The sequence below is a fragment of the Harpia harpyja genome, chromosome 9, assembly GCF_026419915.1.
Source record: "Harpia harpyja isolate bHarHar1 chromosome 9, bHarHar1 primary haplotype, whole genome shotgun sequence".
NCBI classification, from domain to species: Eukaryota; Metazoa; Chordata; class Aves; order Accipitriformes; family Accipitridae; genus Harpia; species Harpia harpyja.
In genome coordinates, this window is record NC_068948.1 from 43,890,011 (window position 1) to 44,174,883 (window position 284,873).

The following is a 284,873-nucleotide window of genomic DNA, read 5'->3' on the forward strand; positions in this document are numbered from 1 at the left end:
TTCTCCGCGCAGCGTGGCGGGATGAAAAGTTCCCCCTGGCAGCCGGCTGCGCGGAGGTATGCGACCCCCCCCCCGGCCCCTCATCCCCCCCCCCCCCGGCCCCCCGCCACCCCCCGGCCTTTGTCCCACGGGGCTGCCGCCTTCCCGCCCCTTCCCCGCTCCGCGCCCCGCGTAACTCGCTGGCAGCCCCCCCCCGGGGGGGGGTAAGGGGGCAGCCGCCTCGGACACTGTTTTTTCTCTTTAATTCCAGGTGCGGCGGAGCTGTAAATCGTCTGCTGGCCCTGCGGGAGGGGACGGAGTGCAGGATTGGACCCGGCGCTGGGGGGGGGGTTATGGGGGGGGCTGGGGGTGTTATTCTGCCTGGGGACGGGGGGGTCGTTGCCCCAGCCAGGCGCTCCCAGCCGGAGCGGTGGGGTCGGTGTGGGGGGCGGCCCCGCCGCCTCTTCCCTCCGTTTTCCCGGGATTTGGGGAGGGGAAGGGGCGGCCCTGGGGTCCGGCCTTGCGGGGAGGAGGAGGAAGGCGGCAGGGCAGATGAAGGCCGACCGTCCCCCGTCCGTTTCTCCAGCCAAAATCTCTAAATTTATAATTTTTAATTTTTTTTTTTTTCCGCCCCCCCCCCCCGGAGAAGGGCTCGGCCAAAGCCCGCTCCGGGCCGGCAGCCGCGGAGCATCCCGCCGCCGGGTCCGCACCGGGGCGGGGAAACGCTCCCGGTAGCGGACAAAAAGAAAAAACAAAACAAACAAACAAAAAAAACCCCAAACCAAACCTGCCGCGGCACAAGGGGTATCGGCGGGGAAGTGGAAGAGGTTTTGTGTGAGCCCTTGGGTAGGGGTGTTCGTGGAAAGAACGAGAATCGAAATAAGAAAATACGGAGAGAAGAGACTAGGGGAAAAAAGAGAGAAAGAAAAGGGAAATAAAGAGAGAAAAAACACAGAAGGAAAGAGAGAAAACGTGTCCGGAAAAAAAGAGACAGAGGAGGAGAAACGAAAAGAGAGAGACAGAAAGGGGCTCAGTGAAGAAAAATAAATTAACGGAAACGAAAAAAAGGAAGGAAAGAAGGAGAGACGGAAGGAAAGGAGGAGAGACGGAAGGAAAAACTCAAGAAAACGAAGAAAAAAGAAGGAACGAAAGAAGTAATAAATGAACGAAAGAAAATATAAATAAAAATAAAGGAGGCAAGAAAGGAGACGGAAAAAATGAAGGAAAAAGGAACGGAGAAAAGAAATAGAAAGAAAGAAAGAGTGGCGAGAATGGAAAAGAAAGGAAACGAAACAGCAAGCGTGAAAGAAAAGCGCCAGAGCGAGCAAGAAAGAGGAGGGAAAAGAAAGAAAACAAAGACGGAAGGAAAAAAAGAAAGGGAAGAGAGAAGGAAAGAAATAAAAAAGGCAGTAAATTAAAAAAGGGAAGAAATGGGCAAGAGAGGCGAAGGCAAGGGAAGAAAGAGGAAGAGGGACCGGACCGTCGGCGACGGCGGCCGCGCTCACGCCGTGGCTCTGCCCAAGTTTTCTGGGGGCTCCCTTGGCTTTTTTGGGGAATCTCGGAGCCGCGGAGCGGGGCCCTGCCCGCCGGCCGAGTCGCTCCCGCTCCAGCCTCCGCGCCCGAGGCCCCGCTGCTCGGGGAGGGGGGGTGGATTTCGGGGAACGATCCGGGGGGGGCCGGGAATCTCCTCTCACCGTGGAGAAATAAATACCTATCCATCTATTTCGGGAGGCAGGTGTGTATACACCCACGGCTGGACGCCTGTGTGGAGATAGAAATGTGTACGCACACGCGTATACACGAACAGCTATAGGGGCACACGCGTGTCCGTGTGCCTGCCCGCCCCCCCCCGGCGGCAGAGCCCCGCTTGCAGACACCGCCGGTTTGTCACTCCCACGGAGAAACGATGGCGCGGGTGGCGGCCCGGGCAGCCCCTCGCCGAAACGGGCTCCTATGGATAATCGTATGGATAATCTGGTTCTTATGGATAACGTGTAACGCGCCAGCACAGGGTGCGGGAGCGGCACTCGGGCGTTTGCCTGTGCCCACGCCCACGCCCGGCCGTGGCCCGCTCCCACGGCCCCCGCGCACCGCCGTGGCTCTCGCTACCGGCCGGTGCCGATACCGGTAGCCCCGCCACGATGCCGCTCTGCAGCCGGTACCCGCAGCCGGGGACCCCCCCCCGCCCCGTTCCTCCCCGCTCTCCCCTGCGGGCCCGGCCGCGGCGGGGCAGGGGCGGGGAGGCGATGCCGGGGGGGGGTCCCGCTCCCCGCTGCCGGGCTCGGCTCCCTTTTTCGTTTGAAAGTAAAGGAATAAATACAGCCAAGGGGAAGGGGAGGGGAAAACAAAAACCTCAAGCAAACAGCCCCCCCCGCCCGCCAGCCCACCCCATCAGCCGCATTCCCCTATGGTAACAGATGGTAATTCAGGCCCTATAATATCCACCTATATGTAACTAATAAACCTATTGTGTTTTAACAGGGTAATGCATGGAGAAGCAGCGTCGCTTATACAAGATGTTGATGGAATTTACTATATAAAAAAAAAAAATCCCCTTTCAAGAATAAAGTGTATCAACTTACAACACAACAGACGGCAGAGGGATAAGTGAAACAGACAAAAGACAAACAAGATAATAATCTGTTTCCAATCAGTTAAGCCCTGTAGAATTTGTAATACGCGGTTTGCATATTCCCCCTGTGTTTTGTAATTAATTATCTATCTGTTAGGATGCTCCGCCGACGACTTTGTTGATATTTCCAACTATTTTTGGTTGTCGGCGGCGGTCGCGCCGGGAAGCGCGGAGGAGCGCGGAGCGGGGCCGGGCTCCGCGGCTCTGCCCGGCCCGGGGAAGCCGAGCCTGGGCTCGGTGGGAGGCGGCGGTTCCGCACCGCTCCGCGCTCCTCCGCGGGGCTGCAAGCCGGCGGGAGCGTGTTTGGGGGCGGGCGAGGCTTCTCCTCCCCGCGTTCCCCTCCTTTCCCCTGGTAAGAGGGGGGACGGTGCAGGTTTTAACATTAAACAAACCCAGCAAGCATCTCCTCGCCGGGCCATAGGCGTTTCTGAGTGACTGCGTTACAAATTGTAAATTTAAATAGCTCACAGGATTCATTACCTCCCGCGTCTGATTTCACCCAGCCGTGAAAAATTGTCCTGGTGTACCACTGAGAAAGGGTTTGCTGCAAAGAGCCACAGCCTAATCACCAGCTTTCTCTCTCCAACAAAAGTGTAATTATTTTGTTTTGGGTGTAAATATAACCCACGGTACAAAAAAAAAAAAAAAAAAAAGGGAAAAAAAAGATAAACCTCCAGCAGCGTCTGAATGCATTACAGGGCCGTTTAAAAAGATTCGTCCTAAATTAATACCAAGGTTAAAAGGGGAAGGCAGCTGGGACATGGAAATTTCCGTATTATGGGGCTGGGGGGGGCGAGGTGCGTGTGAGTGTGCGTGTTCACACCGCCGGCAAACAATGCGGCACCCCCACCCCCGCGCACAAAGGGCCGCGGAGCCCCACGCAGCCCCCACGGTGCCACCCGGACCCCCCCTCCGACCCACCGCTCCTTCTCTGTCCCCCTCCCCAACCCCTGCAAAGGGGGGGCCGAGGAAGGGCCGGGGTCCTTGTGTGTGTGTTTCCCCCCCCAGTGCTGGGAAGAGGGGATGCCCCAGCCCGGCCTGGGGTGGCTTTTTGCTCCCCGTGGGTGTTTCTGTAAACGGCGGGGGGGGGGGGGAATGTTGAAAAAGAAAACAAACAAACAAAAACCCCCAACCCCACCGCGGCCCAAATGCAAACGAAGAACGCGGGGATTTTTATTTTTGTTTCTCCTCCTTTTCTTATTTTTAACGAATTTATTGTTTCCTTCCTTCCGAGCTCCAGCCCGGGGTTTCGGAGGAAGAAACGGCACAAACCGAAAGGCGATGCCGGCGCCGGCGGCAGGGTGAAGCCCCGGGAAAGGCGGAACGGCTGCGGGCTCGGTGGAGGCGGTTTAAAGCGAAAAAACCAAACCAAACCACACACACACACACACAAAAAAAGGGTGGGTGGGTGGGGAAATCACAAACCAAACCAAAACGAAACCACAAAAAAAAAAAAATTCAGGCGAGGGGCCGCAGGGCTCAGCCGCCCGTCGGTGCGAGCCCGGGCGCGGAGAACGGCCCCGCGGAGAGCCCCGAATCCCCCGCGGTACCCCGGCCCCGGCCCGGGCTGCCAGAGCCCTGGAGCCCACCGGTCCCGGTTTTGGGGGGCGGCCAGCACCGACCGGGGGGCCGCTTTTCCCACCTCCGCTCTCCGCTCGCCCTTTTTTCCGCGGCCGTGATTTCCCGGCACTTCCCCAGCCGCTCCCCCCGCCCTCCCCACAGCCGTTTTAATCAGTTTTTTTCTTTTTGCTTTTTTTCTTTTTGTTTTTTCTTTTCTCTCCGTGGGCGGCGGTAATTGGCGAAGCTTTAATTGCCCCCCCCTCCCTCCCTGAGCCCCTCCTAGCTCCGGCATCATCCCGGGGCCCCGTTTCCATCGCCCCGACGGTTCCCCGGTGTTACCCCCCCCCCCGCCCCCGGCTCTCCCTCCCCGGGCTGGGGGTCCCACTCTGCGCGGAGCCGCCCCGGAGCCCCGTGGCTACCAAATCACGGGTGGGCGAAGCCTGATTGTGAGCAGCGTGTGTTGCAATAAACGAACCTGGAAACAGCCAAACCCAGAGCTTGGGAAACTTATTGACTTGAGGGGGATGCGGCGAAGAACTCGCTCCAAATTTCCTCGGGTGATCCCCGGCCCGCTACAACCTCCCGTCGATGCGACCGCCCCCCCCCCCCCCCCGCGGAGGGGCTGCTCGAGCCGTTCCCACCCGCTCCCCCCCCCATCTTTCCCGCTAATGAGCGTGTGTGTTGACACGGCGAGGCGATGCCCCCGTTTGCCTTTGTTTGGGAGGTGTGAAAGAGGGAATCTGCATGAGAAAAAGCCGGCGGCAACCGTGGAGCTCCGCATAGCAGCGGCGGGACGGAGCGAGCCGGTGCGTGGGGAGTCCGCCCTGGCGGGGCAGAAGCCCCCGGAGCGGGGAAAGGGGGGGTGGGTGAGTGAGTGGGTGGGGGGACGGACACGGACGGGGATGCGGGGGGGGGGGGGGGCAGGGCTGAAGCTGAGGGTTGTGGTGGTGTTTGCAAGACAGGGAGGGGAAAAGGAGCTCGCCCCGGTGCTCCCGTCGGGGGTCGGGGCTGAACAGGGAGCTGGCAGGGGTTTTACCCACCCCCCCGGGAGTCCCAAAGCTGGCGGGGCGCTGGGTGTCCCCGCCGGGATGTGCCCCCCCCCCCCCCCCCCGGCTCCTTCCCCTTCCTTTGGATTTTCCTGGGAAATAGCGAGGGGGAGTACACGGCCCGCACCTGCGGGCGGGATGAGGGGGCCGGGTTACAGCGCTCCCACATTCCTGCTAATGGGCACCGTGGGGCGACTCGGGGGGGGGGGGGACGACACGGGTGGGCTGAGAGCACCCCAAAGCCACGCATGCCAAAGAGCCAAAGGGGCCAGTAAGGGCGGCGGGGGCCAGCTCCGGCGGGGAGGGCGGTTTGCCGGGGCTGGTGGCGACGAAAAGCGGAGCAGGGCCGCTGCTCTCTCCCTCCCACGCCCCGGGTGGGCGCGAAGCCCCCGCTCCGGGACGGGTCCCGACACCCATGACTTCGGCAGGACCGAGCCCCGGGACGGAGGGACCCTGTCGGCATCCCGGCCCCGAGCCACGGCGGGTCCCTTCCGAGCCCTGCCTGGCCCTGGCACCGCGATGTCGTGTCCGTGTCCGCCCCCCCCCGTGTCCCCGTCCCCCCGTGTCGCGCCCAGCCGGCGGCGCGGAGCTCTCCAGGGTGCTGAACCGCTCGGCCCCCGCCGGGCCCGCCCGACCCCCGGTCCCGGCCCGCCGCCCGCGCCTCGCCCGGCGGGCACCGGGGCACCGGGCACGGCTGCCCCCCTCCGCCCTTCCCCTCCTTCTTTATCTCGTTCGTTCTCTCTCGATCGCTCTTCCCCTCTCTGTTTTTTCTCTTGTCTTTTTTTTTCCCTCCGTTTTTCTCCTTTTTTTAAAATTCTGGGTTTCTCCCCTTTTTTTTTTCCTTTTTATTTTTCTGTTTTTCTGGTTTTTACTGTTTTTCTCCTTTTCTTTTTTCTGTTTTTCTCCTTTTCTTTTTTCTGTTTTTCTCCTTTCCTTTTTTTCTGTTTTTCTCCTTTCCTTTTTTCTGTTCTTCTCCTTTCTTCCCCCCCCCCACTCTCTTTCTCTCACTCTCCTTTGCTGCTCTATTTCTCGTTTTCCCCTATCATTTCACACACATTCAATACCGACTTCTCTGTCTCTCTCTGTTTTTCTCTCCTTTCCCGTTTCTTTCCCTCCTCCCACAGAAAGCTGCGTTTGCCAGAAAGGCTGGAAATTTTGCAAACACGACGATATAATTAGCAGACACTCATCGGAGACACCCCCCCCCCCCCCCCACCAGTGCTGTGCTAACATTAACTACTTAATCCCGACGGGAGCCGGGCTGCGCTGCCCGGGGACACCGCCAGCTCCAGGCACCGTCCCCGCCGCGGGGGTGGGGACCCGCGGGATCTCAGCGCCAATTTTTTTTTTATTTATTTATTTTTTACTTTTACAGCGGCAGCGATAAAAACTGAAACCCAAACTGCCGGTGCCTGCCCGCCCCGAGCGGTGGCAGCGCGGGGGAAGCCCCGCGGTTCAGCCCCACGCCCGCGGGGGGACCCAGGCGGCCAAGAAAAAAGAAGTGGCGGACCCTGAGTGTCACGGAGAGGCGACGCTCGGCCACGTCCCATCCCTTCTCTTGCACAAACGCTCCTGCCCTTGCACGCACACACATCGCATCTCCCCCTTCCCAACCCTCCCCGGCACAGTGAACCGGCCAGACCGCCGAGTCCTTCCCGGGACCGCCTGCGTGTAGTCCCGGACTGGGCTCGCCTGGCTTCCTCCAGCCCTGACGCCCCGGTGAGGGGCCTGGAGTCTGCCCCTGTCTGCCCGCACAGCTCTTTGTCTGCCTCGTCCTCTCCTGCACACACGCATACACCCTTTCCCCGCGCCCACCACCCAACCTGCACGTTCCCTCCCGTTTCTTCATGCGTGTCCATGTATGTGCACATACCCGACTCACACGCACACGCTTCCCTGCACACACCCCAACCCTCTTCCCCTACACCTCCACGGCTCAGAAACACACCCCTTCGACGTGTTACATGCACACACCAGCCAGCCTTAACAACACACGCAAGCACGCGCACAAAACCAGCCCGTGCACACAAAACCAGCCCGCGTACACACACATTCCCCCTGCAACACCCATCTCGGTGGCCCTGCCTTCTCTGACGTACCCAGGCTCTGTGGGAGCTGACACTACTCCTCAGCCCCATCTTTTTATACCAGGAGATGAGGTTTTTCTCTCTGTGTAGGCCAGAGAAAAGAGGCCTTCCTGGGGTTGCCTGGGGGCCGGGAGGGGGGCTGAGTGTTTGGCCTAGACCACTCCAACGTCCGTTTCACAACCTGGGTGAGAAGCCGGACGCAGAAGCACCTCAGGCTGGGCAGCGATGTGAAAACACCTCCATCGTCCCAGGGAAGGGGGGGACTCTGCATGGGACCTCTCTAACCTCATCAGCTGCCTAATGTGCAGTTCTGGTGAGCATGCTTGGACTGTCACTGTCACCTGGGTGCATGGCCACGTTGCTTTCTTCCTCCTGCCTTCCCCTCTCCTCCATCCCCACTTCCTTCTGTTGACAAGTCCTCCCTAAAAATACACAACCTGCCTCTCTTAACCACGGTCAGGACCGCAAAAGCAGCACCACCTGCTCTAGTCAAAGGGGTCTTCCATCAATACCTGGGTATCTTGGGCTTCCCAAGGTGCCGAGGAGCCAGGAGCGAAGATCTGGCAGCAGGGTACCGTGAGGCGGAGGACTGAAAGGGGAGCGGAGTCCCTGCAGGCTTGGGCTCCATTTTTCTTTAAGTGCTTCTGATTTTTTTTTTTTTTTTTTTTTTTTTTTGGAGCAGGGCAAAAACCAGCATGGGGGAACAGAGGTTTAGCATGTCCATTGGATGCGACTTCTCACAGCTGGAGGTGGGGATGGACAAGGGCCAGCCTTGGAAGGGCTCCTCACCTCAACCAGTGTGGGGGATGGAGCCCTGAAGATGCACTGCAGGGCAGAGGTACTCCCAAGGAGACCTCCATCCACCCAGGCCTCGCTGCAGGTGAGTCCCGAAGCAGGGGCAGACACCCTGTGTGCGGGGACGGCCTTAACCCTTGCAGCGCCTGGCTGGTGACAAAGTCCCCTTGTCCCCAGCACTGGGGCCGATTGGGCAATTGGCTAATAATGACCATTCAAACAAGCGAGGACTTGCTGGGCAGTGTGCTGCTGTATTGTGCTACCGTAAAGAAATGATGTTTTGGGAAGCTTCCCATGTGGGCTCATGTGTGTTCGACAAGTGAATTCGGGCAGGGAATTTAGGCGAGGCTGATGCGGGCTTGCTTAATATGAAAAGAAGGTACCTGTAGGCGTATACATAAATGCAAAGGTGTTGCACGTGTATGCATACATATCCGCACCCTCACAAACTATACAGGTCAAGCCTGGGGTGCAAATCTTCCCCTGACACCCCACACCCTGCTCGCACAGCCCAGGGTGCTTTCACCCACGCACGCTCACAGGCATGGCTCGTGGGTGCAGAGGGAAAGGGGGCTGGAGGGGTGAGCCTGTTCGTTCCTCCTGTGCCCCCACAATCCCAACCCAGGGCAGCAATTAAAGAGGCCATTTTCTCTTTGCAGCATCTGAACCTGATTCTGCACTTGAAAGCCAGGGGGGATTAAATCCGGCAGAGGCAGGCTCAGGTCTTTGGCTCGCAAATGCTTTGTGCAACTTCTCTGGACTTCAGCAGGGACAGCATGTACGGAGCTGAGAGCAGCCCCTGGCCCCGGCTCTTAATTTCTTTGCACTGGTGCATGAGAGGAGATTAACGGAGAGAGCAGAAGGCTGCACCTCTGAACTCTTTGGTCACTCCTTGTACAGCATCTTTCTTTGTTTTCCCTCACATCCACATCTCTAACCCTGTGGAAACCAGGCTTTGGCTGGCTGCAAACTGCGGACACCAGTCCTGCGGTGGGCCTGGTACAATTTCTTCTTTTTTTTTTTTTTCCCTGCAGAAACATAAGGGATAAACACAATAATTTCAAAGAAGAGAAAGCTTCCCGCTGGAGAAGCCAACAGGGACCTGCCGTGAAGTCCTGGTACGGTGTGTCACTGACACTGATTCAATCTGACACCTGGGTGTCTCCAAAGCCATCACATTGTGTGCTGCAAATGTATATTAACATTAGTATGCATTGGCACAATATGGATCCATTATTCCAAATGCTTATGAGAACTAGGTGCTGCATAGGAGCAGCTGCTGCTTTTTAAGCCTCAGAGCATCAATAGATTCATAGATTTTAGGGCCAGAAGGGACCCCGACGATCATGTAGTCTGACCTCCCATGGAGCGCAAGCCACAGAGGCTCGCCCGGTAATTTCTGCATCTTGCCCCGCGACTTGTGGTTAAGCAGCAGCCTCCCCTGCGAACGGCAGCCGGCTTAGGGATTGCTAGTGATGGAGAAGTTGCTGTCTCCCTCCATAAATTTGTTCCCTTTTTTTATCACTCTCCTCGTTAATCGTAAAAAGGCAATTTTTAATTTCAAGGCTCAGCTTGTGTAGATCCAGCTTCCCACCGCTTGGTCCTTTTGGGTGTTCCCCCTTCTCCCAGGTCTCCTGTACCAGAAAAATGCTTTTCCCTTTTTTTGTTGAAGTAGTGGCTACGTAGAGGAAAAGAAAAAAATCCAGTGACCTGGAATGTCATCTGAAAAAGGATTGGTACTTCTTGTGGGTGGAAATGGTATCTGGCAAATGTTCAAGTTTTGGGTTATTCCCTGACTGTAACCTTTAGTCTTTGTTTAAAAAGAAAATCTGTATAAATGCATTTTGCAGCAAAGGACTGATGCTGTAGAAGGGCTTTGGTTTATATTACTTCTCTTGCTCCTAGAAAATGAAAGAAAAAAAGAGAATGAATATCCAGTAAATCAATGAAATAAAAAGAGCTGAAAGTCCTGTATTATGGTCACAAAAATTCTTCAAATAAACACCTCCTGGGTGACAGCTGAAGGTGGGTAATATCATTCAAACGACTTCTGATCCCCAAATCACTGAGAAAAACTCACTGATAAATGACCCGGGATCAGATGCAGAGTTTGCCTTCCTACAGGGATTCGTCCCTTCGGTCCCCCCCCATTTCTCCTTCATTTTGGGGACAGCAGCTCCGTCCCCCATTGCCTTCCCATCCTGATGCTATCAGATTAGCGGCTGCAAGTGCAGTGCCAGGCTGCCTGCACGAGCTCCCCCCCGAAACACGTCGGCTCCCCAGCCTTTCTGGAAATTATCTGATCTGAGCGTGCGTCCAACCTCACACTCAACTTTTAAAGCAGAAACTAGTTGAAAGGGGCTGTTTTCCAGCAACGTCACCCTGCATTTGCTGCTGAGCATGTGGGAGAGGAAGGATTAGCAAATGGGATGGTTTGCAAGGCATTATCCAACAGGAAAAAAGGCACAATTTGATGATCTTCAGTTTGTCCCTCATAAGCAGTCTTGAGTTGATGCAACACTATGAGCCAAAGTCACCCGATAGCCATGGGAGAAGAGACAACCTCACGACTGAGGTTTTATAAATCCAGAGAGCGGAGGGGTGCAATGGTGGGGCAACTTTCACGTGGTTGTACGGGACTGGGGGAGCGGCGCAGGGACTGGGGCAGGGAGCAGGGGTGGGGAGCTGAGGAGTGGACTGGTGGCTACAAACCAAGGGACCTCTCCTGTGTCCTCGTTCGGGGTAACTCCCAGTGCCTCCCCACGCAGGGCTGCTTCTAGATGGAAAGATGCACTTCTGCATTCCCGGGGGAATGTCTTGGCTGACCTCAGGAGTTTTTTTGTCTCCTTTCTGAGATTATGTGATGCCTTTGACAGCATTTCCTACATGAAACAGCTAGTAGGAGACCAACATGAAACTAAACCCCCTTCGTATCCTCAGGTGAAGGTGGTAGAAGCAAGATTTAAGACAAACTGTACTTCTTGCAATGATTTATCTGTGGAACTCCTCACTGCAGAAGCTTAATGGATTAAGAGGAAACTGGACAAGCTCATAGGAGAGAAATTCCTTGAAGGATGTTAAGAACATTGAACCCACAGCTGGCCCTGGTGATCCCCAAGAGCATCCCAGGGAACTGTTACATATGCTTGCCCTGCTCTGCTGCTCTTCCCCAGATAACAGCTCTTTGGTCCCCCTGGGGACAGCAGTCTGAGAGAGGTCCTTTCCTCGGTCAGGATGTGGCCACTCCTCTGTTCTTATAAGATGTTTGTTTTTCTCCAGCTCAGTATTTTCTCAAGATCTGAGAAAGTAAGGGACAATTGCATTCCTGGAAAGGATGCCTCCAGCACATCTCCTCCTACCCCACCTTGCATGAATAGCTTCTTTCTTGGCTGCTAAGCTGAATCCTGGTTTGCCTTTTCTGTTCCATTGCTCGGCTAATGTCACAGCAGACATATCCCTCACCTCTCATAATCTCTGACAATGATGAGAGGAAATGAAAAAAGATTATTTAGTATCATTTTTTTCCTTCTACTAGACGTTTCATGTAGGAAACACTTTCAAAGAAGAGGGATGAATCACACAACCACAGAAATTAGAGATGGAAAAGACCTTTTAGGTCAGCCAGTCCATTTCCCTGTGAATGCAGAAAAGCTTCTGAGTACAGTTAGATTTTTCAAGGACTTTGTCCAGTCTAGACCAACTTTAGCCAGAAAGCTTCAACTTAAGTCCGTTCCAGGATGGCTGTAGCTGCAAGAGGGGTGGTTTTCAGCTGAGTGTGGTTTGAATGCTCCTGAACTTTCTCCCAAGGGAGGCGTGGACCTCTGCCGAGGTTTCCTGAGGAGATGTTGGAGAGCTGAGCGCGTGGAGCAGCCGGGTGGTCTTTGATAACTCACCTGGCTGGGGAGCCGGCCCCTTCCCCACGCCAACAGCAAAGCCATGGGTGATTGCATGGTGCAGATCCCGGGGGTGTGAGAGCGTGGGGTTGTGTGTAGTGTTGCTGTGGGGCGATGGACGGCAGATCTGCTGTGGCTTGCATGGGTTGGAAGCCAAGGGCCCAAGCTGGATGGGGCCCTCTTCAGGCACTTCTCGGCAGCTCTGTTCCTCAGTTTCCCTTTGCCTTTTTGGCTGGCTCCTCGGGGCTCTGTGTGTCGGGCCAGCACAGTTCATGCTATGAATGCCAAATAAACTATTCCCACCTTACGCTCTGAATTCAGTATCCTAGGCCACCTTCCGAGCCGTGGAAAGCCTTCCCGGAGGTCAAGCTACAATTAACTAACAATACAGCTAGAAGAAAAAAGAAAAAGATATGCTCAGACATTTCATCTCCAAGTGGAGCCACTTTACACACAGCCTCGGGGCTGAGGCGCTCTCAGCCCAGCTCTATGTGCTCCCAAACCCCCACAGATGTTTGAGCAATGGGGGGACATCTGTACCCAAATACCGACAAAGAGCTATCCAGGTTCTACAGAAAACTGCTTCCCTCTTCCCAGGGAAGGAAGGAGGGAACAGAACAAGTAGGGAAGGGAAAGGGAGATAAACTCGTAATGTCGTTAATGTTCAAAGAAAGCTCTGATGCAGGGATTTGCTGTTGAATACAGACTTTTGGCCGCGTGAACTTTCCCCCAGTGACTCTGCAAATCCTTATACTTACTTTTTTGGGGGTCATTTTCAAAAGACATAATGTCGCAGAGCATGGGATGTAGACAAGAAAGGCCTTTCTAATTAACCCAGGAGGGAGAGCATCCCTCTCGCCTGCTCTGACCCTGCGCCGTTAGGGATGGAGCAGGATTGCCAGAGCTCACCTAGAAACGGTGCCTTAATCACCCTCCCCAAAATCCCCCACCCCTGATCCGCACAGAGACAACCATTTTAAAGAGACAGTGTCACAACGTGCCACCTCCTTCTCATAAGTGGTCACCTGCCAGCTTCAACCGAAGGCGTAATTACCATCCTCGAGGCCTGATCCATCTTATTCCCCTTGAAGTCGATGAGGAAACCTCCCAGACTCTGCTGGAAGCAGTATTAAGATCCCTCCCCACCCCCCCTCCCCATCTCTTTTCCCAGGATTTATCTCCTTGTGAGGACGGAGGATCTACCCAGCGTTGAGGCTGGAGTGGCCGGGGGTGGAAGGGTCTGGATGGAGGCATTGCCTTGGGGAGCCGGTGAGAGGGAGAGAGAAAGAAGAGCAAACACAGGTCCATTAATCCGCAGTTAGTCTGCCTTTTTTGTTAGGAAGATGAACTTGATGAGTTAATTAAGCCACAGCCTGTAAAACCAGTTTATTTGCATAGCAAACTCCTGGGCCAGTGTGCTGTGAGCGGGCATAGACGTGCAGACAATTCCGGGGAAATTACAGCCTCATTAATATGCTAATCTGGTTGCAGGCCTGGAACGAGTTTTGGGTTTGCGGTGCTTGGGGGGGGGGGGTCGGGGGGGGGTTGCTTAGCAACCCTTTCCTCCAGGTAACCCTTCTCTTGCTTGCCCTTGATATCCCCCAAGGATTGCCAGGGAAGGAGGGGGGCTTTGCTGTCACGCAAGAGTGAGCCAAGTGAAAGGCAAACACGGGGGGCAGGAGCGACTCGCTCCCCTCGTCCAGCATCCAGGCACGTACCCCCAAAGAGCGGCTGGCAGCTCCCCCCCTCGCCCCAAATCAAGGTGCGGAGGCGACGGCTGCAGATGCGCGGTGGTGGGCGAGCGTCGCGTGCAACGTGCGTGGGCGCATAGAGGTGGGCACGGTCGCTGGGTGAGGAGCGCCCGCAACCCCTGGGCACCCAATTTCTTCTCCATCGGTGCTCTCCAGCCGAGCGTTGGCACGGGCTGCTCCCTGCTGAGGGTCCCAGAGACCCACAGCGGTCGCCCCTTGGCCCGCCGTACCCAGCCCTGGGCACGCAGCTCCCTGCTGAGCACCCCTCTCCATTGAGCTGTGCTTCTCCAGCCTGTCCTTCCCACGTCCCCTGCCAGGCCCACAGTTGCCCCCTTACTGCCCCATCTCCCTGACTGTCCTCCTGGAGCGGCACGAGCCCAGTGCTCCCTGACTATCCCAGCTTCCTGCAGCACTGGTTGGGATGGGAGCATCAGGCATCTGGGGGGGCGGATGCAGCATCTCTGCCCCCACCAGCCCCTGCAGCTCCTGGACCACCCGGTCAGGAGCAGGAAGGGCACTGTGTCCCAGCCCCAAGTTGGTTGCACGGTCAAGACCTTCCTCCTGCACCTTAACCTCCAGTGACACACCGTGACAGCAGAGCATGCCTCCTTCACCCACCCCATCACTGGCTACCAGGGGAAGGAACGTGCCCTGGGTGTCCCACAGCGCTGGTGGCCACCAGCCTTGGGCCACAGAGAAGAGTGGCAGTACAGCTTCTGCTGTGATACTGGGGATTTCCCAGCAAGAGGTCATGCTTGTTAGAAGTGGCAGTCACGGGGGGGGGGGGGGGGATCTGTACTACTCCAGTCAAGAAGACAAAGTGCCCACCATGAAGGTCTGATAGCAGATCAAATCTGGGCAAGCCCTACATCCTCCATCCCAGAGGATTATACTCACGTTCACCCCGAGCCCTTTTCTCCCAGCAAGTGCTATTACCTCCCAGGTCTCCGCGATAGGTAAGCAATGGGCATTCACATGCTGCGGCGTCTGCTCTCCCAGCACAAGGTTCAAATCCTTTCCTGGGTTTGACCAGACCTACCCTTTCTTTCCTGACATGGTCCTTGTTCAGGGTCTGAGTTCCTGTCGTGCTGTGGAGGGGGAGGCTGGATTAGAAGATTTTCTGCCTCCCTTCTAGACTGCTTTCCTGCAAGCCCACGTGGCTCTGGGGTGAGCTGGGGCTCTCTTGTGGAGCCTGACTGAATGCCAAAGCTGTGTGACTTTCTCCCCAAGCCCTGTTCTCCGCGTTGTGGTGCTTTCATAATCCAGAGGTGATGTGCAGGGTTATGCCAGCTCCAGCAAGGTTTTTCGCCCAGCTCTCCCAATAGCCAGGCCTCTGCCACGCTCAGCAGCTGCAGATGCTCTCCTTGAGGTGTCGTGTGGGTGCAGCCTGACAGACAGACATCACAAGTCCTTTAAGTTAGACCCAGCACCTGCAGAACAAGGCCAGGCCAGGAGCCTCAGGGCTGATGAAGACATCTGGGTCAGCTCCATCCAGTGCCTCTGCCCCTAGACCATTCCCTCAGTGAGAGGAGAGTCAGCTGGAGTTTAAAAATCTGGAGGTGTGTGCTCAGGTCCCTTGCTCCACCACTGAGCTTCTGTTCAGATTAATCTAGACCTAGTTGCAGTAGGAATTAGACGTCTTGGAGGCTGGGGCCCTTTGCTAACCAAACCCGGCTTTTGTTCAACGGAGACTGAGAGCTCGTGCTGGGATGGAGGAGGCTCTCCTCTCTCCATAGCTTTGCCCTGTGATGCTTGGAAACTCCTACCTCTACTGATTCATCAGCCCAATTGCTCTTATTCGAAGTGTAAACAAGTATGCCAGGCAACAAGTTTTTGCGTCAGACGTTTCCCTGCCAAGAAGCACCTCTGACTTCTCTGGAGGAGGCCGATTCCCTGGATTGCTGCTGGAGACACCGATATGCTGCCTTCCTACCCAGGGAGTCCCAGTCTCCAGGGCTATCCATCCGTTAACCTTCATGAGCTCAAATATTTATTATTCATATTACCCTGAAATGTGCTAAAAAGATGAAAAAAGGAATTAATGTGCCAGATCTTGCATCCACCTTTTAGCTTATTACAGTGCTAAAGCAGTATTAACATTTACAGTATATGAGCTCTGCTTTGCTTGTGCCTGAGGCCAGGGGGTTTAAGCCAGTGCCGAAGTTAATAGCAAGCGCTGGTTAGAAAAAGCACATTATGTCATAAAGTTGGAATTTCACTTGGGCAGTGGCCACTGGCTCTTTCCAATCGGGATGCAATGCCATCCTCTCAATCCCTTTCTGCTCCGTCGCCTGCTCCAGCTCGCTCTCCGTCTCACATTCAAACAAAAACAGAATGGGGGAAAACTGTGTTTTTCTTCTCAGTGCTGGTGAATCAAAGAGCATCACATTTGCCAGAAGATAATTGGTTCCGACTCCGGCCAAGAAGCCTCGTCCCCTCCTGGAGCGATGCTAAGAGGTGCCATGCGGTCGGAGGTGTTCCTGGGCCTCGTTCCATCTGTCGTGCTGGAGATGCCGGGCTCCTCGACATCTCCTCCTTTACAGCTTGAACATATTGATTCGTCCAACATACATGTGTTCTGCTTAAGGTTGACTTTATGAGCATCTCCTGTCTCCCACTAGGAAGGATCTGCCTGTAAAAGTGTGTGAGGAGTCCCGCGGTGTGGCGGCTGTGGTGTGCTGCCATGCCAGCCTCCGCTCCGGGGACGGCAGAATGAAACTCTGCAAGCCACGTACGTGCCCGTGGCCGCTCCTCGCAGCTCTGCTTTGAGGAGGCACTGTGCTCTCCTTGAAACCTGACAGCTTCATCGCTAGGCAGGGTCTGTTGGGGAGCTTCGTGTTACGTGGTGGTGGTGTCCCTACCTGATAGATGTTTCTCTACCCTCTCCCAGTACACCTTGTAACCCTGCAGAGCCCTGGGTCTTGCAACCGGTTCACACCCTTCAAAGAGAGAGGGTACCTTGGCCAGTCCTGTGGCTACCAAAACTCACTTGGCTCTGCCACTGCCAGGAGCTGCCACGGACAAATTGTCCGGGTTTCAATCTAACCAAAAAGTTCAAAGCCCACTTGAGATGCAGTATCTTTATTCACACCAAATCACACCTCTTAATTTCACTAGGATGCCAGGCAAACACCTAGCCCAAGGTGTAAGAACGTTTCTGCTTTGGTGCACTCATACCATTGAGATAAGGCTCCCATCCCTGATGGCAACGGGTGTCAGGGCCCCATGGGCACTAACAGGCCTTAATGGCCCTGACCAACCTCACCTGGGGCCTCCACCCACACCCTCTGCCCACGGGTGGAAGGTCTATTTAAGCTCAGGCCTGGGTCTTTGTTCTTTTCTTGAGCTTTGCTGTAGGTGTGCTTGCTCCAGCCTTGTCTTTGCCTGGCTATGGACCCTCTGGATGTGGACCCCAACCCATGGGCTGACTTCCCAACTTGGACCTGTCTGATGACCGCTGGCCTGTGCCACTGGACCTGACCCTGACTTGTGTTTCCAGCCTGATGTCAAGCCTGCCTCGTTACCATGGACTTGCTGCTGAGATGGACTCATGGCAGACCCCAGCTGCCATCCCTGGGCTGACCTTGCTTGGAGAGGATGGGATGGGGCTTGCTGTGCCCTGGTCATGGGACATCCTCAGCTCAGACACCACAGAGAGCCCTTTGCTGACGTGAATGTGAGTTTGGCACAACTGAGTTTGTCTTCGCCGTATTTGAGGCTCAGCTTGTTTTCTTCTAAGCACAAAATGTGTTAAGATTATTGCTGTTTTTATATTTCAGCGCTTCTCTTATGTTCCTGTGCATGGGGTAGCTGTTTAAGCAATCCCATTGAGGAAGAGTTTATCTAGAGGAGAGGGTTTCACCCTTTAGGAAATCAAATATTATTTCTAGCTCTCCTTGTCCTTGATGCATGTGACTCAGCAGTCACAAGCTGGGGGTACGGAGTGTCCAGCAGGATGACTGACAAATTCACACTATTATGTACAGAAGAACTAGATTTCTGGAGGGTTTGCTATCAGCTTTTTTTAGCAGGTGGCTGGTTTTGAACACTAGCAGGTGTGGAGATGTGGGAAGGCAGCGGGGTGGTGCTTGGAGAGCCTGGAGGTGCTGGGAGAGTGAGTCATGTCAGCACAGCAGAGCTCACACTGACCTGAGCACCCCCTCCATCTCCTAGCCTGATGCCTGTCAATCTTCTGCAGTTCCACCTCGGGTGATGACAAGTCCTTTGGAGAAGTCCCTAGTGCTGGTATCTAGCAGAGGACCTTGGTGATCGCTGGAGACCTGAGGTACATTGCTTAAGCCCCTGCGTAAGGTGCCAGCTCCACAATGAGCCCGCTCAGTGGGATCCGGGAATTGCACAGAGCCTTGGGATCTGTTCCCTTTCCAAATGAAGAAATCGGGTCTCAGCTTTTGGGGCTCTTTCCTCTCTGTTCGTTTTCTAGCAGAACTACCCAGACTATCAAAATAGAGCCAAGTCCTATTTGAAATTCAGAGGGCACCATCAGTCCATGTCATTGGCAGGGAATAAATAAATACCTCCTTTGAACGAGTCAGGAGTGATGTGTTGCTGGGCTCATTCAAGGTCACATCTGTAAACATGTGGTGGAGGCAGGAAGCAAATCCGGACTGGATCCGATCTCAGCCCTCGCTTTCCTGCGGGACAAAAATCCCCCCCTGCTGCAGGAGTACCTGGCAAACACGGGCCAGTGCCCGGGGAGATGCCAGTGCTGGGTGCGTGTCTCTGCTCGTGTCCTTGATGGGTGGCTGAATGGGACTGTCTGGGGGTGTGTGGGAAGGGCCACCATCTCACTGGGCAGAGAGGATGGGTTTCTGGGGGGTCTGATGGTGTGACATCCAGCAAATGAGATTTTCTGTAAGAGTGCTGGATCCTGGTCTGGAAGCCGCCTCAGCGCCCTTAGGACCCAGCGGGTTTCCATGTGACTGGATGATTTTGGTTTATCTGCGTCTGGGACAAAACTTCCCTGGGGAAGGAACTCCGTTTCTGGCACGGCAGGTAAAACCCAAGCAGTTCTGTGGATGGGTCCAGCCGCTCGGCCACGCACATCTCACCCATTCTAGGCACTTTGCAGACCTCCTTATGCACCATTCCTCCCAGGGCAGTCCCCTCACCCTCTTGGGTGTGAAGCTATTCCAGGGCTGCGCTAGTCCCCATGCTCCCTTTGTCCATCCTGTGTGCTTAACCTATGGGAGAAGCAACCAGAGAAGGAGAAGCCAACAAAAAACCCACCCTCGCTCTGACAAGAACCTTTTCCTCCCTTGCCAAGGCTCAGACCCCAAGTCCAAGGCTGCTCAGCTCTGTGTCTCAGTGGCGCTCCTCACCCTTTGACGAATCCTGGCATTTGCAAAGTTATTATACCTCATTATGAATTGGATTTTAATCTACTGTAAATAGTCCTACCATTATAGTGTCATAAGAAGCAATTAGCCCCCCTGCTTGCTTCTATGCATGAGGGGAAAGCTTTAATATCACGGAACTGTGAGGGCTTGATGGGGCTTCAGCCTACATACATACATGCAGGCGGAGGCTTTGCTCTCGTGGCATTAACCTGTTCGGTGCGTGCCAAAGATTTCCCCTCTGTGTCCTTAGGAGGTCTCCAAAGTGGACATCTCCTGAGCTCCAGGGTTGATTTCAGCCTGGGATCTCTGCCTCTTGTTGGGTGTGCTCTGTGGTACAGCTGGAAATCTTCTTCCAGAGGATGGATGCAGTTCAAGCAGATGATAAATCGTGGTTTCCTTGCCTTGCCCTTAACCCACTCACAAAGGGGATTATCATCCACAGGGGTGAGAGGCATCTGGAGTCCTGTCCCCGCATTGCCTCTGGGTGATTATTTCCAATCTTGGTGAAGCTTCCCTCCTTTGCCTCGTGGAGGAAATTCATTATCTGGAGCTGGTGTGCTTGCACGGTTATAAACGAATCCCACCTTCTCCATGCCTGTGTCACCTGGAGCCGGACCGGGGGAGCTGGCAAGAGCCTGGGCACTCAGATGTCAGGGCTGTCCCCACTGGGTAATGTTGCATGATTAATAACACCCCCAGGTTAATGGGGTTTTAATGTTCCTCCAGCAGCGGAGAGAGGGGGGTAGTATCCTCAGCTCCAAGCTGGCGTGGTGCAGAGCAGAGGCTTTGGTCTTTGTTTTAGGGAGGAATCAAGGCGTCTTTGTGCTTGGTGCTGTACGTACGTCTGTGGACACTGTGGCATGCGTGGGTTGAACAACACAGGCAGAGCTAGACGTGCTCTGGGGTTGGGAACTGTACTTGAGTGATCGTGGCATGGTGCGTGACGAACACAAGCATTGAATACTGTCCCCAGTGATATTATGGGGTTCCCAGCACAGGGTGGTGGATTGCCCAGAGCAGGGGGTGTGAGCATGGCACAGGTCCTGCATCACGCTGCTCAGCCTAAGGAGCACCAAGATCCATCCTTATGCCATTTCCAGCAAAGAGGGGCTCCCTGCACTGTGGGTTTAGCAGGGAAAAGGCTTTTCTTTCCTCTCCCTGAGGGTGGGAAGGGACCCAGCTTGCACACGGAGGGGCAGCAGGGCTGGGCAAAGGGGCTTGTGGTCCATCCCTCCTTGCCCCTGGGGTCCTGTTCACAGACTGTATTGCAGTCCCTGCTCCTGTGAGCAGTCCTGCAGAAACCTGCTTGCAGGGGATGGGCCCAGAAACATACCCCCCCACCCCCCCGACACGCACTCCCCATCCTTTCTTTGCCACATGAAAGAAAAGCTGGCTGGCTGTTAATTACATGAACCTTCTTATGGGCAATTGAGCTGGCTGCGTGTGTGCGTATTCATGCTGTCTGCAAGTTCTTGTCTGATTCATGCTCACAGGTGACTGAAATGAAGCCAAATTTTGCAACAAAGCAGGACACTGCTGGCTGTGTCCAGCTGCATCCAGGCCCTGTCCACCCAGTAAGGCAGCATCTCTTTCTCCAGGGGCAGAAACAGTGGCTACCTCCATCCCAAACTCAGTTTTTGAGTCCTTGTCCCCATGGCTGAGATGTTACAGAGCCCCAAAGGGATGGGCATCCCTCTGCCTGTTACCTCTTCTCCCTCTGCTTTCCCAGGGAAGGTCCTTCAGGCTAAGCTTGGGCAGAGGAACACAGTCCTTCCCTGGTGTGTGGGCCGGGTGAGGATGCGGCCCCTTCCCTTTGCTGGAGGTGGAGGAGACTGGTGCTTTGGGGAGGGGATGGGTTATAATGTCAAGGGGGGCTGGGGGAGAGAGGGTGCTCTGCGTGGGGATCAGTGCTGCTGTTCCCCGTGTCCTGGGTGTACAAGTGGAGCCCAGCAGTGAGCCACCGTGCTGGCTGGGGACTGTCCTCTGGTGGCAAGGTCAGCCTGGGACTCGAGTCCCTGTCACTGCCTCTGTCCTGTGTACGCTGAGGAGGTGCTGGTAGCCCAGGGAGGTGCTGGTCCCTGGCTTTGCTTGCTGCGAATCTGGGATGTTCCCCAAGGACCCTTCTCTCCCAGTGGAGTTGGTCGGGGGTGTTGGCCGACAGGGCTCACAAAGCCCTCCTGTATGCTTCCATAAGGTGTAGATAAGAGTGCTGGCCACCTCTGTGCACAAATCCCAGCACAGTTTGGCCCATGCCCACCAGTACCCTCCCAGTCAGGGTCTGGGCACAGGACACACGAAGGGACATGCCATAGACCTCCACGGCTCTGCAGCTCCTCTCCTTCCTGCCAGATTGACACCAACCTCTTCAACACTGAGTTTCCAGGCCTTAATTTCCAGTTCTCATTGCTATTCATCGGTGCATCTGAATATTTTAATCCCTGGGGGGGGGGAGGGCTGGAGAACAGCATGGCCCCCCTTTCCCAGCCACCTTCCCTTGCTTATCTGCTGAAACCAGGGCCAAACTGTTCCCAGTCTCAGTGGGTGAGACAAATTGTAGAAGAAGCTTAAAGCAAGACCAGCATCTCCCACCTTGTGCTTGGAGGGGGCTGGGGAAGAAGAGAAGGAGGGGGTGAGGGAAGTGGCTTGTAATTACAGAGTAAGAGGCAGAGATAAAATGATAATGGAAGAGTTCTGACCCGGCCGAGCCAGTTCTGCAAAGCTGTGAAATAAATTTAGCAAAAGAGCGAGGGCACGGGGGCTTCCAGGCTGGGTTACAGCTGAAATGCTGGTTTCGCAAACAAGACAAATTGGATTGCAAACATCTGATTAACCTCTTTGCTTATATTTTGTTGGGAAAGGCAACAGATTCCAGCCAAGGCCGGCACTGTGGCTTGGTATCCCCTTGCAGGAGACAATCTGGAGGAGAGGAAAGCGATTCTGTGCTTTCACCTGCTGGCTTGCTCCTTGCTGTCCAGACATTCAGGAGAGGAGAATTTCAAGCTCTTCTGGCCCCTCTGCCTTGCGGTGGAAGCTGTGTGTTACGTCCGTGATGCCCTCGCCATGGGAGGAGTAGGTGCTGGTGGGGCTTCTCCCCGTGTTTCTTTGTTCTTCAGCTCAGTTGAAGTTCCCCAGTTCCATGGGGACAGGGGTGGGGATCTCTTGTGGCCTCCCCAGCTGGGCTGGCTGTGCAGGGGCTACTGACTCTTCTGGGTTTGACCCAACCTCTTTGGAGAGGAGAGTAAGAGCAGGAAAACAACCTTCTGCTCCCTTCTCTGGGCTCCAAGGGTTGCTGTTTATCTTGCTGGAGGGCAACCGTTCCACATGGATTTCAGAAGCGATGTAGCTCTGTGACCCCCCCCCCCCCTCCCTCCCCATCCCCTCTCCGCCTCCTGCCTTCCCCTCACCCCAACCTCTTCTCTTTTTCACCCCACCTTCCCCCAGGGGCATCCAGCCAGTGCAAATGGTCCCTTGGCAGCAATGATGAAGATGGATGTCTGATTGATTCTCTCTCCTCTGTGCAACCCCCTCTCCAGCCCCCCCTTTTCCCTCTTCCCCCCCCCCCCCCCCCCCTTCCATGCCCTTCTGGCAGAAAATTAAAAGGCTATTTGTTAAAGGGTGAAAGCCCTCAGGTGCAGCCCCCGGCTGGACAATTTGTCTCCATGAAAAGGATGCTATTATGAGAGCGGCTGGATCCAGGAGGAGGGGGAGAATTTGCCAGGAAGAGAAGGGAGAGGTGGGGAGGGGGAAGGAGGCATCTCCCAGGGACAATGAGGTTGGGCTGGGGGGGACGGGAGATTGTCGGGGCTTGCCGGCTGGGCTGCCGTTCAACGGGGAGCGCGGAGGGGAGGGAGAGCCATGTGCTGGAGGGAGGGAAGCCAATCCTCTTGTTATGAGGCCTGCCGCAGAGCAGAAGTGCCGACCTGCCAAATCCTCTCCGGCAGCGGCTCCGCAACTCACCCGCTTCAAAGGGAACAGACGCTCGGGCCGGCTGGGCATCCCGCTGAGTAGCGGTACCCCAACAGCCCACCTGTCCTCGGGCAGCAGGGGCAGAGCCCTGCTGCTGCCTGATGCCCCTGGTTGCTGCCAGGCCGCCGTGCTGGGACAGTCCTGCGTGTCCCCAGGGCTGGCCATCCTCTCCTCTGCTCCAGGGAGGAGGAAGAGGAGGAAGTAATGTACTGATGTGCCTCTTGTCTCTTGAATCCATCAGCCAAGTGTCTGCCTGCACGGCCATCCCACGGTACCCTTCCCTGCCTGCCATCCCTCCCTCCATCCATCCATCCCTACCTGTATCTGTTTGCCATTCCCCCACCCAGCTCTTCATCCTTCTGTTTATCTTCTCTCTGCCATCTAACACCCATTTGTCCATCCGGTCATCCATTTGTCTCTCTGATTTTAGGGTTTAATACAAACACCCAGTTGTGTGGTCCCTGAGGATCTGCAGTACTAAACTGGAGGAAGGCACCCAAAGGAGCTTGTGGAGCCTCCAGCCCTTTCCTGCTCCAAAATACCATGAAAACTCTTGAAGAATTAGGCATGGTCAACAAAAAGCCACTGCTGTGAGGAAACTACTGCAGGAGTGAGATCTCCTTATCCAGGTTTGAGTTTGGCTTTGAACTGGAAGAGGCTGAGCATCACTGAGCTCCCCTGGGAGGCACCAGGGCAGGTCTGAGACCTTTCGTTCACTATTGATCCCTCGTAGCAGCTAACAGCTCCGTGCAGCTCCTCGAGGCGACAGCAGTGGAAATGTGCCTGGGCAGAGGGTCCTGCAGAAGCTGGGGAGATGCACTGGTTGTGCTGCTGTGCTCGGCAGGATCCGGCCACCCAAAGGGTGAGGCTGGTCGCACATGCTTTGTTGTGTCCGGGGAGGTTCTGCCCTTTGCTCTTCTACTTTGCTGCCCACAAGGAAAAGGAAAAATGAGGGAAACAAATGGTCACTTCACTTGGGAGCAAGTAGAAAAGCATTCGTGAAGGGCAAGAAGCAGCCTGGTCTGGGATAAAAGTGGCTCTGCTGGAGCAGCGTTTCCATGTGGGATGCTGCTTTCCAACGGCTGGGTGGGAAGTTGATGTTTCAGCGGGTGAGATGACGACCCTCCATCACGTCGCGAGGCTGGTCTGGAAACAAGCAGCGGGTTTTGGTGGGTTTAGTCTCACTGCACGTGATGTGGCACCCTGAAGGGAAAATGTGGGGAGGGTTAAGTGGGTGGGAGAGGTCAGAGCCCTGAGATGAACCAGTCAGCTCCACGCTGGGCGGTTTGCTCTGGGGAGAAGGCATCTCTGCAGGGACTCTTCCTGAAGGTCAGTCTATGGGACAAGAGCCTCTGGCCATGGCCACGCGGCAGGATAGACCTCCGGGTGTTCAGGTACTGAGAGCATCATCATCTCCTTGCAGATCGCTGAGGGATGCCTCCACTTTTGTCTTGCCCTATCCCTAAGCTGCTTGCTGGGGCACAGATGTGTTTGCGAATGCCACGCTGGGCATAAGGGATTGGCAAGATGCTAAAATAAGACTGCAAATAGCTATTAATAATGCCTGGATCCAGCAGATTCCCCAGGCTGTGATTGTTCTGGGATCTTTTGCCCAACACCTTCTCGAAACTCATTTCTCCCTTCATCTAGTAAGGAGGGAGAAAAAAGGCAGCCTGTGAATTGTGAAAGAGCAGATGCTGTGTCCCAGTGCTGAGTTTTCCTTCTCATTCCCCCACCTCCCTGAATAAGATGCCAACATTGGTGTACATTTATGGGATGTGGGGTGGGGAGGATGAGTGCTTGTAGGAAGGCACTGTGCTCAGTCCAAGCATCCCACCTACATCTCTCTGTGTTGGCAAAGTAGGATTACACTAAGTGGTGGCTCACACTCGGACCTGCTTGACCCAAAGGTGCAGCCAAGGCTCAGAAAGCAGCTCTGAATTTGCATTATTCCCATCAGAGCTGGCCCTGACTTAGAAATCCTAATTTAAAAAAAAAAAAATCAGAATTCTTTTTTTAGTCTTAACTCAGGACAAAGTCAAAATACACAGTTCTTCACAGGGGAAAGGATTTTTCCCTTCAGGCAGGGACTGAAATGGGCTGGAGCCACCTTGGCCACAATCAGGAAAACCAGGGATCGCTCTGCTTTGTCTTGGGTGTTTTGGTTTTGTTTTGCCTTTAAAGCCCATTGACTGAATTCATGATCCTGGATATACATGGACGGACACGCTAAGGTATGTGTGCTCCCGTGGGACGTGCTAGCCTTGCAAGGCTAGAAGCTGGTTTCACCTCTTTGCAAGCAGCGGGGGCTTTGGTGGGGAGGGTCACCTTGTCCAGCCTGAGCTCCAGCTGCTGGGAAGATGATTTGGAGGTGGGTTTCTGTCTTGGGCAGGAGGGGAAGGACTAAGGTGGTGGTGTAGCTGAGACGATGAAGGGTGGGCAGCCCTTTCACTGCTCCGGGGTCTCAGACCACCTCTCTGACTCAGGCAGGCCTGGAGCATAAGCACAAATATCTCCCCAAAACGAGACCCAAGCCACAAACCCAGACGTGGAGTCAAGCAGGCAGCTGCTCCGAGGTGTACAACCCCATAGCGCTACCAATTTTGTTTAGATTCAATGTGGATCTAGCCAAAGCCTGCAAAAATGGGTGGAGGGAGGAGAGAAAAGGGTGCTCATGCTCTCCAGACAGAGATGCTGCTTTCCTCCTGTGGGCATTCCTGTTTCAATACCAAAGGCAGTGCGTGTGTGTGTGTATGTGTGCTCTCCCAGCAGCTCGCTCCTAAACCCAGCTAAAATAGATTACTGCATAAGATTTAATGATTCAGCACTTCTGTTGCCACTGATTTACTGACTGATGCTCAACTTTTTTATCAGCTGAAGAGCTGCTTGGCCATCAGGAGCTGCAGGCAGCTGCAAAGGGAATTAAATAATAATATCTTTTGGAGGTAAAAATGGATGGATCGAATGCAGCAGTACCACCATCCAGACAGCAAAGTAAAGGTCAGGATAGGAGCTCAAACGTGAAGGAGGGGTCTCCATGTGCTTCTGTCGCCTGACAACACTAACACAGACTTAACTCACGTACATGCCAAGGTCTTTTGTGTATTTATTTTATATTTCTCTCTTTCCCAGAATCGCTGATTATTTGATTTGGGGATACAAAGTGATGCTTTGATTCTGTATGAGGTTTGTGTGGTGGGTAATCAAATCCCTACGGGGCAGCCGAAAGCCCCAGTGGCAGTGAACCAAGGAGGGCAGAGCCCTCAAATGAGTCTCCTGAGCCCCAGCCCTGCCCTGGGGTGCCCCTCACCAGTTTTGCTGGCTGAGGCTGTGTGGAAGACCCCCACATTTTGTCCCCAAGCCCACCCAGGGGCATTTCCCAGCACAGGCTGCCTGGGGCAGGGGGGTCCCTGGCACCCTTGGGTGGGATGGAGGGGTCCCAGCCGTGCACCCGAAGTCCCACCAGCACGGACATCAGCATCTGTTTTTTTCCCCATCTAGCCCCAGGTTTTTGCCCCCTAAACTCAGACAGGATCGAGCGGGATGTGAAAGCCAGACCTCTAATCCAGTCCCCAACCCACTCCACCTGCATTATGCAGTTAGGCACAATTTTTTTTTTTTTTTTGCAAAAGTCAGAGAAACAGCCACCTCTCTAAGCCCAGAGGCAAAATTTTTTCTCCTCAAGCTCACGATGCTGAAGCAGTGTTAGAAATAGCTGAACATTATCTATTCTCCTTACCATGAACCCTCTAACCTTTCTTGGCTCCGGGTGTCTTCTGTCTCATTCCTACCAGCGTTGTCCCCTCAGCTCCACTGCCCTGGATTTGAAGAGAGACGTTCCCACAGCCCAGAGCATCAAGTTTCTTCTGGCCAAAAGCCTTCAGCGAGCCGGAGCTGGGAGGGACCCCAGGGCAGCCTGACCACCCTGAGGGTCCATGCGGCTGTGACACCAGCCCTGTGCGTGGGCAAGGAGGAGGCAAGGACGTGCTCCGTGTGCTCTGCAGTGGAAATCTCTCTCCACAGGTGATAGGATCGATGGAGACAAGCAGGCTGAGGGCGAGATGATTCAGATCAGTAGGAAATGTCGCTGGGGAGACGTGGCTTTGCCAGCCGGGACGATGCGGGTGCCGGGGAGAGCTGCTGCTCCGGTGAGATGGTAGGCAGGGGAAGTTCTGCAAAGAGGTTTTGAACTGTCTGAGAACAAGCCAGTGGATGAAACAACAGGGTGGGTGCTGGTGGCCATCCTGGTCATCCTGCAGCACCTGATGCGTGCCCAGGCATGGCCAGCCAGGGTCTACTCTTTGAGCTGGCCCAGGGGAGTGCTGTTTGAATGAGCCTGGGGGAAAAAGACGGGGGGAGAAAAAAAAGAAAAGGGGGAAAAAAAATGGCCTGAGTCCAAAGGCAAGAGCTCTCTGGAGACGGCGCAGAGCTGTTCTGCGATGGTGTCTGAAAACCATGAGGAACGTGAAGCGGAAACCAATGAACCACAGTGAGCACGCTGGAAATGAGGCCTAATTGATGGACAAAAACAGGAGCAGATGGGCAACCCTGCCCACCACCCCTTTTCAGGGGTCTAATTTGCCACCGAAGCCAGGAGAACGGCCGTCCCTGAATAACCAAGTGTCGCTGCTGCAGACGGGGGGTCGCTTGTCCTGGCATGCTGCTGAAGGGGACCCGGGGGGTGTCCGTGCGGAGGGGGAGCCGGCAGCATCCCACATCCACCGCTCCAGTGGGGTGGTCAGGTATGTCCCCCCTCCCTCCGCTTGCCACAGCCATCCCCCGTGCTGGATGCAGCAAGACACGAACACACAGCAAAGCCCGTTGGGGTGGCGATGCTCTAGTGCTTTATCCTCAGGGCCAAATTCAGAGGTGAGGCTCAGGGACAGGCAGGGGGGTGTTACCAGGGCTCAGCAAGTTACTGCATCTCCGTAAGTGAGACTTGTCCTTTGCTGAGACCTTTGAGATGTGGACTTGTTCTCTGCCATAAAAGACATGAGTCAGGAAGGTTGTTTAAACAAGTCTGTCTTGCTCCACAGTCAGAGCTGGCTAAGACCCTATGTATTATACTTTAAGACCCTATGTATTACATTAGGACGGGTGGCAAGCAGGTGAAACACAGCAATCCCATCCCAAAGACCAGGTGATGCAGGCCTAGCACCTCTTTGGGGATGCTGAGAGTCTGTGCAAGGTGCTTTTCCTTCGACCCCTGAAAGATGGTGCAGGTCCACCTACCAGAGAAACCTTATGTCCATCCAGCTGAGCCTTGCTCCATGCGGGAAAACTGATGAGTTCCCTACTGCAATGTTTGTGGAGCCGGGGACCGAGTGATGCTCGTGGCTCTGACCCCAGCTGCAGCCCCAACTGCCCTCGTGCATGAAGCTGCTCTCGAAGCAGGCACCGACCCCTGCCTCCTCCCGCTGTGGCCATGGGGAAGCTTAATGAGTTAATGCTGATTAAGTGCTTTAGGATAATCAGATAAAGGTGTCATAAAAGTGCTTTACAGTGATGATGATGTGTTTTATGGTGAGGAGAAACTGATGAACCCAAATAAAAATCCACATTAAACCGGGGGGGAAGTACAGAGGTGTATTCAGATCTGGGGTGAACTTCACATTAAGGGCAAAAAAACATTTAAGCATTTGCGAAGTTCCCATCTCTCCTCAAACAGTGCCTCATTTTGACCTCCCCCCTCCTCTCTAAGAGCCTTTCTGCTCAAGACCAAGATTAATTACCTCCCTCACAGCCCTTTGGGCTTCCCCCATCTGATAACGTGTGAATAAGGCTGACAGGACCTGCTAAGGGTCTCACAGCTTTCTCTGCTCCCTGTCTTGCCTCTCAGAGCAACTGAGCTCCCGCGGCACATCCGCAGTGTCATCGCATCCTCGTGCCTCCTCGCTGGTCCCCAGCCTCCTACCTTGGTCAACACTTGACTTGTCACACAACTTTTGGCATTTAGGAAGGGGGAAACCATAGGGATGGTGCTCCTGCCTGCTCTCTGTGTTGTGATAAGAGAGAAATCAGCCTCAAAGCCTGAATCTACTCACACCAACTGCATGGGCGTCAGGTCCAGAGCACACCAGCAAGGCCCTAAATAAACTGGGTAACAGCATTTTCCCCACTTTGAAAGCTGGCTTTGTCCAGGCTGTCAGAGAGATCAAAGTTGAGGGACACATATCAAGATCTACAGCAATTAAAAGGGGCACCAACCTTAATGTGCTCAGCTGAAAGCCCAGGTCCCCAGGTTGTATGCGGGAAATTGGCTGGTAATTTAGCGGCTGGTGCCAACTGGCTGCATCTGTCCAGCCTTGCGATAGCCTTTATTTTCTTGCTCTTTTCCAACCGCTTCTCCTGGCAAGCGTACAGCCCAGGGAGGAGGCAGAGATGTCTCAGACAACCTGCTCGCTCGACACGCTGGCTTGGGTTTATGGCCATGGCTGGGCAGTCCCCCCTCGGGGTGGCACAGACGGGGCTGTCACCCCTGTACCTTTCCCTGCACTCCCTTGGGAGCAATGGGACCTGGTATGAGGGATTCCCAGATCCCGGCTCGTTTTGGGTGGCTTAGTGGGGAGATGATTCTTATTTCACTTTTACTCGAGCGACTAAACCGATTTTGCTCACACACCAACAAGGGTTTTTTCTTTTTCTCTTGAGCCAACTGAAATCTTTCATTAAAAATAAAATACCTCATACTGTTTTTTTTAACATACGTTTTCCTTCTTCGTCAAAGTAAATGAAAGATCCAAATCTGTTTCACTTCAGTTAAAAACATCGAGATGAAATGATACAACGTTTCCGGTGTGATATTTCTGTTAGAAACACATTTATTTAGGCAAGCTGGTTTGCCAAATTTGACAGGAATTTGCAGCTTTGAGCTGAATTTCCCAGTCATTCTAAGACAGCGTTTTGAAGAATGATGGATTTGTCTAACAATTTTTTCCAGGCTGGAGTCCACTGGATCTTCAACCCAAAGGCTGGGACAATGTCCCAGAGGGATTAGCTTTCATCCTACAAACACGGTGCTACAGAGTAAGCCAAAGGAGAAGCTGAAGACTTCAGTCAGGTTTGCCTCAGGGAAGTTGAAGGTAGGTGATCCACAGAGGTCTCTCCCAAGCTCCCCTCCCTGTGAGCTGATGATAAAATCATTTCCCCATCAGATCAGTTGACTCCATGTGGCCAAGCCCAGCAGGTCCGGGTTCCCAGTTGGGTAGGGGTCATCAAACTGGCTCCAGCCAAGGGGTTTAGCAGCTCAGGTAGGGCTTGCCGTGCTACCAAGCTGCCCCTGAGACACCTCAGCTTGGTGGAGGTTGCAGAGAGGGACTTCAGGCCTGAGCTGGAGAGAAGGGATGCAGATGATGGAGGAGTTCTTCACCACTGTCAGCCCCGGGTTCTGCCTGGTGCTTGCAAAGCTCTGCTGCGTAAGTCCCATCTCTGCTTCGGCGCTAATACAAATGGAATGAGGCACGAGGCGGGATTTGGATTCCCGGTGTTAGCAGCACCTTGTCAAGTGTCTGGCATTCCCTCGGGACTGTCAGCGCGGGAGGCAGGAGATTTGGGTTGACTCTTTGCTGCTTTCATTAGCAGAAAGCGAGAAACTTAGCACGGAGAAACAGCGCTGGGAAGTCACCTGCTTTAAAATGCTGTTGAGGTGCTCCAGGGTGCCGGCAGGAGCATGGACAAAAGAGAAAAGACTATTTTCCTCCCCCCCCCAAGCCGCTATGCCCTTCAAATGTCCTTGACCCCTTGGCAGAAGAGGTCAGTCCCTCATCTGTACCACTCACAACGAGCATCAAGTGACGGCTCCCCATGCATCACCCCAGCAGTCACGCTGGAGCTTGCGTGTCATTTCAATTCGTCTTTCTCCGAGCGCTTCCTGTCACCAGCAGTGCTGCGGGAGATGCGGGGGGAGTAAGGGGAGGCAGAGTCAGATGGAGCCAGGGAGAGGCAGGCAGGAGCAGGCAGAGAAAGAGAGACTGCTGAAGGGAAGGGGGAGAGAGACAGGGTGAGGGAGGTAGAGCCATCCAGGTTCTATTTGTTGAGGGCTTCTTCTTCCTTGCCTGGAAAGTCCCACCAGCCATGCCCTGATGGCAGCTGCTGGCTTGGGAGGGATGGAAGCACCCATCCTTCATCCCAAAGCGGGCACAGCGGGGCAGTGAGCAGGCAGAGCGCCTCGGGAATGTGTTTTGAGGTCCCTCAAAACACCATAAAGCTCAGGATTTCTTTTACTTTGAGGCAGTGGGGGCAGAAAGTCTCATGGCCCCCTTAGGAGTGCAGCCCACCAGCACTGGCTCTGCTGGGTAGGTCGGGAAGCTGCGGCACAGAGCGGGAACCCAACTTTGCACCTTTTTATGTTGATTCGAGTCGAGAGTCACAGTTTGAGATCTGTCTCCCGGCATCCGACCGCAGCAAATGAGGTGAGAGTGGGGCAGACCCTGGTGAGCCCATGATGGCATCAGACCTACCACGATGTCTGGGCTGCCTGTTTGATGTCCGGGGAGGACCAGCCGGCTCTTGCTTCTCAGCTGCAATTTGGGAACAGGTGGGATGGGAGGATGCGGGGCTGAGATCCCTCAGATAGGGACCACTTGTGCAACAAATAGACTCACTTGGTGCCAGCTTCCTCTTCTCCAAGGGAATTTGGCCGGTCTGCCGCCAAGACCGAGCTGCCTTTGTGCCGCGCTGGCCCCGTGTTTCATCTCCCGCCTGGCTGGACTGCCTATGTGGGCTGGGGGAGCGCTCCTCGGGGTCATGTTTGTTATGTTTCCAGGAAGCCCCTCCAGAAAAACATCCTTGAAACACAGAGGTTTCCCTTCTGCCGGCATACAAATGAACCCCAAACAGAGCCTACTTCAAAGCGTCCAGCTAATGAGCCGGTCTCTCCCCCCTCCCCGCCCCGGTTTCAGGAGGGCCCTAACGATGCTGCGGTATGACAAAGGCACCAGCTTTGCTTTTTTGAGTCTGCTCAGTGGAAAAAAAAAAAAAATAGAAGGAGAGGGGGCAGGGAGCAGCGGGAAGCAGGCACGCACATGCCAGCACAGGCGGCCGCGGGATGCTCCCCAGCACCCCGGTACCCCCGTACCCACGCCGGGCAGTGGGGCAGCACGGCACGGAGGGGCTGAGCACAAAACGGGGCTGATGCTTCCCTTTGGTGCTGCTTCACAGCTTCAGTGGTGCAGACCCCCACCCCTGCACGGGGACCAAGGTGGTGGTGGTGGGGTGTGCAGGGGTGGGGGTCTTGGTATTTTTGGTTTTTTCTAGGGATGAGGTGGGGATGGTGGGGGTAGGGAAGCAGATTAAACAGAGGGAGCACTGCTTGGACCGTCCCCTTGCATTGCAGCGGGCTTTTATTCTCCTGAGCCAGTCTTTTCAACTTTGCTTGGAGGTGCTGCCTCCTTATCCTCTAGCCTGGAATTCCCCATCCCTCCCTGTTCCTCCTCTCTCCCCCCGGATTCAAATCTCCGTTCAAACTAAAACCCCCATAGAGTGCCGGGGGGGTTGGCTGTGCTGGGACCAGCATCGCTTCCCAGGGTGGCTACATCTCCCTCCCGGCAGCACCCGGCCGTTGTGGTAGGTACCCCGGGGGACTCGGGAAGCTCGCACATCCCCAGGAGCTGGGGCTGCCAACGCCGCCCTAAATCCCCGGCACGAATCATCCAGCAAAAGCCGGTAGCAGGTGTGGGGATCAGCTAAGAGAAAACAAGAACCGCAGGGACTGTTAGCTGCAAAGCCAAAATGGAGCGCCGAGTCGGGAAACGGGGTTTCCAATTTTTCCTCCCAAAGTATTTTGAGGAGGAAACAAGCGCAGAAATTTTCTTTTGCTTTGTTCAAAAGTTTTCTTCTGTTTCTGACTAGTGAAAGGTAGTGTTTTCTGATTTTGCTCACAAAAAAAAAGATGTTTTCCTACTTTCATTTTATCCACAATATTATTTTTGTCTGAGAAAGCATTTTCTGCCACTGAAATGTAAAACAAACCTAAAAATAACTCATTCCCACTCGTGAGCCATAACTATTCACTGTGCTCTGCAGTTTCCTGTTTCAGGTGGAAGTTTTGCCCATCCAGCAAGCAGAGAGGCTGTTTTTCTCAGGACCAGCTTTGTGCATGCACCCAGGATTGCCACCACCGGAGAAAGGTTTTTGGTTCAATCTCTTGACCTCAGAGGGTTCCTACACCCAATCAAGTCATTTTTCAGGGGAACACTCAGCACCCTGCTGCAGAGCTGACCCATTATTTTAGGGCTGCCCTACCCCTAGCAACTCTTATAAGCCAAAGCAAAAAAAAAAAAAAAATCCTATTTATGAGAACCTTCATGGTTTCACATCCTCCACGCTGGAGCCTTTCAGATACTTCCATAAAAGAGAATTGCATGGATAATTTTGAATCAAGAGGATCAGAGGTTTCTCTGGACCCTCCCTCCAAGGGTCTTGCATCTCAAGAGCCTTCCTTGCAAACCTGCCCGTGCATACAGCCGCACTCCTGCAACACAAACGGTGGCACAAACTGATGGAGTTGAGAGCTTCACCTGCCAAATTTCAGTAGGTCTCAAGGTTTCTTTCTGCCCCTTACCCAAAGGATGCTCCAAAACCCAGGGTCTCGATCTGCTGTAACTCAGTACATCACGCTCAGGCAGCCCCCAGAGCCCTTGGACGGGTCGGTGTCGAGCAGCAGCGCACGCAGAGAGGAGGAAACTCCTTCCTCTGCTCCGCCAGCATCCCCCATCTCCCCAGTATAAATAAATAATCTCCAATCTCAACATATTTCCACCCCTGAGGGCTGGAGCGGTGATGAATATGCCCAGCCAGGCTATTGTTCCACCGCTGGATAATAACAAATCTTCGATTTCTGGCTGGCCGTTAATGCCTTCGTTGACGCTCGGCTGTGTTTAGCCGGGCTGCGGGCGTCCCTCCGGCAGCCCCCCGCAGCGGGGGCAGCCCCTGCAGGCACGGGGCGATGAATGGGAGCCGTCAGCCCCTTAGCGAAGTTGTCAATACCACTGATCAGCTCCGGCATTGATTTCCACCCCTTCCCTCCTTCTCCCTGCCCTCCCACCCGCCGCTGCTCACTCCCCTCTGTATTTTTCTCTCTTGATCAGGGAATAAATAAATACGAGCAGCCGGTCTTATGTGCCCAGAGGCGTCTGGGCTTCTGCTCTGTGTTGGCTTGGACGATTGCTGTGACTCTCGCAGCGAGCCATCAGCTCCAACGCCGGCCAGAGCTCGGGCAAAATCATCACCTCTCCCACCGACCGTGGCCGAGAGCTGAGCATCGCCCAGCCCTATGCATCTCCCCTGGGCAGACACGACGATGCGAGGAGGGGTCCTGGCATGGGACCAGCGGTGCTGGGCTGGAGCGGGGCAGCGAAGGCTTTCCTCTGGCTGATGCATGCCGGGGCTCAGCCTCCAGTTCCTGGGATGGGGCTTAACTTGAAGCGGAGCCCTGGAGTGCATCCAGGCATGGAGGGCTGCTGGAAAGCAAATTTGGTGGCCGTGTAGCTGCTGACTGCATTGGATGACAAAAAACGAGGAGCCGGGGTTGGAGGCAAGCCCATGTCTCCCATCGTACCCCATCCCTGGGTGGAAAGCAGAGGGAAGGGGGGAGCCATCCCCCCTCCTCATGGCAGCATCCCCTCTCGCCCGCACCGGATCCGGGACAGATATTCAGCAGCTACGAAGAGGAAAAACCAAACAAACACCCAGACCCCCCTCCTCATCCCTACTGCCAACGGAGGAACAAAACCCTGCAGCAAAGGGCCCTCAAGTGAGTAATCTCTCCTTCATATGTGTCCCAGCATCCCTCCGCCATGCGCTGTCCTGGTAGCCACCACTTGAATTAGCACCAAAGGATTATGGGAGCCAGAGTCATTAATCTAGGTGACAAACAGGACTCTGAAGGAATATTTGCACCCCGAAATTGAAAAGATTAGGCCATATTTGTCAAGGATTGGTAGGCTTTATCGCCTCCAGAGCAGATGCTGTTAAATATTCATGAGCTGCATAAGTGGGAGAAGACCTCGCTAGGCCTGATGACTTTCAGAGAGAGGAGGGAAGAAGGGGGGGGGATGAGGGCGGGGGGGACACGGTGGCATCGACACGCGGTGGCGGTGCGAGTGGGAAAGGGGGACGCAGGGCTGCTCTGCGGAGCGGCGATGTCGCTGGTACCCAGGGGGAGGTGGCCGGGAAGGGATGAGGGGTGGTGGCACCCCATCCGTCCCTCCGGACACGGGGCGTTGGGTGCAGCTCATCCACGCCGGGAGCCCCCGGCCCCTGTGCAGGCAGGTTTTGCCTTTCCTGCTCTGCAACGGGGAGCGGAGCTGGGCAGGTGGATGAAAAGCAGCTGCAAGTTCAGCGGGGGATGTTACTGTTGGCCCCCCAGCCTTGCAGCCAGCCCGGAGGTGGGTAACGAAGGGTCCTCCAAAGGACCGGGCTATGAATTGAGCTGGGCTAGGTGCTGCAGGACTTGTGGGCCACCAGGCTGGGACACTGCACGTCCCCATAAACGGCCCCCGAGACAGAAACAGGTTGTGAGATGGAGAGATGCGCAGAGGGTGGGGAGGAAGGACCTCAACAGCAGCGGGAAGATGGAGAGGTGGGGAGAGGAGCTGGACGGGGGAATGGGTGGAAGAACAGGGAGGGGGTAGAGGAAAGCATCGTGGGCAAGGGGAACGTGAGAAAGAACAAGATGATGAGAGAGGATGGAGGGATGGTCAGAACAAGACAAAAAAATAAAGGAGGAGGAGGAGGAAAGAGGGTAAGTAGAAAAAAAAAATAGAATAAGTAGAAAAAAATGTGCACAGACATGGTCTTCTTCACTTCCTAATCCCTATTTTCCCTCAAGTTTAAAAATGACCTTCCCAAGAGCTGGTGACTCCTGTTGCAGACCCCAGACTTGCTTACGCTGCCTGGGGGACGGAGGGCTGGGGTCGGCAGACGTCCTCCTGGAAGGACCTCGGCCGCAGAACGGGTCAGAGGTTCCCACGGCACATCCCTGAACTCCGGCTCGCTGGGCTCTACCCCTCCCGCGTTAGCTGGAGTTTTCCAAAATGCAAAATAGCCTCCGGGGAAAAATGTGGAGTTTCAGGCTTTCCTGAAGAGGCTGGAGACACGGGAGCTGCCGTCCAGGTCTTTCCCCCTGGCTTTTGGCAAGGAGGTAGGCAGGAACACCAGAGCCATGCGGGAGGGCTGGGGGCCGAGATCTCCTCGTCCTCCCCAAGTTTCTCTCTGTATCTTTCACGCACACATGGTTGGATTGGATCCAATTTGAACCAAAACTCCAAATCTCCAAAAAACAGGGAGAATTTCAGCAAACCAGAAAGCTTGATTTTCAGCCAGCTGTTTCCCCTCGTGTCAGTCAACTGATAAAGGGAAAAGCCAGGGCTGGCATTAGGAAAAGCATCGAGTAAGCTGCAAAACCAGCAGAAAAAGACTCCATTGCCAGGCTGGTGGGGCAACAGACACTTAATTTACTGCAGTACAGGGATTTTTTTTTAATGTTAGTAGAAAATCCTGATTCATCAAAACCCTGATTCTTTGAAAGAACAGGTCAGTCCCACCAACATCTTTGCTTAATTTAAAGAAAACCCAAACCAATAAAAGTGAATCAGATGAAATTTTGCACCCGACCTCTTCTGAAAGGGAAAATTGTTTGCTGACGGGTGACCATGGATTTAAATTGCTTGTTGCTCAGGAGCTGATGGGTGACCGTGGCTTGGGTGCATCCGAGCCCTCCTGCACATAGGTGCTGAGCACCCACCCCAATCCCTTTGCTGTGCAAAGCACCATTTCCCAGGATGCTGAGAACAGGCAGGGAAAAAAATGAGAGTGCTTGAAGATGCTGCATAATCCACTCCCCCAAATCCTCGTTTCCATCTCAACCTTCAAGAGATCTTCGTCAAGTTCTGGCTTCAATCTGTGAGCAGGAGACGGGCTGCCCGGCTCTCCTCCCTCCCGCTCTTCCCCACGCTCCCCAGGCCCCCGCCAGCCTTCGCACAATTTAATGTCTTACAGCTCTGTCCCTATTTGACAAACAGGTGATTTTGCTAATGAGGAATAAATGAGATTCACAGGATGAGAGAAAGGGAACAGCAGCTGTCGTGAGCGCAGGATGTGCTGGCTTTATTAAAATAATATATGGCCACATGCTTAGTATTAGGACTCGCAGTTTGAGAACTCCCATCTCATCCCTCCTGGCTCCCCCCAGCTTTGGCTCCCCCCGTGCCCCCCACCCCCTCCAAGCCTCTCGGTCCTCAGCCCCTTCCCTGGAACATTTTCCAATCAGTGAATTACTGGCTGGAGAGCCTGGACCATCCCAGGCCATGCATATGAAATACATCCTCCCGCACAGCAGCCCTGGTGCGGCTGGGGCTGGGCTGGGAGGGAGGGAGGGGGGGTGCGAACGCGCGTGTGCATCTGTGTTTGCACGTGTGTGTGTGTGCATGTATGTAGGGAAGGGAAGGGGAAGGAAAGAGGAAGGGAAAAGGGAAGGGAAAAGGGAAAGGGAAGGGGTTTGGTGCGCTGAAGGGGACTGTGACGAATGCTGGCAGCTACTCCTGGAAAAGCGGGTGGTGCACAGACCGTGACGGGCAGAAGAAGGTGTAACAGCTCATTTTGGCATGGGGATGTGGCTGGTGGCCCCATCCAGGAGGGAGGTGGGGGCATGGCTGGAGGATGACTCTGGAAATGGGTGGAGACCTGTTGGACAGGAGGGAGATGCTCTGGGCTAACTCTAGTGTAGGACACGGGGAAGGACCACGGCATTCCCGGGGTGGGTGACCCTGGACAGGGCAGGATCAGCCCCGTGTCGTGGAGCGGCAAGTGGGATGGTCAGTGGGTTGAATTGTTTTGGAGGAAAGCTGCAAGGTGGGATTGGATTAATGCAGAGAGAAAGCAAGTGGCAATCCCTAGAAAGTGATGGAGGAGTGGGAGAAGATTAGAGGAGGAAAATAATCAAAGTAAATAGAAGGCGAAGGCAAAGAAATCTTGCAGCAAGAGAGGAAAAGTGGGAGAGAGGGAGGGAGGGAGGCAGGAAGGTAGAGGAGAGGGATGGGGAGAGGGGACCAGGGGTGCCGGGTAGACGGGGGACACTGGGACACAGAGCCCACTGCACTCCTGCGGTACCTCCCTGGTAATTGGGGAAGTAGCAGGTTTATGATAGCCCAGATGTCATTCCAAATGTGGCAGAGTGGATATTATTTTTCTGCAGGTTTTTCATGGCTGGGGTTGCGTTAATGTCTCTTCGCCTAACCTTTTAACAGCTGGGTGGAAGGTGCTTCCTCGCCTAAGCAGGAATACCTGGGCAGTTTTAGCTAGAAACCAAAATGCGGGCTACAAGAGACACTGCTGCTGCTGGAGTATCAGGGAAAACTGCAGTTTTAAAACAGTATTTCTGTGCTCCCAGAAGCCCAAGAAAAAAACAGAGATGAACTGGCAAAAAATCTAACCCAGCAAAAAATCCTACAACCCACCACCCCCTGTAGTTGTAAGTGGTTAAAATGAAAACAGAAATTATTTTTTTTTTTTAAAGAATGGTTTTACAATTGTTCGTGAAAAAAAATCAATTACTTTCAATGATTCCCCCACTTCTTGGGCAATATTTCAAGGTGATGTGTATGCTCTGTCCATGACCTTTATCTGTGCAGTTGGTTGTCATCCCCCAAAAGAAAGCAGCTCGCTGCAGCCCTGGGCTGGAGCTCTCCTGGGGTCCGTCGGTCTGAGCCCCCACTCTGATTTAATCGGTGCCGGAGCCGTTTGCCCAACACGGAGGGGTTTAGGAAACACTTCTCTACTGCTGCAGGGTTCCACTCCGGAGACATCATCCCTTCCCTCCCGGGCAGGCGAGCAGGGACACGTCTCAGTAGAGGGGTACGGCGATGAGGAGAGGAGGAAAACAAAGTGGATGGTAATATTTAGTTTTATGAATGTGATGATCTACTGAGCCTCTGCAGCCCAGAGGATTTTTGTCCTATAATCACCCCACTGATCTTCTCTTTCCAGGCTTGAAGGAAGCAAAGGGATCGCTCTGGCAATGTCTCCTTTGCCAGCAAAGCTCAGACCTGTGGACTTCTCTGTCCCAGGCAGCCCATCTCCCCTCCCAGCCCATCTCCCACCCATCCACTCTGCACACACGGGGATGCATTCCTCTATCTGCCACGCCAGAAGTTCATCCCCCGAGCCACTGAAAACTGGTGGCAAGAGAAGCAGACCCGGGACACGGGTGGGTGTAACGTGCAAGCGTGGGCACCCCACGGGCACTGCTGCCAGCTTGCTGGAAGCTCCAGCAGCATCCCCTCACATTGGTGTCTGGCCCACGAGCCCTCCCCTACCACGACATGCACCAAACCCCAGATCCAGACGCACTTCCCCGCAGCTCTTCCCCATCCCCAGCCCTAACGAAGCACGGACCCCAGCGGGGTTTCAGGGACTCGGGCCGATGCCCACCCCCTTGCCTGTTTGCTCAGGTGCCCTCCTGCTCCTGCCTGCCCCCACGGCAGCACAGCACGGAGTAAACAAGTGCTCAGTGAATAATTTACTCAATGAGTGACAGAAGAATTGCCGTTTAACAATTTGCTGGGCAAATATTATTTGACCATTTCTAGAGCTGCTTGAAGAGTACAAATATAACCTCTCTATACATTGGGAATAATTCATTTGACAAAAGCAGGCTGCAACTCATCAGATAAATTATTGACAGGGGATAATGCAGCCCCATTGAGGGGTGTCACAGCAGTCACCAAAGTCCTCTTGCCATGCAGGCGCAAGTCTGCGCTGTGGCCCTTGCTGTCCTGCTTGGTCCAGATGGACACAAGGTCTCCAGAAGGGTCTGGGTGGGAGGGTGGCTGCATCGCTGCCTCGGCAGCCCAATTATTTGGAGGGGAGATGGGCCCCATCTCTCCAGGTCGGCCGGTAATCCGCGTGGCCCTGCATCTCTGGAGGATTAAGCTCCCATATGAATGCTTCTGGGACCCCAGGGAATGAGAGGAAGCATCTCAGCTTCTGCATGGGGGGGACACAGAGGGTAGAGGAGGGGACAGGCTCCTAGCAGGGAGGTGGGAAGCATTCCTCCCCCCACACGGCTCAGGTTTTGGAACAAAAAGCTGGAGTTACATGAAGAGCAACCCCTGCTGAGGCCCTGGGGCTGGAGCTCCTGCCTCTATTGAGGCGGGCTCTGGCATGCATGGCTCCAGGTGTTCCCACAGTGCAGAGTGGGAGCCCAAATCCTCTCCCCTGCATCCTTGCCCGGGGCACCTGAAGCTCAGCAAGGTACCGGGGAGCTCGGCGTGGTGTGGGGAGGGAAATCGCCCTCTCCCGCATGCCCTCCCTGCTCTGGAGCAGCAAACCCCTAGGTCTGGTGTTGTGCATAACTTTCAAGAGAAGAAGCCAAGGGCTCTGGGATACAAAGTGCTGCTCGGGATGTCCCGGGAGCCCCTGCAAGCTGGGTGTGTGCAATTCCCGGGGGGGCTTCCCACTCCCTCCCCTTCAATGCCCTGGGGCCTGCCTGAGAGATAGCACCTCTGCCTGGAAAGCCCAAACCTGCTGAGTTCACCCCGTTCCCCCACGAGCAAGGACACGGCAGCGTGTCATCCCAGGCAGGCCAGCTGGCACGGGAAGGGGAGCGCCAAGGAGGTCCTTGGCACAAATCTGCGCTCTCTTGCTCATCCAGGTTGGACAAGGTGTATTGCAGGGCACGGGGGATGCTCAGCCTCATCCCACCACTGTTCCCAGCTGCTGCGTGAGACGGGAGTCCCGGGGCTGAGCACCCCTAAGGAGGGGCTGGGCAGCCTTGATGTCCAGCGGTTGTGGTGGCAGTGGGGACCATGCAGCAGCAAATCTCTGCAGCCCTGGGAGTTTAGCTGCTCTCCTTGGCCCAAACCATCCCATGGCATAGCTGTGCTCTCCAGCTGGTGACCCATGAGTTGCCTCTCCCTTGGGGCTGGCTATGTTCAGGGCTGTGGGCTGAAGCCACTGAGAAGCTCTGCTTTCGACCAGTCTGTGCCTCAGTTTCCCCAGGGTTATCCCAGTGCAGTGCTACTTCTGGTTAAGTGCTCTGTACATCCCAGCTGCTGGGAATGGGAAGAGAATGGGAAATGATTCAATGACCCGGAAGAAACCTCTCACTCTTCTGTGGGGATCAAGCAGTCAAAATTGTCAGGTACCATAAAAACAATTAATTACAGAAAATAGAACAATTTTAAGAGGAATTTTTTAAAGCTAACTTTAAAAAAAATTATTTTAAAAACCAGAACGTGAGGAAACTTGGTGGCAGTGGCTAAAAGTTTGAACTCTTGTGGAAGTGAAATTAAAAGCAAGCCTTGCTTTCAATCAGCAGCACCGCAGGGGTCACCGCACCTCTCCCTGCCAGCTCTGCGCAGACCCCACTCTGTTCCATTACCATTCCACTGAGCGATTAAACGTAGTATTATCTTATTTATTTTGGCTTGCCTCCTTGCCAGTCCCTGGCTGTAAATTAAATGATTGCCGAGTTAGATTAGCAGAAAGCATATGTGGAAATTACCTTTTAATTTCTTAATTACATTGCACTCACCTGCAGCTCAACCTGCCAGTGTAAGGAAAGTGTGAAGTTAATTTCCATTGATATATTATCTGCATTCTTATAAATTAGGATCCTATTAAAGAGGAAGCGTATCAGGAATTCATTGTTCCTAATCAGACCGTGGGACATGGATGGGATCTCCTTGCAGGCTCTAGAGATGTCTTACAGAAACTGGGCTGGTTGCAGGTCTGTGGGAAATGATGCCTAAACCTGGGCTGCTCTAAAAGATGTCACCGCAGCGTGAGTGAGCTTTTCTGCATTTTGTAATGTCAGCAAGGATGCAGGAATAAGAGCCAAAAGCCCAATATTTTCTCAACCCCGGCTTGCTGTTTCTTAGGGATGGTTTAGAAGCAAGCTCTTATCAAGTTGCTTTAGTCACAGGACTTTGGTCGAGGCTAGAAAAGGCTCTGGGGTGGTTAGGTGACACCTTTCAAACCCTGTAGCAAATGAATCAGAAATTCTGACTTCATTTCCCTTCCTATCAGGCTGCTGATTGAGGCAAGAATGAAGAAGCCTAAACCTGACCTTCTAAATGGCATCCAAGTCTCTTGGTCCCTCACACCAACCGATGAAGCTCAGAAGCACCGACAAGTCCCTGTAGTGCCCAGGGACACAGGGAGCACCTCTCCGTGGGAGCATGCTGCAAGGTGTTAAGGGTAGAGCTAGCAAAGCTCTTCAAGACATGCCTCACCTTCATGCACACACCATCGGGGGTCTGCTTGGATGCTCAGCTTGTACCACCGGTCCTGAGGAGCTCTGAGAGTCACTTTTTTGGTGATCCGTGGTTCTGCACTTCCAGTATCTGCTTTCTGCTTCCTGATACAACAGGCTTGCTTTGTTCTCTCTTCTGAGACTTGATTTCTGTAGTCTGTAATGTTTTTCATATTCCCTATGCAGCTTGTATCAGAGGAAGGGGAGACAGCAAACCGATTTCCTGTGATAAACCCATTCCTACTGTGAAATATCTTGGCGAGGGGACCCGGTCGTACACTACGCTACTTGTAGAAAGGCAGGTGTTGAACCTATTTGGGGCTGACTTTGTGTCCCAACCTAAGCAAAGCCAGGGTGGCAGAGTGATCTGGCAAGGTAACTGATCCAGCTGACAGATTTCAACCTGGTGCTGGAGGATAACATAACAAATCCCACAGTTTTATTTACAAGATAAGTTCCTCTGAATAGGATCAAATGCAGGAGCAAACTGAGCAATTCATTCAAAGGAATGATTGCTGGGGTCAATCCTTTTATTTCATCTTTATCTTACGTTACAAGCAGAGTTATTCTGGGAGCTGTCCCGAGACCTCTCCTGTTTCATATGTTCATCCTGTGCAATATGTGACCTGGAGGAGGAGGTGGGATGCTCCTCATCAAGTTTCTGGATGATGGTAAACAGTGGGGTTCATCCTGCTGTAGGGCAGGGCAAATTGGCTGGCAGGAAACACATGGAATTTAACAAGGACAAATGCAAACCCCTGCCCCTAGGGTGGACTAAGATGTTGATAAATAAATAAGTGAAAGAAAGATGTAGAGAAATAGGTGTGAGTTCAGCAAAGGGATGCCAAGATGTTCGGGGGCTGGAGGGAGGAGAGGCTGAGGAAACTGGGGCTGTTCAGGCTCTTTGTTGAGGTGCATTACAGGAGTAGAGGTGGATATAAATTGAGGCAGGGGAGAATCTGATGGGATATAAGGAAATAAAATTCACTGTGAGAATAAGCAAAAAGTGGAACAGGGACCAAAACAAATCATGGGATCCCCATCCTTGGAAGTTCAAGAACTGGCTGGTCAAATCCCTGAAAAACCTGGTCTGAGTTCAGGATTGGGCTTGCTTTGAACAGGAGGTTGGATTAGAGACCTCCTGAGGTCCCACCTCACCTGAAATATCCTACAATTTGGTGGTGGTGGTGTGCTGCAAAGGGCTGAAGTTGCCTCCTGTGCTCTGCCCAGCATGTCAAACGTAGACCTGCATTTCTGCTTTAAACCCTGCCAACCGCACCTGAAAACCATCAGGAGGTGGCACAGTTCAGTTGCAAAACCAATAAATTTACTTCAGATTGAAAATGTCCGGTAAAATTCAAAGCTAAGACAGAAGATGCCTGATTTTTTTTCTCTGCACAGTGCCTTACCTCACTTGACCACGCTGTGTTCATTTAAAACTCCTCATTCCCCACCCAGAGGTCACATCACCTATTAATCATTCTGAAGAGCCCCTCAATTATCTGAAACCACGATTACCCCAACCCATTCCACGTCTCCCGTGACATTTGGATAACTGAGGTTGTTCTGTATTATTATTATTTTTCAATTGTGGTAATTATTGTACATTAAACTATTAGCATTCATTACTCCTACAGTGTGTAATTAGAACAATGGTGGATGGATTGCTACCGACTCTAATGAAGTTTTTATAATTGTAATTTATGGTCATCAAATTACCTTTCTTAAAAATGAAGCCTAATATTAGCCTCTTAAGTTATGGGGAGGGGGTGGTAATTACTTCTAATTGATGCTTCTTGTTTGCTCTCCGTACAGAGCAATGCCGATCCAGCCCCGCTCCAGGTCTCCACCTAACCAAGAACGGGAGGGAGAAGCGTCCTTGCGAAGCAACCGTTCGTCGCGCCCTTTCCGATGACTCCGATACGGCGCGAAGCATCCCGAGGAAAACACCGCAGGATCCGGGCTTGGACCGCTACTGCCTTGGAGTAAAGAAGGAGGCAGCAGAAGCCCAGGCCGGTAGCTTTTGGACCAGCAGGCAGGAGAACGGGCAGCTGCCCGTTGGCTTTGGGGGGAGCGTTATATGCGGGGAGCGCCCACCCGGGGTGAGCGGAGCGCGGCCCGGGCGCTGGCCATGGTGCTGAACGGCCCCTCCGCGCCCCTCCGCGCCCCTCCGCCCAGAAGCCTGCGGTTGAGGGTGGGCACTCGAGGGCGGTTCGACCGGTTCGCTTAGTCTGCCATTCCGGCTGAAGGGGAGGGGGTGTAATCCCGCCCTTTAATTATTATTTTTTGTTGGGGTTATGAGTTAAAAATAAGCTGCGCCTTTGCTTCCCAGCAGGGATCTGAGTTTTGCTTTAATTGCCTCTGTTTGAATCAATTTAGGCTCAATTATGCTCCTTCTTAGGTGTAATTGAGATGTTTGTGCCTATCTGTCTGAGGTAGATGCAATCATCCCCCGAAGCGCCGCGGAACGGAGAGGCAGAGGGTGGCGACTTGATCACCTTCCTAATGGTTGGCCCTAGCTGAGCTCAGGAGGAGGATTTCCCTCAGTCAACTCCTTCCCTCCTGGCTGGGGCACGCAAGGGCTAAACCTGAGCAGGGAGGCCCCTAGGCAAGTTAGGAAGCTGGAGGTGTTGGCACCTTTTTGGATTACAAAGCTCTGCAATTGGGTCCTGAGATGTGCCAGGCCCTGGAGAAGACCAATAGAAGAGCCCTCACCACCAGAAGGCTTGAAACTTTAAGCTCCACACCATACAGACAGTATCAGGAATCGGTTTTTAAGCAGGTGATTGTGGACAATGCTTCCCGTATCGATGGGATGGGTAACGATGTCAAACCTCCAAGCTGGAAATCCCATGTCCCATCTGGATGTCCTCAAGGTGTAGGTACAGGTCTCCTGCTCGGCTGCAGTAGGAAAGTTTTGTTCTAACACATGAGGAACAGTTGAATTTTCACTGCCTGAGAAAACTCCAGTGACAGTTTTAAGATGATTTTTTTCTTAGAACTAGCAAGAGAAGAAAAAAAGAGAGCTGAGGGGTTTTTTTGGGGGGTGGGGGAGGTGTTTATTTGGGTGGTTGTTTGGGTTTTGGTTTTTTTGCCTGCAAGAGGACATTTCACTGTCGTTTTCCTGCATTACTGGGATCTATGATCAGGCTCATGAGAAAGCTAAAGGCTAATTCTGACACCTCTGCTTTGGTTACTTGGATCTCTCGTCACAATTAGAGAACTGGTCAACAGATGGATTTTTCAGAGGTTTTAAAAAAAATAATTAAAGCATTTCTCAATTTTTGACTGACCTCCAGGAGGTTCACATTTTCTCCCTTGAATGTAGCACAAACCCAACACTTAGATCTTGGTCTTTTAATGATGCACGAGCTGTTTCTCATCCCCAGCTCTAGCAAAAATGTAAAAATATGAAGTGGAGGATTACTGAAAAGTGTCACCAGTGAGTAGTGTTTCTTTTGTAAAGGATGGTTGAGGCTTTTCTAACAACCCTATTTTCCACTTTAAAAAAAAAAAAAAGCTTACAAGCTTACGTAGAAGTTTTAAAACTGAGGACTATATATGCAGGTCTCATTGTGTAGTTCTTGGCTATGAAACACCACAAGTGCCTTCCTCGTCCAGAGAAGAGTGCTGGTGATGGGAGGTTGGGCTGGCCTTTCCCTCCCTCCTCCCGCAAGAATCGTTCTCCCGTCATCCAGTTCTGAAGTACATGAAGAAGCAGCGAGGACTGATTAACCTCCTGTGAGCAGCAGAGCTGAGAAGAGTCCAAACACTCAGGTTTCTTTCAGCTGCGAGCCTAAGGACCATTTGGACCGTTCAGCTCCACACAGTGCCCAACGCAGGGTGGGCCTGGCTCTGTCTGGGGGCTCCACCACATCACCCCCAGACACCTCTTGCAATATCTTTGTAGCATCATGCTGCTGCTGCCCTCTGGCTTCAGTTGGCACGTGCTACTGGACCACCAACAATTAGGACTAGCTGGTCCGGGTCTGCACTTGGCCAGAATTTCATAGAATCATAGAATGGTTTGGGTTGGAAGGGACCTTTAAAGGTCACCTAGTCCACCCCCCCTGCAATGAGCAGGGACATCTTCAGCAAGATCAGGTTGCTCAGAGTCCTGTCCAACCTGACCTTGAATGTTTCCAGGGATGGGGTATCTACAGCATCTCTGGGCAACCTCTTCCAGTGTTTCACCACCATCATCGTAAAAATTTTCTTCCTTGTATCTAGTCTGAATCTACCCTTTTTTAGTGTAAAAACATTACTCCTTGTCCTATCGCTCTAGGCCCTGCTAAAAAGCCTGTCACCATCTTTCTTGAAAGCCCCTGAAGTATTGAAAGGCCGCAGTAAGGTCTCCTAGGAGCCTTCTCTTCTCCAGGCTGAACAACCCCAACTCTCTCAGCCTGTCCCCATAGGAGAGGTGCTCCAGCCCCCTGGAGGTCTTCATGGCCCTCCCCTGGACCTGCTCCAACAGGTCCATGTCTTACTTCTTATGGGGGGGTGGTGGCCCCGATTCATTCATTCAAGGTCTCTCACCATGCTGGCTGAAGAGCCTTTGTCGCCAACTTAAGCTGGTCAGCCTGAAATAATCCAAGTTGGTCGTCCATGGAGCACCCACCCCATCCCCGATATAGGGCACGGTCGAAGGCCCCCCCCTCCCCACGCTACCCAACCCCTGCACAAAGGCTGTTGCCTTTGAGCTGCTGGCACAGGCCTGGGCGCAGCGCTGATTAGATCGCTGTCACCAGGGAACAGGAAGGTTAATTGCCATTCTCTTTGTGTGCCGCTCGGAGAGGAGACCAATTTCAGCTCAGTAGCAACAAAGTGTTGCCTGCTTGCTTTGGATGGGGGCAGGGGGAAAGCAAACCAAAGTGGAAGGCAGGGAGGGGGGGTGGTGTTGGACAAGCGGGCAGGATTGTGCATGGACTTTGAGCATAGCTGTGTCTTGTCTGGTCTAGCAAAAGAGAAGTGCTTAACAAGTATTAAGAGACACAAATAATTCTCCTTTTCTCCTCTCACCCATTCTTTTCTCTCTTTCTCTTTGCTTGTAAATCCTGCTTATCGCATCTGAATAGCAGAATGGTTTCACACTGGACCTTTAATCTGGCCCAGAGCAGCCCCCAGAGGGGCAAAGTGGCTGAGGATTACCTTTTATTTTATTTGATTTTTTTTTAGCTTTCTTCCACTCCTCCCCTCCCTCGTGTTTTTTTTTTTTTTTTTTTCCCCCTGTGCTGCATTTGTTCTTGGAAGGAGTGAGGAGCAAAGGCTTAAGGGGGGGAAGGGGAAAAAAGAAGTGTGTAGGGGGTGTTACAAACTTAAGGGGATCTGGATCTATTCAGAGCGACTTGTCCATAGCCTTGCTGCTTTTGTTCGCCTGCCATTCTTTAGCTGATTTCTTCACTCTAGTAAAAGCGCTTTAATTCCCTTGTAGATACCGAGAATCCCTCCTTCTCCTGCTCTCCCCTCCTTCTCCTCCTGCAGCCCCGCGCACCCTCTTTCACTTTCTCAGACTCTTTATCCAGTGTCCTTCTAACCACCAACAAAGCCCAGAAATCGTCAAGTTTTCTTTCAGAAGAATGAAAGAGCGAGAAGGAGCAGGAGGAGCCGGAGGAGATGGGGACCGGTGTGTGTGTGTGTGCATGCACACACGTGCATCCTTACGTGTGTCATACCTGCCCCATGCTGGAGGTTTTTTTCAGCTCTCCCTGACTTTGCTGATATGTTTTTTGATTCCAGGAAGCTTTATTCATGGTCTATTCAGCTCCAGCTGTAAGACATATGGCAAAGCCCTTCAGGAGAGAAGGGCTGAGGAGTCAGCCAGCATTGGAGGATGCAGAAAGATCTCACCCCCACGCCTTGGCCGAGGGCTGCTGGAGCTGATGCTAGCAAGTGTCACCAGAGGACAAGCCAGGAGATCAGCGTGGGCTGGAGACCCCACCGCAGACCTGGGGTGGGTCTCACTGGACCGGTACAAAGGCCGGCAGAGCAGCATCCCTACCAGCCGCTAGACATTGAGGGAGAGGTTAGTCTTCTCCCACATTTAGGGAGGGGAGATTTGCCCACAGGGGGGACGTCTCAGAGCACCAGGCTATGAATCACCCTCTGCAGACAAGGGAGGTGCTGACAGCTTGGTGGTGAGAATACCTGCCCATGCTCTCAGTCGCCAGCTCTCTGGGATAAAAATAGCTCCTTTGCCCATGATTTTGACTCTGAAGCTCAGGCAGCTGTTCAGCTGCGTGGCCTTGTGCAGGACCAAGGGGTGCCTGACGAGGAGATGTTCAGCTCCAGGCGACGATGCCAACTCCTGACGCATTGTGAGGACAGTCTCACTGCGTTTTAGGAAGGAAAACTTCATGAACGAATATCCAGAATTTCAAAAGGCAATGGGGATTTTGGAGGCTGCCCTTGCTGTAGCCAAAGATTCAACCGTAGGGAATCAAGAACAGCGGACAGGTTGAATCTGCTGGTGTTCAGTGGTTCAACCCATAGGCAGGAAATGAGTTTTATTCATGTGAAGTCTTTAGGTGTGATCTCCAAGAATTCACAACTGATGGAAGTGTAACTGGTTATCAGCTCTCGTTAAGTGATAAGCGAAGTTACCGTGCTGAGCTCTCCACAGAAAGAGCAATCCCCCATCCTGGCCAAGGCAAGCTGGCGTACAGCTCTGGTAAGGGCTTGTGGATGCTCCTGCTGCCAGCAGGAGTCCAGGCCCAGCTGGCACTCATGAAGATAGGAAGCCCAGTAAAAGGGTAAGGGATTGGCACCGTCCACCAGTGGGGGTGAGTCGCTGCCTGTCTCACGGGGAGAAAGAGGTTCTGCACTGCTTTCCAGGGACAGTGAATATATGGTATGTGCAACACCACTGCCAGGCTCCCAGTTGGTTTCTCTCTGAGTAGTACGTGCGTCTGATGAAAACCAACGTTGTGAGCCGGCACTCGATCTGCAAACAGCAAGGCAGTCAAGAAGAAAACCACTTGGACCAAACCTGGTGTTTGTGAAGCGGTTCTCTGAGCTCCAGCACAGCCTGTGCTGGGATGTCCCTCTTCACCTTTCAGTCACTGCTCCCTGCTTCCAGCTCTGCCTGGGGAGCTGGGACAGCGTGATGGAGCCAACATACGGCATCAGGAAAGCCTGGAGAAGGCACAGGGAGGGGAAGAACAGCAGATTGACCTGTAAAGATATTAGATAGGCTACCACAACGTGCATCTGCTCTGCCATAGTCCTAGAGCTTATTACTCCGGTACCAGAAAGGGAGACGTGCCTTTATGTCCGATTGCGAACTGCAGCTGATGAAGCACAGGCAGATATTGCCCAGTGCTGCTTCTGCTGCAGAAGGTGGTAAATTCCTTCCTCTCCTCCTGTCCCACCTTTTGACTTCAGTGTAAATCAGAGCCTTGGTCTTGCCTGTAATGCTAAATACATTGCACTGAATCAAAGCCATCTTCATGGTGAGAAGATCCTCGGTGCTGTTTTAGCACTTACCACCATCACGATATTTTGAGCTAAACAGACTGTACCTAGCAAGTGCGTGAGCTAAAAGCACGCATGTGCCTGTTGTCACAGCTCAGCTGAAGAGCTCCTCAGACTGGAGGGATGGCTCCAATACTGAAAGGAGTCAGGTCATCCCAGCTAATTAACTCAGCCAGTAAGCTCAAATTTCTGTGAGACCCAGGAGCTTGCATAGATAGACCTAGAAGAGATCACTGCAGACTGTGAGGTTGGGATCCTGCTAACACTGATATTATCTACACAAGAGACCAGAGGCATCTGCAGAACATGAGTTCTACATGTTCATCTCACCATGGGCTACAAAGCAGTCATTAAACTCCATCTGCAAACCAACACCTCTGCATTCAAAGACCAAAAATGTTTAATGTGGTGCACTATAAGAAAAGAGCAGGGGACAAACCCAGGTGCCTAAAATTAGAGTATCTCATGGGCAGGTCACATCTTTATTGCAGTTGATACCTGATGGAAGAAAACTAAAGCCAACTCACAGGGAGGGAATAAGGATGCAGAGACGAGCCTTGTCAAGGCCCTGAGGGCACTGATTGCCTTTAATTGCCCTGAGCAGCCTCCCCTGGGGCTCCACCCACCTCCACCCACCTTCACCCACCTCCACCCATGGCCCAGGAACTCTATATAAGGGCAGCCCTGTGCTTTTGCCCTCTCCCTGGGCTGTGTTATAGGTGTGCATGTCTCTGCCTCCTGGATGGACCTTGGACCTACACTGTAAGTAGCTTGTCTCCTGCCCCTGGGTGGACCCTGGACCTGGTTTCATCCCCCTGTCTTGTCTGGGACTGTTGCAGGATGGTGTTACAAGCAGCCTGCACGGGGGTCACCCTCAGCTCCCCTTTGCTCGGGGAGCAGCTGGCTCTTGCTGCTCCCTGACAAGCCTCTTCCCATACCATGAGCAATCATGAGATGCAGGGAAGATTTCCCCCCTCCCTGCACACTTTTTTTGCTGATTCTGAGTGTGGGTGGCTGTTACTGATGCTGCCTGGGACAGTTGGTGCATTGCTGAGCATTTCATAGGCTGACTTTGATGGTTTTTGGTGGAAGAGCCCCAGGTGTATTTTTCAAGTCTTCCCGGAGCTGGGAAGGTTCGGTGTGCCTGGGCACGTGCTTCTTTGCAGGGCAAATTATGGGATCAGGACTTGCTTTTACAACAGGGTTTGTTCCTACATTGGCTGGGATTAACTCCCCCCCTTCCCCTCGCAAGCGGTGGGGAACAGGAGAAGCTGAGGCATTTCCTGCAATGACTAATTAGATCCAGCTCCTAACAACAACATGCAGCAGAGAAAAGCAAAGCATTAGCAGGACAAGGTAATGAGACTGTTCCCCTCCCCAACAATTTCTCCCACTAATCCCAGACAAAGCTCCCAATGCTGGACGAAGCTGCCAGGCGGTGTAAATCAGTACTGCTCCACTTCCTTCAGTGAAGCTTTGCTGATTTATAGGAGCTGGAGATTTCTCACCACCAATAATTTACATCTTGAGAAAGAACTAATTTTGTGCATGTTCATTTCTAATCCTTCTCCCCTCGGGTGCCATGGTAGATAGCAGGGCACGGCTCTTTCTTGGAGGCACATTAAAGCTGCCACCACCACCATGAATGGCAGTGCCACTGCTGACAGAGGTAGGCATGAAGGGTGTTGCTGCTTTTACAGATGGCTGGATTCCTTCTGCAGCCACTGTGGTGGCATTGGATTAAGCCACAGGCCAAGCGCCCAAGCAGTTTAATAATGAATGATGCATGCATTGCCAGCGATGAGTAATTCACGCAGCAGTGTGTATAGCACAGCTGCTGTCTAAGCACCTGGCCTTCAAAGGGTGAATGAACATTAAGATTGTTCCATAAAAGCCAGTCCAGCAGTTGCAGGAGGGAATGTTTTATGAATGGAGGTGGCAACCTGGACCTAGCGTTTTTGCAGCAGTTGGCCAGTAGTGGAAGATGATTTGCGGTACGGTTCAATGAGGTGTTGGCCAAAGGCTGGAGCAGGCGGGAGCATGGTGGGGAGGCCTGAGGAATATGGGAGGAGGTTTAGGAACACCCAGGAGCAGAGGGACATGGAGCATCAATAGGTATTTGGAGGAGTTTCAGGGTGGGAAGACAGCCCAGTATTTCAGCCAGAGTTTCCAGAGGAGACGTATCTGGACTTGCTTAGAAGTCAGAAAGGAATGGGCATCACAGTTCCCACCTCCTGTCCTGTCCTTTGAGGCAAAGCCATCAGATGTCACAGGTAGCAGGTCAAATGGCTGTCAGAAGTGTGCTGCAGGTCACCCTGGAGCAGCCAGTGCTGCCCCTCACAGACCATCAGGGTTTAGGTTTGATTCCATAGACAGAAGCAAGGAGATGATGACTGCTAAACAGGGATGGTCAAAGGTCATACTTGGTATGCAGGCACTCAAGACCGGATGCAATGATGGGCATCTCGAGAGAAAGTGGTTTTAACAGCTCCCTATAGATCGAATGCTGATCAATCCCTGGCCAACAGCTGGAATGCAACCGGCTGGACTGACCTCTCTGGTGCCTTTACCTCTTCCTCCAGAGCCTTGCAGCTCCACCCTTATCTGCCAGTCCCAGTGACAGAGAGATTACATTTGTCTCATCTGGACATGCACTCAACACAACAGGGGGCCTGGCACCTCAGCCTTGGCATGGATGCGTCCAGACAAGGGCTGCATCTTCTAGTGTGACCCTACAGCATCTCCAGATCAGGCTTGTTAACTTCTTCCAGATCAATTCCCCACCATGGGACTGCAGCCAGGAGTTTGACTCAAGCCAGGGTTTGAGATCAGCATCAGAACCCAAAGAGTCAAGTGAGGCCAAAAAAACCCAACCCCTATCTTGACTTGCAAGAAGCAATTCTGCTCTGCAGCAGCTGAGCCCCAAGCCTTTCAAAGCACAAGCTTCTCCTTAGTGATACCTAAGTCCCTGCAGTGTGTCTTGTGTTTTGCAATGCCCTCAGTGTCTTCATCTACAGTGCAGCCCTTGTTTGAGATGGAAAATACAGCCCAAAGAAGTAATGCTGAAGATGGGGGGGGGGGGGTGTTGATTTTTTGTCGTTCTTGTATTTTTTTTTTTTTTTCCCCCCAAATCCACCCCCTTCTGCAAACCACCACTATCCTCTTGGCTGCTCTGGTGCAGGCACGTTGGTGAAAGAAAATGCTTCTCCCACGTTTCATCCCTCCCATGGGAATTTCACCCCTCTTCCTCTTGGGAGACATCATCCAGCCTCTTTGGAGCACAAGCTGGGGAAGGCGCAGGGAGGAACAGGGGAGGGAGAGGAGGAGCTGGAGATGTTTGCTAGCAAATAAAGGACTGTGTGCTTAAACACTCTTCCTCTGCCTATCCCCACCCGGCAGCGTTTGCTCAGCAAACACTGCTAATTCACCAGCTTTCCAACGTTTGATTCAGTCTGCAAAAGCAAACCGCGTATCCCACGTCCCCAGCGGCCTCCTCTCCCCCCCGCCGCTTCCCCCCAAGACGTGCTGCTCAGCACCAGCCCTCTGCTCTTCCCCACATTGCCTGTTCTTCCCTTCCACCCCCCAAAATCTGGGAGATGGTTAAAATCAGGCTGCAGTGCACATGGTGAGGAGGTGATGCGGCAGCCTCCTGTGCAGCAAAGCTCTCCTGCTGTGCTGCTGCTAGCCCTCATAAACATGTGGGAAAACACAAGCCTGGACAGTGTTTTCCTGGGATGCTGTCTATGCCCAGGCAACGGGCTGAAGCCAGCTGATAAAGGGTGAGCACAACCCTCACGGGCTTCACGCAGATTTGGTCATGAGAAGGGTCGCAAGCCGGGTTATGTGGAGGTGGAAGAGGGAAAGCTGGTGCGGGACAGAGGCAGTGATGGTGGTTGTTCCCTTTGGAGAAAGGCAAGAGGTTTTGCAGAGGGGCTGGGGAACTGCAGCCCTGATTGCAGAAGGGGGTCAGCACATCTTTTGAATGATTGTTTATAACCAGTAGCCCTCCTAAGGACAGGGCTCAGACCCTGCGTCTTCTCTGGCCGCAGCAGTGGGAAACCGTTTTTTGATTTGATTTGAAGGTGCCCAGTAAAGGAGTTACTGTTTTAAGTTATCAAACTACCACACACAAGAAAACAACACGAAACCACCATGTTCACCCAGACGTTGTCTTATATAGGAGAGTTACCAGCTACTATGGTATAGTATAGTGTGGAGGTACTACAGGATACCATAGTATGGCTGTGGAGGGATCAATACAGGGAACACTCAGATGCCAAAGTGCTTCGATAACTCCAAAATGTTGAGTTTGAGTCAGAATATAACATCCTTTTCATTTTGGGATAGCAGTGAGAATATTCTGCTGAAATTGTCATCAATTTCTGCTTGCGGCTTGGCCAGGAGTTTGGAAAGACTTTCCTTTTGGAAACTTGTTTTATTGGTGATGCTGACCAGCAGCACTGAGGTAAGGAGATACCAGGACTGCCTGGCTCCAGGTGTGCTCGGACAAGAGACTCGAAGAACCGTGGTGGTCTTGCCAGATGGCTCACACCCAGGTGCCGTGTCTTCGCTGTGTTTCTCCTGATCACACTTGAAGCCAGTGTTGTAAAACAGTGTACAGACCTTTTCTTTCTCCTGTTCAGCCTCTGATCTAGCTTAGTATGGGGAAACACTGATTCAGAGCCGGGACCAAACCCAGGGGAGGCTTGGCTTGCTTGGTTTGGGTTTGCTTTGCACTGTGGCTTTTGTCGTAGCTGTTTAGGAGAGCTGCAGTTCTTGGCCACGCTCTGCTGGCCTTCGTCCTGGCAGGACCTCATGCTATGGGCATCCAGACGTCCATCACCCATGCTCGAGTCGCGAGCGGGCGGGTGCTAAAGGCTGCAGCAGGTCCCTGCTGCGCTCCTGGAAAAGGAGACTGGCTCGGGAAAGCAATCTTCTCCGCTTGCCTATCTGCATGGGAAGCATCCCCCTGTTACTTAAAACCAGCCCCGGAGCTCAGGCTGTGACATATGCTCCCTTCTTGCCTCCTCTCCCGCCCGCCTTTCATCACAGGTCCTCGCAGGAGGCCCATTAAACACTTAGCTGACCTTGGACCTCTGCCCGCGACAGCTGCCCGTGAGCATGGGCAGGAGCGTGCTTCCACCGCGCCGTGCCCGCCGGAGCTGTCACCGGTGATTTACCACGCTGCGGCCGCGATGCCGAGCGCTGGGAGCCGGCACCGCTTGGATGGGGAGGGAGGGAGGGAGAGCCGAGGTGGCACGGCGATGCCACGGGGCAGCGGCAGGCTGCTCTGCGTATCTGCCGGCCAAGCCGCCCCTCTTAATGCCCCTCCGGGTTCAACCCTGGGTCTTAATTTTCCAGCTGACTACATTCGTTTCTAGTGGGAGTGAGAGGGGAGATGCAGATTAAAACAGTCACAGCCTCTGGCACTATGTCTGTGGTTGAAGGATGGATAACAACTGGGGTGGGCTGTTTTTCCCCCTCCTCATGCTGTCCTGATGGGACCAAGCCTACCATGGAGGCACTTCTTCTGGTGAAGGGGTGGCATGTCCCAGCTGCAGGCTTTTGAGTGAAGTGTGTGGACGCAGCTGGGCTGGTTTTGCATCAGGAATCGGAGCAGTGCCCCTCAGACCATCCCATACATGCTGCTGTCCAGGACAGCATCCTTTGGGTATGGCATTAAGCCCTTGCCATTTTAGTTTTTGATTTTACACCCTGAATCTGGACCATCAGCCCACCATATCCTGCTCAGCCTTTCAGATTACGTGGCCATATCTCTAAAAAACCTAATTTTCCATGGCAACTTATAAAAGATCTTCTGTGGCCTTAGCAGAACCCGATGACCCCCTCCCAAGCCCCTCCGGCCCCATCTCTGGGGTCCTCTCTGCTACTGGACCAGAAAGCCCCAGACCAGGTCCTGTCCCCAAGCTACCTCTGGTGTTTCTCGGGGCTGTCCTGGGATGTTCTTTTTATCTTGAGTTTGCAATGGGAAATGCTGAGGTTTAGGCTATTCCTTGGGAGGAGAAGCAAACAAGAGCTGCCTCTGTCAGACTGTCTGCAGGCAGCTGTAAGAGAAGAAGCCATGTGAAAGAAGGTAAGAGTGGAAAGTCCTGTAAGGTACTTCAGCTGCACCACCAGCAGAACAAGGCAATGGCAAGCTGCAGAGCTGCTTCCCTGTTTTTTTCTAAGCTGTATTTGGGGAGAGCCTTAGGGAAAAAGGGTATTAAAGCATTCCTAGCTGTACCACCCTGTTCATCACATCCCCAGGGTCAGAAAAAGAAGTTCTGCCTTCACCACACATGCTTCTCTCGGGTCATATTTGGTAGTAATGAGGTTTTGCTGGGAGCCTGGTACGATATAGCGAGCTACCAAAAGGAGGAGACATTGCTGCTCTGTGTCCCAGGGGAAATTAATATGTATGTGGGAAAGGATGGAAAATGTGAATCTCTCTGCCAGGTGCAGGGTGGCTGCTCAGGGAACCTCTTCAAGAGATGGGAACATTTTCCCTACAGACAAGCTGTAGGCACCTGTTAAATTACAGCAGCCTCCCCACAGTGAACCTATTTTCCTACCCTGTAACAGCGAGCAAATGCTCATCTGAAGCTTGGGTATCCCCTGTAACGATCTTGCACCTTTTTACTCAACCCAGCATGTAGAAATGCCCCAGGGAGATTTTTATGATGCTGTCCCCACCCTGAGGGGAGAAGTCCCCAAGACCCATCAGACCTCACCATCCCCTTGTGCCTGGAGGTCAGGATTGGGTGCAGGGGAGGGTGTAATTGCAGTCGTGGTGGCTGCAGTCTGGGATTTCTTTGCACCCCGAAGATAGGCAAGCTGCGATTTTTCAGAAATAACCTTTGATTTTGAATGCATTTGAGCGACACGAGGCAGTTCAAAGGCAGCTCGGCTGCAGCAGGCAGGCTTGCACCACTCCTACGGTATCTCTGTTGGACACAGCAGAACTTGGGGACATGAAACTGAGGATCTAAAACTCGGTGTGCCTTTGAAAAATCTTCACTTGGAGACTTTGCTTGACATAGTGAGGAACAAAAAAGGATTTGGAGCCGTGTAGGGGCATGGAAGGAGCAAGATGTGAAGGAGAAATGCTGCTCCTGATACTGCCAGTGCTATCTTAGTGTCTTGACTCTGAAATAAATGCTCCAATAGGTGCTGGGCTGAGGCCCGCTGGCTTATTTCTCTGCTCAGCCATGAAACCCCATCACCTTTTGCTTTGCTTGGCTTGGAAAAGAAACCCCCTTCAAGGCTTTGGAGTTTTGTCTTCATTCCTACCAACCAATTTCTTGTTGTGGAAAGCTCTTCAGAACCAGACCTGCTTAAGCTGTAGCTGGGAGGTGCTGGTGGGACAGGCAGGTACAACCCAGTGTGGGAAACCTGCCGCAACTTCACCACCGTCATTGCGGGGATGGAGCGCTCTGCTCTTGCTGGCTGGTGCTGGAGATCCATTGCTGAAGCTGCCCGGAGCCTGGGCATCTCCTGGGGGAGGCATGGGGAGGATGGAGCCTGTGTGTGAGCAGAGAGGAGCTGGGCTGGTGCTATGGTACCCGCTGTCAGGAGCATCCCGGAGCAGGCTGAGATGGCTTTTTTGCACTGGCTCCCACCTGTGGGTGCTGAGCATGTCCCGCGTTGGTCACCTCCTTGGCCAGGAGAGAGGTCTGTGCCTCTGAAGTGTGCTGCCCTGCAGAAGGAGTCCTCCTTCATTCCCCCTCTTTGTATTATTATTTCCCCCCCTCTTTAAATTCATCTCCCTCTGCCATCCGGGGCTGTCCCTGCTGGAAAATTACTCTCACAAAAGCTCCCTCAGCAGTAATTACCTAAATGGGGGGAAGGGAGGGGAGATCCATTTAGAATCCACTTCATTGCGGGATTAGCTAATTAATTAACGGTTTCACTGACAACTCGAAGGGGAAGAGTGTGTTAAATAGGAAGGCTTCAGAGCTTGATTTATGTGATCTGACACCCACGGTCTCTCTGCCGACTTGCCATCCTGCCTTCCTTTGGCCGTGGGGTCCCGCTCTCTGCCTCTCCGGGGATGCTGCGGGGACGGTGCCCGCCCGGGGCTGCCAGAAGGCTGGGGCACGTGTGTCTGTGTGTGGGGAGACAATGCGGAGGTGGATGGAGCACGGGGTTATTAGCTGGCAGATGAAGCTGGGCTCGGAGGGGGCTGTGGCCACTGAGCTGGCAGGGCCACCCATCTGCCTGGCTGTGGCACAAAGAGCCGGGGAGGAGGAGGATGGTCCTGCCCTGCACCCCCCCTCCGTCCCACCCTCTGTTGCTGGGGGAAGTCAGTCGTGTAAAGTTGGACCTGAGCCGCCTCCGTCTTGTCACCCTCCACCTCCAAACTCTGCCTGTGGCGATCGCAGTGGTCCTTGGGTGGGTGGTTGGGTGGGGATGGGATGGGGTGCAGGGTATGTGTCTCCCTTCCCTGCCTGTCACTCGGTGCGGTCCCTTGGCTCAGTGTCTGCAGACCTGGAAGGACCTTGGGAAGGGTCCTGGGTACCAAACCTGATTGCACATCCCCAAACCTGCTCCTCACAGAGCTGGCACCGGTGCTGGCCCCAACCCAGTCTCCCTTTGGGGACCGATCCTCATTGCCCGGTGGCTGTGGAAGGCCCCAAACTGCACCAGGGATGGGGTTGGCCAGGGTGGTCGTGCAGAAGAGAGGACCGGCATGGCCCCAAATTCAGCCCCTGATGCCTCTCACCCACACTGGCGTCTCGGGGGACAACCAGCTGTGTGTTTGGATGGGAAAAAATAAAACTTGAGAGTTTCCAGCTGGATTTGTTAATTTGAGCCAAAGGTTAAAACGTGTATTGAAAAAACATGCTTTTTCAGGTTAATTTGCATTTGTTTGTTTGTTTGCGTTCTGCAAAGACTGTAATTCCCCTCGGAGGGAACAAAACTGCTGAGTTTCACACCTTTGCTGGAGGTGAAAATTTCTCATGTTGGTAGCGAGCCCGCGGATTGGTTTGGGGAGAGATAGGAGGGGGAGAGCAGCGGGACTGGGTTTCCACCCACTTTCATCTGCTTCTGCAAGGATGAAGGGGAAATACTGAACAACAGTTGCACCGGAGCTGCCCAACCTTCCTGCAAAACTGGAGGGGACCAGAGGGATGTGGTGGGGGACAAGGTGGGACATCCAGAGCGATGGCCATGGGATGAGGATGGAGAGCCAATGTGGACAGGTAGCCGGGCTCATCCTGACCTCTTTGCCCTGCTGCGGTGCAGGGCTGGAGGGATGCTTCTGCCCACCCCCTGCCAGCACCCGGTCCCGACCCCCCCGGCGCTGCCCAAAACCTCTCGCTGTTGACTTTGATGATTGTTTCAGCCACTTGAATGCCGGAGGCAGGGAGTGGGTTAAATCTAAGTAAATGTTAAATGCCAAATAAATAAATAAAGGCAGTTGTGGGGTGGGGTGTGCCCGTGTCTGGCAGGCCTGAGCTTCCCCCCATGTGTCCCCCCCAGCACTTTGATTGCTTTTTTTGATGGCTTCTAAATAGAGGCGCCCGATCGCATCTGGGAGGAAAATGAAACAGATTTCATTTTTCACACGCGGCACAATGGCCACGCTGACAAAAGAGGAAGGCGGCCCATTGTCCCGCTCTGCATCTTCACATCCTACCTCTGTCCCCCGAATTAACCCCTTTCACCTCCGCCTTTGTGGCGACACCACTTCGGAGCCGCTGAACAAAGGCGGCAGAAAGCCCTCGCCGTGTACCGGGGGGGGCCGGGCGGGCGGTGATGGGGGGCAGTGGGCTGAGGCACTTCGTGTCCCTCGTCTCGCTCTCCGGGGCCGGTGGTGGCCGTCCCTGTCCCCTTCCCATCAGTTGTTCTCCAGGCAGGACCTTCTCCATCAGGTCCTACCTGCATCCCTGGCCGGAGGGGGGGAGCATTTCTTGCCCCCATACCTCCTCTTCCACTAGGACGTGAGGTTTGCAGCAGCAGGATCAGTCCCAGGGAGCAGCTTCGCCCAAGGAGCCCGATGCCTTCAGCGGCACCGTGGCCCCGGCCGTGCCGTGCGGTTGTACGGCACCCGGCTCCCTGCGTGGGTCCCCCAGAATCCTGTGCTCCCCCTCTGCTCCCCGGGGCTGAGACCTGCTAGATCAAGACCCAGAGCTTTGATGACCCCATTAACCACGTCCTCCTTTTGCACCTTAAGGGTTCATTGGGCTTTTTTTGTTTCTTCCATAGCTTTTTATTACCAACTTGGTGATGATTTGGCTTATCACGCTTAGATCCCGGCTGTGCAAAAATACAAAGCCAAGGAGGGAAAAAAGAGCAAAGCTCAGAAGCATTTTGGGTTTGCTCAGGCCAGTTTTGATCTGAGCCTCGTGTCTTCACGGAGAGCACGGGAGGGCTGGCACGGCTGGTGAAGTCAGGACCGAGTTACATGGCAGCATGGGGCCACAGCATGGCTTGGACAGCAGAGTTTTAAGCCCATGGGAAAGTGATTTCAGAGATTTCAGTATTTCTTGGAGCCGGGGGAAATCTCAGGATTTCTCTCCCCAGTGTGTTGGTTTATCTCCTCGAGGTCTCATTTCGGGGAGGATGCTATATTTTGTTTTGCCTGATCATTTTGACTCCTGCGCTCACATCCATCTGACAAGCCATTCTGTTCAAAGATGACACTGCTGCGATGAAGCCTGTGATAATTTCCTCTGTCCCTGCAATCAATGCCCTCTCCCGCAAAGGCTGCCTTCAGCTGTAGCGGTATTTTTAGATGAAAAAAAAAAAAAAAATCACACCCGGAGATTTGTTTTTCTCTTTCTGAGCTCAGTCTTTGCAACAGGCGCCCAGCGTGTTGCGGTCAGCGGCTCATCGTGGGGTCCTGCATCTATTTGCTGCCTCCTTGGGCTTCCCCGGCTGGGATGTCCACTTGCATTTGAGTAGAACAGAGGGGAAGGATCAGACCAGGAAGATATTTTTTGGGGGGGATTTTGCTAGCAGTGGGATTTCCCTTCCCCAACCAGAAGGTCACCATGTGCATTGTAGAGGGGACAAGGACCTGGCCAGCCCTGTCCCTGGTGGCACCCGGGGCCACACGGTCGCTCTCCCTCTCTGCGGCTGCCTCGTGCCGTTCCCAACTGCAGCATCCCTTTAAATAGCAAGGGACTGCACTCCCACCCGGGGCCTGCAGAAGGTTAGATAAGAGAACACAAACCACAATGCTTGCCCTTTTTTTTTTTTTTTTTTATCTTTCCTTTTTTATTATCTTCTTATGGCTTTAGAATTATCTTCACAGACACTACATGAATTTAGTCAGGGCAGGTAAGGTCACACACAGACACAGTTGCTCATATTTATGTATATTCACTAGGCAAAGGAGATAAATGGGAAAACAGGCGCAGAGGGGGACGGGGAGGGGAGGCAGGCGGGGGGGGGGGAGGACGAGATGCATCGACCCCAGGGTAGGATGAGGAGGGGCAGCGAGTGGGCATGGGCATCGGGGCCCGTGACTAAGGTGGGCTCGAGCAGGGTACCGTGGCATGTGGTGGAAGGGCAGCTGGACAACAGCCAGGAGGAGGGAGAACAGCACCCGGGCAACGGCAAGGCCAGTTCTCGTGCCGTGGTGTTACAGCCTGCGAGGGGAGGGTGGGCAGGATTTCCTGCAAGGCTGGTGGAAAATCACCCTGGAAAGTCTTGGGGTTTTGGTCAACCCCCATCTTCTGCATGTTTGTCACCATAGGAGTCAAGCCAGCAACCTCATGGGTGGGCTTATAAAGCGGGTCTCAGCTAGTTCGGGCTTTGATAGCTCACTTAAGACACCAAAAAGTGAGGTGAGATGATTCTTGCTCCTGGTCCTTGGCACAGAAGGCAGCGCCGTGATGGGTGATGTGTCTGGGCTCTGGCTTCCAGGCCAGATGACATCATGGAGAGGTGGAGGTGACCACATCATGGAGAGATGGAGATGACCACATCATGGAGAGATGGAGATGACCTTGCCATGGCAAGGCGGGTGCCTTGGCTGGCATGGAGCGAGCACAAAACCAGCTGGAAGCTCCTTCCTCCTGAACTGTGCCTTGCCTTTCCCAGGGACGTGGAGCAGCCTACGCAGGGCAGGCTGGGGGGAGCTGCGCGTGGGGGGCCTCGGGGGTGACAGAGCTCCTGCAGCGATGGGTCCCCTTCCTTGGGAAACCCCATCGCTGCCGGGTGTGTGGGAGAGGGAGCAACCTCCAGCCCAAGCAATTGCAACCTCGTGTGTGGCAGAAGCGACCTCGCACGCATGGGCAGGGTGATGGAGAAGAGCTGGGAGGCTGATTTAACCTTAGCCCCAGCCATGGACAACATGTGTAGAGCTTCTGAGATGACCAAAACACCGACCTGAGCACAGAGTGACCTGGTACCCACTTGCTGGCACCTTTTCAGGAGAAGAAAAGCAGACTGAGAGACCTAAAGCGCTGCTGAAATCAGGGTCAGCTTGTCCGACCCTTACTCATGCTGGGTGGCACCTACCCACGCAACACTTTGAATTGCGAGCTGTGGGCTCACCCACCCATGAGCATCCCAAGGGTTGAGCATCATCTGTCTCCCGCAGGCAAAACTTCCCATGGGCTCCAAGCTGCAAGCCCGCAAACCAGGAGGCGTTGGGCCAGCGTGAAAGAAATGCAGCGATAAAGGGATTTTGCAAAGGTCTCTTTCCCTCGTAGAGATCTGGGTGGGAAGCGAGCTGTAGGGCAGGGAAGTGGGGCTGGGCATCAAATCGTTAATGGCAGGAGCCTTTCTGGGAAGCTGGGTACCAGAGCAGAGCGTGATGCTATTTCAAGGAAAATACATAATGCACCTAAAGAAATTGTACAGAAATTGCAAACAAAGCATGCACAGGAGGATATAAAATACTGAGTACAAGGGCACCCACTGATTATAACTTGATTTAAAACCACTTAATTCACTAAATAATAAATGCAAATTTACCAGAGGTGTCAGGACTAAAAGCATGCCTAACAATGCGTTTATTTAATAACTGTTTGCTCTCAATGTCAGGGCACTGTGTCTAGAAAATACAGGCAGCAAACGAAAGGCTGTGATTTTTTTTCTTTTTCCCAAGGTCTAGTATATCTAGGGGAAAAAAAAAAAAAATCAAGAAAGAGAAGTCAGAAATTGTAATGATCCAGCCGAGATGAAACCTGGCTTCCCTTCACCCAGGGAAATAGGAAACCCCGATGGGAAGTGGGAGGCAGAACAAATCTACCAAGCGCGTTAATTCTCTGCTGGTGTGTGAAGACGCAAAGGAAGGAGAAAGAGGTGCTGGTTTAAACGAAGCCTTCCTAAGTGAGCATCAGCCAAGGGAAACAGTCGCAGAAACGGCTCCTTGCTTCACAGATGGGAAGATGATTTGTAATATCGGATCAGATGCGTTTTTGCCCAGGAAAACTGAAGGAGCTGGTTGCTCTGCTGATGACTTGTAAGCTGCTGTTAGGATAGTGTGAAGTTAAACGAGTGCTGGTTTGGACTGGTTCATCCCCCACGGTCTTTTGAGGAGTAATTTTTACCTGTCTGGGGGACCGCAGACTTTCATTGGCTCTGCACTGGCAAGATTTGGACTGCCACCCACCAGGATTTGGGGAATACAGGAGAACTGGGGCATTGGTGTTGACCTAGTAGAGCATTTCACCAACATACCCGACCTGAAGGAAGGTTTCGGGGTCTTTGGGGGGTTCAGCTCCACCCAGGGAAGCCCCACACTACCAGCGACGTCCCGGGCTCTGGGTTTTTAGCCATTAAACAAGGATGCGGATCATTCCGCATATTACATGGTTTTTCAGCTCAGTGTGATGGGGTGCTGAGCTCAGGTCCTTGGAAAAATGTACGGCCAAGATTCCACCACCTGCCAACCTGTAGTTTAGCCCGTAGAAAATAATACAAGGCTAAGAAGACCTGTCTTCTGCAAAGCTTGCTGAGAGGCATTTGCTGGAGCTTCACATCAATGTGTCTTAGTAAAACCAAAGTAAACTACTTGCCCACCATGACCACCACTGAGAGAAGCTCATTTGAACCATTATTTTCCCTCTAGTTGAAACTGAGCATCCATGAATATTTTGAAATCTTTGAACCTGACCAGGAGGTGAACCAAAATGTTCAGCCCTGTGGATGGCCCCACGTGGGGACGTGCTCAGGAAAGGGGTGGTTTCCCCCCAAACCCCATCTCCTGGCCTCTCCCCCCTTGCCTTCTGCTCCATGCCCAGCCCTGCTCAGCATGGTGTGGGGAATTCAGGCTCATCACCTTCTACATCCTCCTTTTTCAGTCTTTATATATAAACGCGGTCACTATTGCCACTGCCGCCGTGTCGGTGAACATGAGCTGCTCCTTGCCCGGGTCCTCCTCCCCTAGGTCTAGCCTTGAGGCTCTCTGAGTTTCACACAGGGCAAATTTCAACAGCTCCCCAGGTTCCCCAAGGACTTACTGTGCAAGCTGATGTTGACAAGAGTGTCAGGCTTTGCACATATAGCCCCGTGGTGATATTAGTAGTTGGTGCCCACTTCTGCGGGCAAAATGTGAAGGACCCAGCAGGGCTATGATGGGACTGACAAGCCTGAGTCAGCAGATGACCCTGCTTTGCTCATCTGAATGGGGCTCAGCATCGAAGTAGGCTGTGCCAGGGCAGAAGAAGGTATATTAATGAATTTTCCTGTAGCCTCTGAAAAGTCTAAGGCTGGTTTGCTGTTCACCCCATGCGATATTTTGAGTGCAAGACGTGCATCTCCAAGGCTATCTTTGACCCTTGCTTTGGGAAAAACAGCACACGCGAAAGCTTTGTTCCCCGTAGCACCTTTCTGCTGAGTGTGGTGTTGGCATAAAACCTCAGGGCTGGATGCAACTGTGCTGTGCAAATGTTGAAGTGGGGGGACCGGTCCCTCGAGGAGCTGTAAATGAGCAGACCCGGTGGGATGCTTTGCTGGGTGACCCTCCGGCTGTGCCCGGCTCTGTCTCCGGTGATGCTGGACGGATGCAGCATGACACGATACGCAGAGACACCTTGCTTTTAAGTGGTTAAACCAGGGAAAATGAATCTCTAAAGTCAAAGCTTAACACGGCAGTGCTCCCTGGCTGCACGTGGGTTTCTCCAAGCGCACCCTTTTCCTTCCCGCAGAAACATTGCTCCCACGGGGCTAGCGGCATTCACACCGTTCCCAGCATGCCCGAACGCTGCAGGTTTGACCGAGGGGCACGTCCCTCGCCGATGCCCCCCGGGGTGCCCATCACCCTGGCGAGCTGCCCCTTCTCTGACGAGGACAACCCCTACCCTCCGTGATGGTACCACCTCTCTCCAGCCGTAGCAGTGGGGTTCGGGGAGGGGAAAGCGAAGCCCACGTTTCTTTCCGCTCTTTCTTAGTGACGCACGTCCCTGAAAAGCCGGTTATCTTCCCCAAATCCTGCGCCTGTCAGGGCGGCGACGCACAAAGAGCCCCCAACCCCTGCCAGCGCCGCGTTGAACCCACGGCGGAGGTCTCTGCTGGGCTCCTCTTCCTTATTCCCCCCGCCTCGCCTCCCCCCCCTCCCACTGTCTCCCAGCCTTATCTTCTGTTGTCTTCTTGTGGAAGAAGAGATAAAAGTAATTCTTATGGATGCTTCTCCAGCGAAGGCTTGCCTCCTTCCCCCCTCGCCTCCCCCAGCATCTCCCTGCTCCGTCCAGATAAAGGGTGAGGACCAAGCACATGTCATTTTCTTTGTGCAAAATCAATATTCAGCAAAGTTTATCTGTCCGACATAGCAGGAAGCGCTAATTTCATCCGCGTCAATTACTTTGATGAACGCTCATACTGTTCAGGGTGCGAGAACAAGATAAAAGAATTACTGAAATAAAAAGCATACACCCGCAAACGCGTGCCCCCCCCCCCCCCCCCGGCTCTCCCCCACCCCAAATCACCCCTCCCGGGGTCGTGCGGTGCAGAGTGAGGCTGGGGGTGGCTGCCGAAGCCAAGGAGCGAGGGTCTGGGATGCCAATGGAAACACCCAGGCAGCACGTACAGCCTGCCTCTACAGGAATTTCACCCGATTTGGGTGAAAAAAGCCATGGGTTGGGTTGGGTGAGAAGTCAGAGCCCCCCAGCTCCGGGTACGTGGGCATCGCTCGGTGGCAGGCACATCCCGCAGGGCCTCACATGTTTGTACGTGGCTTTTTTTGATGAGCAGAGAGGAGGTCATGGGCAGGTCGAAGGTTTTTCCGATGAGCTGCTTTCCCCTGGTGACGGTCTCAAAGCAGAGAGCAGGAAGGTGCCCGCGTGCCTCGTCACAGCTGGCTGGACCCGAGCGCGGTGACAGAAATGCCAGGGCAGAGCACAGGCGGGATGGATGGATGGATGGATGGATGGATGGATGGATGGCAGCCCAAATCAAGGCTTGGAGATCCACCTGGAGAGGGTGAAAGCTGTTGCTGAGATCAGCCAGGACAAAAACTGACTCTGATGCTGCTGCACATGAGAAATGACCCCAGGGGAATAAGACGAGCCCCTTCTTCTGCCCAAAGCCACCGGCTCCTCTAGCCCCTGCCTCAGCCTCTGCGCGTGAAATGGTGCGTAACAATTTTATAGCATTGCTACCGCAGAACTGAATAAGCAGATCTCAGGGCCCAAGTCTTTAATTAACCAGCCAGGCTTGATTTTTCTGGCAGAGCTGAACGCACACCCATGCTGTCACGCTGAGAGTGTGGCCCAGACCTCGGAGACATCAGCTCTCCCCCTCCCCTGCAAAACCTGCCTGCTTGTGCCGGTGGGTGCCAGCCTGGCCCCGCCACTCGTGTCCCCAAACTCGGGGCGACAGGAGGCGTTCAGCCCCGGTACCCCCCAGGCTTGGAGCTCAGTTCTTGGAGGATGAGGTGGTGGTTTTTTCTTAGTTTCTAGAAACTCATCCCATTAGCGCTGGGCTTCATTGGAGCTCTGCGGCAAGCCCCCTTCTCCTTCCATCCCAAGCTCAGCGGGAATGGCTCCTGGCTGAGCCGAGCGTGATTCCCCCCCATCTCCACGTGCTTAGCAGCCCTGGCAGGAACATGTACAAATGACTCTTTCAAATATCTCTGATGCCATCCGTCCCAGGCAATTTGTCAGCTTGGCTCTCCCCTCCCAGCCCTTGGGTGCACGGGGGCATGGAGCAGCACGAACTCTCCTGCTTGGGTCCCGGGAGGGATGGGGGTTTTCCATGGTGATGCCTCAGGTTCTTGTCTTGGGAGACAAAAGCTGGCACAGCTCTGGGTGAAGTCTCATCCTCGGTTAGAGCTGCCTCATTTTTGCCCCGTTTTCTTTTGGGAGGCATCACCTTCCTTGCCAGGAGCAGCCATCCCAGGCGGGCAGATCTTGTCCCACCGGGCAATCTGGCAGCAATGCCTCCCCCTCCGTGAAGTACCCCACAAGGCTAAAGCAAATAAAAGTCAGGAGGGGGGCGGTTCTGCTCCAAAATCACTGTTCTCTACAAAGCATTGATATATATTGTCACGTGAGGCATAAAGAGATCCTAGAAAATCCCAAATGCCGGGGGTCGGATGAGGATGGCCCCACGAGGGACAGGCTGGACCCAGCTCCCTGTGTGCTGCAAGGGGCCGGGGAGATGCTGGTGGTGGGGGGGCCCGTAGGATGCAGCCAAAGCTCACCCCGAGGCTGGGGGGGTACCCAGAGGTGCAGGGCCACGCTCCCACTGCCAGACCCCAGTACCGAGGGAGGTGGTGCTGACTGGGGGACTGCTGGTCGCCAGCCCCTGCAGCCAGGTGACCCTTCGGGCGCATTGCAAGCGGTAGAGGAAAATGTGGCTTAAGCAAAAACGCTGCCTGCACATGTGCAGGGGGGCTGGGAACGTGCACTGGAGCGATTTCCACAGCTCAGCTCGGCAGCGGGAATTTGTTAAGTCACGGCAATTTGCCAGCTCGTGGTGGTGTGATCAAGAGGCTGTCCCCATTTCCTAGCCAGCTGCGTGCGTCCCTGCCATGCCAAGGCTCCCTCAGCGTCGGGCTGGCACCTGCGGCAGCAGGATCGCCCCTCGCCCACGCCACGGGGCCATTTCTAGCCCAGCTCAGTGGGCTTTAAAGCAGATCTGTTCCGTCCTATATGAGGAACACAAGTATCCCCCCAGCCCATGTGTCGGTGCGGCTGTGGTCCCCCCAACTCGCGCCCCATGCCCAGGTGGGCACAGCTCTGCTGGGTACCCACCCCAGGGAGGATGCTCGGTGCTGGGGCAGGTCAGGGATGCCCCCAAATGAGGCTTTTGGGGAGCAAGCTGAGCTGGGTGGCATCTCAGAAGCAGGGGGACAGTACCTGGGCTGGCAAGGGACAGGGAAGCCCTGGTTCACCTGGCTGGCAGCCGGGCCCCCCTTTTCTGGGGGGGGGGGTGTCTGGGGGTGCCTCTCTCTCCACTGGCTACAGGGGGAGCCAAGACATCGAGCTAAGCCGAGATGCGCATTTTATCCAGGGATGAAGGTAGGCAAGGCATATGGTGATGATGTGCTCCCACGGGAACCTGCTGACGGGTTTGGGGACAGCTGGGGCAAAGCTGCCAAATCCACAAGATATTTTTTTTTTTTGGGTGAAGCTGCAAGTGCAGCATCCCAGCGCCCCGGGGGGATGTCTCCGTCATGGCAGATGTCTCCATCTCTCTATCCTCGCTGGAGCGGGCAACCCAGCCAGGTGCTCACCCGTCCTTGCCCCAGCCCACCTTTCGCCCCCGTGTTCTGCAGCGAGGACTTCCCCACCGTGACAGGAGGACGGCCCCGTCCCTGACTCTCGCCGCGTGGGGGTATTGAGGACAGGAGCTGGATTGCTGATGGCAGTGAGGGGTCCCAAAGTCACTGTGGGGTGGCCCGAGGAAATATAGCCCAGAGGCAGGGCAGGGTCTTGACCTCCCATCCCGCAGACCCCTTCCTCCTCCTCCAGCCCGACCCAGTGGGTCTCCTTGATGTCAGTACCGAGCATCTGCATGTTTTGTGCAGCAAAAAGAGACCCAAAAGAGGTGAACTGAACTAAGAATGAGCTGCGCAAATGACAAAAAGTCCTTACAACCACAAAATTACTGCAGGATGCTGTCCTCCCCAAAAAGCAAACCGACCAACAACCAGAGGCAACCATGCAAGCCACAGCCTTAAAAAGTGCCTAGTGAAGAATGACTTAATTTTGGAGATAATTTCAAATCATGTAGTTATTTGCTTGTTGCGGGTTTTTTTGTCTTTCTTAAATTAGATGTTGTTAACAGCACTTCAAGGGTTTTACCGCGAGTGCCAAATAAAAAAGTCTCTCTAATTAGTAATACTTTGTTTGGGAAGAATAATCCTTTTTTGTTATTATTTGGAACAAGCAGACTCAGGCGGTGTGTGTAAGGGTGTGCGAGAGGGAGAGACCAACCCACCAGCTGAATTATGCAACTAAATATTTCAAGGTGGATGTCAGGGCATGAGGCAGCGATTTAAGCGTGTGCATGAAGTCAGGCTTAGCTTTAATCGGGGCCGTCCAGGCACTGGGAGCTGCCCGAGCTCGGTGCCGATGCGTCCCCAAAAAGTCTTCATCACCCAAAAGGGGCGAGGAAGGATGGGGCTGTGCCAGCGCGGGATGAAGCCTGGCCGAGGAGGGAGGTGTCGGGGCAGGATACGTCCCCCGGCTCCGAGCCTGCCCCATCCCCCCGGCCCCCCGCTCCCTCCCCACTCTCTCCTGGAGAACACAAAGCTGAGACTTGGATTATCTTCATTTCCATATGGAGAGCGATGTAAGCCCGTTCAATGCATGGCCGGTCATTTTGTTCACAACTTTACAGCAAGCGGGAGCAAAACCCACCGGGGAAATCAACTATTCAGCTCCTCTCACCTTGTGTGCACACGCATGGATCAGGCGATGCAGGAGCCTGGTTAAAATAAAGCTGCCTCCCCGGGCAGGCTCTGACCACCCTGCATCTCTTGGTGCTTTTTTGGGTTGAACTCTACCCTGGGAAAGCCACCTGGGCCCCGGTGGGGGACAGATGTCAGTGCCAGCGTTGCCCGGCGAGGGCTGGCATCACCGCCACCGCATCCCGGGATGCTGCTGCCCTTCGTGCCCTTTGGCTGCATCCCAGCCCAGGGCAGACCCAGGCCCCCTTCCATCCCTCCTGGGGACTGCTGAGCTGCTCCAGGCCTGTCCCCACTGTGTCCCCTGCCATGTCCCTGCGATGTCCCCGCTCCTCCTGACCTGCAGCCCCCTCTGCCGTTCGCCGCTCCCTCCTCGCCCCAGCTGCATCCCGCAGGATGCATCCCGCAGGGAGCACAGGCCCCAACCCGCAGCCCTGGGTGCTCCTGGGTGCTGTGTCCCCTCCATCCCTGCTGTGTCCCCTCTGCCCCTGTTTTTTTTCGGGGGACGGAGAGGCGTGCCGTGGAGCCCCAGTGCTCCATGCAGCCAGCATCTCTTGCAGAGCCGGCGGCGTTGGCACAGGGTCTCTCCTTCCTTGGGCCCACAGAGCGAGGAGGGGAATGGAAAGAGCCAAACTCTCAAGAATTCAACCCAAAATGCCGCTTCCCTCTCCCTCTTGTCCTCTTTGAGGAAAGGAGGCGAGCTCAGGCAGCGGGCACCAGCCGGGGCGTCGGGCAGTCCCTGCCCGGCAGTGGAGATGCTGGGGGGACAAATGGGGCCTTGTGGGGAGGCCGTGTCCCCTCCAGCCCCCCGTCTCCAGGGAATACCCCAGTTTGGCTGGGGACATTGTCCCTGGTCCCCAGCATGAAGCCTCTGAGCCGCTTGGCCACAGAAGGGGTTGGAGTTCCAGCCCCGAGGCCAGCCCCTAAGGACACCAGGAAGGGCGTTTGCTGGCTGGATGAAGATCCTTGCCATTTGTCTGCCACAAATTTTTATATCAGGCACTAAGGCCTCGTTAACAGCTGCAGGATAACTGTGTATGCTCCGGGGGCCAGGTGCAGACCCCCGCCACAGCGTGCCCAGCCGTACTGGGCAGCGCAGGGCCATCCCCAGCACCGCTCTGCTTCCCTCTTGCTGGCCTCGAAACCACGCTCCCCTCCCCGGATTTTCGGTTGTTGTCTTTTGACACCGAGTTTGGTCCTGAACACCTTCCAGGCTGATTGCCGAGCCCGGTTTCGGAAGGGGTGAAGCTAGCGGCGGGTGCATCCCCGTCTTGTAGCTCCGTTTGCCAAGGAGGCGATGGACTCAAAGGCAAGATGCTCCTGCAGGGCTGGTGGACGCTGGGAGCCAGGCAGAGACCCGGCAGAAGTGTGGCATAACACCATACTATCCACCAGAGAAGCCAAACATACGAGCGGCAACCCGGTCCCCCCTGAAGCCGGGACCCCCCCTGCCAGCAGCCGCATACCGCAGCCACCTTTGCAGGGAAAAGAAGCCCAGGCAAACCCCCCCGCTCCCTCCCCCGGCCTCAGAGCCGCAGCCGGTCGCATTCGTGGGTGAGAAGAGCCGTTCCAGCGGCCGGCCGCCGTTCCCAGCCCTCCCGCGGCCGCCGGCCTGCCCCGCTCCGCGGCAGAGGGAGGGAGGCGGCGGGAGGCGGCAGCCGCCGGCAGCGCGGCCCGCAGCTGCTCCCGGCGCGGCCCGGGCTTCTTCTCCTTCTTTTAGCTTTTTCCCCCTTCTTTTTTTTTTTCTCTCCCTTTTTTCCCCATTTCTTCTTTTCTTTCCTTCTCCTTCTTAAATTTTTTTTTCTTTTCCCTCCCCCCTTTTTTCTTCTTCCTCTTTTTTCTTTTTCTTCTTCTGTTCCCCTTTCTTTTCTTTTTCTTTTTTCCCTTCCCCTGTTTCCCTTCTTTTTTCTTCCTCTTTTTTATTCTTTTTTCTTCTTTTTCCTTCTTCTGTTTTTCCTTCTTTCTTTCCTCTTTCTTTCTTCTTTTTTCTTCTTTTTCCTTCTTTCTTCTTTTTTCTTCTTTTCTCTTTTTTCTTCTTCCTTTCTCCTTCTTTTCTCCTTCTTTTTCCTTCTTCTTTTCTCCTTCTTTTCTCCTTCTTTTTCCTTCTTCTTTTCTCCTTCTTTTCCTTCTTCTTTTCTCCTTCTTTTTCCTTCTTTTCCCTTCTTTCTCCTTCTTCCTTTTTCTTCTTCTTTTCCTCCTTTTTTCCTTCTTTTTCCTTCTTATTTTCTCCTCCTTTTTTTCCTCCTTTTTCCTTCTTCTTTCTCCTTCTTTTTTATTTCTTTTCCCTCCTTCTTTTCTCCTTTTCCCCTTCTTTTTCCTTCTTCTTTTTTGCCTTCTTCTTTCCCCCTTCTTTATTTTCCCTTCTTCCCCCCCCCCCTTCTTTTCTTCTAGAGCTTTCTTTTTTCCTCCTCCTCCTCCTTTTTCTTTTTCCCTTTCCCATTCCTTTCCCCATTCCCCCTTCCACGCTGCTCTGCCCTGGTGTCAATGCGGCACGGGTGATAGGACACGGTGATAGATCTGCCTCGGCCACACTCTACAATAGCTCTCAGACAGTCTATTAGTCAGCAATTGTCTGCCAGGCAGCCTGGCCTGGCCCGTGTGCCGCAGCTGATAATGGCAAAGAACAAAGATGGCAGCTGCTTTGTAGAGGAACAGATTTGTGGCAAATCGAGATAAAATAAAGAGGAAGGAGAAAGGAGTGTAAGGGGAAAAAAAAAAAAGATATAAAAAAGGGGGAAAGGAGGGAAGAGGAGAAAGCAGCGGGGGCCGAGGAGGGAGGATGTCAGCTGTCAGGCTGCAGGAGCATCGCTGTGCTCTGATCTGGTGCGGTTATGGGGGGGGGAGGAAAAACACCACGGGAGAAACAGGCTGGCATACCTGGGGAAAAAAAAAAAAATCATTTTCAGACTTCTGGTGTCAGAAGTGCAGATAAGCACAGGCTATCAGGCAGCAGGGCTGGGGGATAATGTCTCCAGCTGTGTATCTCTCTCTGTATCTTGGTGTGTGTGTGTCCCCACGAGGAGCAGGGTGATGCCCAGGCAGCAAGGACCATGGCATGGGTCAGCCAGCGCTGTCTTTGCTTCCCAATGTCCGTGCACTCAGCAGGGCAGTGGGGCAGCCCCAGCAGCATGTGACCCCTTTTGGGTACGGGGACCAGGGGGTTAGCCCAGCTGGGGGGTCATCGTCCCCACCAAGCATCCCTCCCGCGGGATGGGGTGCAGGAGGTAACCCAGCGCTGACGTGGGGGCAAAGGGAGCGGGGGATTCCTAGGGACTGCTTTACACCACTCCAGCCCAGGTGAAAATAGAGATGGGGCTGGGAGAGATTCATGTGGCTCCTTTCCCGGCTCCTAAGGATTTGCACACAGGGATTCGCATGCAGGAATTGCACGCAAAGGCTTGTGTGCAGGAGTTTGCATGCATGCAAGGCTTTGCATGAGTGAATTTGCATGCAGGAATTTGCACGCACCGATCTGCGCGTAAAGATTTACGTGCAGGAGTTTGCATGCGTGGCATCCGCCAACCCAACTTTGCTGAGACACCTGAGCTCCTTACAGCCATTGCGATGGCTCTGAGCTCCTCCAGGAGCTGGCAACTGCTGCTCTCCCTCTCAAATTTGGCCCGTGGGTGTGGGACTAAGGGAAACGCAGTGACCGGTGGAGGTGATGGACGGTGGCTCGAGGCTGGCCTGGCTCTGCCACCAGCGAGGGGTGGCTGACCCCAGTGACCACAGTCACACTCGTGATGCTCAAGGACTGTTGCTTATCATTCTGAGCAAAGAGTGGATCAAAATCAATTACAAAAAAGAAATTAAAAGGTGGATGTTATAATTAAAATCCGATTTTTCACTGACGCTGGATTTTTTAATTTAAATGAATTACATTTTGCCTTAAAAACTTAATCGAATTAAAATTAAAGTTAACATTATGGTAAACCTATGTTAAAGCCTGAATTTTGTATAATCTATTCACATTTAAATTAAATATATATATACAATTTTATATACATATATAAAAAGATAGCTGTACATATTTGCTGTTGAAGTTTTAAAGAAAGTTACATTACTGAGCCACCAAAAGTCAGCCACTAAATACTTAAACCCCGAATTGCTGGAGTCGTTTTTGCTAATAGCATCCTATGTGCAAAGGTACTTTTTATTTCCTCTTGGTTTTCTCAAGCAGTGCGGCTCAAAGACTGGTTTGTCCAAGTTGGGAGAGTAATTAGAAGGTTGAAGGCAGGAAAACGTGGTTTTGTCTTCCCGCTTCTGCAGGATAAACCCACGTGAGAGGCGAAGTTTGCTGGGGGGCAATCGGTTCAGGTCTCTCATTGCAGACAGCACCTCCAGTCTTCCAAGGGTCTATGTAAAAGGGAAAACTAATATTTAGGAAATGCAAGACCTTTTTTCTTACGTATTCATCTCCTTTAAGGTCTTGTTAACATGTTAAAAAAATTTGTGAAGTCCTATTTTCATACGTGTTTAACTGAATTCTGGTTCCCATCTAACTAGTGCTTGATATGATGGAAAAATTAATAATCACCCATGTGATGCCTTCCGCTCTCTGTGTTTGGGGAGGAAATCCCGGGGGTCCCCGGTCACCCGGCACCGAGCACGTGGGGGTGGCCAGAGCCCGGTGGGACCCCAGGGGAGCGAAGCCCTGTGTGGGGTGAACCCGGCAGGGCGATGCTGGGGGTGAGCACGGCCAGAAAACCGCGTTGACTCATCGCAATGCCGACGGATGCTGAATTTCCCCATCCCACTGGCTTTCCCAGCATCCCAGCTTGGTGATGAAGGCTCCCTCTGCACCTTGGACATCATTCCCGGAGCATCCTGAGCTGCCATTTCGGATGGAGCCCGGTCGTTCCCACGTTAGCTGGAGGGAATAGCCGGGTTGCCGCTGCTGGGGATGCGGATGCCAGGCATGGAGCGGGTGATGGGAAAGTCCCCGGCTAATGGCAGCATCATCGCGCTGGTCCATCACCTCCAAGTCCCCGGCTAACGGCAGCATCGCTCTCGCCCATCTCCCTCCCGCCCGCCTCGTCCCCGCTTTGTCCCGGGAGCCTCCCCCAGGGCCCAGCTCCGGGTTAGTTCAAGTCTAGCCTATTTAGATAACCTTCTGGTGGGTCTATAGAGAGCCGAATATCCCTGCTGGAGGATCTCACTACAAATGAGCCAATCCGCCTAATCTCCTTATCGTTGTAGGCCTCAGCCTCGGGGCCTGGTTATCTATATGGATAAAAGAAAAGGGACACTGCACAGCACCTATCCCAGCAGAGACCCCTCCCCTTTAATCCTGCCAGGGTTGTTTCTCCCTTTATCCCCCTATTGCAAATCCCCAGCGAGAACCCCCCCCTACGCCCCGCTCCCCTCCCTTCACGCCTGAGCAGGGAGGCAGAAAGGATGCGAGAGGGCTGAGCAACGCCGGGATGCTCTTATCACCAACACCTGGAGTGGGAAAGCGGGGCTGGGGGGCACAAATCCCCCCCGGCCCCGGCCGGGAGGGAGGCTTAGAGGGGCTGGGGGGCTGCTCCCGTGCCCCTCCGGAGCTCCCCGCCTGATAAGTACCTTAATCATTCAGGGCCAGGAGTCCCCCGGGGTGCAGGCTAAGCCCTGCGCATTCCTGCCGCACACAATTAGGGCTCTTTCTCCCTCCCTCTTTACATTTTTCCCTCGCTTTCATTCCTGCCCTCCACCCTTTCACCTTTGCATCAGCCCCCTCTCCCCTGCTTGGCCCCCAGCGCACACCCCCATCCCCATCCCCATTTCTTTCCAAGCCCCCTTTCCCCCCCTTCTCAGATTTCCATCTTTATCCATTTTTTTGTCCCCCTCCACCCTTTCCCCGTCCCATCTTCTCCCCTACCCTATTCGCATCCCTCCTCCCTCCAGCCCTTGCTCCGCTTTCCCCCCTTTTCCCTCTCCGTTTGCTCTTTGTCAGTCTGTTCTCCATCCCTCAGTCTGCCTCTAATTTCTGATTAATATGTTCTTAGCCAAGGAAAAGAGAGAGCGAGCGAGAGAAAGAGAGCGGGAGAGAAAAGAAGGAATCTTCTAAATAAATCATTTAGTCATGTGAGGAGCTAATCTCCAAGTGACGGCCTGTGTTTATCTAGTTTTTAGCAGTGCATGTTAAATAGTGATATGGGACTAATTTTTTTTTCCGCTGGAGCTGCTGTGAAGGGATTTTTAACTTCATTTCCCAGAAAGAAAAATGGTGAAAGCAGAGATAAGGCCCCCGAGCAGCTCTTCCCCTGAACCGTTAGCCAGTGCAATTAAACAAGACGCTGCAGAAAGGGCAGCCGAGCCCAGGTTGCCAATTACCGATGCCTTTCCCCCGCGCCAGGCACCGGCGTGCTGGGCTCAGCATCCCTGGGACCCCCGTGGACCACCTCCCTCCTCCAGCATCCCCCTCCGCCACCTGCCTGCTGCCTGGCCTTGGTCTTGTCACCTAACACAGCTCTCCTGGGGCTTCTGCAGGACCCGCTGGCATCTCCGATGGGGTTTGGGGCCGCACGAGGAGCAGGGTAGCCCTGCATGAAAAGTGCTGGGTTTGGCTTGGCTTTGGGTTGGGGGGGGGTAAGAAGCCGGTTCCGTAAAGGAAACCTTTTGGTTTGCAATGAAACGGGCAAATATTTCCCTTGGAAAATGGCCAAACCCAAACATTTTCACTTTTCTGGGGAGAAATATTTTTTTTTCCTTCTGCGCTGGGCCCTTTCACAAAGCTGACCTGAATTTTGAGCTCTTTCTGGATCCTCCCCCTCAAGAGATGAGCATACATAGTATTTTTTATCATACGTATTACTCCCTGAATATTTTTTTGCCTTTTCTCATTACTTTACCTCCTGGCTCACTGAACGTTACACCTTCCCAGGGTCTCAACACCTTGCTGCAATCACTTGCAAACCCCTTATCCTCGGGCTCATTTTCTGGAGAGGCAAAATTGTTCCGTTTTGGTCCCATCTCCCTCCTTCCAGCAAGTGGTCCCACTCCCGCTCTGACCCTGGTGCTTCACAAACCTTTCCCCATTTTCCTACCTCTTTTTAAGAGAAAAAGATGGGCATGCCTGGGTGACTATTCCTCTCCCCTGTAGATACCGGAGGGAGATGGCAGTGAACCCCCCCCAGGGCAGAGAGTGGGAGGGTTGGATAGGAAGATAAATGGTGGGGAAAGGAGGGTGGAAGCCATCGCCGTAGCTCGACTTCTTGAAGAAGACCTCTCCTCCTTGCAACAGCTTCTCCAGATGTTCTCCAGCCCCTGACACCTGGCTGCTCCCCGGCAGCTGGAGGAAAATATAAAAAAAAAAAAAAAAAAAAATCATAATTTTTAATGCTCCAGGCATCTCCCATCATAAGGGGCTTTTTCCTGGAGCCCAGGAAAACCCCCAGGAGCCACCCAGACCTTCTCCCCGGACCACATCGGAACCTCCTGGGTTGGGTGGATAATGAGTGGGCAGGAGAGGCAGCTAATTTCCACCGAGAGCTTGGAGGGGGAGCCCGCAAGCGATTGCAATTAAGCCCTGAGCATTAAAAACACGGTAATAAGGGGCTACGTTGAGGGGAGGCAGAGCGGTAATTTAAATGATAGCCAGCTCAAATATGGAACGTCTAAATGTTCTCTCAGAGAGATTTATATGTGCGCGGGCCTACCTCACTCATTTATTTCATTAACTAGCTCCTTATTGGTATATCTGCCCGCTCTGCCTGCGGGAAGACGGGCGTAAGGAGGGATGCTCGTGCGGAGTGCGTGGTGGGCTGGAGGCTTCTTTTTCGGTGAGACCTACCCCAGCGTGTGCATCCTGCTGAGCCCTGAAAACTCAGTGCACCCCACTAAGGGCTGGGCAATGCTTTCCATCCACTTCCCATCTGGGGAAACTGAGGAAGGGGGATGCTGAGCGATTTGCCCCTGGGTGGATCTGCAGCTCACTGATGCAACTGGAATCCGAAATATTCGAGCGGTGATGGAGGGGTTTGGGTCTGGGAGGGTCCCGGCACAAAGAGGGTCTGTGGGCAGCTGCCCTTAGATGTGGCCTCGCTGGTGAGATGGGCTGCCCTGCCTTTGTCTGCAGCCAATATCTTCCCACCTCGGGAGGGGAAATTAAAAAAAAAAAAAAAGCTGGATTTGTCCAAGAGGTAGGAAAATGGGACGGGTTTGCGATGCACCAGGGTAAGGGTGGGAGTGGGACCGCTTGCTGGAAGGAGGGAGATGGGACTAAACTGGGATGATTTTGCTTCTCCAGAAAATAAGCCAGAGGATGAGGGGTTTGCAAGGGATTGCAGTAAGGTGTTGTGACCCTGTTCAGTGAGCCAGGAGGTAAAGTAATGAGAAAAGGCGAAAATCCTCGGGACAGCAAACCCTCCTCATCCTCCTGTGGCAGGGATGGAGGGCTAGCGGGAAGGATGGACCCCCCCCAAACCCCTGGAATGGGAATATTTTGCAAGGAAAAAAAAAGTGCCAGTGCCAAAATCCTCCCTCCCCTCGCTGGCTCATCCACCCTTCAGGAGGGTGGCGGCGTGGGGACCCCTTCCCTCCCGGCCCCCCGCCACCCCCCGGCTGCTCCCCCTCCAGAGCATCCCTCGGGCGGGCGGCTGGGAACAGCTGTCGGAGAGCTGAGATCTAATGGCTGCCTGGAGAGCAGTTAGTGGATAATTAATATTTGCAGCACAGAGCTGTGATTGCTCTACATCTTCCTCCTGACAGTGGCGCAGGGAGGGACCCCGCGCCGGCCGGGCTGGGAGAGATCCCAAGCTCCGGGGTTGGTGCCCAGCAAGGAAGCTGGGAGCCCGACCGGTCCTGTTTTACCCAAAATACTTGGAGATCCTTAGCCGTGCATGGCAGAGGGATCATAAAAACCCCCTGGATGCAGAAAAAGGGCGTCAAGACATGGGTGTGTTGGCGAAGCCACCGAGGCTTGGTCCCTCCATCCCATGGCAGCACCAGCGCCCGAGCAACCCTGGGTCCTGCCCTGGAAAACCCCCTCGGTGAGCGTTGTGGGTGTGAAAACGCTCCTCCTCGTCACTCACTTATTTTTTGTCTTTGCAGAAAGGGCAAAAAAATATAAGTAGAAAAGTGCCTCTGAGCTCCCTCGCCCCCAAAAATGGGCTAGTTCTCTTCCCTGCCCTGTGGGTAGGCAGGACGGGGATGCTCTGTGCACCCAAAAGCTTTGGGGCAGGGGGTGAATAGGAGAAACGGGGACACCCCCCCCCAGGCTCAGTCCTCTGCACAACACCCCTGTTGCAACGCCACGCCAGAGATTGGCTGAGCAGCTGCTCGAGAAAATGAAAAAAAAAAAACCCTCAGAGCAGCTCCTGGGTTTTATAAAGTGAGAGGCAGGCTGGCGCTGGGCAAGCCCGATCCCTGGGGAGCAGCAGGGTGGCTTGCGTCTTGGGGAGAGCACCCCACAAACAGCAAAGCCCCAAAATCCAGCTAAGCCACGGTGGGAAGCAGAGGTTGTTAATGCCGGCGGCTCTGCTGGTTTCTCCTGCCAGACGTTGCATGAAACCATCCGGGAGATGCTCCGAAGTCAACGGGGCACGTTTGGGAAGGAATACTGCCCCGAGCGCTCGGCCATGGTGAGCTGAGCTCTTGCCTGCCTTTGGGCAGACCCAGGCGGGCTTTGACCTTGGGCTGAGCTGATGGCTGAGCCCAGAGCTCCCCTGCTTGCCAGCCGGCTGACAAATCCCCTCCCAGGCTCTGAGGAGCAGGGAGGCACAAGCCCACGGTCCGGCCAAGCCGCGGCTCCGGGCATCCCCATCCCAGGCACCAAACCCCGCCAAGGGAGCGGCATCCTGACCACAGAACCCTCAAACCTGAAAAAATAAGGAAGAAAGGCAAAAGAAGAAATAAAAGCCCGATGCAGCGCGCAGGGACTCTGTTATCCTTCTTTATTAGTGTTGTTTTCCTAGTTTTTTTTGGCGAGGAGCAAATCCAGCCGTCTCTGGCTGCGAGCGGGTTTGCTGCAGCTCGCGGCATGCAGTTAATTCCCTGAACTGTTTAATTTAACAGCCTCTGAGCGTGCAGACATAACACTGTCACTTGGCTCTTTGGAGAGCGGCCTCGGGACCCAGCCAATAAAGGAAAAGCGCAAATACTGTACTTGGGAGAGGCTCAAATCCTGTTCCATTCCCGCTCCCTCTGCCGGCAGCGGCTCCTGGGGCTGCAAAACCCCGCCGGGGGTGGCGAAGCGGGCCAGGAGCGAGCTGGAGTGAGCCCATCACCCTTGGTGGGTGCTTGGTGAGGAGCATCCCACTCAGCCGGGCCTTTTGCCGGCTATTTTCGGGGGCTGGGAGGGTAAAGGCAGCCGGTGCAGCACGCTCCATCCCCATCCCCATCCCTATCTCATGCCTGCATCCCTACTGAAATCATAGAATCATAGAATAACTCAAGCTGGAAGGGATCCATAAAGATCATAGAATGCCAGTGGAGGGTTTGTTCTGAGCATCGCCATCAGCGGCTTTGCATGGGTGTCTCCGTGCCTCAGTTTCCCCATTGGCATGGCGCGATAGCATTGCTTCTCAGCCACACTGTGAGATGGATAAAACTGTTAATATTCAGGCGCTGCAGGGATGAACACCAAGGAAAAGCCCGGCACTGCAGTCTCCCCCCAAGGATACGGGTTGCCTTTTCTATAGGGGCAGTGTTGCTGCCAAGGGACCGCCCAAGGAGTGGGCACAGTGGTAATTAGCAATGGCTAATTGCAGACTCTGGGCTCTCTGCAGCATCAGTGGAGGGAAGCAAATGCACCAAGGCAGAAGCCGTGATGTGCTGAGGAAAGGGAGCTGAAGAGTCCAGAAAGAGGAGCCTTATTCTTTGCTCTGCCACTGCCTCCCCAGCCTTGGTCATGTCCCTTCATCCAGCCCCTCCTGGTTTCCATTCCGTACTGGGATGGGCCAGGCTGGAGGTTACAGGGACCACTCCGCCCATCACTGCCGCTTTGGGGGTTAATATGAAAAATTACCACCCTGAAAAAAACGACTTGGTAACTGCCTCTTGGCTTCCTCGTGTCAAGATAACAAAATAAAACCATTGGCATCTAACACCTCCCCCCATAACACCACTTGGGGAAAAAGGGACCGTTTTCAAAATGGTTATTTCCCAGAAAAATCCCCAAAGTCTAGAAAATTCCGACCAACGTTTCCCATTGATTTAAAAAAAAAAAAAAAGAGCGGGTGTTTGGCCGCCGTGAAAAATACCTGCGTTTAACGTAAGCACCGAAATGCGCCCTCCGGAGCCGGCACAGCCATGCCGGGGCTGTCCCCAAGGAGACGTGGGGCTGTCCCCAAGGACACATGGCAGCGACCTCAGAGGATGCTCCACGTCTGATTTCTTGGCTGGGGGTGGGGGGCATTGCCGGGGGTGGCCAAGCAGAGGCATGCTGCTCTCCCTGTGCCCCCCCCTCTGTTCGCCGACTTTTGGGGCTAGGGACTGCAGACCTGTCACGAGTTGGGTGGGTCTCAGCATCTCCCAGCAGCTGCTGCACCATTAGGTAGGAGAATGAATTAAAACAAGCAGAGGAGGATGAACGTGAGGGGCTGGGCAGGGGAGCACAGCAGCCCCTCAACTGAGCAACCCCCCCCCCCTTGCACGAGGATTTGGGGATCTTGTCTCCTCGTTGGCAGCAGGCGACGCAGGGCACAAAGAGCAGCATCGGGCTCCAACGTCTGGAAAGATGCAGGAGGATGCGGGAAGCCTTTCGAAACCCGGTCCCAGCCCTGGGAGAGGGGAAAGGGAGAGAAAACCCTCGTACTGGAGCTCTGGGGTGGGGGTAGCACCCCGCGTTACGCTAACACCCCACTGACGTGTTGGCCACCGGGATGCAGCAGGACAATCTAATGCTTCAGGACGACGTGATGCTTCAGGACAACATCCGACGTGGTCTCGCCTCCGGACCCATCCCCAGCCTTTCCTTTCAGCTTGCCCAGGAGGCAGGATGGGAGCAGGGGGGCTCTGGGTACCCCCCACCCCAGCACCCAGGGACCCCCGACCCCGTGCCTTCCCACGGCCCGCGCTGGGGGCCGAACAAGTGGAGAATCAGGCTGCTTGTGCCATCGCTCCCTGGATTAAAAAATCCTATAAATAGCGGGGCGGCCGTGAGCGGCACCACCCCACCCCACCGCCTGCGAGGGGGCCGTTTCGGCTCCAGCTTGATCCCCCCGCCTCTGGTATTATCCTTCCAATTTCTGCTGCAAACCCCGGAGTGCCTGGGCTTGCACACGCGGGAGTTCACACCTAGAGAACAGAGCCTTATCTCGGCGCTGTGTGCAGGACAAGGCTGTTTTACTCCTCCCTCCATAACCCTCTTAGACTTAATCCCGTCTTTAATGCCGCTTGGAAGGGGGCTTTGAACGGCTGTGCAGCCTAACTGGCTCTGACCTCTCCGGCTGCTCTCTCATGCCCATTTGGAGAACTCCGACTTTCAAAGAGATAACAGAAGCCCGGTAAATCCTCGCTGGGAAGCTAAAGCGATTGTCACACTTAGGGGAAGTTTACTCGGAAAGCAAACTTAGAGCAGCTTCCCAGCCCCGGCGGAGCGGTGGCGGCGGGGGGGGGTCCTTGCGGTGGGAGGGCACGGGTGGATGCGCCGAGCGGCTTTTGGCGATGACGGTGCCTGTTTCAGTTTTGTTAATAAGGACTCGGGATGAAGCACTTCAGGGATGCTAGCTGGTGGCCTTCGTCCACCTTGGTGGGGAGCGGTCGGGGGGGATGCTGGGTGGGATGCAGGATGGATGCTCTCGGCTCTCTGAACCCATCTGCGATGCTCTCCCCCCAACAACGCAGCACCTCGGAGCTTCCCCCCCGCCCCATCCCCAAAATAATGCATCTGCGGGCTCTGAAACACCCTGCTGTCGCCCACCCCGCTAATTGCACCCCATCCTCGGCTGCTCTCCTCCATACCGCCGTGCGGGAGCAGCCGTCCCGGTGCCCATCCCGGGGCGAACCCCCTCCCTGCAGCCCCGTGAGGTCCCCAGCAGCCCCGGGAATCGACACCTTTCTGTTCCGCTTTAAATTAATCAAACCCAGAGTCCCTATATTAATACTGTGGTGGGAATTAAAATCATGCAACGCATTAAAGATGTAATTTAAAATTAATAACTCATAATTATTTATCATGGCGTATCAGCGGGGCTATGAATTTTCTCTTCTCACCCAGCGTTCATTTCCTTCCCTTCCCTCCTTCTTGCGCCTCTAATAGCTGCCGGACCATTATGAATATCTGCAAGTGATTTTTTTGGAGATGCTGAGCTTAAGATATAACACGCTTAATTTTTTTTTTTTTTGCCCCCCCCCTAGTATTTCTCGGGGTGGATGGGAGGAGAAGGGCTTTGCCACGCTGAAGAGAAGGTAGATGCTGAGCCTGGGGGTGCTGCTCAATGCCTAAATGAGGGTGCAGGTTTTGCCACGTGCTGATGGCTTCGGAGGAGCCGGCCGGTCCCTCCCTTTGCACCCAGCTGTGCTCGGCCACAGCGGCTGCGGAAAGCCCGGGAAAGGCCTTGGGAATGGCGAGGGTTTTCCATCTCCACCCCGCTTTGGATGAGCGTGGGATCACCGGGAGCTTCCCACTGCCCTTCCCCACCAGTGCTTCAGGGGGAAACATCACCACGAAGTGCGAGATGGATGCATCCCTGATGGCCATCCTCCACCACCCTCTTGTTCCCCCAGCAGCCAAGGGGGACAACTCGGCCATTTTATAGGGAAAAACGTGGAGAAAGCAGCGGTGAAATCGAGGTGGGAGGAAAGAGAGCGAAGCCCAGCGTCCCTCCCAACACCACGCAGGTCCTGCACTCCTCTGCCTCCGTCAGCGAGCCGTGCCGACAAGGGAATCGAATCCCAAATAGCGGCTGGCGAAAGCTTGCAGGAGGGGAAAAAAAAAAAAAGAGGCAAGAGCAGCTCTGTCTCTTTAAAAATAAATAAATAGATAAAGACTAAAAAAATGCAATAAGTATATGCAAATGTGTTGAGCCGAACATCGCTGTCTGTGAAACAGATGAGGGAGAAAGTGCTTGAAGCTAGAGAGGAATGAGGCAGCCAGTGCTGACCTCGGGGTTAATAATTTTTACTTCTCCATCTCATTCCCTCCATAAAAAAAAATACGAGGGGGGAGGGAGGGAAGAGGCGGTGCGGGAGGGAAGGGCTGGGGCTCGGGAGCCGCGCCGGCAAGGGGAGCTGGTGGTGCCCGGAGCCGGTCCCACCCGTGGCAGCACCCATGGGTGGGAGCCAGAGGGGCTGGTGGGGGGGGGAGGGAGCTGATGCGGCGTGAGCCTGAGCCCCGGTGCTGAGCGAGTGGTTTGCAGGAGGCATCTCACGAGATGGTGCCAAAAAAAAAGCATCGGAGAGCCAGGCTCCAGCTCTCCTCTGGGTGAGGGTGACCATCGGGAATGAAACATCCCATTAAATACTCCAAATATTGTGACTTTAGCAAAGCCGCTGCGCCCACGTGGGTTAGTTCAGCCTTGCGAAGACAACGGCAGACGGTGGGTGAGGACGGAAGGGAAACGCCGCGGCATCGCCCAACGCAACGCTTTAACGAGCTGGCGAAACCTCTGCTGGGAAACGTTTCTTTTCCCTCAAATCAATGGTTCTGGATGGAAAACCCATTCGGCGCCAAATTTCCACCAGCTTCGGCATCCTGCATCGCATGGCACTTGCCGGACTCTCACGTGCTGCACCCAAAGGTGGCCCCAAAAGTGGATGCACCACCAAAGGGGATAAAGCCTCGACATATTTACATGTATAAATATTCCTTAGCCCCCCCCCCCCCAGTATTCCCAAAACAATCAAGCAGCCAGTTTGGGTGTTTTCTAATCAAAGCCTTAAATTTTGCTGCAATACCCGGAAAGATGAGGCCGTAGCGCAGCGCCCAAGATGGTGCTGCCACATTTGCTGACCTGCAACTGGCTGAGTGCCTTAACCAAACCAACATTGCTGGTTTCTTTCTAACCCAGGCTGGTTTTTAGCTACAAAAACCCCTAAAATTCCTCCATGGGTAGGGAAGGATTGCCCATATTACTATTTCTAAGCTTGGCGGGTGTGCAGGGGTGTCCAGGAATCATCACATCTCCAGTGAGATTTTTTTTTTTTATTATTTTTCTTGCTTTCCCCCCATTACATATGACCCTGCTCCCCATATAATGAATTAAAGGAAAGGCCTTTTCAGACCCAAATAACCCCCAAACCTCACCTGCCACTGCAGATGGGAGTGGGAGACGTGGCACTGGAGCAAACCCCACTGTCCTCCACCCGCAGCCCCCCCCCAAAAGTCTTCCCCCACTTTGCACCGCAGGGCAGACCCAGCGGGAAGGCTGAGCCCCATGGGGCTGCGGGGTGCCCGGGGTCTCGCTGGCTTTTGCGGGTCCTCCCAAACCCTCCTGCAACCTGGCAGCCTGTGCAAGCCTGCATCCCTCCCTGCATCCCTCCCCTTGGAAACCTGCATCCCTCCCTGCATCCCTCCCTTTGCAAACCTGTATCTCTCCCTGCAGTCTTCCCCCCCATCCCTCCTCATGCGAGCCTGCTTCTCCCCCTGCATCCCTCCTCATGCAAGCCTGCATCCCACCCCACACAAGCCTGAGCATCCCCTCCCCAGGCACCCACACCCTCCCCACCATTTTGCATCCTCCTAAATCGCAACCTGGTCCAGACGGACACCCTCTCCCCGCTCCCCGCCGTCCCACCCCACCATCGCCGTCCCGCTCGGCCGAGCCCGCGACCCTGCGACCGTCACCGAGGCGTCGCGCCAGCGATGCTCGGGGCCGCGCCGAGGAAGCGCCTCCTCCACCCCCGCGCTCGGGCGCTAAATGGAAGCGGCAGATCGATCCCGAGTGTGCCAAACTGACACGGAGGCTCATTAGGGGTTAGTTTTCATCCTCCTGCTCCCTGGCAGCCTTCACATTATCCCATAAAATTTATTTACTATTTCATGAATACATAAGCAGCAGGCAAACGCCGGCTTTTTATATATTTACACTGTATATATTTCACGGGAGAGTTATGTATGTCTCTGAGGCAGAGTGGAGGGAGCGAGAGGGGAGCAGGAGCAGAAGGAGAAAGCAGCTGCGAGGGAAGGAGGGAAGGAAGCCGTGGGGGAGGACGGGGATGGAGCACGCTCAGCCACCGCCGGCACGGAGCGGGAGAGGTGGCACGAGGCGGGGAGAAGCTCGGAGCATCCTTCGCCCCATCCCATCTACCCGTCTGGAAGCCCCCCCCCCTGCAGCAGGGGTGCCCCAGTATTTGGGGATGGCTGCAGGAATTGGGGTGCGGGGTCCGGACTGGAAGCGGGACAGGGACCGCGAGCTGAGACCGTGGCAAGGACGGCGTGCTGTGGTTGTGTGGCTCCAGGGCGCTTTTGGGGACACCCCCTTGGCAGCAGCCAGGTGGGACCAGACCCCCCCGACAGCTCCCCAAACCCCATTTACCCCGGCAATGGAGCGCGACTCGCGTTTGTGCCTGCTGCGCAACAGGGCTGGAGCATCGCCCTACGGCCATTCCCAAACCAACCCTGAGGCCACGGTGAGGGGCTCACGCCTGCGATGGGATCCATCGCGCAAAAGCCCCCGCAGCTGCCACCCCGGGCACGGTCCCCTCGCCCACCGGGGACGGGCACAGCTGCGGCGAGGCAGCGCTCGATTGATGGGCTGGAGTTTACTTCAATACCTGGCGCCTGTCTAACGCTCTCTCCTTCGTGAAACACGACCTAAACACGCTCCATATTCAGGAATCAGTTAATTTTGAGTGTATTAAAGTCTCATGGCTGTGAAGTCGATCATGATTTTCATTTTGGGGCAAGGGGGAGAAGAGAGAAACGGCAGACAGGGGACTTAATTCATAAAGCTTTGGCTTGACAACACTATATATTTCTTTAAAATCCAGCTGTGATGTTTCTATTAACCCCACAAATTACAAGAGGATTGATTGCAATCTCATTTGTTTTTCCCTCGTTTGCTCTGCATTCAGCCTGGCCAGAGGAGGAAGATCTGTCACCCTCCCCACGTGGTTCGGGGCGGGTTGGCCCCACGGTGCTCAGCTGTTGGGATGCTCAGGCTGCCAGCACCACAGAAAAATAGCTCAGAGAAGGGGAAACGACCTTTTTTTTTGCCTGAAGTTGGTCAATTTAGCTCCTGAGGAATAAACTTGGAGGACCCTGGCTGCGTTAATTGCTATTTCTAAGCCAGCTGTAATGCAGGGGTATGGATTTATAGGGTGCAGGGAAAGCTCGGGGCCACAGCAGGGTGTGTGTCAGCACCCACCACACCCCAGGGATGGTTTCAAGCTGCAAACCCCATCCCATCTCCCCTGAAGCACACACGATCACCCCTACAGCCCAGCCGGGGGCTGCGTTTCAGGGTCACTCTGTGCTCCCAGGACCAGTACAGATCTTATCCCGGTTCCCATCCCACACAGGAGCAGGAGACCACAGCCTCCTGCAGAAGGCAGGAGCACAACCCAGCCACCTCCATCCCAGCAGGACGGGATGCAGGGGATTTAGAGCCGAAGCGAGGAAAGGACCAGGAACATAACGCAATAGGTGGGATCCACCCAACCTGGTGGCTCAAAATTCAGTTCGATTCCCCCTTCTGTGTGAGCAGAAGAGCCAGGTCCTCCATCCGCGGGAGTGGTGGCCACCCGTCCCCAGCACTGCTCGCCCGGCAGAAGTGATGGCTTAGCTTACCCTACAGTTTCATTTGGTGAAGATATCAAAGGATCTTCTCCCTCCAGGCACCTCCTTGCCACCCCCAAAGGTAGGGGAGCACCATGTTTTAAGGCCTCTCCACATTCACCGAATTTGGTTGAAGTTCGGTCAACAGGCTTCGAAGGGGACAGAGGGAAGGGCACATAACCTGTCCCTTGGGAACCCAGCTAGAGAAGAGCAAAGATCCCCATTTCCAGAGTGAATGCAAGGGATAAAAAAAGGAAAAAAAAGCCTGATGGTGTTCATTTTAACTGTTCAACCACTTGTAGCCTGATGCCATTAGAGAAAATAAATAGACAAGAGCCACTCGAATGGTATGTGCAGAGAGGAGACGGGAACAGAGACAAAACAAGTGCTGGAAGACAGAAGGAGGCACTACGGCTTTGAAGAAAAGCGAAGAGCTGGAGCGATGCCGCTGCCGCCTCAGCTGCCCGCCAGCCCCGAGCCCCCCGCTCCCGCGGGGCTCCGCAAAGTTGGCCGCAGCCGCCGTAAAACTCCCTTGAAAAGGCTGCGTGCGACGAAGCCCCTCGCTACGCTGCCTCTGCCCAACCTCCATCCACCCGCGCCCCGCGTGGACGTGTCACCCTTGTCACCTTCGGGCTGCTAGAGCTCGCGGCCGGATCCTGCTGCTGCCAAAGCAGCCCTGAGCTCTTCCCAACTTGCCGCCGGTGCCCTCCCCGGCTGCGTGATGGACGAAGGGAAGCCGACACAGCCGGCGCCGTCTCTGCAAACGCCGCTCGATACCTCCTAGAAGCGCGGCCGTTTATACGCCGTGATGGATGCGGCTATCGAGGGGAAGCGGCCACGGCTCCGGCAAGGCTCCCGTCACCCCCCTCCCTTCGCTGGGAAGGGGTGTAAATTTGGCAAAACAGCTTCACTAACCTTTGGTTGTTTATTATACCTTCCCAGAGCCTCTGCAATCACGCCGGCAGCTGCAGCCCTGCGCCGGGCACGCTGGCCGCAGCACGACCTCAAGCCCCCTCTGCATGGGGAAAGCTGGGTGGGAGATGCTAAGGGGTCTTCCCTACCTGCAGGAGAGCTGGGAAGCAGAAAGCAGTAGCAAAGCGTGGCTATCCAAACACACCTTACCACGGCTGGGGTTTTTTTGGAGGTCTCCTGCTCCCCTGGCACAACCGAGCAGCCAGAACCCCCTGTGCCTCCCCTCCAGGTCCCCATCACCTGTGACAGAGGGGCAGCAGGATCAGTGCCCGGCAGATAGCTGGGCTCCAAGTTATCTTCCCGCAGACCCTGCTTAAAAAATCATTGTTTGGTCTCACCTCCTTAAGCCACTACCAGGCGTGGGCCCTCATATGCCCCCAAGTCCCCAGCAAAGCACCCCGATCTTAGACCTCCTCGTGCATCCAGCTCTCTCAGCAGGACCCAAGAGCTCTGCTGCAGAAGCAGCAGCAACACGGAGCCATCTCCTGGTTTCCCACGGAGAAATGAAGGTATTTCTTCTCTCGAGCTGCAAGACAACTGCGTAAATGGGTTTTCTTTGCCAGACACCCACTTTCTTCCTCCTCTCTGCCCTGTATCACCTTCCGCCCCAGCCCGCCGCATCCCTAGGTCAATCACCATTACGCTCTGATACTGTGCGATGCTCTTCGAGCACCAACTAGCCCAAACCTGGGCTCCCACATTAAATTTTCATGAGCAAGGGGGAGACAGAGCAAAAGGACAGAGCTGGGCCAGCAAACAGCCCAGCCAGGGCTGCAGCTGTGCAAAAAGGGGAGATGTTACGGGAGAAAAGGGGAAAAACAGAGTGAAAAACGGAGAATTGCAGGGAGGACGCAGTGCTGGAGGGTCAGAGCAAGCAGCACAAGGCGAGGGTGGGGAAAGCCCCATCTGAATTGAGAGGCACCACCCGGCCGAGGCTGCTGCAGGCATGGGGTGATGGAAGAGGACTGGCCCCATCTGCTCCCCGTGTCACACCGTCCCTCCTCCGGGTGCTCTCTGGCAGGCATGTGCTCCTGACAGGCTGCAGAGCTATTGATGCCATTTGCCACTGCCCTGGAGGCTTTTTGGTGATGGAAGGTGCCTCCATTAATACAAGGGAAAGCAGGAAATGTCTGGAGATTAAAAAAAAAAAAAAAATAAAAAAAGAATCAGAAGTGTTCAGGAGATTGATTCGACAGCTGCTGTCACTTTGCTGCTGGGGGTGCAGAAAGGGTTAACCACAGGTTCGCTTTGGGAAATGGGCATAGACACTGGGAACAGAAGAGCTTCAGTCCAGCAGCCGGTGAGAGGAGCGATGCTGCAAAGTCCCTCCGCACGGTCCCCGACCGTCCCGGGCATCCCAGTGTCCGGCATCGCTTCCCTCCCCGCCATCAGTCATTTCTGTGCCGCCGCTCGCCGGAGCCGCAGCTGCGAGGAAGGAAAACAAAGGGGGAAGATGGCTGTTCCTCCTGGAGACGTCACGGGCAAGAAGGAGCAAACCCTTGGTGGGAGGTCACGGGCTTTGGCGCTTTGCGAGCCCGAGCGGAGATGATCAGGGGAGATGCAGATGCCGCCAGGCACCGGCTCCAGCGGCAGCGTCGGCTCCCGGCTCTCCGCGCTTTGATCAAAGCCTTCCTGGAAGCGGAGCTGGGACCTCTCATCTCTGCAAGGGTGGTTTGCAGATTTGGGGAGCGCAGAGCCGCTTCCCCTGGCTGCGGTAGGAGCATGTATTATAACCAAGCAAACCCTCTCCCGCAACATCCCCGTCGGGCTCCGACGGTGCTTCTTCCACCAACGGCAGCTGCCCCCTGCAAGCCAAGCCGGGGGCTGCCCCTTCGCCCATCCTCCAGGTCCTCTCCCTGGCACTCGTGCTGGATTCGGCCCTGCTGGTTCCCCAAGATCCAAACTTCAAAAAAAGCCTTGGTGGCAGGAAAGCCATGGTGTGACACGGTTACACCAGTGTAACAGCATCATCTCTCACCCATCTGTGACAGTTTCCAAAGGTCAGATTTTCCCAAGGCCAGACCATCACACCCAGCAGCTCCCCTTCACAAAGTCAGGAGGTTTATGTTAAACCAAGTCACTGACCTCTCCGGTTCCCCGCATGGCTATTTTCCCCTTGGGAAAGCCCGCTCTGCAGCCAGCCCAGCCCTTAGCAGACGCTTCAAACATTAGCTGAGCTGCAAACACAGCTTTTCCCCCACCGTGCCCATGTTACAGGCAAGGAAAGAGGGGAACGGCCGGTGCCACAGGGCAGAGGGAGGTGACAAGGGCTGCCTCTCCTCCATCCTTGTCCCCAGGCCTGTAGAGTGATGCACCAGACCTGGGTGGGTGTTTTAAATATCAAACTGAAGACCTAAAAGGAAATTAAAAAAATATTCCCAGGAGTGCTGAAGCGGCTCCTGTGACACTCCTGCTAGAACAGTAATATTTGCCAAAAATCATTTGTCTTTAGTCAGACAGAACAATATATTTAGTTTTATGTCCATTCTGTAGCTATCTTTATTACCTTGGGCCACTTCACTCGGGAAGCTGCTCCTCGATGCTCTGCCAGGGACCAGCACCCCAGGAGGATGCAGGGGCCGGAGCCCTGAAAGCGAGGTGCTGCAAGAGAACAACAACTACAACAAAAAGAACTTTTGCATTTTATCAAGCAACTCAAAGCTTGGTGGTGGATCCATTGGAAGAGATGTTTAATTCACTTCTGATCTGAACCGAACCCAGTTACTTTTTCCTCCCGGCCCCATCTAAAAGTAACCATTTCTGCAAGGGGAGTTCCCAGGGAGAGCTGGTGGCTTGCAAGGGACCAAGAGAGCACACCTTCCCTGGAGGATTTCTTCATGACTTCCCATAGGTAGATTGCTGCATTTTGGGCAATAGCTCACTTGGGGAAAACACAACTGAGAGCTTTATTTAGCTACCAAAGCCGCTTCTGACCCATTTGCCATGCCATCCCTCAGGGACACAGGTTGAAGTCCTCTCCATCAGCACATGGACCTGCTCCACTCCAGGATGCCCCACAGCAGGGAGGGCGGCTGCAAACTTTGGAGAGATTATGTGGAAGAGCTGGTGAAGAGAGACCCACCGAGGGGTCTCATGTCCTGTGGGGAGAATGAGAAGGGTCTCTCCAGGGAGCCCCAGGCCCACAGACCTGCACGAGCTCCCACCCATCGCATCCCCACCATCAGGCAGGCTGAGGGACGGGAGGGGACACAGGGCATGCTGTTTGTGATGTGCCACCACAGCCCGAGATGAGGCCTCCGAGGGAAATGGGGCAGGAGCTAGGCTAGAAACCTTGCGTTTCAAATATTTTCATGAAGGAGACTGAATGCTGCAGGAGGAGCAGCCTGGAGATGCTCTACCAGGGCAGAGCATAACATGTGCGTGGCGGTGAGTCCCGTCTCTCCCACACTCCCACCCAGCAGGTTTCACAGCCCTCTGCATAGGTTGGAGAGCGGGAGATGTGCATGAAAACAGGGAGACACCACAGCTTGTGTCCCTAGGCTGGAGGCACAGCCTTGCTCCAGCAAACCACCCCAGGGTTTGGTCACACAAGGCAGGAGGACTTTCAGGAGCTGGAGGGTGCAGAAGAGCATCCCTGACCCATGCTGGCCACCACATAAGGGGCAGGAGAAATTACCATAATGAAGAGTTCCTGTGACTGAAATACCACCATTAACTGAGTGCCATTCAGCTGCAGGGCAAGCTGCCTGTGATTAACCCTTACTCACTGCCCAGCCAAGTGGTTTGATTTGGAGGGAGGGGAGAGGGGGCCTCGTTTCCAAACACTGTTGGGGGGAATCTCAAGATTTAAGCATCAGGCTGTTTCCCCAGGGAAGGATTGATGGGTGTTCTCTCGCCCCAGCGCAGAGGAGGGGGCAAGCGCATCGGCAGCCAGCTCGGCACGAGCGGGGCAGACCTGCCTGGGACATGGTGGCAGAGGACTCCAGGGTACAGTGCATTTAGAACTGCCGTGCCACCTGAGCACTAACAGCTCGGCACACAGGTGAGAGGCAGCAGGGTAAGCAGGAGCAGTGACAAAAGTGACTCCTTCCAAAAGTGGGGAGGTGGCCTGGGGACCGCAGCCGTAGGAGAGCATCGAGATGGGCCTTGCAATGGGAACCCGTAGTTGTTCGAGTTGTCTCTGCACCCTTCACCGAGCTGCAAGTGCTCAGAAGGGTCATCTCTGCTCCTGGGTCCCTCATGCCTGGTTCCCCTCCTGGTGAGGGAGCACCCAGGTTGCCTAACCAGCACTGGGCAGCACACAGCTGACCATGGCAGGGAAACAGGGATGCACGAGGCATTTCTGAGCCTGCAAGAGCACCAGGATAGTCCCCAACAGGAGAGGAAGGACCTGAACATCCTTTCCCCACCTTGCCATCACGGACCCAAACCCTTGGACTGAGCACTTGGACCAGAGGCAGGTTACCCTGCCTGTCCCGACGCTCCTGCTCTGGACGGAGGCACTGACTGCAAAGCAAGCCTCGGGATCCCCATTTTGCAGCCAGTCCTTATTAAAACACTCCCCTGCACATCCCCAGGCCCCACAAAGCCTCCCAGGGCTGGACATCAGCACAGCCGCTTCCAGAGCCCCGCACATCTCCACCTGGGCGATGCAAGAGGACAGCAGCCTGCCGGGGACCCACTGCCACTCAGACCGACCCTATTGCAAACCCAACCAAACCGAAGCTAATTTAAAAAGCAACACGTTTATCCAACCTCCATCCTCAGCACGCTCGGATCAGCCAGCCAAAGCCAGCAAAACCCCAGCAAGCGAAGGCGCTGGGCTCCTGCACGCCACCACGTCGACTTTTCTGCTGACCGCCTCCACCGTTGGGTTTGGAGACCCGCAACAACTCTAACTCAGCGTGCACAGGGTGACACAGGCATGCAGAGCTGCAGGACGCCTTCTCACGCAGCACGGCCGGCGCAGACAAGCCCGTTCCTGTAACGGGTTTGTGCTTTCAACGCGTGCCAATTAAAGGGCTCTCGCTGCCAGCACCGCAGCTGGGGCCCAGAGCTGGCCCCACGCGGCATCTTCTGCCCACATGCTTCCCAGCACCACACGTCGCCCGCTTGCAAAGCCAAACCAGCCCCTCTCCCCGAGCAGGGGGTGCACAAATCCCGGCCGATGGGCCAGAGGAAGAAAATCCAGCCCTAACAGCCCCTCGCCGCCAGCTCTCTGGACCAGAACCTCGGCAGGCACCCTTGCGGCTCCGCTACGACCCCCCAGGCTTCCTCCCAGAAGATACGCTCCGAAGCTGAGCAAAGCACCTATTAATTAAAATAATGCTCCAACCCAGGGAGGAACGGCACCGCTCTGGCCCTTGGGTACTCAGGGAAGCAAGCAGGGATCTTGCCCAGTTTGTCTCTAGCTTCCAAACCCCATTTGATTTGCGGAGGCAGAGCTATGAAAGGGGAAGGACCTGGTTTCTTGTGGTCCTGGTCCAACCCACCTGAACCCACCCAGCTCTGGAGCCGTAGGCAAGCACAGGACCAGCGATTTTGCTGCTGGCAAAGCTCCCAGCTTGCTCGTGTAGTTTGGGGAACAGCCCAAACACCGCACTGCCCAGACGAGAGCTGTGCTGCTCATTTAAGGAATACCTCAACACCACTCTGGCTATAGTATTTGCCAAATAAGCCAGCGAACCCAACAACTCGGTGCAACGCCACAGACTTTGCTGGAGACACCACAGATGTTAATCAGTGATTTTTATAATGACGGTGAAGCCCACCAAAACCACCCAGAGGCATCAAGAAGCATCTTCCAGCCGCCAAACCGAGCCCTGCGCATCCCTCACCCCGGCTACCACCACCAAGAAACCTGCAGATCCGAAACCTGATTCACTCCGCACCATTTCTCTTCCTACCCGGTTCATCCTGCAGACATTCAGAGCGCCCATCTGAGATGAAAGACCATCAGAAAAGGAAAGCCTACACCAAGGCTCAGAGCTTGCATGCAAGACCCACGCTCCCCTGGGTTGAATTCTTCGCCCAAGCCAATGGGCAGCTGTAGTTCAATTTACAGGGTGATCACAACCAAGAAACAAAACTTGGAGTTAGAATATTCATGACCAAGCCGCACGCTTAAAGTGGTCAGGAAAGGTTTGTTGAATACATTCAAATAATTAATACATATGAGAACATTGCAATTCCCTCTTTGCTGGTCCACAAACAGAAAGAAGCTAAATTCATTAGATTAATATTTGTTGAGACTTATTAGTTTAGCTCTAATTTCATGATCAGATGGCATTTTCAGGAAGTTGAAAAGCAAGCTCTAAAGATTCATTGAACCTAAACCATGCCATTAAAGAGCAAGCAATTTAAAAATTTTCCAAGAAGAAAGCCTGTGCCCAGTTGCTGCTTTGCTTTTAACACCTTTCTCCCACCGACTGGGAAATCAGCCGCTTTTCTTCCTCACCCAATCTCAGGCCAGGGCTCGGGCTTGTTAATATTAAAGCAAACAAATGGCTTCTCCAGCCGACTCGACTGCAGGATGCTCGGTGGAGGGACTCAACGCTGGATCGCTCCCTGAGGAGAGCTGGCAAAGCACCTCGGCCAGGCTCAGGGTGATGGAGCTCCCATGCTCAGCTGATGGAGCGTTTCCCAGGCTCTGTCACTCTACAACACTTGAACTAGGAACTGTCATTCAAGAAGTCCCCACCCAATACAACCGAGCCATCTCCTGCGGGTAGATAACGAGAGCAAGGCAGCGCAGTAGCCTTCTCCAAGGAGTCAGCTTTCCTGAAACGGGATTGCCTCCTGGCTTTGATGGTGGCCATCTCTGCGCACCACTCGTGAGACCTCAGAAGAAGGTCCAGATGCTTTTAAGTCATCTTCTAACTGAACTGGATGAGCAAGACCGGGCTAATCTGAGTGGTGTCCTGGGCAGCCAAGAACCAGAGTGAACCACAACCCCTTTGCACCAGGAGGCTGCAGCAAAGCAAAGACCTTGCACCCAAGTTGAGACTTTCCTGCATTTCATTGCCACCACCTGGAGACCTCATTCAATAAACCCAGTAACTGCAGTTTTGGCATGACAGGAACATAAACCACGGCTGCCGACCCCATCTCAATCTCCGTTGCTCCATGCGTGAAGTCCTCCAAACCCCTGGAGCCAGAAAAAGTATTTCACCACAAGGAAGACTTTGTACAGCAAAGAGGACTTCACCGCACGCATAGAGGAGCTGCAAAGAGCAAGAAATGCCCAGTGTACAGTTGTCCAGCGAGATTCCTGCCCCAAACAATTCCTCTAAACAGGGCTGGATGCTGGAGACCTTACCTGGGCCATGGTCTGCAGGTGGTGGGGAGAACCTGGACCCATCCCTGAAGGCAACCTGGGCCCATCTCTCCTGGGAAGGGCACTCCACTTGGAGGTAATAACATGCTTCATTCCGTGCTCCTTAAGGAAACTTTTAGTGAGGCGGAATTGATTCTGAAGTGTTATTATCTTAATTAGAGCACTGAAAAAGCCAAGGGCCAGGTTCTCAGCTGGTGGAAGCCATGGGAGGATCTCGGTGGCTTCGCACCAGCTAGGAAAAAAAAAAAACAACCAAACCCCAAAACTCAGATGATGCTGTCGAGATGCCAGCTACCTTCCCAGGGCTCGGATGCAGCATCTTCCTCCCCCACCGTGTTTGCTTTGGCCTCAAGCTCCCTCTTCTCCGGGCTGGAAAGGTCAGCACCCCCCCGGCGGAGGGAAGGGCAGGAATAATCACCCCCCCCGGGCGACCCCTCGCCCCGGTCCCCACGCCGCCCGGGGCTGACGCGCGCCCAGCCAGCTGCTGGGTGGCTGACCCCCGCGGGTCCCCGCGCTGACAAAAGGCCTATCTTCTCTCCGCCTAAATGATTTAAATTCTAATCAAACATCATTTATAGCACATCTCGGAGCCGTCTCCCGGGAGCTGGTCCCACGTGAGCCGTTGCCAGGGCAACCAGGGGGTCTCATTTCAGAAATGTCAGATTGCATTATTGTCTTCACACTTCTCTGATAACCCGGTGTCTCTCCCTCTCCTGCCACCCCCCCTCCCCACACCAGCCGTACCCCCCCGGCTTCTTCACCGCCCCGCTCCCCAGAGGAAATCGCCGGCTCCGTTTCATTCCTCGCCCTGCCAGCACCACCCTCCCAACGCAGGGTCCCCTTCGGGCTTCGCTGCCTGGTCGGTGTCATCGTGTTATTTTTGACGGAGAGGAAAAGAAGGGCTCGGTTTGCGTTGACCGTGCTGGGGTGGAGGGGGAGATGTTCCCATCGTCCCACCCACACTGCGTCCCTTACCTTGGCACGGTGGTACCCGGTGTGCCAGAGTGCCATGGGGCTGTACAGGCAAAAAATTCCAATACAATAAGGGCACAAGGGCGGACAGAGTTCAGAGCAAGCTTTTGTGCCTGCCTAGGTGAGTCCCGCTCTCCTGTCGCCTTCACAGGGGACCTTCCCTCCCGAGGGCATCTCCCAGCACATCTAAAGCAGGTTCTCCTGCGGGATCCTGCACCGCCGGAGGACACCGCACCTTCTCCTGCCAGGGCTTCGGAGCCTGCCCCGCGGCAGGGCTGAGCACTGGGGCCCATGGACACCTCCTGGAGCACGGCTGCTCCCCGGTGTTCCCTTTGGAAAGGCTGACCTTGATGGTGGCAGCTCAAAGCCTGTGCTGCAAGAGCTGCCTGTGGGTCTTTTGGAGGAAAACGAGGAGCACATGGAGGAAGAGCACCTTTGCACAGAAAAACTTTGGCCCCAAGACACCTTCTAGCTTCACCTCCAGTTAGGTTGGCCCATGAGTGGAGCTCCTGAGCCAGCTCCAGATCCACAGTTATGTGATGAGCCTGGCCAAGTTCTCCCAACCAGCAAAGCTACAGAGCAGAGGTCAACTCCCTTGCTTCGCTACTGCCTTGTAAAATGACATACAAGAGCCACTCGACAACGATCTACAAACTACCCAACTAAGGGAGAGCCCCCCGGCCCCTTGCACAGTAACAAGTGGGAGCAGGTTAAAGCAGCTAGACATCATCAGATGATTTTCACCAAGGTCACAACCATGTTGAGCCAAGTGCCTGTCTGACCCAGCCAGGTAAAACAACCAGCAGCAGGCTTAACGCACCAGAAAAGGGGCACCAACATCTCACACAGCATGAGCTAGATCATAGCCACCACCTACACACAAAGCCTTCAGCCCCATCTCTCCCCAACTCAACACCTTCTCCTCAACACAGCGGTCACTCCGCTCGCTCTTGTTGCTGCCGTCGCGGCCAGGACACGCTGCTTCTCCTTGGAGCACCAACAACCCAACTCAACCTCAGGAACCACATCTCCTCTCCTCCCCTTGAGAGGAGCCTATATAAGCTTCAGGTTCCCCTCGTTCCCACATCTTCTGAAGGCATCACTGACTCATTGCAGCCTGCTGTGCTGCTTTGGTCCTTCTCCAAGCTGTGTCTACCAGTAAGGTCCACCTCCACCCCCGCAGAGGTCCTCGCCTCCAGTTCCCAAAGGCCAGGCTGCTGCATTGACACCATGGATGGCTGATGAACCTTCAGTCAGGTCTTGCACAGCTCTGAGCTCTCAAAACCCGGCTAAGCCGGGTCTGGCACAGCCGTGGTCATCACACGCCAGCAAGGATTGCCCGCTGAGCTGCTGGGAATAATATCCTGGTGGAAAACCGTCCTGGTTCCACAGCCCTGGGAAGGGTTTGGCCAGGAGCCAGTGATGGTCCCATGACCCTGGGGCAAAACTGAGGTGTTTTTATGATTATCCTGCTGCAGCTTAGGGGTGCTGGGAGGTAAGCTGTGCCTGGCAATTGGATGGCAGGCTGTTTCCTACAGCAGCCGATGGGACAGCCTGCCTGTCTCTCACACTGTCCTGACAGTCCCAGTTCCCCTATTTTTAACCCCATTTCCCTGCATCCTGCCAGAAGGTGACGGGGGGCAGTCCCAAAGAGCTGGGCTGGTGGTGGTGCCATCCCTGCGGTCCCCAGGTGCCGGCACGAGTCCACGTGCTCCGTCCTGCATCCCTCCATCCCTCCCTCCATCCATCTGCCCGGCACCTCGGCTGCCTGATAAACCCCTAATGAACCTCCCAACACTGCCTCTTCCCAAAGAATAAACCAGCCCTGGCCCAGGCGGTTAATATTTAACTGAATAAGGGCCATAAATATGGAAAATGGGACTTTTAATTAAATAAGCAGCTTTTAAAAGGGCCCTTGGGCCGAAGAGGCTTTTGTTTAAATATGATTGATTTGACATGTCCTTTCCCTCCTGCTTTCATTCGCTCTCTCCCTCTCCTCCTCGGTGCAGGGACGGGAAGCAGGCTCAGTGCGGGGACGGTGCATCGCGGTCCTGCCGCGGGACCGCTGCCCTGCCTGCACCCAGCCATGCTGCCTGCTCCCTAAAAACCTGGCCGTGGCATCAAGACGCAGGTTTGGGAGCGTGGGAGCACTCGGGTGGGTACCCGGACAGGGACAGCCCTTCGGCTCATTACAGCTCATTTGATTTTTAAGATCTAAACCGGAGCAGAAGGTTTCCCCCACGCTGAGCTGTCCTTACCCACCCCGGCTGGTGATACCCTGCCTTGCACCCCATGGGGCAGGATCTGGCCTCTCCAATCCACAAAAATACGTGGTTTTTTCCCATGTAGGGTACGGCAGGTCCCTTACCGAGGCCATGGAGGGGAAACTGAGGCAGGAAGCAGGGAATGACCTGCTGGGTCAGCCGCACAGCCAGAGGAAGGGATTTTGCCCAGTATTTAGGGGCTGGATTCAACCCCCTAAATTTCAGCGCACACACACACACACTTCGGCTGCAAACGTGCAGTAAAAACAGGTGTTAATAGCTTTGCTGTTCTTTGACATTTGGGTTTTACTCGCTGTAGCAAGCGGCACTAATTGCTTCTTACTTACCCAGGCGTTGCAGTGCAACCAGAGCAGGGGGTTTATGGAGTGCCACGGGCTGCTGGTGGGCACCGGGACATTTCCAGGCCTGGGAAGACCGTGGGGAAGTGTCGGAGCATGGACCGGCAGCGTCACCCCACACAGCCGGCAGCTGCCCTGGGCTGAACCGCCGGCGGTGACCCACCGTGTCCCGTCCCCCCCAGGTCGCATCTCCAGGCCACCAGACTCGGGTCTGTAAGAAACAGGAGTAGGGTGAAGTAATGGGAGGCTGAAGGTGAGAAGTTATTTGGAAAAGATGGGAAGACTGGGAAAAGGACCAAGCAGGATCATCGCTACGTCATGGTATAAACCAGAGCTGCACCCACATCTGCAGGCGAGGATGCAGCGTCTGTCCCTGGCTCGACCGGGGCACAGAGAAGTTGGAAAAGGCACCGAGAGCAAAAAGGGTGTCCCCAAAACTGAATGGCCTTGGGGTGAGGGACAATTACACACTGGGAGAAGAGGCAGCCCAGGCTGGTGGCTGGCTCCAACCTGGGCTAATGCGGCAGCGAGGGTCGCTCCCAGCTTGTTCCTTCTGTGGATTTTCCACCTGTGATTCTCCTATCCATCCCCTGTCGATGCCGTGGGCCTCGGGCTCCCTTTGCTCAGCTCAGCCACAGCGGGTTTCAGCCAAAAGAGCACAGAGTTAATTATCTCCACAAACAACTCAGGGGAAGCAAAGTATTCCCTGGGCCTGGACCTGTTGCTCTGATGGGATTTCACAAGTGAAGATGTGGAGATGGGGGAAAAAAAAGAGCACTAACTTGGAGAAGAGCAGGTTAGGCTTCACATCACTTCTGGGCATCCTCGGGCATGAAAATGCCCCCCCACAAGGTGCTCAGAAGGACGGTGTCCTCAGTCTGGAGTCAGACTGTGCTGCCGGTGGGACCTTCTCCCCCCAAAACGGCAGTGAAAATCCCACAGGTTAGTCGGTGAGATCACCAACGCTCAAGGCAACCACAGCTTCTCCCCGGGTCTAAGCATCCCCAGTGGTGACACAGCTCATGGATGGTGCCCAGGTCCAAAGCCTGCTCAATGCTGGGGTCACCAGAGATCTTTGGGAACGGGCAGGACGGGCATCCATCGGCGGTGGCACAGGGAATGCTGCTCGCCCCACGGGTCCCTTCCAGGCACCCTGGTGTGACTCCGGGTCCTCTGTGACACCAGAAACCCAGTGCAAAAGGGTGGGCTTCTGGTTTCAGTTTGCTTGGGGACAGATTGAACTCTGCATCTTAACCTCACGCTTTTAGCAGGTCACGCTTCCCCACGGCATCTAGTCTGGGTTCCCCATCTTGGATGTCATTCCCCAGCCAATATCCCTCCCGGAGGACAGCTTTCTCCTGAGCTGCCTGCCATCTACAGTGACGTACCCTAATTCTTCATGCACATAGTTAAACATCTTGTATTTTCCCCTTAAAGCAGGCAAGGCACTGCCTAGATTAGTTAGTGATGAGCACACACGCTGCACCCCTCCTGTGGCAGCAGTGCAGAACAGCTCCTCTCCTCCAAAGCATCCTCAGGCACCTCCAGCTTTGGGTGCCCTCTCTAAGACACTGCAGAGTCCTAATTTTTCTCCCTCTGAAATCTGGGCACGTCTCAGCCCTGGTGCGCAGCTTTTGAACAGTGAAACATCAATGAATCCTGGTGTTCCCTTGATCCTCGGTGCCTAAAATCACCTTCTCCGAGCCCCTCCCCTCCGGGTGCCGGTGCTGCCTTCCTGCTGGGAGGACAAGGGACTTTACTGGAAGGGGCAGCTCGGGAGACGGAGCTGGGGGACAGATCCCCTCCCTGTGCAGGGGTTTCCTGGCTCTGCCCCTCTGCTGCTAGAGCCAGCTGAGGATTTTAAGGTTTTCCTTTTAACGCCTGAACAACCTGTTTGAAAAGCAGAGCCCACATCTTTCCCAGCTGGCTCCCAGTTAGAGGAGATGGGAGAAATCTATGGCCCACGTTTGGATCGGAAAGGGGTGTTCTGGATGTCCCCAAGCCACAAAGTCCATCACGCGTGCTCCCCTGTTGCAGCTGCCTGCTGAGCTGTGAAACTCAGTGCTTGGTCCTCAGCAGCACGAGGGCATCGCTTCTCCGAGTCCTGCTGACCTCCGTGGATGCTGCGGATGCTGACGCCAAGGGGTCCCAAGAAATCCCACCCCAAACCACGGCCGAAACCCCGGGCCAGACAAACTGAAGTGCTCAGCCCCGACAGAATCAGCAGCGTTTTTGTGGATTCAGGCTCAGATTAAGCTCATGTGAGAAAAACAATCCGGACACGCAACCCGGAGAGATGCATCACCCCGGGAGGTCTGATGCCACAAGCAGATCTGAACACAGGGCTGCTAGTGGGGACATGAGGCAAAATGCAGAGCTCGCCATGGCAGTGCAGAGATAGAGATTTTTTTTTTTTTAAAGGTATGCGGTTCTCAAAAAGAAAAAAAAAAAGGGAAAAAAAAGGCCCTGTGTTTGCAGCCAACACGTGTAATCTGTTGCAGCCCTTGTCAGACAAAACAGTTTTGCCGTAAGACAGCGATTCCCAGAGGGGAAAGGGGCGAAGTGAAAATACTTTATCAGCTGCGTACATATGTAAAGCGGTACCCTGGTTGAAAAGCAAAGCCTCTTTCCCTTTGAAAGCCGGGAAGGGAGAGACGGGAGGCGATTGCCTGAGAGCGGGGACAGAAATGACACAGGCACAAAGCCGAACGCAGCAAACCCCAGGCCTCCCTCCTAAAATATGCTTATCTCCCTATCGCACCAAAATAACTACCTAGCTGTGGCAAATATGTATTAAACAAACAATTCCAAACAAACCTGAGATGTGACTCAGTTTGGAAAACTCTTAAAATATACATGTGGTTTTTAATGTACAGAAATTATCGTTTAACTCGGACATTTAGAACAGGTTCTACCAGAGTCCCTGGGGTCAGCAGGGGAAGTGTCCATCTCACCAGGTTTCTGTGCCACCAGGTTGGGTGGTTTTTGAGATGGGTGGAAGCACATCCCTGCCCGGATTTAAGAAGTGATCCTCGGGCAGGAGCCGCCGGCAGACAAGGGCTCTTCCTCCCGCTCCGAATTCAAGGTCTGTTTAAAAGGCTGGGAATACCGAGACCTGGACACATGGCATAAATCAGCCCTTGGGTTCACAGGACAAGTGGACTCCGCTGGCAACAAGTGTGTTGGCTGTCGTGGTCCCCAGCGGAGGCTTCTCCCTCTCCATCCATCAGCGAGAGACCTGAGAAGATGGAAAAAAAAAATTAATGCCACGCAGCAGCTCCCTGCCACCGCCGGAGAGACGGTGAGGGGGACTCGAGCGTGGCACTGCCGGGCTCGGGGGGGACACGAAGTGCCCGGCTCCATCCCGGGCACGGCCGGCTAGTCCAGAGGGATGGAGAGCCTGGAGAGGGAACGAGATGCCGGGGCGCTTCCTGTGAATACGGATGCACACAGGCAGGAGGGAGGTAAGAAACGGGATGGGGGGAGGAACCGGAGAAAAGAAAGGAGAGAAGGAGGAGAAGAAAGAGAAGGAGAAGAGGCGGCGGGGGGAGAGGGAAGGAGCACGCGCGCGTGCCCATCTGGGCGATGCATCACATTGAAATTGTCCCGCATTAAAAATTCACCAGCCAGTGAATTTTCAAGGGATTTGTAGTAATTAGATGACAAAATGCTGGCAAATCTCAGGCTTGCCAAAGATGTTACTCAGGGGTCAAAGACTCGACACTTTTGGCTGGGTAATTTGTAAGTGTCAATCACACTCAGCCATCAGAGAGAAAGGAGAGATCTAACGGCTGAATCCTAACGAAGTCCAAGGCTCCTGCCTGCCGTCCATCGCCCCCACCGCCCCCCTCCCGCCTCACGCAGCCGCACTCGCTGCCAGGCGCACGGGGCTCCAGGCACACCAGCTGAAACCACAGAGTGGGGTGGGTTTTTTGGTTTTTTTTTTAATCTAAAAAAAACCCAAACAACTTCCCAGTTTTCATTTTTCAGCCCCAATTTCAGGTGGGAGGAGCGTCTGCTCTAGTTTGCAGCTGCCCGGGGGATGATGTGCCTGTCCCGTTTATTGTGCCGGGGAGGGTAGGATGGTGAGCTGCGACTCGCCGGGGCAGTGATCGCCCTGCATCACTCCTTCTGACACGTGCTTAAAATTGCTCCTGGGACAGTCTGTATTCCTGTTTCCCGGGGCTTGCTTAGCCCAGGCTGACACACTGGGCTGGGTTCGGCTGAAAAATGAAATTAAAACAGCTCCTGCCTGCAATCTGCCTGTTTCTGCCTCCCCACCAGGTGTTACGGAGCCTTTGGAGCCACCGGCACCACCGCACGGGTTGTCTCTGCCTGCCTCAGCTCTGTCGAAATAACCTGGGTTAATTTAGACACTGGTGGGATGCTCCCAGAGCGGCTGGAGTGGGGGGTCCCGCTTCGGGCCGAGCCGGCGGCGGCAGCTCGTGCCGCACACCCACCTGGAGCCTGGGGGAGAAAAGAAATTAAAAGGTTTTCTACTTCATCGGCTTAGAAATCAGACCACAAAATGCAAAATTAAAGGTTTACCCAAAGCGTCACGAGAGATCTCTGCCCCGGCCATACACGAAGTCTCGCGTGGGGCTCGGGCAGGGCTCAGAGGCTCGGCAGGAGGGATAAGGCTGAGGTTAAGCCTGGGCTTTGCTGCCCGGTTTCTCCAGGCAGGGTGGACCCCACAAAGGCAGGGTACGGCCCCACGGGGACGGCTGCCCAGAGACTTAGTGTATGGCCAGGACAGAGATCTCTCGTGGTGCTCTGGATGAAGCTTTATTTTGCATTTTGTGGTCTGATTTCTAAGCTGATGAAGTAGAAAACCTTTGGACTGATCTGGGCAGCACCCAAGCACTTTTCCAGCCCCATCGGCATCAGCGGGACGGCTGCTAACACAGGCTACACTTAACTCCAGAAAGATTTTAGGTCACCAAACACGGGAGAGGCAGGAGCACGATTTCCTCTCTCTCTTGTGGCTTATAAAGCTGTCCTCATTACACCTGCTAAATCCCACCTCCAGTTTTGGGCTGTGAGGGATGGTTTAAGCTGTAGGGAAGGGACGGAGGGACACGGAGGGGGGGCTCCGGCCACCAGCTCTGCAGTGCTGCAGCTGCTGGGGCATCGAGAGCATCCATCGTATCCCAAGGAAAAACACTCTGCACACCCCAAAACTACCTTCCAACACAAATAAGCCGAGTCACAGGGCAAAAAAAAAAAAAAAAAGATTTGTTTGCTCCATGCCACCCAGCGTGCTAAATTTTGTGAGTGTCCTCAATCCAGCTGCGCAGGGAGGGGAGAGGTGGCGAGGGGGAGCGGAAGGGCAGGAGGAAAATCGCCTTTGGCCAGAGTTGCTGTGGTTTATTTCGAATCCACTGCAATTCCTTGCTGTAGGACAGCGGGACTGTAATATCTGGTAACTCAGCCAAGCGGCAGCGTGGTGCTCTCCAGCCATTGCGCTGCCCTATATAAGGGAGCTAAGGGGACTGTAAAAGTGGCTATAGGTTTCTCCTCAATTTAAAAAGTCATTTAGCAGCTGCAAAACACCGCCTGGCAACAGCCGGCCCTCGGAGGGGCAGCCTTCCTTCAGCTACTCATCAGCTGCATTTTGAGCTTCCATTCTGCGTATTTAAATAGCCCGAATCACGCACCGAGATCTGCAGAGGTGCTTTTCCATTTTTTTCTTTCTCTTAACTTTATCTAACATCATCTTAAGATGCTGCTACAGGAGTGTTTGTTGGGAAGCAGCAGCTGATCTGCTGTAGGGAAGGACTCTGTGACCTCCCGAGCGCCTGTCACTGCTGCTCCGTCCGGCATCGAGCACTTGGGAGCCATCTCCCTCGAGCAGCGGGTGCCCGTGGGGCAGCACCTCCTCCTCCTCCTCGCCTGCTGCCGGCAGATGAAGACCAACAGCCCACCTCACCGCGCCTGAACGCAGCTCCTACCACTGCCTCACTCGCTCTCGCAGGGGAAAACTAACCAGCAGACAAAGCAAAATCTGAATTTTAGTGGAGTGAACACAAAGAAAACCTTTTTTTCTCCCAAGATCACCTCTCCTGACACACGCTACAGACCTCCCTCTTATTTTCCTACACTTATTCCCCTTGCTAGGTAGCACCGTCTGCAATCGCTGTCCCAGCAGCTTTGCTAAGCCCTGAGCTGGGGACGTCACGCGTGGGGACGTGATGACACCGGCTCCGTACCCTCCGGTCCACGTGGGCTGCAGGGCAGCAGCACTGGCAGGACGCACGGGCCAGGCACGCTGATGCCCCTCAGCCCAGCAGGGTCTCGGGGCTGGAAGAAAGAGCTGAGCCTAATTACGTGGCACTAATTATGGACTGTGGAATGTAGGGATCTGTGCTGCTGCAGGTCCAAGCCTGGCTGCCGCTGCCCCACGGCAGGGGAGGTCGGACGCCGTCCCTTCTCCCGGGTCCTTCCCCATCGCTGCTCTCCCCGCTCTGGCGCTGGCATCGCTTTCCGTATTTCACCAATTCAGGTCACACCGTGCAGACACCCGCCTCAGCCAACGTCTGTTCATATTCTCTCTGCCTCTCTTCCTAGCTCCAGTTTGGGGTGAAAGCCTCCCTTATTAGCCAATTTGGATACCTATTTACTGTGAATTACTGAGCCTGATTATTATTCATGAATGGCTAAGTCTGAAATCTCAAGCCCTGCCATGCAATTTCTCTCCCTCTCCAATGCATATATTTAGGGAAAACAAGAGGCAGCGTGTCTCAGTCACATGCAGCCACGCTCCGGGGTTGGAAAGCTGCACGCTGCCTCCTCGCTCTCCTGTTTTATTTCCCGGCGAGGAAGGCGGTGGGGGAAGCTGGAAGGCGGTGGTGCCGCCGAACGCCGGTCATGGTGCGACCCGGGGTAAGGTCCAGACATGCTGTAATATTACAGAGAAGCTCATGCTCCCCAAATCTCCAGCCAGCACCCCAGCCAACCGTCCCCGCAGGTGGCTGCAGCCCAGGGCAATGCCAGTTTGTTGCCATCCCCTTCCATGATGGGGTCCAGCTACTGGGAGTCACCTTGGCTGTGGCTGAACGTGGCTGATCCGTGACAATCAGCTACCCAGTGGCGACTCGTCCAATCCCTCAGACACAGTCAGAATATTTTAATGCTGGCTGCAGGGAAGGTAAAGGAGTTTTCCAGGCGAGGCGGAGAAATGATGGGGCAGCAGCAGCAGCAGCAGCAGCAGCAGCATCCCTTGGCTAATCCTCCGGCAAGGGAGAAGCGAACAAGGTTTGCAACCGCAAAGGGCTGGTGAAAGGAGGAAGGGAGACAATTAGGAGCTGAAGAAAAGCAAACCCCGACTGCCAGTTAAAACAGGAGTTTGCAGCACACCTGCACAGCCGGCAGGGAGCCGGGCTGCTCCCGGCGGGGATGCGGGAATGGGCACGGCGCGCAGCTGCTTCCACCTGTAGATCTGCACCATGCTTTGAAAACGGGGAAACCGAGGCAGCGAGGGAAGGTCTCCGCGGGAAAGCATCGCTCCACCAGCCTGCCTTCGCACTGCTGCTTCCATCTCAAGGGAGCAGCAACCGAACACTGGTTTTTTTAAAAGCCCGAACCCCTCCTGCGTGTTTCCTGCCACATCTTGCTCAGGAAGACAACTTCAAGCACGCACAGACACCGCACTTACTGCCTCTGTGAGCAGACAAGCAAAGCTGGTAGAGTTACCGGGGAGAAGGGGATGGCTGCCAACGCCAACAGCCAGACAGAAAGGCTTGAGATCCCAGAGCTCCTGCCTGGATCTGGCAGCTGGGCTGGAAAGCAGCAAGCACAACGCTGGGGGACGCGAGCGTTTTCTGCAGCCCTGGCAAAGGGCTGGTGAACGGCATCGACGGTGCTTGCTGCGAAGAGACAGGCTTGCTTGGCCCTTCAGCGCTTCCCAGAGCCCGGCTCCGTGGGGCACACTCGGGAGGAAGACTTCGCAAAGGCATGACGGGACTAAAGGGATGAGAAGAGCTGAAATTCGTGATCCAACACTGTAGGCAGGACCAGCGCGATGGTGATGAAAAGAAACCCCCCGCGGCTGGGCAGAGGGATGGGGGCACGTTGCAAGCAGCAGCAATTCAAGCTCGCGGCTCAGGAAAACAACAGCTCGCAGAGCGGAATGCTACCTGCCTGTCCGCGCCTGCACCGAGTCCCCTGCCTCCTTCCGTGGGACAGCGAGAAAAACAACAGGGATTGTGGTCAAGAGTTTTCCAAAGGCGACGAGTCACTTTGAGCAATCAGAGAGGGCACCGGCACACAGCCTGGCTCTGAGAGCAGCGGGAAGCATCGCTCGGCAGAGACACCCAGCCCTGGAAGCAGAGGGACTCGCAGCGCCCAGCAAAACCACGGCCCGTTGGATATCCTCTCTGCATTGACTTGCTTGCTGTCCCCTTAAGTAGATAACAGCCCACACAGGCCTCTGGCAACAGGCAGCAATAAAGTAAAGCTAGTTTTACATTAAAAGCCGTTAACCCTCTAATTCAGTAAAAAGGCTGCATTTGAATAATATCCTAATCCAATTCCAGAGCCGGCCCCGGGGAGCGGGGATACGGCGGCTGCCTGGGGAACAGCCGCAGCCGTCACAGCTCCCGCTGCCGTCCAGCTTGCCGGGGTCTCGCCCCGGACAAAGCCGTCGCAACCTGGCAAAAGCCCAGAGAGAAACCCCCAGAGCTCATCTGCCGGAGCCCGAAAGAACCCGTGCAGCCCCCGGGATGGCTGAATCTCCAGCTCTCGCCCCCAGAGCGCTGCGTGATGACCTGGGCAGGGGCAGAGGCTTGGAGCGGGCTGCTCGTTCCCCTCTGCCATCGGCACAGCCCGGATACGACGCACCCACCCCAAAAACGACACCCAGAGCAGATGAGCATCGCGCCCTAAAAGCGCCCAGATCCTCCCCAGGGAGCACAGGGCAGCTGAGGGGTGACCAGCACCCACGGTGACACCAGCCCTGCGGTGTCAAGAGCCATCAAAATGAGGGGACCAGGGCTACAGCTCATCATAGCCCAATTACAACAATTAGGGTGCAATCATTTGTTATAGATACAACCTTTCTGAATAATAGTTACCGCTGAAAGAAACTATTATCGCTCCCGAACAAAATAAGCGTATTGCGATGGTGTTCAGCTGGAGAGGTACCGCCAAGGTTAAGGACCGGTGGGAGGCTATTTCCCAGGTTTAACTACATGGACAGTTAAGAGAGTTTGCATTATTTTATCATTAGGATTGTTTCGGACCGGGGAAAAAAAAAAAAGGCAGCGGGGAGTGATGAATTTCCTGCAGACCTACTTAGGCATTCATTTTCATTCAGGGTAATTAGCAGGTATATGCTCGTTTTCAGAAAATTCCCGTTAAACCCTCTGTAATTTTAGGGGTGCAACGTGTGGGATTCTCAATACGTAACAAAGAAGTCGAGTCTTTGCTTGTGGAGTAGGAATTAACTCAAACTGTTCTCCAGAGCTGCGATCAGCACTTTCATAATTAATGTACGGGCATATATATCTGTATACACATACACAGCCCCCCCCCGCACACATCAAACAGATTTCCTTGATACCAAATTGCCTGAAAAATTAACCAATGTCAAACTGCTCAACAAGATAAGTATCATTAAGGGAAAAAGAAAATCTTCATTATGTTTGAAGGTACGGAAAAAAAAAACCCCTCATGAATGTTTTCTAGCCTGTTTCCAGACCGGGAAATAACATGTTTTAAAACATATCAAAGGGTTAAATTAATTTTCATTAAAATTTAAATTTAAGAAGGCTCCCTCTCTTCTTTCCTCCCTCCTCCCCCTTTGAACATTTGACTGGCAACCATTTCATATTTCAATCTCGGCAGAACAAATTGAATTAGATGTTGAAACCAAACTCTGCTCTGTTCTCTAAAGCCTACATGCTCTGCTTGCGCTAATCCTTTTCGTCGCCGCTGCAGACCTCAGAGACGCTCAGCAAGAAACCTGCCCCGCCACAAAAGACAATGAAGGGAGAGGGGGAAAAAAAAACAACCCAGGGAAAAAAAAAAACAAACAAAAAAAAACCTACCAGGAAATTCCATCCCCAACCTGCAACGCCGCCGCAAAGCTTCACTTAAATCGTGTGCTGGGTGACACATGTGCCTGGAAGGGATCCTGCCCGGCTCCTCCATCCTCTGTGCCGGCTGTCAGCTGTGGTGAGCGCTGCCAGTTGGTCCTTCACCCCCAGGATGCTAAAGCCCCATTTCCCTGCGGTGATCACCGTTTCAGCTGATGCCCTTTGACAGCGCTGCTCCAACACCCGTGCCTCAGTTTACCTGCTCGTCCACCGACCGCAAGCACCTGCCTGCTGTGGGGCAGGGCAGATGCGCCGGAGCTGCGGGAAGGGATGAGCATCTTACACCGCAGCCCTGCAGAGGTCCCAAGGGGACACTCCTGAATTCTGGGGGGTCTGTCCCCCGAGCCCCACAGCAGGGAAGCCCGGTGTTGGGGGCTGGGAAGCCGCTCAAAGGCAGCAGAAGGGCTCTCGAGCTGCGGCACGGTTTGGGGGGGACTGGCACGGGGTGTCACGGCTCTGGGCACTGAGCTGCAGCGCTCAGCCTCCTCCTGGGGGTCTGCACAAAGAGCTGGCGAGCCTCGAGCCCACCGGTGCTGAGCCCAGGGCCCCACGGGAGGACCCATTTCGGGGAGGAGGTTTGCAGAGGAGCTAGGACAGGATGGATCCAAAAGCGCCAGGCTTGCCTGGGCTCCGAGCAATGCTGTCTGTCCTGCCCCTCCTGCGCTGCTCCATCCATCCCTCCCCAGCTCCATCCCTCCCCAGCTCCATCCCTCCCCAGCTCCATCCTCGGGCTAGCTGTCGGAGAAGGTGTTAACAGCACGTACACCTGGAGGCATCCTTAAATCAGAGCTGCTCCAAGGGAACAAATGTTATCTCGAGGCCCCGGCACTTACTGCAGACGCACTGCATGAAGCAGGCAGTTATTTAACCCAACTCGGATTATTCCTGCCGTCACGTAAGCACCTTCCCTTTCATCAGGAGGGCCCCGGCGCTGTGCTTGTGCCCGGCGCTTGCAGCAGCCCGGGAAGGCAGATGTATTAGCAGGGTTATTGGTCGGCTCTAGGCCCAGATGCGCTCGCTATTCAGGCGGCCAGCGGTGTTGTGGGTTGAACAAAAGTCCGGTAATAAGTAAGGTTATGAGCATCCCACTGCTAGGTGTATTGGGTACCGCCTAGCAGCAATAGGCAGATATTGCCGAGAGGGAAACAGCCTCTCCAGCACTAATGTGCATCGCACACACAAACACACGCCAGCGAGCGCCGAGGCGGCTTCCCGGCGCTGATACGCAGAGGACAGCCCCAGCTTTCCCCTCGGAACGGTGGGCTCAGCGCCGCTTCGGATGTGTGCAGCACCCAGCCCTAGCAGCACCCGGAAAACCAGGGGTCCCCCGGGCCACTTGGATGAGATTTAGGAACCGGTGTCACTTCTGCGGCTGTAAAAATGGGAGCCAGAACGCGTCAAAAATCATCCCCTTGGCGGTGCTGAGCAAACACAGTGTTGCTAGAGAAAGTGCCGCAGGGACTTTCTCCCCAGCGTGAAGGATTTGTCAACCCAGCACCCCGAGCCACGTCCCCGTGGGCGGCACGCCAGCGCGACGCACTTGTTTCTCTTGGCCCTGCGTGAGTTTCTCGGCACAGGACGGGGTTTCATCACCATGGAGGTGGGTGGCCAGTCCCTCGGTGGATGGAAAAAGAGGGGCAGAGTGGAGTTCGAAGGGACCCAGGAGCCTCCCTGGTGTTTTTATTGCACTTTTCTGGATGCCGTGGCTGGTGAACAGGTTTCTTACCAGCAATCCAGGGTTTTCACCGTGGCCAAAAACACACGCAAAGGAGATCCATGAGCCTGTCTCACCTCTCTTGAGCCCACACAGGGTTTGCTAGGTGGTCTCAAAAGGAGGTGGGGGGCTGGCTGAACTGCACGGTGTTTGACCACAGGGAGCTATTTAGTCCTGGCTCCCTCCTGCCAACCTCCGCCATCCCACGCTCTAGAGATGCTACTCCAAGAAGACGCACGCCAAGAAGAAGCCATGCCAGCCAGGATTCAAGACGGCACGAACTAGACCTTGGGGTGCTTGCTGCCCTCGGAGGGAGCGAAGCCATGGAGACTGCGGGTGCCGGCAGGGCAAAGGCCTTTGCCAAACTACCCATTTTGTGGTGGCAGCTGCAGGCTGGTCTCCAAACAGGCGCTTTATTTTTTTTGGCAGCCCATCTGTTCTCCCCCAACCACAGCGAGGGCCAGTTCACAACTCGGCAGCGATTTCTGCTGCAACAGCAATTCTGCTGGCTTCCCTTGTAGGAAAGCAAACACGCACACTGGGGAACACACAGGAACACAAGCAGTGCAGGCGCTCACTTCAATGCGGAGCCTAATCCGAGCCCAAATCTGGGCTGTACGCCCTGAGATTATGGCTACGAGCCTGCGGGGTGACAGGGAGGAGAGGCAGCGGGTGGGACCCCGGCTCGGAGGCTGCCGAGCCTTTGCAATGCCACTTTCTTCTCCTTCTGGCACTGCCGACCCTGTGGCAGCCCAAGGCATTTTAACCTTTATGGCCAGCTGTGCCCTGCCACAGCCCCACTACCCACCTCATCACACGGCAGGCGGCTGCTAGATGGCCTCGTCTTTGTTGCTCTCCTCCTCTTCCAGATGCTCCAGGATTTCATTCAAAACCTCCGATCGTTTTCTCTTCTTCGGGGAGTCTGTCCGGGCCCGGGTGGTAGCGAAGGGGATGCGGGAGAAGAAGAAAAGCAAAGATTACAACTCGGGTCCACGCATAACCGCTTCCAGCTCATCTCCTGCTACCTCCAGCCCCACTCATCCCCCTCCCAGGTAAAGCCCCTCAACCATCATCTAGTTCTCCTCACCAGCCAGACCCTGGCAGGGCACCATGGCTGGAGGAGTGACTCCATACCTACCACCCGTGCTTTGGTTCACAGGCTTTGCTGGAAGCAAACGGCCCCAGCGTCCAAACAGGGCTCACTGGTGATGATGACCCTTCCCACTGACCCCAGTTCACCCATCCCCTGTCCAAAAGTGGTCGCACGACCAATCTAGACACCAGCCTTGGTTCAAGAAGGCTCTTGGCGGGACGCAGACCCACCAGCATCCTTGCTGAGACATGAGCCCAGCCCGCATCTCCCACCTGGGCTGGCACCGGCTGAAGGCAAGAGGCTGGCTCTCCCCCCGCTCCTGGGGCAACGACGTTCCTGCTTTGCTTCTCCTGCCCCACACCGACAGCACTGTCCTGTGACCCCCCCCGGCATCATCACACTCCCGAAACTGCTGTGGGGCGCAGCACCGCGCACGCATCCCTCTCCATGGATGCTACAGCCTGCGGGAGGGCGAGAAACCCCCCCGGGGCTGCCAGCACCCGAGCGAGCATCCCAACCCCGCATCACTGCCCGGTACCGGGGGTGACAAAGCCATTTGGTCCCTGTGCTGAGGCCGATGTCGGCGTCGCTTCCTCTTCGCCGGGCAAGAAGTGCCCGCTCGGCAGGAGCTGCGGCACAGCCCCCTCTCCCCCCACTCGCTCCCCAGCCAGCGGCTCTCGCTTGCGAGCAGCACATGGAGAACAGCTGTTTAAATCCTGCTTTCAGACATCAAAAGCCTCGCTGGGTTTCTCAAACAAACAAACATACCATAGGACTAAAGAAAAGGTGTAAAATAAATAAATGGAACAAGCTGTGCATTTTCTTTTAGTATTACAGCTGCTGCGGGAGATAAACAACAAGTAAATGTCACAAAACATCAATACAGAAGAAATTAACCTGACAAAAGCTCACATCCCCCCCCCTCCGCCTCCCCCCCAACTCCCAACAATTTTGCATTTCTGGAGTTCCCATCTAATGATTTTATTTTTCAATTAATTCCTTGACAGTGCGCCAGAATCCGCCTCCCTCCCCACCGGGGGCTGCAGGGACGGGCAGGGGGACTGGGGTGCCAGCGGCCCCCACTCTCCTCCCAGCACCCACCCCGCCGAGCTTGGGGGAGCCGAGGGGGGCTGCAAGGTGCCAACCCGGGACCCTCCAGCAGCTCTTCCCGGTTCGATCATCCAAAGGCACGAGGGACAACCCACCCCGGAGGAAGGTGCCAGCTCAGCGGTTCTCCCTCCCCTTTACTCTGCCCTCCCGGCTCCTGCTCGCCCGGCCAGCCTTGCGCTCAGGGCTCAAAAATGGCAGCAAACATCATCTCGGCTCCCAAATCCATAGCAGGGATGAGTTTGTCCCCCAACTGCCACCCCTTCCCCACCAGACTCCGATGTGCCCCACACAGAGGCGATGGCGGGGGTTACGCGGCGGAGGGGATGCTGGATGTGGGATGCTGGACGTGGGGTGCTGGACGTGGGGTGCTGGGTGTTAAGGGAGCATCCCTGAGCAGTGTGGTGCGCCCAGAGGACCTGCCAGGGCATGGGCAGGGGGCTGGCAGGGCAAATGGCCCCCACCGCGTGCTCCAGATTCACCGGCTCAGCCACGGCACCGTTGGGGAGCACTGGGAGCATCCCCCAACCCGCCTAACAAGGAGGGAAAGGGGAAAAAAAAAAAACAAAACCAGGAGGGTGGGGAAGCGAATTGGTTCGACTTCCGTTCTGCTGCTCCAAGCTGGTTAAGGTTTGCCCGCTAACGATCCCATTTGCTTCCTTTAAACAATAGCCAAAGCCGGCAGGGGTGGGCTGAGAGGGGGATTACCACGGGATTAGAACGTGGCAGGGTTGCGGATGCCACGCTAATCCTGCAGGGTTTTACTCTCCGGCTACAGCATGTGTTTGCATTAGTTACAGATGCTCTCTAAAAAAAAAAAAATAAATCTAAAAAAATAAAAAAGAAGAAAGGAGAAAAAAGGAAGCCCAAAAGGCTGGGAGGTAAGGGTGAGCATGGCAGGTCTGTAATGCAGCCGAGAGGTAAAAGGAGCAGCTTGGGGTTCTGCGGCCAAAGGAGAAGCAACCTGGGAAAGGTGACGGGCACAGGGAAGACTCTTCCCACCCTGGCGGCGAGGGCACAAGGATCGGGTCCAGAGTGGAGCAAAACCTCCTGCAAACCCTCGGCTTCCAGCAAACACCGGTAAATAACCAGGGGCGAGCCACAGCGGGGCTCTGCGGCTTTACACCCACCCACAGCCCTCTGCTGAGACCAGGGGCCTCGCTGGAAACGCTCTCACAACTGAAATACAAGCCAGACCCCCCTCCTCATGCATCTCTCTCATTCGCCCGCCCCGCAGCCTCCGCATCCCCTCTTTCCACCCCATCCTTCCTATAAACCGCCCCCCTGCCCCCAAGTCATTCCTTCCCCTTCCCGCGTCTCGCGCAAAATTCCCCATCTGTCAATTTAATTCTTTGATCGATGGGAAAGAGCAGGAAAAAACGGCCCAGCACAGCTGGCTTCCCAAGTTAGCCCTGGCGGGATACCGCCAGCCCCGCTGGTGACGGCTGAGTGCAATGTTTGTGAAGCGCAGAGAACACAAGTCAATAGTAATTTAGCTGGATTGGGAGCAAGTACCTTCCCTGCACGGACTGCGAGCTCCCAGGAGAGAGGGAGCGCGCGCACGCTGAGGGTATCGCCGCCTTCCTCGCAAATCTTCCCCCCAGCGAGGTTTGCCGGGATGGAGTCGCAGCGGCAACCGTCGCCCCGTGCCAGGCAAGCGAGGGAAGAAAAGGGGGATGGAGCTGCAGACCTTTCGTGGGCTGCAGTTACGGGATCGTGGGGATGCAGGAGATGCGCGGGTCTGCACTGGGGCTCTGGATGCGACCCCGGACCGCTCCCTCCTACGCAGGGCACAGATCCAGATCTGCCCCTCGGCTGGCAATTTAGCCGCAGGGCATTGGGAGCCCTTTGTCGCTGTTTTGGAGGAGTCAAAATATTCTCCCTGCCGGTTTCAAAGATGTCGGTGATCCTTGTTTTCCAAAGGGAGGATTCCCGCTCCCCAAATGAGGGCCAAGCTGTTGCTGGTGGCAGGGTTCATGCATCCCTCGCTGCCCTGATGTAGCGTTTGCCACGACCCTGCTCCACATTATGGTCTGGATTAGAGGCCCCAAGGCCAACCGTTGGCCAAGCTTTCCGCGGCTTCTCCTTACCACGTTACAGTAGGTAAGTCTCTTTATCCAGAGCAGCATCAAATCCTCCCCTGGCTGGAAAGCTCTCGGGCTTTCCAGCCATCTTGCAGCAGCAGGTCCCACGAATTAACGACACATAGTGGGGTGCAATTAAAACTCAAAGAAACGAGCAAAAAGACTTAAACCTCTCACAGACTGTGCTCGGAGGCAGGAGAGCAAGCGCGAGGTGTAGTGCTGCAGTCCCAGCCATCAGGGCTGGGCTGTGGCTTCACTCCTGAAGTGAAGCATTACTGAAACCATCTCTGGCTGCCAGTGACCACTTCTGGGGTCCTCACTTTCCCCTGGAACATTACAAAGACTCAGAACAAGCCATAAAGAATGACCTGAAAACTACACGAAATGGGAAGGAAGCCTATTCCATTTTATTGCATCTATTAGACCTATTGAAAAGATGGCTCAGAAGTGGCTTGATTGCCATGACAAACGCCTACACGGAGAAAAGATTTAGGAGACCAGACCTCTCTTTAACCTAACAAGTAACAGCAGAGTGAGACCTGGGAACTAGAAGCCAAATCTCTATAAATGGTGTCTAGAAATAAGGTGCATAATTGTAGCAGAGAGAATTCAGTGGTAGGATGTGTCTCTCGCAGCCCAGGTCTAGACTTTACAAAGCATTTCCTTGCTAAGACAAAAATGATGGGCTGAGACTGGAGCCGCTGGGTGAGGAGTTTTGGCTGCTGCTACTCCAGACGCCAGCCTGAAAGACCAAGGTGGCTCTTTCAAAGCTGGAGATGCAGAAATCTGCTGTGATGGAAGCAAGATGGAGCAGGATGAGCTCATTGTTCAAGTCAAACTCGCCAACATACCCAGGGGAGCCCAGGTCACCGTGTTGTCCCACTGGACCCGGGTGATAATAACCCCCCAGGCCTTACGGCAATCTTCTCACCCTCTGTTAGCACTCTGCAGCCTCTCCTACACACAGATCCACCACGTGCTAACTGTGGAAACATTTGTGCATCACTGTCGTGTCCACAGCAACCCAAAAACTGCATAAAAAAGAGGAAATGGAAGAAGAAAAGGAAGGAGCTTTTTAAAATACTTGAATTCCAGTTGCATAAAACTTGGGAGAAATGCGTGCGAAAGCCCCGTGGCGTGGGCAGTCTCAGTCCTTTGTCCTGCTTTAACACTTTCACCTCTCCTGGTATGTGCAAAGTCCTTGGCACGCTCCCTGGCTGCTTTTATTTCTGTTCAATAACCAGGAAAAGGGCCAGGAGCAGCAGAGGCCACATGTTACCCTGTACTGATGGCACAGCACTGCCAACACGGCTTGATACAAACACACAACGCCGCTACAGCAAGACCAGCCTCTCCAAACAGCATGAGTGGCTTGTGGTGTTGGAGGTCTCCAGGTCCAAAAGGATCACAGGAGACGTTCAGAGAAATAAAAAAAAAGAAAAAGACTCTCCCATGGGATGGCAATGCTCAACCCTGCCAAGAAATTTAGGGCAGGAAACAAGGAATAAGCTGAGTTGGATGGTGGGATAAAACCCACCCCATCCACCACGCTGTGCCTTTTGAAGGCATCTGCCTCCACGTCCTGCTTCTCAGACACTGCTGGCTGGGCTTGGCTTGGGGAGCAACACGAGGACAGCAGCAGCAGCGGCTTTTGGTGGGAAAGAGCAGCTGAAGACACCAGGGACCTCGGTCTTGACTCTGTTTCCTGAGCCTTGATGACTCAAAATTATCTTTTCTCTCCCATTCCCAGCTCGGTCCCTTCTTACCTGGAGATAAGGAACCACGTGGGCCTGACCGCTACAGCCTGCAAAGCCGTGGGAAGACCCTCACAAGTCACCCGCACCGAGGTGGGAGAGGAAAACTCACGGGGACATCCACGAACAGCACACGGATGTCCGAGATGCTCCTACGCCTTGTGGGGAGAGGAGGAAAGTGGGGGGAAATGCGTATCGGCAGGAAAAAGCCAGCTTGGTTTCTGGTCGACAGAATCCAGTCTGCATCACCAGTGAAACGAGATGCGCGGTCTCAGCCTGGCTGTTTGGTAGGCTGAAGGCGTGGGGAGGATTCGAGGCAGGGCAGCGATGCTGTGCATGCTCTGTATCCTCTCCACCCTGGCTCCATGTGGGAAAATCAGCTTGCAGCTGCGCTGGGGAGGAAACATGAAGGAGCATCCCCACGGCAGCTGAAGGCAGAGCGGTAGCTGCAGCTTCTCCCTCTTTATCGCTATCACTATCGCCTTCTGCACACCCACAGCAAAAGGGACAGGGCGCAGCTCCCTCCCTTCCTCGGGGCCGCCGGGCATCACTGCCAGAAACCGCGCAGCAAGCCCGCCTTGAAATCAGGAGAGGACAATTCCCGAAGAAATAAAATCCCACCCGTGAAACTCCAGCCTGGCAGTGCAGCGCGGAGAGGCTGAGACCCGGTCCCAGGCACCAGGCAGCCCCAGGTGCCCACTAGCGTGCCCCAGATGGGCTTTGTTACGGAGATCCGCTTCTGGCAGATCCCGCTCTGCCGCAGGATTAGCTACCAGCAGTTTTGCAGCGGAGGACGTGCGTGTGCACCACACGGGGCTGAAGTCACCGAATGTTATTTCTCTCTCCTCGAGATGGGCTGGAGCGCAGTGATGACTGCTGCCTTCAATCGCATTTTCAGTCCCTAAAGATGGGGAGCGATAACCTTGCTCCTGTTTTTCAGCCAAGCCCCCTGGAGCCACCAGAGCTCCAAGGCAGCATCCCTCCTGGGACGTGAAAACGCTCTCCTGCCGCTCTCCCAGAGTCCCCACCTCGGTGAGGAAGACCCCGGACAAGCGGGCTGGAGCAAATGCAGACAGAAATTGGGAAGCAAGCTGAGCCTGGGGGAAACAGGGAAGCGACAGAGCTCGCAGGCAGCAGCCAGCATCTGCTGCAAGTCTGCAGCTACTGTAAAGCCAAGACTATTTTTTCCCCCTAGACTGAGCGGAGTAGAAAGGGAGAAAGGAGATCCTCTGTAGAAAATGGGGTGCATGAGACATCTCGCCTGCTGCCTTCTCCACCCGGGTGGAGACTCACATTACTGTGATCGAGCATGATGTGTCACCCCTCCAGCGCTGGGTTCTGGGTGGGCACATCCATCCCCAGCAGTGCCTGCCCTTCACGGCTGCCTCACGCATGCCCCCAGCAGCACAGCTCTACGCCCAGGCCATTCCATGCACCTCGACACTGCTGTGCTCCTTTTGGTCTCCTTTTTGGCACCGTGCTGGAGATGTGCCCATGGCTCCCAGCACATCCCCCTTCGCTCCACACCTCTCTGGTCACATCCACCCTCAGCCCTTCCACCACCAAACTGCAGCTTCCCCAGCCTGTATTAATCAGCGCTATGCACACTATTTCATGAACGTGAGGCCAGGTCCCACTGGAGTCAGGCTCGCTAAATAAGCGAGGCTCGCTGCTCTTCCACCGCCGGGGATTGCGACGTGCAGCCCCAGAACTGCTTATGCCAAGCCCCTGGGCGACGGGCACGTGCGTGATGGAGAGGGGAAGCTGGGAGGGGATGCAGGAGGAAGAGCATTGATCTCCAGCTTAGCCCACCAGCCCAGGGGAGCCCTTCCTACATAAATATTTGCCAAGCAATGCATTTGTGCCTGTCGATGGCTGTCAATAGGAGCCTGCAGTGCTGTTATCTGCGGAGCTGTCATTCTCGGGAACCTGATCCAAACAGCCCTCTCCGCATCTCAACCGACGGCCAAATTATTTGTCCTTTTTAATCTGCGTGCTGCCTGCACAGAGCCCGTCCCCACCTACGGAGCGCCCTGGGGTGCAGGTGGATGGAGCAAAAGCATCGCAGCTGGCAGGTGGCATCGAGGTGCCTCGGCAGGGCCAGCACACGGAGAGTTAACCGGCTCACACGCACGCAGAGAGCTGTCAGACAAAGCCGTGGCCTGGATGCCTCCTGCTTCCCCCTGCGCTTGCATTGTCAGGCTCCAGCATCTACCTGCCAGCTCCGGCAAAGCCGGCGGCAGCGGCGGGGAAAGGGCTGGCACGGACTGGCAGCGTGTGCCAGATGGGACAGCGCCAGCCGGGGCTGTATCGACAGGCCAGAAGGATGCTGCTACGTTACCGTGGAAATGGTCTGCCGTTTTCCGTCTCAGGGCCTCCACCGTCTCCTCCGTGTCTGCCCACTCCAAGACCAGCCTCCGGCCGTACAAATGCGTGCTGTGGCACAGGGCATTGAACGCTTTCTGCAGAATTAAGAGAGAAAAAAATAATAAGGGATAAAATAAAAACCGGCTCACACGAGGAAAAGATGTCTCTCCCCCTGCCCTGAATCTAAAAGGCCACCAGAGAACACCCTACTTTGAGCGCTTTGCTCTGATGGGGCAGGATCCATCTCCATCAGTGGCTTTGACTTGATCATTTATCTTCTACATACTTGCAGCAGAGCAAATACCCATCGCCATTCCTGGAGGCTGCCGCTGCTCGCTAGGGAGCAGGCTGAAATCCAGCACAGCAAGCAGCTCAAGGTTGGCTGCAGCCTTGCATCACCCTGGGACCACACCTGAGCCGGGAAAGGCTCTCAAAACTCGGGGCAGCACTAGCTGGGTCAACTCTAAACCAGGGCCCTCACGGGCAGCACAGCAGCGCTGGGTTAGGACGAGCAGAGCATCCTCGCGACTCTCCAGCCACCCCGCTCTCTCTGCTGGCGCGCAGTAAAGCACAGCTCAAATGCGAGTGGAGAGATTGCTTTCTGCTCGGGGACAAGGAGTCTGAAGAAGCACGAGCTCAGCGGGGAAAGCTGCCTTCCTCTCGCCAACCGTTCGGTGATGTTGGCCGTGGTGACGGCAAAAGTGGCAGAGCCAGAAGCCAATGCAGAAGTCCTCTTCTCTTTTTGCCTATCATGGTTTGCTATGTTATAGAAATCCAGAGGTTTCCTCATTGTTAGATCCTGCTTAATAACATCCGTACAGCTATAGTCTCTTGCTGATGTCGAATACATGCGTGCCAGCCACCACAGTAGCTCAGCCGGCTTTCTATGACTGCAGGCAACCAGCAGAGGCATTCAGGAAAACAGCGAAAAGGAGAGAAAGTAGAGAAAAGGAGCCCCAAATGCTCTTTTAAAAACCCCAGCTAAGGCTGGCAATAAGTCAGGTTGTAAGCTCTGCAAACTCACACCCTTGGAACAAATACGGCAGCTATAGGACCACAGAAACACATCCCACTGTCCAACAGGGACGTGTCTGCCCATCCGGAGGCCCCTAAAACAGCACCGAAGTTGTCCCGGAGAAGCCCAGACTTCTCCTCTGAGCCGTGTGCTAAACAGCAATTTTGAACCCCTGCGGTTGTCCCCAAATGTCACAGGGCTCTCCCTGCAAGAGGCTTTGGCTGCCCACAACCACTCCTGACTAAGCCGCCAGGTTACAAAACGCAAAAAACCTCCCCGTTTCCAGTGACCAGCACTCAGTAACCTGGGTTTTCCCCTCCTTCCGACTCCCTTTCGCTCATGTAATTCTCATACATTACAAAAAAGAGAAACGAGGAGCACCAGCTCCACCTGCTCCGCAGCATCGCTGAGATTCCCCACCTTCGCCAGCTCCGCGGGGACCGACCCCAGCAGGGCGGCATGCCTCCTTTTTGAGGGGTGCCTTCCCCTCCGAAGGGCTGCAAGCCTGGCTGGTGTTTTTGCAGCTACAGCTGTTTTTATTTGCCACTGCTGTTGTTTTAAGGGCCTATTTTCACTTGGAATGGTATCCAATTAGCAGAGCAATGTGTTGGCTTAAATAAACACTCGGGGGGAGGTGGCAGTAGGGAGTTGTGATGGCTGTTTACGTTGGCACAAAGAGCCATTTCCAAAGCCTGGCAAACAACTGCAGCTCTAATCGCCAGGTCTCATTTGTTAATTTATACTTTTTAATTTCTCACTTCCCGCGGCACGAGGAAGAGGAAGGTTGGAAGACAGTATACGGCCCCAGCAACCTCGCTGCGCTCTGCAGCAGGTCACGGAGGAGGGCAGACCACGCCGAACGTGCCCACCATCGTGGTGCAACGTGTGGTGGTGCTTGGTGGGCTCTCACCGTCCGAGCCACTTGCTCTGCCACGTCCTCCTCGTTGCAGGCTTGCTTCTGTCCCCCGCCAAGCACACGCAGCCGTTCAGCCCAGTCCAGGATGAGGCATCCTCCAGTTTTGCGGGCAGCACTGGGAAAGGTCGTGGGAGCAAGAGGGAAGGCAGATGCTGCCATCAAGTTGCATTACATGAAAGAAACCCACTGGGAGAGACGCATCTGCCAGCAGCCTGGTGACGTTGGCCCTTCCCAGCCAGGCGCACTCCCAAAATGAGCTGGTTTGCACCCAGGATAAAGCAAAGCTGGGGATGCCAGAGCGAGATGGCGGGGACCCCTTCGGCTCACCGCTGCTCCAGTCCGCGCGGGAAAGGGCGTGCTGGGACCCGTCCTCCACACAGCCCCGTCTTCCAGATGGGCTCCCGGAGCTGGGGCTGCAGAAGGGAAGCCACGCATCTCAGGTGAAAAACACGTGAATGTCAATTCCTTTGGAAACGAGCTAAAAAATAAACCTTAGCTCTTCATTGCTCTGAGAGGAATTGAGACTTTTTCAGGGGAAAAAAAGAGAAACCACCGATGATTTAAAAGACAAAGGGATGAAGGGGAGAAATGCCATCCCCATACATCCGCATTGCTGGAAATCTTCCAGCGGGAGGAGGAAATTTGCCACTGCTGCTATTCCAAATGAAAAGATAGATAGGGAAAAAAATATATTTTAATTACATGAGAAATATGAAATGAGGACAAGCAGGCTGGCTTTCAAAGAAAGTGGGGCTGGAGGCAGGAGCTATTCTTGGGGTACGGCTCCTCCACCCGAGTGCCTACCTTCCCAGGACACCTCCTCTGAAGACCAAAGCATCAAATGGCCAGAGGTTTGTTTAGTTGTATCCAAACTAGGGATAAAGACAGGTGTGGTGTCCGCTCATCCGAGAGAAAAGACCTCTAATTACCACGGCTTCGCATCATCCTACACCTACACCATCCTACAGAAAAGGGGAACCTCCACCACACGAGGCTCGGAATCCTTAAATGCCAAAAAAGGATTTCATTAAAGCTGCTGCATTTGGTAATACACCCACCGCCAGGTAGCACCGAAAGCTGAAGAGCCCTGGCAAACCTCCTCACAGGTCTCTTTTGCTCTCCAAATGCTTTAGGGGTTGCATGAAAACCCCACGGTCCTCTCGCCCTAGAAAACAGGATGCAAGCATGCTTAAAAATGTCATTTCTGAACCCTCCCGAGTATGATTTTGCAGAGTTTGGTTCAAGTTTAACGTCACGGCTCAGTGCGGCAGGATTTCGTCGCTAGCTCTGAGTACAGCTTGGGCAGGGCTAGAGCCCAGGTGGTGGATGGAGAGGTGAACAGGGCAGGGAAAAGCAGAGAAAGGAAGGGAGAGGCTGGAAGAGCAGCTTAAAAATGTCTGTGGGATTCAGTAAGGGAATTTCAAAATTAAGAGGTGGCCGATAAACTCACGTGAAGCCTGGGCTGCCGGGACAAGACAGACACTGCTTTGGAGCAAAGCCTGCTGCGCCGGAGCGTTGGAAAGGCAGAGATCAAGAGACCGGACCATCGCGCCTGTCACCCCCGAGTGCTACGGCTCCATCCCTAAATACCGAATTAATTTGGAGGACAGTGCTGCTCTGCCTATAGATTCCCCCTTGCCCTATTAAATACTCAAGCCGAAGAGCCTCCAGGCTGGAGTCATTAGAGGGACAAAGGGTCAACAACATTAGGAGATTGATAAATTTCCCTTCCTCGCAAGAACCGGTCCCAACTGAGGATGCTCTCTGCGATGCCAGCTGCACACAAGGATTTTTCCTTCCCTGTGTGTGCATTTTTAAAGGGTTGACTGTCTTTCCCGAATGGGCAATTTCTATTTGGAGACCAGATGTATTTTTATATCAACAGGGGAGAAAAGTGGAAACTCGGCTTCCAGTTAATAGTTCAAAAATAAAAACAATTCCACAACAGTTCTGCACAGGGAACATCACGAAACGTGTCAAACGGTTAATGCTTCCTTAACCGGAGTTAATTTGTTATTGCCAGCGGATCAAAGTTCCCCTTCTCATCCCTAACTTCCATGCGCTCCCAGCGAGTGGTCAGCTGGCACTGGAGATTTAAAACTAAGGGCTTGATCAGCAGGCATACAAACCCTCTTTGTGAATATTACTTTGTCCCTCCTGTTGCTGTCTTTGACATGGGTTCCTCCCAATTTCCTGGCTTCACGCACGTGCGTGCTGTGATCTGCTAAATGCTCGCGACATAGAAGAGAGAGGGCTGCTAATTTCATCTGACGGTGGTGTAACGCTCCCAGTCGAGGGCCATCCATCACCCTGGGAGCCGTCAAACTACGCAAGAGACAGCCCCGGCTGCAGACATCACCGTGGGAAAGCCAGGCGTGAGGCTGGGGCTCTGAAGGACGAGCAGATGATGGGGAGAAGATGCTACCACCAGCAGCATCCCGTGCCCTGCCTGGACATCACCTCCCCTGCAGGCAAAGAGACCCGCTGCCTGATGAGCGCGGCTCAGGCGCTCACCCCTCCCGTGACAGCACCTTTCGGCAGGACTGGCTCCCCTTGAGCGGGTGGCAGAGCATCGGGGGAGGCCAAGGGGACGAAACGCAGCCCGACGGGACAGGTCTGCAGGCACGGCATCGGGGAGTTCAGAGGGGGAGCCCCACAACTCTGTCCTGCCTTTGGAAAATCTCCATACGCACTCCCACAGCAGCCGTGACTGCTCAGAGAAAAAGACAAACACAGGAGGTCACAGGCTTTAAATGCCCAACAAAGCCGCCCTAACTATTCTATTACAAAACCATCCTGTTTTATAAGATGCTTATAAGCGATTTCCAGATTACCACTCTGAGCAAAAATGTCATTGACAGTCACAGCTATTCAGCTCAGAGGTCTTCAGGCCCACTCCCCTCCTCTCTCATTTCACTTAGCAATAAACTCTAAGCAATTATGTCTGTGTTTACAATATTCAGGATCCTATTCATCAATACACAGCGCATCCTCTTCCAGACAGCCAATGGAGTGTACTTGATGTGCCACTTGTGAGACAATTAAATCCCTCAAAGAGATGAGGGCGGAAAAAAAAAAAAAATGAAGAAGAAGGAAGAAGAGCCGCTTTGCTGGAGAAGAAGAAAACCCCCCAAGCGCTCTTCCACAGGGCAGCTTTCTCCCTGCACGCTTGCCTCCCATGGCCTTTGCGAGCTTTGGCAGCAGTGCCCCAAGTAAATGCCCTGCCCAGCTCTCTCCCCTCCAGCTGGCTGCCAGCATCCACCAGTGATAGTCGGGTTTCCTACCGCTGAGATCTCTATTTGTCCAGTGCAGCTGGAATTAGCCACCAGGTCCCCGAGGGGCTGAGGAGGGATGGAAGGCAGACCCTGAGCCTGTGCCCTATTTCCTCCAGAAACCAAGCAGAAAAGCGGGTGCTGTCTCATTCACCCCCAAACCAGCGGCTGAGCAACAGTCAAGAACCAGCCAGGTCCCTGTATGCACCTTTCCATCAAATGCTTGAAGTTTCCTTAGGAAAAGATTAATTCAAAAACCAGGAATGAAGCCTGAACAACTCTGGTGTGAAGCAGAGGTTAAAGCAAAGCTGCCCAGAGCTGGGGTTTGAGCAGAGCCGCAGGGAAAGGAACCACGCTCCTGGGGGGCTCACTGCACCCCACGCTGCCCAGCGAGCTGACTCCCAAAGGGAGGACGAACGCTGAGCGGAAGGAAGTTTGAATTAGGATCAATACAGGACTAACAAAGAAACTCTATGTACTGTGTTATAGGAGAGGTCAGACTGGAACGGATGATCTAATAGTCCCTTGTGATCCCGGATCAATGAATCCTGTCTAAAAACATAAACATGGGCTATGCTGGCTCCCCGCTCCTCTCTCCTTCATCCCTGCTCACAGTCTTGAAAATCTGGAGTCCCGGGGAGCCAGTGGAGCCGTGTGATCCCTTCACTTCAGCAATAACATCCCACGACCATTCCTCTTCCAGATACTGTGCAAATTGCCAGCAGCGGGGACAAAACCCGCGCTGCTCCGGCGCTGGGAGTGCCCACGCAGCAGCTTACAGCAGCGCCGAGGACCCTCTTCTGCCCAGCACATGGGCGATCACGCCTGGTCCAGCCTGCTCCTGAACCTCCGACAAAGGGTGAGAGCAGAATACTATCACACAGGCTACGATCTCCTTGTTATTTCTGCAAATATGGAACTTAAACGTATAGGAAAGCTTTAAAAAAAAAAAATAGACTAGAGCATTTTGAACAGCAATCTACCCCGGCTTAAAATGCTATGGAATATTTTGCAGCATAAAGTGCATACAGATTGCAAAAATGTCAAGATATTGGAACGACGGGTTCTGCATTTTTTGGTTAAAGCAAAATGTGCTTTCAACTTGTAGGCTTCAGGAGCTCAGTTCTTGGTGCTGAGAAAGGCATTTCCCAGGCACCGCTGCCTGCCGCTGACATTTTCCATACTGCTGTCAAACAGCCAGCGCAGACCACTCTGAGAAAGCATCCTTGGCCAGCCCAGCACAGCTAGGTCCCCTCTTTGCACCAAGACAATGACTGTTATTACAGAACTTGATCTTTGGTCTTGTGTTCAGCAAGGCAAAGCAGACACAGCCCTTTGTCTCTGCTTGCCCGTCCTTTTGACCAATTCGCAACTACTGCTCTTCTGTTATGCTTACTGTCTGAAAAACACCAGGGTAAGGCTGCTCACAGGGGGGTCTCAAAACACACGGGGGAATCGATGAACATGGGCCTTGTGGAGTTTACACATCAGTGAACAGCCACAATATCCAAAACTCCCCTAAAACCAAGGCAGTGGTGGAGACAGGACATGTACTCAGGTTTCCTGGTGTGTTAATGTCGGGTCAGAACCATCCCTTCTCACCTTGCTCGTGACAAACCTGAAAAATAAGCCCCTGTCCTTCTACATTACATGGATTTTTAGCCATTTTATCAGTTGCACCAAACTTACGCCCATTACAGCTTAGGTTGCAGTTTCTGTCGTGTAACCTCCAGTGGTCGCCCACATGGGGGTTGTAGCCTCAGCGCAGCTTTGCTGGTGAATGGTAACAGCCTGCCCCAAACCTAGGCTAAGCCTCAGTGGGACAGAGCCTCCAGGCTCCTCTCCTCACCTTCTGCTCCGAGACCAGGCTGGGAGGGTGCCAGAGGGGGAGGACTACATCTCACCTTGGCATCCTGCTTGGTGAGGAAATCCACAAACCCAAAGCCCCGGTGGGATCCCGTTCCTGCCATTTTCTTGGGCAGCCGGACAGTCTTCAGCTCTCCAAAGGTGCTGTGAATTAGAGAGGGAAAAGCAAAGACACTATGAGATCAAGGGAAGAACGATCATTTCATCACAAACCACAGCACTACCAGTTGCAGACCCACATTGCAGGCTTCCCAGCGCTGAGGACTAAGGTGAGCAGTCGTTCCACGGCCGCTCTGCTTCCCTGTAAGCCCCATGTCCAAAGCACCTAGTAACAGCTGAAAACTCAGCTTGGATTTCAAGCGTCATCCTTTCTGGTCACAAACCTTAACAAAGCAAAAAAATTCTTTAATATAAGAGCTATGCTCCTCCTCCCTTTAGGAGATCTGCAGAAATCAAAGACACAGCCTGCATGTCATGCCCTGTTCATGGCGGGCAAAAAGCATCTCCAGGTTACCAGGAGGCAGGGCTGCTCCAAACTGCCATCGAAACAGATTTATTTGCACCTCTGAAGAGGGGCTAGAGTGCACAGGATACAGGCATGAGCCAGAGCACGGCCCCATGGAGACCTGTTCTCTTTCCAGAATAGCTCCTCCATCCCCAGAGCCCGTTGCAGGCACCACTTTTGCAAAGGTGTCATCCTCCTGCTCCGCGGATGCTGGGCATAATTTTTAAGACTGGATTTCCTCGCTCTAACACTTCAGTTGGTTACCTGCGTTTCCCGTTCTGCAGCCAGCCACCCAGCCTCTTTCATGGAATAAACTGGTTTTATTTAAGCTTGCTGAATGTTTAAAGGGAAACAGGTGAATTCAGCAGACCCAAGTCCTGAACAACAACCCCCGGATCCAGCAGCGTTTCAGACAAGTTTCTGAGTGCCAACGGGATGGGAAGTCAGGAATGGGGAGATAAGGGGGTCCTGCTTAGCTGGAGGGTGTTGGGCAGGGCTGGCAGCAGAAACCTTGTCACGGCATGCCTGTCCCTGGAGAAGGAACTTGTCCCTTAAGCACCAAAGCACGCAGCCATCCCACCAGCCTGGACCTTGTCCCAAAAGCCTGAAAACAGACCCAAAGGCAGCGCTCGCCAGATACCCCTCTCCAGCGCCGTCCCCTGGAGAAATTCCAAGACAAAGCCGGTGCTTTCTCTGCATCCGAGTTCCCGCTTCCCCTTCTCCTCCCCTCCCCTTACACCCATTTATCAAACACATATGCACAAACTGCAGGCAATAAATATTTAATGTGGACCGGGTCTGAATAGATGTGTTATTTTATTTGAAAATCTACACACACGCGTGCATACACAAAAGGAGCCTGGGATGCAGCAGTGCCAAAGAGCACCTGGGAATAAACACAGTAAAGGCCATAAACGCTCTCGTGAAATGATATAAGCTAAATCCTGGGAGTTAACCTGGTGCACTGGCAGCATGACCAGGCATTCATCTACCCAATTTCCTTAGGCAACATGGTGTGTAAATGTACCATTATGAGGCCTCAAAATGAATCCGCACGTCTCCTCCTTGGTGCTTTCCCTCCCTCTCTCCCTCCTGCCCGCCTCGAGCTGGCGCTACGCAAACAAACAAACAAACCCGAGCGGAGGCGAGGGAGCAGCCTCGGCCAGCGGGGATGCTCGGCTCCGGGAGCGGCAAGAACGTCGCGGGGTTTCCAGCGGCAGGAGGGTCCTCCTGCAAGGGGGTGCGGGTGACGGGGGCTCCTCTCGCTTGCAGCATCCCTGTGGGACCTCGAGTGCCCCAGTTGGGTTAAGGGAGAGGTAAGGAGAGAGCTCCTGGCTCAAGGAGATGACCATCTAGCTAGGAAAGACAGCTGGTGGGTGGCACGGGCAAGGGAGCGCTTGCTCCAATCTCTGCGGAAAACATCACGGGCGTTCCCTGGGGGGAGCAGAATATTTGCTAAAGGAATACGAGCAGAATATTTGCCAAAAGGGAGGAGGTCTCGGCCAACACTCGCTCTGTGCGTTAAAACACCACGTGTCTCCCCTTGACACAGAGACCCAACGCGCAGGATGGGCAAGGAGGTGCCCGGCAGGAGCAGGACGGCTACGGACCCTGGGGCTCAGGGTCCCTGGGGAAGCCGCGGTGACCCACATCAGCCTGGGCAGAGACAGAAGAAGCTGGCTTTTCCTTCCTCCCCAGCCGAGAGCTGCCCGAGCCACCCATGCTGGGAGACGCACAGAGGTGGTGGGGGCCCAATCCAGAGCAGGGCTGGCCACCGGCATCTCCCTGGGGAGAGGAAGGACAGCGGTATCCACCAGTGGGTCCCAGAGAGATGGGTCTGTTGGAGAAAGCTGCAGCGCAGCTCCCACGGGGGAGTAGGCAAAGCTGGGGGGTGAGGAAAGCCAAGGGGCGCGACAGAGACAGGGCTGACCCCACCGGGGCTGCCGAGTAAAACACCCTCCCCCCCACTGCGGCGCTAATTAGAAACCACAACACAGCAATTACCATCCCAGGAGCTGCGAATGAAGTGGAGAGCTCGGGCCTTTAATGTTCTCCTCTCCAGCGCCAGGCAGAGACTCACACCTCTCTTTTCCAATTATTTCCTCCGGATCTGGGGGGAGAGAGGCAGAGGGAACCCAACTACCCCCCGCAGTGCCAGGCTCCCAGTACCTGGGGAAGCCAGGTGCCACCACATTTGCTCCCACACCGGCTGCATCGATGCTGCAGCCTTCCAGCTCCGGGACAGCCGTGCACGGATTGTGCCACGGCTGCCACGGGCAAAGCCACAGGAGTGGGGATGGCAGAAGGAAAAGGGATGCAGCTCATCTCCCGGGTGAAACCCAAGCAAAATGACAGGGGAGGGAAGAAAGCAGCTTTTATACAGGCTGCTAAACTGCAGCTCGCCCCTAAGATCTCCCCGAGCTGCTTTAAAACACGTGCTTCCCCAGGGGTGGGGATGGCTGCAGAGGCGGGGGGGTTCACAGCAGCTCAGACCCGGTGTCGCTGCCACCTCCTTCCCTTTCCAGCACGCAGCTCCGATGGGCGCAAACGGCGTGAAAACGCAGCGTGCACCCCAGGGGTGCGGGTCCCTCTTGGAGCTGACGTCTCTCTCTCTCTCTCCTCTCTCCGTGGCAAACTGGACGGAGATCAGAAAGCGTTGGCACCAAACCCTGCTGCTGGCGCGGAGCACAGCACCGTGCCAGGCTCCTCGCCCCGAGCACGACGGTTTACAGAGAAGTCCCCAGAGTTAACGTGAGCGTGAAACCTGAGTGGTTTCTGGATTTGTACCCACCGGCATCCATGTCTTCTCCAAGTGTTCCCAAGCCCCTGCACCAGAGCCAGGGCTCAGCCACAGCACAAGCACTGAAGGACCTGGCGGTTGCAGGAGCAAAGCCCTTTCCTTCTTAAGACATTCACTTGTTTGCAGTCAGCCTGGCTTAACTTCGCAGAAGACTGTAACCTCCTTTCTGGCGAGTCCTGTCCCCACCAGACCCATGTGCCCAGCCTGGGGCTGGATTTCTGACAGGGCACCCCCACAGTCCTTGGTGACACCGCACCGGGCTGGGATTTCATCCGTAATGAGTGCAGCCAAGGTGTGTGGCAAAACCAAATGTCTTGTATGAACGACCTCCCCGTGGAGCTGCTCATAATTAACATAGGCAGTTTGGTGGGAGGGGGAAAAGCGAAGGGCAAGAACTTTGTCACGAAGGCGGCAGGTTTGCAAAGCCCCCAGCGACCTGCCGTGCACGCAGCTGCTCCCTCGCCTCCCGGCTCCCTTCCCCACATATTTACGAAAAACAGCGTCCAAACGGGTGTCCTCTGAAATCCCGAGTGGGGGTCAGGGCCCGGAGGGGAGGGTAGAGCTCGTGCAGAGGTGTGCGGTGCGTCTGGAGGACGTGGCTCTTCCCTCTGCCTGTGCTCCCCGTGTGCCGCAGGCAGCTGCCAGCCAGGCTGGCAAAATCTGTCCTCACGCCTGTGCTTGCTCTCCCAGGCTTGGCACGTTTTCACGCTGTTGGCTGGAAGGGATGACAGCCCCGAACAAATGCTGCAACTAAGATATTTCCTAAACGAGAACCTTTGTTTTGTGCCGATCCAGATTTACTGGGAAACCAGTAAAAGCCTCTACTGGCCCTGGCTGAGCGACGATCCACATGGCTGCGGAATAAAGACAACCACAACCTTTCCCTCAACATGTCACCCGTCCCAAGCTCAGCAGAAACATGCGATGTTCCCAGAGATGCCAGAAGGGACATCCCCTCCCTCCCACTCACAAGGGATCCAGTACTTCTACACGGCATTGTCGGGTACCAGCAGCTCTCCCGATGCTTTGGCAGCTCTTCCAGTAGTGCTGCAGCCATCCCCTTGCTTCCCTGGCTGAACACAGGGAAGAGAAGTAGATTTCTCCTCCACGGCGTAAGACGTACGCTGCAAGCTGGCGGCAGGTCAGAGGAACATCACTCCTTGGGATTGTAATTATATCCTTCTGGCACAGGCCAGCTGGGAGGCAAGTCCTTTGCCTGCTAATTATAGGACATTATATTGCTATTAAACAGAGCACACCCTAGCTCGGTAGACAACATACTGCTCACTTGGCTTTGTCTGTTTACTAGAAGGTGCTTGCGTATCCTTCATCAACACGGCCGAGCAGCCGGAGGACAGAGGAGGATGGGGATACAGGTGGTCTCCAGAAACCCTCTTCCCTCCTCCGCCAGCATGGCACGCAAGTTCCCACCCTGCAGCTCCCTCGCCTTCAATCACCGCTCTCCTGCTGTGAGCACAGCCCCAAATCCTCTGCGCTTCCACCCTAGTATCACCAGGTACGCCAGTGCCAGCGCCATCTTCTGCAGCTGACTCCACCACCTCTTTCCACAGCTCCTCTTTTCCCGTCGGGTTTTGTCTGAATTTCTGCTCCCTGCTTCCAAGTCTCTCCCCACCCTCGCTCAGCCCCCAGTGTCTAAGTCTGGCCCCACCACCACCCCAGGCAGCCACGTCGGCCGTTCACACACGCTCGTTCGTGGGACAGGTACCTTCAGATCAGGGTAAACATTACTCCAGCTGGGAAGCATCCCCTCCGTCTCATCCCATTCCCTGTCTCAAATAGGAGCATTTAAACCACCAGCTCCCTGGGACAGGCCAAGACCTGTCCAGCCCTGATCGCTATTTTCAAGTCCCAAACGCAAAGATGCGTTCATCACGTGTGATCTTGGTGTGCCCTCAGCTATGAGCTGATCAAGGACTCTCGGGTTGCCAAGTTCTGCAGGGGAAAGCACAACTGACACTGCAAATCCATGCGATGATTGGAAAGACCAACTGCTGTTCACCGCCAGAAGAGCAGACCTTCTTGGAAAACAAATAAAAAAATCACCCTTAGGTTCCTCCAGCCATGTACAGATGTCCCACTGCATGGGGCAGTCCTAAACCCCTCTCTCTGGTTTATATTCCTTCATGAAAAACGAACTAGTGATAACCACGTTGGGAAGCTGACCAAGAAAACCTCCAGCGAGGTTGCCAACCTTCTCGTGGGTTGCCATCTACTGCCACCACCTCCTCCTCTCTCCCCACTGCCTTCTCATCCCCAAGCCCTGCCACTGCCTAAATCCCGCCTCGTGACTGCTGGCAGCCCGAGGACAGAGCTCAATCGAATGAGCCGGGCAGCGTAACCGCTCATCAGAAATGGCTCTGGGCAGGGACAACGAGTCCAAAAGAGACAGAAGTCCTTCCCTTCCTTTGCTGCACCACCTCTTCCCCAGCAGCAGGCTGCAGCCACACGTCAGCCCAGCAGAATTCACTCAATCGCTTTGCAATGGTCTTCATTTTATTATTTTTTTTCCCCCCTTGCCCCCAAACAGGACCTTCCCTCCCCCAACAAATTACCTCCCTGCCAGTCTCTGCTTCTGTGCCGATCTGCTGATTATAGTGGGGGGGAAAGAAAAATAATAATGGTCCTTTTTCTTTCTTCCTCCTTTAGGAACGCAGGACCCTGGCAAATGGTTTTGCCCCTGGGCTGAGCCGTGGCCAGTTCCACCCCCTGCATGAGAGAGTTAATGAAATACGCAGCGGAAGGTCCCTCCCGCCTCCCGCTCCAGGACTTCAGCTGACTCCAGTACGGCTAATCCCATTACAAGAAAATAACGTGGATAATTCAAGCTAATGAAATCGTTACAAGAATGTGGACAGCCAGGGGTGGACATTCAGAGCCAATTTAACACTCCTTGGTGTTGTTATCCCCAGCACAGGAAATATCTGAAAGGAGGAAGGGAAAGGAGAGAGGGAGGAAAAAAGCCCTCCTCTCTTGTTAGCTTAAATCCTGTTAGAGAGTTCAGGAATTAATCTGCCACCTATCTCCCCTATTACCATTATCATCATCATCATCATCAATAACGTCTCCTCGGTAACCTCTGAAAATTAGCAAATGAATGCGCAGGAGGGCAAGGCAGGAGCGAAGCCTCCTGACGCGCTGAACCAAGCGCAAACTGCTGCCGCCTCCGTCTCCGGGGGCAGGAGACGATGGGTGGAGGGACTTTGCAGCAGACCAGGGGTCCCGCTGGACCCCCCGCCCGCGGCCGCGCAGACGAAGCGATGCGGAAAAGCAGGTCCTTGCCTGCCCTGGCCCCACCGCAAAGCTGATCCTTCATTCCCGCAGCGGCTTCTCACCTGCACCGGCCAGTCCCGCTGGATAATCAAATCGCCTTCAAAACCCCTATGAAAAGCCAGCGGTACACAGGAGGAGGACAGCCACGTCCGCGTCTTGTTCTTTACTACATGGATCATCAGTTTTTCCAGCTTCCTCTCCTCTTTGCCCAGGAGCATCATCTTTGTTTGGAGGCCTCTCGATCTGCTGCCGCAGCAAAACTGGGTTTCGCTTTATGCGATTCCCGTTCTTCGGCGCCAGCCTCGCGCTGCCGGGAGAAATGCTGCCGTCTTCTCCGAACTCAGCCGCTTCCAAGGAACGGACCCCTTCTTGAGGCCAGTTTTCTGGCCATGCTGCGGAGAGCCTCCCGCGGCAGGTCTAAAGCCAGGCTCCCCTCTTGGCCACCCGTACCGAGGGAAGCCGAACACCGCACGTGTCCGAGCTCCGCCACAGCATTTCCCCGCGAATCGCTCTTTTGGGCATTGAGCATTTCCAGGCAGGAGCTGCCGGTCGTGCTGCACTTGTGGATGTGGTGGGGTACGTCCTGCACACCACCTGAACGAAGCACAGCCCTGTCTGCTTGGGGTTGGAGTTGTGGCAAGCCTCACCGCGACAAGATTTCGGAGCTATTCAAGCCGGTATCCTCAGCTCACGTGGGATCACGAGTGTTCAAACAGCTCCTGCGTTTTCAGCTGGATACAGGTGGTTCCCACTCGTCCCTCTCCTGCACTGCTGGGTGACGGCAGGACAGGGTCATGCATCCCCCGCAGAGAAAGCTGCCTTCCCAGGGTGCTGCGATCTCATCCCAGACGGTACACAGCTTCGTATCCCCGCAAACCACCTGCAACTCCTTCCCTGGAAGCTTTGATGAACTGCTAGATGGGGCAGTGAAACAACACAGTGAAGCGAAGGGGAGAGACTCCCAGGTCTCAGAGAAACCCCACGTTTCCCCAGGAGACAGGGGTCTCCTCGAAACAAGGCCTCCTATCAGGAACGTCCTACATCCACAAAAATCTAGAATGACATCTTCAACTCGGGAGGCTCTCCGGGATCAGTGATGACCATCAGATCTTGATGAGGCAGGAGCGAGCACCGAGAGATGCTGCGGCCTTTGAGCTACTCCTAAGGAGCTCAGCAGCCGGCAGCGATGCTGGGCAGCGATGCTGGGGAGCAAAGCGGGGACCCCAGGCTCCTTTTCAGCCTCAGTTTCCCCATACGGGTGACTCTGCAAAGCCGCATCTCTCCCGTTTTTCCAGCTCACCACCCGCAAAGCCACGGTTGCTTTCTACCAACCTCACGTGGACATACAAGGCTTCGATCAATCCATGAAGGTAGCGGAGGGCCTTGTCATTTTAAAAAAAGGCAGCGCAACGCGAACATCTTCGGTACAAGAAAGCAAGCAAAAGCCCCATGGCAAAAGCAGCAGAAAAGCTAGAAGTCCTGCAAAAGGGTGACCTGGCCTTGCAAGAAAGAGAAGTCACCCAGGGACTTCTCTTTGATGGGAGAACTGGGGCCAGAGAAAGGCACACGAGAAGCACGTTGCTCTGTGGGCCGTGGCGATGGGACACGTGGTGTCCAGCCTGGGTGGCCGTCCCCTCCCTGTCCCACGTGAAGACTCTCTGATGTATCGTAGAGAGGAATTTTCCACCTTTCCACCACTACAGCACAAATAACACCTTTCCCTTTTTCTCAGGCTTGATTTCCACTAGACTCGTAAGAAATCAACACCAGTCAGATTTCCACTTTGCGTCCCCCCGAATTTGGCTGGAAGCGACCGACGCTTTCCAAAAGCAGCCCTGCCCGTGGCAGGGGAATGGAGAGCGGGATGAGTCCCCAGGCATGAGTCCCCCAGGATGCGCCCAGCATGAACGGCACCATTCGACATCTCTGGGATGCTCTCTCGCGAACACGTCTAATTACATCCAGACGGCGCTTTCGGCACACCTGCCGCAGCAACTGTTTATCTTGCTGACGACTTAAAGAGCATCATTTGCGAAGTTTGCTAGGAAGGAAAGCCAATTAGCATGTCGCCGGCTAGGCACAAAGATCCTCTTGCTTTATCTCCGCCACGGCTGCTCGGCAGAGGACCCTTTGGTGCTAATTTCCTCCCGCTGCCCCCGCCACGTCTCTTCTGGAAATACACAGCCATGCTTTCTCCCAGAAAAGACCCAAAAGCAAAGCGGGGGGGTTGTGAAGGGAGGGGGCAGTGGTGGCGAGCCGGCCCAAGCTGCCAAACCTGCCTGTACCGGGAGATGTTGAGAGGCAGCGGGGCAGAGCCGTGCTCGAAGGAGGAGAGCCCAAGGTCCAGGGGCGAGGGGGACTGTTGCAATAAGCGTGGCAGAGGGTCTTGCAAACAAAGTGCGTGTTTTTTCTCTTTTTTTTAAAACCGTGAATCTGGGGAAGAGGCGGGCACCGTGCCCGTGGCAGAATAAAGCGATGCTTTGCCACAAATACGTGCCAAAAAAATCATCCTGGTAGACACAGTGGCCAAGGTGATGCGGTCTGGGAGCAGAAGGGAGACTGCAAAGCTCCCGCGTCCCCGTCCCTATGCCACCCTCCCACATTCCCCTCTCCAGCCACCACACTGGCCTGGCACATCTGCCCCAGCCCACCGTCGCGGCTCAGTCCCCCCCACCGCACCCCCTGCCCAGGCTTTGCAGTCCTCATCGATCTCTCCTCCTTCATCCCCATCATCCAGCCGGTTCAGGATTCCTCTGTCCCAGCTAAAGGCTGCGCCGCGACTCTCCTCTCTTCCACCTGCAAGTCTTTGCCTCTCCTACCCCTCCTTGTCGGCTCAGCGCCCGTCTCTCACCGGAGACCACCAGTTGATTCATTTACCCATGCTGTTGATTTAAGTTTCGCTGCGGTGTCTCCCTGACATGCCCCCCACGCTCCCCGGAATAACGGCGGCACTGGTCCCAGCTCCAGCACGCAAAGGAAGCCCACGAGATCCACCTAAAAACCAGCCCTAGAGAAGCTAGTCTGGCTTTTGGATTGCCCTCGCTCCCCGTCTCTTCCGCATGCAGAAAACTAAGCAAAGTTTAGCCTTTTTTGGATTTATCGAATTTTGGACCAGATCTCCAAAAGATATTCAGATGCTCGGTATCACAAATACTGCCAGTGCCAGAGACTATATGGATGTAGATGTGCCTCTTCCAAGGAGCTGTGAATCTACCCACAAGACTCCTGCTAACATCAAGTCCCATTTTTGTGGAGGGCTCAGTCAGCAGCAGCCTTCCTTGGAGCTTGCGGTGAAGCAGGATCAGAAACGCGACAGCTTGGTCCCAGACCAACAGGCAGCCAAGGGACCTTCCCTCTCCTCAAGATGCAAGACCAGAAGGCAGTGGCTGTTTCCCGTTGCTTAAATGGCTTGTTTAAAAACGTAGCAAAACATTTTACCCCTCCTTGATTTATTTTCCTTAACAGTTGCTTATGAGGGACCTTATCAAAAGCTTTCTGAAATTCCAAGTAAATTAGTCATTAGGCAGGTTTTCAGAACAGTAATTAGGCCACTCCATGCCCCTGATGTATTATTTACCTGAGAAGATATACATAATTAGGGCTCTTCTTTATAACTGGTATTACACGCACTAAATTCTACTCCAGTCTATCGTGTAATTACGCAATTAGGCTGCATGCTAAACAGAAAGAAACCAATTCTGAAAACCAAGCAAAAAGAAAAAAAAAGAACAACAGTAATTATTATTTTTTAAATCCTCCATCACCAGCACAGCAGCAGGTCTTAAAATTTTAATATCCCTCCACTTAAGTCATTTTTAAACAGGTGCCACAACCAGGTTTGGTTTCTTAATTTTGCCGCATTTAATCCTACTTTGCGAGGTTTTAACGTCGTGCGAGAGATTCAGTTCCTTAAAGAGATTTGCTTTAAAGGCTAATGTTGAAAGGGGCCTTTCCCTTCCCCAGTCGGCACAGATTTGCCGTGCCGGTGGAAGCGGCAACGCATTGTCTTGCGGCCTCCCTTCGCCGCTCCTCAGCTCCCCGCTCCTCCCAAACGATGATTATTTTTCAACAGCTTCCCGGCTTGCAGCTGGCAGAGGCAGACAGGTACAGTTGCTATGGTACGACCGTCACAGTAATTTAGCCCTACGGTGCTGGCTCCCGCGCCTGAATTTAACGGGGCAGCGTGGCAAAAAGAAAGGTGGGGAGCGCCGGGGGGGATGAGCACCAGCCATCGAGCGTCTACGGCAGGAGATGCTAATGTGCAGAAAACCACCGAGCGGTCTCCGTCTGCCTTTCGGACAGAGTCACGGACCCGGTCATATCCCGATTTGTTCCTGCCTTCGTCGTGGCCCGACTGCAAAGCGAGATCTCGGCTCTTCCGCGGGTCCCTTCCTACTTGTGCCTGCTCGTGGGGCATTGCGCAAGCAGAGTCACGTCTGTCCTGCCTTTGTTTCCTGGTCCTTGCTGATGGAGGAGTGGGTGCCATCGGGTCTAACGTAGGGCGGGGAGTTTTTTTAATCTACCGATTGTTATATATCTCTTTTAGAGTTGGCGAGATCCAAGAAAAACACCCGGGGCTCGCTGAGCATGCTGACACCCCCCAGAGAAGATACCTGCATATTATCCGCATTTATTTTCATGCTTTAAAGACTCAGATGATTCATTACTTAATTAAAGCATGAACAGATTTCCTTCCAAAACTTTACATCTCAACACTCAGAATTTCCAAGCCGGTTCCCGAGGCACAGGAGAAGGTGCAGAGCTGGCATGGGGAACACCATAAGTGTTAGGAAGCCCCGGGCTTAAACAGCTCTGTTGGACTTGCATTGAACTCTGAAAGACAGCTGGGGCTTCAAAGTTGTCTGCTGGTCCCAAAGAGTGTGAGCTGGTGACTCAGAGGACTTAAAGATAACTGCTGTTGGACATGTGTGACTGAAGAGGTCATGTGAAACCAGTAGAGACGTCAAAAATCCCACTCCAGTATTATTTAGGTTTTGCTGCTGCTTCCCTCCTCTTTTGCCGTCTTACAGAGAGGTGAGCTCTGTTCCCAGCCCTGGTCACCGCAGGACTCTTCTCCCCTCTGCTGCCACGTGCCAGCCCTGCCGAGGCTCCGCCTGGGCTCTGGCCACTCTCAAGTTCTGTGATTTCACCTAACCAAGAGCCTTCTTCTTGATGCTACTGTAATTTTTTTGTTTGTTTGTTTCCTGGGGGAAACAAAAGACATTCAAGTATAGTGCAGAAAGCACCAGCTCTATCAGGACAACTGAAAGAGGACTTCTCTTGAGCCTTGCCCAGCCTCCCATCACATCCACCTCCAAGGACAATGCCAGGACCAAACCACAGTTTCCGACACCCCCCCTCCCACGGTGGCTCTCACCGAGATGTACAAACGACCGCAGTCACGACCCTTATATCCCAAACCTCATGAAATCTCACTCCTTGCACGGACTTCAATGAGAGCCTCCGACGCTCGCAAAGCCTTTCGCAGAGCTTGCGCTCATAAGCCACAATTCTCCCCGCACGCAGCACCTTGCAGGACCAGGGCTTAGGAGCCACCAAGTCACAGCAGTAATCACCAGCGGGTCAGGATTTCAAAGGAACCCGCAGCTTCAACAGTGCTGAGATTTGGGGATTTATCTCTCCTGGGCTCTTTTGAAAATCCTGATCAGAGTGCAGCTCCGGTCAAAAATAAGTTATGCTAAAAATAGCGCTCACGGGAGGGCCTGGTACAAATCTCTGCTCCTCTAGGATTCTTATGAGTCAGCTCGTTTCAAAGACAAGAGGAAATTTGTACAACTAGCAAAGCAGTAAACACAGAAGGGAGATTTAGCCATGGCTCGTGGGCCCCCAAGGTGTACCTAGGGCATCCTTGGGAGAAACCAGCCTTGCTGTAAGATACTGGCTGCATCAACAGTCGAAGAAAAAAAAAAAATAATCTCAGATTCAATTGTAGAACCTCCTGCACTGAGCTGGAAGAGAATAAATATAGAAGCAACGAGATATTTATAGGCAGACAGCTATTTTAACACAGCTCTGCTTTAAAGAGAATCCTTATTTAAGTCTTGTCCCTGTAAAGCTGCAGGATGACTTAGAAAAATAACCAGATTAATTATTTTCATCAGGAGAACAGAGAAACGCGTAGGGAAGATCAAATGCATGCAAATGCATTAAGAATGCAGGAGCTTGAGTGAAGTGCTTCTGTTCTGGTGACTCAAATACAATAAGGATGGTGAGATCTCCTGAGTGCAGGCTAGTCTCCGAAGAGCCCAGCCCAACCACATCTGAAGTCTGCCAGGGATCAGAACAAGATAAAGCATTAAAAACAGGCACACGTCAGCTCGTTGGCGAGGCAGGCTGGGAGGCACCATGCCATCGTGCTCCCCTGACCGGCACCGTCCTCTCCGGAGGCTCGACCAACAGCAAAACATTAGATTTTCCCGTTGTACTGTAAAAGCAACGTGAGCAGAGGAATATTTCTAGACATACTGTATTTACTCTGATAACTGTCCAATTCACCCACCCCGTCGCCAAAATTGGAGGTGCGGCTGTTACCCAAGCTATACTGGTTGCTTTCTTCTTGCTCCTGGCATGCCCTGTCCTTTGGTCGCCCTTTCCCAACCTGCAACAACTACAACACCTGCTAAAGCTCAGAGGCTCCTTTATGCAGTGGGACGCATCTTTACGGGTCACTTGGAAAACTCTCGGAAGACAGGAGGACAGGGAGCGATCGCATGGTGCAAGCATTATCTGAGCCATCATGGGATTCAACGATCACGTCTCTATTTCTGCAGAAAGCTCGTTGCTCTCCACCCACTGGTCTCAGAAAGCGCTTGCAATGACTGGATGAAGAGGAGAGAGATTTGTACCACTGCAAACAGCAAAGAGCGGCAGAGCCCGGGATGGAAGTTGACAACTCCAGCTGATCTACCCGTGGGACTTTCTGGGCAAAGAAAACCGCAGTGGAAGTAACTGCTTGTTGGGTTTGGGTTTTTTTTCTTTGCTTATTTATGTCTTAGCATGGAAGAGCATTACAGAAGCAGCAGGGCTGCACTGCAGTAACAGCGCGATTGAGTTGAAAAGCAGGAGCGTGTGTGTGTCCACGCGTAGGGAAGCTGAATTCCACACGCTGCCCCGGGCCAGGCACACGCATCCCACCACCGCAGCAGAGGCAGATGCTCCCCGTGGGGATGGACCTTTGCAAGGCACGGAGCGAGCCACCGCCGGGCATTCACCACCTCCTCGACGGAGGGAGATGTCCCAGAGGTGGGGACATGCCTCCCCATACTGTCCTTGCCTAGCATCTCACTGTATCAGTATGCAAACACCAGCAGTCGTGAACCCTGCCGATGCAACCTTGCTAATTTAATAAATGGACTTCGACGAGGCTAAGTGTCTGCTTCAGCGCTCCCCATCCCCCTGCCCCAGCCCTGCCCACCCCCTCCCAGCTTAAAGCCTCTTCAATAAAATAAATTAAACCACCCAACAAAAACACACAGCCTGAGTGTTTTACAGCTCTGCTCTCTGGTGGGAGTCAGAAAAATACAGAAGAGGGCACGGAGCCGGGCAGGACAGTTCAAAGGCAGCGCTGAGCGGTGCATCTGCGCCGTGGGGTGCGAGCTCTCCCCTTTATCCTCCTTCTGCTGTTCCCCCCAAACCTTCTGGAAAGCTCATCACAACACCCTGGGTGTTCACAATCGATTGCGGGCAAGAATAGATGCTTGCACCTTGCCGGCAGATGCCGTTAGGACAGCGTGGCAGCCGCAGGCCTGCTGAGAAGGCGAACGCGAGGTAGAAACGAGGGGCTACAGAGGAGGAAGAGAAACCACGTTCTTCTGCATCCGCTGGCGACGCCTGCGCCAGCTGACCTGAACGAGCTGTAATGCACGTATGGATGCCGGGAGGAAAAAAGAGAGGCAATGACACATCTGAAAATAACCTGCCAGGGCCGACTGGGGTCCAAAAGGGCTGGAGTTTGCCCTCAGAGGAGGCATTTCCAACAGCTTTTGACCACTGGCTGCCTGGGCAGACGCCCAGCTTGCAGGGAGCTGGAGGAAGAGCAGGGACCTCATTTCTCCATGCTGTAAGGCTTCCAGGCCAGGGGCTTTCAACAGAAGGTCCTAATTTTTAGAGGCAAAACAGATAGGTACAGCTCTGCGAGCAAGCTGCCATGCCCATATTGGAGTTGAAGGATTAAATGAGATGGGAGCAGGTAACCACTCCCCCAAAAGAGATGCTCTGCTTGAATAAGAGGCACTTGCCAAATTACAAGCGTTCCTCTGATTCTTGCACCGATATCAAGCAACAGGGCTCAGGAAACCACCTCCCACCATCACCTGCCTGCCTCTGAAGGGCCACAACATCCCACGTACCTCCCAGAAGCAACATCTCTGCTTCAAGTGGAAGATCCCTGACACAGGAAAGAGTAAAAGCTGATGCTAAGAAGCATCACTGCGGGCTGGTCACATCCAACGTGCGGGATGACAGCCAGCTGCTAGAAGCAGTGCTTTAGTCCTGCAAAAGGCAGTTCAAAGAGTTTTCCTGCCAGCACTCACTGCTTGTAAGGTCAACACAAAGGTGGGGGAACACACTGCACCACAGAGATGTCCATGTCCCCAAGGGATGTGCCTATGTAGGATGAGCCTGCTTGCGGTTCACACATCAGAGGATGGCCTTTTCGAGAAAGAGGGGACCTCAGAAAGGAATTAGAGCCAGAAAAGCATGAGCAGAGTTGATTAAAGAAATGGAGTAATGCCTAGATTCATAGATTCTCTAATGTTTCATAAGCATTAGAAAGCGTTGATAATGCCCAGCACTCAGCTGGAGGTACCAGAGGCTGCTGCTGGCACAGGATTTGCTGCTCCCGTCCTCCACTTCCACGGGTCCAGGGCTCTGTGGGCATGAGAGCCACAGGTCCCTTGGGGCTCATGGGACTCCTCTTCCCACACAAGCAGGTAACCCCCCTCCCAAGGTTTATTGCAAAGCTTTTTAGTCTCAGATAGCATGGGCCATCAGCTTTCTGCTGTAGGGAGAGAGCTGAGCTTTTTAACGTCCTGTTTCCTTCTCAACTCCGCAAACACAGGGAGACCCGAGCTGCTGCTGCTGCACTTTGCCAAGTGCTGCAAGAAGCGTGGCTATAGGGTGCACGATGAGAGAAAAGGGAGGGAGATGATCCCTTCAGCCCCAACCCACAGAAAAATACAGGAGCACACGTGGAAAAAAGCTGTGACACCTTCTAGAGATAAGAGTAACAAAAATTGCCCGGGACAGAGCAGAATCCCTGCTGCTGGAAAGCCTTACAGAGGGAGCAAGCTCCCAGCCAGGATGGGCTTGGGAGCACCGAGCCTGCATGGAAGCTGTCAGAGTCCCAGTCCTACCTCGTGTGATGGCAAGAAGTCCCTGCAGAGGTGACAGCAGCGAGCAAACAGCCGAAAAGGGGGAGAAATGAGAGAGGTGGCAACAGCAGCTGGGGAAACAATCTTTGCAGGCAGAGCCAGGCTGCGCTCGCTTGCGTTAAAAAAAAAGAAAAAAGGGAGGCAACTGGTTAAAGACCAACTTTTAAGCAGCATCCCTGCTGTCCACAGGTAGGGCAGGGCAGGTTGGCAGCTCCCCTCCCTCCCTCCTCGAGACTTCCCTGCTGCAGCAGACCTAATTTCATGGGGTTTTTGCACAAGCAGCGGGGTGGAAAATGATCGTCGGGAGGCAGCGCATGGCGAAGCACCCCCCCCCATTCCCCAGATCCCCCTGCAAGGTGAGCAGCCCCAGCCTGGTCCCGCTGGGTCGGTACTGCAGCAAGGAAAGAGGCTACCAATGAGCTTTCCAAATCACAGCCGTGGTGCGGAGCGGGGGGGGACCCGCGCTCCCCCCATCCCCGTCACCCTCCTGGATGCTGACGAGAGAGACAGCGCAGTCCTGCGTGACAGCGTGAAATTAATATGATTTTGGGGGAAGTTGGCAGTGAGTAATGAGCATCTGAAATACCTCGTCTCCACCCCCCCACCACCCCGAACTCTTTTAACCCTTCGGCTGCTAGCACGCTAGCAGGATCAAAGGGTGGGAAGAGCAAGACCCAGGTTAAAGAGAACCAAAGAGGGGGTCACGCAGCCCACCTGACAACTGCATTTGCAGGGCAAGTTTTGGCACAAATCCCAACGGTGCTGCTTGCAATCAGGGCCAGCCCGCCGAGGTGCCGAGATGCCGAGATCAGCGCTCCTGGGCTTAGAAACGTCATCGCTGCTGCCTTTCCAAGTCAGGCTCCACAGGAGATGTCAACCCCCCCCCCCCCAAAAAAAAAAAAACGGGGGGCTGAAGAGGGGACCAAGCCTGTCCTCCCAACATCCTTGGGCAAGTCCCAGAAGGCCACCCACGAGGGGGAAAGCCTGATGTGCGCAGACCACCGATGGGCAGCCCCTCTGCTAACAAGCAGGTCTGTGAGAAGCAGAACAAAGGAGATGGCTCTCCCAAGGTCAGCTTCTCTGGTATCTAATAAAATGAGAACTTGGCTCAGAAAAAATGTCCCATCTTCAAGGGCAGCTTATGTGAACTCCTGGATGTCTAATAAGGGTCAATCCCATAACACCACATTCCTGGGAAGACAAGCCTCGAGAGCTTTCTCCTATGCTTAATTGCACCAAGGTCTCAAATTTAAGATCTCCTCTCCTCTGCCAGATGCCTGGAAGTGGTCAGGATACTGCTGGGGGAGGAAGAAAGGCAGGTGAGAAGACAGACGGTCAGCCTGATCTGCCTTAAGTTTGGTTTCTTCAGGAAAAGCAACGCGTGGGCAGGAACACAGACAGAAATGCTCGTGGTGTCACCAGCTGCAGAAGCCAACACGGTTCAAACACCTTTGGTAGGGGGTCTGCCCCAGGGGAGGTAACAGGCCGTGCAACGAAAGGTCCTTAATTGTAACCATGTCCCAAGGCTTAAAATCCACTGGATTGGAAGAGGTAGAAATGCTGTAGCAGGCTTGAGGTTAAAAAAAAAAAAATAACAACGCAAACAGAGACGCAAATAAAGGACACGATGTCATCCTGAGGAGAAAACTGTGATTCATTAGAGGCTTGTTCAGGACCTTCTCATGAAGTGAGACTGAAAAATACCCACACGTACATGCTAGCGAGAGACAGGAAGGTGGATGGGTCAATGTCACGGTGCAAGAAGTCTAGTTAAGAAATGCAACAAAAAGAAGAATTTTAAGATCAAGAGAATAATAAAACTTGATTGCTCCTTGACTTAAAGGCTAAGACACAAGCTCAAAAGCGAGTCCAGTGTCATTTTAAAGTCATAGATTCTGCAACCCCCTGGCTGCCAGCCCCCTAATTAGCCTGAGTGGCCAAGGGACAATTTTGAAAATGAACAAGAACCAGCTACAACCTAAGGCAAACCCCCCCGCCCCTGCTTTTTCTTCCTTATATATAGATGCACCCATACTCTTAACCATTCAGACAAAAGGAGACCTTATAATACAAACAGCACTGAGTGGGTTATTTACAGGAGACAGCAGCTCCTATAGGCTTTGTTTCTTGCTTCCTATGGAGGAGAAAAAGCCCACGTGTACACGCACACGTGTGCCAGTTCCACTCGGCACAGAAAAATGGCAAAAACCCCAAAGCAAAATCCCAGAGTTACATTTGAGTAAGACATTTCAAAAGCAACCCCTTCCCCATCTCTCTCCACCTCCCTGAGCCCCTCCGCGCTGATGAGCAACGGAGTCTGTGCGTAAAACTAATTAAGTTCCATCGGGAGGTTCGGCTTGGTGCCCTGGTGAGAGATGCTTCGGCAGGAGTCAGAAGGAAGCAGCCTAGAAACTCCTTTCATTTGCATTGGACAACTGGACTGCGCAAAAGCAGGCAGCCGAAAACTCCTCAGCAGAGGTTTTGGGCGAGCAGAAAAGGGGACTTATGGGTATGGAGTACGTGGAGTGCAGAAGAGGGGAAAAAATTATAAAAATCAAGTATTGCAATGAATATTCAAGACAGGGAAAGAGATGTGCTGAAAAATCTTCCTTCTGCTCTTGGGAAGATCCACCTTTTAAAGCAACCCTGCCAAGATAACACAGAGTTAAACATTTCCTTATCTATGTTAAACACCTTTATGATTCAAACTGAAAAACAGCTGAAAACCTATTTCACTCTCCCCCACCCCATGGCTCACTTTGGATAGTCAAATCGCAGTGGCCAGTTACACTTCTGGTCTCCGAATATCAACCCGACATTGCTGTGTTTGGGTTTCCAGCCCATACGGAAAAGGCTTCAAGAAGGACCAGAAAAACCCCAATAGATGTTTAATTTATGCTTTTTGGAGATAGTAAGAGAAAAAAACCAGCCCAGCAGATTCCTGTATTCTCATCCAGAGCTCTCAGCTCACGAGGCTGGTGCACGTACCCGCAAGCTGCTGCCCAGAAAAGCACCTGCACCCTGCGTTTCCCTGTGCACCGCTCCCAGGCACCTGCAATTTGGACATGGGACCACACAAGGATTAGTAAATCCCCGGCGCTAAGCTGGGCTGTGAGGATGCACCTGAGGTAGGCTGTGCGGGAGAACAAGGTCGCACACGATCCAAAGACATCAGGAGAGCAGATGGCATGGGGTGGTCAGGGGGTCCAACCTAAGGGGGCAAGACTTAAATCCTCCAACAGCCCCCAGCAAAGGGGGAAAATGGGGTGATAACAGAGACCAAGGGCAGGAGGAGAGCCAGGTTATGCGGTACGATCACAGGGGAGACCACAGCAGCCCAACACAACAGCACTGCAGCCAGGACCTGTTGTAAAACACCAGCCCTGAGTCTGCTGGAAGGCTGCAAGGAGGAGACGCTGCCAGGGACACTGGAAGCAGGGGAAAACGTAATGGCAAAGAAACTCCATCTTCCCCTCGCAAATCGAAAAAATACTGAAAGCCACCAGTGGGGCAGAGCTCCTCAGCCAGGAAGGAGGGAGCAATCAACCAAGCAGCTTCCTAACCACGCCAAAGAAAACGCATCCAAAGATGCATTTTTTGCAAGCGCCTTCAAATTATGTGGGCAGACAGGGCCCGCACAGCAGGCGGGTGAGAGGGGCAGAGCTGCACCAGGGCGGACAGCTTCAATCCAGAGCAGCATCCTGCAGCCCCCCACGCCAGACACACTCCTCCTCAGATGCTCAGGAGCCCAACACACAGACCTCGCATTCTAATTGAAAGCTGAAATCCAGCATTAACACGAAGTGCCACATCATCTGCTGGCATCTTGGGAAGCTGCTTGCATTTATATCTCCTGAGGATGTCGCCTTAAACCAGGTCACTGATGCTTCTGCCAATGCACGCAGCCCTGCAGTGCTCCGGGCATGGGTTTGCACCATGGTTTTGGGAAGCCACACGTTATTATCCCTAGGGATGGACTGAAACAGGGCAAAAGCACCGGTGGCACGGGAATCCACCTGTATGCTGAGGACACCAGAGCACATACACGCACCTACGCGTGCGCTCGGATGCAAACCACCACGTCATCGAGTGCCTGTAACCTCGGGGTACTCAATGGCCTGGAGCAGGAGCCTGGGGATGGCTTTGGAGATCTCAAAGGATGTGTCACTTTTTTAAACCACCCATTTGTTTCCTGGAGAACACAATACAGCGATCCCACGCAACACCAAACCAAACTCGGAGGCACCATTACTGCTGTCAGCGCTCAAATGTGTAACGAGACGTGTTCCAGTTCTTGCTCCTAAAACTGTTTTTGACAGGTTTCCACCTGAACGCGTGCCTCTCAGCAAGATACATGTTCCGTGGTCCTTTCATGTCGTGGCACCTATGTCCCAATTCACAGGGGAAGCCAGAAATCTGGGATCCAACACCAAACCAACGGCTGGGTGCAGACTGCCCACCGATGCTAGCTGCTTCCCCGGGGTCTTTCTGCTTGTACAAGGCTCATTTTTGGGCATCCTCTTCATTCACAGGCTTGCAAGCATAGTACCCTGGGACGAGCAAGGTGTGAATATTCCAGAAGAGCTGGCAGCTCAGTTCTGCGCAAATACCTTCTGGCATGGCACAGCCCCGCTGCTGAAGCATCTGAGCATTTAATATATTTATCCTACCAGTCCTTCTCAGGAGTTGTGTCCATTCTCCGAGGCACCTAAGCCCCAATCCACAAAGGTCTTTAAGTGAGTGATCAATACTGGCCTGAGTAACAGGAGCAAAGAATTGAGCAAGGTATCCAGACTGGACCAGCCTTTCTCCTCTCATCTGCAGACTGCTCCAGTACAGGATTTTGTTCATCTGACACACACATGGAGCAACAAGGGAGTTTGCTGGGCCACAGGCACCAGATTGTGGAAGACCAAGAAGCTCTTCCCTCAGCAGAAGCAGCCTCCTGGGGAGAAGGGGTGATATGTTGCTCTGGGGAACATCTCTGTATTCACTGATAACAGAGCTGAAACTATTCGCTTTAAACCAGTAACTACACGGAGGTAGGACAAGATACATTTAGCTGGCAGGCTTTGCTCATCACCTAAACAGCCAGCCCCTTCTCCGAGTCCTTCAGACTGGATCTAGCTGCAGACTGACAGTTGGGCCATCATGATAAAATGACTCAAAAATGCAGCTTAATCTGTTCATGGTTCTAACCCAGATGAACAGGGCATGAACCCAACAGTGGTTTCTACCACAAGGAAGGGTTGATGATCTGCTCCACACCCTTCCAAAGAGTACTACAAGCCCAGCACACCCAATGCCTGCGCATCTAGCAACTTTGCCGTGTCTCCTCCCGCCCCTCAAACAACATTCTCAGTATCTTATCTATGTCAATTTAATTTTGTTTTGGTTGCAAAGGGCTGAGAGCTTAATAAATAGGAAGCTTTATAGTCCTATGAATCACAGTCGTGTTTGCAACGCACATGCCCTTACCTAGACTCTGTAGGGTGCTGGGGGGAGTTTCCAGCTGTTGAACAGCGGAGAAATATCTGCTCTTTGGCTTTTCACAGGAGGCTGCGGGACACACTGGGGGACATCACTCCTAGCGAGGCGCTAAGCAAGCGATTCAGCCAGCAGGAGACATCTGACCTAGGACAGATCTGCTGATGTGGCAGGATGGCAGAAGGAACAGGCAGACCAGGAGAATCACTGAGCCTGTCCCACCGTCTCCAGACCAGACCTCCAGCACGGGCTCAGCAGCTCCTGGGGCTTCTCCCCAACATCCCTCCCACCCACCAGCTTCATCTCCCCCGGCTGCAGTCGCGCAGCCCCTGCCCCAGCCCCAGCAGACTCTTACACCACGAGGAGGTGCTCACTGCGACTTCTGCAGCTCTCCCCACATTCACGGGCCATCCAACAGTACGGGAAGAAAAGTTGTAAGCAGCAATGGATTTCGAAACATTTCTAGCACAACATCTAGGGTTTTAAAAGCAAAAGCATCACTCAGGGTAATCTGACATTAGACTGTTCAGCAAGCGATGCTTGCAGCACTGTGCTTCCTAGGGCTGTTTGCACTGAATATTCTAATTAATATTGCCCAGCACTTGCTTAACAAACTCACATGTTTATGAAGGGACTAATTTTTTTCCTCCTCTGCCTTTCAGTAGCAAAGATTTCCACGGCTTCAACAGCGCAACGTTACTCTGGGAAGGAGAAATTGTCTTCAGTCATGTAGACTCCATTACTGGGAGAAAGGTGTGAACAGCAAGCATGTCTGGCAGACGGATTCATTATACCACCGTGTCCTTTATAATGGGAAATGAAAAGCCCATTCTGATAACTACACTTTATTATAATAGGTCAGAAGAAGTGAAAGGCATCATCTTATAAAATTAACTTCATAAAGACTGCCTTTAAAAAAAAAAAAAAAATCTCTGCCAGTTTATCCACTGTATCTTTCTTCAGAGATTTTTCTTCTTCTAGAAGAGACATGACTCCAAAGTCTTGTCCCGCTGGCTGTCTTCACTTTTACCCTCTATCAGAGGGAATAGATCTGTTTCTTCCTAATCAGTCCCAGGCACTTGTTTTGCCAGATGCAATAAATGCCATGTCTTTGTCAAGACCGAGAAAATAGTCAGCAAAGGAGTTAAAATTAAAAGAGACACCCACCCCCAAAGGTCTTCACAAGAAGCAGCATTACTTTCTTTATAGGAAAGTCAGAATATGGAGATAAATGCACCCGATAACCTGTTCCGTGCTCTGGCATACCTTTCAATTGCTTTTTCTGCTAGCTGCTTCTTTAGTCAAACTAAAGTCCAGTCTCTCAACTGATAATAATTTTGTGATTTAACAGCTTTACGCAACGTGCTTGATGGCAGCTCCTACAAGTGAAAGGCAAGGGATGGCCAGACGGACAATAAAACACTTTCCACACTCATAGCGCTGGCACCTGATCCCGCTCTGAATTTTGAGGGTTAATGTCTATTGCAACTAACTGGCAGGGGAGGGCTAGAAGTGACGGTCATTGCAATTTTAGGAGAATTTATAGATACAGACCCAATAATAAGTTCTCCGATATATTTTGCAAAGAAAATAGGAAACAATGCCAGCCCCAATACCTGCTACTTAAGATGCAACTCTAATAACTGCATCCTTCAGTGGTACAAGCATCAGTTATGTCAAATTCTAGGCAGACTCTCAACAGTATCTATCCCTCAGGTTGCATTTGATTGGGTAGAAATCTTTTAAGAAGTCTTTTTCTAAATCTAATCATTCCCCCTTTGGGGAAAATAAAACATACATCTCCTTGAAACATTATATGCCAACTGCAAAACAGTGTTATTTTTAATATTCATGAAAGTTGGTGCAGATAGGGCGAAAGAGGATGGAAGAGGATGCTATGAAACAAATAGTTAATTGAAACTTCCAATGAAGGCTGCATGGACCTAATGTGATAGATTTTAAAGGAGCCCAATTTTCAGAAATTGCCAGAGCTTCAATCTGTGAAAATGTGGCCTTTCACAGATCTCCAATTCAGCTTGCCACATCTAAAGTTCCTTTTGAAAAAAAGTCTTGCCATAAAAGCCCCCCAATTTGGTAGCAAAAATTAGCAGCCTTCATGGGATATCAATCCCTTTGTCTCTCTTCCCCTAACCATGGCTCTTTGGAAAGAACTAAGGACCATTTGTCTTTTGTTATTTTTCCAGGTAGTAAAGATAAGAGTGGAATCTAATAAAGAACAAAAATGGGGGGGAAAAAAAAAAAAAACATACCCACAAAAGCTAAATCTTCACACCTATCCCAAAAGCAGCCCCTATAATTGAAAAGCATTTCTCCCTCTGAAGAAAATAACACCTATCGGGTCTCAAAAAAAAAAAAAATTAAAAAAAAAATAAATAAAATCCCTTGACGGTGCAAGAGAGGCCAACACCTCCAGCAGAAGATGGTAGGACACACTCTGACCCAGTGCCACACACCCCAGCAAAGCCATCGGGTCTGGTGTGGAAGGTGGGCAGCACCTAAGGCTCACAGAGCCCTGCAACAAGACATTTATTTTACGGGCGGAGGACTTTAGCTCTTAACCAGAGCATTCATGCCTCCTGTACAGAGAAAATTAAGCACTACCTTTCTCCAGCCCAAGAATTAGAACTCGATATCCCCCAACTCCAAAATTAAAAGAAACGCATTTGCTTTGAATCTCCCGCAAACTATGAGCTCGGGGAAAAGTCAATTTGAATTTTACACCCGCTCACAGACCTTTCCCGAGGGACTGCCTGGCCTCCTTCCTCCCAGGGATCCACCTCGCTGCCGGGAATGGGCAGGAAGAAACTCCTGGGGAACACGGTTCCCCAAATCTGCTGATGCTCATGACGCAGAAGACACGTGCGGTCATGCAGTGGGAAGCATGTGTGTCACCAGCTACTTCCAAGCCACAGTGAGGTCCAGCCCCAAGGACGGCGCAGAGCCTTTTCCCCTGCACAGATCGCTCGAAGCAGCTGGGGACGGGCAACAGCAAGGGAGGGCACACAGAAGAGAGCCACCGTCTACCTTCGGCTGCTCTAAGAACACAAATGGTGGTGTCTAAGCATTTAAGTGATGGATCCATAAAGAACGATATTAAAAAGACAACCAGGGCAGGATTTCCTGAACAACCACTGCTGAGCAGCACAGGTACAGCAGCTTTCAAAATTCGCTATTCCAAACATCCAACTCCCTTGTTTTTCTGTTCCACCATTAACACCTACTGCAGGTCCATTTGAAAAGGAAGACACAGCTCCTTGACAAAGCTCCAAACATGGAAATATTTGTTTGGGGAAAAAAATATATATATTATGCAAATATGTATTTCCAAATATATATGTATTTATCTGGGGCGACATATACACACACACACACACAGAGAGAGAGAGAGAGTGTGTGTGTGTGTATTTATTTATTAATTTGTCTCCTGCCCAGGCAACTGAGAGAAGAAAAAAAGCAAGCACAGAAAGAAGCAGGTTGGGAGACATCATCAGCTGCAGGGCTGGAAAGTGGCTTTTGAGCATGTGAAACAATAGAAGGGACGCTCGCTCCGCAAAGCCTCCCAACCATCCGCAGGCCCAGGGCTGCTGCCCTGCATGGCAATGCCCGGCGACATGGCCCGGTGGTCCCCAGGCTGGCAGTCCCTTGCTGTCCCCAGGCTGGCGGTCCCCAGCACGGTGGTCCCCAGCCAACCTTTCCTGGGCAGGCTAAGAGTGCCCCCTGCAGCCCTGCCGTCCGTGCCGCCTCCGCTGCCAAGCAATTGTTCACGATTGCAAATAAATAAATAACGAAATACAAATAAGACAGGTTCCTAAATGCAGAAAGAGCTAAAAGCTCCAGAGCGAAGGCATCTGATTTAAAACCGGAAAAAAAAAAAAAAAAAAGGCAATCTAGGAGGATGAAGTGTTTAGTAGCGCTCCGTCATGCCTGGTTTTAGCCGCTCTGAAGCGAAGGAGGGATGGCAGGGGTGGAGGGAGGATTGTGGGTCCCCCCCCAAGCCGTTGGCTTTTGTTTTGAGGATAAAAAACACATCTCTGACTATCCTAGGTAAATGAAAAGGATGTTCACGCATCGCTCCGAGAGCGCTGTCAACAGCACACGCGGCTAGAAGCTGCATGTTCCTTGCAATATTAATCAGACTGCTCCTCTACCCCTCCTCTCCACAGCACTAAGGTGCTAGACAAGACAGGAGGAAAAAAACATGCCAAAAAACCCCCCAGTCTCTGCGGGGCTTGTCTATCCTCGTGATATACATAAGCCTCCCAGCTCCTTGAACTTAACCCAGGGCCCTAGAAGGCAAATAGATCTCCCTGGTTTTGTTTGCTCCAGCTTTACAAAGGTCATGTCTGTAGCCACACAGCGTTGGGTTTTAAATTAGCAGTGCCCCACGTGCTAAGAAAACTCAGCACAGTGACTTGGAAGTCCAGGGGTTTTTTGCCCTGTTTCAGCAGGGCCTCTCAGTGCAGTGTTGAAGCAAAAGCATCCAAGCTGCACGGCACAAGCAAGAAAAACCTTTTGCTCTTCTGCAGGGATCTTTACATTGTGCCTACCATCACCCTTCCAGGAACGTGCGTCCAAGAGCCAAGCCACGGTCTGCGTTCAGTTAAATCCCCAGAGCCCACTGCAAAACAGTGTTCTGACATACGGCTTTCCTCGCCACCTTACACCTTGCAAGGAAAGAGCCTACCAGCCATGTGGGAACCACTGTCCTTACCTGTGGTCAAGCCAGGAGAACATCACACACTAATAAAGTAGGTAGAATTCACTGTACATAGGGAAACGCGTAGTTTCTCCTGCAACGAACAAATCACTGCCCCGTGGCTCCTTGCAAGGCAGTTTTCACTGCATGGTCTGGGGAGGTTTCAAAGGGTTAAGTGATTGCTCAACTCGGTCCCTTTGGAAAGAAATGCCACAGCCCTGACCAGATGAAAGCGCCCGTCTTCTGCTTAGACAGACCCACACAGAAAAGCCACCTCCTAACACAGTACTCCACCGTGCCCTGCAGATGTGAGCTATCACCCTTATTTTGCAGATAGGAAAAACTGACAGGCAGAGCTGGACAGATTCCCCCAAATTCCTTCCGCAAGCCAGCAGCAGAGCAGGGACCACAGCCTCGATCAACGAGCAAGACTCTCTTTCTGAAAGCAGAAAGATGCTGCATGCTGTATTTTACAAAGTTTCACCTCTTTTCCAGGATGCATTACAAGGCTTAATGAGTCACTGCACAAAAGGCTGAGGATACAAAGAAAACAGAGATCAGCCAGCACACAGAAGAATGCAGGCTGGGATCCTAAAATCCCTATTCAACGCTCAGTGCTATCCCAGGCAGGTCTCACGGCTGACAAGGTATTTCTTACAGGAGAAGGTATTACAGGCAGCATAGTCCCACATCCTTACAGACACAGGGCTGCCAACCGCGGGGCAACACCCCACCGACTATGCGAGGCACACACAGTGAAACACTCGTGGGAGGGAAAGCAAGATCTAAGTGCTCCCTCCACGACGGGAAGGAGCTACACCATCATGTGGGCAAGACAGATGGAGGAGGGAGCCAGCCCCAGCTAAAACCTTTCATGCCAGCTGTCTGCAGGTGTGCCGAGCATCAGGAAAGCTGCTGCACGCCTTTCAGGCAAGATGAAAAAAAAAAAAATATCCAACACTATGTCATTTACTCGACAGGCAGGGAGATCTCCAAGCTCCGCGGATGTCTGCTGCATGATGGTGGGCCACTGGGTCTGACAGCTCACAGCGGCTCCAGCCAAAACACTGGATTATGTGATCTCTGTCTCACCAGAAGAATTTCTATACTGGTATAACCTGCCAAACCGTTCGCATTTACAGTCAGTAAAAGGTTCGTTTTCTTCCACAAAGAGAACAAAACTCATAATATTTACAATCCAATAGCAAGATCTGGTATGAAAATCATACCAGCTCCAGCCCGGAGCACTCCGCAGACCCAACAGAAAGCGCTTTCCTACCTGAAGAGTTCCCTGATTTCCCTGACGGTGGCCTGGAATGGGATGTTTCGGACCAAGATCTTGGAAGTCTTCTGCTTCTTGACGGTTTGTTTTTTTCGGGACGATTTCACAGCAGGCCTATGAAGTCAACAGAAAGGGCAGGTAAGGTGCAGCAAAACACCCATCACATTCTGGCTGCTTCAAAATTAAGAATGCAGAATAATTAGCCAGCTAGCAACCATCGACATCCTCACTGGCATCTTACTGGCGACAATGGAAACGTCATACAGTACACCGAGAAGGAATGAATTTCAGTGATTTAAATCCTACCTCTGAAAATCAAACTGTCCAGCTTGCTGACTGCAACCTCAACTGAGGTTAAGCAGCTGGCCTGGACTCACGTTTGCCACTAACTTTTGTTTTGACATCAAATCTTGCCCATTCAATTGTCAGGAGAATGTACCATTTGATACATTAAAAAAAAAATAGCTTAATGTAAGCTAATTTTGATTCTTTTTCTTACTGGCTTAGAAAATAGCAAATGAAATTTTTTTAATAGATTATTATTTTTTTAACTTCAGAATTGTATTGCATTTGGACAAGATAAGGATTTACCTAATACAAAACACAGCAGCTTATTTCATAAAGCAAAGCATTCTGCATTGTAGGGTGGATACCTACTGAAGGGATTTTAAAAATCAAAATGGATGAAAACGGTTTATAAAAGAATTGAAATACAAAGTGCAGACAGGAAGCTGTCAGACTGCTTCTGGTCCCCAGGGATCAGATTTTCAAAAAATTTGGACACTTAAGAGATACCTCCACCGGTAGGGTTTCCAAAATGCCTAACGGACAGTTTTCAGGTGCCAACATTCACCTTCAAACATCTGGATTAATTTTCAACTTTGCACTTAGAAGGTTCTGTACTGAATAAAAACTAGGAAGAAAACCCTAAAAAGCAGGACTCAAACTCCAACTAAATTCATCCCCAAGTAACCATCTCCTCTGCACCTGAATGCCCAAACAAAAGAAGTTGAATCCAAATTTTTTTTCAAGCAAGAAAGAAACCTGTATTTGTCTTGATTTGATCAGAATCAGCAGCAGAACATTATTCTTAAGGTCCTGTTCTCCCTGATGAACTAGGGTAAAAGATTTCATTACCTAAAGAATATTGGTCTTCAAGAACTCCTTAAATCCACTGGAACTTGGGCTATCAGTTGATTTTGCAATGCTGACCGAACTGTCACCAAAGCAGAGGTTTTAGAGGAGCCTTTTCCTTGCGTGTGGAAGAAAACTCAAGTGCCCGGTTCTCACTTTGGGCTCATTTTTGGGGTCCTGCTACTGCACGCTGCTCAGGGATTTTAAGTGGAAATATGTCATTTAGTGAGTGAACACCTTTGCATCAGCTATTCATAATTTCTTTTTTCTTTTCAAGTAAGACTGACTAAAGTGACTCTGAGTAAAGCACAACAAAGGCTGATGTGTTCAACAGTCAGAGCACTACTGATCACATCCCTCATGATGCTGAAATGCTAGGTAGGAAGTGAAGAACTGAGCATTACTGCAGCTTAAATATAACCATGTTACAGAGGTGAGACATAAGCTTTACCTGATAGCTCTCTCCGAGATTTTCACTTCCAGCTTATGGCCATCTACAGAGCAGCCCTAGAAGTTAAAACAAAGAAACAACAACAGGGAAAAAAAAAAAAAAAAATCAAAGTCACAACAGCTTCCAAGCTTCCAGGATACAAGCACAGCATTTCACATCTTGCTCTTTCCCACATAGTCCTCCCCTTCTCCCTGCCAAAGTTTTTCTCTGTTGACCACCGCTCATGCGAGGCAAGGCTTCTGGTATGAGGTTGGAGACAGCTTGTCTGACTGAAGCAGCAGCCAACATCCCTGATCTCGCTGTCCATCAACCTCAGCTCTGCCACTAAACTGGCAAAGACGAGTCACTTCACTGCTCTGGGCTATGGTTTTCTCTACCTCTGGACTGCAAACTCTTCAAGGCAAGGACTGTCTTATTATTTGTTCTGGGATGAGCCAAGGATGTCTTTGCCCACCATCTCTGGAAAGAAATCCGGACTGACAATGCTTAAGCTTACCTGGAGCCGGCGCAGGGCCTTCTGGGCACTCTCTGGCTTCTTGTACTCCACAAATCCAAAGCCCATTGAAAGCAAAGTGCCTGTCAGAAGAGAAAGGGGACTCATTGAGCTAGCAGGGAACAGTGACAATATTAAGCAGGAGATTTAAAAACAAATCAGGAGCAAGCACTGATTGCCAAAACTGGGGGGACAGAAACTAATACTCCAGGCAAAGGGCCAGCCTGCCCATGCCCTGACTCTCATGCTCCTCATTAGCACCCGTTACTGACTTGTTTTGAGCAAGATGCCGCTCTAGAACAGCTTGTTTTGGTGCCGATGTCAAAGAGGAGATAACTGACGTTGCATGCAAAACAGGTTTTTTGCTTTGCATAATTTCAGTGCAACCTCCTTAAATAAAACACTAAGTCCTACAAAACAACCGACAGTCATGGTCAGGCTAAGTGATCCCATTATGGATAAGCAAACATTTGTTTATACACAGGACTTTTTCCTCATGACTGAAATGAGACCTTCATTTGGAAAATTTGCCAACTACCCAGAAATGAGTGTGACTTTTGTTGCAGGATAGCGATATCCAGGTTGCAGTCTGGTCCCCAGAGGAGACGCTTCTAACCTGCGACCCCTTCAGAAATTCATTTGGCCAACACTTGACAAGCAGTCAGTTACTGACCACTGCTGGGAGCCGAGCATTTGAGATCTGTTTCAGTTTGGACTGCCACGTGCTGTATTTCCCATCATCACAAAGTGCGAGCCCCGTGTTTCATTTAAGAGACAAAACGCCTTTGAGGTCTGCAAGGCACAAAAGGAGCAAGCACTTCTATAAACCTGGGCAGGCAGCTGCCCGTTCCACACCAAAGGAGGAGACACCTATTCCACCTCCCCGCACAGCAAAGGTTTGCGGCACCTACGGTCACACCATGCTTCGGAGGAACACGCTGACCGGTGCAAGAGCCATAATTAAGGCTAGGTGAGGAAAGGAAAAATCCGCAAGCAAAAACATAACGCCCAGTTTCCAACTTCAACACCTCAATGGTAGCAGAGTGTAGAGTGACAGAAGGAGGTTGCTTTGGTAGGTGGTAAGAGATCAGCCTAGACTCAAACGTCGCTGTCTGGTCATGAGCATGCCTACAGCCAGACATGTGAGCAGCACTGTAGAGTTCGCTTAATTTCTTTTTCTTTCAGTGGATCCAAGTTTTCGAGTATTCCATGCAAGAGGAGCCCTGTTAAGGCAAAATCCCGTAAAGCCATGCAACTCCCTAGCCTAAAATCCGGGAAGAAGACATAGCCCATCTAGCCAGTGCTTGCCTTAAGCAAACTCTTCCCTGTCCAACGGCCCAGAAAGCGAGCACAGTCAATGCAACAGGCATAACCGCTCGTCCCCACAGCCTGCTGGGTTCGAAGCTGGCAGGCAGAAGGCAAACGAAGCCCACTCAGCACAGTACTCAGCCAGGCATCCTTGAAGATCCCGGCCGTTATCGCAGATAAAGCATGTCATGCGCAGGTTTAATCATCGTGGGGCACCGGTTCCTTTCAACTTGCATCCCGCTCTCTTCTGTGATCCTGAAGGAGTTGGCTTCTCTATCTCAAGATCTCAAGAGAAGGCCACGTCTCCACAAATACCATAATTGAGCTTAACCTTCTAGACTGAACCCCGGGGTATTTTTGGTTGCTGCTTTCAGCCATTTCAACAGGCACACTTCTAGAAATATTAAGGATTTCGCCAACAAGAACACAAATGCTCAGCCAGATGAATGCTAAAGCAATGCCACACCTGAGCCCTCAGCAACCAGACAAGGGAAGGAATTGAACAGCAACATCTAGAGTACCTGCTTTGTCTTTCTTCTTGGATATTGTGCAGCTCTTCACAGCTCCCACTTTGGAGAACGTCTGCAAGGAATTTGGACACGTGATTCAGTTCCCTTTGTCACAGGCTTGCAACTCGAGTGACAACGTGGCCCTCTTCCAGAGCCAGGAGCACACGCTCACAGGCCCACCTCCCCCCAGCGCACACCTGACAAGCAGTCAGTGCAGCTGTATCTTATAAAATTATTTCTGTACAAATACACACACGCACAGAGACTTTTGAAGAATTCAATACACGCGTTCCCAGAAATCCTCCACCACTCCTGAGAAACAGCGCAGAGAGATGGGATGGCTCTGGAGGAACACTATGGATTACAAAATGCCCTCAGCCAGGGAGGGACCTTAGGGGTGGGTGACTCCTGTGATGCCCCTAGATCACAGCTCTTTCTGAAGACACGAAGGAGGGGCTGGAGGGTAGCGGGGGCTGCAAACCATCTATTCAACTCCCTTGTAAAACTGCAGCCAGAAGGCAGAAAAAGAAGACAGGACAAGCCCCGGTCCTCCTCTGAAGATTTACATTTGTCCCCAGACCCAACTGGACCAGGATCTCTACATAGTACCACAGTCCCAAGGTAGAGGATCACGGGCCCAGGACCGACTGACATTGCGCCAGCGTTCTTGGGCCATGAAATGTGGCATTTCACAAGGCTATAAAAAGTGGCAGAGATGAGAACTCCCAGTTGCTTTTCCCTATTTCGCTATTAACATCCCGCATGGCTTTAGAAATGCTACGATCTCTCCCAAGTGCTTTGCTGAGGTAAAGCAATACAGACAGCTCAATGTTGGCAGAAGCTTAGATGAAAAGCACATCTCAGCGATACCATCATCTATTTATTGCCTTAACACACAAAGCAGTATCACAGCTGCAAAAGTGCTTGTCCCAAGGAGAAGCATTACAGAAAGCACAGGAAATGCAGAGAATGATGAGTCTTAGAAGATTTCGTACTGCCTCCACCTGTCCTGAGGTGGAATTAAACCCCACCAAAACATTTCAGATACATTTGTCTTAACTGATGCCTGAAACCCCAAAGCAGAGGTTCCTAGTCCCAGTACAATCCAGTGCTCCCTCATCTCCCGTTAGGTCATACTGGCTGCAACTTAACTCCTTTAAACACTTTATCCTTAGCACAACAGGCGGAGAACAGCTTGCTTGCCCCTTGCCTTCTGCAGCAGAGTAGAGCCCTTTCTTCTAACTCGTGCTGGGAGTGGGGGCTTTAGTCCATCAGGCATCTCAGTCTGGCCCTCAACCACACATTAACCGTCTCCTGCTCCATCTGAACAGATCGTGCTAAGCAAAACCCTGTCCCCTCTCCTCGCTTACGGCTCACCTCCTTCAGCGTGTCTTCCGTGGTGGCAAAGTTCAGGTTTTTGATGAACAAGGTACACCCAGGAATGCTTTCTTCTTCCTCCTCCTCCTCTTCTTCTTCCTCCTCTTCCTCCTGTGCTGCTGTTTCCTCTGAGCCCATTATAGCTTCATCTGAAACAAAAAGAATAAACCCAACTCTAAGATGTAACAAAGCCAAATTTGGGGGGAACTTGCCCACTACCCCAGCTAACAGTTTCTACTGCAGCAGAAACAGGCCACTTCTCTATTGGCTCTTTGTGGGTGGACATAGACTGATGCAAGCTCAACATACAGTATGTGAACACATCCCCATGAAAACTAAAATATTGCCTATACTTTGAGCGTAGAAACTCCACAAACCTGCTTCCCCAGCACTCGGACACCCTCACACCAAACCCAGCCAGACATCTGCTGAACTAGGCAAGGGCCCCAAATTTGCTTGAGCATCCTTCTGTGCTGCTCTGAAACCTCATCTCTTGCCAATATGTATCCACAGGATGTGAAATGAGAACTTTCCCATCAGCATGTGAAGGAATATGGTCTGTTAAGCCCAAACACATACTGAAGGTCAATGAAGAACTGCACCCAGCACAGAGGCTGTGGTCCTAAAGGGCTTCACTGTAGCATTAACACTTCCAGAGTTCACACTCTGTGACCCACAAACCTCACTCAGGTCAACAGCAATGAGCACTACTTTGTACAAAGCTTGCTTTGGGATTCTGCAAAGACAAATCTGTAAAAAGAAAACCAAATAATCAAGCTGCAATTCAGCAGTCGGCACAACAGCTTCCTCTGGGGCACCCAAGCCCCACGGTGGGGCTGTGAAGTTAACAGAAACCTGGATACTGTACAGCTGATCAATGGGCAAATCTGCTGGTATTTGCAGTTGGTCTCAACAAGGGAGGCTTTGGCAACTGCATTTTGACTCTCTCTATCCATCCATCCATCCATCCATCCATCCATCCATCCCCTCTCTTCCCAACTTCTAAAATGGCTTAATAATTTCTACCGTACTTAATGTGATGAAGAGGCCTCAAAGCTACTGAGCTTTTGCACACACGGGAGGTTTGAGGAGCAATCCATTGGATCCCATGCTGAAATGGAGGCTGTGGTGGGACTAGGCCCTTATTAGGCATCAGGGAATACACACAAGCATGCGCTCATGCTCTCTCACTCTCTCTTTTCCATTGACTTGTCAACTCCTTTCCTCGCCAGACCACTTATCTTTTAGAGCATCTTCATTCCCTACAGCACAGCTGATGCTATGCTCATAAGGGGCAAACTACGCATCTCCCTTTGGCATTAACATCCCCCTCAGTGATTTTTCTAGGTTTATTTCTCCCTCATTTCATATGAGGAGAGCCTGCATTGGGCCAGGGGTGTGCAGAGACTACCCAGCTCCATCCCAAGAGCTGTCTTTCCCCATACAGCTCCATCTGGTTGCCCTCCCTGCCCCCTGCATCACGCAGGCCAAGCCTTTTTGGTTGGGTGGTCCAACCCTCCTCACTCCAGCTGGCGGGGTATTTGCTAAGAAGCCACAGAAAAAAAAAAACATTGCCTTTGAAGGAGGCTTGTTTGAGGGAAGAGGAAGGAAGGGATTCAGCGAGACAGGGGTGGGATGAAGAGGTGCCTCCGTCTGTGCCTGGCACAATATGACACGGCCACACGCTGCCAACCCGGAGCCCTTTTGTGAGCGAGGCATTCGCTCCACATCCCCTCCCTTCCCTCTCCCAGATCCAGAGGCTGGCAGCAAAGACCATTATCAGCCTCGAGCAGCCTTCCAGGAGCTCCTGTGCTTATAGCCCTTTATCTCCAGGTGAGGGTCTCCGTTACAGGGAGATAAAGTGGCCCCCCACCTCCCCCTGGCTCCAGCCTTCCCCCGTGACCAGGGCGCAGAATGGCAGCCCGGGAAGAGGCTTTTCGTCAGCTTTTCTCCCCCCCTCCCAAAACCTCAGAGTCCTGAAATAGCTTCTAGCAAAACAAACCTACATAAATCCATGCTCCTCCAGCCTCCTCTTTTTCGAAAGGATCTTGAGAGGCTTTAAATATACAGGCAAGATTTTATTTTTTACAGCCCCTGGGATGGGGAGAAAGAGGGTATACTCAGGGAGGGAAGATCACATCCTTGCAGCGGGAAATCACCCAGACAAAGCATACGGTGCAGCTTGACACAAGAGCCTAGAAGTACGTACAGGGACCCAAAACCTGCCACCAGCAAGTCAGCCTCTCCATCCATCCACTGCTGCCTAGTACTCCTGCTGCTGCAGCTCGCTTGGCTGCCCATGGGCAGGGACTGTGTCCTTGCACAGCGCACAACCGCTCACACTCTCGGGGTCAGGTCCGGCTTACGGAGAACAGCTACTGCTCTCCCGACGGCTGCTGCCGAGACCAGACTGGACCAAAAATCTCTTCCCAGAGCTCCTGTTAGCCCAGTCCAAACTGGACCTGGGCGCTGAGAGCAGCACTTCAGTGCCCACGCCTCATCCAGGAGGCGAGGAGGGCAGGGGCAAGAACGAGCACAGCGCTTGCGTGATATGATCAACTAACGCACTGCAGAGAGGGTGACCCTAAGGGCCGTGCAGACGACCTCGTGAGGCTGGTTCCATCCCCAAAGGGTCAGGAATATATCAGCATTGCTGCTTTACTTATAAAGGAGCGGCGAAAAAAACCAGAGATACCTCTGTCCCAAAGTCAAAGTTCTTACCCGGTACCAGCCTTGCTTTGCCCTCCTTTTCTGGAACCTCAAGGGTTTTCTTCTGAGGGGCTGGGCTGAAGAAGACACCCATTGGAGCCCATTCCAGATATAACGGCACAGAATGAAACTGTAAAGGGAACACAGGAGAGAAGTGAAGAGTGGAGGGCAAGGCCTGAAGAAAAAGCTCTGCTCTCAGCTTTACTTTCCTCTCACTCTGTAGTGGAAAACAGCAGTGGAAAAGCTGAGCAACGTTTTCAGCTGGCTAAACTCTCTTTCATTGAAGGAGAGTCTGTATCCAGCCTCACACAGGACCACAGTCTACCACGTACAACGCTCCTGTATTGCAAAAGGTAAAAGAAACCCTCTCCAGGCCACCCAGGCTTTTCTAGATGTGTCACAGCCCCCTCCTCCAGCCATCTTCTGCAGGTCGAGAGCCCCACTCAGCCACTACTGCACAAGGATGGACCAGGCATCTCCCTAAATCCAAGGGACAGAGGGTAACAGCAGTGGCTCTGGGATAACTCACTTCCCTCAAAAGTCCTCTGCCCCTCACATTTGTAGCAAGCACTCCTTTTGGCAGCTTCAGAACTAGCCAAGATCCACACTCCCCAGGCAGCTGCCTACCCGTCACCACACTCACCTTGGAGTAGGCCAGCTTGGTGAACGCTTGCTTGGCCTCAGTTGGCTCCAGGAATTCCACAATGGCAGTGATGCCTCCTTCTGGCAGCAGCACCCGGCCCAGGCTGCCGTGCTTGCCAAAGACATCCTCCAGCTCTGCTACGCTCGTGTTGGCTGGGAGGTTCTTTACCAGGATCACCGTTTTACTCCGCTCACCAGCAGCCTGCCACGTACAGTGGGGGAAGAAAGGGGAGATGGGATATAAAAAAAGCAAAACCCAGTATCTTACAACTGAAGATTTCAGATCCAACACGCCGTGCTCTCTCAATCCACGTCACCCCCTTCCAGGATCCAAGGGGACCAACAGCCATTTAGCAAACCCTTCTATAAGATCTACACCCCAGTACAACCTCCCAGTTCCACAAATGCTCATGTATGGAGGTTTCAGCTCCAGATCCACCCTGGTATGGACACAGGACTCCTTCTCTGCCTACAGCAAGCTGACCATCATACTATAAGCCATCATACTATGTATTTCAACCATCCCAAGGGCAGTTGCATTTTCAAATGGACTGAACATTTCCTAACCCATGTAAGGGGTCAAACCTGCAAGATGCCGAGGATTTTGTTACTAATTTCAAAGAGAGCTGAGGACACTAGGACTAGGCCATCATATAGAAGAGGTCCACATCGCTGCCTCCAGCTGGGCATCTCACCTGACTGAAGGAATCCAGGCTGACTCCGTTTTCAATGAGGAACCGGCGAATTTCCTGGACCAGCTCGGTTTCTCCCAGAGCAACCCTCACTGCCACGCTGTCTTTACTCTCCTGCAGACAAGAATGCCAGTCACTTGTTGTTCCTGCTGCTCTCAGAAGCAGATGCAAAGGGAATTTGGCAGAGAGCTTGAAGGTAAAATGCTCCAGCTCCTCTGAAGCTGCTGAGAGTTTTGCTGTTGGAGTCAGAACGCTTCCCAAGACAAAAATGAAGCTTCCAGGAAGGATCTGAGCTTTCAGGTGTAAATTCCCATCAACTTCTAGTTATGTAGAAATGCAAAATTCAGCCACAGAAAAGCAGAGTGGGCAAGAGGGCTGGGAGTGTCACTTTATCTTCCAGTGACAAAACGATTGTTAGGTTTAGATCCCACAGAGAAGCTACAGCACCACTGATCTGTGCTCGTTGGTGCACAGAGGCTTTTGGTGCACAAAAAGACCAGGAAGGCCCTGGGCACGAGGCAAAAGATAAGAAAGTGATCTCCCATCCCTGCTGATCAATAAGCCAACTCACATGATCGAGCACTTGGCTTTTGGAAGCGTTGTACTTCTGAGCAATGGCATCAGCCACGGCGTTTGTCCCCACAAACAACGTGTTCCAGTTGTGAGAGCTGCCAAGAGAAAGAAGAGCCAGGTTCAGAGTCACGCAGTCCCTTCTTCCACTGGTGTCTCTTTATTCAATGGTCCTGGGAAAAAAAAAACTTTGAATGCCACCAGCAGCAGCCGGGGTAAAGAGTTTGAGGGAAAGAAGGGTGGAACATCCTTAGAGAAGAACAGGATGAGGGAGACATGACTGGAGAGCAAACAGAAAGGCAGCAGTGGCTGCAGCTTAGTTCTTCTTCCCTAGAGGTCACTGGTCACAGCTCTGCAGCTACGGCTGGAAGTTCAGATGTTGGCTCAGAGGAACACACGTTTTTTCAACTGGTTTCCCAGAAGCACAAAGCCCACGCAAGCAAGGTTGCATTCCTTTCCCTTCAAGTTAGAAAGTATCAGCCACTTCTTTCAAACTAATTTGTCACATAGAAAGATAAAGTTCCTACAAGTTTTAGAAATACAGGTGGCCAAGTAGAGGAGAAAGACGCAACTGATCTGAAACCACTACCCTAAAGAATTACAGCATCAGACCAACTTTTTTTAGACACCAGAGAAATAAACTCATACACAAATCCATTCAAAACCATGTTTCTCTCAATTTCTGCTGCTCACTGAACTACTAACGGTACTTGGACAGAGGAATCAAGTAGGTAAGAGATAAAGGAAACAGAGCTGCACAGGCAAACACTTTATTGACTTTGGTAATCTATATAGCCCCTGCAAAGGCCCCACATGCATTCCTGCCTCTTGGGAATTTGGCAGGTTGTGTTGTCTTGCCCCACTACAAGACACCCCTGTACCTGGCACTGTTGGCTTTGTCCCTGGCCTCTTTCTGCTTTTTGTAGGAGGAAGAATCTTCTGCATCTACATCTTCGTTTTTTTCCTTTTTGATTGTGGATGGTAAGAGATGCATCATTCTACCCTAGAAGAAAGGAAGAATAGGTCCAGCAGCTCTGAAATAACCCACAGAAGTTCACGAACCAAGCAGAGCGGAAGAAATTTTCTGGCAACTTTCCTAGTCAAGCAGCCTAGGTGGAAGGAGGGAACCTTCCTTCCCAAAGGAGATATTACTGCAAGTCAGAGTAGCCACACAATGTGAGAGACTGAGACTCAGATCTTCTCCATCTCTAGCTCACATTTTGGTACCTGCAAGGCTGTTCAAACCAGGCTACTCTACCAAAAGCAACTGTGTTCCCATAGAGCAAGGCAGAAGAGACTCAACCTTTTCAGCAAAGCACAGAAGCAAACACTTGGCCACGTTACTAACAAACATTCCCACCAGCTGCAGTCCAACAGCACAGGAAAACGATTAGTCACCATACCTGGAACACTTGCCCATCCATTTCTGCGTAGGCCTTCACCGCGTGCTCGGGAATCATATAGGTAATGAAAGCAAATCCTTTGGATTTCTTGGTCAGTCTGTCTATAGGGAAATGGATCTCCGAGAGGGGTCCTGCAAAAGGCAAGACTTTACCGTGACAGACGTCCTTGCACAGCCGTCACACGCTCTGAACTGGCACCTCCTGGCCAAAGCCGGGGAGGAGGGGAGCCAGGGAGGGCAGAGCAGCTCTGGATATTGCAGAGGGTATGCGGCGAGCCACCAGCCTGGGTGAGGAGCTGCTGGCTGCAGACTGACAAGGCAGGCCCAGCAAAAGCACCCCAGGTCCAGTTGTGCACCTTGTGGCAGCTCACAGGGCTTTGACAAGCGACACAGACCAGGCAAGCTCTGAGCAGCTGCATTTACCTTCAGTCAGGAACAAAGATTTCCACAACCTAACCCTCTCTCCCTGCCCCCCGGACACTCTAATGCCAAGACAACCTTAAACTTGTTTAACTTTGAGCTAGAAAAGGGAAGCTTCAAGCTTCCACCTGACATGCCGAACATGAACATGAATTTGAGGTGTATCTCAGAAATTCACCTCTTACCTACGGTATCTAGAAATCTCCTGCATGATCAGTATTTCATGCAGCAGGTGCTTTTGGTTATCTTCTCCTCCTCCCCATCACACCAGGACTCAGAGCCTGCACTGACTGGCAAGAGCTTTTACTGTTGCATCAGAGATGCGACGAGAGGGGTGAGGGCAGAAGCACACAGCAGTACGTGCTTTGAGCAAAGAAGCACGGAGCCAGCATCAGTTTCAAAGCCAAGCAGCCACACACTACCACACCAGGCAACAAAGATGATGGGAGTCGGTCCATACCAAGAGGTGTGGGACACAGAGCTTTGTCCATTCACACCCAGCAAGAAAACCTGTGGGCACAAAGGAAAGACGTAGCCCTGCAAGTCCCAGCCCCACAGCAAATACTTACCGTACTTGGAAAAGATCTTCTCCAAGTCCTCCTCAGTGCTAGTAAAGGGAAGATTCCTGACAAAGAGTCTCCCTGATTCAGACAAGTCCTCTTCTTCCTCATCGTCCCTCTTCCTTCTTTGCCATGACTGGTTATCAGGTTTTGCCGTAACAGTTTGTTTTGGAGTATTCCCGCATCGGAATACCTCAATGCATCGTCCACCTAATCCATACACACAGAGGCACCTTAGATGCTTCCCAAGGCCACGGGCAATCAATATCAATGCACAAAGAGCCTGGGCTTACAGCAGTGACACAAGCAATTACAATTCCACAAGCTTTGAGCAGAACTCTGCCTGATTTAAAAAAAAAAAAGGGGGTGGGGGCTGCAAGAGATCAGTCTTCATAAAAACCAGGATAATATTTGCCAGACAGCTCCACGGTCTCCCTTCCTTTCAGATAGCTCCAGCCTTTCTGCATGTGCCAACTTAGTCCACAGGCGTCCAAGTAGATATTCGCATTCTACATAGAATTTTTGCTACTATAATTTTAGTAGTTCCACTAAGGGCTAGGCCAAGAACAGGTTTCAAACACAGGCTTACAGAATCGTTGGTACAAATCCCCTCCACTATCCCAATCAGATTTAAACAATATCATTTCTATACCAAGAGCAAGATACACTTCAAGCACAGGACAAAAGACGGAGGGCCAAAGAGCAACACGCGCAGCTCAGTCACTTGCCAGTTCTACGCTGCTCCCAACACAGCACCTGGTTTAGCCCACGTTAGCTGAGCTGAGGAAACCACCCCCACCATCTGCCTGGGAAAAAACTAAGACAACAAGAGATACTTCTGCAGTGAACACTTCAGCAGCTGAGCACCCTGCCATCAACATCAGCCAGAACAAGACAGAACAAACAGCCCTTACCTATGTATTCTTTTTTTCGCTTCAAGGCCCTTTGCACTTCTGCTTCACTCTTCAAGTCAACAAAGATATAACCTTGGTGGAAGGAAAGGTTCAACAGAGCATCATGTGGGGAACACACAACCACTAATTGGCTAATTAAGGGTGAATTGGGCTTTCTTTAATATAGATTCCTATAGATAAAGCATTAGGTTCCCATTAAAGTTTCAGTCTGGCCTGAAAATGGCCATGTCTGACTGGAAGGCTGCCTTTTAAAAGCTTATTCTCTACAGGCAAACCAAAGAAGCCCGACTTAACAGCTGAAGTAGGCTTTCACAGGTGTCTCCAAGAGCAAATAAAAGGCGCATCCGCTGTTAGGCTATGAAAGCAAAACAGCGTATCGCAAAGTTCCCTGCCAGCTCTGAGGACTTGCTCCACACTTTCTGATGCATACCTCCAGTTACCACAGCCTGTCAGGAGACCCGCCTTGGCTAAAGACTGCTCTGCAGCCAACATGCACAGGTCAGCAAAGTCCCTGGGTGCTGCTGCAGCTATCCCAGAGGAAGAGACCTTTCCTTGGCATGGTTCGGGATGATTAGGAAAGTTCCGGAGGCAGATCAAAGAAAAAGCTCCTGCTGCTACTCCTAAGGGAGCACAGCCAACATTACTCTGCCCACGGCATCCTATGGACAGCAACGAGGGCAGGTGAGCTGCAAAGTCATAGAAAGGTCTCTAACAATCGGGACACGAGCCAGTGATTTGGAATTGCAGATGAAAAGAGCAGCGGTGTGATTGAGAGGTCCTCTAACTCACAGATCCAACCCCCCTTCCACATATAGACATTACCTGTATTTTTCCCTTGGGCGTTTTTTCCTATCCGGATTGCCACTGGCTTCAGAGGCAAGAAGAATTCACGAATCTTTTGCTGCAGGAAGAATTATAATTGTTTAAATAAGTTCTCAGATACAGGAAGCAGCAGGTTTCAGACTTAGGTTTTTTATATACACTATAGAAAACACCATGTGCAACATAAAACATCTCTGCACAAAGCCAGTTCAAAAGTTTCCCTGACTGCCCACACAACTCTCAAAACAGCTCCGTAAGTCTAGAAGCCTCTGCAAAGATCGTGCTGAGTTACACACTGAAAACACCCTTGAGCCTCCATTCCCAGCTCCATAACAAAGCTCACCTCGGTGACGTTCAAGGGGGCACCGCGAAGTTCCACTGTGTATGGTGTGCTGGCTTCCGCTGAGCTGCCTTGGTTCTGGACAGAAGGATGGGGGGAAAAAGAAAAAAAAAAGAATAAAACAAGCTGAGTGAAAAACACCAAAAGTAACAGCACAAAAAGCTATCTTGTCCAACAAGCAGGAGGATGAAGAGTGGGAGAGAATATCAAGAGATTCTCGCAACAGCACCAGCCTGGGCAGGAGATGCCAGATGAGGGTGCAAATTTGGCTGGGACAGTCAAACCCAGTCGCTAAAAACTGAGTTCTGTAGAACAGCGTTTCCTGCAGACAGAGACGGACACAGGAAAAACAGAAAAGCCCCTGAAAACGGCACTAGCAGCACTTGTCTGGAAGCCCCAACTTCAGGAATTCAATCAGCACTAAGAGGAGATCCAGCAAACTTTTTTAATGGCTCCTGCCCAGTGAGCCAAGAAAGCCGGTCCCACAGACTTCAAGCTTTCAGCTCATCCCTGGAATGACTGAGACACATGCTATCCCATAAAGCTCCTGCTTTAGATAAGACAAAAGTCTAATTCAGCTATACCTCTAGTGCGGATCCTTTTTTCTTCTTCTTTGCCAGTGTCTCTTGCTCTCTTTGTTGGGCTTTTGGCTTCCCCCTTTCATCTGTATGGGTGCCGGTGGTTTCTGCAATGCCCAAATCCTCCTCATTCTCACTTTCCTCTTCCACCTCCTCACTATCCGTTTCTTCCTCTGTACTGGATGAGGAGGAAGAATCCTTCACCACTTTAGATTTCAGGTAATCCATATCCGAGAGGTCTTTGCTGGTAGCTGCCTTTTCCTCTCCTTTCTTTGCTGTCAGAGAGGAGAGACCAGAGAAGTTTTGCACACAGATGCTGCTGCTGCTCCCTCCCCAGCGAGGTAAAAGCTGAGAACTGACACAATCATGAGAACCACCTTCCTCTCCTCTGCCCTTTCCATGGGAAGAAAAGGCTTGAGAACAGCAGAGCAAAGTTATCTCAGCACTTCCAGACTGACACTGGATCACTGTTTTCCAAAGCAACAGTTCATGTATAAGACAAATTAGAAAGGAGCTTGAGGAACTCCATGGCAAAGTATTGTGTCTCAATTTTAACTAAATAGTTCAAAAGCAGACCCCAAGAGAAGGTTTCAAATTGTTCAGTCTAGTTTTTCAGGGAAAAGGAGAGAGGAAGCTGTTTCTCCAAAACACCCCTCCACGCCCCACCAAAAATCAACTGATGACACCTACATTTTAGTTACCCAGAAAGAGATGAGGAGCAGCAGGGAAACTGCTATTCACTCCAACAGAACAGCATAAGGAAATACCACATAGGGAGGAAGAAAGGCTCCAAAACTACATCCATCACTGATGCAGGGACACTGGATTCTAAGATGACATACACCAGACTGCAGCCCAGATTTCTCAGTCTTCTAAGTTAACCTGCTACTCCCTTCCCATCAACTCTGACAGGGCCCAAGGACACACCAACACTTCCAGAAATATGCAAAGGCAGACCAGACAAGTTCACGGACATCAGCTACAGGTTACTAAATAAACAGAAACCACATCCAGCTCTGGAAATCCTGGAGATAAAAGCGCCTGCAGGCTAGGAGAGCATTTAAGGGAAAGATGCAGATGTTTGCCCTGTTACTCTTCCCTAGACATTGACTTAAGCACCCAGGGGAAAGCACAAATGCCATACCCTTAATGTCAGAAACTGCATTTCCCACATTTCTGCAAATTTGGGAAAACAACCATACATCCACACCCCACAGAATGAGTCTCATGCTTGAGAAACCACCTTCCTGATTACACTGTCTCCATTTGGAGGCAGGACTCCGAGTCAGGTCCGACCAGCACACCTGCTCTCACATTCACCGTGACAAAGACAAGCAAAGGGTGATAGATCCTCTTGGTACCTTTAGCTTCCTCTTCATCTTCAGAAGGTTCATTCCCATCCTCCTCCTCTTCACTCAGCTCCTCAGACTCATCTGAATCAAAGTTGAGATAATCAGCTGCTGGCTTTGATGCTCCCTTCTTGGGCTCCTCTGCCAAAGTGTCATTAGCCCAAGTGGCCACCTGAGACCGTTTCTGGTGAACCACCAAGAACTCCTGGAATGTTTTATCTTCTTTCAGCTGTTGAAAAAGAAACCAAGCAGACAAGCTGTGAAGACAGACACAGGAGAGCTAGCAGCAAGTTTGAATTCAAAAATATCTCATTTCCAGCAACGTAAAAAAGAAAAATAAATAAATCCCTTAAGGGGAGTTCACTTTACATTAACAAGGTGAGCACTTAAAGTGACTAAAGTCTTCTCAAGACCTGTCAGTCCTACTCTTTCTTTTTTGTAATTGATGTTTAGAAAGTACCATAAAGAAGAAAACAAAACCTTAAAAAGAGAAAAACCGTACAAGTTACACATGACAAAGCTCGTATATGGTTAAAACCCAGAACTGTTGAAACAGGATTGTCCTGGATGCAGTTTGTGGTCACACAAGAGTAGCTGACAATTAGAAAATTGGTCCCCAGTGTTGGGATTGTTAAAATAATGGTTTGTTACAGTAGAATTGGACTGTCACGGAGCTGGTTAAATCATACACCTTGCCTGAATTAACAACACGGGAAGCAGTACAGAAAAGAGTTATTCAGCTCTTGCCCTTAATACAAGCTAGCAAGAACGTAGGGATTGCAATTCAACCTCAACTCACCTCCTTTAAGTTTTCTGTTGGATCTTTCTTCTTTTTATCCTAGGAAAAAAAAGATTTTTAGAAAGCCTTATTAGAAGCACAGCCAAGATAACTTCTCAGGTAACCTAAGCGTACAGGGAAGATAGACCCTAAGGCAGAAAATACCAGAACCAGGACTCCAACATCTGTTGTCCCAGCTACTCTGTCCCCTTCTCCACATACCAGGCTACCCTTCCCTCTGCCAAGTCACCGACATACATCTGAGCCTCAAGAAAACACACAAGACTCACTTTCTTTGTGCCTGCAGGAGCTGCACTGGCCGCAGGTTTCTCTGCCTGTTTTTCTGAGGCAGGGGCCTTCTGAGAGTGCTTACTCCATGCTTTGGGTTTTGAAGGGTCACCAAAAGACTTGCATAACTCAACCTGAAAAGAATCAATCAGATCTTTAATTAAACATATATTCAACAGTCTGGTTCTATAACTACTGGATGGGCCACACTCAGGAACATTTTTTATAAACCTGATGGGATGGAGGGTGTGCGTGCAGAACAGGCAACTACACACAGATGTTCATTTTAGAAGCACAGAGCTACATCTTCCCTCAACGTGGGCAACGGTTTGTTGTGCTCTTTTAAGCACAGTCAAATAAGTTGTTCTGTTGATCACGAATCATCCTCTGTCCAGAACAGCATGATGAATGACTTTAAATTAAAAATTACCTCAAGTTCAAAAGTTCAATTTATGACAGCTCAAAACCTGACACCGTTGTTCCAACCAGCACTGAAATCACTGCCAGTGCACGAAGACAGCCTATCTGAATCAAGTACCTGATTGAGACTCCAGCAACGAGGCCTAGCATCAAACTTTGCTGTTTTGCTGCAGAGAAATTAACATTTAGGCTTTCTTGGCCCCCGGCTGCTCACCCCTAAGACTACCAAAATCTCCAACGACAAACTCGCTTGAGACTCAAAAAAGATATTTTTAAAGATCAACTCACTGTGACTCTGGAAGTGTCTATGAAACTTCTGTTGAAATGGTTCAGTGCCGTTCGAGCTTCATCTTCAGACTTGTAGCCAATGAAGCCAAATTTCCGGAACTTGCCATCCTTGGTGAACTTCAAACAACAATCGGTCAGCGTGCCGAAGGCAGCAAACAGCTTCCGAAAACGATCTTCCTTCATCTGGGAAGCGAGGAAGGACAACAGGAAGGCAAATCAGCAATGCAATAAAAGACGCTTTGCGTCCAAAGCAAAACATTTGCTATCAGAAGGTTTGCAAAGCGCTGTAGGAACCACACCGTATTGGGGCGAGGCCGATAAAAAAAAAAAAAACCCCACGCATCAGCTACCAAACCGCTTCATCCCCTCTGCGAAGCCACTACACGTACAGATGAAATCTCTGTCTGCAACGCGCCCACAGCCAAAGCGTGCCCGCAGCTCTCGGGGAGCCGGGGGCCCCGCAGCGCTGACCTGCCACAATCAAGCCCCCAGTTCAACCACAGACACGCTGACACCCTCACGGGAGACCCGGGTGGCCACAGACCAGCACAGCGCGCACCTCTGCCCAGCTCCTGGAGAAGGAGGGCAGGGCAGTGGCCACAACGAGCCCCACTCCCGCACCCTGGGGAGGGGGCTGCCAGCTCCCCTCCCCTGGGGCACGTCCCCAGGGCAGCTCCCTGACCTCTCCCGGGGCATTCCCAGCCCACGGGTGCCTCCCCGTTCTCCCACAAGGGCCCCCGCACACCTCCAGGACCCCCTGCCTCCTCAGAGCCCCTTCCCCCGGGGCATCTCCCTGCTCCCCCCGCCCCGAACCGAAGAGCCTCTCTCCCAGGCAATCTCCCCGCTCACCCCCGTCCCCACCAGACCGAGGACCCCCTCCTCTCCCGGGGTCTCTCCCTGCCCAGGAACCCGCGTTTCCCCCGGGGTGTCCCCTCAGACTCCATCTCCAGGCCCGGAAAGCCGCCTACCACCCCGCAGACGCTACAACCGTGCGACGGGCTTACCCCGTTGGGGAGGTTCTTCACGATAAGCCGCGACATGGCGGCGACAGAAAGCGAGCGGCGACAAAAAAAACCAGCCTCCACAGCGCCAGGCCCCGCCGCGCTCAGCCCTGTCCACGCCGACCCGCGGGCGCCGCCATCTTCCCGCCGAGTCACGTGGGCGAAAGGCTACAACGCGCAGGCGCCAGAGGCGGGGCCCGGCGCTTAGCAACGGGCCCCTAGCAACGGAGCGGGATTGGCTGGAGCGGAGGACGCGGGGCGGGGGGGGGCGGGACAAGAGGGAGCATCAATGGAGCATCAATGGGGCATCAATGGGGCATCAATGGAGCATCAATGGGGCATCGATGGAGCATCAATGGGGCATCAATGGAGCATCAATGGGGCATCAATGGGGCATCAATGGGGCATCAATGGGGCAGGGACCGGGAGTGTATGGGGGGAACGGAGGGGTCTAGGGACCCGGCCGCCTGCGGCGGGAGCCGGCAGCGCCTCCCCGGGGCCCCCGTGCCCCCCCTCCAGCCCGTTACCGGCCGCTGTTAGAACCCCCTCGGTGATGCTGTCCCCCTCGGCCTCATCAGAGGGGACCCCGCTGCCCACCCCCGTGTTTTTCCCAGGCGTGGGGTTGCAGCCCACTCCCCCCCCCACCGCTCCCACCACCTCCGACCCACCCGCGCTGCTCCGTGGGGCCGGAGGAGGGAGCTCCGCGCCCGCCGCTGCCCGTTCCCGGCGGCGGCTCCGGGCTGAGCAGCTCCGAGGTGCGAGCACGGTAGAGCCCACGGGAGTAAAAATCCCGCGGAGGCTGGCGAGGAGTTGGGTTTAACGCTGGGGGGAAAGCGGCAGCGTGTCCCGCCGCCTCGTTCTCCCGTCCTAAAACGCAGGCAGCAGGAGCAGGGAGGGAAAGATATCAGGGGTAAGCAAAAGCACCTTCTCTCCAAGGAACAGCTAAATAAGCACGCAGCCTGTGGATGTTGTGGTTGCAGAAGCTCCCACGGGCAAACGAGGCCAAAAATCACGGAAGAAAAATCCCTTGAGGGTTACTAAACGCTGAGGGTCCTCTCCTACCTGAACATCCATTGCTGGAGGGCAAGCGTATTTTGGGGAAGTGGGACTATTCTTCAAGCATCCCCTCTTGCTCGCAGCCCTTCAGTCCGGCTCTGCCTCTCTCCCAGTGCTCTGAGCCTGAAATCTGACTTTACACCTTTATTCCCAGAGGAAGATGCTCAGGACAGGTCTCAGCTTCAGCACAGCCCTCACTAGTTTTTCACCCTGGTTTGGCTCCACACCTGGTTTACCCCAGGGACAGAGGCTGCCTCTGCCCAGCCCGGGTCACCTTGGTGCAGAGGTCTTCCACCCTACAAGCAGCGTGGCCAGGGGCTCCATATCCTCATGCCCCTTCGAGCTGGATCCAGCTGGCCGTGGCCATCCCAAAGGCTCAAAGCAGCAGGGAGCTATTTGGGGGACTCAGTCCTCAACCCAACCGCACCACTGCTACATCCCAGTATCCTGGCAGGACTGGGATGCAGGCTTGTTAGCTGGAGAGCCCATCCTGAGCCCATGCTCTCCCCCGAGGCGAGCAGCAAGAGAAACACTCGCATTTTCCAGGGAAGGAGAGACAAGGCAATGGCCAAGCCCAGCGCACGGGAAACAGGAGAGGGTGGGATGCTGCTGGAATGCCATCTGGTGCCCTGCTCAAAGGGAAAACGCACAGCACAAACCCCTCTCGCCCCACAGCCCCGACTGGGGGTACCCAGGAGAAGATTGCTCCTGCTCCCATTCACCTGGCCCTTCAAAGGGGTCTCCTTGAGGTGTCTCAGTACCAGGGACCCAGCTCCCTCCCCCCCTTTCGCCCTCTGCTCCTGCCTCGTCCTTGGCCGGGCTGTCAGGCCCGTCACCTGGGATGAAGGCTGGCACTGACAGGGCTACACTCGCACCATCACTAACACATCCAGACCTTGCCCTTGTCACTCCCGTCCTCTCCAAGACACTTGCTCCCCTCTCTCCCTCCCCATCTCCCCCTCACCTGCTGCTCACAGCCAGCAGCGGTGAGCAGCTCCTGCCCACGCTGGCCAGGCAGCACTGTCCTTGCCTGTTCCTGCCTCCTAACTGGGTGCTGCTGGGACAAAGATGTACCCTGGCCATAGCCAGCCCTTCTGCTCTCAGTGGGTCCTCACCTCCAGTTGCAACTTCACCCAGGGGTGCAATTTCCCTCCTACTAGCCTCTCCTGCAATCGGGGTTGATTTTCCCCAGCTGAGAGCTTGGCCCCAGCATTCAGCTGCAGAGGCTGTGTCCTCTGAGGGTGCCCAGGACCAGAAAGAGCCAGTTCTCCACTGAAGTTTGGGAGAGAGGTGCTTAACTAAGTCAGGCTCTGGGCCGGGTACCCAAGCTGACTCTTGATCCCAGCGAAGAAGCCTCAGTGTGCACACAGGGGTGTGGGTTTTGCAAAGTCCGTGGAGATGCTCAGCTTTGCTCATCTCACTTCTTTGAGACCAACATGTTTTAGCCCTCCCCAGATGCAAAGATTCAATACAGAAGGACAAGCTTTACAAATACTGACTTTAGATTTTATTTCCTTTGTGGTTTCTGCTCCCCAGAGTGCATCAACATTTTAAATTTACAAACATGAGAGTTGGAACAACATCCTTTTTCTGGAAAACCAGAGATTTGGGAGGCATCAGAGAGATAAGAGAGTTGCTCCTTCAGCGGGTGGTTCTGCTGCGCCGTGGAAGGTCCTTCCCCAAGGCAGGCTCATTTCTGATCAGATGCCCGGGCAGACAAGAGGGAAACTGAGGCCCTGTCTTAAGAAGGCTCAAAGAAGGTTTTGGAAAGCAGCTCCCTGTGCTTGAATATCTGTCCTGAAGATCATCCTTAACCCTTCTGCTGCTGGCACACAGCATGAGTAGGGGACAGACTGGGCATTGTACAGCCAGCTTGGATGGTTCACTGGGCGCAGGTAGAAGAGCCTGTGCTCCAAAGCAGAGGCTGGGGAAGACACTGAAGAAATTTGGGGTGGTTGTTGGGTTTTTTTTTTTTCCCCCATGGAAACTATCATCTTTGGTGATGCCAGCATGAGATACTCCTGTCCCCGTGCCACCAACTGTCCCCGCAGCAGTGCTGGACCTGCTCCCGGCAAGGGGTCCCCAGCAGCGGATGGAATGGACGCAGGCGGCCACGCTGGGAGCTGCGTGGGGGAGTGGAAGGAAAAGCAGCTGTGCCCAGGTTTTGTTCCTTAAACTGGCTTACGGCAACGAAAGGCAGAGGGTGACTGGGAGGTGACGTGCCCGGCAAACGTGACACAACATCAACCCACAGTCAGGGTGCCGATCGGAGAGAGCACCAGGTTTGCCCTCCTACCCCCCAGTTAGCTCCCTGTCGGGGTGTCTGATGGGCTGGTGGCAGGGTCTGGGCGATGACCGTCCCTTCACCCTCACTCCTCCAAATCCCCCCCACGCTCAGCAAAGAGGGGGACCCAACGCTCTGTCAACCCCACAGCCGAGAGGAGGGGGAAGACACGGTCCCTCCGCGAGCTCCATCCAGTCGACCTGTCACAACGCGTTAGGTGGCCGGCTCGTCGGCCGGCCGGACAGGGGGTTGCACAGCGCCAAAGAGCAGGGGTCACCTTGCTGTAAAATGGTATTATGGGCTGCCTGCAGCCAAGCAGCTGAACTTTGGAAAGCAGGGTTAGGGCAAGGGATCACGGTGTCGGGGGCATCTCTCGGTGGGGAGAGGCAGGTGTGGGTGGAGGGGCAAAGGGTCCCTGACATTGTGCTCCGGGAGGTGAACTCACCGGGGGTAAAGTGCTGTTGAGAAGGAGAGAAAGAAAGAAGCTGCTGCAGATCCCGTCTATCCCTAGGTATGATGAGAGAGAGGTCAGATGCATAGTCTACTGCGGTCTTTGGAGAGATGCTTCTCTTGGTCTATAGCCCCGCCGCGGTGTCCAAAGGGGCATCAGAGGTTTTTCCCCCAATTTCCCCAGGTCTCACAGCACAGCCTGTCACTCCTGCCATCCCGGGCAGGCAGAGCTGTGACCCTGAGCCAGGATGGCTGCTGCAGTGACAAGCCAGCCTGCCCCGGACTGGAGGCAGGTGCTGCCAGCCCTGCCCGAGAAGGACGAGCGCAGCCCCAAGACTTCACGCCTGTCTGATCGGGAGTGCCTCGGCCACTGTTGGACACTGGTGAAGGTGACCAGGGAAGGTAAGATCCATCGAGTCAGGGTCACCCTTGCTGGGACAGCATCCCCCCTGCAGCCTTGCCAGGCAGCCGTTCTGGTGCTCGCAGGATGCTGCCGAGCAGGTTTGGGGGTTGTAGGGGGGTTCTGAGTGTACCCGCACCCCTCGATGGCAGTAAGCACTAGAGGTGCTTAGTTTCCTTGACCCTCAGACCTTGAGTCCCTCCCTTTTCTTTTAGGTGTGGACAGTGAGCAAAATTCAGCCTCGGGGGATTACTGCAGAGGGCTGTAACCTGGCTGAGGACCTTCTTCAGCTGATTAAATTAACCCACCGATACCAGCGAGGACAGGGATGAATGTGACCCAGCAACACCGCCTGGTTTTGGTGTGCTGGCACCCCACCAAGGCACTCTGCTTGCATGGGTAATGTTATATTAACAGCGCCATTGGAAACGCTGCCTGAACTTCCACAGTTTTGCTGCTGGAGACGGTAGCTTTTGGGAGCAGAGATGGCTGGACCCTCCTCATATGAGCAAATTGTCCTGCCCGGTCCTGGAGAAAGGAAATAAAAGGCTGTCTTCAATGATATAGCTGATGCTTGGAAATGTAGTGCCTGATACACCTGCCCCACCGTGTGCTGTACAACAAGATGGGGCCAAGAGAGGAGCGGGAGGACAAATTGCCCTTCTGAAGGGCTTCATCCCTGGGCAGCTGGGACTCTGCCCAGCCTGGTCTGCCGAACCCTCTGCTAGAGGGAGAGGATGCTTTTGTCCTTGCCTGGGGGATGTGATTGCTGCTGTGTCACTGTGGGCAGCAGAATTTGGCTTTCGACCAGATAAACCCTCACCTGAACCTGCTGCCTCAGCTAAGGAAACAGTCTACAAGCATGTCCTGCGGTCCTGCTCTCTGTCTTCTTTGTGTCTGCAGTTTTGGGGTAGAGATTGTGTCTTTTCAAAGCCTTAAAGCTAAACTGCAGTGCTGAGTAACAAGCAGATGGGTGTGAGGATGAGGAAGGGCAGGAGAGATTTTCCCCATCACATCTCTGAGCACAAATGAGCTGCTGACACCAGCTAGGCTTGCCACGGAGAAGGATTCAGAAACGACTTGGAAACCCAGATAGTCCAAGTCCTTTGAGCGACAGGAGCTGGGGAGCACAGGTAAATCATGTGCACGAGCAACAAATCATCTGCCAAAACACAATTAAGGGGACCACACTTGCCCTGGAGAGGAGCCACCACCAAAGCAAGTCTCAGACCTCCTTCCTCTCCCTTTGAAGCAGCTGATGCTGGTGGCTGGAGGAGCCAGAGGAGATGGTCCACGAGGCCAAACCCTTCACGGCATCGCTCTGCCCATGGGCTGGTGAGGAACATCACCACTAGCCCACACTTCTCCAGCAACATCTCTCCCTGGCAGAACCATCCACAGTCCTCCAGAGGTGACTGTGTTGACCTTAGCATTAAACACGCACAAATTGCTGAGATCTGAGTGGCCTTAAAAGAAAGGTTCACCCAGTCTCCCTCCTTACCCCACCTAAAGCCATGGGAGATATCGGCTGTGCTCTGCCGCAGCTGGATCTGGCCCAGGCAATTGCTGTCACCCACCAAAGACACTGCTTCCTCCAGTTGACAGATAAGGTCCAACTCCTTCCCAGGGTGCCCCGAGCCAGCCTTCAGCATCTCTCTTTAGACCCACAACAGACTCCCACCAGCCTTCCTGCTGGCTGTGGATGGGACCCTCCGTGAGGAAACATGGGAGAGGGATTTTTCCTGCTGCTGCCCCTTGCCAGGTCTCTCCTCCATCCATCACCCCTTCCACCGCCTTCAGTTTCCTTTGTATTTCTGTATTTTTGGGGGGCGTGTGTGTAAATGGACTCAGGGGAGGGTCCAGGCAACAGCTGCCTTTGATCAGCGCAACATGTGGGAGATGGAGCACTTCAGGAATGCCGACTCCTGATCAAAGGTGGGAACACAGTGACAGCTGGGACTTGGCAAAAACCCATCCCCGCTAATCCCTGCCGGGAAGCTGGGGGGTCGGATCAGCGACCCACACAGGGAAGTCAGCCCTTGGCCAGTCGAAGGGAGCGATCCGTGCCCTGACGCAGGGTAAGGGGCAGAAGGGTTGCTCCCGTCTGCCCCGCATGGCTCTGGGCTGAGCAGGGCGTTATCCTCTCTGCAACAAGACAAGCAACGGGATTTCCACTCCTCTGGGGCTCCATCCCTGTTCCCACATGCGAAGTGACCATGCCAGCTCGCTGTTGTCCTGCCTGCCCCTGCCAGCAGCTCTGCCAACCCGGCACATGCCAAACCCCATGGCACCCACACCTGCCCCGGGAGGGGATGCCAAAGGAAAAACAGGTCCATGATGCCCTAACACTTTTATCGCCTCAGTAAAGATGAGAGGAGGGTTGAAAGGTCGCTTGCTATAAAAAGAGCTGGGAGGAAAAGGGAAGACAAATTAGCCCCCTCCTGATAAACATGCAGGGTTTGGGGACAGCAAGGACGTGGCTCACAGCATCCCCTCCATCCCAGCCACGCGGGACAGCCTGATTTGCGGGCTTCGCCCCAACGCCAAGCCCATCCGATGTCACCTTCCCCCATGGATGCTCTTATCTCCCAGCGGGCTTTCTCCCGATAACCTTGGTGGGAAGCTGGGAAGTCCATCCGTGCAGAGCAGGTGGACTCAGGCGAGGCGCTGGGTGAGGGAGAGCTTAGCCCCCCCCCCGAGCCGCAGCCAGCCCTGCTCTACCACGATGCTCGGCTCTTCCGATGGGAATCGGGTCGAGCAATCACCCTCGTGCTCTGCCAGCAGAAATAATCCCACCTCATGTGCCCGATGCTTCCTGCACCCCCTTTTCCTCACCCCCCGCACGCACCTTCCTCCTCCCCATCGCTATTTAGGTATTGCTTGGCTTGGCCGAGACTTCTCTGTCATGTTAAAAAGGGAAGCTTTTAAAAAGGGCCGATAAGGGTTACTCCCGCGGGGTCACCCCATCTCCCCAGGCAGGGTCACAGGTCGCTTCCTCGCCGCGCGTTGCCTGATAATGAGTCAATCAAGGCCGGGCTTATGGAGACAGGATTTATCAGCAAACCCTGGGAAAATAAAGACATGAAAATGCCTGCTGGCACACCAGGCTGGGGGATCCGGCAGGGATGAGCCTTTTTTGTGTGGATGGAGGGCTTTGGGCTTAAGAGCTGATAGGGTTGGCAGAGAGGGAGGGGTGGGGAGGGATTTGGGAGGCAAAGAGCTGCAGGAAGAGGCTGGCAGCTCAAAAGTTAGGCTCCCAGCTTACTCCAGCGTGGTGATGCTCTGTGCAGTGACGCTGCCGACTGTCTCCAGAGCGAGCCAAAGGCACGTGGAGGGGCTGCCATGTCAAGCAGGGATGGCTGAGATGTCCCACTCTAGACCAGGATGGGCAGCAGCCAGGGAAAGAGGAGCCCAGCCCCAGTTCTGCACTGATGGGACAAGGCAGCGCCGTGCCCCATGCAACACCCCGCACCAGACCCGCTTTATTCTCCCTGCTGGTGCCAGCACGACGTGGGGCTGGGGGGTGCTGGGTCTCCCCAGGGAGCGAGTGAAGCTGAAGACTCCTGGGAAAGATTTGCAAGAAAAATGAGATCCCAGCAGGGGGGAGTAAGGCAGGAGGGATGGCCTGATCAGCATGGCCACGTCCCCATGGACATAGTCACATTATACATGTCCCAGCCCAAAGGATTTACCTGCCAAAATATGCCACCACAAAGGGGTTTTTTCCCCACCTGGTAACAAAGCAAAGACCGGCAGCCTCCATCTACAGCCATACCTGCACAGAGTCCTGCGTCTCAGCACTTGGAGGCTGAGCATGAAAACCAAAGAGCAGAAAGGGAAACTGAGGCACGAGGAGGGGAAAGCCTGGTGACAAGGCCAGGGATGCAGCCGCAGCCTCTCCTTGCCATGCCTAGCCTATTTTTCACTCCAACACTAGGAGCAACCCAAGGACCATGCCAAGATACTCACTTTTGTGTGGGTTATGGAGGTGGCCAGAGGCTTCCCAAGCTGCAGAAACAGCCCTTGGCGCTGGGATGCAGCTGCCCCATCCCATCCCGAACAGGCAAACCGGAGCCAGCACCTGGGCATGGATGGAGGGAGGATTTACGAGAACAGAAAGGCAGCAGCAAGGGGCAGGGCGGCTTTGGGAAAGGAGGGGAAAGCATCAGGCACCGCTCAAGCTCCTCCAAGGCAGCACAGGGTGACAGGCCACCGCTGACACCTCAGGAGAGCCGCACACAGCAAACCCATGGACAGGCAGCACGGGAAGGACAAGACATGACAAGGGATGGTTGTGGGGCAGCCCAGACCAAGGACTTGCTACCGACCCAGGCTGAACTCCCTCCTCAGCCTCTCCTCCACCATATGCATCTTGCAAACACTTTTCCCTATCAGAGAGGCTTAGCAGGGTGAATATTGAAAGCACCTGCCTCCCTTGGCCAGGAATCAAAGGCCCCAGCGCTGGGATCCTGCCGCTCGCACAGCACAATTATTCCCGACCAAATGCCGCATGCAAGAATGTAGGGCACCCTCTCTCCTCGCTGGCCCTCCATCGGAGCACAATGCAATTAAAATAAGCAATGCCAGATGGTTTATTAGCAACTACAGAGCTGGGAGCCGACACTTGTTTTCTTGTTCCAGCGTGGAGGCATCAGAAACGGGTCTATCACAGACGTGTTTCCCCCACCAGCACGCACCCCCCCCCCACACACAACAGGGCAGGAGAAGTTGGATTTATTTGGGAACACAGCACTCTGATACCGCAGTAATGAGTTCAGCAAGTGGAGAGATGGGATTAGATTAGATTGTGGCATTGAGGAGACAGATAAGGGAAAAATGGAAATTATTACCTGGGTTAATAGTCATGTGTTTGTAGCATTAAAGGCCATACAAGGTGCTGTGCCGCAGGCTGCCCCAGCCCTGCCGCTCACCCTCCTCACCAAGAAAAGCATCAGAGCCTGATGCAAAGACCATGAGTGATATCAGGTCCACTGCATCCCAGGGTTGGTTCTTCCTCCCACACCAAAGCACACGTCCCTTCCCTAGGGAGTCAGCGGGAAGACACATCGAACCAGTGGCTTCTCAGTAGGCTTGTGGCAGAATCAAGCGTCCTCACAAAACCCAAAGTGCATTCAGCACCCTCGTGCTTTTTTCTAAGCAAATTCTGTAATTTCAGCAGTGGGTGGGCTCTGTCATCTTTGGCCAGACCAGCGCGGTCAGGCACCATGTTGTGTTTCACTTAGCATGGGTTTGGTGGGGCAAATAGGACTTTGACAGCAGGTGCCCCAGTGGAGGAGGAACCTTGGTCAGTGCAACACAGCCTGGCCTGAAAACAGGCAAATCTGAAGCATTAAATAAGAGATAAACACAGGAATCCTATGAGAAGATTTTCACACTGAACATAAAAACATTTAGGGGGTCTTGCACAATTAAAACCATTAGCTTGTCTCCCCACACCAGCTTCAGACCTGTTGGTCTGAAGCATCTCTTTGCAGAGATACAAAATCTCACACTTTTTGCCAGGGATTTCACTCCCATGTATGCCTTTTGTACAGCCCCAACTGCTCATGCCGTGGGCATCTCAACCGTTCCTTACAAACAGGAAAGTTCGTCCCAAGCACGCCAGAAAACTCAGCGTTCACGTCATCTACAGGCTGACGATGAACTAGCCCAGTTCCTTCGAGGTGTTCACCAGGCCCCCAGATCTGGAAGCAGATTTGAATCCTCTGCGTTTATTTGCCTGTTGCCGTCACATCACTGGGGACAGTGCCCCCAGTGCTGGGAGGTGACCTTCAACTTGACCAGGATGCTGCGGTCCCACGCGGGGTCACCCCGAGCAGCCCCACCAAGCTGGAGAGCACAGCAAGGCAGAGCCCTGCCTGCAGAGGACTCGCAATCTTCAGCTCATCTCCTGCCAACATGCAGCTGAGGCCATAGGTCTTCTTAGGAGAGCATGCTGCATCTCCCAGGCACGGCGACGTGCAGAGGCCGTCACAGGAGTGGTCATCCAATGCTTTCATGGGCAGAGTCCCTTCCTCTGCTTTACCGAGCACACCCGCGGGGATATTTTGGTTGGAAGGAGCAGTTTCATCCTGCCTGGGAGATGTTAATACCCTCTGGGCAGAGCAAAACACCACTTTGCTCCCTCCTTTCCCTGCAGCTTGGTCTTCAGCATCACCACCACTGTGCCAGAGTGCCCATCGGAGCTGCTGCAGCCCCAGGGCTGCCCTCCACAGTGCTTCATCGTCCCCTGTGGTTACAGCCCCATAAACTGCTCACCGGACACCTCCAGCAGTTTATATACCATGCTGGGCTTCCCTGCTGCTGGGAGGGGGAATTTTAATGTCCTTTTAAGTCGGGTGAAGTCTTGCAGCAGAGCAAGCCGGTGAGGGGATGGGAACAAGCTGTTCCAACGGGGGAGAGCACTGCAGCCCTCCTCCTCTGGCACATGGGCTTGGCAGGCTCCCTGCAAAGCCCCACTCCATCCCCAGATGCTGCCAAGTGGTACCAAGCTTCACACCGAGCACGGCAGCCAGGAGGAGAGCGCGGGCTCCCCGAACCTCACACCACCCTCGGCAGAATGGAGATATCTATTCGGTGGGGGTTTGATGCAAGCGGTTTGATCCGAGCTGGAAAGGATGCTTCACACAGGTGTATCAGCCCACGGGTCCCAGCGTGCAGGGAGAAGCAGCGGGATCCCGCGCTCCCCAACCTCCTGCCCAGAGGGGGTTAAGGGTCCCCCAAAACTAATCTGCATCCTGGCTGCAGGGAAAAAGTGCAGTGCATTCAGTGCCCTCACGCTTTCCCCCCCCCAAGCAAATTGTGCGATTTCAGCAGTGGGTGCGCTCTGCTTGACCAGTGTGGTTGGGCACCACGTTGCATCTCAGTTAGCATCAGCTTGACAGGAGCAAACGGGACTTCTTCAACACCAGGTGCCCCAGTGGAGGAGAAGCCTTTGTTAGCGCAACAGAGCCTGGCCTGAAAACACGCAGAGACGCTACACCTCACTTTTTTTCACAGGGTGATGCTGCAACTGCAACTTTCTCTCATGCTAAGCCATCTCGTGCGGTTTATTTTTCTGCTGGCAAGGCTGGATGTTAGAAGTTGCCAGGCAAGGGGCTCTCCAAGCGAGGAACTACAAAGAGGGCTGACACCTCTAATGAATTACAGTAATACCAGCTCAGGGTGAACTCTAAAGTGCCTGTTTACATAATCACTGACCTCCCTTCACCCGCTCTCTGGTGCAAGTGCCCCCCCCGCCTTGATGGATCACAGCTGAATGGAGGCAGACCCCAGTGTTTATCATCTCCCAGCCTCGGGAAGGGAAGAAATAACAGTATTTCCTGGCACACTGGCCACCACCGGCGATAAAATGCCCACCCAACACTTGCTCTGGGAAATAGCCTCTGCCTCTTCTTCTTTTGTAAATCCCTTTTTTGGGCGAGGGCCCTGCGCACGGGAGGTGGCTTTCGCAGCATCAGGCGCTGGGTTCCACAGGCAAGTCCTTTCATGTGGGGCAGGGATGGGTGCCAGGGTGGCGAGCAAGGACAAACCCTGTGCTTGCCTTGCCCTGGGCAGTGAGGCTACAGGATGGCCTGCTCTCAGCCAGGAAACACCCTTTGGAGTGTTATTCTGATTTTTTTTTTTTTCCTTCCACTTTGTACAGGATTTTCCTGTGTCCCAGTGCTCAAGGGCTGTGCCAGCTTCTGGGTCTCATGGCTCTGGGATTACTGGCACAGCCGCTCCCTCTGACCGGCTCAGCGCCAAGCTGGAGATAATGGCTTCTTCAAGAAGCCCTGAGCTCAGTAGAAGGGTGGGACACTGGTGTTTAGATCAAGTGGGGAGGAAAAAAAAAAAAAAAAAATTAAGGCCAGCAGAGCAGCCAGTTCCTCCTTCCACCACCTGTAATGCTTCCAGCAGAACTCCCCCACGGCCACCAGAGACACGGCCCCAGCACCTCATTCTGTCCAAATCAAATCCTGCTCTGTAAAGGGGAGCTGGAAATTGGTCCCCGGCTAAGGGAACGTCAGATGTCCTCATACCTCTGCTTGGGTTCATGCACAGCAGACCCCAATCCCTTCTGCCTCTCTGCTGATCTCCCCTCCGGTGTGGGCAGAGCCTGGTGAAACACCACAAACATTTCCACCCTCTGGGCAATCCCACCCTGTCCCATCTTCATCTCCAAGGCAGACAGCCCTTTGCCTGGGCACAGACCAGCATACACACGGATAAGGGACCAGTGGAGCCCCTCGGTCCCCCCTCCTGCCCCGTGCCACAGTGATGGGAGTCCTGGGGTTGGGAAGCAGCTGCAGCATCACCCCACAAAAGCCGGAGACCCAGGCAATGAGAGCTCCCACCAGCAGAGACGTGGCCAACACTGCGATGCCATCGCTGCCCTGGCCGGCCATGCCGTGCCCACCATCCTCTCACTGCAGAGAGGAGAAAAATTTGGCTAGAGGATGGGCTGGGGGAGGCTTGACTACAAACAGCCGGAGGGGAGGAAGGGCAGAAAGATGCTCTGTGCCACGGTCACCCGGCTGCTCTCGCACGTGTCTGCACTCACCGTGCCACAGCTTGTTTTAGCCCTGGCAGCGGGGGACGATCTTTAATATAACCGAGCTTTCCTTCCTCAGGTACTCAGAGGATGAAAACTTCAGTGTTGGCCCCTGGGGAAGAGTACTTCTCCGTTTCCTTGCTTGCCCTCTGACCTCTTCATTTTGTTCCAGAGTTATTTTTGGAAATAAAAGCTTTTTTCTTCACCCTTCCCCTGGCCCCCATTTTTCTGCCAGCCAAAGTGGCATTTTAAGCCTGCTGCCCGCCCGACCAGAAAAATGGTGGCTGAGGCAGGGTAGAGTTAAACCTTTCCATCCACCGAGGAAGCGGGAGGCCTTCTCGACTCATTAACCCTCTGTCAATTCAGCCGCCCAAAGAGGTGCTCTCAAAAGTCTCTGTGGGAAGTACCTGCCCCCCACACGGGTCCATGGGGGGGGAGAGGAGAGCCACGACCCCCAAAATAGGGGCTCAGCCCACATCTCCTTCCCTACAGCACTACAAAATCCACTTGATTAATTGCAGTGTTGAAGTACCTACAGCCTCTCCATCATATGCAAAATCCCAGCTGCACCCCAAGTCCTGCTTCCACTTGGAGCTGTGTGAACCAAGAAGGTCCTACTCCAAAAAGCCATGGGCACTCAAACCAGGATCTTGTACCACCAAAACCACACGCGCAGAGCAGGAGGTGGACCCTGCTTCATGCTGCTAACAGTCAGGGAAGGGATGTCAGGGCCAAAGAGCAGACGCCCAGTGACCTACCCGTACCAAAACCGCCAGGATCCTTTACTCCCTGATGCCAGGGACACACCGGCCATTGCTGGCTGCAAAGGTGGAGGCTGCTCCCACAGCAGCTCAGAGGAGGCAGGTCCCTGTCACTTGTGGGGACCGGGACAGTGGCAGGAGGATGCTGGGAGCCAGGGGACAAACCACGCTCAAGGGGAGTCAAAAAATCCCCAAGCTGCTCAGCAGTAGCACAGTCCCAACCATCGCCCCTGCGCAGGGATTAACCTTTTCCTCCACATAATAAGCAGGGAGAGCAAAGTCCTAAAGAGCCAGACACTTTTAAACCCCCTCCATCTCCCAAGAAAGTAAGGTGGTAGTCCCTCCTCCACATGCCAGCGCACAAGGACAGGCACTGGCTGCCGTCTGGGGTGTGATGAGTTTTCAGACCTCTGCCCCAATGTTAAAGCTCAACATCTGGGGCTGAAACAGATTCCCAAAAGACACAAAGTCCCTAAAAACCAGCAACGAGGGGCCAGTCTAGACACCCAGCTGGCACAGCATCCTTCTCCTCACACCAGCCAGCATGGGGCATGCAGGCCAGGAAACATATGCACAGAGTTATGGTGTCCAGCGGTCTAGGGACGTCCCAAATTATCTCCAAACCACAGTGCTTAACATCCCCTGAGAGAGAGGCCTTTTCTTTCTGAAGGTTTCCAGCCCTTTTTGAATCCACTGGGATTTCTGGCTTCCATGGCATCTAGCAGCAGTGGGTTCACATTTGATTACAACAGACCCTCTGCTGGCTTTTAGTCCGCTGGGTAGGACAAGGTCTTGCTGCAGAGCATCAGGATGGACTAAACCGAGCAACCCGTGTCCCCACGGAGGCACAAACCCAGGAAAGCCTGGCTGCATCTCTGCTTATTAGGATGGCTGAAATTTTCACTCCCTGGCACAGATGCCAATTGGCAAAAGGGGAGGAAAAAAAAAAAATGGATTTTAGCTTCCTGCGGGGTACCGGGGCTGCCTCGCCATCAGCTTCATCCTCACGCCCTGGCCGAGCCTGAGGGGTGGGGGTGTGGGTGGGGGGGTGGGGGTGCTTCAAGAAGGAACCAGCAGCAAAACCTCAGGGCCAGGCTGGAGCCCGAGGACCCGGAGGAGCTCTCCCCATCCCGGGCTCCGGGTTCTGAGCCGCAATGACCGAGCAGCCTCTGCTGCTGCGGCCACAAGATGTCACCCGCACCCTTCGCCCGAAGCCCCCCGAAAGCCCCCCGCAGGGCTGCCTTCCTGAGCGGGGTGGGGAGGGGGCACCCTGCCCCGAGGGGCCCCCCCTGGTCCCCCCCTTGGGGTGCTCCGGCCTCTCCGCCTCATCCCCTGCAACATCAGCGGGGACCAAACTGCGTCTGGGACTCAGCATCTTCCCGTTCCCATGGAAACCCCCTGGCCGCAGCATCCCCCCAGTGACCGGCGCTGGACCACGGGATGCTGCAGGTGCTCAGCACGACAGGACCAGCCCTCGCAGTCCCAGTTCTGAACTCCTTCGTAGTCCGGAATCATTTCTCCTTGCATTTTTCATCCACCCAGAGACCCGCAAGCCAGGCTTTTTAGATCAAAAATGAGTAGAATAAATTGTTTTCAAACTCGTAATCATAAGCTTTCTGGCTCAGGAGTGCAATAGCAGTATCTGTGCAAGAAAACATTCAGCTGAATTAGTAGAGGGGTTTTGAGTAGTATTATCCTAATTCAGAACAGAACACCCTGGTTTTGCAAGTAAGTAAATTGCAAATTTCTTTAAAGCATGGACTCATCAAGATATTTTGCTCCAAAGTAATTCATTCAATTTGAACAAGAACCTCAAAATCAAAGATAAAAGAATTAAAAGGACCCCCAAACCAGACAAATGACAGGGCTATTCTGCAAATACAAAGAGGTGAGCAGTTTTGACTTGAGGGGAAATTCAGTTTTCTAAAGCAATATGCCAGACAGCCTGGTACTCCCACAACATTCCCAGATTGTCTGCTCTGTATTTTTTCCAGCTAAAAATATTGGTGAGAACTGCAACCAGTGCCAACCTCAGTGTTGGCACACAGACCTGCAGCAAGCCTCGAGCATTTTCCAGTGACCCCTTTTCATCCCCCAGCCCTGGTAGGGAGTAAGAGACCTGCCAACAGGTAAAAGCCTCAAGCTCAAAGTGAAATATTAAAAGCACTCAGGGAAGGACGAGCAGACATAGGTCTTTCCTCACTGCCTACAGCCTCCTCAGCCAGCACAAAGCTGCTCAGCTCTGCTCAAACCACAGCAAGTGAGAGCAGCTGAGGATCAAGTGCAGCCATGGCAGAGAAAGGACACCAGCGGGGTTCAGCAAGGCCAAATTTGATGTCAAAATTATTGGTTTGTTTCTTTTTTCCCCTCCCCAGTTTAAGTCCGCCGTGAGCTTTGCCACAGCCAGGTGACTCCTGAGCCCTGCACACAGCAGACTGGGCACCCCAGGATTTCCACTCCGCTGCCTGCGAGGGGAAGGGCTGGAAGGGAGGAACGAGAGCTTGTTTAAGTGCTCTGGATGGCTTTTTCTTGAGAAAACACCAGCAGATTCAGAAAGAGAATAAGGCAGCAAGCGCCTGTGCCCTTTACAGGCAGCCAGGGCAGCCGAGGGCTGCGCTCACAGGGGTTTTGCCCATCAGCAGCTTCTCCTGGCTGCTGTGAAAAGCAAATGTTTAATCCCTTCTTCTTCCCTTTGTCCATAGCAAAAATAGTCAGGCAGGGGAAAGCAGATGGGGCAGCGATGCCGGATGGTTATTTCCCACCTCACAGCCCAACGAGCCTGGTTTCACAGCTCACCATTCAAATGTGGAACCCGACCCCTGCTCGGGTCCCCGGCTTTCAAGTGTCATATTTTCACCCAGAGCTGCTCTTGCTGTTCATCCACATCTTGCTGTGGCATGGGCAGCCAGACTCTGGGCAGAGAGAGCAGACGGGGCACCCGCTCATCCTTTCTCACAGTGCAAGAAAAAGACCTCAAGGTGCTGATCGGGTGGCAGATTTTAAACAGGAAAGAGAGACCGTTCCCTTTCAATCTGTAATCCAGTTGGAGAATACCATGCCACAAGCCATGGATACCGAGAGCTCAGAAAGATTTGAGAATTTCAAAGAAGGGCTGGCTGCCCTCTCCGGCTTGGGACATCCATCAGCTGATGTCCCCAAGCACATGCCACCAGGGTCTGCAGAGACTGCCCGCAGAGAAATCTCATGCTGCCAGCTGTGGTCCCTGCCCAGACGATGAGCACATCCATTTCTGTGACACCCCCCCCCCCCCAAAAAAAAGGGGTTCCCCCTCCTCCTCCCTGAACCCCTCCAGAACACACCTTCCCCCGGTGCCCCTCAGAGTTGCAGTTTTCCCAGAGCAGCCGCTGCTTTTCCAAAGAGTCACAGGCTTTGCCTTGCAACCAAAGCCCACCTGGGCAGAACTGGGAACCTGGGTGGGGACTGGACAGGGACCAACAGAAATGCCCAAGAGCAATGGGATTTCGGAGGAGCTTGAGCCAGGGAACAGGACCCACACAATTCCTGACAGGGCTGCACTCGGGACCATCACCGCATCAAGGGCTTGCGGGCAGCGAGGGGGAGAGGAGGCTGAGCTCAGCAACACGCTCGGTAGTGCCAGTTACAAACGACACATGAAATGCCCTCCCCGTCTCCTTCTCCTTCCTCTTCTGCTCAGGAGCCACTGACTGCTACAAGACACACTGACAGCAGCAGGCTTTGGGGTTTCTCAGTCTCTTTGGTCCAAACAAGACCGTGAAGACTTTTGGCTTGGGTATTTTAGACTGCATTCTCAGAACTGATTTTTTCATCCAAACCATATGGCATCATCGTGCTAGCTCCTGCTCTCGCCGTGCTGTTCAAGTGAGCATCCAGAAACCTTCCCTGTGCCAGCAGAGATTCTGCCCGTTGCTGCCTGAGCTCCTGTGCCACCACACTCTCGCCGCACGCAAACAGCCCAGAGGAGTGCAAGTCCTGCACTTAATAATGGAAGGCAACAGGTCCTTCCTCTTGCAGCCCAAGAGAGAAATCATTTATCATCAAAATTCACGCTGGCTCTGTTTGAGGCAGTTTCCAGGAAACGCTTCTGTCCCTGTACAGCAGCTGGAGAAACTGTAATGCAGAGCTACCTGGAGTGCCCCGAGCCACCACGGCCACACCGTGCCCAGCGAGAGATGGGAAACCCAAAGCTACAACAAACGGTCCACAGTCCCCTGACAGGTTGGGGACCGCTGCCCAGCACACAGCATTGGCTGCAGACCAATGTAATACCCACAAGATCACACCAACCCTTGGCGAGAGAAACCTGCTCGACAAGGATCCAAAATCCCAAACCCAGGGCTCGAAGCACCACCAGCAATAAAACCACATGGACCGGCAGCATTTTGGCCAACTGATCCCATAGCAACAACAACCAAACCCTCTGGAAAAATCCCAGCCCGGGTCTTGTCACACTTGACCTTCTCTGCAGCCATGCATTAGCCTCTCTGTACAGGCTCTTTGCCGCTTGAGCCATAAGTAGGATGCTGCCGATTTTATTACAGAAGCAGAGGGGTCGGCTCGGCAAAGTCCCCGGAGGCTCCGTCCCCCCCCCCACTGTTTAGCTCAGGTTGCGGCGTTTAATGGACTGGTTTACAAAAAGCACGTCTGTTGTAAGCTCCCACAGTGACTTATAAAAGTCAGCACCAACAATAAGCCGCAAGCTTGGCTGTGTGGCTTCACTGCTCTGCTTCGCAAACAGGTTATTGCTTGTAAAAGGCCCTGGCTGGAAGGAGCAGCGCTCCATGAGGGCGAGTCAATGATGTCTTTTGATATGTTAAATAAAAAGGCCCCCACACTTGATTTCTTTCCCAAGGAATATTTGATATTTGTTGCTCTGGGGTGTCCAGAAAGGAAGAAAATTACTGGCCCATTAACAACTGCCCCTTGGCCTGTTTTTCCGGATTTAAAACAATGTACTCAAAATTGGCAGTCAAGTCAGCCTTAAACATTTGTTTTGCCTCGGATTATTTGCAACACCCTGTAAACTCAGTGGCTTTTCACTCCCTCGCTAAGGGGATTTCTCCTATGCATTTTTCCATGTGTCTCCAACATATGGAGCAATAAAAAAAATCTAGCTCGTAGCTGGTGTCACGAAATATTTTGGGGGGGGGGGGGGGGCCTCAGGGAGGAGGTGTGGGACTCAGATCAGTATGACCTGGCGGAGACCAGGGCCTGAAGGAAGCTCATGTTTTTATGAGCCAGGAAATTGCAGGCTCAGCTTGGGCTGTGCCAGTTGTCCGTACGTGTCCAAGTTTCACATCATAACTTGGGTCTCGGTGGAATTGTGGGGGTGGAGGGAGACATATGTGGGGACAGATGGCAGCTGCATGGGAGGGACACCCCCATCAAGAGGTGGGCACCAAGAGATGGCTCAGACGAATGGCCAGGAGAAGACAAGCTGGTGGTTGGGGAAAACATCTAAGACCCAGGCAAGGGAGGAAAAAGAATTCATCTGATTTCCACCCCCCCCAGCCCACAACTGCCAAAAAGCTGATGAGTTGGGAACAAGTTGCCGAGGCTCCCCATTTATGAGGGACACGAATGAGCCTGGAGCACTTCCCCCTGCCATTTAAGAGCAGAGACAACCATCCTTCTGCAAGGTACCAGCTCTCCATGAAGCCAATCCACCCAGGCCTTCCCTGCCCAACAGGATTTACGTTAAGGGTAGGAAGAGAGGGCTGGCAGAGGAGATGGCATGCAGGAGAAGGATTACAGAAGCACACAGAGAGGTGGGGCGAAATAATGAAGAACCACAGAGTTAAGGAAGAGAAGAAAACCAACGCACACTAACCTGTAAAGCAGAGACAGTGGCCAAGGAGATACCCGAAGACCACTTAGAGCATTTTCCTCTATACGTCAGCAGGAGAAGAATTCAGCTATGCCCAAGTTTCCCAAATACATTTTCTCTACCTGAAAATTTTACCAGGCTCAGGGACTTCTGGCTGCCCTGAGGTCTCAAATGCCCACCTAGGCACTGCCTGCGAACCGCAGCATCGCTGGCAGCAGTGATCCAAACACGTTGATTCACGCAAGACACATTAGACTGAAGCATACTGAGCATGGGCAGCAAAGCTGGTATTTCCCAGAGCGCAACATTCGATATGTACTCACTGCGCCGCCCACGTGCACACGCTGCTCTCTAGGAAATCCTGCTGAACAATATGGGAAACTTTGGCGAGACACTCGAAAGCTTCACTGAACCACAGAAAACAGTGAAGACCCCCAACGAGCACAGCTGGCGCCCAGCTTTCCCGGGTGCTCCCTCTGCTCCTACCTACAGATTATTCCCATTGAATTACAGGGCTGTGATTAAAGTTTTCCAGCCCGCTGCCGTTTCAGCAGCGGATGGACATCCGAACGGGCTGTCACCCTATCTCAGGTGCTCCCCACACTCCCTCGCAAAGGTGCTACGAGCAGCCCATACACAGTTAAGCGCAACACAAACGTCACTCAAGCGCCATCGGGCATCTGTCAGGGAAATCCTCAGCAGGGCACCCCAATCCAAGGAAATGGCTGCATTTAGCCTCCTATGTAAATAAAAGGCAGAAAATCAATCGAGCAACCCAAGTTCTGGTGTTTCCCAGCTTTCATTTGTCACTTCAATGTTGTTGTTTCAATGCAGGTTTTAGGGGTGACTTGTACAGCCTAGTAATGCTCCAGCAACAGCCCAAGGGCTCTTGCCCAGGCTTAGTGAAGACGGGAGTTAATTCCCTTCTACCTCTTCTACTCAGCCGCATGGTCACCAGGAGCCTCGGCCCCATCTCCTCTTGCCCAGGCTGCCTCAGCTCTTCAGGACAGTGCCTAGATCAACCCCATCAAGGCAGACAAGTCCCTTTGAGCACCAGAGCGAGGTCTCTCCAGGGCAAAAAACACACCTAGGGACAGCTTTCGAGCCAAGCACCGGTACAGTCAAAGAGTCCAGGAGCCTCAGCCAGAAGCTTTCAGCCAAAACTTTCCTGCATAGTGAGGAGATGACTGGTTTCTCTGCCTTGCTTCGCTCCTTGCGCTGGGCAGACATTAGAGGGTGACAAAACCCCACCGTCCTTTTGGGAAAATCCCCATCTACCTGCTCGCTGCCTTCAGCTGCCCTGTTTGGTGATGGTCCATGCACCGTGCTGCTGGTGGGGTCCGGGCACACGTCCCAGGAGGAACAGCGTGCATCCAAGGTCCAAACAGACCTCGGCCCACGGCTGCGGGCTCAGAGAGGGCACTAGGTACAAATATCTCGACAAGGCAAAGGGGAACACGGCTCTCCTCCCTTGGGGCGGGCAAGCTACAAGCAGGGCCAGAGCGAGGGCGAGCAGAAGGCTGGAGTTTGTAAAGTGGCGTCCAGCTGTCATCACTGGCATTTGTCAAATGAAGTGACCACTCTCGGGACAGGTACTATTTCAAAAGTGGACATCACTTTAAAAAAGTGCTAATGTACAAGGCTGTCAGGTCCTGGCCTCAGGAGCAAGATCGCTTCTCTGATGTTTGGGGGAAAGATAAGGCAACGGCGCGATCGCCGGCCGCAGCCACTCCCCGGGAGGGACGGCAGCCTGAGCTATTTCTGCAAGTCGCTCAGCAAAGGGCACACAAGTCTGGTCTTCCAGAAATGTTTGATCAACAGCCTCCTCCTCCTCGTATTGCTGCTACAATGTCACCCTGTGCTGAGAGGTGAGCTCCAGCCTGCTCAACTGGTCCCCAGCATCTCCCAGAGCCTTTGCCCCCCATCTGCATCCCACATGCAGGGCTGTGCAGCATATGATGGAGCCTGGGCAAACAAAATCAGAGGCAACAAACCCTCAGTTAGTAGCAGAGAGTTGAAGCACAGAGCAAAAGCTTTACAGAATTAAAACTTCACGTATTTCAGGTCACTCTGACGTGATATCTACTGAGATTCTTTTGAATCCCCTTGTCTCAACTCCCCAAGATATCTGCAATGGAGGACTTATTTTTATAGGCCAGGCAGTAGCTTCTATTCCTGCTCCTCACTCCAAGTGCTCTGCTCACCAAGGGCTGCTTCATCTGAAGCGTTTGAGAGCTTTCCCCAAAACCAATATCCCTCTGGAGGCCAGGAGGGAAGGTGCTAGCCTTTATCCCAGTGTCCATCACCCCCTGTCCCCAGCCAGGATACAAGGCACCCAGTGACCAGAGCACGACCTACACCAGGCTCATTTGAGCCCTTACCTCTCCATATTTAACATCACTCCAGCAGGGAAATTGCCTCACCTCTCGCTTCTACAGTAAGGCCCCCAGAAAGCTGTCTATCCATCTCATTTTAGGAGAAAGAGGAAATAAAAAACCCAAACCCAGAACTCAACACATCCAGTTCTCCATCCTACTTTCACTTGTGGAGACAGCCAAGCCTCAAGCAAGCAACTCAGGATTTTTAGAGATGAGCTACCTGGTTTACTGTGTTAGCTCCAAAACCACCCCAGCTGGCACAGGAGCTCTTCCCTTTGAAAAGCATGAAACAGCCTCTGCTGAAGGGGCAAAATGTAACCATCATCTCTAGAGGATGGGGAATGACTTAATCCTGCCCCTTTGTCACCCAGAGCTCCACACCAGAGCATCTGCCTGCCACCACATTCCACCTGAACACCAGCAGCACCCAGGGCAGAACATTTCTGCCCCCAAAATAACACAAATGAGCAGATGACACCTTCCCACCCTATGTGCCCTTCCCCCAGATGAAAAAAAATCTACATACCTTGCAGAAAGCACACCTTCCTATCACCAAAACACCACCACCATTACAGCAGCTACTGCCGTGCTAGGGCTTATATAGAATTTACTACCTCTAGGGAGGGAAAGTCCTGCCCTTTCTCTAATTACTGGCAGGTTGTTCAGCTAATTAGCCTTCTTTCCTTCACTCCTAGGTCTTTACCAGCTGTGCTGATCAGGTCATCCCATTCTTCGCTAAAATCAGAGTGGAGCCCTACAGCTGGTCTGCAGTGCATGGCTGGAAACAAAATGATACTTAGAAAGTATTTACCTTAAATGATGTAGTATTTATCATATATAGTATAGCATACTACACTTAAATAGCATAGACAAATGAAACCCAAAGAACCAAAATGATGCTACAGAAACACAGAGGGCACCTTACTTACTGTGCAGCCTTTTGATTATTGTTTTTTGCAAATGATCATTTTAGGGAAATTTAGTAGGGGAAAAAATCCGTTCTAAGTCAGAACACTTTTTTAAGATCCTATCCATGGATAAGGAAATCTATCTATTTATTTATAGCAGAAACACAATCGTTTATTCCTTATTAAGGAGATCGCGATGGGAGGAGAGAGCTCAGTACTGAGCTGTAGAATAAAGTGAATTAATTAAGCACCCCAGGTAGCAAGCCCAGAAAAACTGTCTGAGACCTTCGTCAGGGCGCTGAGCCGTGCAGCCAGCGCTGCAGATTCGGCCGTGGAAGGGTCTGTGGTTCTGCAAGGAAAAGCGAAAGACGACTCAAAAGCTGAAGCCCTGCAAATTCCAGTGAGAAATGAGGCACGCATATTTAAGTGAGGGTGATTAACCGCTGGCACAGCCCACCATGGGAAGTGATGGATTTGCCATCTCTGGATGTCTTCAAACCGCGGCTGGATGCTCCCTGGGAGCCCTGTCCCGAAACCCAGCCCAAGGGCTGGATGTGACCTTCCCTGGCACTGCGATTGCTACCGTTCACCTTAACAGCCCCCCCAAAAACCACTTCTGGGATGTGTATGAGTTGTTCCTGATTATTCAATACACAAACGCATAATTATGAGAGGCAGGTTTCTCATCAACAGCTATTAGTGACACAGGCTGGGTGGGCATCGTAATGGGTTAGGAAAAGAAACACAGACTTTGAGATCCAATTTCTCCTCCCAGCTCTGCCTCCGACCCGCTCTGTGACTTTATCAGAGTTTTTTCATCTCTGTGCTTTTGGCTGTCAGTTCTTCATCCTTGCTGTGAGTGTTTAAGACAGGAATGCCTTGCACGATGGGTTGTATCATGCTCAGCGAGATGGGTGGGTTGGATTTTAGGGCCTTAAGACATGGTTTATACATGAATTTTCAAGGGTTACGTACATTTGGTGGGGATAAGAGGTCTGGACGTAGTTCATTGCCAGCAGGCTCCATGAACATATTGACTGTACAAAAGCTCTTAAAATTCTTTCATGCAAAAACTTATTTTAATCTGGAACAAAAATAGGAAATTACATAGAGAAAAGGATTAGAAGATAGAGGACTTTAGAGAAGGAAGTGGATCAGTGAACAGGCTGTGGAGAAACCAAACCTCTGTATCAACTTACAAACAGCTTCAAACACGTATCACCAAGGGTAGAGCATGAATTTTTAAGCTAACCTCTTCTGGGAGAAGGATGAGTTCACTCAGGGCCTAGAAGCCCAAAGGGGGAGGTTGCCATTACTGAGACATCTCCAGGGGATGGAAAATCAGGCATGATCAACCAGAACCGTACTGCAGGCACAAAGAAATAGAGAGGGGGAAAAAAAATCTGACCAAGAAGCTGGGCTGGATCTGTGGGCTTGAATCAGACAGAAAAGCCACATATTTCACAGTGATTTTTATGGAAATTGTGAATATTAAATGTCACATAGAAGCAAAAGTTTCAACCAGCTGGACTGGGAGAGAGAGGAGGTGTCAAAGCAGAATTGCAAGACTTTTTTTTAATGGACCTTTTAACAATCCAATAATCAAGCTAATGTATGAGTTTGGGCTTCAAGCCAAGGGAAACGGTTGATGCACCAACCCAGGGGTCTGTCCCACCGCCAGCAGAGGAATGGGACGGTGGAGGACAGACGGAGCAGGTAGGGACGGGTCCGGGGAAGTTGTTAAACAGCATCACGCTGGCGTCTTTCTGCAGCCTGAGCTACAAAATTCTGTAGACTTTGTAGCTGCAGGGAGAAGGTGGTGATCTACAAAAGGCCCATGGTATGGTTTTGGTGGATTTTCACAGCGTTATCAAGCACGGAGAGTCAAAAAAGCGGGTTTTTTTAAATACATCTTCGTCTGGGCACTGAAACAGAAGCGCCCCAAGTCAGTCGCTTGTGCTGAGCTTCACCACGACTTGGGCCCTTCCTAGGACCCGAATTTCAGAGCTGAGCTGAGCATAAGCTGCAGGCGAGCGACGTTTTGGTGTTACTCCTCTCTCCTCTCCTTGCAAGGGTCAGCCCAGTGGCTCTGCGAGCCCCGAGGAGGAGGAAACCCACAGCCTCCCATCGCAGCTCCCTGTTCATCCCCCCCGGCGGGCTGCTCCCCCTCCCGTGCCACCCTCCCGACTCGGACCACTTCCACTCCGCTCTGCTCTGTTTCCAAAACCCCATCTTTATTTTTTTTTTTTTTTTTTGGCAATGTTGCAGGGAAATATCAGAAGCACCCATGTGGCCTCCACTGCCTCAGAAAGGAGGTACTGGCTGTGGAAGAAACACCCAATTATTTAGCAGCTGTCAAGGTTAAGCTAAATAACCCTGGGATGGGGAAGGCTGGGTTTTGTGCGTGTGTGTGTGTATGAGCGGGAGAGGCAGAAAGCATCTTCCCCAAGGCAGCTGAGGAAAGCAGAACCTGCGAACTAAATACGTTGCACAAGGCTGCCCGGCGGGACGCCGGGTTTCGAAGAATGAAAAGAAGCTGAGGATGTCCTGGCAGACGCCGGGGCAGGGCTACGGGCAGACGAGTTTTGCCCATTCATCAGGGCCCGTCAGGCTCCCCGAGCCAGCCGTGGGATAAATCAAACCGCAAGAGGGGAAGGGGGAAAAAAAGTGTCCGAGGGGAGGTGGGGGGGGGCTGCGAGCAGGGGGAGAAAAGGGAACGAAAAGGCAGCGCGAGGGAGAGGAAAAACTAGATCAAAGGCAGAAATTCATCAGAGATAACGGAATTATTTATTTTTCCTGCTGCTAGTGGGGATTTTTTTTTTTTCCCCCCCTTTGAGGCCCCCCAGGCCTTCTGGGCTCCTACGTCTCCAGCCAGTCTGTTTTTCTCAGGCGTCCCATCACCCCACCCCAGCCACAAAGCAACATGTTCACTTCATCACACTGCTCTGCTCAGCACAGCGAGACCTTTTGATCTCCGTCTCTCCAGTGTTTATGTGTGACAGTGCAAGAAATGTATTTACAGTACACGGGGCTCTGTTAGACACTGCCTGCCTTCATTTGAACATTAATATTGGGAGCAGGGGAGGGGGGGAGCAGCTCTCCTTTAATTCACCCATCATTTATTAAAATGTTTATTTGGAAATCCACAGGCCCATTTATCTGGCTATTACTCAGAGCGGGATCAAATAATAACTCAGGTTCTCTGTGTCACACAAGACAAACCAAATATACGCTGGATGAGGTCTTTCAATAGCCCGCATATCCATCCTCACGCCTGGCGCTTGGCCGGCTGTAGGGCCCTGGGTGGGCTCCCTGGACCTGTAATGCAGCTTTTCATCTCTCGGTTCACAGGCTCAGATCCAGCCTGAGCCAGTTGCTACCGCTGGCGGTGCCCCCAAAAGCCCCCCGATAGCGGTGAGTGCCTGGCCGGGCAAGCGGGGACTCTGCTTATTGCTTTTCTCCAGCTCCGAGTAACTCACGCTCTGCTTTTAAAACTGTCTCCTTCCATCCTCGTCACCTCTCCCAGGAGCAGATGGATGCCCGCAAGAGGACCAAGCCACGGAGGACCACGTCAGCACAGCCAGTTTGCTATTGCGTGTCGGTAGCAGCTGGAGAACTCGGAGTCACCACAAAGCTCCTGTTCGCAGACCCTGAGGCCGGGAGAACAACCCTAACTCTAGAATATTCTGGGATGAATCTTGTATTTCTGGAGATGAAGTTAGTCAATGGCCACCCAGCGCTGGCGGCCTCCTTCTTCTTTGTCTTCCCTGCCTCATACTTTCTACTTTGTTTTGGGTTGCCCGACACAACCACGTGATGAACGATGAGGTTTTGAAAAGTGCTAATTTCAAGCGCTCAGCTGCTCGAGGCTGAGCTGTAAGGCCACATTTGGATGGCGTAAGAACCCCCGCCACACATTTCCTGGTGGCCAGCTGTTAGTCTTCAGAGACTAAGAAAACATTGAAGCCACTTTCAAGTGGAACTTGGTGCCAAACAAGTTTTGACCAAACAGCCTTTGGCAATGAAATGGCAAAGGGAAGATGAATGTGGCCCATTTCACGTGGTAATGGTGGGCTGAAAACCCAGCAGAGTTGGTCGGGTAGCACTTCCCACACAGGCCCAGAAGAGAGGCTGGAAGTGCCAATATGCAAAATGCTTTGGAGAACATTGGCACTTGAGGAAAGGAATAATTACAGAAACTGGCTGGTGCAAGGACAAGTAAATTCAGTAGATGAGATTGGACACACGTGGGCTCTGTGCTTCACGCACCTAGCTTCGTACGCTTCACACCCCTCCTATGCTGCTGCGTTACTCTTGACTACCAAGGATGAGCAACCATCAAATCCCAGTTCTTCTTCAGTGCTTGACATCATGAAGTGCTTTCCATCAGCAGCTGCTTGCCAATTTTGTTTTAAAACTGTGTTGTATTCCAGAAGATGCTGTAGCCGGCATTATCTCAAACCCAGCTTGCTTGGGATCTCCAAATAGGTGCTGAGATTAGCATTAGGAATGAGGAGGGAAAGAATGAAGCACCGAGCCTGGAGCTAGAATGATAGACGACGTACTCGACCGGCGTGTTGGGCAATGACACGAGCCTCTCCCAGGCTCCGCTACAGCACAGGCAAAAGCGTCGTAAAGATGCGAAAGTACTAACCTGTGCTCCGATCCACCCACCTCCACACAACACAGCTCCACCATGGCCCCGCTGCCACACGCAGCCTCTCTGGGGTCCCCGGTGGTGTTACAAGGTGGTATTTAACCATGAGATCTCTCTGCCTTGATGGGTCCCACGTGTTCCCGGTGCGGGGTGGTCCCAATGGGAGCCTCAGAGCACCCTGGGTGCACAGACGTGCGCGGGACCCACACCACACACTCCCCACCGACAGCACCCCGTCCCACAACTCCAAAGCTAATGGGGTAAAACCTGCAGAGAGTTGGGCTCGCCCCATCCTGGAGTGCGACGTTTTAAAATAAGCGAGGCTGGAAGCTGGCACCGTCACACGCAGCGTGGCGAGTCCTGCCCTACCTCTGAGCAGGGACTGCCCTTCGGAAATGTCCCATCCGCTGGTAGCATCCTGCCACTGACCCAGAGACAGCACCAGCGCTCCTCAGTTGCTTACAAATGTTCACTTTTAATGCCTGCTTTCTCCACACGTGGATTTAAGATGCATACGATAAGGTGTCATAAAAATATCTGACAAGAGAGGAAACATTGAGCTGCTACATGCATATTCTTTTGACACTATTTGTAGAGTTGTCTTGGTTAAAGCCTGGGATTCTGTAACAGAAGCCACTGGCGGCAGGAGCAGAGCACCCTGTCACCTCCGGGGGGGTGGGGGGGGGGCACGGTGCTTCATAACCCTGGTCCACCCTGGTCTGCGGGATCAGGCCCAGAAAATACAGACTGGTTCCCAGTTGGGTGGTATGTTGGGCTGTGGGCTGCAATCACATCCAGAAAAGTGGCATTTGGAAGAAAAGATCTTTTTGGTAAAATTATATAAATTGGGGGAAAATGTTGCGGAAAAGAAAAAGGCATATTCACATTTCGAGAGGAAAGGGAATTTCTGTTTTTCAGTTCAACACATCTTTTCCATCTGAAAGTGGATTTGTTTTAGCTATTTATACAGGCATGCATGGAGAGAAAAAGCAGTTTCAGTTTCAAGCATTTGCTACATAAGCATATATGCGTTTTACGCAAGTGCAATGTTTTGACTATATATAAAATGATTCAATTGCCTTCCTCCTTTCCTGCCTTACACTTTGTAAAAAAAAAGTTTGCATTTTGGCCTCCCAACTTCATTTACGATCAATTTATTTCTTCCAACCTACTGTTTCCAAGGAGCAACCATTCATTTTGTAGTCCTCACTGCTGAAATCCTGTAGCACTTTTAATCCTTTATGTGCGCGCACACGCAAAAATCACCGATAGCCCCGATACAGAGACCTCACAAAATAAAACTGGGTAATTAACTGCTTGAAAAATGTTTATTTTATTTTTCATTTTTTTTAATTTTACCTTCCCTTTCAGTCCTAGCTCTGCAAGAACGGGTGAGTCACAGCTTTGAAATCTGCACTGGATGCCAGCTGAAAACAGAGGCTTTACACGATCAAATTGACAGATGATTCAAAGGCAGCCCTGCTACGCACAGACCCATCCATATTCCGAGTTAAAAGAAATATTGCATTTTTAAGGGTAAAGAAACATATTTAAGAGATAAAGGAAAAGAAAAGTTTGCTGGTCATCAATTATCATAATAAAACGGGGTGGTGGGGGGGAAGAAATTCACTTTAAAGACATGTTAAAGCTCCCTAATCTTCAAAGAGATAAAGGAGGGCGGCTGCCCTTGAGCAAGCCACTTCGGCAGGAGGCAGCCACGGTCCCGGCCCTCGGGGAGGCTCATCCAGCCCCAAAATTCGCTCAGGATAAACTTGAACTGAGTGCGGTCAGGTTCAGCACGTAATAGGAAAGGAGGAAAAAGGGGACAGAAGGACACGGCGGATCCAGTGGTGGGTGATGGCTCGAGGGGCTGTTGGGAGAGCCCCGGAGCTTTGGGGTGGCACCAGGGGACACGAAGGGAAGCTTCATTGTGTTCTCCTCCTTCCAAGTGCTGCTCCTCCTGCCAGGCAAGCATATGCACAGTTTGAGCTCAAAACAGCTTAGGAGACGACAAAAAGTCGTGACTGCCAATGACCAGCTGTGCTGGGATCTGCAGGAACAGATCTCATCCACAGCTCTCTGAAGTCAGTGGTCTCCAGCTGAGTTCGGATTAAGCCCTGGGGGGCATTTTGTTGTCTGGGGACAACAGTCAAGGGATGGATGAGAGGTGAACCGAGATGGTACATGCTTTATGCTTCCGAGCACAAAATGGGCCCGCAAAGACCATAGTCATGTCATAGGTCGGGAAAGAACTACCACATCCTTAGATCTTGTGATCGCTGTCGTGAAAGTCCAAGCCTGGGCTCTTTGCACAGGATTACTTACAGAAGATGCAGCACGGCAGAAGACTGTACAAGATTTCCTCCCTTTACAAATTTTGTAGCTTGAATTCAGGCAGAGGACACTTCAAAATTTCAAAATCCATGCTCTAAGCAGCCCTCCACAAAGCCTTCAGCCTGCCTGTCCAAACAACATGGACTGATGGGGAGGCTTCATTTACAAATAGCATTTCGTAGTCCCACCTGGTGGAAGAGACTTTTGTGCAACTCAAAGTAATTCCCTGTGACAAAACCATGCACTTGCTTTTTAGACAATTTGAGAAAGCAAAGTTCAAAAATCCAGGAAAAACAACAAGATGAACAACACCAAGGCCAGGTGGGCTGGGTTCCTCTGCTGGAAAGGTGACATGCACTACAGCCCTTGGAAAGAAGTCAAGTAACTGTTGAAGCAAAAATGAGACCATGAGCACTGCCAGGTTCTGACCACTGCTAAAACTGTGGAAGCATAGAGATTTGGGTCCATCTGCTCAGTCTTTGCTGGCAGGAGTAAAAGGGTTGTGACAGAAGGGTCCTAAACTTTGGCTCTAGGTGAAGGGAGTGTCCTGCTCTGAGCCCAGCAGCAAGAGTCACCAGAGGGGAAAAAGGACCACTAGAAAATGAAAACCTGGATTCAGCAAAGGCAGGTTATGCCAGCTATTTGGAGAGCTCTGCTGGGTTGTGTGGTCGAGGGTGCTCAGCACATCAAGATGCTCCTTGATGTGGATACTCCTCCCAGTACCCTCAGAGGGCTGCCTGGACACAGAACGCTCAAGAAAATGGGAATTTGCTGCAGCATGCCTGGATTAGGGACAATGCATTGTAACTGCATTACTGGATTATTAATACTAATACAGAAATGCTCCCCGTCCATCTATCAAGCTGGACTGTATCCCATTAACTGTTCATCAGGTTTTCCAGAGTATCTTTTCCTCAGTCAGAGGAAAACTGGACCAGCTCCACCATGAGCCATCCAGGCCCACATTAAAACTTGGAGAAAGCCACAGCAACGTTCACTCTGGTTCCTGCAGCTCTGGCAGATTCAGAGCACGAAGCCCATTTTACATAGATGAGCTCAGCTAAGGCTATTAGAGCAAAGCTGGAAAGAAACCCACCAAAGACAGATGGTGGGTGACCCACCACAAGGTGTGGAGGAATCCCAAAGCATCCAAGCGAGGTATTAAATAAGCTAGGCAGAGCATGGAAACAGCTGGACACTTGCAGGTTTGGCTAATTTACTTTGCTCCTCAAGCACGCGGTGCGGAGACCAACCCCAAGGAGCAGAAGACTGCAGGTGCCCAAGCTTTGGAGAACCCCTCCAGCAGCGAGCTCTCATCCTGCCCCATGTTCCAAAACATGCCCGTGCCTCTTATCTAAGCCCTAGTGTTCATTCAGCTTGTGATGTGCCAGTCTCTCACCCTCTTGGGCCCTTGAGGCTTTTAAAAGCTGTTTCCAACCTCAGAGTCCACTGGTGTGGAGAGTTTATCATGAAGTTCAACACCAGAATTTTTCTTCAGCTTGCAAGCCAAAACTAACATAAACAGCTGGCTCCTCATTCATTATTCTAATTCCACCATAAAACATGCCAAAGCCAGTTCTGACTGAGGTTTTAGCTGATTTACTGCCTTTTCAACAGGCAGTGTCTAATGAATTGGGTAAGCTCACAGGTCAGATTTATACCAGAGGAGCAGCTGTAAGGAGCTCGCCATCAGTGCAGCCTCTCCCGGCCGGCATCGCTGTGCCGAGGGCAACAGAAACGCCGCTCGCCTGCCGAAAAGGGACGGTTCCAAGAATTTCCTATTTCCCACCACACGGAAGGTTGCCGCCTCCAAAATTTTTCTGTTAGCACTGAAAAGAGAAATGTGAAAGGAGGGCTTCAGGGGTTTGGACCGTTCCCTGGCTTAGGCTGAAGAGTTTGCTTTGAGGCAGGGATTTGACGGAGCGTTGCCCGCTGGCAGCTCTTCCGAGACACCACGCACGGGACAAGAGGCTCTCGCACGCATCGCACCGCTGAGAAGGTCACACCATCAAGCAGTGCATGGTGGGTCCTGGCACTGCATCGGGAGTATTGCAAGGGTGGATGGGCAAGGAGGTCCAACAGCCCTGGTGTCAGGGGCAGCCATGCCTTGTGCTTCTGACAACTGCAGAGAGCTGAAACTCACGCTCTCGGCCTGGCCGCACTTGCACAAAGCCAGCGCTTCTCCTGGATCCATGTTTTTGCTCCCCTTCTGTTAGAGGAAACCATTCCCATCTTCAGCTTTGGCAGGAACCGCATGTAGAAACTATGAGAAGTTTCATCTGACCAAGGAACTCTAACACACGTTTTATCAAAAAAATTCCCAGCCAGGTCTGCTTCCAGTTGCTCCAAAATCCCCCTGCAAGACCTGCTCCAGTGAGTAGGATAGCAATGCTATCTGTAGCACATATCACAGCCTGGTTTGCCTCCAACTCTCCCCACCAGAAGCCCTCTGAGAAATGGTGCTGGCTTTGGATGCTCCCAGCTAGGTTAATCCCACTCAAATATAAAACGCGTGCCATTTTTTAAATTTTTCTCTATCAATCAGGCTAAAAAACTGTTTCCCGGGGAGGCTGGTGCATGGACAGAGGAGGGTTCAGATAAAACGTTAACCCTTTGACACCCCACAGCAGGTATTTTGGAGTTCCTTGAGGAATCCTTTTCTTACTTGAGATGCTTCTATTTTAACCACAGCCAAGCTCACACGTAGAGACTCCTGAGCAGCGTTTTCCAAATGACATATCATCCATCATTAATGAATCCAGCAGCTTTGCACGGGCACCCATCAGCTATTCTGCTTCCTAGGCTCCAAGAGGAAAGGATGAAACAAGCCCAGAAAAACCCGCTTCCAGTTCCAAACATTGTTTTCTCCCTAGGCAGGGCAGAGCAAATGAGAGCAGCCATTATCTTCACCAGGGAGAGCTTCCAAGTTAGCAATATGCACCGTGCAGAGACACCCAAACGGCTCCAGGTGATGTGCGATCTTCCACTCAGGCTCTGGGCCATGCTCTCCAACGCCAGGGCTTTGCTAATGCCGGGAGTGAAGTCTCCAGAAATGGGGACACAAACATCTCAATATCAAGGTGGACCTAAGTTGTGTCCCTCCTCTGGGAGCAGGAATGCTATTCTTCATCGTTAGGCTAATGCACACTCACGATCTTGGGTTGCAGGGAGCTCTCGGTCCGATGCCTCGCTCTGTAGCTCTCTCCTGTCTCTGCAGGGATGTGCTGAAGGGCTGCAAGTTGGGCATCTTCAAACCCCTCCTGGGCCAGATGCAAAGGGGAAGGAGCCAGGCCAGGACAAGGGAGGGCCATGGATTCCCATCACTCTCATCACCAGAGCCTGAAGGACTTCATTTGATCCTCCCTCCTTGCCCAGCAGCAGTGGCTGAGGGATGTTTTGAGAGCACAGTCCAAGAGCAGACAGTCAACGAATCCAGGAGGTCCCAGATCCAGCAGAACATGGTTCAAAGCACAGTACAGTGATTTCTCGTTGCGCTATCAGCCACAAACAGCCCTGACATCGGCCAGATGCTTTTCCTTCCTCAAGCTGAGACAGCTGGGACCGGGGGAACTTGGGAGCTGGATATGTCCCTACTCAAGCTGCTGGGGATGAAGCTGTTCAAGCAATGCTGCTAGCAGGACAACAAGGTGACTCTCATCCAGAGCATCCCTCAAAGGCTTTCAAGCCATGCTGTGCACTACAGCTTGCCTTCCTCACCTGCAAAATACCCAAGGCCTTTGCACCACGCCGTGCTGGAGACCATCTGGCATGGCTTGTTTCTGCCTTGTTTTCTCCCAAAGGCTCCGGAAGAAAGTGCTGCAGATGTGTGCAGGGGAGGCAACCTGGAATTTACATCACGGTTGCGAGGCGAGGGATTTTCGGTCCTTCAGCTTACTTTGGCCCAAGTGAAAACATATTTCTCCTCCCTCCATGTGCTGGACCCTTTAACAGCACACACACTTCCACATTTCAGTCTGGCTCTTTCTTATTCCTGCTGCCCAGAGCAAGACCAGTCTGATTTATGGGTGGCTACATAATATTAAGACCAGGAATTTGGGTCCTTCCCGCCTGGAAGATGCAGCTTTCTCCAAGTGTCTCCAGGCTGCTTGGCAGGAGGTGCAAAGAGGCGGAGGAAAACAAAGCCTTATCTAGATGTCAATGTTGTTCTGGCTTGGCTAAAATCAGATGTAAAACCAGTTCAAGGCTTGGAGCGAGGAGCTCCTGTGGATTTAGCTGCGTAAGTCAGAGGCAGTCACCCTCTGTCCCCTTCTTGCAGGGACCACATGCCTACACGACGGCTCTCAAGGGCTCTCCAGTTGCCCAAGTCTTTTGCCCATCAGCCAACAAGAGCAGGAGGAAAGCCTGTGAAGCCCCTTCCTTCACCCTGCAGTGCCAAACACCGTCGCTTTCCTGCAGCCAGCCGGGGAAGATCGCTGCTCACTCGGTTGTCACGCACCTGCAAATCACAGCCAGCTCTTCCCCTATCCTCAAACAGTTTTAGGGTACCTTGCCTTGCTGCTCTGCCCAGATATCCATCCTTTTCACTAATAAAAATATTTGGGGACAATTCCTTGCGTGTCTGTGGCAGCAATGGGGCATATTAGAACAGCATTTGAATTTTTCTATAGCTTAGGCGGGAGGGCACATCTCTCTGCCAGGAAAGGACTGTTCTCCTGCATCACTTGCACCACACAGAAACCCAGTCGCTCGCCCTCGGCCCCTCCAGGACGGGGATGTGCCCTGGGTTTTCTCTGCCTTCTTTCTTATCTGAGATGAGAGTTGCCAGCAGCTCAGCACCATGCTCCCCCAGGAGCTTGGGGAGAGCCACGAGCCCTGTCTGCTAACGTCATCCCGGCTCCGCCGACACACCGGGTCTGCGTTATACCAGCCACAGCAGCTTTGCCAGAGGAATCGGCTTCTTCAGCCAGCAGCGCTGATCAAAACCCCTCCGTCCCCTGACTTTTGCTGTAGATACAGGGGGAAAAGGTATCACAGCGTGTTCATTAACCAGGTGACATTCAAATCCAGCAACCTCCCCCACCTTCCTCTAGGCACAACCGCTGCAATTTAAATTACATGGAGGGGTAGGATTTAGTGGGCTGCTGGGAGTGGACTTGGCGCACAGATTCCCAGATCTGGAAGAGGTCTGTCCTTTGTGTATTGTGTTATGAGACAAAGGCGGAAGAAAACACCTGGAACGTTGAGGCCGGGGTGGGGGGAAGAGTTGTTGCCACGGCTGCTTACAAGATTTGGGCCAGATTTGTAAAGGTCTTCGGAGACTGGCCACCTCTGCCAGTGGGACCCGTGCGCCATGACTTGAAGCAGTAATCTGATGCCCAGAGACCTGGGTCGGGGCTTGCTCCAGACGGTCAGAAATCCCGGACCAACCTCCGATGAACACATGCAGAGCAGCTCTGTGTTACGTTTGCCGCGGGGCTGCCGCGTCCCGGAGGCACCGACCCGCTCCATATGTCAAACAGAGTCAATCTCTGCCTGCGATGTGTGGGATTTGCTGCGTACACGCAGACGGGACCACCTCCTTTCCCGTGTGTTGACAGGACTGTACTCAAGCACCTAAAGATATATAAAAATGCGCCTGGTGGGACGGGGCGCAGGGCCGAGCCGAGCGGCTGACTCCCACCGAACTCGCAGGCTTGCACCTTGCAGACCTGCTTCCTCCACATCTCAGCCAGTACTTCATCCTCCAAAAACCATGGCACCCTTTCTGGCCAGGATAGGAAACTCTAGCAACGAGCTCTAACGAGCCTTCAGCTCCGCTCTACCCACGGGACACTGCGCAAATATCTTTTGCAGCCAAGAAGATGGATGTAACAGCCAAGGGAGGAGAGGAAACGCAGATAAACCCTCTCCCCTAGCTCTTCATGGGAAATCCCACATCGCAGGCGTGAAGAGAGGGGTGAGAGGTTTGTCGGACACCGATAACGATCTCCCCACCCTCCCAAGTCTGCTGCATCACAAACGCGAAAACAGAAAGTTGGACAGCGGGTCAGAGTTACGATGCAAAACACCGAGCACCAGGACAGGGTCCCCCCCCAGTCCTTCCAGCAAACATTGCTCCCTTGCCCCGTGCAGCATCGCTGTCGGATACCCCGGGGCCAACGGTGATTTGGGGGCTCTGAACAACGAGGTGCAGAGCACGCGCTTCGCCGTGCGAGACACGGCGCCTCCCTTCCTACCAGGAGGAAGGGAAAACCCCATAAATAAATGGCGATAGGAAAGATATTACAGGTCCTCTCAGAAAGCGCCTGGAAGCTGCCTTGGAGGCGAGGTGGGGGGAGGAAGGGAGGCTGACTGACAGCCTGATTTAAGACCTGCCTGAAAAGCAAACAAAAGCAATTGAAAACTGCATCATCTAGGAAAACTTAGTAGGTTGTATTTTCACAAGTGAGGACTGATGGTAAGACCAGCTTAATCCCCCAGTGGACTTTCCACACCTCCGCATGCCGGCTGACGGGGCCAGCTGTTTTGTCTTGCAGCTGATTGCTGAAATAACATTGTCGGGCTGGCGCGATTGAAACAGGATGGGCTGGAAGGGAGCGACCCGCGACCGAGGCAGCCAGCGTTAAAAGAAATGTGCTTGGTTTCCAACCCCCCCCCCCCTTTCTCCGGCCAGCCCTCAGTCCCCTGTAAGAGCCAGGGCCACCTCTTGGCCTTTGCAGTCACAAGCAACGATGCTCCAAACATTCAAGCCTAGGCAGAGTCTCTGCTCGCAGGCAACTGGAGAAAAATCCCAGGAGAAGTCTTCCCCCGTGTTTTCACCTAATTTGGGGTGAACAGGAAACACAGTCAAGAGGTAGAAACATAATTCATGGCCTTATCTTTCCTTCTTGGGGACTGACCTGGGGACCAGCTGAGCTGAACGTGAGCTACAACGCAGCATTTTGGCCACAACGGGCTGACCGACTGCAGATACGATGCTTTACACAAACAGGTTTTAGAAGATTACATCATGTACATGCAGACAAAAAACCCCAACCCAAGACATTCTGAAGCTTTCTAATGATAATATTTCCATTTGCTTTTGATTTGAACAAAACCGCAGAGTTCCCTCCTGCTAATTGCAGAATCCAAATAAATTCCAGAAAAGGAGAGTGCAAAATATCACCTTGCCCAAACCAGGTGATGTTCAGTGCCCGCAACTCCCTCTTATCCCATTCCCGAAGCCTTCACTGCAGTTATAAACCAGAACGACATTTCCTTTCCCAACATCAAACTTGTTAACAGAGAAGAAAAAAAAAAAAGGCGTGTTTTAACCAGCTCAACACATCTCCTGTATGGATCAGACATGCAAGCAGCAAATGTATGAGCCCCTGTTACTGAATCCTAAAACTTTTTGTCTGCATGTGGTTTAAAATCTATGTCTGATGGTTAAAGAACAGAAGGCAAAGTAAACATACTCTTACATCCATTCCTTTCAAAGTCACCTATTTTAACCCACAAGCTGCAAGACTATATATATATAAGTATAGAGATATAATTAAATGAATATGGGAGGTGGTTCACCTGGGATATTTGAACATTTAGGGCTGACAGCCTAACAAGTTCCTGCAGGGTAATAAGCCTAAGTCTGGCATCTGGGAGCTCAGGGGATGTCCGTACGATTAAAAGCAGCTGAGGCATCTCTTGGTAGCTGAGCCCTAATGACCACACTGTGAAGTTAACTCCATCAGCATAAGCCATTTGGTCAGAGAAATCATTTAAATAATATTTTACATTTGCAACAGGTAAGGAACATGCGTGCAGCCGGTGATGTCCACTCGGCCGATGGGTGGTATCCCCACCAGGAGATGGGACCGATCCCTTCCACGCTAGAGCCCACGATACTCCGGAGGGTGGAGCAGGTCGGTCCGTACACACCATCTGCGTGCGCACGGCTGCCCGTGCACACGTATGTGCTGCTGCTAGCTCCCGTTAGCAGGAGCGCCCAGCGCTCTCCAGATCTGAGGACTCTGATGAGACGCACCATCTCTGCATCCCAGGTACCGCCACGACATCTGGAATCCAGACCGGAGAGAATTTGCTCCTTTCCTTCTCCGAGAGAGAAGATGAATGAACCTGCCCGGCCGACCTGAGATTGTTCAAAGGGACAGATGATATATCAAGGTCTCTCCTTCTCCCTGCATCTAGGTAGCGCGTGTAAGACCTGGTCTCAAGGCAATCTGCCCTCTGCTCGGTCCCCGGCAAGCAGCAGCGCCAGCGGGAGAGCATCTTCTGCTTCCTGCTCTCCAGGAAAACTCCCTTTGCTCTCCGCTGGAGTGGGACGAGGCTGCTCCTCATTCGGTGACCCAGGTTGCCAGCAGAGAAAGCAGATTTGCAGAATTCACAACATTTTGCTGAAATGCTGGTGAAGTTTTCACCAGGAGAAATTTACTTGTTTCCTTTGAATAATAGCAAAATGCTTTAGTTAAGGCAGACGAGCAGCCTTTCTCTTTGCCCCCAGTTTTGTTTCCCTTCATTATGACTTCTTAGGCTGAACTACTGGTTTTGCTGACAATTAGCTATTTAGAAGCTAATATTTTGACCCAGATGGTTTTTACCTTATGAAAACATGACATTAAAGCCCAGACCACCGAATATTGTGATGTTCTCAAAGCAGGAAGTATTTCAAAATTCAATTCTATGGTAATGTTTGATCTCTTGAATTCAATTCCATTTTTGCAAAGAACACAGATTTCAAAACAAAGCAGCTTGGCCCTCCTTAACTAAGCCAACGCCGTCTCTTCCTCACATGCTCAGGTCTCTGTGCAACCAGCAGCAGAACGGGTTGTGCAGTTTTGAGCTTCTGAGGGTTAAATGAGGAGCGAGGCAAACAAAAGACAAGGTCATAAAACACTGAGAAGGACAAGTAACGAAGATGTTAACAACAATGAAAATCAAAGACTTGGTCTCAAAGCTGGTGCCTCAAAGCTGGGTCAGCTTTCAACCTGAACTTCTAGTTCCGAAAACCAAGGCAGGTCTGCTCCCAAACACACAGAGCCCTGCTGAATCCACCGAGCCTGACCCATCAAATACCTTGCTTTTCCTATTCTGACAAGGGGAAAAATTGTTAAAATTTTGCAAAGACTTTGCAACTTCAGTAAAATCAGGAAAGTATAAGAAAAAAGTCAGGAAAGTGTAAGGAGCAAAGCAGAACTTCTAATACCTGTTTACCATAGTTACGGATTCATCCAGGACACAAGCGAATGCTCTCAAGGTATGATGAACTCAGGGCTTTGGGTTTCTGTGATATCTGTACTGCCTGCAAAAAAAAAAGTGAGAATTTCAGACACATCGTGCTAATTGCAAAATCTTCATTCATATACTTATGAGCAAAATCTGTTTGGAAATTTTAGGGATGAGGGAGAGCCCCAGTTTCCCCTAACACACTTAAGGTGGTTCTCGCTGCACCAGGCAGGGCACCACAAGCAATTTGGGTGGATGCCGTAAATGCACGAGGGAGACCACAACGTCATCTGGGAGGGCAGAAACGGTTTCAAACACAAGGTGAGGAGGGAAGAAGGAGCGGGGGGGGGGGGGGGTTTATAGCATCGCTGCTAAAATGCAGATGCACTATCTTTGCCTGGGAGGGGATGGGAGCCGAGGTCCTGGAGTCCCTGGGAGAGCCGTGGCTGCAAACAGCCGCAGGTGGGAGCTGATGAAAAGCCCTGGGGAAGCCATGCAGCGCCCCAGGGTTGGGCTGATGGGCCATAAGGAAGCTTTGATGTGGCAGGGGGAAACCTGCATCTCCCCAGTCACTGGCACATCTGACCCGAACCACTCCGCTCAGTCTCTTATTGCCAAACACCTTGTGCTGCCCATTCACTTCCAGCCCATCCCCAGGACCAGCAACTAACCCTGCTGTTTTGCCCCCAGCAGAGCTGGATTTAACCCACTTCTCAGCCCCTCCTCGTTTCGGAGCAAGCTCAAAAGCCAAGCGCAGAGCAAACGCGTTGCAGCTAGCGCTTCCAAATCCTCCTCTCCCTCACTAATGCCTCGCGCTGGGTCTTGCCGGCTGGGCCTGGCTCCAAGGCTGATGCATCTCCTCCAAGCTGCGAGCATCTCAGACGCGCGACCCCAGCAACCTCCCCAGCTCCAGCCTCTCTCTCCGCCCAACTTCCCAGCGGACGCGGGGGGGATGGCGAAGAAGCGCGAAGGCCCAGAGCGATGGGCTTTGCTGCACTTTAGCTGTGAACAGAGGGAAGAGAAAAGCAACTGCCTCAAAAAGCAATCGCTTCCACAACCCTCACCTTAGACATCTGCCTGAAAAATGGAAAAAGAGGAAAGGAAGGGAGAAAGAAAAAAAGGGGGGCAAAAAAACCCCAAACCCACACCAACCCAAAGGCCCCACATCTAATTGATTTCCTGATGGAGACGGCTGTTTTATCGCTTGCTATTTATTGAGCATACCTGCGCTGGAGAGCTGCAGCATTTCTGCTCCCCGGGGGTTGCTCCCTGACTCCCCCCTCCCAGCCCTTGGCGAGGACGATGGCCCCAGCCGCTTCCACTCGTGCTGTCGGCAGCCCCTGGCCCTGATGGAGACGGATGAGCGGATTCAGGTCGTTAATACTGCCTTTAGCTAGTGGCTGCGCGCCGCAGCAGCTCACGCGTGGTCTTGCCCCGCTCCAGAGCTAAGCGCCAAAAAAGGCTGATTTCTTCCTAAGAGTGTCAGCTTTCCCTAAGCTATGTCGCATATCCATTGAAAACTGAAAATTTCTCATTCGGAAACCTAAAACTGCATTCTTTCTCAGCTTTCCAATCAAAGAAAAAAAAAAGAAAAGGCAGAAATTTTCCTCTGTGGTGGAGATGGGGGAAAGGAATTTTTTTTTTCCCCCAGCCGCTTTAGCTGCGACACATTTGTTCATGTTTTCCTGATGCGGTGAGTGCCCTGGTGAAGCTGTTAGTTGCTGTCCCTTGGCTCCCAGTGCCATCAAGGGGTCATCAATAACCATCAGGTCCCCAGCCGGTGGCAACAGCACCTCTGACCCAGCTCTTTGAGAAAGGGAATATCCACATGGCTGTTGACTGCTCTCTCCCATTTGCTTCCAGCAAACATCCTGCCTCCCCAACCAGATTCGTGCTAGTAAACCCAAGGCATGAATTTTAAGCTGGGATGCTCCCCAAGAAGGGCACCATCACATCAGACAGGGTGAGATTTGGGCTGAACTCATCCTGTATCAGCTACTGAAGTCGTTCAGACACATCTGAGGCTCAGGAAACCCCAGCCCCACAGCAGAGGCATGCAAAAAGCATCCTCTATGTGATCTGTGCACACAGAATTATTTTCCCTCTCCATCCCTTTCACAGGGCAGCTCTAAGCTGTTCCAGCACACAAAAAAAAACCCCAAGAAAATTCATTGCAATCACTATTATCAGCCTTTTCAATCCATTTTCACACCCTGGGGTCTGCGTTACGTGGCTCAGCATCTGCTCCCCACCATCCCTCTCCACCTCCAGAGCACCAGCGATTTCCCTGACATTCCAGTAAATGGATTTACTGGTCATGTCCCAGTGCCCAGCCCAGCTCAGCCTAAGGAGCCAGCGCTCTGGCATCCTGCCATGAGTAACAATCTATGCCATCTGCTTTAAGGGTTCAGCAAGGAAACCTTTGTTTGGGCTCGTAGGCCATCTCCCCCTCCACGGAGGCATTTCTCTGAGCCGACTGGGCAAGAACCGACTGCAGCACTTCAAAAGAAAAGTTCACGCATGGGTAAAGGTCCTTTAAAATGGGATTAAAAATTCACATTTTTGTCCCATATTTTTTTGACGTTTCTAATCAAACCTATCCTGAGACAGATATAAGAATGGGTTTAGCTCACTCTTTCAGTGATAAGACCATCAGTCATGGGGGGGCCTTTGGTGAGTACTTCTAATAAGCATTTTTTTTAAATTCCTAAAAAAAACCAACCACCAAACCCTTATCTGAAACACTTCTCTAAAGTCAAAAGGTCCCATTGAAAACTTAAAGTTCAAAGCTTTTCATTAAAAAAATAATAAAATTTCTCCCCACATTTCAATTGCTGCATTTTCACCAGTTTTGCCTGAAGTCTGGCTACACCAATGTTCCTCCCCTCCACCAAAGCCCTAAGCCAAAACCTGGACAGGTTTAGCACTCCAAAAACCCCACTTTAGCAGATCTGGCTATCACATCCAGAAGCTCAACGGGGTCGTCTTTGCCTTCTTGCCCCATCCTTCCCAGGGAAGCGAAGCCCTGCGTTACGCTGCCCTTTAAAGCCGTTATTTCCAGCACAGGGCAGGACCGCCAGAGGGGGGGTCCGGGGGGATTTCGTGCTCAGCAGCAGGTAGGTGGCCTTTGATCCCGCGCGCTGCCCGGGGCAGAAGGGCTGGTGGATAAGACTCTGTGGAGACGGGCTCTGCAGCCATCCCTCCTTTCCTAATTCCCTTCTGAAGTGCTGGAGCCACTGTCACCTCTCATTAAAAGAAGCGAATGCCCTCGTTTTAATTTCTAACCAGAGCGAACTGGATAATAACATTAATCCCGGCAGGGGATGGCAAGAGAAGGCACCTCCTCGCTTCAAATGTTTGGACAAAAAATTTGCTCTCATTAGGGCAGAAGTCCAGGAGATGTTGCCTTTGTAGGACTGGCGAGACGGCACGCAACAGGGCTTTGTTGCATTTGAAGTGCTCCTCGTCTCCTCTGAGAGCACCCGGGCTGTAATTGGGGCCGGGCAATGGTCGGGGGAAGAGAGGGAGAGACAAAAAGAGAAATGAAAGCTTCAGATCTCCCAGCGTTGCACAAAGACAGATTTCTTTTGTAAATCCCTATTCTGCTGCAAAATACGCTACTGGACAGCTGGCCCTGCGCACTCCCGAAAATCAGGAACAACGTGGCCATGGATCTCCTTAGTGGTAAAGGCAGGGTCAAATCCTGCCTAGAGCTCAGGCTGAGGGGTGGTACCCACTGCTCTGGGAGAAGTGTTTGAGGCCACACCAGGAAAGCCCAGCACTGAAGGTAAAGAGACTAATTCAGCTAAAAAGGTCTGAGCTGGAAGGGGAGACCCATGGGAGAGACCCAGAGGTGTCCATGGGTCCTTTTTACCAATAAGTGAGGAGAAAAAGGGGGGGGGGGAAGAGGAGAAAAAAGCACCTAAGCTGACCATGCTATGTTCCTATTTCTTCTTGTACGCATACTCATTTTTCCCCTCATTTTCAGGAGAACTTTTCCCCCAACTGGTTATTTATGTTTGCCTCTGAGTTTGTCCCTCGTATGCAGATGACGAAGATGCTGCAAAGCCAGCCAGGAACATGGCTCTGCTGCTGGGGGATTCTCAGTCTCAGGGACACCAAGAGGTAAGAAAAAGCTCATTTTTCCACAGCAGCAAACATGCTTCTGTGGCTGGCCACATCCCCTGGGGAAAGGAGCTTAACTTGCAAGTTACCTGCTACCAAGTTCAAGGATCACGGCATCTCTCCAAAGTCACACCAAGGTCCGGACCAGGAGCATTCACAGCTGAAAGAAGGGATGTGGTGGGAGACACGGCAGAACCAACCCTCCTAAATCAGGGCTGCTACAACAGCCCATGGTCTCCGGGTATTGCACAAGGTATGGACAGCCGATAACAAGGCATAGCATTGACTAAATGTTGCCACTACCTGGACCCGATACCGCGAACGAAACATCTTGTACACAGACACCACTAACTGTAGGAAACTCTGCTAAATGCAGCGACCCAAACCTTCCTCCTACCTCTACCATACTTGGAAAAGGAGCACCCAGAAGCAAGAGCTGGTGTGAAAGGAGCAAAGAGCTGGCAAAGAACTGTCCAGAAAGTGATGGAAACACCAACCAACAGAGAAAAATAATCACATTTCCTCCACCGGGAAGCACATTGTCAGCCAAAGAGATGCTAGTTTGGTTCAGCCTCGGGTAAGGGGGGAAAGTTAAAAGAAAGTGTTCAATTAATTCCTCATTTATGGCCAAGTACCCAGTATATTGCTTCCCTCGTTCCCCGAATCGCCCACTGTCAGTACGTTTAGAAACAGGTTGGAAATTAATGTTCTTCCTGTGGGTGGCTGTCAGAAAAGATAAGGGATTTCTTTGGAGGGTCACTTTTTCATTATTGTGTTATCATTACTGCTACGTGAAACCACAAAGCTACCCTGGATATGAACATTTCTAGAAGCTGTTGAGTCAGATGCATCTAAGCACAGCATTGGGCTAATGGACATTTGGGAATGGACAGGTTCCCATGCATTGCTGCAACAGCAACACAGCTCAAAGCTGCAAAACTAACAGTGGGACTGGCGATTAGTGCATTGGGAACGGACAAAAAAAAAAAAAAAAAAGAAAAAAAAGCAGAAATACATGAGTTCAGTTGACCTTATGGAGACCTCCACACGTTAGATCCTCCAAGGAGAGAAACAGGCACTTCCAGAGGGTGAGACACCTTATCCTGCTCCAGGTACCTAAACCCATGCCCTTGGAGAGCTTGTCTCACAAACTCCACCAAGGTTTTAGGTCAAAGGACCTTGTGCACCAAGGTCAATGCTGCTCTGATTAACTGTAAATAGCAGAGACTGGGAGAGGTGACTGCAGTCAGACACTTTGGTGAAGATTATATTCATTACCGATTTCAAGCTCGAGCTGGCTCATTAGAGGCACACCTTTCTTTAGCACATGACTTTTGCATTGAACTAACACATCAATATTTTGGTTATTAAAAGCTTGTTTTCCAAGTAAAGAAATATAGCAGCGCTGTTCCATAAAGCTATTTATTTGTTTTTGATAGGAATCGGGGGGGGGGCAGGTAAAGAAAGAAATCAATCATGTTCCCAATATTCGCGTCCAGCTTGAGCCAGTTTTTAAACACTTCTACGTACAAAAAGAGAGGTTATTCATTCACTCTTCAGTCTTCCCGAGTACTACAGAGATTCCCCCCCAGGTAAAACCAGGCACTTTAAAAATAAAAAAGAAACACATGCTTTAACTCTCAGAAATCTGGTTAACAACCAACCCGCTGCAGATCTGTTGAGGGTAACTTGATGGGACAAACCTTGACTGTGATGGGACAAATGACAATTGGCATGTTATTTTCAGAAAGCTTCTTTAACATCAAGATCAAGCAGAGCCTCAGGAAATGGGATACAACCTTCGTTCAACCCTGAGTTTTCTCCAAGTGAGTACCCTCCCCTCGCCCATCCCTGCTTCCAGTTTTACAGAAAAAAAAAAAAAAAAAAAAAGGCAGAAAATTGAGGATTGGTGAACACTGAGCGCAACCTTGGCAGTGCAGCACCTTGCCAGGGTAATTAGACCGGGCAATTGCAAAATTAGGCTGAGCAATTGCAACGTGTTGAAGTAACAAGCCAAGATGCAAGCAAGTACCAGCTGCAGCGCATAAACACCCCAGTTTATTCAGGGTACGGCACAGCAAAGCACGCAGTATTATACATCCAAGCCGGTTTAACGGAGAGGATGACTTCTCAATTCTGACTTCTGATGGTGGTGCCTCCCACCATCCATCCTGGCCAGTACAGACCGCGTGCCCCATTTGGTTCTGGAGGAGCTGGGTATGATCCGTACTGGGGGAAGCGCTGAGTTGGCCCCCAAGTCTTGGCTTCCCCTTCAGCTCTCCCTCCCTGCAAGTGCTGGCCAAGCTCTCTTCCTACAGCTTGGCTTCCTTGTCAGTAAAATGAGGATAATGAATGATTTTGCCTTTTCTTCTGAGGGGCTGAGATAATTCAATTTAAGAAAATGATGAAAAAAAGCATTTTTGAGTACCAAGTGGAACTAGAAAGCTATGGATCAAAAGCAGTTGATCAAAAAGTTATTGATGGAGGCCTTCCTTCCAAAACCACATTTGGATCAAAATCAGAACATTTTGCAAGAACTTGTCGATTTCTATGAAATTTTTGAAGAGGGTCAAAGCGTTTACCTCAACTTTCCAGAGGCAGCACTGGAACGTTTCATTTCATTTTGGACATTATTTTCTTGGAGCATTTTGTTTAAAATATATTAAAATATTTAAAGACATATTATTACCTATTAAATGTTATAATGTATTATATGATGTTAAATTTAAAATATGTATACAGAAGTCCAAACAAAATATTTTCTCATATTAAAATGTCAGATTTTTATTTAAGCTAACGGATTTTTTTAAAAAACACGGTTGGGAAGCATTTGCGACTTCCAACAAACTTGGTTGCTTTTGTCCAATTTTACTGCCTGAAAAATGCTGGCTTCTAATTGCTTTTCAGAATGTGAAAATTTAATTTCATATTTTTTCAAACTAAAAATTGCAATTCTCAATCAGCTCTCAAGGTACTGGAATTTCTCAGACTCTTTTTTCCCCGCAGAAGGAAGGGAGGAAGAAAAGACACTCATTTCCATCAACATTTTTGACTTATCAGTTAAGCAAAAACCTGGGGCAGTTGATAGAAAAGACTCAGCTTCTGGCAAGCCAAGAAAATTGAACTGATGACAAACTTTTTTCTCAAAAAGCCAAAAATTTGCAAATGCACCCTGGATCCTATGGAACATCAAAGACATTTTACCTTTCCGGGATGGTAGACAGTACATCTCAGTCCTCAATCAGCAACATCTTTACCTGGCAACTCCTGTCATTACCTGTGGGAAGAAAAAAGAATAAATCTTCTTTGTTGCATGTTTTTCTTAAGCTTGGGAAAAAGAAAAAGAGAAAGAAGAAAAAAGAAATACCCTTGTAGCTTCTCCGCATCTGTTTCTGTGGGAGCTAACGGGCAGAAGGCAGGTTCCTAACAGATAGTTATGAACTATCTGCACAGCTGCAGACAACCCACTCGGTGGCTTGGCAAGTGTGGGGTTACAGCTTGCACATGCGGGAAAACGTGTACTAATCTCACATGTGTGGTGGTGATCTTGCAAACCTCCGGCTGCAAGATCATGGTGCTGTTTCCAAACCCTTATCTAATGCAAATGAAGCTGAGAAAAGAGATAAAAAAATGTAACAACTATTCCCTTGTACTAGCGTGAGTGGCCTGCTCGTGGATAAGATTTCACAGAAACAAAAGGCAAGCTTTGCTCCTAAACACCCCCAAAATGCACAGTATTTCTATAGAATCACAGAAGATATCAGTTCAGAAGGAACCTCGGGAGGTCTCTAGTCCAAGCTCCTGCTCAAAGCAAGGTCCACACTGAATTTAGACTGGGTTGCTTAGGGTTTTGTCCAGGCGGTCCTTGAACATCTCCAAGGATGGAGAACCCGTGACCTCCCTGGGGCCTCTGTCCAGCAAAAAGCTACAAAAAAACCTCCCCCTTGCCCCACATGGTCATATTAGTACATGATTTTCCTTCATGGCTAATATTTTTTTTTTTTGGTGTGTTCTTTGGTCTGGTTGGGCTTGTCAGATCCCAAGACCACCAAGTACTACATGACACCACGCTCTAGATCTCCTTCTTGGGATGGAGAACTGATCTGACAACAGCACTATACCCAGTCTCAGGAGCTTCAGTTTTTCCCAGCTGATGATTCAACCACCAAGCAAAACAAAGGACATAATGCGATGGTGTGGTCACCCCTCATCTTCTGCCAACATCGCTATTAAATCAGTTCATATGACGTATCCCTCATCCAGAACACAAAGTGAAGTTTTTATTGGCATGAATCTGGTCTGCCTGCATTACTCACCTACTAGCAGAGCTACGAGGCATTCCCTGATGGAGTCACAGCATGCAAGTAAACTTTTTATTCCATTATTGACTGTTGGGTTTATGGCACCACCAAGACAAGCTGTTTCAGAAGAATGTTCCGCTGACTTCATAGCAGCAGCAGCAGTAGTAGTCAGGGCAGTGCTGGGAGGACCCACGCTGTAAGAGAGCAATTCCCACTCTCCCTCTCTCAGTCCCTCAGCTGGAGTCACGACCTCGCTTCCCTTTTCCACAACCAGGCTCACGATGGCATTTGAGGACTCCAGCCTCCGCTGGGGAAAGTCCAGCCCTCTCCCACCAAGCAGCTGACTAACGTTGGCATCACCGCTCTGCTTCTGCTTCTCATCACACCTCTCTTGTTCTCCAGGACAGACCTGTTGCTGTGTGTTCATACAGCACCGAAAACCTCTAGAAATTGTGACATCCTAACACTACTGTAAAAAAAACATTTTTATATATATATACACACACACATATATAAGGCAGGATAGTCTATCCTTGGGCTTTCAGGTAATTCCCTTAGCTGCTGTTCCCAAGCTTCTCTGGAAAAACCTTGCTACTACCTGGAAAAGGAGACCAAGCCCCAGATGCGGCGAGTGGAGGCTAGGAGAAGTAGGAGCTTCATTAAAGTGCTGAACTGGAGTCCAGAACCAAAGAAAACCCAAGTGACAGCTTCCCAGTGACTCTGTCGTGAGATATCATGTGTCTCAGACTCCACAGAAAGCTGCTGCCTTGAGCCTAGTTAAAACAGGAGAGAGATTATTAGCCCAAATAGTTCACAAGATTCTCCACCTTAAAATGCAGGCAAAAAAGGGAAGATGAAGCTCTCTATTGAATGAGTTTAGAGCGGAGACCTCTTTAATGTTTCCAAGGGTTTGAAATGAGGACAGTAGCCCCAGGTGACGAGATATTGGTGAGCAGAGTGGAGGTGAACCCCTCAAGCTACCAAGAAAATGCCGCTTCTCTCAGGGTCCTGGTTGCAGAAATAACAGCATCCAGGGCCAGGCTGTCGGCAACACATGTGGGGTGGGTGAGTGGGTGTTTACACTGAATATAAATGATCCTCACAGTTTGGGCTGGAGGTTTGATTGCCTGACAGTTCTACCATACCTATGGCTCGAGTGCACAAGTTCTTGAATGTTTTCATTATTTTTTCATTTGTAATATTATTTCATAATAGTAACAAGACACCCCGGGGCAATGTGTTTCCAGGGGATTATTGCCTTCAGCTTTTTGCTTTATGACACATGCCATAATCGCCGAGAAATGTACAACCTGTCATATCTCATTACTTAAACGTGGGTTATATATCCATGTATTAGGCGCGATGGATAGACCAGGACCATAAAATTATATGGACATTTGGTGGCAAAAGTTAGTTTGTGCAAGCAGTTCCCGAGAATGGCTTGCAGCTGGGCTAGCTCACTTTGGACCCATCCTCAACTTCAGAGCTCTTACGAGCTGTTTTTGCTCTTACTCTGCCCACAGAGCCGTTGCAGAAAGTGCATGAACTAATTCTGTGGTCTCATGCTCCTCTGCTTCCCCCTTAGCTTGGCAAGGTTCACCCTGCCTGCAGACACCACCAAGAAACACTCTCCGGGCAAGCTCAGCCCTGGGGGGACTCACAAGAGTCCCCTGAGGACTTGCAAAAAAGCAAGTTCCAAGCCAGGCTCCTTGTACCTTTTACTACCCACTGCCTACAAATAACCATTCACAAGACTTCCTGGAGACCCGCGATGTGGATGAGGAAAAAGGAGAGAACACAGAACTTGGGGCATAAGCTGCTTTCTTCCAAGGAAAGGTGTCATTCTGGATTTATTTTACGGTTTCAGTCAGTCTGGGCATCTGGCACAGGAAGCCAAATGTCTGAAAACGGGGGTCAAACATAGACACCCCGGCTTTTGGTCAGCTGCCAAGGGACAGGAGAGCAGTAGTCAGTAGGTGACCCGCAGGTGTGCTCTGCAGGTAACGTTCTCCTTGGCCAACACGGTTGGGTGAGATGGGCAGCACCCACGTTCGGAATGGCCTCACAAAAAGCCCTCAGCACTCCAGGATGCTTTAACCAGAGCTGTTGCACCACAGCCAAGAAGGGCTGGTGGTTATGAGCTCTTCTCTGGTGCTTGCAGGGACTCAAACAGGAGGCCATTCATGGGGGATCCAGTCATTCCCAGCAGCTGTACTGGCTCTGGCTCCCAGCGCTCCGGAGCCCTCAGCATACCGGGAAGTTATGTCACCGCCGAGGGCTGAGTCAATGGACAGACTCTGATGCCTTTTCTCAGCAGCAAGAAGGCTGAGGTTACGGCTGCCTGCAGTCTGGTAACTTGGGAAGAACATCAGCACTCAGCTAAGCACAGAATGAAGCTCAAGCGCACGAAGAGTACTTCAGTACAACTCCAACACACCAACGCTCTTCAGATCAGAGGTGCCTGACCTACCACCTTGCACAAGAAGCAAGATCAAGCTGAAGACTCGCCATGCAGAGACAGCAGGCTAGAGGAGACCTCTCTGGAAGGCTGCGGGGCAGATGATAGCCCTTCATTATGAGGGGCCCAAATCCTTTCTTGGTTGGGCTTGATGATCTTAAGGGTCTTTTCCAACCTAAATGATTTTATGATCCTTGAGATGCTGGTGGATCTAAGGGGCAGCATAAGCAAGCAGGAGAAATCCCTTGTACGTATCTGACTGTAAAAGGCAGTTATGAGATGCTGTAGAAGACACTGTTAAGCATTTGCCATACAACTGCAAGTGCCTTTCTCTGGCTGGGAACACTCACAATAAGGCTCTGAGAGCTGGACCACCAGGAAGAGCATTACCGAGAGGTAAATTGAGATTCATGGTTTGTCTGGCAGGCTCCGTTGCAGCGCAAGTCTTGCGCTCGGCTCTGAATGACAGTTCTGTGCTAGCCTGGGCGGCACACGCAACTGCAGGCTGGTCTTCCAACCCAGTCCATCCTGGAGATTTCCCAGGACCACGGGGAGCCTCAGTCCCCGCTCAGTTAGGCTAGGATGGAGATTTATTTTTTTGTTTGGCTGAAGAGAGCCTGCACTTAACCACAAAGCCTAGAAGAATCTATGACCTAGCCCTTTAGAAACACAAGCACAAAATAAATGCACAACAAGGCTTTTCATCTCCAGGGAAGTTCGTCTTACCTGAGGCCTGGAACAATGTCACAGGGGTAGAGTCTTTCTTTCTCCAGGGAGCGCTGGCAATGGGGTTCGCAGCGGGTTTTCCATGTGCTGTGCCTTTAAGCTCGCTGTACTTCTGCCTCCATTTCCAAACAGCAGCCTTTTTGTTCTCCAGGCTGCTGCAACTTGCAGATACGTGCACCGTGCCCTCTTTTGCAGCGATTTTTTTTTTTTAATCTTTCTTGCTGTTCTCCGTAATCTAAAGTTAAAGACATTCAGGTTAAAAATACATGGCTGAGGTGGTTTTTTCCAGACCACCTCCTCCCCCCTCAGAAATCAAAGGTACTTTCTCAGTCGAGCAGGATCAGCCTCCCCCAGGTGACAAAGGCAATTTATTAAGACATAAACTACAATTATGCACGGTCAAATGCTCCTCTTGGATATATGGAGACAAATCCCCTTTGCTGCTACCCTCAGACAGACACTCCACAAATAAAGTGCCTACATCACTTCTGCTATACCTGCTCACACTCAAGTTTCCCTTTATTCTCCGCTCGAGAGCGGCGAAACATAAATCTCGGTCTTCCCAGTAGCTTCTAAAGGTTTTTTCTCCTTGCCAAGTTTCCTCCCAGCTCCCGGAGGGCAAACAGCAGCCACACAGCCCCTTTTGTGCTCCAGGGCTCGGCTAACAGGCCCCACCTGGGCCAGCAAGCAGGAGGGGTGCCCTCGGCCATGCTTGGAGGGCTGGCACACCATCAAAGCAAGCTTTGAGAGGGAACTGCCGCTGGTTCTCCGATGGCAAGGGCATCTCACCGAGTCCCGGCGCTGCAGAGGAGGAGGGGGTCTGCAGGGCAGGGGCTTGGGCAGCCCACGGGTACCCGGGCATGGGGTGCTGGAGGCTCGTGGGGAGATGCTGCTTGTGGGTGGGAGCCGGGGCATAAGAGATCGGCCTCGGAGGGGAAAGCTGGGTTCTCTGTATTTCCACTTGAAAAACACAAAATACAGACCTGAGTCTCACTGAAGGATGAAAATCAGACCCTACAATTTTAGGAATGGGACTTCCTCGCCCCCTCCACTCTGCCCGTGGAATGGGACATGGGAGTGCGCCCTGTATTGCAAAATCAGCCAAAGCCTCCAGGGCACTGCTGATAGCAGTTAAAATCAGCTTTAAAGGATGCTCCTCTGCCCTATTCTACTCTTAAAGGGCAGCACCTTCCAGGGGAGGAGTGGAAACACCACCCAGGACCCCACAGTGTCCAGCACCCTTCAACATCTGAAGTCCCAACAGCTCTTGCTCTGCAGCCTGGAGGGCTCAGCCAGGGCTCAGCGCGGTGGACACAGCGTTCCTGTGCCGGCAGGGCTTGGGCACATCTGTTGGCTGCTGGGCCGGTGGCTCTGGATGGTGATGGCCACCAGGGTCTGTCCTGGGCCATAAAACTCTTCTGGGGGTCACACAGCCAGTTAGTGAAATCCTGTAGTCACCTGGGGAGAGGTTCAGGTAATGGAGAAAGAAAACAAACAAACAGGTAAGAACAGTATATCCTTTGCAATGGCTTCTCTTCCTCTTCCTTTCTCACAGCTTTTTTTTCCTCCCCATTATTGTACTGGTTTTGGTGGGTTTTTCTTTTGGTCTTCTGACGTTTCTATACCACTTTCTTTTCCCAGCCTCTCCTTTTCTTTCCTTTTTTTTTTTTTTTCCCCCTCCATTTTCTGCACTTGTATTTTTTCTGTGCAAACGATGGCCCATTTTTCATTTACATCTTACCTGGCATGCGTGTCTGCTGTTTGTTCACAGTGTCATGGCCTAGGTTGTGGTTTGCATGTGTTGTTGATGTGCTCCCATTTCTTCTCTCCTTTTTTTCTGGAGAAAAAAATATACAGTTTTCCTTAGTGGTGCCTTCATATTAAAAAATCCCCCACACTTTAAAGTCTTATCTAATGCCCTTTCTCTCTCCCATGTCAGGCACTGGCCACTGGAGAGGGACACACAGGGACCACAGTCCCAGTACATGGCAGTGTGGTGTTGCTGCCCATTCCTGTCCTAAGTAGACCAGTGCTGGAGGAAGAGCCCAAGATCTCAAACACCTCCAGACAGGTCTGAAGAGGATGGGATGACAACACAGTTCATCCTCTCCTGCAGCATCTTCTCTCCCTGCCTGGCCCTTTGGGACAACTGCAACGGGCAGATCGCACTGAAGACGTAGTGTTTCGGGCTGCCGGCAGACTCAGGAAGCTTTCACTCATACTTCCATCACATTTCCAGCCCTGGCAGGAATGTATTTATTTATAAATGAAAAATGAGACTGTGATCTCATGTCTGGGATGAAGCGGGTCCTGACAAGTCACGCAAAACTGTTCCTGTTACTGCAGGGACCAGAATAGCAACATCCAGCCCAGGGCTCTGCTAGCGGACGGATTAGCTTCAGAAAGACACTTTGGGAACATACCCTGGGAAGGGCAGGATATTTTTGGTTTCCAGAAGGTCCTCATATATTAAGATAAAGGGGGAGAGTGAAGAGGAAGGTGGGCAAAGTGCGCTGTGCACAGTTCTTCTAGCACCCTTGAAAATATAGGGTGATTCTCCAGCCCCTCTCTTTCCCTTGCATTTCACAAAGCCCTCCACGGAGGGATGACCCTCCACTAATCCCAGGAGTTACACAAAGTCCGTTCCCTTTACAAATAGCCCTCCGTTCCCTGAGCTCGCCTCTCAGTTTCCTCCGTTTCTTGCATCGGGGTAATACTCATGCAGCGCTGCTGCAGAGCTGGTCCCTGGCTCCCACGCAGTCTCGCCATCTCCTTGGCCACATCGTGAGGAGCAGCACCAGGTTTCTTGGGTGTGCACCACCAAAACGTAGCGCTTCTCACCTTGAATGGGTTAAAATGCATTTAAAATAAAGCTAGGGAGTATTCTGAAACAAACTCCCCGTTTCAATTATTCTCCCAAAATCTCAAGTCTGAGATTCCTTGCTTGGGGAAAACCTTTTCCCAGACTGGGAAACGACCCAGTGGGAGGTGTAAGGGCACATCAGCCTTGCCTCGGGGCTGCAAGCCAGGTGTGTTTCACACCAAACCGTGGGAAAAAAACCCCAAACCCCAAAGCCAGCTGTTCCTGGTATGGTCCAACCCCCCCGAGATGCAGGGTGACGGGGACGAGGTGCTGCCGAGTGGGTGAACCGCCTCCGAGCGAGGATGGGCTGCTGTCGGGGTCGGGATTTCCCGGGTGGAAGGACCGGAGGGGACGGGAGCGGGGAGCCGAGCATCATCCCCGGGGTCGGGGAGCGATCCTTCCCCGGGCTGGGAGCCACTAGAGGGCAATGGCGGTATGTCCCACGCCGACAGCGGCTGCAAGGCAGCCGGGGAGGGGAATGCTGGGGGGGGGACACAGAGAGGGATGCGCAGGGGCTGCTCGGGTGCCCGCAGGGACACAGCAGGATGTCTTTCTTTCCTGAAGATAAAAAAAAAAAGTCTTTCTGGCGTTTTCTGCTCCGTTTAAGCATTGCAGGTGGGTAAAGGGGAGGGGGGAGAGGCAGCTTTAGCATCCATGCGGCATCCAGGACATCGCAGACACTCGCAGGCTTTTGCAGTTCAAAACCATCACTCCCAACACAAAGCAGAGAGGTACAGCCCCAGGTGAGCCGCCTTTTATCCCCTGCCGATTAGGCTAATTTAGGGAAAACCTGTTCCTGCCCAAGATTGGCAGGTGTCAGCAGCTGGTTTCCTCCTCGCTAGAAATATTGGAGCCACTCTCTCTGGTGTGCCTCTAATTTTCACGACGATGCATTTCCTCACTCCCACAACGTACCCCGTCACCCCTCCATGGGATGTTCCCTTTGCCCCAGGCCTGGAAGCCGGTTGCTCCCAAGTACGACCCTTTACTCTCAGCGATCCTTTGGGCAAGGGTCTGCTCTGCTGCTTCCCCTCCACCGCATCCCCACCGACACGGAGGGGCTCCCGGGAGAAGCACCCCGGCTCCTGGCCAGTCCCCAGCTCCATCCCCTGCTCTGGGTGCTTCCCCAGGGTGCCACCAGCCCCTCCGTTTATCAGGCCGGGGCGGTGGGAGATAGGGAGGGAGGCCGATAAGCCTTCAAGTGGCAGCGTGCTGTAAACATTCCCACTGGTGCTGTTAGATTAGAGGGCTGGGAAAATGCCTTCAGCCCCCCGGCCCACCAGCACGGTGGGCTGGGGCTGGGGGGCTGCAGAACTGTTGAAAAGCGCAGAAGGAGGAGCCGTGTAGGAGCTGAAGTGCTTCGCTGGCAGGCTGCAAGGCTGGCTGCTGCCTCCCAGGGTACCAGGGCTTGTCGGGGGTCTCACCAGCAGCCCTAGGAAGGCCGGTTTGGCAGCCGACCCTGCAGTCAGTCTCCATCTGCATCCATAGGCTTCACTGCCTTTTTTTTCCTATCTGGTAAGAAAATCCCCTTCTCCCTCCCTCTGTCTCCCAGGCTGCTGGTGGCCAGAGGTCTCGGCTGGCTGGAAGCACGCTGCTTGTGTGTTTTAGGTCTTTTCCAGGAGCTCTGCTTTCCACACAGACCTCTCTTTGCATGTACCTGAAGGACTGGCACAGAGTGAAAGGCTGTGGTCCTCCTTTCATAATGATCCGCACCCATCTTAAACCCATTTTCCACCAGTAAAAACAATTGATCACAATAAGGTTTAGCAGGTTGCACCCTGCTTACTATAATTTGATGTGGAGTGGGGAGTGCAAACCCTTCAAGCAACTCGTCGTCGAGGAAATGGGGCTCTTGCCTTGCAGCAGCTCCTGTGCACGGGCTCAGCTTGAAGTGAGACCCTGTCACCCATCTCTCACCTGGCACTAAATTTATCTAGATTCAGATTTGGAAATGCTGATGGTTGTCAGGGTTCCTAGCATTGGCTCTGCAAAATGAGACTTATCAGCAGGGACATCCTCAGCCGGGGCACACCATCAGCGGTGCTGCTGCTAGAGCGGGCACGGGAATGCCCAACTGAAAAACTCTTCCAACTTGCACCCTGAGATCATGCAACTTGCAAGTTTCAAAGCCAGGCGGTTGCAGGGTTCCCAGAAACCTGACACAGTTCATAAATGTCTCGAAACGAAGCCTTGGTGGGTGTCAGAAAGGAAGAGCATTAGCTGGCACCAGAACAGTGCTGTCCTCTCCCAAACGCCTGGTGCATCAAGACTCGTCTACGGATTGAAGGGAACTTGCCCTGGGAGTCTTTTCCCATTCAAACTGAAAAATTTTGAATGCCACCTCTGATTTTTCTTCCTCCTCGTCGGGGTTGAATCCAGCTCTCCCAAAGGACAGCACCGAGATGAACAGTCTTACTCTGAAGTGATACTGCTGTAAACGGGAGCAGACCAGATCCAGTCCCTGCAGGCAAGGACAGGGCTACAGCAGCGTATGGGATGTACAGGGTGGCATGTGTCACCAGAGATGACCTGGCACAGCAGTGGCACCTGGAGGAAGAGCACAGCCTCCCCTGCCAGCAGCGGGCAAGGGACACAGCCTCACGTCCCCCTTCCCCGGCAGACAGAGCTGGGGCTAAGAAACGGCTCCAGATGGAGCTGGCAGGACAAAAAGCCAAATGAAAATCTATCCGTGGGGTCGGTCCCACAAAACCCAGGAGAAATGGGTGTTCCCAAAGCAGCACTGGAAGGAGATGGGGCTGTAGCGCTGCAGAGCCCATGGGACCCGTGGCCTCTGCAGAGCCCCCGCGCTGCAGTCTGTCAGAGGTTATAAATCCTCAAGCACTGGGGCTGACACATCTGTGCTGGGGAAGAGAGGTGGGACACAGTCTCCTGTTCTCCCTCCCATCCTGATGCACCTTTCCAGGGACTGATCCAGGCATGGTGTCGCCTTTTCTTGTGCAGCAAACCAGCATGAGGAGGTGACAACATGGGCAGGTGGTAACCATGGGGTACAGGAGCAGCACTGGCTCTGCTGGCAAGAGTCACCTGGATGGAGGGAACATGGTCTCAGCATCCCCACAAGAACTGGACGCTATTCGCCTTGTCCAGCATGAAGCAGCATCCCTCTCTTCTACCCATATTTCCACGTGTCCCTCCTGACTTGCTGAGGATCAGCATCACACTAGACCTTCATCTCCAAAGGGTGAACAAGGAGCAGATCTTCTCATTAACGAAAGCTCTCTGTCCACCTCTTCCTTTTCTCTTTAGCCTGAGAAGGACCCTGAAACACTCCTAGGTCCAGGCATATCCACCAGCAGTGGAAGATCAGTGCTCAGTGGAGCAGTCACAGCTGCCTTTCCATGCCGCTCAGAGGCAACCTTCCCCCCTGCTCCCATTCCCCAGCATCTCCTTGGCCTTCAGGCAGCTTTCGAAGCTCACGGGCAGGGAACGCCGAGCCATGGGAACCTCCCACTCCCACTTTCTCCCTAATATTTCCACAGTGAGTAAATCTCCATCCTTTTAGGGCTCTCAAATCTATTATTTTTACATTTGCAGTGGATTCCCTGGCCCTGTTATTAATGAAAACCTCCAGGAAAGCTCCTCAAATACAGCTTTGACTTTCTGCCCAGGACCTGTGGACAAGGAAAAAAAAAAAAAGGCAACATTAATAAAGCAGGAGGTTTCTATTAAGTTTGAGGGACTGGGCGCTCTGGCTTTCTTGGATGCTGAAATCCTCTAGTGCAGGATAAATCTTATACACTTCATTTTCCCAATCTCGCCTTCAATATATTTTAAGAGAACGTTGCTAGTATCAGAGTAAATAATGTCCTAACTGCAAACGTGGGGTCTGCAGAGTGGCGTGGGGTCAGCCTGTGGGCTGTGGCATCCTCCACTGTGGTCTGCTTGTGGTCTCAGCCCTCTCTCCGTAATCAGGGGGTTGAGCTCGGAGAGGTTTTAATTAGCCGCGAATACAAATAACAAGCGATTCCTCGGAGGCTGGGGAAGGAAGTGGGTGAGCTAACGTTATGGAGATGTGCACTAAGTCACAAAATATGCAAATCAACGAGCTCTGTAACCAACACCACCTTGGTGTGAGCAAACCTCCCCCAGCCCTCTTTCCTTCTAGCAAGACGCGTTTCCCATCTGCCTGCGAGGGAACTCTCCGTTTGCGGGCTCTGCTGTCGTCTTTGCACAGCACCTGCTTTTTATACCTCTCAGCTCCTCCTAAAGATGCTGGATTTTCTTAGTAAAAGCTGTTATCTGGAAGCGTGCATGCCAGCTTTCACTGCAGAAGAAAAGGGAGCAAGTCCGTGGGGTCCTGTGAGCCCAAGGTCAGGCTGGGAGATGACTTTCCTTTGCTTTTATGCTTTTCATTGCTTCGCAGAGCACGCTGAATGTGAGCTAAATGCAGCATCGTCAGTGTGGGCGGGTGAGGGAGTGCCTTTGTGTGTTGTTTCGGCACCAACGGCTCGCACGCAGCCACCGGTCTGCGATGGATGCTGCGAGCACAGATGCGAGAGTCGCATTTTATTTGTATCCTGGCACCTCTTTCACCTTGGATTGCTGTGTATTGCTGGAGATGGGGCTGCTGTGCTTGCAGAAGACATGAGGAACTGATTGTTGCCTTGGGCTGCTTTAGGGAGCAAATACAAAGGACTTTGCTAGCTAGAAAGACATAACCTTCCTTGGGAGCAGGAGCTTGCGTGTTCTTTGCAGTCACTCATGCTGGTAGTTTTAACCCAGCAGGACTCTTAGGTGTTGCTATAACGCAAATGCTGATGCTTTTTGATAGCGCCAGAGTATCAGAACTACCTTTCTCCTGCCTGAAAAATGCCAGGCCAGTCCCAATCTGCAGAGGCAGCAGAGTTCAGCCAACATAAGGCAGGAGCCTTGAACTCACAGCATCCTGATGCTGACACTCATGCAACCAAAGCCACCTGCAGTAAGTGGTAAATGAGAAAAGGGGATGGCATGGATTCAAATTAATAAGATCCAGTGTAGCTTATAAAGCAGTTCTGGGGCTTGAGAAGCCAACTGTGAAGGGCTCTGGCCCAAAGTCGGGAATGTAAGGCTGGAAAACACCATTTGGATGAAAGGCACCAATCCACTGGCAGTTGAATAGCCAAAAAAGGGATATTTTGGACTCTCCATCCAATTCAGAGGCCACCTAGTCTGCAAACACATACCAACCCTCTCTACAAGATCAAGGTACATAAGCCACAAAATAAATTTAAATCTCACTTTGAAAGCCACGGTGGCCCTGCCTCATGATGTGCTGCATTTGTCCTACATAACACCCAGAGACCAAGGTGTAATCACATCTTTTTGGATACAAAGGTTAGGAAGACCATCTTCTCCAGCTGAAGTTTCCTCTAGTGGAAAGATGCATCCAGGAACGGTGCTGGGATGGGCAGTTGTAGCTCTTGGATGGAGGTGAAGCATTCTAGGACTGGAACAGCGTGGATCTGATCCATTCCCAGGACTGCCAAAACTGCAATAGGTTCTTGCTGCTCCCTGTCTGGCCAGGACTGGGAGAGGCTGAGAACTGAGTCTGTAAGCAGTGCTCTGCACAAAGCGCTTGGGTTTGGGGATGGATTCATAGCTGCTGTGATTTAAGATCTTGTGTGGCATCACGCATACAGTTGGTAAAGCTCCCCTTCATTTTCCCAGTAGCCAAATGTGAGTCGCGTCCAGGGCTCTATTGCCATCCACCCTGAGAAATCAGCAGCGTATCCTTCTGCTAATGAAGCGCAATGGTAACAGCATCTTCGTAGCGCTCATCCTTCTTGCTCTACGCTTTACTTGATCCATCACAGGTCAAACTCAGCACCGCCTGGATGAAATACGCGGCCTGCTCCTCTTGGAGATAAGGGTCCAAGGACAATGCTGTGAACAACTCTCACCCTTGGTAGATGAGGCGTGAAATGGGTCTCTGCACAGATGATGCAGCGCTAGCGCTGGGAAAGCATCACACCACGTTGGTGCAGCGGTTCGGCCAGGTAGGGCCAACAGCGTGGAAAGATGTTTTCTCTCTGCAGGCTGTGCTGCGGGAAGCCCTGCGAGGAGCTGGGTACAGGAATGCTCTGGCTCCATCCCCCTGCAGTGGTTTTACAGGTCCCGGCAGGACTCGTATTCAGTGTAAGCATGTGAATTTAGGGGAGGGGGCAGAGGGAGAATAACTCCCTGTGAGTGGCCAAATGCAATAAACACAGTCACTAACCACTTTTCAGAATACACACATAATAATATGTGGTATTTATATTTTTACCACCCCAGTGGGACTTTGGCAAGTAAATCGGATTTTCCCACCCTGACCCAAATAAACGTGCAAGAGTGGAAATAACAGATTGCCTTTGCCTGAAATAACCACGTGCTCATTCCAGGGGGATGTCAGCTGAGCGATCCTCGCTTCTCTGGACCCGTTAGACATTGCAAAGTTTCCCCCTCTTCTCCGCACGCTCTGTAAGGGCCCACTCACTTTGGGCCTGATCCAAACTCCACCGAAGTTGATGGAAAGTCTCCATCTGGCTCACGTAGACTTTTAACAATCCCTCGGCCATTAAAATGCTGAAAAGGATGGGTGGGTAGAATCCAAACAATTCTGGCCCTCCTCAGAAAAATCTTTGCCCGTGTTTCAGACCTGATCCCCGAAATGTCCCTCCATTAGGAATGGACACAGGGGAGTGATCCCCAGGAAAGGGGCCCTCAGCCCCCCCCCAAAGCCTCCTCTTCCTCCTACAGAAGGGTACCTTTAAGGCCACAGGCCCCCCAGCTGCCAGAGTAGCTGTATATGATTATTTGCAGAACAATCACAGTGGCCTCCTGATGTCACAAGCTACCTCACCGCCTGCTGTTGCGAACCCCCAGCAGTTGGCCCACATTCGCTGAGCTTCTGGGCCCTCGACTTCCACGATGGCTGGCAGAAAGAGGGCCCACAGCAGCAAAACGAGCAGGTGCCCACTTCTGCGTGGGCAACCAGAGAAGTGATTGCGGAAGGCGCGGAGGAGGCAGCGTCGATGTCGGAGGGGAGGCACCATCCGCTACATGCTAGCGACGGCCACCGCTCACGTAGCTGATGGTGTGGAGCCGATGGAGGTGGATCCACCTGAAGATGAGGAGGAGCCGATGGAGGTGGATCCACCTGAAGATGAGGAGGAGCCGATGGAGGTGGATCCACCTGAAGATGAGGAGGAGCCGATGGAGGTGGATCCACCTCCAGGACAGCTCACCTGGCAGCACTACGTCACGCCCAAGGGCTTCCCTCCACAACACCGTTGACACAGTGCTATAGGACCGCCTGGAACACCATTGACACGGTGCTAGAGGAGCGCCCGGCCAGTGCCCTCCGCGCCTGGGCGGCCTGCAGGCGCACGTATTCCATCCTCCTGGCATCGACAATACTTTGCTGATGGCCACGGGTCTTGTGAGCTCTTCCTTCCCACGCTCCACCCTCTCCCCTGCTCCCACCCCTTCTGAAGGGGTGCCATCTCCTCTGCTCTGAGTCCCAAGAAAAGGGGACGAGACGATATGGCTTCCGCCACGCTGCTGCACTGGGAGAAGTCCCTCGGAGGGCCACCGAGGTCCCTGGGGCCTGGAGGTGGGGTTTCTTCGGCCTGAGGACGAGAAGGCTGCCTGACGGGAGGTTGGAGATGAAGCCAGACCCTTCGCGGTGGCGCACAAAGAACAGCAACAGATCAAGAGGAGATGTCGGTGAGACAGCCGTTCCTCTGGAGAAGCAGAAGACTACAGGTCTGCCAGGAAGAAGTGCTGGCTTTCAGCATTAAGGCCCCTTCTAACCGCTTTGTTAGTTCTTTTCAAGATTGGGCAATAAAAAATTTAAAAAAACCTCAATAGAAGAAGAAAGTAACAGTAAAAATGCTTTCCCTCTCCCTCACTTGGTACTTTGGCAACTATGTCTGGACTCCTCTGTCCCCTCCTGGTCTCCCCAGTCCAGGAAAGACACCGGTAAGTGGGGTGTGGGCCCAGCCCCGGGCCTTCGGGATGGTGAGGGGGTGGGACACACGAGGGAAGGCCGAGGGAACTGCCTCTTGTTGTGAGGATGGTGAGGCACTGGAACATGTTGCCCAGAGAGGTTGTGCATGCCCCATCCATGAAAATGTTCAAGGCCAGGTCGGCGGGGGCTTTGAGCAACCTGGTCTAGTGAAAGATGTCCCTGCCCACGGCAGGGGGTTGCACTAGGTGATCTTTAAAGGTCCTTTCCAACCCAAGCCATTCTACGAGTCTATGATCCTATGAGGCCATCTTCTCCTGATTGGCCTGAAAAAGTCACTGCGGGAACTGCGCTTTCTTCCTCCCCTTCCTCTCTTTTTATATACCAAAACCAAACCGCTCCCCTCCTCTCTCAGCCCTTCATATAGAGCCAAGGTTGAGAATTAAAGCAAAATTAGGATTCTTCTATTCCAAAGGATATAAGGTTATATTTGCTTTAGGATTAAAAGCATCTATTTGCTTTAGGATTAAAAGGATATAAGGATCCTCTTCATAAAAGGATCCTCCTTTTAGGATTAAAGGATACAAGGATATGTTAGCTTTAGGATTAAAGCAAAATTAGGGTTTTTATACACCAAACCACTCTCCCCCTCCCTCAGCTGCTTCACACAGAGCAAAGGTTGAAAATTAAAGCAAAATTAGGAAGCACCAGGTTTTTCGGTCTTCCAAAAGCACTTTATAACTGTTTGCATTGGATGTGCACATTGTGCAGTGGCCCGGCCTGCAGCTTCCAAGCAGGTGCAGTGCCTTCTGCTGACATGTGGCACGTACCTGCATTTTCATGAGGACTTTCCCTCTTGCTGCTTCTCATGTTGTCTGGAGACACCAAGCCACAAAGTTGCAGCGGAACTATTTCTTACCCTGTCCTACTAGTACAACTGAGTTCCTCCCTGGTGCTTCTGGAGTAGACATTTCATTTCACTACAGGGTATGGGCTTAGTAGGACGACCAATGGCTAGTTGAAAACTAAGGTGGTTGGTCTGTGAGGTCCAAGGGAAAAAAGTTGCCTCCTGTTGTTACCTCCTGAAACCTACGCTGTACCTGAGGTAGGTATCCTTTAAAACCTTCAGGAGCTCTAAGGGTTTCAAGGCCCTTGGCGTGGTCAGAGGCTATGGATTAAAGAATAAAAATGGTTGCCTCTGTGGTGTGTGAAGACCTCAGATGGTTCATCTCAGACTGGTGGTCCCCTGCCACTCCCAGCTGCTGCTGAAAGATCATCATCTCAGTTCAGGTTCCATAACGCTGACAACAGGAACAGCTGTCATCCCCTCTCTTGCCCTTGATCGATAGTGTCCCAATCTCAGCGTTCGATGGCATAAATTATTTATCTCTAATTGGATTGGATGCTTCCTTGGTCCTAGTGAATCAATTAATGAGTATTTGCCATCAGAGTTCTTGGTGCCCTCCAGAGAGGCTTGTCACAGCAGCACCAGTGGAAACTGGTGCCGGAAAGGTTGGGAGGACCAGGAAGGAAATCTCTTGGGGCTTCTTTCTTTGGAGGACAGGCTTAGTTGCAATGGCTGTCAGGCATCCAATCTAGAAGATGAGCTGTGTAAAACCTTTGTTCTCATTGCAAGAGCTTTCCTTGAAAACCAAAGCTCCTTGCGATCCATGTGAAATGTGGAGAAGTCTGAAGTCCGCATTGTCCACTCTGCATCTTCATCACTTTTCTCTTCTGACTGGAGACAGTTTTCCGCCCCTGCTATTATAACCTCAAGCTACTTTTCAAGGGCAGTAGCCATGTGTCCTGTAACTCTCTTAACATGCTTGGGGTTGATGATCAGTGCGAGGATACCCTCACGCTGATACGCTGTTGGGTAGCAGTGATCCACTGGATGCCTGCAGCTGCCTTTGATAGTGAAGGATCTTTGAGAACTTAAATGTTCTCATTTTAAGCTCTGACAATATTTAAGCATGTGTTAACGGTTTAAAGAAGCAACCCACTAGAGAAAGTCTCATTTGTCAGGAGCAGTTCCTCTAAATTTCATCATAGCTGAATTAAGGCAACCCAGAATGGAGCAAGTTAGAGCGAAGACAGGAGCACTGATGGATGGTTTGCACTAGCTGCTAAAATGGTCCTTTGAAAGCTCCTTGAGCTGAGGTTCTGCAGATCAGCGTCAGTGACTCCTGAGTAGAAGCAGGGCAGCTTGAAGAAGGTTGAACTGGATTTCTGAACTGTTGTGCAGAGCCACATATCAACACAATGCCTGACAGTAATGCTCCTCGTCCCCCAAATCATCCATATGCTATATGAAATCAAATCATGAGCTGCCACGGATTGTGATGACTGGAGAGACTCAGATATCACCTTCAGAAGTGCAGCACAGCTTCTGGAACTGCATACTTAAGATAGAAGAAAATCCACCACCATTGCAGTTCCAGGACATCTCCACAGTTCAAAGCCTTTTCCGCATTTTTAGCAACGAGACCATGAAATACGCTTGCAGCCCTACTGTTCCCGATTCCTTGTACTCTGCATAACTTAAATTGCTTGTAAAAGAGAATCAAAGCAGTGGTTCTAAAGAGTTGCTTAATGCTGCTGTAGCTGCTAAACATGAGAATCAGCAAATATGCTGCAATGAGGTATTCCTCCAGGCTATAAACAAGGAGGGCCATGGAGATTAGGTACTAACCAGGCCAGGCCAGGCAGGGAACCAGGTCAGCAAATCACTCCTAAAGTTATCCACAAGTTTGGTTCATCTGTCAGAGGAAACTGAGAAACTTGAGGCTCCTTTGGGGCAGCCAGGGCAGAGCAGGTCTCCGTGCAAGGCAGGATAAATGGCAGAAGGTTCCTACACCAGTCTGGGTTTGTTATGAATCAAAGTAATTTGGTATGAATATGTTGAGACTGGCAGCTTGGAAATAATTTAGAACTTCAAAATATAGGAAATGGGACCTTCGTCCTACGTATTGGCAAGTACAGTAGTGACGTGCATTAAACTTGACGTGCCATGCAAGCAGCTGCACCCACGATAGCAAGAGACCATGTGGAACAGGCAAGAAAAAGGGAAGAGACTCACCCAAGACCACATGGTTGGGCAGACCTGGGACCTGCTGATCTCAGTGACCTACGTCCTTACTGACTCAAGGCAAGCGGCTGCATCGCGTGTTTATGGCTCCCATGGAGCATCAGCACCGAGCAACACCCAGGACGGCAAAGACATTATTCTCCCTGTGGGGGAGTATTTTCTCTGTCCCATCATAAAGCTTTTTAGCACCCACACCAGCCTTCTCCATGCTGATTTTCAGCAGATGTTGTGCTAATGAATAACAATGTAATCTCAGTGCCTTAATATAGTGCTGGGGTGCGATAAGTCCGAAATTGCTGTCATCATCGGTGTGAGGACGATCTGGTCATTGTTCAGAACTGTCCTCCTCTGATGATTACATGAAGGGGAATGTATTTTCTTCCATCTGCTCCCACTCTGCTTCCAAATTTAAAACTATTCAGGCGTTAGATACTTCTATTTTTCTAAGGGCTTAATAAGAGGCCAGGATGCAGATGTTCCGATAAGACCATGACAAACTGCAAGTGGAGAAGCCATATTAAACTTGACCGATTACAGGATGCCAAACTCAGCTCTGTCTGTAGAAGCGTAGTGACGGTCAGAAAAGGGCCCCAGTAGTTCTGCTGAAGCAGCTGCTACCACCACGCGCCGTATACCAGTGAAGGCAGAGTAGATGGCTTACAGCCCAAGCAAATATTGCAACTCAACGCTGAAAGCCAGAGCTTAAATACAAGACTTGGGGAGGGAGCGGATGGGTGAGGGGATGGCTTGGTTTCTACATTGACATCTAGTGATATAACCAAGCTTAGGTCAGAGGGTGGACTAATGAGCCGAGGGACCAGCCAGACTAGGCAAGACCCCAGGAGAACCTGCCATGTGGAGAGGATGGTTGAGCAGGGTGGGCATCACCACGGGGCTGTGCAGCTCCCACCTTCGGGAGGTTTGGGAACAGATGCTCCAGGCAGCTCTCACTGTAGATGCCACCAGGATGGGCTCGGCAGCTCCCTGGACATCTCCCACCCTGTCTACACCAGGGCAAGACAGGCCTGGCTGAAGACTGTAAACTCCATCCTGCTTTTAAAGGGTCTAACGAACATGCCCACACGGCCCCTGCTCAGGAAGGGAATAGAGGGCCACGAGGGGAACTGAAGTGGGAGAGTGAAGGGCAGTCCGAGTGTGGGAAGGGGAGAAGCGAAGAGATGCAAGAGGAAGCTTTTTTCTAGAAGACAAGATAACAGATGGGCAGGCAGCCTGGGAGCAACAAAACTTGCAGTAGCGCTGCCCTCGAAGAGGAGAGAACTTGGGGAGAGCAGGAAAGAGGGCAGGGGTGAAGTGCCACGTGCAAAATCATTCGAGCAAATAAAAGGAAACAACATAACACTAGCCTTTGTTCCACTGGAAAAGGAGTGACTACAGGCATCTGGATCTACGAGGCAATTATTTAATTCTGAGATCTAGAGAAGCATGTAGGTTACAAGGGACCTCTGGAGGTCTCTAGCCCAACACCTGGCAGCTTGCCCTGCCAACATCTGACCCGGGCAAGGTGAAAAAGTTTTTTCCTAGTCTCTAACATTAGTTTCTCATGTCCCAGCCTGTCTGTTGCCTCTTGCCCTATTGCCACACACCTTGGAGAAGAGCTTGGCTTCATCCTTACTATCTCCTCCCATCAGTCAGTTGTAGGCAGCAATAACATCTCCCCTTAGCCTTTTTCTCAAGGCTGCGGAAACGCAGTTTTCAGCCTCTCCTGTACATCACATGCACTGGATTCCCTCCACCCCATCTTGGTGGCCCCCACTGGACTTATTCCACTATGACAATGTTGTCCTTGTCCTCGAGAGCCCCAAATTGGATGCTATACTCCAGTGCAGCCCCCTCTATTTGGGAAATAGTCACTGTCCCTGACCTGCTGGCTACATTCCTGCTCACGCAGCCCAGCTCACCTCTGCAGCAAGGACTCACTGCCAGCTCCTTTTCAGCTTGTTGTTCACCAGAATCCCCTTTTCCACAAAGCTGCCTAGAAAAGTTGCCCCCAGCCCATCCTGTTACAGGGCTAAGTCCCTCCCAGAAGCAAGACTTTGGGTTTGCCTTTGTTGAACTTCATGACATTCCTATAAGCCCATGCCTCCAGCCTGTGGAGAACCCTCAAAAATGGCAGCTTGGTCCTCCATCATATTGACCATTTATTTCCCTCCAGCTTGGTGTTGAGAAAAACAAAAACCAGTTAGCACCAACATAGTGACCAGCTGTGGGCTGAACAGCCTGGACCGGGACTGCCATAAACCTGTACTCCGAGAGACTCTCCTGGAAGTGGGGTGGGGAGAAACTTGGACAAAACTAGTGCCTGCAAGATTCCCACCCTCCGTCACAGGCTGGGGTCTCTTCCCATGCAGTTAGACTGTTTAAAACACTGGTAAAACTCAGGGGGTGGGGATAAAAAAAAGATTAAAAAAAAAAAAAAATCAAGAACTATTTTGGTTTTGTCCATATTAAAAATTCTGTCCCTATTTTGCAGGGTTTCACTGTTTGGGCTGAAGTCTCCTAATGAAGGGGAGCCAATTCGTTGGTAGCTGAGCTGCTCTGGCTCAAGACTGAGCCTGGGACTCACCCCGATGCAGAGCGATGGCAGGTGGGAGCTGAAGCTCTGAATTCCCCCAAGGGGGAAAAGAAAAAAAAAAAAAAAAAGCTTTCTTCCCAGTTTCATCCCTTCACTGCCAAAAATCCCAACTACTGAGAGAGGTTAGGGGCTGAGGAGATGATTTCCGTCAAAAAGTATCTCCAGAAAATAAGGAGAGGGTCCATAATCCAAAAAGCACACTGGCTCTGCTGCTTTTCTGATAGCAGCCCACACCACCCGGCCCTTCACGCTGCAGCAGAGGGCTGCAGCAGGTACCCTGGAAACATCTGCACCCTCCCCTCCTGCAGCTATGGCAGAGCTTGGCCAAAACCCATGGCCAATTTCCACCATGGCTCAAGGTATAACTGGCATCCATGTGCTATTTTTCTGTAATAAAAACTGCTTTGGACAGTATTTTCTGGCTGAGGCTGTATCTCCTGCTACCTGTTGCATGCAGCCCAACACTTTGGGTACCCAGTCAGTGGAGACTGGTCCATATCTACCAGCATCCACCAGCTTCAACCTTTCAAAGGTGAGAAGCCATAAAAATATGTACACAACCACTGAAGCCCCATTTCATCCTGCCAGAGCACCTTAGGAGGAAGCATATCCACCTGCAAGTAGCTCTAGGCTGCATTCCCCTTCTTCTGCATCTTCATTTGTACAAAAACACGTGTTCATCACCACACAAAGTCCTGAGCCCAAATTAGTTCTCCTTCCAAACTCCGGAGCTGTGACTGTTATTCTGGAAACCAGCTATCAAAATCTCACTGTCCAACCTTGCTTCCATGCTGCCAGCTTTGCCAGCGGCCATTCTGCACTGGTAAAGGCAGGATGATGGGGGAGCCAGCAAACACAGCTTAGAAATGCCTCTATTATCAGGGGACAACAGAAAAGTAGAGATTCATCTAAGTTACACAGTCCTGGGGACTGGGGAAATGCTAGCTGTGCTCCTTTTCTTCCGGACTCTGCTGGACAGCTAAATCCCATTCTAAGCTTATGAAATATCGCCTGCTCTTTATTTATATATCTGATGTATTTGCTGACGGCCAGAACCGACATCTCTGTGGCTCTCTCTTTCTAACCCCGCGGTCTTTGGATCTGAAAGTAGCCCTGATAGAGCAGATGAAAACACAATGGTAACTCAATCTAGCTTGCTCGGTGTAAAATGTAATAAAAAGGGGGCCCAGAGCCCAAGCCTGTGGCTGTAAATTTTCCACCAGCACCGTGCCTGTCATCCTGCTCAGACACTTCTCCTGCATCTTTTCCCTGCTCTGCCTGGTCCCACCACCGGGACTTGCGTGCTGTCACTTTGCCTTGCTGATTTAGGCATTTCAAAGGAGCTGATCCAATGGGCTTTAATTCGATAGATACTCTGGCAAGGGCAAGATGACTTAGGGAAAAGGCAGAAAAAAATAGGATAGACTTTGCTTTTGCTGAAGCCCAGGTGACTGAAGGGAGGGAGGCATGTCTGATATGTGGAACAGGCTCCGCTGTGCTCCATGCGGACAGCTGGAGGGAAGAGCCTGGCAGCACTCATCCCTGGCTTGCGTGCGGCATGGAAAACACCACCATAAGAAGCTAATTATTTCAACTTAACTAATGGCTTCATTATATACTGGGGAATAAAAAGCCATATGTATTACATACTGTCCTGACTTCTCAGTCTCACCTCTGTGTCTGCTTTCGACCAGCTTGTAAATAAATGAATGTGAATAACAAAGCCTTACCTGCTGCCAACTCCACGTCTTTCATGCTCTCCCTTTGCTATCCATTTTCATCTCCCTCGCCTAGAAACAAATCAATACCACGTCAGTTCACACCTTGTCCTGACTGTACATTGTCATCAGAAATAGCTGGTGGCCAGCGGGGAGGCAGCACGGGCTGGTGGCTGGCATGCTCAGTTGGGGTGCGGGATATCGCAGCTCAATTCCCTGGGCTGCCACAAACAACCGCTGTGACCTTCTGCAGGTTGGGAGGGCCAGACCTGTGTTGCTAACGGCATTCGTGGTGCAACACCCCAGCTCCTTGGCTAGGGGCTCAGTGCCACCCTGACAGCCGAGACGGGAGAAAAAGGCTCCTACGTGGGCTCAGCAGATGGGAATAGAGGCTGCAGTTCCAGGTGGGATGGGGGCTTTGCAGAACGGTCTCCCAGAATGAGTTTCTGCAGCAAAAAGAAGACCCATCACCAGCCTTGCAGAGAAGGGGGATACCTCTCCTTCCCCTCCATCCCCACCAGCCAGGGCTGGCTGCAGAGCTCAGACCTTACAAGCAGGCAGCCCAGGCTCCCACGCTGGGTTACCCAAATCCTGCAGGTCTCTTTTGCAAATCGCCGGCTGCAAACGGTGCTCAGAGCCAGGAGCTGCCCCATCTCCAACGGCAAGCCCAGGCTGAGCACCAACAGCGAGGAAAGGCAGAAAACACAGCCCTGCTCATCATCCCCTCCCTTTATAAGATTCTTCCTCCCCATCTGAGCTCTCCCACAGTGGTGGCGGAGATCCAGGGCTGCGATGCACCGCACCTGCCCCTAGCACGCTCGGGCCGTTATCTGTGCCCAGGCACAGCTGTAATTAGGGAGGGAGGGAGCAAGCTGGGAGATTGAATGTCCCAAATCACATAACCTCTATTGCTTTGTATTAAAACATCCCATGACGCATGCTGCAATAAATAGGCAGACAAATAGCTGTTTTAAAATGTGATCCCCGCAAGCTGTTTTGAAAAGAAATTATCTCAGCAGAGCATTAGCTAGAATTACCCCCGTTACTCACTTCTCTTCTGCCTCCCTCACTGGAAAAGCCCTGAGCCAGCACCTCCTGATTTATGGTGCTCAAAGACACAGATCAGAGTCATTAGGGAAGCTGGTTTTAAAACTCTTCGTTTATAGAGACACGGATGTCAAAGTGGGTTCAGCCCCAAATTGGACCTCCAGTGCCAGGAAAATGATATTACTGGGTACAACACGTCTTCCAGAGTCTAATACCTGTTATCACTTGCAGAAGCACAGGCTGTACGTGAAGTGGGATAGAGGCAACTGGCCATGCAGGGACTGGTGAGGAGAACATGTTCCTGCACCAGCATCTCCTGCTGCTACAGGAAAACCTTTAGTCCCTATAAATAAATACCCGTGCTGTCTTCCACAAGGCTCCCCTGCCCTGAGATCTTAGCACAGCTCCAACTTCCTAAAGAGGATGTCGCGTTACCCACTAAAATGCTGGTAGAACAGGAGTTTGACTTGGTCTCTGAAACTTGTTGTTTCTCAGTCAAATCCTTGAAGTCTGAATTAACTAGTTTAAGAGAGGAGTATTTCTGAAATGTTTACATCTTCACGTTTAATAACCATATATTATAATGTTGTCATAATGTTGACTAGCCCTTTTGTAGCCAAGAACTGAATGCTATTCTGGTTCAAAAATCATATATACAAAATGTAAAGAATCAAGGTATTTTCCTTACCATTTTTCTTATTCTGTCTTCCCACCACATAGAAAAACTTCTCTAGAATAAAAACATTGCCCCGCTGCGCTGGTGAAGAGTGCCTATTCTCACAGGATATTGGTCCTTAGGATTTTAATTTCATGGCATTAAATTTTATTTAAAACACACCTCTGGAGTTTTCAAGCAGCCATATGACTTCACATTGTTTGAAAAACATGGACTTACACCGAGCCATGCTACCGTGTGCCCTTCGGTATAGACTTTTATGATCACCCCGTGTAGGAAGCTGAAGCTGTGGCTGGCCTGGAGCTCCTCTCCCTTCATCCCTCCAGGATGCAGAGGTTCATCTCAGCCCAAGTTGTCCAGCTCTTCCCAGGTAGATTCCCATACCCATACACATGATCTTACAGGGTATTGGGAAAATAACGTCGTACGAAAATGTTCTTCAAAACCCCCTTATTTCTCAGCACATCCTTTTTCCTCTTTTTTCCTGCTGCCTAGCAGCACTCGCGCAGGCAGGGGCTTCCAACACCACCTATTTCAGCTTAAAACCACACGCGCTCCAAACCTTTTCCTTTTGTTTTTTTAATAGAAACGGAAGAAAACAAACCCCCCTCTTTTCTTTTAAAATGCCTCGCACTGAAATCACGCCGAGCGGTGAAACGTCGGGCTGTGATGCTCACCGCGCTGGTTGCGCGGTCCCCACGTCCTCGCCTCCCTCCCCGCCCGCGAGCCCGGCTGCCGGCAGGGACGAGGACAATATTTGGGACTCCCTCCATCCCACTTGACCATTTCCATCTTGCAAAGAGCGGGGAAGTGGGTGCAAAGCACGACAGGCCGCGCTGCGCTGGCGTGCCTCTGGAAGCCCATTACTGTTTTATGGAGGTCACCCTCACCTAATTATGCCACTGTTCCTCCCAGCCCCAGCCTGACCCTGCCTGATCCTGAAACGGATTAACATGTCTTGGTCACTTGAGCGTGTGGTGTGTGTCTGCTCCGGGAGGGCAGCGGCTGAAGGTCTGGCCGTATCTCAATGTTATTTTGACCTCGGCCGTTTTTTTCCGTGGCGAGTCCTTCGCAGACCTGTTGAATGGGGCTTTCATTTCGCTGACCCCGGGGGTCATCTGTTTTCGGAGCATGAAATATGGCTGCCGGTGGACAGGAGGGAAGAGATAAACTTCACTGAGGAGCCTTAACAGGCCAATGAGCCGTGACTAATGATGATTGTGGTTTGTCTTTCGAGGGCATAATTTATTGGGCTGCTGACCACTTAGTGCACTGGCGGGGGAATTAACTCCTTCGGGTGCGGCGCCAGGCGCGGGCTCACGGGGGTCTGCCCAGGAGGGGTTTGTCTGCTCGTTGCTCATCCTTCTCCCCTTTTGCAGGGGGAGCGAGCATTTCTCCCCACATCTTTCCCCCCTGTGATGCTTCCTGGCTGTTTTCATGACCTTTTTACCCCATGTCCCCCCAAAAAATGGTTCTTGCAGCTTTTCTCCAAGCCGAGTGCCTATGGCGACGTCTTCCATGACGCCCCAGCTATTTCTTGCAGCCAGAAAAGGGGCCGTGAAGCACGGTGACCCTTTTAGGCAGGGGACCATCGTGCTCCTGGATGGCAGGCGGCTGACGCGAGCCGCAATTGCTCCAACAAAGGAGCTGGCGTGTCAAACACTGCTCTTACATCTTCATCACGGGGCTCCCTCAAGGCCTGCAGCTTTCTCCTGGGAGGAAAGCCCGAGCTTGACAGCACGTTCCCGGCAGTGCTGCCATCCATCTCCGTCAGCCCACGGATAGACAGGGGCGGACGGACAGGCGGACAGGGATGCTCCCTCCCGGCTGCGATGCGGGCAGCCTGGAGAAGGATGGCAGCAGCCCCACGGCCAGCAAGGTGTGTAAAAGTAGGGTCAGCGCTAGGATCCAAGCCCTGATTTCACCTTTTTTTTAACTTGGCATTCAACTTTTGGAGGGGTTAATTGCAAAAAGTTGCATTTGTCGTGGTCGGTAGCTGGAGGAGAGGCTGACACAGTAAGGAGCTCATTGGAAATAAGTCATTTCATGCACATCAGTGTTTGGGGGGGGATCTGCGTCTTCTCCAGCATCCTAAAAGCTGGATGATAGGAAAAAAATCAGAGGTTGTAGGAGTGTCCTACAGCCTTTAAGTTATTTTAATGGCTAAATACTGCCTTTGCCTGCATTGCAGCATTGCCCACTGAGGTCAGCCGCCCTGGGTGCAATTAAAGAGTCTCACTTAGTTTGCAATTGCCTCAGTTTCCCCACCCGAAAACACGGGGCAGGGGGAGGATGCTAACACTGACTTTCCATGCGACGTGTTTGGAGATCAGCGTGGTGAAAAAGATGTGGCAGGTGCTGGGGGAGGGATTTGGTGCGGGGAAAGCAGCTCACCTTTCCTCCTGCCAAAAACGTCGGCACCCCACGCTTGCCTGGGTGCTGATGGGAACCTGTGCGAGCCCCTGGCCATGCCAGCCCTGCCCTGCCTGGCCCCAGGGTTGGAGTTTTGGGGTGTTCAATGCAAAGCCATCAGTCGTGGAGCAGTGCAGGAGCAGAGGGGACCGTGCTTCTGGAAATCACAGGTTTGGGGAGAGTGCTGAAAGAGCCATTTTCAAACCAGCCATAAATTGAATCAATTGATCGAATTATCAGTCAAGCTGTGTTTTAAACAGCGATCCCATAAATTGGAATGACAGTGGTCTCCTTTAGATAGTTCCCCTTAAAAACACAGAAGAAAGATATCAGGAAGCCTGGGGGGAGATTAGAAGAGTTCCCCAAGGGTTTACACAGGTCCAAATCCATTCCACCCTTTAAAAAACTGTCAGTATTTACATATTAAAAGCCATCCTGCCAGAGCAGCTCCCTGCCTTTGAAGGCACAGGAGCTATTTCTGTGGCAGCAGTGCCCAGCAATGGGTATCCTTTAGGATGTGGGGACTTCAGCAGGGCTAAGGACCACAGACCAGAAGGCACAAGGTCTCCCCAAGGGCCAACAGCCCTCCAACAGGCACAGCACGAGGTGTCCATGGTGGCTGGCTGGGACACAGCAGGGAGATAGGACGGTAACACGACCGCAGGTGCCTCTCCACCCCTTAGCATTAAGACTTCCCTACCCTTCAGAGCAAGGTTTGGGAAGGACTCTGGACATTTGGGACTGGTTTTCTGCTGATTTACAAGCCAAAGGACAAGCCATAAACCTCAACCCCTTAATTGCAGTAAGAGCACTGGCATAGCCAAGGTCCGAGCTGCAATACTTGTATGACCGTGTGCATTAATACACCACACAGTGACCTGGTACTCTGCAAGTTCAATCATGCTGTAACTCATTACTAGTAAATTAGAGGAGATATTCTCATCCTATCCAGGCTTGCTGAAGATTTCTGGGGAGGCACAGAAGGACTGCAGCTCACTGCAGCTCCTCCGCTAATCACCTGAAAGAAGATTTCTCTGGAAATTGGGAGGCTTAGCAATTCGAAAGCTAGAACAAAAGCAGTGTGAGTTATAAGCAGCTCCTAACTCAGGTGAGGGGTTTGTGGGGGGGTGCTTCAGCAGCTGAAGCTAGCTCTGTAGTTAAATGGGTTTGGGTCAAGGACTCTTAGGAAGGTGTTTTACATGAATATTGCTGGGAGAAATAAATATTAGGAAGAAATTGTAGGTAGAGTCTAGGAGCTTCTGTGTGTGTGCCTTCAGGTTTTCAGACTTTTTTTTAAACTGCTTTTCAAAAACTAAAAAGGTACCAGGGTTATTTATTTCTCTGCATATTTCTTGCAGAAAGAACAGATGTTTGGGAAGAAAGGAAGAAAATGCCTCCTTCCCTGCCACATGCAGTGTGCTGGCACCTCCTGGGCTGCCCTCCCAGCACCGTCCAACCCGACATTCCACCTCCCGTTTGATCTCCCCTCGCAAGAGGCCTTCCTCCGACTGTTATTGTTATCACTAAATAGTGCCCAGGCAGGAGAGACAAAATTACACCGCTCAGCCCTTTTCCTCCCAGGTGGAGGACCACACACGAGCACGGCCGGCGATGTGAGAGCAACCTGTGCCCTGCGAGACGGGGGAGATAGCAAAGATGCACAAGATGTGTGAGAGATGGCAGCCGGCGTGGCAAGGCGTGGAAATAAAGATGTGAGAAACGTGAGACTGAGTCAGCAGAGAGGAAAAAAAAATAGGGGGGGAAAAAAAAAAAAGGCAGGCTGAGAAAGTGAGCTCACCACATCCCACAGTAGATGCAGACCTTTAGGGCTCTGCAGCCACAGTGATTAGCCAAGACATGATCCAGCCTTTGCTGGCCTGATGCGGGGTAAGAGGTCAGCAGCGGGCTGATAAAACGGAGTCTTTTCAGCTCCTTTCAGGGGCTGAGATGGCTAAAACTCGACTGCAAAGGTCTCTGAGCAAACAGCCTTAGTGTCGCCAAAAAGCATCAGTGGCCACCGGGCTCAGCTCTGCCTTCGCCCCCCCAGAATGGGCCCATTCGGGTGCGGATACAGATAAGTCTTGCAAAGAAATAGGGAAGCTGCTGCTTCCTATATTGTGCTCAGATGCTGTTGTCAGAGAGTTTAATTGGGGGAGGTGGGGGGGGGAATGGTGCAACTTTGTCCTTTTGAAGTGATATTGGTACCTGCTGTCATGAAGCCTTAATGGATGGGAAGATGGCTCTTGGCTGGGCTGAAATTCCCAAGCCCAGCCTTGTAAAAGAGGATCTGAATGTAAAAGAGAGGGGGAGATGTTTAACAGAGCCAAGACCTGGGGATCAAGAGGAGAGAGGATCATCCCAGCACATCAGGTTAACCCTTACGGTACCAATTTCTACAACTCTGAAAGCTGATCTGGATAAATCACAGCTAAGAAACAGCACGGAGTTAAAAGGGGAAGAAAAAAAGCTGGGGTCTTAAAAAAAAAAAAAAAAAAAAAAGAAAATACCCTTCAGAAACATCCCAGCTTGGTTTTTGGAAGAGGAAATGTAGTTTGTCTTACCCTGAAGCCTCTGCTTTCCTCTCCCATGCTCTGGGGCAGCAGCACAACCCCCAGCCCCACAGCCAGTGGGTGACCGGCATTGCTGCAAAATCATTAACTCCGCTACAGATGCTTTCGCTAGTTTGGATAAACAGCCTGCTGTTGTTCTGCACATGTGAGTTACTGTAAGAGTTGGTGAAAGGTTCTGGATTTATAGCCTTGGAAAATGATTTATTTTTTTAAGCCCGCAGCTGATAAAGCTGGGGAAACGCCAGCGTGCGATTTCCCCGTACTGCCTCTTGCTCAAGCACTGCATCTCGGCGACGCCAGCTGTACAGAAGGGGGAGAAATGCTTGAACAAAAAAAGCCACAAAATCCACTGCTCATCACGATGGTAAATACTATTTATGCAGATCTGTGTCCATTCGGGCACAGACCCAGCCAATCTGCTCTATTTCCAGTACCGAGCCATCTTCAGACAGGAACACAAGCAGGCTGGGGTTGGGGTGGATTAAAGACCTCTTATCCCAAAAGTAGATCCTCAGCAGACGACCAGCAGCCACCTTCTGGCACTCAAAGCTGTCCCAGATGCTTCGGGATAACTCTTTCGATCCTCTTTCACCTGGGCAAAGCGCTGCTTTGGAGTCAGTCTGCTCTCCCCTCTCACAAGCGATGTAGACCACGCAGCATCCAGCTCTTGCACCCACCAGTGGGACCCAAGGGTCCTCCAATGCCTTCACACAATCCCCCAGCCCACCAGAAAATCCTGCCTTCGATACTGCAGTCAAGGAACAGGTTATATGTTCTCAGGATTGTGCTGGAGAAGCTGCCTGGTGTCTGCTTGAAAAAAAAAACCTCACACCTGACACCACCACACCACAGGGATGTTATTGCTTTATCCACAGCTGTCTTTGCAGCATCATTTTTGGGGGTCTTGAACTGTTGGAACTAAGGTACAACCTCCCCTAAGTCCAGCTATACCTAGAGAGAGCGTTGCCACGGGAGTTTGCCAAATTACGCTCATTGGAGGTTACAGCTATGCAAAACCTTATCTAACAGCAAAGTTGTCTTACCTGCAGTATTCCGACACTGGCCCTCCGGAGTACTGGGAGGTGTCCGTCATTAGTGCCAAGTAACTTCACACACCCCAGACCGCAGCACTTGCTTTAATGTGGGAAGTTGCTGCTACCTCCGTAATTACCTCTAACTCCAGCCTCTTGTGGGATTTGCTGCATTAAATCAGCACACGGGTTAACATGCCTTGGATGTAGCCTTGTCCTGTCCAGCCATCCCCCGTATGACAGAGAGAACCACTTTCTATACGAAGGGTCTCCTCCCTCCACCCTTTTTCATTAATTCGGGATCCAGCAGAGAGCGCAAGCAAAAAGGTGAAGAAAGTCTGTCCCTATCTGTGAAGTCCTTGAAGAAGGAATTTACACTCAGCAGGCTCTTGGTCTGAAAAGCAAAATGATGCTCCAGTGTGCTCAGCCCAGCCCCCTGAGAAGTGGTGGGGTAAAAGCTGTCCCCCCCACAGGACAAACACTCTAGGGATGGGCTGTAGGCTGCAACACCCCTCCTTGTCCAATTTCGTCAAGACATGAGAGCAGCTCCGTGTCCCCTGTCACTGCTGTGGCTACTGCTGACCCTGCCATCCAGCCTACGTCACTTTGTGAGTTAGGTTATTCATATTTTGAAGGATGAAACTCAGAAAAGGAGCTGAAGTTTGAGCAGTAGCGTGGCATTCTCAGATGAGACCAGGGCATTTGGGGCAGGGATTGCAAGAGGGGAGCATGGTATGGACCTGCTAACTCGGTCTGATGTCCTAGCCAGCCTTGATGGAAAATAATTGGCCATCCACCCCCCCCGTCTCACGTACCCACTAGAGACGCTGGGCATTAGCGGTTTACTGTGGCCACCATCCATGTAGATTCACCAATTTGGGCCCAGCTGGGGTAAAAACTGGCAAAACAGCTGTAGGACCCACTGGGATGAAACTGGTAATAACACTTGGTGCTATATGTGAATAATCAGAGGTTACCAAAGCCCTCATTAGGCAAACTAGGGTTGGCTTTCCAGAAGATGGGTTGAAAAGCAAATGTCTTCCTTTACAAGTGCAGTGTCTAGAAAAAGAATAGTCCCAGCCTGTTCTAGATAAGGGAAAGAGTAGGTATGTCTTAAATATTTCTATTACTTCAAAGTTCATAAATCTATTGGTTTAAAACTGTCAACAAGAAAGAGGAAATATGAGCTAGAGACATGGTTATCACCAGGAAAGGAATTTCCTCCAAAGGGAGAGCAAGACAGTAAGTCCAGGAAAGAGGGACAGATAGGGAAATACCTCTATGAGATGTTAGGAATCTGGACGAGCCTGATCTATGAATATCTTTTCATTGACTCCAGCCGACTTTGTCTCTGCCCCAGCACAAGAGAAGGATGGTCAGGGAAGATTTGTTTTCAACTCACTAGAAAAAAAAAAAAAAGTAATAGAAACCGTATGGGGTTTATTGGTATTATTTTGTTGGGTTGTTTTGGATTTTTTTTTTTTTTTTAAAGCCTTTGAAATATTTCAGGCTTTTGTCAAAAAAAGCCCTTTGCCCAGCTAGCCTCATCTGGCTTTTTGGTAGACTGAGCTGGCGTCCCCAGGGAGAAAAGTCATGTGGCAAAGAGGTTGTATGGTCTGCAGGGCACGAAGAAAGGGTGGCAACCCACAGGAAAGAGAAAGGAGACTGCAAGGAAGGAGCTTTTGGTCTCAGCCTGAGAGAGGGGAGCAATGCAAAAGGGAGGAGGAAGAGGGCAAAGCAAGGACTGAAGAAATGAGTGCCGGACTCTGCACAGGACACTGTGCCTGCTTTTGGTTCGCACAGGATGAAGCAGAAATGGCATTGACCCTCAGAAGCATCCAAACCACCAATGATGCTCAGCTTTGCTGCCATAACACCAGTATCTCTCCAAACACAGCTCCCATTTAAGACCATCCAGACTGTGAACCCGCTGATGCTGTTCATCCTTTCCCAGCTATTGAACACACCTGGAGCACTACCGCTCACAGCAAAGGAGACCTGAAGAGCTGATACATCCCCAAATAGCCATGGGAAAAGGGCAGAGCTTATATCAGGAGTGCTCAGCACCGAATCAGGAGGTGCCTACAGAAGGCTGTGGCAACGGGAGCTGCACATGGAGTGAGCCCTGTGACTGTCGCCGCTCCTGAGGGCAATGGGGTACTCCTGTGAAGATGCTGAGGACCAAAATACATGCTTCCCTACAGGTGTATCAGCAAAACCTCAAAAGATGTAAAGCGTCTCTTAAACAGAGCTGTGTCTGCACAGCCTCCCAGTGCTAATGGTACTGAAAACTGGGCATTTGAGAGATCATCTTTATTGCACCCACCAGGCTGGAACGGTCATGGCATGGTGGGAGCAGATGAAGCCTCCCCATCACCCCTCGCTCCGGACACAGCGCTGCCTGGTGCATCTATTCTGGGAATAAGCCGAGGACTCTGGTTCCCAGAGCTGTCAGAGCAGCACTAAATCCACCAAGAACATGTTCAAACAAACACATTACAGCAGATAAAGGATCAGATAGTTTGATGTCTTTGACTCCTACCTGAGAGCAACACAGCAGTACGATTGTACCCCGCCTGAATTTCATCCTCTCTCTGTATATCTAAAAATGGTTCTTTAATAAGCCCCATCCTTCCCCCACCCCTTCCCCTCTCCTTTTATCTAATTCTGCCTAAAGTCACCATCCTGTCTTAGGGCAAAGTTCCCACCACTGCCAACCCCTCCCCTCCTTTCTCTTGATAACCCAAGCATTTTCAGCTCAATTCGCCTGTGCTCTGCTCTGTGGGTAAGTAGTAACTTGCTCATATAAGAATGTTTACATTTGAATATAAGTACAATTACACCAGCCGATCTAATAGTCTTCTCTGTATATGTTAGTGAGTACTTAGGGCCATTTTTTTGAAAGCCATTATGCTCATGTGATTTTCCTCAAAGCCTTTCGAAGGGATTTTGTTTTGACAGGAGGGCATTAAGGGGGTGAAACTGATAGCATAAGTACCACTTACAGACTTTGATCAGCTTGGGTCATAATTCTCTTGGAGAAAGTCTTGTATATATTAGAGAAGGAAATTAATTTTATTGCCGCTGTGGTTTTTTTTTTCCTGCCGGTAACGTCCAAGCACTTGTGTTCAGATTTTTTTTTTTTTTTTTGCAAGCCCCCTGTGTTCAGAGCTGAAGTACAAGTTGGGCTGTCCTCCTCCTGGGGGAGGCACTGGAAAGAGGCTGCCAGCATGGCTTGGGCCCTCATCGCAGTCCCCAGGAAGATGGTTCCCTCCAACATCATCCCACAAGGTAATGAGAGAGACTTGCAAACCTCTTCCTTCACATGCAGCGGATTTGAAAGTTGTACGGATGAATTACAGCAAGAATATACATTTTCCAGTCTGTAAATATCCACAGATAAGCAGATGACCGGACCTCACAGATACCTACAAAGTATCATTTGGGATGCCCAATTTGCAGGCTAATGGTTTGAGAAGAGCAACATGAGAACAGGCTGAATATATCAAATGTCTCCGCAGCCATGACACAGAGAAGATGATCAACTTTTGGTTCCAACCCAGCAGGTACACTAGGGAGAGGAGCAGCAGAACTGACTGGCAGTGTAGATTTTGGGGTCAATAGATGTTTTCTCACAACTGGCCGTAAGTCGAGCTCCCTGCTCTGCATCTCAGGTCCTGTGCACACAGGGGAACAGCTGACGCCGTGTTTGGCACAGAAGCACACGGTCCAGGCTGACAGCTATCAGTGAACAGGGTTACGCCATCGTCACGAGCTCAGCTAGCGAGCCATGGGAGCTCAGATGCGAATTTAAAGCAGGGTGAGTAGGTGCGGGGAAGCAACCATGTTCTGCAGGAAGAGTTAAACTTGGTCATTGGAGCTTTTGGCCAAATGAATAACACCAAGGAACAGCTCAGCCAGTGGGGAAACGGTGTAGTATCAAAACTACCGTAGATCTGAGCTGGTCATAAAAGCGACAAAGAAAAGAATAATTCTGAAAATCTCCCTTCATATTTTTGCTAGCATTTTTGTTGTCTGGTCAGGTGGTGTTCCAGCCATCACTTTCTCCTGGTGCCACGCAGTGAAATGAAGGGACAGGAGAGCATGGACAAGCAATCTCTGGGAGCTGATAGCCATCTGCAGTTGTCACACATCTCAACAGCGCCTTGTCAGCAGGTAGGAGCTGGCTGTGATCTGTAGCCTGTGGTCATCGAGTACATTCCCTCCTCAAAGACAAGCTGATGATGTCACCCAGAAGTGCAGAGTTGTGTGAATCTGTTCCCGCCTTCCCAAAAATCTTCTATCATCCCATGCCTTGGTCTCCTCCACCAAGGAAGAGTGAACTACACATGCTCACCCTCCTGTATTCACTTTAACACATCTCTGCAAGATGTTTGGAGTGGAATTAATCCCACTTAACTTTGGCAACCTAAAAAGTGATGTCTAACCTAACCTAAAAGTGATGTCTAGTCTAAGCTAATGTTTAGCCTAACCATAATGAGAAGATGGATCACCTCCTCAAGAAGAGTCTTTCCACCTCCTTAGCCATCTCTAGAGGCACCAGCCTTTTGCCAAGAATGGTAGAAAAAGCACAAACAGCTGAAGCAGACACTTACCTTGCCTTTGGCTAGAGCCAGAAAGATTCCTGTCTTCATTTGGTACCTCTACAGTGATACAGGAACTGTGTCATAAAGGAAGAAAAAAAAAAAAAAACACAAAAAACCTGTAAGAAAGACCTGTAACTCAGCAGAACAACCCCCCGAAAGGCAGAAGCGACATGCATTACCTAGGTTGGCCCATTCAGGTGAGTTACAACTGCACTTCAGCCGAGGTGAACAAAAATCTGAGGACTTTCCTCCCAGTCAAATCCCAGTCCATGTTGCCAGATAGAAGATGCTTATGGGCTACAGCTTGAACGAAGCCTAGATGAACTTCTGAACCAGTTCCAAGCATGATACGCACACCAAGAGATCTTCTATTGCTAGGGACAGTAGTAAATACATGCAAAAAACCCCACTGGAATCCCACCCCATTTGAAGTCTAACTGGGACCTAACTTCAGATCAGCAGTTATCTAGCCCTAATTCAACTCACATGTGAGCATTTCACATTAAGGAAGTGCTTTAATTCCTGCCCAGGTCAGCCAGCCAGCCAGAGCGAACCTTGGTTTGAGATTTCCCTGGAAGCAGGATGCTTTTAGCAATATTGGGTCCTTTGACAGGGCGATACATCACTGACGGGTACTGAAAAGAATAGCCCCTCTTCATCCTTACCCCCACTCCCTGCCAAATCCAGATTGGAATCGAGCGCGGAAATGTTTGTGCATAGCTAGTGAAGCTGGTTAGAAAATTTTTGTCAAAACAGATTTCCATCAGAAAACGACACCCTGTTGGCTTTGGCAAATTTTTGTTCAGGAACAAAGTGGAGAGAAAAAAAACGTAAATGTCAGCGTGCCCTTTTGACATTTTCCCCAACGAAAAGGATGGACTTTCTTGCTTTGAAATGACTTTTCCTTGACATTCATTTTCTACATTCAACTCAAAACAAATCAACTTTTCTACCAAAATGGAATTTGTTGACTACTCTAAGAGGTTTTTTCCTTTTGGAATTGAATATGCAGAAATTCTAGGATACTGGCTTTTTCCCAATTCAGAATGGGATCAGCGGAAAAAACCACCCTTCATTTCTTTTCTGGTGAGTCAAAGATTCATTCTTCATACCAGCCAGGCCCCTTCCATCCTCTCAGCTGAATTTCTCTGTCTTTTATTGCTCATCATGGAGTGACACTTATCTTCAACTTAACTGTTCCCTGGATTTTCAGCTCTAGCACTACCTTTTTTCCTGCTTCTCTTCTCCCAGTTCTGAGTTGACATCAGAACCCTTGGAAAAACCCAAAACCAAAAGCAACTTGGGTACCGCACGTTCAGCTGGAATCCAGCAGATGCGAAGTGTTTACTTGGAGATCACCAGTTATCTCTGTACTCCCAAACTTTCTCCCAGGGTTCAGCTGTGGCTTTTAGCCTGGGAGGAGCAGCAGCAGTTCTTGGTGCCCTCTCCTCCTGCTGCCAGCCATAGGAGTGACCATTTTCTCATTCTGCCTTCACCCACGCTCCCTTTTTCTCCATCAAGGACTGTAATCTGCAAGGATTTCTCTCACCCTCTTCTGCAAAAAAAGAACAAATGTTGGGAGGGGAAAAAAAAAAATCAACTGTCTCTTCTCTAAAACCAGGTCCAGTTTTTCAGCTCAGGCATTGTCTGGTGAAATGTGATCTACTTTTTCCTCTATGCAATAGGTTCCCAAAACAATTGGGAATTTAATTCAAGAGTGTAATATAGATGCATTTTCCTTAAGCTTAACCATCTGCAGTGAAGTGTCTCATCTATGCTGACTGTGTGGCCATCTTCTGCCATCAACAGACAGTAGATCTACAGGGAGAGAGATCGCCACCACATTGCTCCATTGGCTATAAAGGGCACTCAGATATCTATCTTGGAGATCTACAGTTCGCTAAGACACATGGTGTATCATTTCCTACCTTGGAGTGCAGTTCTGGACTCATACCAGCTTTGACAAACAGGGAACTGGGACTCTGCTCCATCACTGCAGTATTTCCCAGCCTCTTTGCTGTAAAAGAAGAATGAAAAGGTCTCAAATGCACTCTTGTCTGACCTCAGCAAATACAAATCCCCATTACTGAGTACTGACGTTGCAAACAGGTTCTGTAACGAACCTGGAAAGCGAGCAGTCCTTAACACAATGTCCTCAACTTCAGCTTTTTTAGATACACACAGCGCTAGCATTGAAGGTCACAAGTGCGTATCGGCAGCCGCAGAGCAACACGGCTCAGGCAGAGCAGAGGTATGGCCTTTACTGTGCCATCCTGCACAGCAAAGTTTTCAGTCGATGATTATCAGACCCTCACAGAGCCACCGACTGCTACGAAGGGATCCGTGAGAGATACCTAGTGAAAGCAAGTCTGTAATCAGGAGCTTAAAATGCCTTTGCAGGGCTCATGGGGAATTTAGGGGGGAATCTGCAACTTGGAAAAAGATTTTAAATGGCTAGACTAAACCCCTATTTTTTACTCAGCTGAAGCTGATGAAATGTCTACCTCCTCATCCCCACATCTCTCCTACATGCAGTAGATTATCTTGCTTGAAACTATCTAAATGTTCCCACAGGGACTTCCCAGTGCAGGTCTGCTCCCCAGCAAACAAGCAAGCCTGCAAAGCTAAGCCGTGCTCAGGTCCTGCCTTGCCCAGAAGCACAGGAGTTTTTAAAGCCAGTGCGAAGGATTTCCCTTGCATTTGCAGCTGATTCAGGGTTAGGGCCAAACTGTATTTCACCACAGGCAAGACCAAGCACCTCGGAAAGGATCATTCCCTCCTGTCTCGGTAGCCCTGGGGAAATTGCACCACAAAACAGCATCTTGACACAATTCGGCCACCCTGGCTACTCCCCCAAGGGCTGGGAAAAGGACTCGGAGCTTAGAGCCAAAAAGTGACTGCAGCATTTTGTGGCCAACTCCATGTGCTCTGGGAGCAGTGGATTTTACCAAGGGGTTACAGGCTGCCAGACCTCCCTGGTGTGATGAAACTCAGCTGCTAGAGGCAGGAGAAAGCACTTTAGATAAGAGGCCAGCAGAGGGAAGGGAAAAAAAAAGAGCAAGCATGTTGGATATTTGATGCTGTCAATCAGAAATCTCACAGGGTCCCTGTAGAAGAGGCAGGAGTTCAGAGAGCCACAAACATCCACACCTCTGTCCCTCCGGGCAGGACAGCCGATGCTCTCGACTCAGGTGGCCACGCTGCACGTACAGGACCCTCGTCCCTAGCTGCTCCGCAGCCTCCCTGGGGAAGATGCCTCCAACACCGCAGCCGGTGACCCTCAGCAAGGCAGAGAAATTCCGGCTGACAATTTATTGATAACATCAAGCAACACTTGAGCTTCTCTGTGGACCTGAGCACTCCCTGCTCAGAAGGACACAGGTGGTGGGAGCAAGGGATGTTTTCTGTAGTCCCACCTGGCCTCACACTTTCCTTCCTGCCACTTCCAGGTTTCTTGATTAAGGACAATCGTGTCCCAGCCCTCCCTCTCCTTGCTGACGAGCAAAACACAACCTCAGGGCTTTGCTCGGGTGCAAGAGCAGGTGCTGTGCTGACAAGGCAGTAAGGGGGAGAAACCCCAGGCTTCCTGTACAAAGTAGCCTTTCAGCATTGACTTTCTTGGCTTGTTTCTTGCTGGAAAGGAAGGAAGAGGGGGAATGGAGCTCAGGAGGTATTTAAACAAACACACACACTTACTCAGCAGGTCAAATCCTTGCTATCAATCAGTCTAGACTGCAGATCAGCAGAGCAATGCTGGATGCTACCACAGAGAATCTAACCCTAAACTCTAGTCAAAATATTTAACTGTATAATTTTTCCCCTCAAAGCATCACTGTTGTAATGTTAAAATTACATCATTCCAGCCCCCGTGAAGGGAAAGCTGACGACAAGGAGCTGCGTTGCCCGTACCGCACGCTTCCAATGAAAGGCAGTTGATGGCGATGTCAAAGCACAAACTTGCAGGAAACCCTCTGCACAAGTTTGGTGACATCACGAGAGCACAGAAAGGAGCAAACCCAGCCACATTTTGTGTTTGCTTTGCCTTAAGAGCAGTTTGACCAACTGACCTTCCCACTAGCAGTCCTGGAACGTGGCAGCATTTGTTTTGGCCAGCTGAAAAAGTAAGGCAATGAAACAAATTAAAGGATTAATAATTTTGTTTTTCTTAGATACAAGGAAATTCTGGAGTGGAAATATCTGTTTCCCAATATTTTGATCACAAAGATCTCAGCATCTCAAATACTAAATTCATTCTGAAACCATTTCAACCCTTCCAGAATCATTTTTGCATGCTTGACCCCAACAGTCCAACAAGCCAAAATCCCAGCTTCCTCCAGACAGCGCAGTATCACACAGTCTTGTCTTGTTTTTGTCCTCTTGTGCAAAGGCTTTCTTCATGCATTACTGAGACACTACCCACTGGGTGAAGGCATTTCGGAACTATGTACTCTTAAATACTGTCTAGACCAAAAAGTTTCCCGGTCCCTTTGCCCAGCCTGCAGCTGCCAGTAACCTTCATTTACTACCAATGGAAACAGAGCTCTTCTATTTCTTGCCTACCTCTCCTTGAATGGGTTGACCAGCCCCCGGGGGTGCCCGTCCTTCTCCAGTGACTATAGCAGGTACCTGAAAGCCCAGCAGAGGTGACACGCTGCCTCTCTGGGTGACCTCAGCTCCAGGAGGTGAGCCTGCTGGAGAGCAGCAGGAGCAGGGCTGCCTTCCAAGGAGGGACGAGCTGGGAGCCGAGGGTGACCCCAGCACAGGCAATGCCCTCACCAGTGGGGTGGTGTCCTGCAGGGTCTGAATACAGCAGGGGCCATCGACACTCCCAGACAAAGCAAATGATGAACCAAATCTAGAGTCCACCCAGAGCAGAAGACAACAAAGCCAAAGACAGAAATAGAGGCAAAGGGGCAGAGGAAGACGGGCTACCTACAGTAGAGAACCCAAGTCCAGCTAGGACCAGAGACAAGTTACTTACACATCCAGAGTCCATCCAGAAAATCAAGTTAGAGACAAACCACCTACAGCAGAAGCCCCAGAGGCAGAGCAGGAGACAATCTACCTGCAGCATACACCCACAGTCTATCCAGGAGGCTAGAGACATACTAGGCACATCTACAACACAGCCCAAAAAATGAGTAAAGGCCCAGGGCTCCCCTTAAATAGTGCTCCAGGGCCATGGGAAGAGGAGGGATGGGTAGAGGCCCCAAGTGAAGCTGGTCAGCTCAATTAAGGCCAATTAGTGCCTAAAGATGACCAACTTGCACCTGCTCCTGCTGTGGTGTCTGCCGTGGCAGGGGAGAGGTTGCTGGGACAGCCTCGAGGGACCCTGGGTCGAGGTTGGAAAATCGCACTTAGGAAACAGCTTCCAAGGACAGCAAGGACCTGAGCGCATCCCACTGCCCAGGCCTGTGAGTCAGGCTGGTGGGGAGCCAACAGAAGGATCTGATGTGGCGGATTTGCTAAATGGTGACAGATGGGACAGATGTGCCGCTTCTGCCCTTGACACCGCATAGGAAAAAAAGTAGTTTCTCACTGTTACACACATGCCTGTGAATTGCTCAGGGTGTTTCACCTGTACCTGTTCTAGATGAACATCAGAGCAGAGGTCTTCCCTCGGAGCTCTCCTTCCCAACCAACAGACTCACAAAGCTGGTTACCACCCCTGGCCATCAAACCACCTCTGTTTCCCGAGCTCACAACGCTCTGTTCTGGGCACCTACACCGCAGAAAGGAGAAACGTAGCAAACGCCACGGCACGTGGAAGAGAACTCTCAGATGCGCCTTTTGGAGGATGACCAGACTTTGAAGGTGCACAAAGTCTCATACGGCCTGAGACTTTAATTGTTGCTCTGCATCGTGTTTCTGTCAGGCGTGCGGAGCGAAGCAGACAGGGGAGGGAGAAACTCGAAACGCTATCTGCCGATTGCTGAACCGCCAGACACGAGGGCAGTTTCCAAGAACACATTGACGTATTGTACAGCAGAGGGAGGCCTTCAGAGCACGCGTTGACTCTATGCCAGGCCTAGGCAGTGTGCTGCTTTGTATTAATTTGTGTAACTTCATGAATAAACTGTGCTTGGCTTGTATATGAATTTTAAATGAATTGTTAACACATTTTTATGAATCGAGGAGGAGGTGCTAGCTGGGGAGGTTGACTGTTTGTTGTTTAAAGCAGAGGAAATCAATCATGGTTTTTCGCAAAATAAAACTTTATTGAGCTGTAATAAACAGATACTTCTAAAAAACATTTAAAACCACATAAAAAACAAGTGGAAGGTGCCTGACTGCTTCAGCATGAATCGCAGGTCAGTGAATGCGTATCTGTATTAAAGCTCCTCATTTTTTTTCCTAACATCAAGAAGGAATATGCATTAATGTGCTACATCGGTGCCTTCATGGCAGGTGGAAGATGTGCCTATGGCCCAACGTCTGGGCTCATCGAGGGACCCCGTGCAGCAGCTGCCAGATGCCAGTTCGGAGATGTTTTGATGCAGGATGCTTTGCTGTGCCAAAGGCTGCCCGTTGCACTTTGTAACGCAGGAATACCCCCACCGTCTGTGCTTTCTGCTCCCATGCATCCTCTCCCATCCTTTCCAGAGACTTCTGACTCGTAAGATGGTTGGGAAACGCAGCCTCCCACATCTATTTCTTCATCCTTCTTTTAGCAGTGGCAAAGGGGATTCTGCTTAAGGTTGTTGCTGCGGAATAGGGAAAACAGAAGTGAGAAAACCCTGGGATTTTCCCTATGAAGATCTGAAGCAAGCCGGCTTTAATTAAAAACAGAGAAGCAGCTCTCACTATGGTGAGTCCCTCCCTCTCCTGCTATCCACTGGCTGCTGCTGTTGGGAATGTGGGGTCACAGAGCTACAGAAAAGACACCTACGCTAAAGGGAGGTCACTTTGGTGGCCTTTGCAGTGAAATTACTCCTCTTCCTCTGTTCCACAGCCTGAAGAATGAAAAACTTCAGATGTCAGCATGGACGACAGAGAGAGAGAGAAGAAAGATGAGAAAGCCAGAGAAGAAAAATATTCAGGTCCACAGGATCTCCAAGGCTTTTGCTACTACATGGCAATCAGGTTTCCAGTGGAGGGAGCAGAACGTCTCCTGCAGAAGAATGAAGGCAACTCCCTGACTATGTAATAGAGGTGTAAATAATAGAGAATGAAAAGGAGACCCAGGCCGAGAGAAACCTCAAGTGGAGAAAGTTAGCATTGCTGCCTGTTCCTGCAAGCTGAGATCTTCAAAGCCAAACTCTCCCAGCCAGGAGACAAACCAGTTCTGCTAGTTTCCCTCCCCAAAATCCAAGTCATTCATCTTGGAATGGGAAACTCGGACTGGAAAACCAATGGGCTGGATCTTGTTGCTTCCATTACAGACTTGTGTAACAGTGTTATTCATAAAAGGTCCTGCAGACTGAATGACCAATTCCTGGATTGCTTCCAAGGATTATTTAAACTTTTCCATAGTTTGTAGGTCTCAATTTGAACGTGTGACTTTGGCCAGTGCATTGATTGATGTTGCTAAAAATGCACGCTGCCCCCCCGCTCCGGAAAGTATGTGTTTTGGAATGTCTCTGGATTACTTCTAATAGTGAGCTTCTTGCTTGCTGGAGATCACCGGTGTTTGTTGTTAAAATAAGTGGATTACTTCAAAAGGCAATTCCCTGGTCCTCTGCCCATGCACGCTGGCTGTCATTTTGTGGTGGTTGAGGACAGAAGACAAATTTTCAAAGCTCATGAACAGAGCAAGGAAAACACAACCTTGTTCCTTCAGCTGCAGAGGCCGGTTTTCTGTGCCCTTGTGTCTCACGGCTGCAATCTCTGATGTCCCATAAAACAAAAGCTTCAAAGCTGGAGTGTTGCCCGGGATTGGATCATTTTATAGCATGTCCATCCTGCGCATATCCCTGATGCTGATGGGTGGGACCAGCAGGGTTCCTTCCTCGTCACCAGGTAACGCTGCTTCTCCATAGCATATCCCAGCATGGCAGCATCAAATGAGCTTCTTCATCTCGCCTAGTGCTAAACATCAAAGCTGGAGAATAGACAACCAGCTGTCCAGACACCTTCCAAATCAAGGGGAAAAGGGCAGCTCTTCTAGCATGTCCTTCATCCATTCCCACCTGCGGTATGTTTGCTGCTGGGATGGACTGAAGCACCCAAGGAAAGCACTTCTGTTTCTCCTCTAAGCTTAAAAGATCAGCTTAAACTATATGTCGTACTCTTGGATCACAAAGTCCAGAGCCAACCTTGTGCTGTCCATAGCTACACAGAGCCCAGGATGTCTTGAAGTGCTTCCTGGGCCAGAAAGCACAAGGTTTATTTATGACTTTTACCCTCATGGCACGTGTGGGCAGACAGGAAGAAACGGTGTCTTCAGCCCTGCTGCGTGGGGTTAAACGGAGCGGCAAAACAAGTCAGGCAAGAGATTTCAAAGTTGGGACCAGAACATTTGCTGCGTAGGGACCGGCGCAGCGTGGGATTGTGGTTTGCCTGAGTATAGGAAATGCAGCATGGCTCAGCAGAACAGAGCTCGTAAAGAACTTGGGCTCTTCTGGGAGACAATTAAATTTGACCACCGTAAACTCAGGGTTTTCTGACGGAATTCAAAACAAGGGATGGATCCAGTACATGCAGAGACAAGACAAGTCATACCAGCAGCGGGTTGTCGTGTAGGTTGGGATTTGCTACCATTTTACTTACCTTACGTCGCACAAAACTGTGTGCTACTAGGCAGAAAAATACCGAAAAAAAAATTCTTGAAGCCAATGGACCTGAGATGTCAACGCCACCACCAAGGCACAAACTCAAGATCATTTGCAGCATTGCAAGACTCAAAGGGTAGAGAAAGACGACTTCCAGCAGCCTCAATCTGCAAAAGAAGATTGTAAAAACCGTGACATGAAAGAAAATTAGAAAAAGAGAATCGGAAAGAATAAAGGTGGGGTTTTCACTATGTGGGTTCTGAGCTTGTAAGAGGTCACATTTTCTGGCTATTCTTTGCAAATACGAGTGTTAGAAATGGGCTTTATTTAAAGAAAATGAAAGCTCAAGTAATTACATGGCTTCAGGAGCCAGGACTCTAAGAAAAACATCAAGTATTTCAAGAGTTGGCAACGCTGCTGTGGAAAAGGAGTGAGTCATGGTGTCTTTTTGGACTCCTGGGTGGGGGAGGGAGACCAGTGCAGCCGCTCCGGAGTGGTGGGGAGTCTGCTCAGCTGCTCGTGTGGCTGTGGGCCCCCTGGCCACCTCCCCAGCATCACTGCGCACAGCTGTGATGGGAGACACGGAGGGTGGTGTGGCCAGGACCAGGGATGCAGAGCCCAGTGCGCCCTCAGCTACCTGCCTGCGGTGCAGAAGGGACAAAAAAGCAGCAGTCTGGGCAAGGAGCAGGAAGGTGATGAAGGGGGAGTCCCCGGGCTTGCAGGCACAATGTCTCCCTCGGCATGCATTGGAGGGAATTTGTTGCAAACCAGCAGCTCTGAGCCTTGCAGGGAGGTAAAATCCCTCTTTTCCTGGGCAAAGACTTTGAAATGCTGAACTGTTCCTTCTTTAAAGGGATGCAAACAGACCTAGACTCACCCTGCCCAGTGCTAGCAGGAAAGGGCAGAGGGAGGATCAAGACATTAAACACAGGCGGCACAGCAGGAACAGGGATATGTTATGCTGTGCTTGAAGAATGCAATCAATATTTTAGCAGTCCCAAAGCTGGTTTGTTGTTTTTCTTGTACTTAATGTCCTTCCAGCCTACCACCTCCCTAGCCCTCCCTGTCTGCTTTGTCCTGCATATGTCCCTGGTCCCAGTGCATTTTAGTTAAATTACTTTTCAAACTGAGTCCCTAAAAGTCAGAGAACCTCCTCGGTCCACTCATATGCTGTATGAAGCAGCCAGATGAAGGGCATCCCCGGAGTCACGTTGTGATTGCTGCCTTGGGTCTGGAAGAAGAATCAGCCCCTGTCTCATTGCAATATCTGTACGTGCATCCCTCAGCAAGGCTGTGCATCTTGGAGGACGCACAGCGGGCATCAGGAAGCCTCGGAAGCCATCTCTTGGGTGGCAGCAATGGGATGGAAGGTAGCACTGGGAGAGGAGGCAGGGAGAAGCCACTGGTGGGTGATGCTGTGCATGGGAGAAGGATGAACAGAGCCAGGCAGGGAGCCAGAGCCTGCGAGCCAACGGGCCATTACCCACACAGGTGGGATGTCCTGGGTGACCGACGGAGCGCTCCCCAAGCATCCAGCTCCCCAAAGCCATGATGCAATCCATCTCAAGGAAATGGGGACAGCTCATTACAGGAATTACTTCCAGGCAGCCGGCTGCACAGGCCAATAAGATCCCCATTGATTTCTGACTGCCCTCCTTCCCAGCAGAGGGAGTTTGGGAGACACTTCTGCATTGATCCAACCTGTTGTTTCCATAATGGGGCTGTTGCCAGATGAAGTTCACATTAAAAAAAAAAAAAAAGTTGTTATTTTCAGATGTGCTGAAGCTCCCACTGCTCCAAGGAGCAGGCATTGGCACCATGTCAAAGAAACGATCCCCTTTTCCTTGACAGCCCAGTGAGCAGGGTGACAGCTTCAGTTCACCTCTCTGGCACGCACCACGTCATTGCCGATGCTGATCAGCAATGTCTTGAATTCATAGTCAACGAATTGCAGTCAGTGGCCAAGATCCCATGGCTACACTGGGGCAGGATCAGCCCAGAGAGTCCCATCACCCTCTTCACGCTCTTTGTATGATCGGCCGGGCCATTTGTGCTAGACCTGACTGTAAAGGAGGACGTTGGGATCGGGAGCTCACGACTGGGGACATGGTAAAAGCAAGCAGTCGCGGGGCTGTCTGGCTGCCCTGGGACACCAGAGAGGACCCCAGGGAGCCCTGGGGACTCTAGCAGGTCCCTGCGGGTGGGAAAGGTCCTCCCAGCAGAGCTGCTGACTGAATCAAGGTCTGAGGAACAAGTTCTCCAGCCAGAGGTTAGGTGGTTTAATTTGGATTCTTTGAAGCCCACCCTCAGAGTCATATAACTCATGCAGTCATTTTTTTTACCTAGACTAAACTCATTTTCTCCCTCTCTACCATTTAACGGGCTCCATAGGATGAAGAGATACCCTTATTTTCTGTCTTACAGAACCCTATATCCCCTCATACAACAACCGAAGACACTAATAACTCCATCTAATTACAGAGTGAGTGATCCCTGTTAAGGGGAATGGCAGATACGCTGGTATTATTTATGTCACCTGCTTTCCTCCATGCAGTGCTCGAGCCAGCTCCGCTTGCTTTTTTTAGCAAGCACATTTCATTTTTCACTCCCCACTGTCATCCCCTTCCCTGTCTCATTCAGAAACTTTACCCACTCGTTCTATCACAGCCTGTCTCTCTGCTACCCTGCGATATAAATCAGCATTAATTATGCTGGTAAAATCCTCTAAATCACTCATTGTCCTCATTATTATTATTTATCTTAGCCTGAAGGTGACACATGCAAACGCAATCTCTTCTGTACCCCTAGCAAGGATTTTAATGGGCTCACTGGTTTGGCAACCCAAGTGCAACACCTTACGCAGAGTTTCCTAACGGGGCTGAGTCCGCCTGGTTCTGCATCCCTCGGTTTGGGTCCGTCGGTCCCCTGCGGGATGATTCACAGCCTGGTCTAACTGCTCCCTTTACAGAGGGGGTCGGCCCAAAACACTTGGGGGTACATTTCCCTGCGAGCATCACTGTTGCAAAAACATTGTCTGCGTGCTGGCATCACCTACTTAAAACCTGCATCCACATGGATGTATGCAAGGAAGGGCACACAGACAACTTTTGTCTGGGATTTTCAGAGCGGTTAAGCTGGCAAGTGTTAATAATTTTTTCCCCTCTCAGTTATCTCATAAATTGAAGGAGTTAAAGCTCTGTAATTCTGGACCGTGCAGCAAAAACAGTGCACGTAAATAAACAAACAACCCAGCCTTTTTCCTCCTTGGCCTCCCCTGATCAGGAAAGACAAATGTAAGAAATAAATTGAAACTGAAAAAGCTGGAAGCCAACTTGCCTTCCTGGAGCAAACACAGATCGAGCACAGAAGCCAAGGTGGCAGCTTCTGGTTTGGAGAGGGTCCCCGAATTGCAACCGTACTGATGGCACGCAGCCTAAAAAGCCAGCTCTCTCCTTCCCTGATGCCAGCTAAACGGCATATCTCTACCCTCACGTCTCCGTAAGCTGTATTTTCCAGTCCGCCTCCCCCATGCCTTGGCAGGACAGCACCGGCCCCGTGCAGCCGCGACGGTGCGAGCCGACCTCCAGCCCCCCCCAGGAGCAATAACGCATGGGAGTATCGATCCTCACACTTGTCACTCCGGGTGGATGTGCCACCGCTAAATCCCTAACCTTTGGCTGTGCCTGGAGTCTGTAAGCTCCCACCCTCTCCTCCCGCCAGGCAGCGAACACCATGTCCAACAGCCTATTAGCAGGAGAACAGCCTGTCCCCTGTCAAAACACACAAGGTGCCACGGTCCCCACGGGAATGCCGGCAGCTGCTGACAGCGTTCTGGCGTGCCTGCCTGCCTGCCTTCCCTGCCTGCACCGCCGTCCTGCCAGCATCCCCAAACCTGCGGGGAGCAGCAGCATCAGGGAGCCCTGGCTGCTCCAGCTGAAGAGCAAAAGGAGCCTGTAGCTAGCAAAGGGAGGAGGCATCGTCCACTTGCCGGCTTCAAGACCCACTTTCCATGAGACGCAACGGGGATAGTGCTGGCCTTCCTCCCGCCAGCCCTCCTCATCATCCGCAGGAGGAGAAGGGATGCTGTTCGGGGCAGGATGTATGCAAGGGGAATGATTTTAGGCTCACACTATATGCATTTCAAAGTGTGCAGAGAGCAAAGGCCTGATTGTCTCCTCTTCTGCTTTACAGAATTATTTGCAAGCATTAAAGTTTTGAAATGAGATCAGGAACGTTTTTATAATTTCTTTGTTTCGGGAGAAATGATGCAGACAGATGAAGGCAGGTAATGAACTCCAAGCGATTTAATTCTAGTAGGCATCCAAAAAAAGCATGACAAATTAAAAGTTATTAATTATTTCAATAAAGACATGACCACACCACACATGGCCCCGCCCCAGCTGGGTCCTGCCTGGAACTCAGATAGCATCTCAGTTTTAGAGACACCCAAAACCTTGGTGGCTTTGAGGTATCCTTGATATAAAATGAACATTTTTCAGAGTGTAAAATGGGACACACAGAGCCTGGGCTGGTATAAATCTGTTGGTAAGTTCACATTCACGGTCTTTCTCAAATCACTGTCCACAGGAATTAAGCACTCCTCAAACCCTTCAGAATAAACAATTTGCCTGAAGCTTAAACCACTCCTGCTGGGCAATTTCTTTTCCATATAGCAAATCACACGCCAAATGCATGGTTTTGGTGGCATCTTTTTAAGCCTTGCCATAGTAGGACCATCTCCCCCTGCTCTGCTGCATGGGGGCTGCAGTGCACCTGTACGGTGAGAGCCCCATCCATGTCCTATTGCTCAGACAGCCTTTCCATCGCTCCAGCCTCTGGACTGGACACCTGCCAGGGCAATCCCCGCAGCCACGATGTTCACAACACTTGTTCTAAGGTAGGTCTGACACCTTCACGTGGTTCCACCTTTCCTGTCCTGATCCTAAATATTCACTTACTAAGTCCAGGTTTACCATATGGTGAGTTAAACCCCGTTAGAGTTGAAACTCCTTCACTCTTTTCCTCCAGACTGTGCTCCACGTGGGAGCTTTCCTAACCAGCATCCCTCTGGGATGAAGCACACCAGGTTTGATCTCAGCCCCAAACTCATTTTTTCAGTCATTCATAAGGAATCACACAATCCCTATGTGTCACTCGGCTCCCTCCAGTAATAACTTTTGAAATCCATGGGTCCATTTCAATCAACTTGGACAAAAAAGGCCCCAAAAGCATTGAGAGTTGGCTCGGTTCGATGGCTGTAGGCAGCTGGATAGAGGCAAAAAGCTGAATTACTGCCCTTGATGGTAGCGGGGCTGCGGCTGGAGCTCAGCGAGCCTGTTAGATGCTGGAAAAGGCACACAGGAGAGAGATCTTTGAAAGGCCCTAACCTCAGGAAATGTTTCGATCAGAGCTCACACCTTATTAGGCACGCGATAATCCAGCCACGAGACACAGAGCCACAGGAAACCGAGCTCCCTAAGTCTTGCTCCTCACGGATCAACTTCGTCTTAAAAAGAAAAAAAAAGAAAAGAGGAACCACTAGTAAAATACGGCTAAAAGCCTTTCATATAGCATAGACTTCTGGAGCAGGCACTTCTGAGTCCTCCTGCCGTAACAGAGGTGGGCTTGGGACTGCTAGGACATGCAAACACCATTGCTAAAACAGAAAGAGAGAGACACTAAAAGACAACAAAGAGGATTCCCATCCAGATCTAGAGAGGACTGTAGGTGCCAAGATCCGCTTTAATGAGACTGAGAAGTTAAAAAGCTTTGAGAAACTCTACCTACTTAAGGATGGCTTGGTTTTAATAGCAATTCTTGCCTAGATTTTTTTTTATTCTGGTTTTATCCTATTTCTATGAAAGTTTTTACAAGACCAATAAAAATCTTGAATTCGTGTCAAAACCCCATTTCTCTAACTGGAGAAGATCCTCTTTGCTAATGCGGTAGCTACAAGCCAGTAGCAAACAAGGTTTGATTAATTTGATCTTGATTAGAGCTAAAAGACTTTTTTTGGCCAGAGCTATATTTTGAAGCAAAATAAGTGGAAATTCAATCAGAGCAAACCACTCCGTAAAACATTTTTAAAACGCAAATAATTTGGCAAGCTCAACAACGGAGAAAACCCAAACACTTTGTTTTGTTATTTTAAAGCAAAGCATTTAATTACAGTCCACTTTTAGTTAAAAATGTCTTTCCATTTTCTTGAAAAATGATTCTCAAGATTTCTTGAATGCAAAGTGAAATTAATTTCAAATTGAATAGAAGGGTTTTTGGCCCAAGAATATTGTTGCTTATTTTCTAATTCATCAAAAAAAGGGTAGCTGTGTTGCTGTTCGTTCTCCTGCAAACTGAACTGACGCCATTTCTTTCCTTAGTGCTGGAAAGCCTGGAAATTCAAAGCCACAGGCTAAAAAACAAAGTCTAATACACACTCTTGTGTGGCCAAACCTGCGGCCCAAGCGGGGATTTGAAGTTCGACTTTAAATGCTACTTGTTCCTCTAGATTACATGCGTGTATGTAAATACGTTCTTAATGAGGGTTGGGGAAGAGGACACAAACTGGCATTTTCATTTAACGTATCACTAATTTGAGGAGGCTTAGGAGTCATGAGCTGTGACCTCCTCTTTCACGGCAAGCTGCAAGTCCCAGCCTTCACTGGACTGGCAACCTCAGCCAGGAATTCCCTCTGATTTCCTACTCAAACTTGATTCCCCCTGCTTCCTTTATTATTACATTTAACCATCCCTGACATGCTTTTGGCAACCTCCTCAGAGATAATCAGGTTGTAGCGCTTGAGACCAGCTCCGCTCAGATAAAGAAAAAATGAGTGATAAAAACCAGCGATGTATTTGCAAATCAGAGGCAGAGCAGTGGAGAGCATGCTGTGTTTTAGACTTTTGATCAGAAGAGAATGCGCGTTCCTCGTTAGTGCTGTAATACGGCAGTCGCAGGATTTTTCTATATCAATTGTCAGGCTGGGGTTAGAGCTGGAGCCTGCAGCCCTGTCTGCAAGACTCAGCTCCTTCCCTGGTGTATTGGACACGGCTCCTATTTTCTACTCTCACAGATATTTCTTAGCACAAATCATGCCAAATACCTTATGTCCTAATAGACTTCAATTCTCTTGCAGCTACCCTTCAAATCTTAGCCTTCCCGAGGATTAAACCTGAAAAATTTACAGGAGAACAGAAAACTTAGAGGGAAGAGAGGGGGGGCAGAAGAAAAAAAAGAAAAAAAAAAAAACAGCAACAACAATATGACACACACACACAAAAAAAAAAACAAACCACAACACCCAGTTGTTGAATCTGCAAAGATCTCCACTCCAACTCTATTGATTTCGTTACACCTCTGCCGCCTGACCCATTAAGCATGGCTCACCGGCAAGGTGTAAGATATGCAAGTCGCACTTTGTTACATCCTTAGACATCTCTTGTGCCTGGAGATATTCAACACCTCCCCAGCATTTAAGTTTTCTTAGTTTAGTAGCAAATTCACATAAACCTCCCAGTGAGAGGAATTTGTTCATAACCCAGTTTGAAAGTACTCCTTCCAGTCTGCATCTTGACTCACCAGGGTTGATGCTGTGGGATGATACTGGCTGGGAGTCGTTCACCCAACGTTGGCCATCAAAGGTTGGCTGTCCCCAGGCCACGTCTGTAGACAGGGTGAAGGGACTGACACCTCAGAAGGTCTTTCTTCCCACCTAAAAATGGCAGTTGGTTTGAAGGATGGTCCCTTAGGCTGCTGATCAGCCTCCATTGACTATGGATGGTGTCTGGACAGTTGGAAATCTGGTTTGTAGATGAGGAGAGTTACTTGAGAAGAATCCCTCTCCTCCAGTGTGGCTAGCATCATCTCACATCCCTCAGCGATGGGGTCCAGACATGCTCTCAGACTTCGGCAATCAAAATATATTGGGACACACAACAGGGTTGCACGACACAGCTTTTCCTTACCGAGCGAAGAGTCACAGCGAAGGTCCTTTTCAGGGCAAAACAGGGACTAATTTGCCCAGACGCTTTTTCAGAGATGTTTTCTTCCGCAAAGGACTGGCTCTGTTTCTGTGCCTGCATCTTACTCACATGCTCTGGGATGTTATTGTCCCTTTTCCCAGGACACTAGGCGAGAAGGTCGGACTCTCTCTGCCCCCCGATACAAGCTCAGGGCAGGGGGTTATCAGCGCACACCACTGCACGGAGAGGCCGTAGACTGACCTGCCTCCTTCCCAGCATCAGGATCTGACCAAGACTACGGTGACACCATATGTGACTTCACGTTATTTGTCAGGCCAAAAACGTGCGACCTTTATCTCTGACAAGACATCCAGAAAACCCAGACAAATGTCTATAAGCCTCAAGCCCCACCCAGACACAGTTTATGGGCAGAAAAAAGGAAGGATATGGGCAAAACCCAACCTTAGGCGAACCCACTGACATTCCCATCGGTGTCCAGCTCCCTACACCCCCGGGTGCACAACAGTAGCTTGCAAAGGATACTCCTGGATTTGGTACAGACTTGATTAGGGCAGAAATAACAGAAAATGCTGCAGATCAGCCGGGAGGGACTGAGGCAGAAGGAAAGCCTGACAGGCACAGGTCTAGCCCACATGAAGTCCTGCCTTTGCAAGGGTTGACATGAAACCAAACGCAATTCTGGTGTCCTGGATGCTCGGAGGGCAGTAAATCAGGGCCCGCTCAGTGCTGTGGTGAAAACTTCACCGGAGAAAACTCCTCCACATACGAAAGCACTGTGGAAACACCCAGCCCAAGTCTGCAGCAGGTCCCAGATCTTCCAGTGGGAGAAACAGTCTGTCTTTCCCAATTTTCTTCCCAAGCCTCTCTGTAGACTCTCCAATATGCAGTGCCTTTTCCTGGAAGACCATTAGGTCAGTGGTTTTTCCATATAGTGGATAATTCAGCCTCATGGGTCAATGCACAGATTTTTATCTCAACTCTGAGTTCCCATCAGCCTGGCAGCTTAAGCTCTGACTACCCATAATGGATGTGCCTTTGCTCGTGTTTCAGCTTGATCCCGCTTTTTACCCAAAGTGAATTGTAGCCACTAGTGAAAAAACAGAGTGTATTTATCCCGTGCGGATGAGACTGTCCTTTCTGGTGCTGGGTACCTTAATAGAAGGTGCTGGCTAGCTGCAGGGTTTGGCCTATTACTTTTGGTTGAAAGTATTACCACTGATAATACCTAAACTGCTAGTAACTTCAAAGAAAAATTTATGTGAGTAAGGACTCCTTGAGAACTGAAGACCTCCTGCAATTCATGTTTACCAGTGCATCTCCCAGGCAATCCCTGCAGAGGAGTAACAAGGGTGTTTCAGTTTTATTCCTCAGGCAACAGAGAATAAATAGCACATTATGGAAACTGCTTATCACGGCCCAGGATCAGACACTTTGCTGGAGCAGGTTTTTCCAGGCAGATCTCGGATATTTCCTTGTTGTCCCCTCTCATTGGAAAGTCTCTCTTTTTCTTCCAATATTTTGGAGCTTCCATTGCTACTCTCACCCAACCCCAAGCAATAGCAAAACTTTCTGGAGCCTGATGCAGAGGCCTGCTGTGACTTTGGGTGTAGTTGACTATGGCTTGTCACTTAACCCGCTTTAAGTGCACAATTTTGCGACACCTGCTGTAATCCACCCTGGAACGCTCCTGAAGAGACGCAGGAGAAATTCTTAAGATGTATTTCCCTCAGACCACAATATATTCCATATGCTCCAACTGTGGAGGAGAAGGGAACTGGTACATTGTGTTACCTCTGGTAAATCTATCATTCCCAGCTGGGGGGACGGGGCAGGGGGGGGAGCAGAAAGAGCTTATCAGTGTTTTCTCTGACTTTACAGCTGGAAGAAATTTACAGCCAAACACACACTCCTGTTGCAAAGGAGGGATAAGCCCTCCCCAAACGTGCTTACAAGCCACTGTTGTTATCAGCGGATCAGGGGACTTTAGATCACCTTTATTGCTGGCCACCAAGGGCTCTTCTGGAGCCCGCTCTTTGCAGAAGCCATCGGGCAAGCTTCTCCAGCAAGGGGCTGCGATGCTGCCCTTTCAGGAGCAACGCCCTCAGCCATCCTCCTGGAAAGCACGTTGACAAAATTTAGATTATCTGTGAGCGTACAACTTGCTGAAGACTGCTGACAAGGCAGGTTTTGTCCCCTCTCTCCAAATGTCCCTCTTTGGGAAGCCCATAACCAAACATCTGTTGCCTGCACGTCGCAAACCCACTTTCTGCCAGGGAGCTTCCAGGTCCCGTAGCCTCGTCCCGTTGTAGGAGCCACGCAGGAGGTCGGGTGCATCGCTGCGGGTTCTTCTTTGCACATGTTAAAAACTAAACGCGGCTGGGACCCAAATGTCTACCTGATTTGTGGCTTTGTTGGGATCTTACTGTCGGGCAGGAAACATTTTATATCTGAAATTCATCTTCTGCTTTTGACAAACCGGCAGCCATTAAATACCCAGCTACAATTTTAGTTTTTGAAATGTCGATAGGCATTAAAAAAAAAGTAATTTTATAGGCTTTTTAATTACTTACCTTTTGGCAGCTTTGCTTAGTCTTCAGGTTTTAAAAGCCATCGCTGAGCTCTCGCAGTCCCACCTCCTCCCATGGAGAGGGTGAACTCAGCGGTGGAGGGAGCTCTGCTCAGGTCATCAAGGCTAAGCGTGTCCTCAAGAGCTGCTGGGAAATGGGGCCCTAGGGAGGGCAGCAAGATAATTAATTGTTAACTAAGCAATCGACTGACTTATAATCACTTTTTATAATTAACTTCGTTATTATAATTAACTTAACTTTGATTGTTTATATTTATTGATAATTATCTAAATTGTTATCTAAACTGCAGGCAGACAAGACAGTGCTTAAGACGTCTGCATCTTTACAACAAATTTCTGCTTTTAAATATAGGACTCTACTAAAACTGAAGAAGAAGAAAAGAGCGAAAAATTTCATACGTGCTGTTTTTCCTTCAGAACAATTTTTTCTGCATTTAATTTTTTTCCAGCTACGTAAAAATACCTTATTGCCGATGAGTGTCTCTAGAATAACAAGCCTCATATATACCTGTGTGTGCACATGGTCCACGATTCCCCCCAAAAAACCTGTTCGCCATTAAACTGGGGTTTGCAACACAGGCCTTGCGAAAGCCAAATATGAAAACAAAGTGTGTTCGTCACAGAAGGAAAGAAAGTCCGCGAGGAAGCAGATGTAAAACTCAGGCTTTCAATACCCTCTAGCAAATAACCAATGAAAGAATAATGACTTGAAAGACACCGGGCCAAACTCCGTGCTGGCACAACTCCATCAAAGTCAGTGGAGATAGGCCAGCAGCGGATGTTTCCCACTTCGTCAGTTGAACGTGGAGAGTTTATTTTCCAAGTCACCCCTCCTCTTACTTAAATTCCCTGTCATTGATGGATGGGTGTCCCAAAGATGCTGAGTGGAGAAATCTGTCGCTTACAGAACTGGTACTTTGCTGTATAAAAACAAAAGGTCTCCAGTCTGGAAATGGCAAAGAGATTTCTTCAAGCGGCTGCCAAAAAAAGATAAAAGAAAATTATAAGCTAGAAGCTGTGCTTTCTGAGGACACTGCCAATTTTTTAAAAGGATAATCCCAGTAGATACAGCATTATACGACAAAAGTCCCATTGTGGAAACGCTGCCAATTTTATAAACGTCGGCATTTAATCTCTTGGCAATAATATGAGTCCAACTGTGCTTTTATTTTTTACAGTCGCTAACAACATATTTGCATACATTATAGCAGCAACATATGGTCTAAAGAAGGTTAATTTGCTCTGCAATTAATAGTGGTGTGCAAATCCACACACAGCTAATATGGACTGAACCAACAGACAGAAAGTCATTGATGTTAGAGCTGAAATAAGGAGAGGAAGGGAACATTTGCCAAGCACCTGACTCTGTTTCAACCTGATTTTCTTTCCAGAGCAGCTGATAAAGGCAACAACAGGTTAAATCCAGCTCTATTAAGGCAAAACTCCTCCTAGTTTTCTTACAGGTGAAATTTTGTGGGATTTGCAAAGACATTTTAAGGAGCTGAGACCCAAAAAGGACCAAGGGCAGGATTTTCCCAGGCAGGAGAGCATGAAACCAGGATCCTCGTAGCACCAGGCACTGGGAGCAAGGATGCACTGGGGAGATGTGAGATGTAATGAGAGGCTGAGTGGGAAGAAGCCAAGGTGGAATGGCTGTGAAAACGCTGATGGCGCACTCAGATCTGAGTAAGGAAAGAAAACCCCTTGCTATTATTATTTGTACGTAAAACATTCAAAGTTTGGTAACTTATAAAGAAAGATATAACATTATTGCAGTACCATAACAATATAGTGACTTTGTATAGACATAGACTGGTTTATCTGCAATATATAAACCAAAGAAATAACAACAAGCCTATCTGCAACTCATTCGCAGCAGCCCGGCACCACTATCCCTCTGCTCCCTCCCACCGCCTGCCCAGCTCTGCCCAAGACAGAAACCCCGGCTGTTCATCACCGAGCCCCAACCCTCCCGTCCGGACAGGAGCCAGTCGCGTGGGATTGTTCACCTGTCATTTTATTTTGCTGCAAGTCCTTTTACAAGCGGGCAGGGCTGGATACGGAGAGCTGGGCTTTGAAAATGGGCCCCCCGCGGAGGGGAAGGAGGCAATAAAGCTCTACCCCTCCGCGCATCGCACAGGGCTTTCGCCTCGCAGCAAAGCAGCAGGAGTTGGGGAGCAAGCGAGCATAAGGTCACCGGGTTTTGAAGAGGAAGGTTCTGCTCACAGGGGGAGGGGGAATGTCTCTGGTCTGCCCGGCTATAGGATTTCCTGGGTCTTTTATAATGATGTGGTTGCCCAGGGTTGTTTGGCTTTAATGAAGCAATTCATGTCCGGTTTGCTAATCGCGTTGGAGAGGTGCGGAGCTGGCCCCGGCTCACATCTCTTGCTCCGAGGATGGGTATTTTCCATCTTGGCTAAAGGGAAATGATTTGGGTTTAGATGGTTTATACTGCACGACCACTCTCCAGGTGTAGGATGGCAAGAAGTCCCCAATGGGCCACGGATGTCCATAAAGGCAAAACGCCCAACTCACCTGACATAGGCTAGACACAAGCGATTTCAGCTACGAGGAGAAAGGCTCCTTCAGAGACAGGCTGACCCTGGGAAAGAACCCATGTCCCTTTCCTGAGCCTCATGACAGCAGACATTTTTGCTTTTCCTCAAGCCCCAGCTTCTGGAGTCAAGTAATTACAGGGAAACTCAGCTTTAATTAAAAAGAAATAGAAGAAATGGGGAATGGTTCCCAGAGTACTGTCTGGGCAGGCTGGAACAATGTGAACCTATAAAGCATCAGCAAGTAAAAAGTTCCCCTATTACTGCTATTATCATTATTATTGCTAACGACAACCAGAAGATTTTCAGATGCTTTCATGATGCATCCCAAGTTATAAATTTTGAATGTTCAAATGCATGCTCTAACATTGGGTACCCGGTTTGGCTGCAGTGGGAGGGCAGACTGCCACAGAGGGCTGGCAGCACCGGCCGGCTGCTCTGGGCAAGATCTTCCCATGGGCTGGCAAGGACAGCAAAGCTCTGGATGGGGCAGGAGCTCAGGGCCACCGAGGAGAGCGATAGGACAGAAACCCAGAGAGGAGCCTTCCCAGAGATTTCCACCGTCCACACCTGCCAGGAGGGAAACGAAGCAGAATGATTTCCCCAAATGCAGGTTTCATCGCTTAAAAGGCTTCCCCGCGTAGCAGCTAATCCGGGCCACGCTACGTAGCATTGAAAGGGTCAGCGAAGAGCGGCACTATCTGCCTGCCCTCGCAGGGGGATGCGGGGAGGGGAGGAGAGCCCGAGGGGAGCACATTCACGTGCATGGCTGCAAACGGGAGTCTCCCGCAGAGATGGCCCCTCTGCCATGCTCTCGCGTATCTCCAAAGTGAAATGGATTAGCAGCTCACTTTCAATCAGGCTGAATTATGAGTGCAGCGATTTGCTGGACATTTTACATGAACCAGAAGATGTGTTATCTGATGAAAATTGCTTAATTTAATATCCTGGCCTGACAAGCAGTGAACTGTACATCTCCTGGAGAATTTACCAGTGCAGATGATTTTACTTAGCTGGAAGGATTAAGCAATCAGACCCCCTTTTTTCCCCTCAAAACTCACAGCAGAAGACTGCCCAGGAAAACTCTGAGGAGCTGGTGGTGCCAAGGTTACCAGCACCCTGAGGAAAAACAAAAGGTTGGGTTTTTCCATCAGAAAACATTGCAGAATTACATGCATTTTGCCACTGTCACCCCCAAAAATCGATTCTTGGGAAGGAAAACTAAGAACGCCAGGAAGCAGATCAGATCTAGCTCTCAGAGCTGCCCTGAGGACACAGGACATGTCCCCCTACCATATGAAGACCACGCTTCAGAGCAGGTCTTCTAGTTATGTTGCTCTGATAGATGGGGAGCTGTCTACAGGATGGGGGACCAGAGGCAGACCCCAGTCTCCCATGCCTCAGGGTACCTCGGCTGAATGAGTTTGGGCTCATCCCAGCCTCTCTGGGCTCTCTTCTTCCAGCAAGCACTTGTTAGTCCAGGTTTGCACAGAGACAAACGGGTGGCGGGTGAGGTTGGTCTTCAAAGCAGGTGCAAGCTCTTCCTTACCTTACAGTAAGGACCTAGCCCGCAACTAATTTCCCAGCAGAGTTCTCCAGCAGAGCCAGGCTTTCCTCCGTGGCCCGTGAGTAATAAGACCAAGGCTATGCTCGTTTTCACAAAGAAGCTCTTTCAGGCTGAGCCATAAGTGGGTAGTCTGTGGGCAGGTTTGAAACACAACTGCAGTGCAGAGCAGAATTGCTCCTCAAGCCTTTGGAGATTCATGGGGAAGCCAAAGTCACAGGAAAAGCATCCACTACCCTGACCTTTCTCCTTAAACAAAAGAGACCACAGCAGTCCGCAAAGATGGATAAACCTTTCCTACTAACTGCACTGGGGGAAAGAAAACAGATGGACAGCTCTGTATAAACCAGACCCTGCCAAAGCACATGCCATCAGGCAGCTGAGAGCTGAAGGATCCTGAATTACCAGTCTCTCTTGAAAAGCTTACCATAAACCAGTCGTATGTATTCCCCACACTTTGGTATGAGGCTCCCATTGCTGTAGACATAATACACAAATGTAATTATGTAGACTTTATCCATCCTGGCAATCTTATCCAAATTCAAGGCTTTTATTATAATTGAAGGCTATTATGATTTATGGTTATGTTTTTAAACAGCACATAATTAAGTGGTAGAACTCATTGTCATAGGACATTGCAGAAGCCAAAAGCATAAATGGGTTCAAATAACGATTAAAGACATTGAAAGATCAATCAAGAGCGATTACACGCAAGGATGCGGATATGACCCATAGCTCAGGAAGTCCTTCAGCTGCAAATTGCCATGAGTTGGAAGGACCATAGGACTTATCACCAGGGGCTTGCCACGGTCTTATATCTTGCCCTAAGCATTTGTTGCTGGCACCATTAGAGACAGGATATTGGGCTAGATGCATCTCTGATCTGAGCCAGCATGTCTATTCCGATGTCTGCATAGCATGACCTCTAACAGATCTACTCTTTCCAAAAGGCACTAGGCCAGGACAAGCCTAGATTGTGGTTTAGGCCTGCAAGGTACAGACCTGACTTAAAAGCTTTATCTTCTCCATCTAGAAGACCGAGCCAGAACCTCAGGTCACACAGGCACATCTTCCAAGCTTCAGTCTCAAGAAGTCCTTCAAAAGGGGGTTTTCATTAAAGGAAATTTCTATGACTGGGAAGAAAACCTTGAAAAACAAATGTTGCAATGTTTGCTACAGTTTTCTGGTTGCCTAAGTTGGCAATGCTTTAAAAAAAATAAATATCAGGGGAGAACATGAACATCATCCCAGTTCACAAAACATGCAGCTGAGTTTCCCACAACTGTGGTGATGTCAGGGGTCAGCATAGCCAAAGTGCAAGAGATGAGCTTCAGCCTGGGGAAACAACCTTCCCAGGTGAGGGGTGTCCCCTGCATTTACAGGATTCATGAAACAGTTCCCCTTCGAGGGGAAACTTGGTGGACCTTTGGTCTTACCTTGTGGTGGTGGTGTACGTTGTCCCAGGCAAACACGATGTCAGAAAATATCAGTTGTTTGAGTTTCTCATTGACTTAGTGTAATGTGAGGGGAAAACCTCTTTAATTTCAATCAAGGTAGCTGGAGAATGATCCGGCCGAGCCCTTTGCTGCATTAAATTGACACAGCCAGGAATAAATCAAGGGGGAAAAAAAGCTTTTTCATACCAGTTGAAGAGCTGCTTCTAGAACACCTATATCAAAGCATCTCCACTGTTGGCGACACTTCGACACATACATTAAACAGGACAAAACTTCAGACCTGCTTTCCTGTGATCAGTGACCTCCCAGGAAACACCCAGGGCATGGCAGAAATTTGAGTTGTTTTGGCAGGAGCACAGGATACCGGATAGGTGCTGGAGTCCCATCCCCTGCTATGCAGGTGATCTAAAGCACCATCACAGGTAGTGAAGAGTCACTCCAAGGGATGGTAAAGAAAAAGGCCTGAGCATTATTCTTAAAGTGAAGCAGTAGTTCATAACACTTCATTAAATCAAAGACATTCCCGTTTGAAGAGATTAAATCTTCATAGGGCAACAAGCAACATTTCAAATGGATCCACATTCCCATGAAAGCAATATATCCATGCAGCAACCAGAAACCTGCCGGGAACATCTTGGCATGACATCTGGCTGGGGCTGGGTTGCAGGGGGTGAAGATCTACCTTACGTTAAGGTCATGTATTTAGGCAGAGCTGACAGCTATCTTTGTCCTGGAGGAACCAGCTATTCACACTCAACGGTGATTTAGAAGACCCATAAATGTACTTGAGCAACCTGGAACTTCATCTGCTTGAAATGAACGGCTGGAAAACGAGGCTGATTTCTCAGCAGTCACCTTTGATTGGATTAACGTTAGCATTGGTGCAGGAGGTAGCACAGATCTCTTGCCGGCTCCTCAGCATGGCACAAACCCAATGGTGAACATTCAGCAGCAGCTGGAGAACGGCACATCTGGAATTTCCCAGACCTCAGCTCAGGGACTTCTCCAGCCACTACAGATACTGTCTTCTGTAATAAAAACAGGGGCTGAAGTGAAGCAAGCTGGGTCCAAACCTAATGGTGTTTAGGCATCTAACTCCCACTGGTGAAAATTAGGTGCCTAAAAGCCTTTGGGAACTTTGACAGGATCTGTTCAGCCATGTAGAGGCTGAGTAGGAGAATGGAGTGTGAAATTGAGTGTATTTACAGGCATTTTTCAGAGCTGTGAATAACAGCACAAAATAAAATACAAAGGAAAATGTGGCCCTAAGATTTAGGCCTATGCCTTTTAGCAGAGGGGTATTTTGCAAGGACAGAGAGATGTCGTAATCAAAATTAGCTCTTTAACTTGTTCTTAAATGGAAATCAAAGGGACCATCATCTGAGAAGTCTCAACATTTAGTCTCTGAATATTTTCCACCCGCTGATTTTTTGGCCAGCCCAGGCCTAGAGAGGACTTCCCTGCAGTGTCTTGGGCTGGCTCAAGAAAGACTTTGCGAATAATGCATGCCAGGCTTGTGGGCACGGAAGGGTGGGATTACACAGCACCTCCCTGCCATAAAGCCTGGGAGCATGCACATCACGTTAGGCAACACTAAATGGGACGTGACAGCCCTGGAGAGGCCACAGCACAGAGGAGCGGGGGAAGCTGGCTGAATCGGAGGGTGGACAACAGCCGTGGCCAAAGTGAGGCATCTTGCCAGTGCTTGGGTGGAAAGGAATGACACACAAGTTATACTGCAGATATGGGAGCTGGCAAAGGGGATGGGACAGGCTCGGGAGCAGGCTGGTTTAATGTCTTTCTCTGGTTTAGCAGCAACCAGCGCAGGAAGTCTCAGCCCAGCCTGTTGATTTAGTCAAGCCCTTAACAGCCCCCCCCCGGAGAGCCAAGCAGGTTCAAGGCACTGGCTAATATACCAACAGACAGACCTGAGAAGCCCTACCCCATCCAAGCCACCATCCTTGAATCAGGAAATAGAGTTTCTGAAATCCCTGCACCTCCCTGCTCCACCGCTGTAGCTCCATCACATCTTCGCCTTCTGCATGTCCAGGTGGGGCTGGGACACCTTTCCTCTGCTGAGGACATTGCCCCAGCCTGACTTCAGCTGAGCACCTACACCACAAAGGTTTCCCCAGCCCACGGCAGCTACGATGATCCACACTGGTCCCTCCATCCCAGCAAACCTACCTCCTCCTATCTCAACCCTCTCCAGCACACCTGGGCAAATAACCCACCCTTATTTGTAACCCAGGTATAACCTGGACAGCCAGACACCACTGTAAGGACACAGCTGCCCTGGCACAGCACACCAAATACGGGAAACTTTTCTTTCCCTTTTGCCAGGGAGATTTTGAGAGGCCAGTTTTGTTAGCAGCTGCAAGACAGAAGCACAGACTGGAGAACAAACGTTTTGGCAAGTGAATGAATGTGGCACATAGTTGGAAAATAAGGTACTCCAGAAGAAGAAATATTTTAGGCTCATGAGAAGGCGGGATTCTTTTCAACTTTCCAGACAGATTATATTGGCCAGTTCACGTACCATTTATCACCTTGCCTAGCAATTTACAACCTGCAGAGTTTGCTCTTTTTGTTGCTCTTTTTAGCCTAACAAAATGCTCTTGGCTTTGCATGCCTTGTTTGGGTGAAGTCACCAAGCTGGCACAGCTCAAACTGCTTTCTGCCCATGTAGAACTGCTTATGTAGCAGGACAATCTCATTACAATAAATTTGCTTAGGCAAATGAGCCAGCTAAGATTTCCTATTGCTGTCCATTGCAGGGAACCAAAGTGCTTCTATAGTCACAGCTTCAAAGCAGCTCCTGGATGAAAAAACCCTGTTTGGAGAAGGAACAGGAGAGTTGATTTTGTTTGTATGGTTGATTTACTCCTCTATTTCTGATTTGACTTAACACGGTAGCATGTCCAGGTTATAGGAGGTGACTTGCTTAACCGTCAAAAGCCTTTTTCAAAGGCGCAGCCTTTTCTCCAGGCAGCCAAGCTGTGAATTTACCCACTCCTCTCCAGAAATCGATTGTACAGCCAGATCCCTTCAGCCAAGAATGCAGACCTGTCAAATCTCAGGCACCGAGCAGGAGAGGCGCAATCTGCTCTGACCCTCTGCTCCCTTCCAGCACAGCCCGGCTCTCCCTTGCTCCCTGACCCCAGGTGCCAGACACAGCCCCACTTCTGTTTGGCCCAGCACCTATGCCTGGTGCTGGGGGTGGTCGCGGTCCTGGAGAGCAACTGGGAGCCTGCATCCTGCTGCTGGAGGATGCTCGGTGCTGGGATGCTTCTCTGGCCATAGCTGTCCTCCCGCTCTCCCCTGGTGCCCTCTCCCTCCTCGCCGCATGACCAAGCGCAGCATCGTCTTACATGTCAATGCTGGCGAAATCCGAGCACGGGCCATCTCCAGTTTGTGAGCACTTTCATCCTGGCTTGCGCAGAGTATCCCAGAAGAATGCAGCTGTCTCAGTCCGGGATCATTTTTGCAAAGCAGGAGAGAAGATAGACTCTTCCCCCTGCTTTTTTCTGATTTATTTATTCATTGCATAATGGCTTGTCCACAAACATCCCAGCTTGGTTAAATCTTTGACATGTAAAACATTTCCAGAAATTCTTGCTGCCATCCAACAAGAAAAATGGGTAGGACTTGGCTTTTTTTTTTTTTTTTTTTTTTTTTTTAAAAAGACTCCTCACTTTTCTTCTGTTTTCTTCTTTCTAGTGTGACTTTGTCTCTGGCTTTCCCAAAGCAACGCACTCATTTATCAGGCTTGCAAGTTCTTACGCATTGGCAGACTCCACGGCTTTCCGCTTGGCTCAGGGCTTTCAGCCACCATATGGAACGAGTTGCACGTTTTCACTCCTTATCGGAGTTTAAGATGGAAATATTTCCTTGGTTCTTCTTGGGGTATTTCTGCAATTGCACACATGCTGGGAGTATTTAACCCTGACATTGCTGATGAGTAGCTGTTACTATTAAAATGCCATCAAAGATTGAACTGAAAATCTTTTACAGTGAACTACGCCAGCAGTTTGATTCTGTTCCTGGTTACAAATAGTTCCTTTAATAGTTTTGGAGTTACATGCATATAACAGAGAATAATCTGGCTAGCTGTCTATTTGTCTGTCTGCTTGTCTCTCTAAAGAGACAACTTTTTCTCCCTCTCTGCATATTGATCCAGTTTTGCTGTAGCGCTGTTGTAGCTGTGGTCTAAGGAAGTAAGAAAACCTATTCCCTCTCCATCCTGCCTTTATTAAGCTAGACGACAGCTGAAGACAGACAATTTTTCAGGCATAGATCTTCCATGCCTGAGTCTACCACTGCTGTGCATCTAGCTGAGGAATTTTCTCTCTTCCATGCAAAGACATGCATCATACTCAGGGTTTGTTCCAGCCCCCTTTTTTAGCACCGGCTACCAGTTAGCGCAGTCACAGTAAGTAGATTGTGAGCCCATCAAAGCCAGGCTCTCTAGACTAGTGGCAATAGAAGTGCAGTCCTCCAAGACCACCGCTAGCCTGGCAGTTCAGAAGATGGCGAGACTGGTTTGAACTCTAGCTCCAGGTTCCTCAATCGGGTCACACCAACACACCAGTAACGCCAGAAGGTGGCTTTCTTGCATCGCCAAGACTATGCTCGGAGACGCTGCAGCCAAAATGAGCCCTGGGGCAGAGATCAGGAATGGCCGCCCCAAGCCCCAATTCACACGTCCGTAGCTCTACTGAGGAGCTCCAATGAGCAAGAGCTCTCCTGCTCTTCCCCTTTGCTCTCTCTCCAAGGCAGCAGTCCCATTTTCTGCTTAACTGTTGCTTCCACCTGTACATCCAAGGCATAGGTCTTTCCTCATTAGACATTCAAGCCTAGAAACTCTTGGATTATATCAGTGATGATGAACGCTTTTCTTTTTTTTTTTAACAGGTTCGGGCATGTACCAATTTACACATCTTAGGTAAGCTGAAAACGAAGGATGAAATCCCTAAATCCACATTCAGAGAAGAATCGCAGCAAAACTTAGAGACTAAATATGATGCAAGACCTGGGTCTTAGACCTCAGTGCCTTTTCCTCAGGGTGTCTTTCAAGGAGGTGAACAACTTCCATAATTTCCCACAACAAAGGCTAGAGTGTGGAGCAACTCAGTCCGCATTGCATTTGACATCTTGCTGCAGCTCAAATACATCATCGGACTCTGTAAAAATAGAGTTTTTACACTTGTCCATTCTGCTTTTCTCATTGTATGTGGTTTCTGGACACATTAAGACTAGTTCTCTGTTATCCCAAAACTTGGTCCACAGCGGTGGAATGCTTAGGCCTTCGGTGTGAAGGGAATTGAATACGACTTTTAGGCTAAGGAATGCTGCCAGAAGGTTGTAAAGCAATATTATAAACAGAAAGCAGGGCCTGGTGTCCATATATCTGAGATTGGATATTAGCCCTCCATTTGGTTATTCTTGGTCAAGTTTGATGTTTTCTTCCATATCGGCTCTACCCAATTTGTATGGCTGGCCTTAGAGCATTTCACTGTGAGCACCACGTTTTTCCATCAAGCTCAACATTAGTCCCACGTTGATTTCCACGTTAGATCCACTGGTTTCAGCATTAGCCCCAGCTGTTGGAACTTCACCTTTAGTGAATGTACATCACCATCAATCTCCAGAGTTGTGAAAAAAAGTGGTTTCCATGGAAATCATTGCTGATACTAGTCTAGATGTCTGCTTTTTCTTTTTTCTGTGCCTACAGTTAACATAGTAGAAAAAGAAACACGTGAATCCCTGTTATTCCAAGTTTCTGCCTTTGTAGTGGAAAAACAAATATGTCTAAAAGATCGAGAAGAGGGAGGGAGTCCGATTTCCATGTCCAAGGTAGCTGGTTGCCAGGAGCTGAAGCCACGCTGATGCTGCGACCAGAGCAGGAAGGGGCTGGTTCCCTGCATCTCCTGCCTCCCTTGTGCAAGATGGGACAGTGGGTGGACAGTTTTCATTTATCCATCCATGTTAGCATGAATCCAGAGACAACGGAGCTAGGCAGAACCATGTCCTCTGCGGTAGAATGTGGAAGATCTGCCCATGGCCAAAGGCAGACACTGAGGTTACTGGCAGAGGATGACTTGGGTAGAGATGGGGTAGATTCACTGAAGGACTAGAAAGCAAGAGCCCACTTGTACCA

The 284,873-nt window shown here is 51.9% G+C and overlaps 2 protein-coding genes and 1 long non-coding RNA gene across 3 annotated transcripts; 1 reads left to right on the top strand and 2 right to left on the bottom strand.

Annotated features, from left to right (window-relative positions):
• The first annotated feature begins 96,973 nt into the window (after positions 1–96,973).
• Positions 96,974–99,386, top strand: LOC128146550 (uncharacterized). Its single transcript, XM_052797981.1, has 3 exons — positions 96,974–97,090; positions 97,201–97,635; positions 99,093–99,386. Exons 1-3 carry the CDS (start codon positions 96,974–96,976, stop codon positions 99,315–99,317), a joined length of 777 nt encoding a protein of 258 aa, XP_052653941.1. The 3' UTR covers positions 99,318–99,386.
• A 2,559-nt stretch (positions 99,387–101,945) lies between these two features.
• On the bottom strand, positions 101,946–173,047 carry RBM19 (RNA binding motif protein 19). Its single transcript, XM_052796216.1, has 25 exons — positions 172,905–173,047; positions 171,901–172,083; positions 171,195–171,326; positions 170,926–170,964; positions 170,139–170,355; positions 168,784–169,052; positions 168,203–168,277; positions 167,860–167,938; positions 167,038–167,109; positions 166,133–166,333; positions 165,145–165,275; positions 164,623–164,744; positions 163,743–163,839; positions 163,175–163,285; positions 162,481–162,681; positions 161,850–161,967; positions 159,129–159,277; positions 157,764–157,824; positions 155,938–156,017; positions 155,442–155,497; positions 153,854–153,970; positions 126,421–126,526; positions 119,288–119,408; positions 111,717–111,830; positions 101,946–102,338 (listed from the first exon to the last, which is right to left on the bottom strand). The coding sequence occupies exons 1-24, from the start codon at positions 172,938–172,940 to the stop codon at positions 111,739–111,741; spliced, it is 2,865 nt and encodes a 954-aa protein (XP_052652176.1). The 5' UTR covers positions 172,941–173,047; the 3' UTR covers positions 101,946–102,338; positions 111,717–111,738.
• Positions 173,048–177,028: 3,981 nt separating this feature from the next.
• On the bottom strand, positions 177,029–223,905 carry LOC128146505 (uncharacterized). The gene is made up of 5 exons (XR_008236782.1): positions 223,801–223,905; positions 223,304–223,538; positions 219,023–219,095; positions 211,682–211,769; positions 177,029–177,619 (listed from the first exon to the last, which is right to left on the bottom strand). It is a non-coding gene; the product is annotated as an uncharacterized LOC128146505 (long non-coding RNA).
• Positions 223,906–284,873: the final 60,968 nt, after the last annotated feature.

Bases quoted from the DNA above. Each gene is read 5' to 3' on its own strand.
- LOC128146550 (XM_052797981.1), top strand. From the start codon at position 96,974: ATGAGTGGAGCTCCTGAGCCAGCTCCAGATCCACAGTTATGTGATGAG. The intron at 97,091-97,200 runs GTAAAATGACAT...TAAAGCAGCTAG, and splicing joins CCTTGCTTCGCTACTGCCTT to ACATCATCAGATGATTTTCA. The intron at 97,636-99,092 runs GTAAGGTCCACC...TTACTTACCCAG, and splicing joins TCTCCAAGCTGTGTCTACCA to GCGTTGCAGTGCAACCAGAG.
- RBM19 (XM_052796216.1), bottom strand. From the start codon at position 172,940: ATGTCGCGGCTTATCGTGAAGAACCTCCCCAACGGG. The intron at 166,334-167,037 runs GTAAGGGCTGTT...TGTATGGATTAG, and splicing joins GCGAAAAAAAGAATACATAG to GTGGACGATGCATTGAGGTA. The intron at 126,527-153,853 runs GTAGGAAAGCGC...TCTAATTCACAG, and splicing joins GAAATCAGGGAACTCTTCAG to CACCTTTGGAGAGCTGAAGA.